The sequence below is a fragment of the Phocoena phocoena genome, chromosome 5, assembly GCF_963924675.1.
Source record: "Phocoena phocoena chromosome 5, mPhoPho1.1, whole genome shotgun sequence".
Taxonomy (NCBI): Eukaryota; Metazoa; Chordata; class Mammalia; order Artiodactyla; family Phocoenidae; genus Phocoena; species Phocoena phocoena.
In genome coordinates this window covers 86,617,375-86,905,732 of record NC_089223.1, presented here as the reverse complement: position 1 = coordinate 86,905,732, position 288,358 = coordinate 86,617,375, and the positions used below count along the sequence as shown (strand labels likewise).

The 288,358-nt window shown below is 41.0% G+C and overlaps 1 protein-coding gene and 1 pseudogene across 6 annotated transcripts; both read left to right on the top strand.

Moving 5' to 3' along the window:
• The first annotated feature begins 58,776 nt into the window (after positions 1 to 58,776).
• Positions 58,777 to 285,245, top strand: LOC136123797 (recombining binding protein suppressor of hairless). 6 transcript variants are annotated; one of them, XM_065878151.1, is made up of 12 exons: positions 58,780 to 58,935; positions 215,804 to 215,986; positions 244,571 to 244,609; positions 260,818 to 260,913; positions 267,813 to 267,978; positions 272,209 to 272,383; positions 276,443 to 276,580; positions 276,736 to 276,848; positions 282,857 to 282,997; positions 284,059 to 284,214; positions 284,606 to 284,709; positions 284,870 to 285,245. In XM_065878151.1, the coding sequence occupies exons 2-12, from the start codon at positions 215,970 to 215,972 to the stop codon at positions 285,183 to 285,185; spliced, it is 1,461 nt and encodes a 486-aa protein (XP_065734223.1). In that variant the 5' UTR covers positions 58,780 to 58,935; positions 215,804 to 215,969; the 3' UTR covers positions 285,186 to 285,245. The 6 variants fall into 6 exon arrangements, with proteins under 6 accessions (XP_065734221.1, XP_065734223.1, XP_065734220.1 ...); XM_065878152.1 differs by lacking the exon at positions 58,780 to 58,935 and adding an exon at positions 172,193 to 172,434; XM_065878149.1 differs by lacking the exon at positions 215,804 to 215,986 and having other exon boundaries at positions 58,777 to 58,935.
• On the top strand, positions 249,141 to 253,101 carry LOC136123733 (large ribosomal subunit protein uL6 pseudogene; annotated as a pseudogene).
• Positions 285,246 to 288,358: the final 3,113 nt, after the last annotated feature.

The following is a 288,358-nucleotide window of genomic DNA, read 5'->3' as shown; positions in this document are numbered from 1 at the left end:
TTCCCTTCTAAGTGTAAGCTCTCTGATTCCGTGACCCAATCACTGTAAACGTTAAATTATATTTTTGAGGCTCAATCTATATAATTTTTAATAATGCACATATTCCTTCATAAACTTAAATAAGAAAAAATAAGATTTAGTTTGGAATTGGAATAATCCAAATAATTTTCACTTTTGGATTGTTCAGCTGTTAAAAAAATCTTCTTTCCAGTTTCAACCAGTTGGCCTCAGCTTTGGAACACCTGTAAATTAGTAAACCTGGCAGAGAGAAAAGACATTTTCCCAAGGATTGGCCAGAAAATGTGTGATTTTTTTCCCCGCAGGCTGTTGGCTTAGCAATTGCAAAGGGTGAATCTCAAGAGATTCAGAAGCTTAATTTGAATAAACAAGTAAAAGATTGGATGCTTATCAAAACTCCGGCAAAACTAGGCCAGAAAGGGACCTGATTTTCTAGTGAGGTTTCCAGTATTTCCTGTTTCCAGTAGGACTGGACTATCTTAAGAAGAGTGTACTAACGACTGGAACCAGCTGGACATAACTGGAGAACACTCAAAGACTGAAAAAACAAGAGAGAAGATAGTGTGTGCTGTTTCAAGATGCAAAAGAGATGGAGATAATTAAAACATGGTGCTGAAAATAAGTATCAACTGCTTCACTTGTTGCTTCTTTTATTTCCCTTGGAAAAAAAAAATCTGAAGCATTTTGTCCTTTCTGCTTTGGGTACTGTTCCAGGAAAGAGATCTACCTGGTGGACCTCATGCCATCTGTACTGCGGACTGCAAACAAACGTATGCAATGACTTAGTGCCGTGGAGGGAAGGGGGCTATTTATCTACCCTTAGCCGTGACTAAATTACTGTGCGTCAACAAGCTGGAAGAGGCTACAATGCAATCTATGATAAATAATAGTCTGATAATGAGTCACCCTTCCCTGAGCCAAATAGGACTATCCTCCGTAATTCCAAAGAGGTGGGCAATAAATCTGTTTGGAGAAAGATTCTGAAGAGCCACTGAAAAGTGAGGTTAACCCTCTGCGGTAAACACAGTTCTTCAAAGCACAGGAACCTTTCCAACTTCCTTCTGGTGTGCCAGCTGGTACAGAAGAGGTCATAAAGCTAGACAGTGTTTCCCAGGCTTCTTTGCAGCTAGAGTTCTAAATGTCATTTGGATTCCACTCATTGGAATCACTAGTGTAAGATTTGAGGTAGATAGTGGGATGGAGGCTACACTTCTGCTTCTGCTACTTCTGCAGGCAAACACCATCATAGCAGAATTAGTGCAGTCCCAGTAAACTGGTGTTAGCTTCGTGTGAGTCTAGTGGCAGGTTGTAAGCCATCCATTTGGCAAGCATGGATTCTAAAGCTGGCAAGTAGCAGAAGCTCACTGATTATGGCATATTCTTGATGGTGTTGGTTTCCTGACTGTGTGCCCTAACTGCACTGGATTCCTGACCGTGGTCATGGTGGGTGGTTCTGGAACAAGCAGCTATAACAGCAGCTTCCAAATTTGGTGAGTAGATTCCTGATTATGGAAGATTTAGTAGCTAACTTGGTGTCCCTTTTCTGTAGTATGACTTTGAAAGTCGCTCCTATAAACTCAATCTTCCCATAATCCTTATATACCATCGAATACTCCTTAATAAACCCCTTTCTGTTTTAAAATGACTAGAGTGTGTTTTAAACCACTGCACCCTAACCAGTGCACCTTGTCCAGAAGGTGCATGTACAGAAATCCCAACTTCTTCCCAGTTTTTGCACATGGACCTGGGATAAACTGAATAAGAAGTGAGGGTGGAGTAGAAAACAGAAGGGGTGTTTCCAGGAGCTGACTGAGCTAGAGAGATTGTTACCCAGGAGACCACTTCTCAATTGATGAGTTGTGAAGGAGAAAGAAACTCAGAAGCCAGAAAATGGAGCCAAGGCCAGAAAGTCTGTGTTAAATGTGAATGGCTGAGATGAAGACAGAGACCAGGGGTGAACTGAAAGGTCTGTAGCAAAGTTAACAGTGTGGAGCAAGGGGAGAGATGCAACTCGGGGTGACCTCAAGTTCTTCTTGTTGTTGTAATCAATTGGTCCTTAAGAATTAGGTAGAAATGGGCTCAAACGCCAATCCTACACATCCTAGTAAATCAGGCATTCCTCCCAGCACACCAAAGTGCCTAGGAAAGGAGAAGTGACTCCTGTTGCTTCTAACCCTCTCAGGTCCTCACTTCCATTGTTTTCTCTATCTCTGCTTCCACCCCCCAGAAGAGCTGCTCCATTCCCCAAGGTCACCACTTTAAACCCTTCATCTCCCAAAGTGCCACCAGTAGCAGACTTCACTCAAGGGTTGGGGTATTACATCACAGCTTGTTACAGAAAACCACAAAGCTGAATGGGAGTCCCTTTCTTAAAAGTCCTTTGGCCAATTTGGCGCTCAAAAATTCTCTTTGGTTCTTTCTTTTACATGAGTTCCTGTCTCATCTCATTGTCTTGTGGTCAAGACCCTCCTCTTCCCTGCAGCAAATTCTTATTTATTTCTTCTGCTGAGCTGTTTAAATTTTTGTCCCCTTCTTCATCCAGCCTGGTCTGCCTAGATGGTCCTTTCTCCAGGCAAAATGGCCCATTAAGACGGTGTGTCTCCTAAGAAGTCCTCCACCACTAACTCTTAAATCAGGGTAGAGAATGGATTTGAAGACATAGTAGAGAGGGTTTATATGAATCAAAGTCCCAAAGGAGAGATGAGAGATAGCATCCAGGCTCAGGTGGAAGGGGTGATTCACCTTGCACCCCTCCCTCTGAGATGGAGGAAAACAGGAGCAACGAAGGGGGCAGAAGAAGGAAGACTATTCCTGCACTTACTCCTGTAAGGCTGGGAAGCCAGTGGACAGGTCCTTTTTCCTTTTGACTCAGCTTTGGTGCATCCCATGGTGGTAGAACATGGTGGTAAATAGTGCCCTGCAGCGCTAGCCCACCTGAATATAAATATTTGCCCCAGTACTCACCAGCTATGTGGCTTTCAGGCAAGTTTGCCTGACGCTCTGCATTTGTGCAATGAGGATAACACTAGCGCCTATCTTGCAGAGCTGAGAGGATTAAATGAGAAAAGGTATGAAGCGCATAGAACAGTGACTGAAATATCTTCCGTGCTCAATAAAAGCCAGAAGTACCCTCTGACAGGAACCAGAGTGCCATGGACACATCGAAGACCCAGCACATTCAGTTGGGCAGTGCAGCAAGATTAAGTAATAGAACCCCCACTCGACTATGTGAAGCTTGTGATCCTGCACGAACTGCTTAACCTGTCGAAGGCTCAGTTTTCTCCTCCATAAAGTAGCGGGTGACTATAGTTACCTCATGGGGCTCTCTAAGGATAAAGGACAATGACGTTTATAAAGAGGGTAGCACAATTGCACTATTAAGTCCCTTCTTGTCCAGCAAGTTGTCTCCACTGCCAAGCTGATCTCTCATGCTTGATCTTCCCCAACCAACCTTTGAAGACTAAAAACACCAGCAACAATAAGCCGTAAATGTCTCTCTTGCCTTCCTCTTTTATTCTACATTTCCTTCTGTATTCTCAGTAGACTTTACGAACCAAAGCAAGTGGAATAAAATAAAATTGAAGCAACAATAAATATACCGTCATAATAATGATGCTCATCACCAGCATGAAGCAGACTTGCCAGAGGGCAGACGGAACCCATTTTATTCTTTCTCTCATTACCCGTTCAACGTGCTCTTTAGCCCTCTTCTTTCCCTACTCTGGGGTGAAATCTCCGATTTGGTCCCATAGCTTTCTCCATTATTCTTAGATACTAAAAAGTCCTTAGGTCATTCTCAACCATTAGAGAGACCAATCCAATGCAAGAGTCAAATAATCAAAACTATATGCTTTCACAAAGTGAATGGCCCTTGAGGACATGATGCCAAGTGAAATAAGTCAGACAGAAAAAAGACAAGTATTGGATGATCTCACTTATATGTGGAAGCTAAAAAAGCTAAACTCAGAGATATAGAGTGGTGGTTACCAGGGGTTGGAGGGGTAGAGGACATGGGGAGATGCTGGTCAAAGGGTGCAAACTTCCAATTACGAGATTAACGAGTTTGGGGATCTAATGTACAGCATGATATTATATCTAATAACACTGTATCATATATTTGAAAGTTGCTAGGAGAGTAGATCTTAAAATGTTCTCACCGCAAAACAGAAATTGGTAACTACGTGATGGAATGGAAGTGGTAGCTAATACTATGGTGATAATAGCTTTGCAATTGATAAATGTATCAAATCAACACCTTGTACACCTTAAACGTATGCAATACGTATGCAATGTGTCAATTATATCTTAACAAACCTGGGGGTGGGGGAAACTATAAGTTTTCACTTGGTTATAACTTTGCCCATCCCCCCTCACAGGCTTGCAGCAGGCAAGGGATTGCTCTCAATTTCTCAATACGGCTTACTCCACCTCTTCCCAACTCACTAGTTGCTGATTATGAACCTTTGGGGTCCAGTACAGGGCGACAGGAGGAAGAGGTGGTGGAAGAAAAGACTTACTTGAGTGGAACAGTTGAAAAAGGACACTGGTGCCCTGTGGCCCGGCAGATGTCCACAGCTAACTGATGATCTCCTGGAACTGTTGCTACCTCTTTGGAAAACTTCTTGCTAGGCACCTCCAAATCCAGCTCTTTCATTATAGGCAATGCCTGACCTCCAGTTGGCCACTTAGAACTCTCCCCACAATGTTGATTTCCAGGAGCCAACCCTACCATCAAGGTAAGTGGACAACTGTCATTTACACACCCACTCACATTTTTATTTTTACGTTTCCCCACAGTACGAATCCCAGCTTCCCAGGGAAGAAGCCACAGCACGACAATGCCCAGTTCCCTTGGTGCTAGGGTATGGACACGTGACAAAGATTCTGCTGATCAGAGGCACCCCGTGAGGCTTTCATGCTGGAGTTAGTCATGGGAGGGAGCAGGCAGGTGCGCATGGCTTCCCTGGCACTGACGTGGGTGACGACAGGGGCAGCTCTGTCCTGGAGTCAGCGGAAGCCCAGCAGCAGCTCTCTTCCTGGGGTGAGGTTCTGAGACTTCTTCCCAGGAGGCCAGACTTAAAGCTTGTCCCAAATAGCCTGCCAGTTGCTAATGTTCCCTCCTAAATCCCTCCCTACTTACACTGACTGGAGGGGGTTCTGTCGTCTGTAACTAAGAACTCCCACAAGGTAAGAGCCTCTAAAGGTCATTGGTCAGGCTTCCCTTGTGGCCCAGTGGTTAAGAATCCACCTGCCAATTCAGGGGACATGAGTTCGAGCCCTGGTCCGGGAAGATCCCACATGCCGCAGAGCAACTAAGCCCGTGCGCCACACTACTGAGCCTGTGCTCTAGAGCCCGCGAGCCACAACTACTGGGCCCGCGTGCCACAAGTACTGAAGCCCATGAGCCTAGAGCCCGTGCTCCACAACAAGAGAAGCCACCACAATGAGAGGCCCAAACACCACAATGAAGAGTAGCCCCAGCTCAACGCAACTAGAGAAAGCCGGTGTGTAGCAGCAAAGACCCAACACAGCCATTAATTAATTAATTAATTAAAGGTCATTGGTCCAGCTCTCTGTGGAGATGACCCCAGACCAGCTTCCTTCCAACTTCCTTCCAGGGGCCACATCCCAAGGATTCACGATCACTAACGGTGCAGCTTGCTCAGGTACCACCGCCCATCCTCCACTTTGCTGCCAGAGAGAAGGCCCACCCTGCGGCCCTCAGACTCTTCTTGTGGGAGTCAGACACCAGTCCCTGTACCCTTAAGCTCCCGGAGACTCTTACTATCTCTGCAAGCGGCTTTCCAAAACCTCCTCCCTTGGCTTAAGGTGAAGGGAAGGCACTCCTTTCCTCACATAGAGTTGGGCACTGAAATACCCAGAATCCCACAATGCACCCCATGGGATTCTTTTTCTCCACTGGCCTCCACACGTCTTTCTTCTCTTCTTCTATAACCCAGGCAAGGCTCTTGGGCTACAGCTGACAGAACGAGCTTTGTCATTTCTTAGCATGCTGCGCATAGGGGTCTAGCCCCTTGCTACAGATGAGGCAGTACTAGGCAACTCTTATACTGTTCACAGCTTTTGAGGCTTCTGAAAAACCCTAAGATAGAGAGAGTCCCTTCTGAACATCCTGTTAAAAAGAAGCATGCACCATGAATTGAATTTTTCAAAATAAAACCATCCCCAAATTAACGTTTAGTTCCAAGAGTCCAAACTTTCATCAGGTTCTCATTCGATAATATTAACCAAGCCAACATTTCCTGTTTGTGCTATCGGCACTGAAAACACACAGCCACTCCTGCTGACAGCCTCTAACAGACTGACTCACGTGGAAGCATCAACAGGCCGCGCTGAGCTGACAGGCCGTCAGACCGATAAATAGACAAGGATGATGTCAGGAAACGGTTGCAGTTGCTGCCTGTGGCTGGTGCTCATTATATGGAATGTCAGGTATGCTGTGAAAGGCTAGGAAAAGAAAACCTTTCCTGTCCTTAATCTGCGAGTAAGTCAAGTCTCTCAGGGAGCGCTGGCCTGGGGAGACTAGGTTTACACACTATTTCTGTCATTTTTTTTCCAGCCTGCTATTGCAGGACCCTTAGCCTTCTCCATCTTCAAGGTCCTCCCAACCGTTTCCGGGGTTCCTTGGAGGCATCAGGTGTGTACTCACTGCACCATCCTCTCAGCCACCCTGGGCATACACCAACTTTTTCCTCTACAGCCCTTGATTCCTAGAAAGAACTAGAGCGGAAGATTCTCATGCCCATAAAGTGCATTGAACAAACTGCAAAGGTAGGATCAATCCACACAGGGTTCCATAAAGCCACCGTATGCCTGACTTTCTGCTATTGCCAAGGCCACCCTTTCCCCGTGGCCACTGCCACTGAAGTCACAGGCTGCCAAACCTGCCCAAAACAACCCAAAATGGCACCAAGGCATTTCACCTTCTCCATCACTAGGGAGACACTTCTGTCCCTCCTGGGGTGGCACTCTGCAGTGTAGGTCCCAGTGCTGATGTGACCTGGGCTTCCAAGTCTCATATAGGTTCTAGATAAACTGTTCCTGAATAGACTTGCCGTGTCCTGTGGCTGAACCAGAGGGAAATCTGAGAGGCAGGCTGCTAGATTCTGACTCCAAGACACCTGCTGTGGACCACTTGTGGGGCCTGTGTTCTCTTCTCTGACGATGAGTTCTGTCCCAGGACATGCCAGGAGAATGCACTACAAAGATACATTTGTATAAACCCAGGTCTGGGTACACCCTATGCTGAAAATACTTTTGTTTCTAACTAAGAACGGTCTCCCAAGGATTGAACACCACAACCATTTTTCAGAGGAAAAGTCATGTATTCTCAGAGGAAAAATCAAATAGTCAAAATTAACTAGTGAATGTGCAACACCCACTTAATGTCACTTGAGGCAGAAAAGTTGATTTCTTGAAGTGGAAGACTGTTAACGTTGCTCTACAGAACGAAGTGGGCTTCCAACATGGAGAGAGCCAGCAATGAAATTCAGCCCTTGGCACTCCTGCCCCATCCTCTCAAACGTCCTCAGTGGTCACAAAACAGAGGATGCAGATCTCCAGAGCCCCACCATCCTGCTCTGGTTTTTCTGGCCCCAGATATCTTACTTTACCTCCCCTTGGGTCCCCCCACATTCTGACCATCTTCCCAATATGATCTGAACTCTCACTATACCTAAAAAGACCAGGCCTTGCTACACTCTATATTGTGTAATATACATATACATAATATGAACTATTACAACCCGTGTTGGCCAAGTTGGAAAAAATAACTTAATTCAACATTGCACATACACACTGACCGCTTGCCAGATGACAAGTATTAAATAATGGAGATGAATCATACTGACTTCAGAGTTTACCATCTATTCCAAAAGGGCATAGATTTCGGGAAAAAAAGCTGGGCTCCTCTAATTAATTAATTTTGTAACCCTTAGACACAAGAATTAACTTTCCTGTATACACTTATTCATCCTTAAAAATGGAGATAAGAAGAGTATCTAATGCTTGGTATTGCTATGAAGAAGTAACAAGTCAATATACATTTAACACCCAGAAAAGCACCCAGCATTATTAGCATTTATAACAATATCAGGGAAAATAGGCATAGACATAACTGCCTACGATAGAATAAATTATTTAGTAGTGTAGTAAAAGTACAGACAACAACTATACACAATTCTATATTGTTATTTGAGGCAAAGCTGTGTCCACAGCTAAGATTTAAATGTACATTCATATGTAAATATATATGTACAGATATATTTACTGATACCCTACAATGTGCCAGACACTGTGCTGGACTGGGAAGACAGAGTGATAAGCAGGGCTCATAAGGACTCAGCCGCCCTTAAAACACTGACTGTTGGGCTTCCCTGGTGGTGCAGTGGTTGAGAGTCCGCCTGCCGATGCAGGGGACACGTGTTCATGCCCCGGTCCGGGAAGATCCCACGTGCCGCGGAGCGGCTGAGCCCGTGAGCCGTGGCCGCTGAGCCTGCGCGTCCGGAGCCTGTGCTCCGCAACGGGAGAGGCCACAACAGTGAGAGGCCCGCGTACCGCAAAAAAACAAACAAACCAAAAAAACACTGACTGTTCAGTGGTGAGACAGTTCTGGAGAATTAGAGACACGGGTCTATGAGATGTTTATTTGTGTGAAGAACTGAGAAATGCTTATGAAAAAAGTTTATCCTTCAACATCAATCATGGCGGGGCATAGGCTACTGGTCAATCCATGGTTTGGTTACTCCCCAGCCAGCTGTGGCCAAGTGGGTGGGATCAATGGTGCAAAACAAGGCTGCCACCTTCTCCCTAGGGCTGTAGCCAAGGCTCTCCTCTAAAAGAGTGGCTGGAGTGGGCCCACGTGTACATTGTTTAACATCAGCAGGCAGGTGTGGAAGATCGGTCAGGGTTGTAGAGCAATGTGGCCAAGGTACAGGGAATAGAGTGGTCATTCATGCTAGTCCAAATACAGGAGAAGAGATGGGGTCCTTCGGTTCGATTGGTCTACCTTTGTAACAGTGAGTTTCTGACCTCTTTATGCTTAGGTTGACTCATATATTTTTATCTTAAGGAAGGGTCAAAATAAGCTCATAACCTTATTCATCTTCCACAATTTCCTTTTGAACTCCCAACTCCCAAGACAAAGGTACTCCTTTATCTGACTTTTGTCACAGCACTCCCCATCACGCACTCTTGAAAACTTGACACTCCCTTTGACACCACTCTTTTTCTTGCCCCTTTCATTAACTCAATTGCCAATGACTTTGGGAGGCAGTTCAGAGTAGTCAAAACAGCAAGACTTTTGGAGTCTTCCAGACTTGAGTACAGATCCTAGCTCTATCATGCACCAACATGAGCTCTTTAACAAGTTACTGCATTGATCTGAGTCTCCGTTTCATGATCTGTAAAATCAGACTAATAACACCTACCTTATACCATGGTTACATTAAATAAAATATTGTAAGGAAAGCTCCTCACATGGGCTGCAAATAGTGAATTCTCAGTAACCATAAGTTCATATTTGCTACCTCTGACAGGTATTTCACATCTATTGTCTCATCTTGTTTTCTCTGACACACTCTAGCACGACAATAACTTTCTTGTTTTCCATTGTTTCCCTCCCCAACCCATTATATATATACCCAGTCAGAAGACTCTTCCTAAAAACAACTCCAATCCCTTCATTGCCCAGATTGGAAATCTTTAATGACTCCTCCAATGTCAACCCAATGAAGTTTAGACTCTCTAGCTTGGCATTTAAATTTTTCAGATTTAGCTCCCTTTGTTCCCTCCCAAGAAAGCCTCTGACCTACTCAGACTGGATGAGTCACCAATTCCCCCCTAATATTCCATGCCTGTCCTTTCTTAACACTGTTCCTTAACACTTAACACTGTTCTCCCTGCCTAGAATGCACTGTCCTTTTCATTCCTTTCTATCAAAATTCTATCCATCCTTCAGTGCTCCATTTTACTTTGCCTCACCCATGAAGCCTTTCTGAATCACCAGGTTTTCTTTGTTTTTTTTTGTTTTTTTTCGGTACGCGGGACTCTCACTGCTGTGGCCTCTCCCGTTGCGGAGCACAGGCTCCGGATGCGCAAGGCTCAGTGGCCATGGCTCACGGGCCCAGCCGCTCGGCGGCAATGTGGGATCTTCCCAGACCGGGCACGAACCCGTGTCCCCTGCATCGGCAGGCGGACTCTCAACCACTGCGCCACCAGGGAAGCCCTGAATCACCAGTTTTTAATCAATTTTCTGTCTGAACTTCCACAGAACATTTAAGCGCCTTGCATAATATAGGTCATCTTCTATTTTACAGTGGTACCATCAGTGTACCAGCCTCAACTGTTTGTGGCACAAAGCAGAGATTAAATAAATATATTCAAGTGTTAGACATGGTATGAACCCTTAAAATGCCTGAAAGTTACATAGACCCCTTTCTTCATAACTTTTATATAAACCACCATGTTTTGGATACTAAGACACAACCACCCTGGCTACAAATGATTGAATAGGGCTTTGTGCCTGAGCCAAAGGAATCTGTTTTATAGGCAGGTTCTCCTTCTAGGAAAGTTTGAATTTGAGCCACGTAGAAAGAGAATAGTTGGAAGAACCAGGCTTTGAGAGAACCCAAGAAGCCACGAGCAATTCCAATAAGCAGGCATCATGGAGCAGAAGCCGAGAGTGAACAAGAAGCATGAAGTTGAGCAGAAAGTAAAGGAAGCAAGAAGTCAGCAGGAGGAGCAGACGCAGACTCAGCCCCGCAGAAGTAACAGAAGGAAAACTGAGTCACAGGAGAGATGAACCGCTAGGTTGCCGCTGGGACCTGGAATGATTTGATGTCCTAAGCAACCTTCCAGACCTCCACTGGGTGGGCTCTTCAGCTGATGCTGTCTGTGCTTTCTTACTAGCTCAACACCCATACAGCAAACCCCCATCACCTCGGGCAACTGAGTAAATATTTGTTCTTAACAGTTTAGAAGAACCTCCCATAGTACACCAGACATGAAATAGTTCTCGGTGCCTCTGTTTCCTTTTCGGAGACAGATTTAGTTCTCTCTGTCTTGCCACATAACACATTAGTGAGATGCATAAATGCTTCTGGCTTTTCAGACTGTTTGGACAGTAAATGTCTTCAGTTTCTTAGATCTGATTGCTTTCATCCTGGCCTTGGCATCTTATTGCTTGATACCATCTCGTTTGAAAATTCTGGCTCAGCCCTTTCTCTCCTAATGGCCATATGTGAGCTTCTTAACCCAACAGGTCACTCAAGACCATTATCTTAACTTTATAGATGAGGTAGCTGGGGCATAGATGATTGAAGTCTGGCAAGGGTACTGTGGTTTAGAAGCAAGAATATAATTTATAATTCCTGAGATGCCTTAGCTATTATTCTCCCCTAGTCCCTATGTGATTAGACTGAAATGAATGAACATGAATTTTAAAAAAAAATCTAACATCTTCAAAAGTGGATAGTGACTGAAGCAGCAGTTTAACAAAATGATTGACTTCCTCCTGGGAGCCTTTCAAAACCTCCAGAAAAGTGATAGATTTCAACACTTACCTGAAGCATCGAGCTCTGTGAGCACAAGCAAAGATTTAATCCGATAATGCATGGATCTGAAGCCAGTTGGCTGCCCTGCTTTTTTCACCTCTGAATTTTACTTCATCAACAAATTTTCTCTTGCCAAACGCTTCTCTGTGTACTGTCAATAACGTAAGAGCCAAACTGGCAGAGACTGATTTGTGCCCAAATAACCGAAAGCCCAGAATGGAACCAACTGTCAGGAAAGAGAATCCTCAAAACAAGCATAAGAGGTCCATCCTATCATCCTGATTTTAGAGAAGAGTAAACTGCGTCTCAAAGACACTAAATAAGTTGTCACGACCACCCAAAAAATAGAAGATCAGAGCTTCAAATCCACATTATCTAACTCCTTATACCAAGGGTCCCCAAACCCCAGGCCTCAGACCAGTGCCAGTCCTCGGCCTGTTAGGAGAAGCGGGCCACACAGCAGGAGGTGAGTGGCAGGCAAGAGCGAAGCTTTATCTGCCACTCCCCATGGCTCGCGTGACCACTTGAACCATCCCCACCCTGCCCCTGTCCGTGGAACAACTGCCTTCCACGAAACCGGTCCCTGGTGCCAAAAAGGTTGGGGACCGCTGCCTTGTACCACCCTTTGTCTACCACTGCAAGATTCGGCCTTCTACGTCCTGCTATTTGGAGAAATTTGGGTGTTGCCTACATTTCAGTTTTCAACCAGACATTTAAACTCTGAATATATAGCCTTGGCTAAAATTAATTAAAATAAAATAAAAGAATTATTCAGAGTTCACATAGGCATTGTGATGTGCTGAGCTTGGTCTAGTAACTTTTTAAATGATCAATTAGCCTCCAAATCAGACAATAGAGCTGCACATTACCCTTCAAATAAATGTAACATCACACACCCAGAAGCAATCAAGACTGCATACTGAGATACTTAAGTTGCCGGAAATGAGCAGCAATTGTTTTTTTTTGTTATCTCCTAGGCTCCCTTTTTTCTCTTCTAGGTAATAAAACCAGTCTTTCTTGACAGAAATCCATTCTGTTGTTGACCTTAAGCCTTCTCATCTGGCTAATCAAATCACTCCCTTCCTCTAGACACAATGACTTCAGGCATAAACTCTGACTCAAGCAAATCCAGTCAGAACTGTCTCTGAAATTTGTTATGTGGATATATTTATGGACTATTAGCCAGAAGGATGCAAGCTCCAGCCTTCCAGCAGCCATATTTTCAGAGCACAAATGGCCCATTTAAACAGATTATTATAGATAAGCAGGGCCAAGAGATGGAGAGAAAGAGAGAGCCAATAAATTACCCTCATTAAGTCAAATTTTGGCTACAAGCAATCAAAATGATCCTTCCAGATACAATACCAGATCCAGGATTTTTGTAAGAGCTGGCAAGTGGCTCAACTGTTTCTGACAGGGAAGAGAGTGACAATAAAAATGTGGGTTTTGCAGGTTCATATAGGGTGACGTCTAGAGTAACTTCATTCATTTCATGCAGAGCTTTTTTTTTTTTTGAGAAGGATTTAGTAATCAAATGAGAGAAACATAAGAAGACAGTATAATATCCTGAGGTAGCCATCATTAATATTTTGGTATACATTTGAATTAATAGGATATAGCAGGGGCCGTCAAGCTTTTGCTGTAAAGGTCCAGACAGCAAATATTTTAAGCCTTGTGAGCCATATGGTCCCTATTGCACCCTGCCATTGTAGCCATAGACAACACCAAAATGAATGGGGATGGCTTTGTCCCAATAAAACTTTATTTATAAAAACAGGTGATGGGCCAGATTTGACCTGCAAGCCATAGTTTCCTGACCCCTGAGATATAGGATCAGTTGCTCTAGCAAAATTCCAAAATGACAGTAATAAAAATAAACTAGAACTTCATTCTTCTCTCAGGAACAGTTTGGACATAAACAGTTCAGGGGCACAATGGCAACTGCAATGTGTCAGAGACCCAGACTCTTTCTGTCTTGTTGCTCTGCCACCACTAGGATGTTGCCCTCATATACATTGTCTGAGATGACCTACTATCATGTCCATGATCCAGCCAGTAGGGAAGGGAGAAGGGAAGAAAGGAAAAGGGAAAAGGAAAAGCACATTCTTTCCCTTTAAGGGTGCCAGGCAGAAATTGCATATATAACTCCCACCATATCCCATTGGCCAGAACTTAGTCATATGACCACATCTAACTGCAAAGGAGGCTGGGAAATGTAGGCTATATTCTGGGCTGCATGTAGGTAGCTAAACACTAGGGTTTGTTTGTTTGTTTTTCCTATAGAAAAGAAAAAGAACAGATATTAGGAGAAAAATAGCTGCCTCTGCCACAGTTTTCCTCCTTTCTCTTTAATGCACATATGCATGTTAGGACAGTCTTCTCACCCCCCTGCCCCCATCCCACAGCCTGGGAAGAAACCCAGGAAAAAGGAGTGACTGGAACAGGTGGTTTCATTGTCAAATTGGTAAAATAGGTTTGCGATACAACTCAGAGTCGGAAGGTGGATAAATGCCCTTTAAGGATAGTAAATTAAAGTTATATTACCAGGAGTGACATGACTATCCTGTCTAAACTTGAGGTTTTTCAGCAAGAGACTAGTTTTAGTGGTGAAAGATATATATGTTTTTGATTCTGATGCTTGGAACAAAGTCGAGTGTCACTAGGATGGGAAACACTCCCAACCCTTCTTCTTTAGACTCTAAGTTCAAGTTTTTCCACCAGCACCAGAAATGATAACCTAGACTACGCCTTTGACTTGCAAGCAGGTTTTAGAAGCTGGACAACTACAAGACACAAAAGAGGATATGGGACTTGGTGAATAATACTGAGAGAAGCACAGAATGTCCCAGAAAATGGGGTTGGGTAAGCAAGCCAGGACTTAGTTTGAGAGGGAAGACTTAAGTAGAGAGAGAATAAAGAAAGATAGAAAAGGGAGCATTAGGACAAGACAGAGCATCTGTAGGGTGGCACAATCTGGAGCCCCATGTGAGGAATCCTGAGATCTGGGCAGTCAGTACCCCTCACCCACTTTGGTGGGAAGGGGATGGAGCCAGCCTGGGGACTCAGTGGTTGATTTTTCTACACCCACGGCTCAGGAAAGTTTTAATATATCCCTGCAATCTCTGGATAAAATGCTATTTAAACTTTCCCTGGAAGACAGGTTTCCATGCGATTGTTTTGAAGAGGGCAGCCAAAGTTGTAAATGGAACAGAGAGAAAAATAATCCCTCCTCCTTCGTTATCAGCAAACACCCTCCTGGTGGATTAAAGGGTGATTGAAGATTCCACCCATGACAGCAACACAACTAGAGGAGCAAAACAACAGAACTCCATATGCCCCCGCCCAGTGCAAGGATAGAGACATACCTGTTGGCTATGGTATGTCTCAAACAGTATGTGTGTATATGGATAGATCACTGCCTGTAAGCTCCAATCCCACTTCTAGGTTTTAAAGCCTGTAAAGAATCAGTGTTTTGTGTATCCATCTTTACATTCCAGAAGAAGCAAGCACCAGCCTTTCCGTATGTGTTGGCTCTTTGAACGAAAGAGATCATCTAATGTGCAATTTCTTAAAAAACGTCTATTAAACACCTATGGAGAGCCAGTCACTGGACATCTGAGATACAAAGATGGAAATTCAAAGTCCCTGTCATAAACACTTTTAGCCTATGGAGGAGATGGATGCTGAAATGGACATCTGTTGTTTTTTGGCTTCCAGCCCCCAACCCCAACTTCCTCTTAGCATATCACTCGCTGTTTTGGGAAATCCCCGATACTGTGTGTTTGGGATGGGCCGTACTCTCACACCACGAAAGCCAAAGTTGCTAGATGCTCTTTTCCTTCTCCCCTTTCCATTCTTGGTGCAGCCATGGGGTGGGCACATGAATTGGCCCAGCCAATCAGATGCTCTCCCAGGACGTGGAATCTCGATAGTGTTGTAAGAACCTTGGTTATGGCAGGAGGTCATAGTCAACATGATGACTTGTCCACTTCTCTATGATTGGAAGCAGGATCGTAAGGTAGAAACATGCCCTTCCAGACTTACCCCTTTGACAGGGTCTGTGGGCAGGGCTGGAGGAAATCCTGTTGGTGGGCATCCCAATGGCATGACCATATACCAGCAGACAATTGTAATGTGCTATAGTGGATGGAGCATGTAAATATATAAGATAAAGTATTTAAGTATCTAGTGGGTGGAAGATATATATAAGTAGAGTTCATGTAACTGCCCAAACACCTAGGTCTGCCTAGTGGAGCCCAGAAAGGTTCCCCACAGTTGAATTAGGACTTGAAGGATGAGCTAGGAGCAGGATTTTGCCCAGCAGGTAGGTAGAGGAAGACATTCCAAGCAGAGAGAACCATGGGTACACAGGCACAGAAGTGCGAGAGAAATCTGAGTGGCCCTGAGGGGTTGCCTTTCATCAACCCCTGTACTCACTGCCTTTTAACCAGGTGCCTGGGAGGCATTTTTGACAGCTGCTCCCAGGGAAACATGCCACTCATTGAATCATCTGGGGCACTCTCTGTTCCCACCTTTCGTGAGATGGTGCCAGTGAGTTCCTAGGCCAAGTCATGCCCCACCCTGATCCTGTTTGACTTGTGTGCTCTGCCAGGATCCCCGCAAGGAGCTGGGGCCCCTGCTGCCCTTTAGACAAGGGCAGCAACCAGGTCGATGCAAATACTGGTCCACGCAAATCTGCATACCGTGAGGCTCCCACTGATGGCAGCTGGGCCTTGGGAAGGGGGCCAACAGGTGGGCTGAGGGTGCCAGTTTGGCTCTGGAAGGCATCTGCTGCTCTTATTTCAGCACTAAGAATGGAAGGGTTCCCAGGAGAGGTGTAAAGGTTCCCCCCATGGTTTTCAGAAGCGCTAAGGTTTGCTGATTTCTAAAGCATCACAACAAGTACAACAGTGAGGAAGACGTTTACAACAATGAAAAAGATATCACCATCAGCAAGTTGGCAAGATAATGATAATAGCTAACGTTATTGAGCACTTAAGTGCCAAACAATAGTTTATAGGAATTAATCCATAGAGTCCCCATAAAAACCCTATAAGCTATATGCCACCAATGTTCCTATTTCTCATGAGGAAATAGAGGCACAGAAGGGATTAAGTAGCTCTGCCTGAAATTACCCATCTTGTAAGTGGAGTAGAGCCCAAGTACACCCTCCATCTCAATCATACTATTAGCCGGTGTTTGAGTGATTTAACTGGCATCTTATGGAGTGACGTCTGAAAATGCTCTACAATTTATTAACACAAAGTTCTTTCATGTGCACTGTCTCAATTCATCTTCATATTAGTCCAATGAGGGAGTCATCCCATTTTACAGATGAAGAAAGGGAGGCTCAGAGAAAATAAAGTGAATGCAAAACCAATGAGTGGCTGCATTAGGACCTCAGATAAGTGCCTTCCTTCCCAGTTTACCCTGTTGTGAGTCATCTCAAAGGGGCCTAGGAATATTTGTATCCAAATATACATAATGAATGTATGTACCCTAAATGTACTCAGAATAACTACACATTGGTTTTGTGCTTGTATTTTACATAGTGGGCATTTCCTAAAGAATAAGCATTAGGTAACATGGGAGTAAAGATTACGTGCAAAGAGGTCTGAGTTGGGGGTCAGGACTCCTGGGTTCTGGTCTGCTCCATCATGAATGCTGGTGACCTCGATTAACTTACCTTCTAGGGCCTCATTTTTCTCTTCTGAAAAACCAGCTGGTTGGGTTTTATGAACTCATGTTTCCTTCCAGCTATTTCAGATATGCTGATGGCATTTTAAGACTGAGTTACCTAGAAATACATCAGCGTAGTCTCGAAATGGAGCTGATGAGGAAACCAGCATCTGTGTAGTGGGAACCTACCCATTCACTCCCAGGGGTTCCCTACCTGGCCACAAGACGGTCTAGTTGACATGGAGTGTTTCTACTGTGGGGCACCACATGAAATTTTTTTTTTCTTTAACAGCGGAGGCAGAAGAACTCTTTTAAGAGAAGCAAAGCAAATCTACAGGTTTAAAAGAATCAGAGTAAATCTACACTTCCGCCTCCTTGAACAGGTAAGTTAGCCCCGCGTATCTCACCTCATTAGATGAAAACAGGTGTTGTGTGATGCTGCCTATCCTTCTTCCTAGGGAATGGTTAAATCTTCTAGCTATGAGTAATTGGAGGCAAAGTCTCCCTGTTGGTCTGTTTTCATGTCATCCTCCTATTTGGACGACATACTTGTCCACCTAGATTTGTCATCTTCTGCTGGTAGGGTCGTCTCCAGATATTGTAGAAGGGTGCTGGCTGAGGCTCTTTCTCAAGTTTTCCCTCTGCCTTGATTCAATCCTGATCTTTCAAGCTTAAGGGCCTTGCTGCTGTTCCTTTTCTTTTTTTCACCGTTTTTATCTCTGTACTTTCACATTCACATCTCTCGTTACATTTCCTGTAGTAGACTAGTATTTCTTAAACGTGTATGATGTGCTACTCAATGTATCAGAAGAAAAAAATTCTTGTGGCTTTCCCCACCACCACCACTCTGCTAAAATTGACTTAAATTGTGTTTCTTTTTCTATCACCTGAACATGTGCAAATCTAAAAATGGGTTTTTAAAAATCCTTAGGTTTACAGCCTTCATATGATATATAAGACCAAAACAACCTTACAAATGAAGTACAAATAACACTACAAAATCTTAACTAACTGTATTAATTTACTGTGGCAGACAATGCTGTTTTAAACTGCTGAAACGAAATGTCTGCACAGGATGTGACTGTGGTATGGGCTGTCACTGTTTGGCATGCCTGCGCCATTATGGGCCACTCAATCCTGCCATCTTTTTCTGCCACCCAAACTACTGGCAAGTCTTCATTTGTTCAACACACCAACTGGCCTCTGCTTATCATAAATGCATCATTTCCATATTTTTAAATAAAGCTGTATATATTTAAGGTGTACAACATAGGGGTTTGATACACACACAGTGAAATGATTACTAGCCAAGCTACTTAACATACCTTCTCACATAAGTTACCTTGCTGTGTGTGTGACGAGAGTATCTGAAATCTACTGTCAGCAAATTTCCGGTATTCAATACAGTATTTTTAGCGACAGTCATCACGCTGTACCTTAGACCTCTAGGCCTATGCATCCTACTTAACTCTAACCTTGCATCTTTAACTGACACGTCCTTATTTCCCACACACCCCCACCCTTGGTAACCACCATTCTCCTGTCTGCTTCTATTCATCCGACTTTTGTAAATTCCACATATAAGTGAGATCATGCCATTTTTTCTTCCTGTGTATGGCTTCCTTGGCTTAGCAGAATGTCTTCCAGGTTCATCCATGTTGTTGCAAATGGCAGGATCTCCTTTTTCAAGGCTGAATAATGTTCCACTGTGTATATATACACCATCATTTCTTTATTCATTTGTCCATCAATGGATACTTAGGTTGTTTCCATGTCTCGGCTATTGTGAATAATGGTGCAATGAGTACAGCAGCACAGACATCTCTTTGAGGAGTACTGATTTTACTTCCTTCCAGTATATACTCAGAACAGGGATTGCTGGATCATATTACCGTTCCACCAGCCCTCATGGTGATCATTTTGAAACGTATAGAAATATTGAATCACTATGCTGTGTAACATGAACTAACATAGTGTTGTAGGTCAATTATACTTCAAAAACAAACAAACAGGGCTTCCCTGGTGGCGCAGTGGCTAAGAATCCGCCTGCCAATGCAGGGGACACGGGTTCGAGCCCTGGTCCGGGAAGATCCCACATGCCGCAGAGCGACAAAGCCCGTGAGCCACAACTACTGAGCCCACGCGACTAGAGCCCGTGCTCCGCAACAAAAGAAGCCACCGCCATGAGAAGCCCGCGCACCGCAACACCCGCGCACGGCAACAGAGGAGCCCCTGCTCACAGCAACTAGAGAAAGCCCACGCACAGCAACGAAGACCCAACGCAGCCAAAAATAATAAATAAATAAAAATAAAACAAACAAACTCCTAGATAGAGAGATCAGATTTGTGCTTACTATAGGCAGGGGGTTCAGGGAGGGTACAAAGGCAGTCGAAAGATACAAACTTCCAGGCAGAAATAAATAAGTACTAGGAAGATAATGTACAACATGATAAATATAATGAACACCACTGTACGTTATATATGAAAGAGAGTAAATCCTCTCATGGGTGAGCTCTCATCACAAGGAAAAAAATTGTTTCTGTTTCTTTAATTTTGCATCTGTATGAGATGATGGACATTCACTTAACTTACTGTGGTCATCATTTCATGATGTATGTAAGTCAGACCATCGTGCTGTACAACTTAAACTTACACAGTGCTATGTGTCAATTATATATCAGTAAAACTGGAAGAAAATTAAATAAGTAAATAAAATTAGATTGATTAAAAACTGACTTTTTTTAAATGATAGAAAAGAAAAAACATCAAAGTGTATCACATGGTGTCAGAATAAGTATTGTATACAGGAAATTGTTTCAAACACACACACACACACACACACATACACACACACACACACACACACACACACACAGGAGTGACCAATCCAAAGAGATACTGCATCACCTCTGGAGCAGGGCCCTGCCGGCCCACTGTCGTTGCCTAATCATGGCTCCTGACAATATCAGGTCCTGATCCCTGGAATCTGTAAATGTTACTTTACAAGGAAAAGGGGTTTTTGCAGAAGTGATTAAGTTAAGGACCCTGAGATGGATAGATTATCCTGGATTATCTGTGTGGGCCACAATTGCACAATCCTACGTGTTCTTAAAAAAGAAAGGCAGAGGGAGATTTGACACAGATAGAAGCACAGCCCTGCTAGCACCTTGGTTTTGATCCAGTGAAACTGATTTCAGACTTCTGGCATCAAGAACTGTAGGAGAATACATATCTGCTATTTTAACCCAGTTTGTGGTTATTTGTTACAGCAGTAACAGGAAGCTACTACGCTTGCCCTCTCCCCTCACCTCTGCTGGTTCCTGCATCCTGGGGTGGTTCGGGGCGATCCCAGAGGAGGCACCAAGACTATCAGGGAGGTGGGGATGGTGACAGGAGACCCAGAGCTGTTTATCAATTAGCTTACAGTATTTTCACATTTTCACAAGTGGTGCAGCTGCCCTGGTCTGGATGGGCTGCTTGTCAGCCCTACTTATGTGTGCGTGAATATCAGTGTATGGGAAACTGGGTCACCAGTAAAATGGATTCCTTCTGTGGGTGGATGTCAAAAAAAAAAAAAAGATTGAAGGCCACTAATCCAGATGACCCAGAATATGCTTAGACTGAGTAACTTTTTTTTCAGGTCGCCATCAATATGAAAATACAAAATTTATGTATTTATTTAAAATCACCGAGATTTTTTAAATTATTTATTTGGTTGCACTGGGTCTTAGTTGCGGCAAGCGGGGTCCTTAGTTGCGGCTCACCGGCTCCTGAACTGAGGCACGTGGGCTCCCTAGTTGCAGCTCACGGGCTCCTTAGTTGTGGCATGCGAACTCTTAGTTGTAGCAGCATGTGGGATCTAGTTCCGTGACCGGGGATCGAAGCCAGGGCCCCAGCATTGAGAGCGTGGAGTCCTATCCACTGCGCCACCAGGGAAGCCCCCAAAATACAAAATTTAAATATCCTCATAGAGAATCTATGGACTCCCAAGACTCATCTGCAGGGTCTGAAAGACCCTCAGACCCCAGTTTGAGAAACTCAGTAAAATCAATTTCCCTGTAGCATCAGGCAAGTATTTATCTTTCTACATCTCTTGAACCTTAAGCCTAATTTGTGTGGGCTCATCCACCCACAGGCTGTACCCACCTGCTCTCCCTTCTTAATCTGCTCCTGGCAACTGCACCTCAATGTGGCACTTTTACATGGACCAGCTGCCCACTAGGGCAGGTCTCAGGCCTCAGTGGACCTGCCCTTGGCTGTGCAGGCTGGGAATCACTCTGACCTTCTGACCCCACCTGTCCTCCACCTGGCTCAGCCTCAGGACCTCAGAGTCTTTTTGTTCCTGTGAGCCCTGGGCTCTTTGCTCTCTGTAGTCTCAGAGCACTGACTTATCTTAGCCCCACGGTCTTAGAAGCAAAGATTTTGAATCAAATGCTGCTTTAAAAGAAAAACAAAATAAAAACACTACCTCTAAGGTATAACAAACTTCTTTTTCTGGGGCTTGTTTTCTGCTGAAGCCCCGCAGAAAAGTTTTGAGCAACCAGTACATGGAGTTCCCATCCCTGTGGCACACGACCCTCCCCCTCCCACCTCTTTCCCACCCCAGGTCACCTCAGACTCCAGTTCCATCTTAGGGACACCAGAGGTCCTGCCCTGAGGTGAAACCTCCCTCTGCATGACCCAGGTGTCCTTCTCTCTTGCCAAACCATTTCCTTATTCACGCACCAACCAACCCTATGAGTCTTGAATGTTACTAGAGCTTGTATTGACCTTGACACACTATTTTCACGTACATTTGGCCATCCGACCCTCACCACAAACTTGGATATTGGTCGTGTTTGCATCACTTCATTTTATAAGTGAAAAAACTGGGACTTCAAGTTCAAGAGACCCATTACTCTATGCTATTCATCTAGTAAGTGGCAGAGCTGGCCCATCTTTTGGCTCTTGCTCCTGTCTACTGCCCACTGCACCTCTTTGCCTTATCCTCTGTGTATAGTAAAGCTAAAATTAGGGAAAGAGAAGAGAGGAATTCTTCACCCTCTCCCTCCAACAGGGGCTGCCAGCCTGGAATTACACAGAATCTTCCCTACCTTGAAGTTGAATGAACTTAAACATTGGTCTTACCCTTATAAGTAGTAGCACAGATGAAAACCTACCTGGTATAGTTTGAGATGCCTGGGGAAGGCCCTCCCCTCACCCTGAAACCTGACGAGGTGGCTGAAATCGGAACTCCACTATTAGAGTCCACTCTTTTTGAGTCTCAGAGTCATGGGGTAGCAGAACTTTGGGGTCAGACACATTAGGATTCCAAACCCATTTCCACTCCTTAGTTGTGTGGCCTTGGGCAAGTCTATCCTTTCTGCAGTTCTCATCTGCACAGTGGACAGGACCCACTACGTAATTTGTGAAGCCCAACGCAAATGAAAATTCAGGGCCTCCTCAGATGGCGACAGCAAGAGCATTAAACCGAAGGTGGGGCCCTTCTAAGCATGGGAGTTTCCATCCATGAAGCCAGCCCTGAGAGTGGAGGATTGTTTTTTGGGAAGAGTGTTAGGAGAATTTAGTTCTTAATGAAATGTTCCATTCCTTTCCAATCGGTCTATGGCTGTCCAGCTACGGATGGAGCCCATCTGGTGGGCTCTCTGCAAATGTAGGTTCCCAGTGCCTTCCTAGCCTATCCTGATTCCGGGGTAGGGCCCAGACATGTGTGTTTTAACAAGGCTCTCCAGAGATTCTAATGAAAATGTCAACCTCTCTCTGAAGAACTTAGACAGTTAGTGCTTTAACTAGCAGTTAACTCCCTGAAAATGTTGGTTTTATAAACCCCAGTATATAGCTGACCCGGTGACCCTGGTCCCCTATGTGTGCCCTGGAGGAAAGAGCCACTGGTCTGTGAACTGAAAGAGCCAGCCACCAGGAGATTTAACATTAGGGATCTCTCGTGTGCTACGGCGTGAAGCTACGGCGAACAAAACTCCCTGTGAGGAACAGCAACCCAAACAGCGGCTGGCCTTGGGACAGCCTTTGTCTGCCTCATTCCTCGCTGCCTTTCCACCTGAGATCCTCAAGCACTCCTCCGGCTTCTTGAATTCTGCCCCCAGGGGCCAAGCGGGTGCTGCAGAAGTACCTGCTCTCCCCTCAGTACCCTCATTGTGCCCCACAGGTAGACCCCAGTTTACATCTAAGCCCCTCTCAATTCCCAAAGGAAAATGGGGCTTCTTCCCTAACATGGGATATGAAAGCACCTTGGAGTTTAGACATCCTGATAGCCTCCTTGAGGTGAGCAATTTGTATCCCTCACTTCATTTAAGCCTTACCACAACCCTCTGAGGGAGGTCTGTAACCCCATTTTACAGATGAGGAAGCTGAGGACAATTTGTGACCTTCCTTCATAGGAAGTGGTGGACATGGGGTTTAAACACTACAACCCTGCAAGACAGATAACACATATATTAGCAATTCTTATTTTAGAGCTAAGGAAACCAAGGCCCAAATGGGTTAGGCAGTTCTCCAAACATAAATGCTACAAGCAGAAGAGCTGAGATTTGAACCCAGATGACCTGACCTCAGGCCCCAGGCTCTTCCCAGCTAACTTTCTCTGTGCTTTTCCAAATTTTCTTCCTTCCATCCTTGTCTTAGTCTGTTTGGACTGTTAGAATACCATAGACTGGGTGGCTTAAACAACAGAAAGTTATTTCTCATAGTTCTGGAGGCTGGGAAGTCCAAGATCAAGGTGCCAACAGATATAGTGTCTAGTGAAGGCCTGCTTTCTGGTTCATAGAGCCTTTCCCTGTGTCACATGGCAGAAAGGGCAAGGGCAATCTCTAGGGTCTCTTTTAAAAGGGCACTAATCCCATTTGTGAGGGCTGCACCCTCATGCCCTAGTCACTTCTCAAAGGCCTCACCTCCAAACCATCACACTGGCGATTAGGTTTCAATGTATGAATTTGGGGAGGGGGACACATTGAGTTTATAGCAGTCCTCTTCGTCAGAAACCTAAGAGGCCCTGCTGCTTACTCAAGAAGGAGGCACTGAATTCAGCTGGAAGGAGGGAGCCTCAGCCTAGTGAGGGTCATGGCATCCTGACCTTGGCAGCCCACACACAAATGTTGCACCAGCCTCTGTTGGAGAAGCACCTCTGTCAAGAAATGGGACCTAAGGAGGTTGATCCCAGGTGTGGTGGCTGTCTGGCTTCCAGGGCCATACCTGTCAGCTCTATTTGGGGAGCAAGGTCAGATGTGGATCCAGCTTCACAATCTAGGAAGCTGAAAGGATCCCTTCTTTCCCAAGATGCCATAACCAGGCCTCCTGTTCCTCCAACCACACTCACTGCCACACAGGCTGTCCCACAGGTCCTTCCTTGTTGACTCCCATACCCCCAGCCTCCACACCTGCTGCCATGGAAAGGAAATTGGAAGGCAGTCCCCCTCGAGTGACCCAGAAGCAAAGAGCTGTAGGGGAAGTAATGGACCCAGATGGTGGCAGACATTGCAGGAAAACAGCCTGCTGTTGGAGCCCCAGGGCATGCTTCCACCCTAGATTGCCACTGGCAGCATTCTGTGGTACTCAGGCCTGTCAAAAATTTAGATGATGTAGATGGGAAAAAAAAAAATCCATCATAATGGGCACTTAGAAACACCATAATCATCACCCTCATCGTCATTATTGGTAACTTTATTTTTACCACTTTTTTTTTGTGCCAGGCATTACCCTTTGCATAGTAATCTATTCACTGAGCATTTAGCATGTCTAATTTCTTTACTTGTCTTGTCCCAGTGACCCTAAGGGGCTCACTCATGTTATAGATGAGAAAGTTCAAGCTTGGAAATCTAAAGTCATTTGCTCAGGGTCACACAGTAAGTGGTGGACCTCAAACTCAAATCCAAGTACTCCTGGCCCTGAAGCTGGTATTCATGATCTCTGTATTATGTAAATATCTTCCAGAGTCACTTCTAGAACTAGACAAAACAGATGGAACATGGCTTAAGCATATTGAAACTCTTAGAAGTAGTATAACTTCCAAAAAAGGTAGCAGCGATTCAGTATAGGGGTCACCAAAAGAGGGATGCAGAGGTAATAAGGGAAACAACAAGGTGGATGCAACTGTCAAAAGGGTGGCCCTAGAATCAGTAACTTGGCAACTACCCCTCATACCTTGAAGGCCAAATCCATCCAATTATTCCCCAATCTACACAAAGGTAGAATTAGACAAAACCCGAAAATGTGTCTTCAATGGGGATTTGGGAGGCCACGGGTGGCTACTTAATGAACATGGAGGACAGTTCTTCCCCCAAACTGTAGCTTGTCAAACCTTCAAGCAGATCCATCAAGGGACTAACTATGGGAGGGAAGCCCTATATAATTGGCTGGTTGAAAACATGGTGACCCTGGGAATGAAAAACATAAGTGGTTGGGTAGTTGAGACCTGCCCCGTATGCACAACAAATAACCCCAACACCAGACCCCCCAGAGGTCCCCAGATAAGGCCCATTCAGACCAGGGGACATATCCTGGAGAAAATCTGGCAGACTGATTTCACCGTCATGACAAGAGTACCAAGCAATTTTAGGTATCTCTTGGTGCTGGTAGACACATTTTCTGGGTAGATAGAAGCATTCTCCACTAGAACTAGAAGGGCAGCTGAAGTGGTTAAAGCACTACTAAAAGAAGTAATCCCCAGGTTTGGGCTCCCAGGATCCTTACAAAATGATAACGGTCCAGCATTTGCATCTCAAGTGACAGAGGGAATAACGAGTGCCCTGGGCATAAAACAGACCTTGCACTCAGCCTGGAGACCCCAAGGGGGGAAAGTAGAGAGATCCAATCAGACCTTGAAACAGCCTTAGCTAAACTATGTCAGTCAACTCCAGCTGCCCTGCTCTGCCTGCAGTTAGCCCCAAGGGATAAGTTCAAGGTAAGTGCATTTGAACGCTTGTACGGTAGACCCATTCCCCAAGCCCCAGAGGAGGGACACTTTAACCTCCTTGAAATGGAACAACTCAAGTGTGTCCCCCAGGTAGGAGAAACCATGGAAGCTCTCAGGAAATATGGTAACCATATGCTGCCCCCACCCAGCGACTGGCTCTCCACCCACTGCCAGCCAAGAAACCGGTGCGCCTAAAAACCTGGAGAACCGGCAGCTCACAAGATCAGCTCCCTCCTAAGTGGAACACACTCTGCCTGGCGATCCTAACCACTCATTCTGCCCCGAAGTTGCAGGGCATCACTCCGTGGGCACATCACACTCCAGCGAAAGACCCCCAGCCCAAACCTCTGGAGAGAAAACCTGGGGCAACAGATCCCCCTGACTACTCTTGTGAACCTCTCCCTAGATTAGCAGGGAGGGCTCTGTGCTCTGTCCAATACATTGTGCTGTTTTTATGTCATTGCAAGTGGCCCCGCTGCAGAAGTGCAGACAGGCTACTGGAAAAAGCAACTTGACTAACAGGAGGCCTTCAGCCTCACTGGGCCGAACAAATGCACAGCGGGGTAAAACAGGCCTCCCCAGTATCACTTGGTTTCTCCTTTCCTGGGCCCTTTCACAACCATTGTTCTCTTGCTGACATGTGGGCCACATATCTTAAATTGTCTGACGTCCTTTGCCTCCAAAAGGTTAGAATCTATAAAACGTCAAATGCTGGTCGCTTAGAGCTACAAACGGTTAGGGCTGAGCCCTGGGGACAGCAAACAGATCTAAAGGCAGCAGTGAAGAAGTTCTGCTACGCTCCCTGGGTTTATGACAGTGATACCCCAACTCAGCAGGCCAGCAGCATCCCTCAAAAATGAGAAGCAAACACCAGTCAGAATGGCCATCATCAAAAAATCTACAAACAATAAATGCTGGAGAGGGTGTGGAGAAAAGGGAACCCTCTTGCACTGTTGGTGGGAATGTAAATTGATACAGCCACTATGGAGAACACTACGGAGGTTCCTTACAAAACTAAAAATAGAACTACTATACGACCCAGCAATCCCACTACTGGGCCTATACCCTGAGAAAACCATAATTCAAAAAGAGTCATGTACCACAATGTTCATTGCAGCTCTATTTACAATAGCCAGGACATGGAAGCAACCTAAGTGTCCATCGACAAATGAATGGATAAAGAAGATGTAGCACATATATACAATGGAATATTACTCAGCCATAAAACGAAACGAAATTGAGTTATTTGTAGTGAGGTGGATGGACCTAGAGTCTGTCATACAGAGTGAAATAAGTCAGAAAGAGAAAAACAAATACCGTATGCTAACACATATGTATGGAATCTTAAAAAAAAAAAAAAGGTCATGAAGAACCTAGGGTCAGGACAGGAATAAAGACGCAGACCTACTAGAGAATGGACTTGAGAACATGGGGAGGGGGAAGGGTAAGCTGGGACAAAGTGAGAGAGCGGCATGGACATATATACACTACCAAATGTAAAATAGCTAGTGGGAAGCAGCCGCATAGCACAGGGAGATCAGCTTGGTGCTTTGTGACCACCTAGAGGGGTGGGAGGGAGAGAGGTGGAAGAGGGAGGGGATATATGTATATGTAAAGCCGATTCACTTTGTTATACAGCAGCAACTAACACACCATTGTAAAGCAATTATACTCCAATAAAGATGTTAAAAAAAAAAAAAACGAGAAGCAAGAAGAAAGACAGAGGAGGGATTTGTCACCAGCAAAACCCCCTGGGGTCCCCAGGGAAAAGTAAGACGGAATCCAGGTGATAAGGTCTAACCTCTTCCTTTGTGCTTAGTCTAGTTTCGCTTGCCTGTAGGGGGCCGTGTGCAGAGGCGTCCCATTGGGTTAGATTTCCCAGCGCCAAACTGCCGCGCTGACACACTGCAGCTCAGCCGGCCATGTGCAGAAGCGCCACACATGCACCTCAACCCAAGATGGCAGCAGCAGTAGGCTGCATGCAGAGAGGCTGTGCCCGCACTTAACTCTGGCCCCTCCCCCCCAGCCCAGACCCCTATAAAGCAGCCCCGTCCACCGCCTGTCAGGGAAAGTGTGTGCTGTAGAGTGTGAGCTCGCACCTTTCCATTCTCTGATCCAAGAATGAAGCTTTCCTTTGCTTCTGAACCAAACTCCGCTTCATTCTATTGGTGCAAGCAATACTGGGCAGGAGGACCCTTATTGGGGCCCAACTCAAAAGGGTCAGTAACAGGAACTAAAGAAGACATGATATCTTCCTTCAGAGAGTGTGAGGTCTGACACTTCATAGCTATTGGCTAGCATGAAGCAAGAGCCTGGAACAGCCAGGGGACCACCAGGTGAAATCTAAGGATAGACTCCATGCTGTGGGATGCAGAAGGAGAGAAATGGAGCCCTGGTTCCCTCCATTGCTGGAGCAAACCTTACCTGATATCATCCCAACCACCAGACCTTTTATTCTTCTAACTAAATGTCTTCCACTATTTAAGCCAGTTGGAGTTGGATTTTCTGTTAATTACAACAGAGTACTCTGCTATATTAGTCCTATTGCTGTTCTCGTTCCCTGTCCATTGCTGGAGGCCTCTTTCTCACAGGGGAAAAAAGAGGAGAGAAGAAAAAAAGAAAGGATTTGAAAGCCAAGTCTGGGAATTTGACTTCTTGGTAGCTGCTCTGGAAAGAGGTCCGACAGGGGACACTCAGAGCTGTTGGCCAGAATATGTTCCAAAATTATTTGGAAATGTCAATGTCCATCCTCTCCCTTCTCCCACAGATAATCAAGAGTTGGCTAAGAGTGATAATCCCCACCAAGTACAGCCAAGGAAATATCACCGCTCTGGAATCCGGAGTCTTTCCAGAGGTACAAACCATCATGTTCAGAGTGAGTTCCAGGGCTGGGGGCAGAGGCCACCTCGTGTTAGTGACCCATCTGGGACACCTCAAGCCATTTCACAGACACTTGGGAGGGCTGCCTGTAAGCAGTCCTGCTGGCTCCTCCTCTGCACTTCTATCCTGACCCGGAGGACAAGATGAGATGAGGCCTGAGGGCCAATCTCACGACCAGTGAGTCAGTACAAGAACTCAAGGTCACAACACAGCCCCTCCTGGGAGCAGGATTTGAGACAAGGCGTGAGGCTTAGTGGTTCCTTGGTGTGCCAGGCGAGAAGCTGGAGACAGCTAGGACCACCTGAGATTGGTCTGCACCCAAGATGGGGGAGAGAGGTGGGCCTGGGGGACAACAGAGTAACAGTCCACAAGCCAGGACAGCCAATGGGCTGGGCCAGCTCAGGGGCAAATCAGGCGACTGCCAGCACCTCAAGTTCCAAGAGAAGGGAACACATCACAGCAGCAGGGTTTTAGGGAGACGGTCCCTCCCCAAGGGGTGAGTCCATGAGGGGTAGAGTCCCAACCTCCAGTCTCTAGCTCCAAAACATACTAGCTGTGTTCCCTCAAAGAATCTCTTAAGAGGTTCAGGTTCCTCACCTGGAAAACAGGAATAACAATAATTCCTCCCTTATAAGATTGCTGTGATGAATAAATGCATGTTAAAAGCTTAGGACAATGCCTGGCACACAGTTGAACTCAACACAAGGCAGCTCCTTGGCTACTGGGGCGACCGGGAGCTAAGATCCAATGGGGAAGCGGCAGTGAGCAAACCAGGAGACCAACGCTCACCCGTCTCTAATCGCTCAACACTTCGCATCTACAGTGGGCCAGGCTCCCAGCTGCAGAAGGAGAGGCGGATGAGAGCCAGAGTTCACCCTCCAGCTCCGAGAGCCTCAGGGAAGCCGAGTCCCCACAAGGGCTGGACCAAGGCCTTCCCTCCAGCCCTAAGTGAGGCCCCTCTGAAATGGGGATGGGCAGGCCTCACTGGGGAGCTCTCAGTGGGCTGCCTCTGGGGTCTAGGAAGGGCAGAGCCTGGAGAAACAGGCAGGAACAGACAGAGGTAAATGGGGCCTGGAGAGCAGGGGCACTGCACAGAGTTGGCCAAGTGGGTGCCTGTCCATGGCCCCCTGTTTCCTGTTCTCCTTGGTGTCATGGGTCGATCAGCAAGTCCAAGGGAAAACCAAAGGGATGAGAGTCTTTGTCTCTACTTGTGTGGTTCAGAATTTCCTTAACCAATGCCCTTGAATTTTCACCCATGTTTCTGTATTTCATTGTTAAAAGTTAAAGAAAATAATTCTTTTTTAAAAAGACTCTATTCCACAAGAATATCCCTGTGTCCCGTGAATGCACTTGGAGCCTTCGCTCCCTCAATGGAGGTCAGGAGTGGTGGTGGGGCAGAATGCAGAGGGTACACCCAGAGCAAGGTGGCTGCATTTGGAACCCAGCACCACTACACCCCCAATATGAGAGCTGTGTGATCCTGGACATGTTCGCTAACCTCTCTGTGCCTTGGTTTCCATCTTTGTAAAAAATGGTGACAATGGCAACTTAAACTGGCTAATAAGTATAAAAGCACTCAAAACACTACTTGGTGCTTGGTAAAAGCTTGGTAGAGTATTTGCTAATACTGCTCCCGTGGCCCTAATCCATATTTCCCCCAAGCCCTGCAGCTCTCCCCAAGCCTCTGAGCTCCCAGCTGAGACCCAGGGGCCTTTTTTTTTTTTTTTGTAAATATTTTACTTATTTATTTGGTTGCACTGGGTCTTAGTTGCATCAGGTGGGCCCCTTAGTTGTGGCATGCAAACTCCCAGCTGCGGCATGCATGTGGGATCTAGTTCCCTGACCAGGGATAGAACCCGGGCCCCCTGCATTGGGAATGTGGAGACTTAACCACTGTGCCACCAGGGAAATCTCCAAGGGCCTTTTTAATTGCCCAGTTACAGCCCAGAGTGTGGCACCAACCACACATTTACAGGTTGAATGTAGCCACTGGGATTCCCTTGGTTACAAGTAGCAGTAAACCTGCCCCAAACTCAGATTTGGAGCACCAAATCTCACCAAAAATGCGATGTTATGAGTGCATATAACTGAAGAGTGCATGGCTCGGTTCAGATGCTCAAAGAGTGAGGTCAGGCTCTAGTGTCACTCTGTCAACTTTCTCTGCTTGATCTGTTAACTCCATTCTCAGACTGATCGCTACTCATTCTCACAAAATGGCTGCCAATAGCTGCAGGAGCTGCCTCCTCCCTGGCTCAAAATTAGTGAGAAAAGAATGGAACTACTTCCCTACAGGCTCAAACAAAAGCCCTCAATCCAATCTCCTTGCTACGTAATAGTCACCAGTGTTGGGATTAGCAAGGTCTGGGTCAAGGGCCACCCCCCAGAGGCAGAAACAGAGCCATGTAGAGAAATGGATGTCCAAACAGAAGTTGTCCACGACTCCTCTCCACACACACACAAAAAAAAAAGGTTTGTAATATTTGAGGAAGGCAGAAGAGGATGATCCTATAGGAAGGAAATTTTCTGCTTTCTGTTTCCTTAACATCTCTAAGCAGTTCATCGCCTTTTTCCATCCCAAAAATGAGAGTCAGGGCAAGTTGTAGCTTGACAGCGAAGAAACCATGCTTGGGAATACGACTGGACCAAATTCTGGCTTTGTGGCTGACCGCCTCTGTGACCCAGGACAACTGACTGTTCCGCCTTGGGCCTCGGTCTGCTTGTCTATAAAACAAGAGCAAGAATCCTACCTACGTCACCGGGGTGTTGTTAAGAATTAAATAAAAGAATAATGCCTGTCTGGCCCACAGTAAATAATGAATTTGTACTTGTAGTTGTTATTAGTGCGTGGGTGTTCCTACCCAGCTCTGCTCTGTCTCACTCAGCGCTGGGCTCTGGGCCGACAGCCTTCAAGAGAGAGAAGGGGGCAGGGAGGGCCCTCCTTGAGTGACCGGCTCCCCTCCGAGGGCAAGAAGTATAGGACCCAGGAAGGCCAGGCTGGAGCACAGGCCCGAGGGTGGGAACCGGCCAGCACCAAGGAATTCCTAGGAAGTACTCGCTACCCCTGAGTTCAGAAGAAAAACACAGCATCTCTTTTTGCCTTCCTAGCCCTCTCTGCTGAGGGAAGCAGTGAAAACCTCGATCCAAACAAGACCCAAAGCTATGCCAGCATTTGCATACAGAGTGTTTATATAGATTAGGACCTCTCTGTTGACTCTCAGCTTAAACCTCCCAGGCTTTGTAGTTCAGGAAAGTTTAATGTTCTGTTTCATGAAGTTCCTTGTCATCCTAAGTGGCTCTGTCAGCTCTTAGAAGGGAAACTTCCCCCTTCAGGGTACATTTCCCCTGCCCTGAGCCGGAGAGCCCCGTTGCTAAGGGCATCTGTTCTGTTTGCTTATGAGAAGTACAGATGTGAATAGTCTCCAAGTTGCATCTTTTGTTCTGCTCATCTGGCAGCCGGGGCAGCCGGCTGATGTAACAGCTGCAGAACACTGGGGGTCCCCGAAGGGGGAAAGAGAGAAAAGAAAAAAGGCAAACGTAACCCAGGAGAATATGCCAGCGCTCAGAGGCTTCCAAGAATTGGATCTATTCTTAGGAATCTCACTCCACATCACTCCAACCTTCATGGAGGCAGATGGGAGGCAATTTAGTTCAACCCATTTCTGTTGAGCCCTCACGGGGCAGCTGTGAGGGGAAGATGGTGGCTCAAAAGGATCATGTAGATGCAGTTTCAGCCCACTGTGGGAGTACACTCCCGGCTGGGGAAGAGCTGGCTTTACTGTGAAAGGGGCTAAATCACAAAGTGTTAATTAGTGTCACATCCCTACCAGAGGAGAGGACCAGTGGATTTATGAGCAGGTGCTCAAATATTATCTGAGCTAAGCTAATTGTCAAAACGACAGATACTTCTTGAGTAGCCAGTGGGTTTCCCACACTGTGAAAGCACAAGATGAAGACTAGACGGTCGAGAAATATTTGTCTAGTTGATGACTACCTCAAACTTACACCCAAATTAACTTCACATAGCACAATAATTCCATGAAATAGGTAGGAGAAAGCCCAGGTGAATACTAATCCAAATCCAGTCACATCTGATCACCTCCCCTTGCTGCCTCATTGGTCCAAAGCCACCATGGTCTCTCACCTGGGTTATGGCATTTGCTTCCTACCTGGTCCCCCTTCTTCCACCTCTGCTAGCCCACCCCTTTTTGAGTTTATTCTCAACACAGCAGCCAAGGTAATCCTGTGAACACTAAGTTGTATCATGTCACTCTTGTGCTCAAAAGCCTCCAGTTTTGGACTTCCCTGGTGGCGCAGTGGTTAAGATGCCGCCGGCCAATGCAGGGGACACGGGTTCAAGCCCTGGCCCAGGAAGATCCCACATGCCATGGAGCAGCTAAGCCCGTGCACCGCAACTACTGAGCCCGTGCGCCACAACTACTGAAGCCCGCGCACCTAGATCCCGTGCTCTGCAGCAAGAGAAGCCACCGCAATGAGAAGTCCGCGCACCACAATGAAGAGTAGCCCCCGCTCACTGCAACTAGAGAAAGCCCACGCACAGCAACAAAGACCTAACGCGGGCCAAAAATAAATAAATAAATAAATAAATAAATAAAATGATTGGAAACAGGAGGCATAGTTCCCAGAGGTTACCTAGGGAATGGTTTAAAAAAAAAAAAAGCCTCCAGTTTTTTCCCATCTCACAAAGGGCTAAAGCCAAAGTTTTTCCAATGAATGGCTTTCAGGGCCCTAGGTGGTGTGTGCCCCCATGTGAGTGGAGGCACATGTGAGTGGAGGCATGTGAAAGTGGCTGCCAGAGCCTCCATATCTGACATCACGTACAGCAGAGACGAGTTTTTCCTTGCAGAGCCTCTAGAATTTGCAGAATCGTGAAGGATAAACAATCATAACTTTTGTGAGCCACTAAGTTTAAAATGCTTTGTTACACAGCAATAGTCATTAAGATTTCATATTTTTTTTAAAGTTCACTGCTAAAAAGATTCAAAAACCGCTATTATAGAAAAATATTTAATGAAAAGATAAATGCTTCATTACGCATTAAATTTCAAAAGGTTACAAAATAGTATGTGTAAAACTAAAAAACATTTTAGTATACAAAGTATCTATAAAGTTCTCACGTAGCTTGAATTTTTAATAAATTCACCTCTATAATCGGTATAAACAACTTGCAAAATGCAACTCAAGATTTTAACAAAACTGCCAGTGATTTGTTTGCTCTAATTTCTTTATAGAGGGAAAGTGAGCCAGAGGGAAAGAAAACAAATTTTCATTTATTTCTAAACCACTTACTACCTAAACTAGACATTGTCCTCAAAATCCCAGGAAGGGAAAGGCAAAAAGAAATAGAATAAGTTAATTCTTAGGATGAGCTACCAAGAACCCAGTTCCTGATGACTTGGGAAATTTGGACAAGTTTTGGGTGTTTTTATTTTTATTTTTTTAATTAATTAATTTATTTTATTTTTGGCTGTGCTGGGTCTTCATTGCTGAGCCGGGGCTACTCTTTGTTGCGGTGCGCACGGGCTTCTCGTTGCGGTGGCTTCTCCTGTTGTGGAGCACGGGCTCTAGGCACACGGGCTTCAGTAGTTGTGGCTCGCAGGCTCTAGAGCGCAGGCTCAGTAATTGTGGCGCACGGGCTTAGTTGCTCCATGGCATGTGGGATCTTCCTGGACCAGGGCTTGAACCCGTGTCCCCTGCATTGGCCGGCGGCATCTTAACCACTGTACCACCAGGGAAGCCCTCCCCGGGTGTTTTTAAATATGTTTTGTTTCATGTAGTTGTTGGCGGCAGTGGTAGTGGTGGTGCCTTTGACCCAGTGCCAAGCTAGATGCAGTTCCATTGTATTGCTGGAGAGACTAGCCTGGCTACGGGTCAGGTGAAATTGATTCCCTGTGTTCCTTCTCTGTGATTCCTTAACTCTTCCCTAGCGTCTCTAGTCCAGTGTGTGTCACTGCTCCTTGCAAATAGAATAAGCCTAAGTCAATACAACCACACTGAGTTTTCAGGCGGCTAAAATTTCATTCTTTTTATGAAGCCTCCCTCACCCTGACATTGATTTTTTTTTTTTTGAAACAAAGTGCAGTCGTTTACATTTTTCAGAGTTTTATTTCATCTTCTTGTTTTCAACAGTGCTTCCAGCCTGTCAAGTCCAATTGAACCTTAGTTGGATCAACACTTATACAAGCTCCTCCTCTCTGGGACTTCCCTGGTGGCGCAGTCGTTAAGAATCCGCCTGCCAATGCAGGGACATGGGTTTGAGCCCTGGCTCAGGAAGATCCCACATGCCGCAGAGCAACTAAGCCCGTGTGCCACAACTACTGAGCCTGTGCTCCAGAGCCCGAGAGCCACAACTACTGAAGCCGCGCGCCTAGAACCCATGCTCCACAAGAGAAGCCACCGCAATGAGAAGCCCGCGCACCACAACGAAGACTAGCCCCCCCTCGCCGCAACTAGAGAAAGCCCGTGTGCAGAAACAAAGACCCAACGCTGCCAAAAATAAATAAATACATTTATAAAACAAAAACAAACAAGCTGCTCCTCTCTGCCTTAGGTCCTCTGGAAACTCTACAAATGTGTCTTGGGTGTCTTCATTGAGAAAAATGAACTTTTAAACTCTGTTGGAGTGGGTGGAGTCTTCCTGCAGAATTTCATAGTCATTTAGTGTTTAAAAATCTCACAGACACCACCAGAAGATTAAAATAGTGTCAGACACCATGTTTATCTCTAAACTGTGTTGTTTTTGAGGTCGTGCTGCTATGCACAGAAATGTGTCCATCAAGGTCCTGCACATGATCCAGACGAAAAGCGCAGTAGCCTTGCGAGTTAACTACTGCTCTGATTTATTGTTTACACAGGAAGTTTTTTCTCCCCATGCAATGTAAGTCAAACTTAGTGTTTGTCACCAATAAATGGTAATACTAAAAAAAAAAAAACTAGTGTCAGACGAAAAGGTGGGACGTATCCGAGCAGGAATTAGGTGACTTAAAGATGAAGTGTCCACAGCCACACCCAAAGTAAACATGAAACTCCCCTGAGAATCCCTTCATTTCAGTGACTGTTCCACAAATGTACTAACCCTTTTTGAGGTCCAATGCAAATATCTGTTCTGTGTTTATTATTCTCATATGTCAACGTCCTCTTCCTATTTGCCGATGTAAGTTCTTTTGAGGCAGGGACAATTGTTGTTATTTGGTTAAACAGAACACAGGATTAGGGGCTTCTCAAATGCTGGATGGGGAAAAAATGGGGTGAGTCACAGTAACGTGCAGGATGTTTCTATAAAAATGCCTTTTAAACATTTAATAAACATAACAAATCAATGGAGAAGGAAAGGATTATTCAATAAACAATGGCAGGATATTCATTAGACATCTTGAAGAGGAGGAAAAACTCTATTTCAGCCTTAAATTCATGCCCTGAATCAAAATAAATTCTAGAAAGATTAAAGAGACATATGATGCAAAAGCAGATCACTAAACAGACATGTAAGATTGAGGGTCCAGAAATAAATGCTTATATTTATTGTTACATTTATGGTCAATTGATTTTCAACAAAGGTACCAACACAATTCACTGGTGAAAGGAGAGCCTTTGTAACAGTTAGTGCTGGGACAACTGGATAATCAGAGGCAAAAAGACCCTTACCGTCATGTTATACACAAACTTTAACTCAAATTGGATTGTAGACTTACATATAAGAGCTAAAACAGTAACACATTTAGAAGACAACATAGGAGAAAAATCTTCAAGACCTTGTGTTAGGCAAAGATTTCATCAATATGACACCGCAAGTACGACCCATAAAAGAACAAATTGATAAACTGAACTTCATCAAACTTAACTTTTGTGCTTCACAAGACACCAGTAAGAAAATGAAACGACAAGCAGCAGTCTGGGAGAAAATCTCTGCAAACAGGACTCCTGTTCTCACAGAGTTTATCTTCTTTAGAGGGCACACAGAAACAAATGAACAAATAACAAAACATCAAATCATGATTAGTGCTCTGCAGAAGACAAAACGTCTGTGATATGTTGGATATTGGCCATGTTAGATTGTCTACTTAGGAAATCGTTCTCTGCTGGGAAGTCATTTATACCGAGCAATCTGAGCTCTGAGTAACAAGCAAAGAGTTAATCATGAGAAGAGCCAAAGGGAGTACCACCAGGCAGAAGCAGCAGCATGTGCTAAGGCCCTACGGTGGATACAAGATTGGCATGTTTGAGTCAATGAATGATGGCAGGCGAGGCTCTGTCAACGTGGGCAAGGAGGAGAGTGATACCAGATGGGGTGGGAGCCTTAGGAGGACGCCTGGTCCCAGAGGGCTTTGTGAACTAAGGTGAGAAGTGTGTGTGGGGGCGGGGGTGTGTCCTCAAATGTGACTGAATCAGATCAGGGTATGATCTCTACTCAACAGAGAATGGATTCCAAAAGTGTGTATCACTCAAGAGTTCTTAGTTCCAAATAACAAAGCTGACTCTGGCTGGTTTAGCAAAAAGAAACTTATTTTAATTTTTTTTTTTTGAAGGATTTTATTTTAAAAGAATATTGGGCAACTCATAGTTTTTTTTTGGAGGACCTGAGAAACAAGACTCAGCATCGAGCAACCGGGGACAATTCCTAAAGCCACAAGGGAGGAGCCCCCACTGCTGATGCCCCATTGGTGATACTTCTGTGTGTGGAACTTCACTTTGGCATCCTTGCTGCCCCCAAAGCTGTCGCCTTTGCTGTTTCAAAAAAAAAAAACCAAAAAGAAAGTTCTGCACAGACTTTCCTTTTTCAAGCTGCTCACTGCTGAATCAAAGTCTCTTAAGCATGCTGATTGGCAGAGCCTGGCCACCAGATTACATCCTGGTGGGAAGCTAGGAATTTGAGGTTTCTAGGTTCTAAATTCAGGGATTAAAACTTGTAAGGTGGGGATTTTCCCAAATATAAGAAGGATGCTTTTAAAATTACTAGGAGGGGGCTTCCCTAGTGGCACAGTGGTTAAGAATCCACCTGCCAATGCAGAGGACACAGGTTCAAACCCTGGCCCAGGAAGATCCCACATGCCGCAGAGCAACTAAGCCTGTGCGCCACAACTACTGAGCCTGAGCGCTAGGGCCCACGAGCCACAACTACTGAGCCCATGTGCCACAACTACTGAAGCCCGCGCACCTAGAGTCCGTTCTCCAAAACAAGAGAAGCCACTGCAATGAGAAGCCCGCGCACCGCAACGAAGAGTAGCCCCCGCTCACCGCAACTAGAGAAAGCCCGCGTGCAGCAACCAAGACCCAATACAGCCAAAGATATAAATAAATAAATTTATTTTTTAAAAAATTACTAGGAAGTCAGAAAACAATAAAATCCATTAAATGGAATGAGAATAAAAATATGAATCCAAATGAGGGGACTGGTACAGTATTTCCAGTGAGGGATAATGGGAGACGTGATAGGCTGATACCATATTATGGGACAGTGGTTCTCAAAGTAGGGCCCATGACCCACCGCATCAGCATCTTCTGAAAACTTTGTTAGAAATGCAAATGCCAGGCCCCACCCCAAACTTACTAAATCCGAAACTCTGAGGGTGAGTGAGGCTCAGCAATTTGGTTTTAACAAACCTCCCAGATGATTATGATGCCTGCTAAAGTTGGAGAACCAAACACTCCCATTGCATTGGAGTGAGAGCTTCAATGTATGAATTGGGGAGGGGGACATGATTCAGTCCACAGTAGACACGTAATATTAAGTAGATACTTTTCTTTGCTCATGTGAGTGTAGGGTACATGAATCTGTGACATTGCTACGTTAGTACTTTCAAACCCTTCTCCTCAACCCCCATGCCTTCCACCCCTCCCCTCATCAGAGTCTCATCAAACAGATAAACAGCATCCTCACCTGTCCCCAGACCTCCGATTTTGCCACCCTGCCTCCAATGCGTTTTCCACGCACCAGACTGATTTCATGAAAAGGCAATTCCCCCTATGCCACTCCTTTGCCCCAAACCCCATAGCTCGGAACCTCCCAGCTCAAACCTCCTTCTTCCATGAAGGCCTCCCACCTCCTCACCCCTTGTCAACACTCTTTTACGCTTCTGCTGCATGCTGTGTGTTTCCACTGCAATAACCATTGTAGTTTTATGTTTGCTTATTTGCATGTTCGCCTCCCCACCAGATCCCCTTATTTATGGCAGTGAGGCTTGGAAAATGTGGAGGTTTCTATCTAAGGCATGGTTGGCTTTCTGAACATCTTCCCCTGACTGTGATCTTGGGACAAACCATCTTCCAGAAGATGGGATGGAGCCTTAACCCCTGGTCTGCTTCCATAGGGAGGTCGAGGAGGCCTGCTTCCAGAGGCCAGACTGCTCTGAGGGAGAGTGGTGAGAAGGCCCTTCCCCAATCTCACCAGCCAAAGAAAGTCACTTCTCTTTCTAGGGGGGGGAGGAAAGAAGAGCAAAGAGAGGCAGATGGGCTTCCCCCTCATACTTCTCTCCTGGGAGTGGAGGGAAAGTGGAAGCATGGGGAGTGGGGGACACACTCCCCTCACTGACCCCCATGAGGAAGTGCTTCAAGAAGGGCTGATATTTGTAGAGTCAGCTTTAAGAAGGAAGTGAGAAGCAGTTTTTCCAAAGTCAGAAGGGAAATGGAAAAGCTCATATCGCGTGAATCCGTGGAAGGTTGAGAAGGATCCTGTATGAGACTCAGAATCCAAAGTTCAAATACTCCCCAACTTCGGCAAGGTTGTGAGAAGGTGGGGAAGTGTTTAATCTCTCTAGACCCCCCTTCAGCCATCCATCAAACATCTGTCATGACCCTGGTAGGGTGAGAAGATGGCAGAAGGGCTGGGTGGACTCAATATTACCTATTGTCTTGGGTAACAGTAATAACCAGTGTCCCACTCAAGAAATGGGTGACTGGGGAATCCACACCTCTGCCATCTGGTGGCTGGTCCTCCCTCACTGACTCCCTTCCCCACTTTCCTGCCACGTCTACCCACCTCACCAACTTCCTCCAGCATCAACGCTGCCCCAGGACCCCAAGAGACTGAACTTATGTTTCCTGGCCCCTCAAATGCTATTGCAGTTAACACTTAAGAATTCTCCCACACTAACCGTACACTCTACGCCCTTCAACCATGCTTCTGATGCCATCACCGCCTCTGATTCTGAGGTTCTAGGAATTCGTATGTCTCAGAAATGAGCCCCCCCTTTTTAAAATTTTTATTGGAGTAGAGTTGAGTTACGATGTTGTGTTAGTTTCAGGTGTACAGCAGAGTGAGTCAGTTATACATACACACAGAGCCACTCTTTTTTAGATTCTTCTCCCATATAGGTCATTACAGAGTATTGAGTACAGTTCCCTGTGCTATACAGTAGGTCCTTATCAGTTATCTATTTTATATATAGTAGTGTATATATGAGCCTCCTTTTTATCAGATGCAGCTCTGAATTCAGCAGAGAAAAATCTCCCACAGCACAAGCAAGCCTGCAACCCCAGAGCTCTTCCTAAAAGTTAGATGTTGATGACAAATTCTCTAGCCATATTTTCTACAACCGCACTTACTGTCACGTGTTACTCAACCTGGACAAGGTCTGCCCAATCATCAGATGCCTCCTACAGCTGAGGACCACAGGCTCTGGAGGGACTCACATGGCCAAGATCCCACTGCAAGCGAGAGGCTAAGGAGGCGGCATCGAAGTTTCTTCCCACCTGCTGAGACGAGGGTAGGTAAAGCATGCCTCTGGCCCCCAGCTGGTGCAGATGTGTCAAACCCCTTGAAGTCTGGCTCGGTCTCAGACTCTGCATGTTTGTTTATAAACACTTGTAGAGCACCTTCTATGTACCAGGTACAGTATGAAACACTTTACAGACATTACCTTATTTACTCTTCATAACAGCCTGAGGTGTGCAACCTGAGGGAATCTACTTAACCTCTGTGTGTCTCAATTTCTCCATTTGAAAAGGGGGATTCCAAAAATAAGGTTTGGTGTGACAGCCTCCTGAGTTAACACACTTCAAGCACTTAGAACAGTACCTGGCACAGAGCAAGTGCTACTTGATTAAGTATCTGTGGTGTAAATAATGGGACAAGGACAGTGATAGATGCAGGAACACGGAGGAGGAAGACGGACCCCTACCCCAGTCTTAGCAGGTGAGAGAAAATTTCCTAGGAAGCCACCTACTTGGCAAAGGGCTAAGCCACCTTCATGCTAGGGGACTAGAGGGGGCATCTGGTCTAGTCCCCTCCAACGGTCAAATACAAAACGCAGTTTCGGATGAGAGAACATACTCCTTCCAAGACATAAAGATGATTTTGCTAGTCCTTATTTACAGGCGTACTAACATTGGACAACTCGTGTTCCATCTGACCAACCCTGAGAACAATGCCAAAGGTTTCCTGTAATGAAAGGGACTAAAAATACTTTTTGATGATGGAGATAGTGGAAGTTGAGCAACACCAACTGGGTGAAATACGGAAATGATACCAAAGGGCCCAAGCAGCCAAGCAAGCAGCCCACCTGGCCTTTGATCTCTCAGTCTTGCCCCAAGACTTGGTATATCTTGCTTTGTTCCAGGAAGCCATGCTGTGTCTCTGTGTTTGCAAGCTCCACCTAATTTTCTAGAGAAAAAGTTAGTCAACCGGGACTAATGCTGAATTAGAGAGTCAGATGATTGTCAGCAACTGAATGCCTAAATAATATAACTTTCTCTTCTTTGCAACCCTTTGAAAGAGCTTTAAGAACTGGGAGTTTGTTCGGTGCTTTTGGAACTCAACAACCATCTTCATGTTTACTACCAAATTATTGTTATAATCAGATATATTTCATACACGGCCGTACTTTTTGTTAAATTTTGTTAAATTTAATGATTTTGTTAAATCATGGTGGAATGGTTTTTATAGTTTGTAAGACTCGTCATATATATTATTTCCTTTTCTTCTCATCCCCTCTCATCTCAATGAGAGGTACTCAGTATCCCCACCACAACCACCCCTTTTTACAGATGAAGAAACTGAGGCACAAAGAAGTGAGGAGCTTGTCTGAGATCACACTGCCAGCAGATGACAGCCTTCTGATGGTACACCAGCCCTTCCTTCCACTCCTCCCTGCCGATCCCCTGGAATTCCATTTTACTCTCTGTTTGGGGCGTCTTCATTGTTATAAATCTTCTCTGTTTATTATGGCCGATCTCCAAAACAGGCCTCAGCCCGGCCAAGAGGAACCTTCTCTTTCTCTTTGCAAGTAAATTTTTCCTCTTCTGTCTGGAAAAGGTAGCTTGGCGGCCAATTCAGTGAGCAATTCGGTGATTTAGGAACAAATATGTGGTACAGCTGAGTCTCTCCAGATGTTGAGCTAAATAAGGCACAACTGGACTTTTTGGGTCTGACACCTCTTTAAGCCAGACAGGGGGGAACGGGAGCCCCAAGTGCACTTGGGAGAGTAGTGATAATATTCTTATTCAAGATTGCTTACTATGTGCAGACACTCTACGGAGAGCTGGGACTCAGGATGACTAGCTGGTAAATTACATGATTATATGATAAACAATTACAATTTTCTTCCTTTCAGTTTCCCCTCTTGCAGGAGGATTTTCCACCCTTGCACTGCTGAACTCAGGAGTGGCTGTATGACTTATATTAGCCAACAAAAAAGTACACAGAGGCGACACACGTGTTGGGCTTCTCCCTTCCACGTGCCACATAGACAGGCAATGTTCCAGGTGGGGGCTGCCCTGGGTCCCAGAGAGGGGTGGAGAAGCCGAGCTTCAGCCCATCCATAACATCCACGTAGTGTGACCAAGCCCTGTTTCTCTGCTGTGTGGTAAACCACTGATGTTTCCAGATTGTTGTTACAGCAGCAGGATCTAGTCTCTCCCAACTGGTAAATTTGCATGAGATCCCACAGCTAGTAAATGATTGAGCCCAAATGGCTCTCCGGCATTGAATGAATGCTTACTAAGTTGGATTAACTATGCTAAGTGCTTGCCATATATTATCTTAATTAATCCTTGCAATGACCCCATAACCTCTCTATATAGCTCTTATCCCAATATTTCAATCAAGGACATTTTGGCTCACACAGCTTGTAAGGACTGTATCTGGGACTTGAACCCAGACTGCTCTGAATTCATGTTCCAGTTTCATAATTACTAATTCATGCTTTATCTTTGTTCACTTCTTCACGACACAGAGCTTGAGAAATTGAAAAGAGTAGAATGAATGTGCTGACCACCGTCAGACCGTCAGATTGGTACTCATGCACTTATTAAGTCAAGAGAGTAATGTGAACTGCCCCAACTTATGAACAATTACCAAAGGAACACCTTGTGAGTGAACAAAGGAGGTGGAAGTATTCAGCGCTTCCTTGACACTCCTCCATTCCTGCTAACTCCTTCCTCAGTTCAGAAATCCTGCTCAGATACTGACCCAGAGTTCATACCTTCTCTCTTGTCAGTGCACAAAAAATTTAAGAGCTACCTTCCACTCTGACAATAGACCAACCGTGCATGGGGAACAGAAACAACAAAGACTTTGGAAGGAAACAGATCAGAGTTCAAGTTCTGACTGCTGCTTACCGGATTTGGGACCTTAGGCAAGTTGTTTGGGTAAGTCTGCACCTGTAAAATGGAATAAATGCGATAATTATGCCTACCTCACTGGACTATTGGGAGGAGAAAATGGGGTCATTTGACAAATACCTTGGGCGGGACCTGGCATATCACAGGTACTTGATGGATGTTAGTTCCCTTAGGAATTTACCCAAAAAGCATTGTGTGGCCCCTCTGTTTTCCTGTCTGCCCTTTGCCCTTTGCCCCTAACCACACCCACAACACACCCCTTCCAGCTGAAGCCAAAGGAGCTTCTGGTTCCCAGATGGGTATGTTTCCTGATTTGATCTGGACCTGAACACAGAATGTGGTTTGGAAATGGAGCCTGGATGCCTTGAAAAGCAGGCTGAGCTTAAAGAACATTGAGTTAAACCACAGACAGGTTTAGAAACTAATTATTTTGTGGAATATCATTTACAGGGGAAAATGCAAACCATGTTCCAAATACCTCCCAGCAAACATATGGATCTGAATCCATTGGAAATGAGAGATAAATACACATGCGTGTATGTATTTGTACCAATCATTTCCTCAAATGGATTTATTCCAATCATTAAACAAAAATTATACGTTTTGACCATTTTCAACTAACTCCTACAGTTACCAAACAGTGACCAAAAAAATACCATTTCCATTTTTTCCTCAGCCCTTCAGCCCTCAAGGTGAAATGCGGAGCAAGGGACCCAAAAGTCAACCTGAGGCCCATGTGCCCTCTGAGTCATTGAGCTCCTCACCTTTTTTTAAAGAGGGTCAGAGTAAGGAACGCTTTTTAAGCATATAACAACTTCCATAGTGAAGGTTGAAGGTCAGGGCTGGAAAGCCCAGAGGTTTCTTCAATGAAGGTGCGGAGAAAAGAAGTTCCATTTGACCTTTGGCACACTGACATTTTCTCTCCATTCACAAAATTGACCAAATTGAAAAGACAGCACGGTGGGTGTTTCTTCACCATGTCATCCATGTAATTCAGAGTCTCTCCTGGACACAGACAAATATTACTGAGAGGCCAAGAAGGTCAGAGACAGGGCCCAAGGACTCACACCTGAGTTCAAATCCCGTTTCTGATATGAACAACTTCTGTAATGGAAGCAGGAGGTAAGCCTGTGGGCTGCAGTTCCTCAGCCATAAAATGGGAATAAGAATTCCTACTTCACAGAGCATTGTGAGACTTAAAAATGTTGTACAAAAGCATCTGTGCACAATAAGTATTCAAGGAATGACTACTGTTGTCTTTAATAGAATCTAAAGTCAAGTTGGCAATCTGGTGTTAGGAATATCAGGTGAAAAAGAATTGCTTTTCAAAAACGCATGAGAACGAGTTGCAAACATCAGACTAAGGATTTATCCAGTCTCTTTTACTATTCTCACATTTCAGATTTACTCAGAAAATTATGGAGTTGGGATTTCTGATCACAATGAAATCTTCCTATAGATTAAATTTATTACTTTAAGAAGCCTGTTATACTTTTTAAGTAAAAAAAAGAAAAGATTTTTAATTAATTATTATATTAATTTTAAATTAATTATTAATTTGATTAATTTTAAAATTAATTTAAATTAATTATTTTAAATTAATTATTTTAAATTAATTATTTTTAATTAATTATAATTTTAAATTAATTATTTTTTAAATTAATTAATGCTTTAGGGAATATGTAGAGGTCAATATAAAGTGGAGTAGAGTGCAAAAAGTGGCCATAAATGTCTGTAATCCCTGTATGCATTCTTCATTGTAATACGATTTTGCTCCTCCTCCCATCATGAGATAAGAATTTATTTCTTGACTCCTTTGCCTCTAGGCTTAGCTGTGTGATTCACTTTGACCAATAGGTCAATAGCAAATGTGATGTAGACAGAGGCACACTGGGGTCTGCCCTCTCTTGCTTCCCTGAGAACACCAGGTGAAGCAGCTCAGAGTAGCATACTAGACGATGAGAAGTCACATGGAATAACAGTAGGCTTTCCCTGCTGGTAACAAACACTAACTTCCAGACATGTGAGTGAAACCATTTTGGACCATCCAGCCTCAGGTAAGCTACCAGATACCTGCAGCCATGAGACTGACTGGAAGTGAAACCAACAGATGAACCACCCAGCTAAGCCCAGACCAAATTGCTGACCCATGGAATCAAGGGCAAGTAAAATAGTTGTTGTTTTAAACAGTTTTGAGACAGTTTGTTATGCACAAAAGATAACGCATGCAAAGTCTTTCACAGGCAGTTCTGTGGGTGGCTGCAAGGTTCACAGTAAATCCTCAATCTCTAGGCACTATCCCCTAAGTCACATTGCCTTGGTCACAGTTTCTTGATCAAGAGTAAATCCTGGGCTTCTGGGAAGATGGCGGAAGAGTAAGAGGCGGAGATCACCTTCCTCTCCACAGATACACCAGAAATACATCTACACGTGGAACAACTACCACAGAACACCTACTGAACGCTGGCAGAAGACCTCAGACCTCCAAAAAGGCAAGAAATCCCCCACGTACCTGGGTAGGGCAAAAGAAAAAAGAATAAACAGAGACAAAATTATAGGGCCGGGACCTGCAGCAGTGAGAGGGAGCTGTGAAGGAGGAAAAGTTTCCACACACTAGAAGCCCCTTCGCGGGCGGAGGCTGCGGGTGGCGGAGGGGGAAAGCTTCAGAGCCACGGAGGAGAGCGCAGCAACAGGGATGCAGAGGGCAAAGCGAAGAGATTCCCGCACAGAGGATCAGGGCCGACCGGCACTTAACCAGACCTAGAGGCTTGTCTGCTCCCCCGCCGGGGCGGGCGGGGCTGGGAGCTGAGGCTCGGGCTTCGGTCGGAGCGCCGGGAGAGGACTGGGGTTGGCGGCGTGAACACAGCCTGCAGGAGGTTAGTGCGCTACGGCTAGCCGGGAGGGAGTCCGGGGAAAAGTCTGGACCTGCCGAAGAGGCAAGAGACTTTTTCTTCCCTCTTTGTTTCCTGGTGCGCGAGGAGAGAGGATTAAGAGCGCTGCTTAAAGGAGCTCCAGAGGCGGGCGTGAGCCGCGGCTAAAAGCACGGACCCCAGAGATAGGCATGAGACGCTAAGGCTGCTGCTGCCGCTGCCACCAAGAAGCCTGTGTGCGAGCACAGGTCACTCTCCACACGCCCCTTCCGGGGAGCCTGTGCAGCCCGCCACTGCCAGGGTCCCGGGATCCGGGGATAACCCCACCCCACCCCCACCCCGGGAGAACGACCGGCGCGCCTCAGGCTGCTGCAACGTCACGCCGGCCTCTGCCGCCGCAGGCCCGCCCCGCACTCCATGCCCCTCCCAACCCCCCGGCCTAGTGAGCCAGAGCCCCTGAATCAGTCTTTTAACCCCGTCCTGTCTGAGCGAAGAACAGACGCCCTCCGGCGACCTACACGCAGAGGCGGGGTCGAATCCAAAGCTGAGCTCCGGGAGCTGTGAGACCAAAGAAGAGAAAGGGAAATCTCTCCCAGCAGCCTCAGAAGCAGTGGATTAAAGCTCCACAATCAACTTGATGTACCCTGCATCTGTGGAATACATGAATAGACAACGAGCCATCCCAAATTGAGGAGGTGGATTCTGAGAGGAAGATTTATGATTTTTTCCCCTTTTCCTCTTTTTGTGTGTATGTATATGCTTCTGTGTGGGATTTTGTCTGTATAGCTTTGCTTCCACCATTTGTCCTAGGGTTCTATCCGTCTGTTTTTTTCTTTGTTTGTTTTTTTGTTTGTTTGTTTAATTTTTTTCTCTTATTTTTTATTTTAATAACTTTATTATCTTTCTTTTTTCTTTTTTTTCTTCTTTCTTTCTTTTTTTCCTTCCTTCCCTCCTTCCTTCCTTCCTTCCTCCCTCCCTCCCTCCTTTCTTTCTACTTCTACTAATTCTTTCCTTCCACTTTTTCTCCCTTTTATTCTGAGCCATGTGGATGAAAGGCTCTTGGTGCAGCAGCCAGAAGTCAGTGCTGTGCCTCTGAGGTGGGAGAGCCAACTTCAGGACACTGGTCCACAAGAGACCTCCCAGCTCCACATAATATCAAATGGCGAAAATCTCCCAGAGATCTCCATCTCAACACCAGCACCCAGCTTCACTCAACGACCAGCAAGCTACAGTGCTGGACATCCTATGCCAAACAACTAGCAGGACAGGAACACAACCCCACCCATTAGCAGAGAGGCTGCCTAAAATCATAATAAGTCCACAGACACCCCAAAACACACCACCAGACGTGGACCTGCCCACCAGAAAGACAAGATCCAGCCTCATCCACCAAAACACAGGCACTAGTCCCCTCCACCAGGAAGCCTACACAACCCACTGAACCAACCTTAGCCACTGGGGACAGACACCAAAAACAATGGGAACTACAAACCTGCAGCCTGCAAAAAGGAGACCCCAAACACAGTAAGATAAGCAAAATGAGAAGACAGAAAAACACACAGCAGATGAAGGAGCAAGATAAAAACCCACCAGACCTAACAAATGAAGATGAAATAGGCAGTATACCTGAAAAAGAATTCAGAATAATGATAGTAAAGATGATCCAAAATCTTGGAAACAGAATAGACAAAATGCAAGAAACATTTACCAAGGACCTAGAAGAACTAAAGATGAAACAAACAACGATGAACAACACAATAAATGAAATTAAAAATACTCTAGAAGGGATCAATAGCAGAATAACTGAGGCAAAAGAACGGATAAGTGACCTGGAAGATAAAATAGTGGAAATAAATACTGCAGAGCAGAAAAAAGAATGAAAAGAACTGAGAACAGTCTCAGAGACCTCTGGGACAACATTAAATGCACCAACATTCGAATTATAGGGGTTCCAGAAGAAGAAGAGAAAAAGAAAGGACTGAGAAAATATTTGAAGAGATTATAGTTGAAAACTAACCTAATATGGGAAAGGAAATAGTTAATCAAGTCCAGGAAGCACAGAGAGTCCCATACAGGATACATCCAAGGAGAAGTACGCCAAGACACATATTAATCAAGCTGTCAAAAATTAAATACAAAGAAAACATATTAAAAGCAGCAAGGGAAAAACAACAAATAACACACAAGGGAATCCCCATAAGGTTAACAGCTGATCTTTCAGCAGAAACTCTGCAAGCCAGAAGGGACTAGCAGGACATATTTAAAGTGATGAAGGAGAAAAACCTGCAACCAAGATTACTCTACCCAGCAAGGATTCATTCATTCAGATTTGATGGAGAAATTAAAACCTTTACAGACAAGCAAAAGCTGAGAGAGTTCAGCACCACCAAACCAACTTTACAATAACTGCTAAAGGAACTTCTCTAGGCAAGAAACACAAGAGAAGGAAAAGACCTACAGTAACGAACCCAAAACAATTAAGAAAATGGGAATAGGAACATACATATTGATAATTACCTTAAATGGAAATGGACTAAATGCTCCCACCAAAAGACACAGATTGGCTGAATGGATTCAAAAACAAGACCCATATATTTGCTGTCTACAAGAGACCCACTTCAGACCTAGAGACACATACAGACTGAAAGTAAGGGGATGGAAAAAGATATTTCATGCAAATGGAAACCAAAAGAAAGCTGGAGTAGCAATTCTCATATCAGACAAAATAGACTTTAAAATAAAGACTATTACAAGAGATAAAGAAGGACACTACATAATGATCAAGGAATCGATCCAAGAAGAAGATATAACAATTGTAAATATTTATGCACCCAACATAGGAGCACCTCAATACATAAGGCAAATGCTAACAGCCATAAAAGGGGAAATCGACAGTAACACATTCATAGTAGGGGACTTTAACACCCCACTTTCACCCATGGACAGATCATCCAAAATGAAAATAAATAAGGAAACACAAGCTTTAAATGATACATTAAACAAGATGGACTTAATTGATATTTATAGGACATTCCATCCAAAAACAACAGAATACACATTTTTCTCAAGTGCTCATGGAACATTCTCCAAGATAGATCATATCTTGGGTCACAAACAAGCCTTGGTAAATTTTAAAAAATTGAAATTGTATCAAGTATCTTTTCCGACCACAACACTATGAGACTAGATATCAATTACGGGAAAAATCTGTAAAAAATACAAACACATGGAGGCTAAACAATACACTACTTAATAACGAAGTGATCACTGAAGAAATCAAAGAGGAAATAAAAAAAACACCTAGAAACAAATGACAATGGAGACAAGCTCACCCAAAATCTATGGGATGCAGCAAAAGCAGTTCTAAGACGGAAGTTTATAGCAATACAATCCTACCTTAGGAAACAGGAAACATCTCGAATAAACAACCTAACCTTGCACCTAAAGCAATTAGAGAAAGAAGAACAAAAAAACCCCAAAGTTAGCAGAAGGAAAGAAATTATAAAAATCAGATCAGAAATAAATGAAAAAGAAATGAAGGAAATGATAGCAAAGATCAATAAAACTAAAACCTTGTTCTTTGAGAAGATAAACAAAATTGATAAACCATTAGCCAGACTCATCAAGAAAAAAAGGGAGAGGACTCAATAGAATTAGAAATGAAAAAGGAGAAGTAACAACTGACACTGCAGAAATACAGAAGGTCATGAGAGATTACTACAAGCAACTCTATGCCAATAAAATGGACAACCTGGAAGAAATGGATAAATTCTTAGAAATGCACAACCTGCCAAGACTGAATCAGGAAGAAATAGAAAATATGAACAGACCAATCACAAGCACTGAAATTGAAACTGTGATTAAAAACCTTCCAACAAACAAAAGCCCAGGACCAGATGGCTTCACAGGTGAATTCTATCAAACATTTAGAGAAGAGCTAACACCTATCCTTCTCAAACTCTTCCAAAATATAGCAGAGGGAGGAGCCCTCCCAAACTCATTCTACGAGGCCACCATCACTCTGATACCAAAACCAGACAAGGATGTCACAAAGAAAGAAAACTACAGGCCAATATCACTGATGAACATAGATGTAAAAATCCTTAACAAAATACTAGCAAACAGAATCCAACAGCACATTAAATGGATCATACACCATGATCAAGTGGGGTTTATTCCAGGAATGCAGGGATTCTTCAATATACACAAATCAATCAACATGATATACCATAATAACAAACTGAAAGAGAAAAACCATATGATCATCTCAATAGATGCAGAGAAAGCTTTTGACAAAATTCAACACCAATTTATGATAAAAACCCTGCAGAAAGTAGGCATAGAGGGAACTTTCCTCAACATAATAAAGGCCATATATGACAAACCCACAGCCAACACTGTCCTCAATGGTGAAAAACTGAAAGCATTTCCACTAAGATCAGGAACAAGACAAGTTATCCACTCTCACCACTCCTACAATAGTTTTGGAAGTTTTAGCCACAGCAATCAGAGAAGAAAAGGAAATAAAAGGAATCCAAATCGGAAAAAAAGAAGTAAATCTGTCACTGTTTGCAGATGACATGATACTATATATAGGGAATCCTAAAGATGCTACCAGAAAACTACTAGAGCTAATCAATGAATTTGGTAAAGTAGCAGGATACAAAATTAATACACAGAAATCCCTTGCATTCCTATACACTAATGATGAAAAATCTGAAAGTGAAATCAAGAAAATACTCCCATTTACCATTGCAACAAAAAGAATAAAATATCTAGGAATAAACCTACCTAAGGAGACAAAAGACCTGTATGCAGAAAATTATAAGACACTGATGAAAGAAATTAAAGATGATACAACTAGATGGAGAGATATACCATGTTCTTGGATTGGAAGAATCAACATTGTGAAAATGACTCTACTACCCAAAGCAATGTACAGATCCAATGCAATCCCTGTCAAACTACCACTGGCATTTTTCACAGAACTAGAACAAAAACTTTCACAATTTGTATGGAAACACAAAAGACCCCGAATAGCCAAAGCAATCTTGAGAATGAAAAACGGAGCTGGAGGAATCAGGCCCCCTGACTTCAGACTATACTACAAAGCTACAGTAATCAAGACAGTATGGTACTGGCACAAAAAACAGAAAGATAGATCAATGGAACAGGATAGAAAGCCCAGAGATAAACCCACGCACATATGGTCACCTTATCTTTAATGAAGGAGGCAGGAATGTACAGTGGAGAAAGGACAGCCTCTTCAATAAGTGGTGCTGGGAAAACTGGACAGGTACATGTAAAAGTATGAGATTAGGTCACTCCCTAACACCATACACAAAAATAATCTCAAAATGGATTAAAGACCTAAATGTAAGGCCAGAAACTATCAAACTCTTAGAGGAAAACATAGCCAGAACACTCTATGACATAAATCACAGCAAGATCCTTTTTGACCCACCTCCAAGAGAAATGGAAATAAAAATAAACAAATGGGACCTAATGAAACTTCAATGCTTTTGCACAGCAAAGGAAACCATAAACAAGACCAAAAGACAAGCCTCAGAATGGGAGAAAATATTTGCAAATGTAGCAACTGACAAAGGATTAATCACCAAAATTTATAAGCAGCGCATGCAGCTCAATAACAAAAAAACAAACATCCCAATCCAAAAATGGGCAGAAGACCTATATAGACATTTCTCCAAGGAAGATATACAGACTGCCAACAAACACATGAAAGAATGCTCAACATCACTAATCATTAGAGAAATGCAAATCAAAACTACAATGAGATATCATCTCACACCAGTCAGAATGGCCATCATCAAAAAATCTAGAAACAATAAATGCTGGAGAGGGTGTGGAGAAAAGGGAACCCTCTTGCACTCTTGGTGGGAATGTAAATTGGTACAGCCACTGTGGAGAACAGTATGGAGGTTCCTTACAAAACTACAAATAGAACTACCATATGACCCAGCAATCGCACTACTGGGCATATACCCTGAGAAAACCATAATTCAAAAAGAGTCATGTACCAAAATGTTCATTGCAGCTCTATTTACAATAACCCGGAGATGGAAACAACCTAAGTGTCCATCATTGGATGAATGGATAAAGAAGATGTGGCACACATATACAATGGAATATTACTCAGCCATAAAAAGAAACGAAGTTGAGCTATTTGTAGTGAGGTGGATAGACCTAGAGTCTGTCATAAAGAGTGAAGTAAGTCAGAAGAGAAAGACAAATACTATATGCTAACACATATATATGGAATTTAAGAAAAAAAATATCATGAAGAACCTAGGGGTAAGACAGGACTAAAGAAACAGACCTACTAGAGAATGGACTTGAGGATATGGAGAGGGGGAAGGGTAAGCTGTGACAAAGCGAGAGAGAGGCATGGACATATATACACTACCAAACGTAAGGTAGATAGCTAGTGGGAAGCACCCGCATAGCACAGGGAGATCAGCTAGGTGCTTTGTGACCACCTGGAGGGGTGAGATAGGGAGGGTGGGAGGGAGGGAGACGCAAGAGGGAAGAGATATGGGAACATATGTATATGTATAACTGATTCACTTTGTTATAAAGCAGAAACTAACACACCATTGTAAAGCAATTATACTCCAATAAAGATGTAAACAAACAAACAAACAAACAACAGTAGCATTGCAGGAGGCCAAACCATGAAGCTCAGAAAAGTCTACATTAGAATCATATTTGCAGTGTGATAGAAGGCCATAGCAACCACAAAAATAACTAAATACCCCCTTTTTTTGGATAACCAATACAATAGCCCCACTTTTAGACTACTGTTTTGTAGATAAAATTTATTTAAAAATCCAGTCACTAAGCTGCCATGATTTCTTCACAGCGTCTAATAGGTAACCATCTCTCCTTTATTTAATCCCTCCTTAAAACCCTCTACCACAATCTAAAATCTTAGAAGAGGCCTCCCCACTCCAGCTTTCTTGGGATATCCTCTGGGGTGTACTTTCTTTGCTATATCAAACTCAATAACCCTAATTTTATTTTATTTTTTTTTAAAAGATTAAATCCTGTTTGAGATTGGACCTATCACACTTCCTCTCACATCACAGCAGTGCTTTAGATGGCTAGCTCCCCAGCTGTCACTGCTGAGGATCTGGGGTTGCCTTGGTTCTGCTCTTTTCAAGGCCTGGTTGTTCTAGTTCCTTAGATTTGATGAGCTTCCCTTGTATCCTTCAGATAAATTCCATTTCTCCTCAACATAGCTAGCTTTGGTTTCTGTTGCCTGTACACCCTCCCCCAAATTCTTTTTTTTTTTTAAATAAATTTATATTTCTTTTTGGCTGCATTGGATCTTCATTGCTGGGCACGGGCTTTCTCTAGTTGCAGTGAGCGGGAGCTACTATTCGTTGCGGTGCATGAGCTTCTCATTGTGGTGGCTTCTCTTGTTGCAGAGCATGGGCTCTAGGCTCGTGGGCTTCAGTAGTTGTGGCACACGGGCTCAGTAGCTGTGGCTCACAGGCTCTAGAGCACAGGCTCAGTAGTTGTGGTGAATGGGCTTAGTTGCTCCACGGCAAGGTGAGATCTTCCCGGACCAGGGCTCGAACCCGTGTCCCCTGCATTGGCAGGCGGCTTCTTAACCTCTGCACCACCAGGGAACTCCCCTCCCCCAAATTTAAAAAAAAAATTTTATTGAAATATAGTTGATTTACAATATCATATTAGTTTCAGGTATACAGCATAGTGATTCAATATTTTTACAGATTATAATCCATTAAAAGTTATTATAAGATAATGGGCATAATTCCCTGTGCTATACAGTATATCCTTGTTGCTTGTCTATTTTATACATAGTAGATTGTATCTCTTAATCCCACAACCCCAAAATTCTTAAAATAAAAGTTCCATTTGAAGAGTTTGACCCTCCATATTCCTGAGGAAAAGGTAGTCGGTGAGGATGCCTGAATGTTCCTTGTACACAGAACACCATGCTGGCCTCTGCAGAGGAGGAAAGAGTGAGGGGAAGGCACCAAGCTCACCCTCATGGAGTTTCCAATGTAAGAGTCCTCCTGGCTCAATTTGCTGCCTCCATTTTCCCTTGATATGTAGACCGGTAACTAAAGAGAATTCTGCCAAGTCAATACACTTTGAATTATTCCTAATTAACTTGAATTCTAAGACCATGTGTCATCCTTGGCTTTACCGGGAAAACCCACAAGCAGATCTGATTCTTCACTACTTGCCTAAGGTCATTCATATCCTTGAAAGATAAGGACCTAAAAGTCATTTCTCTTTCTGAGTATCCTACAGCCCAAAAGGGATCTAATGCTTTTCCTTCCTTGTGACTTTTAAGACTTACTTATTCATTCTCTCTCTCTCTCTCTTTAACCCCTTTTAGAATTCAGATAATACAAGAAAAAACATTCATCTTACTGATCGTGTCTTTCACTTTTACTTTTACCTGAGAGGGGAGGGTTTACAGGAGACCTGAGAGTGAACTTCTTCTTTAGAAGGATTATGAGACCCTGAAAGAAATTTCATGGTAAAGCAGGGGGGAATAGGAAGAGGGATAGAGACACTTGCATGCCAGCTGCTTTTAAATTCAGGATTCAAACAACACTGTGAAGTAGATATAGGTATTCTCATTTTACAAATGAGGACACAGAGGCCTGGAGAGGTGAAGGAGGATGCCCAAGGTCACAGAGCCTTAATTCCAGTCCAGGCTTGTTGTCATTCACTCTCCTGCTTTTTCTACTACATGCCTGCTTTTCCAAGAAGAAAGCAATGGAAGCTGAGTTGAGGAGTTGGGGGTGGGTGGTGTCATGCCCTTTATTTACAGTCATTAGAAATGATAACTCCACGGTCTTCCATGGCTACCAAGATGAGCCTATTTCAATACTTCTCCCAAAGCAAATTTACTTTAAAGTTGTCTCTGTGATATCAATAAATGTTCCACAAAAATGAGGCATTCCCTCAGTAAATAAGATTCGAACAAATTTCTTTACTACCACACATCTCTGAATCTTTAGTATATTTCAAATGAATCTCCAAGAGGAAGATATAGTGTGATATTAGCTGTGGTCCACCTTAGGCTGCCATAACAAAGAGACTCTAAAATACAAGGGCCAAAGTAGAAGTTAATTTCTCTTTGATTTATCAATACAGAGAGTGGCCCAAGTCTCTTCCAGTCTCAACACATGGCTTCCAAGATGGCACCAGTGGTTACCATTTCTCAGGCAGGGGAAATCGAAAGAGAGAGTTTAGGGCAAGAGGTTTTCCCTTTAAGGAGATAACATGGAATTACACCATCGTTTGTGCTTACATCCCACTGGCCTGAACTCAGCCATACGGACACAGATACAAAGGAAGCTAAGAGATGCAGTCTCTGGTTAGGTACTAAAGCATCAGGCCAAAACTCAGAGCATTCTATCACCAAAATGCAAAAAGAGAATAAACACCAAAGGAAAATTAACAGTTTCTCATTGTCCCCAAATTTATTTACTCACAAAACTCTTCTTTTTGCAATGTTCCTCAGGACTGGTACTTCATTAAATACTTCGTCTGTCAGGATAGGATAGTTAATGATGCAGGAAAAAACAACCTCAAACCTCAAGAGTTTCAAAGAACATCAGTTTAGTTCTCACTCGACTATGTGTCCGTAGTGGGTTTAGGGATAAGAAGAGAGGGTCTGTCCTTCTCTGTGAGAAGGTTGCTGGAGGAGCTGTCATCTAGAACAGTCCTGATTGCCAAGGCAGAAGGGCAGAGAGTGTGGATGAATCATACACCACCACATCTAAACCTGAGGAAATCGATGTAGCGCCTGATGGTTTTTCGTAGCATGCATCTCTCTCAAGCCAGGCCTTTACTCCTAGAATTGAGCAGGCTTAGACAGATCCACCTGGTTCCCCGCAGTGTTCCTGAGTCTACTGAGGAGAAAGGGGCCCCATTCTGTCTCCTTTGCCCCGATCTTCCACCATGCTGTGCCAGTTGGAGCACCAAATACAAGCTCTGGATGATTGTGGTAACTGGCAAAGATGTCTCCATATCCTACCCTTCCTATATCTACACTCACACTCTCAAGAGGCAGAGACTATTTCTCCAGCCCTTGAATCTGGTCTGGGCTTGTGACTTGCTTTGACCAATGGGATGAGGCAGAAGTGACACCATGCCAGTTCTGGGCCTCAGGAGCCCTTGTACTCTTCCGCTCCCTTTCCCTCGGAAGGCTGCCTTCACTATGGGATCAGTATATGATCCCTGTGTGATCAAGTCCCTGCAGGAGTCATCTGCTGGAGGATGACAGGTCACATGGAGTAGAAACGAGCCTTCGCAGCTGAGGTCACTCCAGATAGGCCCATTCCAGCCACCCCAGCAGCTGTCTGCAGATACATGGCTGAGCCCAGCTGAGCCAAGTTCAGATTGATGACCCACAGCTAGATAAATGGTTATTGTTTTACATCACTAAGTTTGGGGTAGCGTGGGGCATATGAAAGCTAACTGACATAGTGATTTAAGCAGAAAAGGAATTGATCAAAAGGTTGTATCCCCTGAAAAACCAGGGCACTGTGAGGCTTAAAGGCTGTGCCCAGAATGACACAGTAGAACTGGGCTGGCACAGAACCACTGCACCTGCTGCTGTGGATACCAGCACTGAGACCATACCATGACCCAGGACCGGGGACCCTGGTAGCGGCCGCTGGGACCACTGTCCTCAGGAAAGTGGATGGAGCTCTTTTTTTTGTTTGTTTTGGGTTTTTTTGCAGTACACGGGCCTCTCACTGCTGTGGCCTCTCCCATTGCCGAGCACAGTCTCTGGACGCGCAGGCTCAGCGGCCATGGCTCATGGGCCCAGCCGCTCCGCGGCATGTGGGATCCTCCCGGACCGGGGCACGAACCCGCGTCCCCCACATCAGCAGGCGGACTCTCAACCGCTGCTCCACCAGGGAAGCCCTGGATGGAGCTCTTATTGCTGCCACCCGTCCCCAGAATTAGCTCACATACAGGCAAGATATTCTATAAAATATATAACACACAAAGGAAAGGGCAGTGAACCAACAAAGCAAGAGACCTGGGGCTAGAGTCCAGGGAGCCCCCAGTGCTGCTAGACATTAACCCTTTAGTAGCTGAAAGGGAGAGGTTTAGCCAGAAATCCTGGGGCAGGAGCCAGAGCCCTTGGGCAACATCTCTTTACCAACCATTACAAAGCATTCGAAGTTTTAACAACTAGTAATGCCATACCAGTGCATACCACGTTCCCCTGCTAACTCAGTCTCTGGCAAGGAGACTAGAATTGCATGCTTGGATTAGATTAATCAAGATCCACCCCCATCTTGGAGAACTGGGGTTACGGTCACCTTTTCTGGGCCACTCAGTAGGTGAACAAAAGAATAAAATCAGGACTCTGCCAACAAGGAAGGAGGTGAGAAGGGAAGATGAATTTGCAAAAACGATTATTAGTGTCTGTGACACACCACAATCCACTCCTCATTGATAAGGTGGAGTGACAGATGCAGGACAGGACAGCTCAAGGCCCAAGAGTTGGATCATTAGTGTACCCTGGAACATAGCAAGGGTCACAGAGGCCCAGGGTAACCACTGTCCCAGTCTACCTGTATCAGGGGTTTCCCAAGATGTGGGACTTTCCGTGCTAAAGCCGACAAAGCCTGGGACAGGTTGGTCACCCTATGGCAAGGGCCACTGGTCCAAGATCTGCATGAAGTTACTTAAGCAGAGTTAGAAAGGACCAGAGAGGTCGAGTGCCTTGACCGAGATCACACTGCTAATTCATTCATTCTTTTTCTTCAGTTAGTCACACATTCAATGTCAATTACGTTTTACAATTCTGTGATTGTTTTTCTTACAATTCTATGGTTAAGGCTCTGTCTAGGATTGGGGAATCCAATTCACCCAACGATTTCAATTCAACAGAAAGAACTGAGGTCAGGAATACCAAGGCAGTTCCGAAACACGAAAGAACATCAAATTAACCTAAAGCAGCTGTAGCATCACTTCTGTCCTTTTTCCGTTTGGTAATTTGTTTTGCAGGTTGCATTTATATATAAAAATCAGGCTTCAGATTTCAGGATAAGCCCAGGAAAAACAAGAACTAGGAAAGATGATTTCTTGTTTCCCTTTACAGCGATCCTCTATAATCAAAGCACTTCCGAACACTCCACCCCATAAAAAAAAAAAAAAAAAAAATGCTTGTGTCTGCATTTTTCCCCTCAGACAGAATGTTGACTTTCTTCTCTTTGTTTTGACACTTTCACTTCCTTTGCTGCAAGGTGAAGCAGGCACCAGATTCAGGGTGCACAAGGCTCTCTCTGCAGTGTTTGATTTCACTCAAGCCTCCAAGAAGAACCCGTATTAAGAGTTTCTCTTTAACATGATTGGCCTGCTCTATCCAGCGTTGTTGAGGTGAGTGAATCCTCTAATGAATTCTTGATGTCACATTGGCCATAAAAATATGTAATATGGTTTAGTTCGTGATTTATGAATCAGTAAATTGCTTTTTGCCACTGCCACTTCAAGACGTGATAAACTAACCATTTCTTCTGCCAGTTCAGTCTCCACCCAGGAGTGTTCTGGTCACATTGCCTCCTCTCTGATGCGGCCTTAAATTACTCAGCAGAGACTGAGGCAGGCTTCAAAGGATGAGGTTTCTGTGCTTTTCCTGCCTTCAAGCCAACAGCACTGCTTCGTAGGCCCTGTCCCATCTCCTCGTGATTTTCTAACTCCATACTTTCTTTCATTTACCTAGCAGAGAAACACAAGTTTTCTGGAATCAAAGACATCTCTATTCCCTGTTGGTAGTTTAAATTTTAGATGTTTCCTTTTTAATAAGGTCCTTCAGAAATGCATCTGTTGGTAGGTGATACTAATCAAGTTCCTGGTTTATTTGAAAGCTGGCAGCTTTCTCTCAGTACAAGGTTGGGTTCTGCTGACGATACAGAAGGGCCTGCAATGTACTTGCTATCCTCAAAATTGTAATCTAATTAAGAGGCAAGAGTAACATTCATTCATACATACATTCAGGACACAACAATTGAGTGCCTACTGTATACTGGGTATTTGGGAAAACATTCAAGGGGTTTCCAAGCTCTGAGCTCTCCCCCCAGGGCAGGGGTTGGGGATGGAGTTATGACAAAAGGGTCACAAATCCACAGATACCACAAGCATTGCCTGCACAGTTTCATTCTCTTCTTATCCATGCCTTTATTTGACAAATATCTACTGAGTGCTCATATACATGCCTGGTGGAATAATGACTCAGATATGTCTGTGTATTTTCTAAAAGCATTTGGATGCAGTTGTAATGGATTAAGTATAAACCCATTTAAAGGGTTTTCTGAATGTGTAATATCCTTTTGTCATTGAGTATTTTCTCAGTCAATGGTTGCCAGCAGTTCATTATTATCGTGGAACTGCACAGAAAGAGTTAACATTTAAAAAATGTTTCCTTATACCAGGAAACGTGGGGACTTCTGAAAGAGAAGGCTAACGCAGGGTACATAGTAATACCAGGTGTGGGGTTTGTAGGAGATCAGCCAAGAGTCTACAGGCAAAAAACTGGGGAGATGTGGGGAGAAACAGAGAAGACATCAATCCTCTGTTTAAGCAACCCTGAACCATGTCAGTGTATGGCCTGAAAAGGACAGTACTCTGAATAATGCATATAGTCCTTTTAAAATGATTTAATTATTTTATATAATTAGTATATATTACACATAACTAATAAATAAACCCAGGATATCCAAATCTTTGCCTCACTGAACAATCCTGATTATTTAGCTCCATTTCTACAGTTTAAGTTTTTCAAAAGCAAAATATACTATAATTCTCTATGCCCATGGTTCTTTATACTTTTCCAAGTGCTTTCCCTACCTATTGTTTGATGGAACATCATCAAGTCTGTGAAATGTGGACAGGACAGAAATCATTATTCTCATTCCTTTGTTTTTCCTTCCAGTTTTATTGAGATATAACTGACACGTAGCACTGTATGAGTTTACACTGTACAGCACGATGATTTGACTCACATACGTCGTGAAATGATTATCACAATAAGTTTAGTGAACACCCATCTTCTCATTCAGATGCCACGTTAAAGAAATAGAAAAAAACGCTTCTCCTTGTGATGAGATCTCTGAGGGTCTACTCTCTTAACAACTTTCATACCTAATGTACAGCAGAATTGACCGTATTTATCATGTTGTACGTTACATCCCTAGGACTCATTTATCTTCTCACTGGAAGTTTGCAGCTTTTGACAGCCTTCATCCAGTTCCCCCTCCCCACCCCACTTCCCACCTTTAGTAACCACAAACCTAATCTCTTTTTCTCTGAGTTTGCTTGTTTGTTTGTTTTTGAAGTTTAACTGACCTACAGCACTGTGTTAGTTCCTATTCGTACAACATAGTGATTCGATACTTCTGTACATTTCAAAATGATCACCACAATTACTCTAGTTACCATCTGTCACCATACAAGGATGCAACATAATTATTGACCATGTTCCCCACACTGTACACATTATCCCCGTTTCACAGATGGAGTTAGAGTGTTTAAGAATAGGCAAAAAGTTATGTAGATACAAAATGGGCAAGGGTTAGCTAGGTAAAATGCCAGGAAAATAGATTACGAATAAACTTAAAATGATCTTGGGACAGGGACCTCCCTGGTGGCTGCAAGGTTGAGAATCCTGCTGCCAATGCAGGGGACACGGGTTCGAGCCCTGGCCCGGGAAGATCCCACATGCCGCAGAGCAACTAAGACCGTGCGCCACTACTACTGAGCCTGCGCTCTAGAGCCCTCTAGCCACAACTACTAAGCTCGTGTGCCACAACTACTGAAGCCCGCACGCCTAGAGCCCGAGCTCTGCAACAAGAGAAGGCACAGCAATGAGAAGCCTGCACACTGCAATGAAGAGTAGCCCCCCCCTCGCCGCAACTAGAAAAAGCCCTTGTGCAGCAACGAAAACCCAATGCAGCCAAAAATAAATAAATACATTTATGAAAGACAAAAAAATGATCTTGGGACATGTGATCCAGAATATGGGAAGGAGGGGGCAAACTAAAATCTCATTCTTCTACTGGTCATCATCCGAGTTCTAACTAAGAATGCCACACTCACTTTAAATGCCAATCTCTTAAAATTAAAGTAGAGACACTTTAAGAGGATGCAGGAAAAAAAAGGAACAAAAAATATTTTTGAAAAAATGGGAAAAAAGTCTAGAAAAAAAAAGCCCAAGAAGCAGAGTGATATACGACAGTAAAAATCAAGGGCAACTGAGTGAGATTCCAGCTGGCTGAATGGGATTCAATCAGTGTGTCATTTCTGTTAACTGTACTTTCAGGGAACCATAATTCATGTGGCCTTAAAAAAAAATCCTGAAGATTAAACTATACTGGGTCTCATTTTAGGCAATGTGTATTTAAGTGAAAGGCAGCGCTGTCAAAAGAATGGGTTTAGGTTTGAATTTTGCTTTCAGCGCACATTAGCCAGCAGGCGGTTACTTAATACTTAACCTCTGTGAACTTCAATTTTTGTCATCTCTCAATGAGTGTGATAATACTTCAATCGCATAGCTGTTTCAAGGATTCGAGATATTGTATAAAAAGCACCTAGTAGTGTACCCGGGACACAGCAGAAACTCAAGCAGGGGGAGCTGGTGCGTCGGCTGGTGGTGCTGTCTTAAATTAATGAGTTCTCATGGCCTGAGTGCTAGACTCTGAGTAAAGACCTGGGTTTGGGTCCTGACTCTTTCACTGAGTAATTGTAAGATGAAATATTGTTCAAGGAATTTAGGTTTATTCATCCTGAATCTCTTCACTTATAAATATTTAAATTCTTTTTTTTCTTTTTAATATTTATTTATTTATTTGGCTGCACCGAGTTTTAGTCACAGCACGCAGGATCTAGTTTCCTGACCAGGGATCGAACCCAGGCCCTCTGCATTGGGAGCACACAGCCTTAACCACTGGACCACTGGGGAAGTCCCTCTTATAAAAATGAGTATAATTTCTCTTCTTATTTTTAGTTTGAGGTTCAAATGAAATGATACATGTGAAATAGTTTTTAAATATAAATGTCGTATAAAAATAGAATTTCATTGCTATCAAGTCTTCGAAAACTCATCATCTAGGTTAAAACAGACATGTCACTGTATGTATAACAAAGGTATCACCATAAAATAGGAATACAGGTAGAATTCTACCTATGTTTTTAGAAGTCCGAATAACAACGACAACCAAAAAAAAAAAAAAGAAAACGCTCAAATCACAAGAAATTTTTATTTAGCATAAAGGGAAATTTCTCAGTTTTAAGATAAGGAAACATTTGAACAGGCCTACATGGGTCACCATGGACTGTCCATCCCTAGGGTGGCGTCACAAAGGATGAACAGCCATCTGTCCTGGGTAATTTATCAGAGAATCAGAGTCCTAAATCTCCAGAGAGACCAGAGATAATTCAGCTCACCCTCCTTATTTGACTGAAGAGGAAACTGAGACCCAGCGAAGTGAAGTTACTCAATCAACAGGACATCACTGAGGGGGCCCGAGGGGGTGAGCCTGCCACCTGCCTCTGCCCTTAGCTTCTGCTCAGTGTTTTCCAGGACTACACTGTGGCCTCTGTTCAGATGCCTACCCCACTGGCTTTAAAATCTCCGCATCTGGTAAATGGGAAGCAAATTTCAAGCTGTCTCCTAAACTAGAGGAGAAAATCGCCCTAGGATGCCCCGTGTAGGGCAATGAGGGGCTGAAAATTAACATCTTGAAGTTCCTCCCATCCGTATGCATTCATGACATCATCCAGGAAACATTTAAACAACATAGATGGAACGAAATATCTTGCCAGGTGGTAGCTTGTGATATATACAGACAGCCCCTGACTCACAAAGAAAGACTACAGAGATCCCATACATACAAACAGCTGCTGCCACCCGCCTGGTCCCCTCCACCTTGCAGCTGCCACAGGCTATGTGAAAAAATTAAAAAAGAAAGAAAGGGGATAGAAAAAAACTTGGACCACTTGCAGATTCGGCACATTCAGAGGCAGAGGAAGGGAAGAAGCTGTGGAAACAGGAACCATGTAAGGGAATGGACTCTCAGGATAAATTTTCAGCCATGGGTGATCTAGCAGCAGTCCCTGCTCCCTTTGCCCTAAAAAAATCTCCTCCCGGGAATGACTGTCCTCTCCCATCCATGCTGTCAGAAATTTTATCAATGTAGCATTTTGCCTCAAAGCCTTTTTGGAAGAAGGAAGGCAGGTAATAAATAATAATTAATTTACCATTAAATTCTCTTTCAAGAATCACTTGCCTTTATAACAGTTAATAATAAAAGTATATACCTCATGGGATTGCTGCAAAGATAAAGTCAATCAAGTCCTTAGCACTGTGACATAACACTAAATGTTTTTAAAGTATTAGCTCTCAGGAATTCCCTGGCGGTCCAGTGATTAGGACTCCACACTTTCACTGCGGAGGGCGCTGGTTCAATCCCTGGTTAGGGAACTAAGATTCCCACAAGCCGCCTGGTACGGCCAAAAAAACCAAAGAACAACAACAAAAAAAAAACCACGGACTTCCCTGGTGGCACAACGGTTAAGAATCCACCTGCCAATGCAGGGGACACGGGTTCAAGCCCTGGTCCGGGAAGATCCCACGTGCCGAGGAGCAACTAATCCCGCGCGCCACAACTACTGAGCCTGTGCTCTAGAGCCCGTGCTCCACAACAAGAGAAGGCACAGCAGTGAGAAGCCTGCACACGGCAACGAAGAGTAGCCCCCACTCGCCGCAACTAGAGAAGGCCCGCGCTCAGCAACGAAGACCCAACGCGCCAAAAACAAACAAATAAACAAATTCTTAAAAAATGTTTAAAAACAAAAAACAAGGTATTAGCTCTCTTTATAACTACAGTTATTCCCATTTTGCAGATGAGACAACTGAGGCTTAGAGAAGTTAAATTACTTTCCCTAGGCCACATAACTTAGAAGTAGAATCAGTATTCAAACCTAGATCTGTCTCCAAATCCTACAATTTTAATGACTGTGCTATAAACTGTCACGGGCTTAGCACTGGGGGTGGGGGTGAGGTGGCAGTGGAGGGATATTAGAGGCTATCATTCACAGATTGGCAAGAATTGAGTTAATTCTTGCTAAACTGTGAATTTCCTCCTGGACATCAACTGTGCTCTCCTGCATTCAGGAAACAGGAATTTTGATCGGCAAGGGGGTCAAGTAGGTTATTTGGGGAAAGAACGGAGAGGACTTGGGCAAGGGACCACAGCTTGACATTGAGTAGGAAGCCTGGAGACAGTGATGACCATAGATGGGAGATATAGAAAACAAGAGCAGTTTGTGGGGAGTCAAAGATGAACTATGACCCATGTGAAATTTCATCTAGGTCTGACCCAGGAAAGAGAGGGAAAGATTTCTATCTCCGCGTGCACCTCTCACTCCACCCACGGCCACGCATAACTTATTAGTACTCTTGGTAGACTAGGAGAAAGGTTAAATAAACTCATGTGGGCTGGTTGGAAACACAAGGCTTCCACTCCCATTCGTAATGCATTTCTTTAGGGAAATGTGTGCTGAGTTCCAAACAAATGACTTGTAATTTAATACAATACGTGTACACTTCGGGTCTTCGCGGGCTGGGCGCTGTGCTGGGTGCTGGGAATACCAAAGGAAACATAAGGCAAGGCCCTTGGCTTTGAGTAGGCTGGAGCCCTGTAGGGGAGAGACGTGTAAGCGCAACCAAGGGACAACGTGCTGAGTGTAATAGGAGAGGTGTGTACAAAGCGCCTTGGAGCACAGAGCAAGGCGACAGCGAAATTGCTTTTAAATCAACTTTTAGAATCCAACCACCCTGCAAGTTGGGAACTGCATGCAATGCATGAGAAGTTATGGGAAGGACGCTCTTACCATTTCATTCTGAACATACTCTTTCTTCAACAGAACTGTTGCCTGCTGTTCTCCTGGCAAGTGGTGGTATCAATACCTGTTGTTTTATTCGTTTTGTTTTTCCTAAGAGGTTAGAAAGGGAGGGAGGGGGGTTGCATGGACTCTGACCTCAGCCTGCTCTGTTTTAAATCTGACTTTCACTTACCAGCGATATGACCTTGACTTTACCTCTCTCGGTCTTAGTTTCCTTATCTGTAAAATGGGGCCAATAAAAACACCCTCTTTATAGAGTTCCTGGGAGGACTAATGAGCTACTACGTGCAAAGTGCATGTTCCAGAATGGAGTAAACGTCTCACTAAATCTGCCTATTGTTAACTGGGTGATAGATAGGAATTTCTGGCTTCAAATAACTTCATGAAGTTATTCAAGAACTGTGTTTCTGAAAGTGTTTTAAATGATACACAGATGAGCATTTTAAATTTTTAATAGCATATTTTATCTTCATATGTTAAGGGGGAAATATATATAGCACATCAAATCCTACATTTAAAGATACTCTTTCTTAGGATGAATTAAAAATTTTAGAAAGTATATTAAGTTAAAGAAAATGATTTAGTAAGTAAGAGTCAATTGGTACATCATCTCTTCCAAAATAAAAATAACAAGCTGACTGTGATCCTTAAGTAGAGACTAGAGATAGAGGTCTCCCTTCAAATTTTCCTTTTCCTTTTCCTTTTTTTTTTCCTTTTGCACTGGGCATGGCTTGAATTAATTTTATTTTTCTTAACTTTAAATAATATATGTTAAAGTGTTGTCTAAATTTTTTAAAGGAGGGATGGGGAAAATGTGGCAGAGGTTAGGACCTCTCTTCGTGTGTTTTTTTCACCATAATGAAATTCAAAACTTTCTTCTGGGACTCTGGGTAAAGGCAGCCTTTTCTAGTGCCCAAACTAAAGAGAAAGCACATCTGAATAGTAGAAAGAATGCCTTCTGCATGCCCACACTTTCTTGGCCCCGATTTCAATCCTGGTGGAAAAATTCCCTGAAGCCGACGACAGCTGAGCTCCTCACCCGGAATTTGGATGATCAGAAAAAGAAAATGACACCCTGAGGTTGTGGGGGCACTGGAGCAGCCTGCGATGCACACAAAGGCCAGAGTGTGACCTGCCACCTGTCCATCTCCACCCCATGAGCCGGGGGAGCTGAAGTCAGAGGGGATTCGAGTTTGGGGGTGGAGCCACAGAAAGGAGCAGAAGGACGGGCTACTGTCAGCTCTACCCCGGGTTTCCCCCGAGTCACAGTAAGGCCCCTGGGGCACCCAGTCCCCTTTACCCCTTCTTTGTAAAAATCACCTCCAGGAAAGTCCCTCTGTCTAACACAACAGCTGGCCTTTGAAGCCTATGAATGGTCATGCCTAGCTGGGGTTTCCCTGGGGTCAGCATCCCCATCTGGGCGCCTCATGGCCCCAAGGTGTCACCTCCTCTGACAGGCTTGCAGAGAGCAAGCAGAGTGTGTTAAAGGCACACAGGACCAAGGGGCACTATTTGCTAGAGGTTTAGCTCATGCCAGCCTTCATGTCTTCTGTCTTCTCTTACTCTTCCCGTGGAGATGTCCCCCCTCTAACTGAGCATCCTCACCTTTCTTCCACCAACCTGGTCACAGAGTCTTTATTTCCCCTGCCATGAAAATGGGAAGCAACTAATCATGCAGCCCTCCCTGGGAGAGGAAGGTACAGAGGAAAGAGTACTCATTGAGCCATGGTCAGGGGCTTTCAGATAAATCCCTCTATTTTGGCCCCAAGAATAGGGTTGTCAGGTACAATGCAGGACACCCAGTTAATTGGAAGGTCAGATAATAAACAAATAATTTTTTAGCAATTAGTATGTCCTGTGCAATATTTAGGACATACTAATAATACTAAGACAATATTTGTTGTTTGTCTGACCTTCCAATTTAACTGGGTGTCTATATTTTCATTTGCTAAATTTAGCAACCCTACTCGAAAACAACCCCATGAGGCTGGCATTATTATTCTTATTTTAAATGTGGGGAAAATAAACTTTCGAGAGACTAAGCAACTTGCCCAAAGCCACCGTGCTTGCAAGGCGACAAGAGTAGAGATGAGATTTCAACCCAGACCCATCAATTTCAGGACCCTTGCCGGTTCCATACCACGGATCTAGGCCTTAAACGAAAGGGATAGACGGGGTGTTAATGGAGGAAACTGAGGCTTCTCTAAGGAGTCTGGGGGATTCTTGGATTCTGGCTCAAAATGTAGACAATTACTCAATAAACAGTGGGTGGATATAATGAACTGAATTATTGCCATGCATGGTAGCTAAAAGACTTGGCTCCTTTCCTAAAAGTCCTCCCAAGACTTGTTCCTGAGTCCCAGCTCAAGTGCTTCAACATTACCCTTCAGCGCCTGGAGGGAGCACTTCACCCCATGTGCACAGGCAGTGGTAGATGAGGTCATGGGACACAGCTCCAAGAGAAGCTTTGAGTCGTGTTACATCCATTTCACACATGCAGGAAACCCACAGGCCTGAAGGAATTGCCTGGCCCAAGGAATAAACCAGTCCCCTCTTGGCCGGACAACCTGGAAAGCTCAGCGTGTACAGTCCAGTAGCCTTGCTGGAACCAAGCTGCCTCGCCCGAACTTGAAAATATCTGTCTGCATGTCCCTCAGGGTTGTTTTAAGGAAGCAGAGGCTGTGGGGATAAGAAGAGGGAAGGGGGGTCCTGCTAGAACTCTTTCTCACCCAAAGATGAGATTGATCAGCCAATTCAAAGTTCCTTCAGCCTCATTTCTTTCTTAAATTAGTAAAGCTCTATGAATCTGCAGACAGGAATCCAGACAGAATGCATGTAGCTCATAGGTGCCCACAAACCTCCGGGTCACCAGGGAAATTGCTGTGGCTCTGCACACAGGGGCACGTCTCACCCTCCTCAACTTAAACCCCCGCCTTTTCTTCTAGATCCTCACTGGAGGAGCCTTAGGAGGACAGAGGGTAGTAAGGTCCAAAATAAAAATGGTGTTGAAAGAAAACTTGGACCCAAGTCTGCAGCCACCAGGGAAGTTGATTACCTTATAATCATTTTATTTTCTGACAATCAAAGCAATAAATGCTCATCATGGACACATTTGAAGATGCTGAAAAGGATAAATAAACAATAAAAACTACCCATAATTCCATCATGCAGAGCTATAACCTGTCCTAAAATTATGGTGCATTTCCTAAGGATCTCTGTCCATATAATAAATGTAATTGGTCTCATACTTCATATATGACCTTTATTTCCACTTTTTTTAACCTGACAAATCATAGAGACTTCTCTCAACATCATTAAAGACTCTCCAAAGAATCTTTGTACCTTTTGATGAATCCTTAATGGGCGCACTGAAAATGGCCATAGGTAATTTAATTATTCTCGTCTTGCTAAACATTTAGAGCGTTTCTAGTGTTGTCCCTAATAGAAATAGCATAGTAGTCAACAACTTCATATACTTTTTTTTTTAATTTTTATTGGAGTATAGTTAATTTACAATGTTGTGTTAGTTTCTGGTGTACAGCAAAGCGATTCAGTTATATAGATGTATGTATACATATTCTTTTTCAGATTCTTTTCCATTATAGGTTATTACACGATATTGAGTATAGTTCCCTGTTCTGGACAGTAGGTCCCTGTTGGTTTCACATACATTTTTATCAGACTCTTTGCACCTGTTCCTTCTCGTCTAGAATCTACTGTAAAATGGCATCCGATCTGACCCAAAGATATGTGTCTTATCATGTTCTCTGCTTTACCACGCTCTACAAAGAGCACTATGTCTTCCAGAGGCCCCGCCAGCTGAACTCGTTGGAGAACCACTGTGGTCAATTACAGAATAAGAATGACCCGGTCCCTTGTCAAATGAAAGGGGTTCCTGCACAGCAGGGAGGCTCTGCTCTCCCCAACCCCACCTCCCTTAAACTCAGACCATGGTTTACAAGAGAGAGACTGAAAGGGAGCAAGAGACAGACAGAAGAAGAGACAGAGAGAGAGGGAAAGAATCCCAAGGACAATTTTCAGACAAACTACCACACGATGTAATTCCACCAGGAACATGACGATAAAAGTCCTCAGAACTCTGCCACTTGGTATTTTTATAGAACCGTTGCTTGCTGATTCAGTTAATGATAATGTTGGGTTCCAAATTTCCTCTAAAAGGGCGTCTTAAGTGTTCTCAACTTGGACAGGGCTGGCTTAAAAATAAACAAATAAGTTATATAAGTCCAAATGTTGGAGGATCAGGTTTTGGAAGTCAAGACTCTGGTGTAGGATTAAAGGGGCCCGCCTCACATCTTGCGGTTGGGCCTCACGTGCAGCCTGCAGGGTGGAGCAGCAAGGAAGCATTCCAGCTGCCCCTGAAATCCAGCTTCTAATTTGAGCACCAACACCCACAGGAACTCATGCACAATGCACCCTATGGCTCCTAAGAGACATTCACGGTGCTTAAAAGACAGTGAGGAGAAACAAAAAAGCAAGCACAACCACTGGTAGATGATGACAAACTTCGTTTCCTTTACTCTCTTCCAATGTTAGATGTTTTGAAAGGCTTCTTTGTGCGATTCAGGAGCTGTCATCTTCCGCTTGAGAGTTGGCTGCTTCTGGGTGGGAAGTGAAGTGGTTACTACGGATTGCCTTTTGAAAGTCTTTAAGGCTCCTCCTGGAAGAAAGATGTCAGATTCGCCCAAAGTTACCAATGTGGATGGAGCCCTGCTTTGAGTCCAGCTATGGGAGCCACTGCAAGGGACAAAAGAAGCCCAATGCTCTGATGGGGTCGAGAGTCCTCCTTGCACTCCTAGAGTGATGTGAATGTGTGAGATGTCACAACTGAGTTCATTCATTCACATATTTATGTCACATAATTATTGAGCTAAGTAAGTGGGAGGCACTGAGAGTCTAAGGGTTAAAAGATAAAGTAGAATAGGCCCTACCCTCATATTTCCTATTCTAGTTGAGGAGAATAAATGTGTTCACACATAGCCAGAAAACGCTACATACCCATTACCAGTAATGATGGAGACCAGGGATCTACCGTGGGTCAGGAATACAATGTCAAAGCACTGCTCAGTTCTAGCCAGTAACTGGCCTCCTGGAACCCAGTCCCAGTGCGGCTGGAACTTCAGACTTTCCAGAGCAGGAGAATGTGACTTTTCTGGAAAATATCCTGATTTGTTTTAAGTTGGCTAAATTTTTTTAACTATGCAAACTAGACAAAACGTACCTACAAGCTAGATCAGGACAAGCCACCAAGGCGAACCTCTGATGCAGACTGCATTTGCTAATATGGACATAAACCTACCTTTATGGAAAAAAGCACGTTATACAAGTAATATATTTAATATGATCACATTTTTTGTTTTAAAACCATGCATTCACACATAGAAAAAAGACGGAAGGTGATATATTAAATGTTAAGAGTAGATATTCTGGATGGCGAGATTATAAGTGATTTTTCCCTTTGTTTTTCTGTTTTTAGTGAAATTTTTGCAATGAGCATGCATGACTTCAATAATCAGAATTTTCAACAAAATTTAAAAAGTTTTCAAAAGGCCCAAGTGCTTTTAGATTAGTAGAGATAAAATATTATGAAAGGGACTTCTTTGGTGGCGCAGTGGTTGAGAGTCCGCCTGCCGATGCAGGGGACACGGGTTCGTGCCCCGGTCCGGGAAGATCCCACATGCCACGGAGCGGCTGGGCCCGTGAGCCATGGCCACTGAGCCTGTGCGTCCAGAGCCTGTGCTCCGCAACAGGAGAGGCCACAACAGTGAGAGGCCTGCGTACCGCAAAAAAAAAAAAAAAAGAGGATCCAATTCCTAACCCCCACGGCAACTCTGATAATTCCTAAATTCTCCCAAACCCAATGCTGCTGCTTCTATGCTTTTCTTTGTACCCTTAGACCACAAAGATGATCTTCTCTTCTGACACTTCTCCTCAGTCTCCCAATTTTTTTATTATTTAATTCCTTTTCACAGGACAGTGGACAGGGAAGAATGAGGGCACAGGGTCATATTAATAATCATCTATCCCATCACACACAGATGTCTCTACAGCATTGCATATAGAGCCTGACCCTGGCATAGCTCTTTTTAAAGCAAAGCTAATTTTTCACTTCACTTCTATCTCTTGATGTTCCCAACAACTCAGACAACTAGAAGGCAATTTAATCTTTGCAGGGAAAAAGTAAATGAGGTTTTGGGAAATTTTTCTAACAGATTTAAGGCTGGTAGGTGGCGGTAGGCACTGGCTGATCCTGGCATCTTTCTTACCAGGACTCATAGCCCACGATGCTTTATCCCCATAACAAGCTGGAGTGGGGATTGGCTTCCAGCTCTGCAGTGCCCTGTATAATATTAAGGATATTAAAATGTCCCAGAGTTGCCCCAAAGTAATTTTCGCTTGCTGGGTATCTATTGGTAATAGATACCAATCTATCTCCAAATGCAGGACTTTTTTTTAAAGATAGCTATATTGGATGGGGGAGAGGAGGGATTGGTTTTTTTTTCAGGAGAGGGTTGTATTTTTTAAGCGGTTTTCTTTTTGCAAAGTGGCAAACTTCCTAAGGTGTTTTTCATCCTCAAAGTTCTGGCAATCTTTTTTGACCCCTCTGCCTATGTCAAGTGGCAAGCCCAACGGAAGTCATTTGGAAGGCAGGGGCAGATGGCCGAAAAGTGATTTCTCCCCTCAACTGGGTAAGTCATTTTCCTCACTGATGTAAAGGATACCGTAAGAGGGCTTTGCCCACCCCAAACCTCTGAAACTGGAGTTATGAGGTTGTATGGAGGAGGCCAGGAAAAATCGTTTTGGGGGATGGTTTGATACTTTCTGAGGCCTTTTACTAGTGACCTGCAGTACTAATTACCCAGCCTTTCTGTCTGAATAAGACATTTATATGATGATTTACAGTGTGGAAGCCAGCGTCAGTGAACAGGCCATTGAAATTCAACTCTGTTGCATCTCAAAACTGGATTCTTTGGATCCTCACAGGCAAATCGAGCGTACCTGTAATCCAGACAAGTGTTGGGTATAGAAAAAAGAGCCTGAAGTACCAGGCATGTTGGGGAGAAAGGAGTCTGATGGTAGTCCACCCTGGGTACAGAGAATAGAATCATTTCTTTCTGCTCTCTTAAAAAAAATCAATGTATAAGAAGTCCTGGATTCCCTGGTGGTGCAGTGGTTGAGAGTCCGCCTGCCGATGCAGGGGACACGGGTTCGTGCCCCGGTCCGGGAGGATCCCACATGCCGCGGAGCGGCTGGGCCCGTGAGCCATGGCCGCTGAGCCTGCGCGTCCGGAGCCTGTGCTCTGCAACGGGAGAGGCCACAGCAGTGAGAGGCCCGCAAAAAAAGTCCTGGCTCCACCATTCACTGGCTGTGTGACCTTTAGCAAGTTATTTAATCTTTCTGTGCCTCAGTTTCCTCATCAATAATATGGGGATAATCACAATACCTACCTAATAGGGTTTTTACAAGGCTGAAATGAGTTAAGCAATTAGAATAGTGCCTGGTACATAGTGAGTACTATATGTGTTTCATAAATACACTTGGAGAAAATTGTATTTAACCAAATCAAGTGAAGTAATCTGAAGGGCGATGCTGGCTGACTGTGCCCTGCAGATCTGACCCTCTCTTTCCTGCTGAATGAGGCTGAGTGGGACACACTGAGGTCAGGGCTGAACAGCCCTTCAAAAGCAAACCAAGAAGTGGGCCACTGGGACACACGGGTCCAAGCGTGGCCGTTTGATTTCACAGACCTGCTAACGTCCACTCAGAAACTGTCAGCAGACTTCAATTTTTTTCACTCTAATACTCCCAAAAAATTAATTTTGAAAACTTCACCTCTGCACACATTCTTAACTTACCTAATTTTTTTTTCTTTTTTTTTTTTTTGGTACGCGGGCCTCTCACTGTTGTGGCCTCTCCCGCGGGGCACAGGCACCAGACGCGCAGGCTCAGCGGCCATGGCTCATGGGCCCAGCCGCTCCGCGGCATGTGGGATCTTCCCGGACCGGGGCACGAACCCGTGTCCCCTGCATCGGCAGGCGGACTCTCAACCACTGCGCCACCAGGGAAGCCCCCTCATTTTATCATTTCAGTTTAAGATTAAATGATTGCCCCAAATCCCTATAGTATATTATAAAATGGATGTCTGAAAAGAAAATAGTTGTATCACTATGTTAAACGAATCCCTTGGAGTTATCACCCCAGCAATACCCTAGCAATTTGCTGTGCTATCACCCATTTAAAAAGGCACAAACAAGCTTTTCTTTCACACTCAGAAATTCTACATTGTTCTTTTACCTCCTTGAACTGCTATTTCTATTTCTCTTCCTTCTCAGAATTTTATCTTAATGTATTTTTTATAAGTCATGTTGTGCATCTACAACACATATATGAATATTTTTTCCTCTAGCCACCAAGCTCTAGAAAAATTTTTTTTAATCCTTCCAGATTTAAGCATTACGAGTTATTAGTAGTATACAATTGATCAAAACATCAATAGATTTTAACTTTTGGTACATAATTATAATATTAAAAGTAATTTGGAATGCATCTCAATGAGATGGGTAGAGATATTTTCCCCCACTAGCTCATATATTCAGGAATGATGATCACTTACAATTAGAGAGAGACAGAGTTTAGAATCATTTCTATTCCTGTTTTTCTGTTTCATAGATGTGACCACTGAGAACTTCTATTCACATAAAAAAGGAGATGGGAAGGGAAGGAGGTCTTCCCAAAGCTCTGACATTCAACTCTTTGAACTCCCTCTGGACTGTACACCCAAAACACAGTATAATAACTCTTAAGCATCTATCACTTTGATTGGGTCCTCCTTCAATTTCATTGAAAGTAAATAATTGGAAACCATCTGACTTGAGAAAGGATTCATTATTCAGTCATTGAGGTCTCATTCTGTGTTGTATACCAAAAAGGGCAAGACTTTTAAATTAGTATTATTTTACCTGTTATCCTTTCCCTCAGAGGTACTTTGTTAAATTTGTCTCAGTAAGAGCTGAGAAAAGCAAAATATTTATTTCCATACATCTTTTAGAATAGCACCACTTTAATGCTTTTATCTTGCTGTGTGCCTGAGGTAAAATTTGGTCAAAATCTTGGAGCTTCAGCTTTGATTCAACTGATGAAAAATGTTCCATCATAAAGCCTAATTGTCAAACCAATCAGCCAGATTCGATGTATTTCTTGTCTTTAAAAGTGTGACTTTATTTTTCAACTAAACTATCTTAATTTTCATTTTAGAGAATATTATAAAAACTACTGAGAAATAAATTATGGAATGCATCATATAAAATATAGATTCCTAAAAAGCAGCCAAGTTTACATTGATGTAGATTAGATATACTTAATTTTACAACAAGTGTAAAACAGGAAAATAATGCTGTTGCTCATTACTTTATTTGCAAGAACATGACATACTATTTCGCTAAAATTATGTTACTTATGGAGTCAGAAATATGATAGAAGGTATAATACCCTTTCCTGAAGCAGTGTGAATGTGTACATCTGACTCTGATGTGTGGTTTGGGGAAGAATTAAATAATAATTATGTTTAAAAATCAGAAGTAATTTCATTAATTTAATTAGCCCTCATGCTCAAACTTTTCTGTTTTAATGAAGTTATTTAATAGGAAAACTATACGTATCTGTATACTACTGAAACTAATCAGGTCAGCCTGTACCACAATCTTAAGTGTTCATATGAGGTAGGAAATTCATATACGATTTTATAAAATCAGTTCTATCTACCTCATGGAATAGCACACACAATATCTGAAAAACACAACCTAAAATTTCTATCTGCAGGTTTTATGCAATATATCATAGAAATCTTAGTAGTTCCAGAAAATATTCCAGTTACATCTATTAAGAGTTAGCATCATTAACTGGCCTGGACTGCTCAACTGTTGTCAGGCACTTTCTTTTCCAGCTAATGACAAGTCCCAGGGATGAGAAATCAGACTTTTCTTAAACACACGAATTCTCCCAACACACACACACACACACACACACACACACACACACACACACACACAGATGTTGACAATAATAATTAAATTCAACCACAGTAAAAAAAAAAAGGATTATAGAATACCCATCCATCAGATAGTAATGGCCACTATTTTAATGAGCACTAACTATGTGCCAGTCACTATTCAAAGTTATGGACATATACTAGCACTTGATTGGTCCTTACAACAACTTTGTGAGTTGGGTCTGATTAACACTCCCATTACCAGATGAGGAAATGGACACTCAGAGCCCACAGGACTGGCAGTTGGGGGAGGCAGTGTGCAGACTCAGGATGCCTGTCCCTAGAGCTCAGGTTATCCATCACACACACTGCCTCTCTGGCACATGAGTCCATTTCTCATTACTTCCATTCCATAACTAACCACAATGGTAGGCAGAATAACAGCTCCCCAAAGATGTCCATGCCCTAGGCTCCAGAAGCCATGAATAGACGGCAGAAGGGACTCTGCAGATGTGATTAAGCTAAGGATCCTGAGATGACAAGAATACCCCAGATTATCCAGGTGGGCAAAACATCATCACAAGGGGCCTTATAAATGAACAGGAGAGGCAGAAGAGAGTCAGAGCAGATGTGACGGTAGAATCAGAGGTCAGAGGGATGTGACTGCTGGCTTTGAAAATGGAGGAAAGGGCCACGAGCCAAGGAATGCAGGCACCCCCTAGAAACTGGAAAAGGCAAGAAAGCATTCTCCCCTAGAGTGTTCAGAGAGGAGCACGGCCCTGCCAACATTTTGATTTTACCTACATGAGACCCAGCAGACTTCTGAACTCTTGAAAGGTAAAATTAAAACTTTGTGTTGTTCTAAGCCTCTAAATTTGTGGTAAGTTACTACAGTAGCAATAGGAGACTGATACAATCACCAATGCACTATTAAAAGGCACTCATAAGAGGAGGGTGTGAACATTCAAAAACCATATTATACAAGCTGATAGCAGCAGCATGTCTGCTGCCCAGATAAAACCAGGAAATACATTTGAGCAGCTAAGAAGCAACAAACAAATTCTTGCTTCCGTATTGAAAATGAAGGTGCCCCTTATCTCAGTTTTGGAATAAGTGAAGATTATCCACGGAGACACTTTCTCATTTTTACTTTTACAAAATTAACTCTGGTAGTTCTTTGAAATTTTCCCCCTTTTCTTTGTTTCAGTGTCAATTTTTCACTTGAAGTTTTTTTTAAACTTTCCCTTCCTGAGCATCTTTCCACTGGGTTTGAGCCCTAACTCTGCTATTTAAATCGCTCCAGAACACTGGCATTATTAAAATTTCTAGTACAATCAATCGTGTAACTATTACCATGTGTTCAAAGTAAGCACCTTTTCAGCTCTTACATAATTGTTATTTCTGCCGTCAGATGGTCCTCCTGGAGCTCAGCTCCACACAGCAGCCAGAGGGAGCTTTTTACTCCAGAAATCTGACAGTGTCATTCCTGTCCTCAAATTCTTTCCCTGATCCGCATAACGTTCAGAATGGAGAGCAGACTGCTAAGTCTGATACCCAGAGTCCCTTGTGATATATCCACCCTTCCCCACCCCATTGCCCCACGACCTCACCTGGCATCTCTCTCCTACACTCTTCTGTGCTCCAGCCCTACCAAGCTGTTCAGCGCTCTGAAACCCGGCAGGTTCTCTCAAGCCTCTGTACCCTGCACCTTCTGCTTCCTTTACCTATGTCAATAGTCGCTCCCTTTTCTGTCGGACTAATTCTGTCCTCTCCTTCTCCAGCTCAATGATACCTCCAACTGTCCCCGCGTCACCTGCAAAGACACAGGTAGCAGCACTTGATAGACACACAGGTGTGGGTCCAGAACATCTTTCCTGCTTATTTTTGAGCTGTGGTTTCCTACGTCATCTATCTCGAATTTGCTGGCTGCGTACTGACCTCCTAACCTGCTTTCTGGTTTTCTGAGCTTGGCCTTCCCCACTGGACAGCTGACACTATGATACTCACTCCCATGAACCAGCTACCATTTGCAGCCCCAGGTAAGAGGTGCTCCCAGAGGTTTCAGCCTCAGCTTATAACCATCCCCCACTATACACACACACGCACGCACGCACACACACACACTCACACACACGTTTACTCCAGATGAGGAAACACTAAGGGAGACTGATATAATGACAATAGGTGATACTACAGAGCACATCCAGCATACCTGGCATTACGCTAAGCACTTTGTTTCTTTAATTAAAAAAGAAAAAATCACCTGTAAAGCAGGTACTATTTTGTCCCCATTGACGGATGAGGAAACTAAGTCCATTAACATGAAACGACTTATCTAAAGCCAGACAGCCTTTTGGTGATGGAGCTTCTAGGGCACATGACTTCAAAGAGCTCAGTCGATCAGTCGACCCCAGGACATTTTTTCTGATCCTTCTAGACTCCCAGCCACCACCACCACCACACTTCAGAACACTTCTCTGAGTAACCAAAGTTATCTTTGCACTTAGTCCACTAGATTCTAACTGTGTGGACCTATGTGTCTCCCTAAGAGACGGGAGCTCCTCAGAGTCGGGTGCATGTCTTTCAAACTTGAGAACACAAAGGAAGCACAACAAAAGGCCTAGCGTTGCACTTCCTCCGAACCACATTTATGCATGCACCTACCAGGGAGCAAGGTACACTAAATTTCAGTCTCCTACTGACCCGCTCAATCCCGGTTCCTGTACAATGATCAGCTCTCTTTCTTTTTTTTTTTAACATCTTTATTGGAGTATAATTGCTTTACAATGGTGTGTTAGTTTCTGCTTTATAACAAAGTGAATCAGCTATACATATACATATATCCCCATATCCCCTCCCTCTTGCGTCTCCCTCCCTCCCACCCTATCCCACCCCTCTAGGTGGTCACAAGACACCCAGCTGCTCTCCCTGTGCTATGCGGCTGCTTCCCACTAGCTTTCTATTTTACATTTGGTAGTGTATATATGTCCATGCCACTCTCTCACTTCGTCCCAGCTTACCCCTCCCCCTCCCAGTGTCCTCAAGTCCATTCTCTACATCTGCGTCTTTATTCCTGTCCTGTCCCTAGGTTCTTCAGCACCATTTTTTTTTTTTTTTAGATTCCATATATATGTGTTAGCATAGGGTATTTGTTTTTCTCTTTCTGACTTCACTCTGTATGACAGGCTCTAGGTCCATTCACCTCACTACAAATAACTCAATTTCGTTTCTTTGTATGGCTGAGTCATATTCCATTGTATATATGTGCCACATCTTCTTTATCCATTCATCTGTCGATGGACATTTAGGTTACTCCTGCCCCAGCCTGGTCTGGGTGTGCTCCACCAGCCAGCACAGTTAAGGAAGACTGCAATCAGAGCTGAGGTGAATGCAGTCAGAGGGCTGAGGAGCCAGCTCAAGGTGCCATTTGGCTCAAGAGCTGACTGTCAGTCGTCCTAGCAACACACTCCACCGCCGATAGCTGTTTCATTTGATCTCTGCGTTGATGCTCAAGCCACAGATTTCCTGGGCCTGCAGCCTCCGAGGAAACGGAAGCCAAACAGCAGATGATTCATATTTCCTCTGACGTAGCACGAGAGAAACTACCTGGTGCAGAAATTGCTACCAACCTTTCAAAGCCCTGGCCTGAGCTGCTCCTTCCACTTCCTAGGCTGATGGGTCCAGAGGCTGCCTGGCTTTAACTGGCTTCTCTCCAAAGAGAGAGAGAGAGAGAAAGACGAGAGGAGAAGAGAGAGGAGTTAACATTTATTAAGTGCCCATCATGAGCCAGGTCTGGCCCCATCAGCCACCTTACGTATACAGTCTCATGTAATTGCACTCATACTGTGAGGCAGACATTAGATGCTCCCTGCTATACTGTGCATTTACTTATTCATTGTCTGTTTCCCTCACTAAATAATAAGCTCCAGGAAGGCAAAGACTTTATTTGGTTCATGGCTATATGTCCAGTTTCAAGAACTAGGACATAAAAACATATAATAATTATAGGTAACACTTATACCAGATACTTACTGTTCTAAGTGCTTTCACACAACTGAAGCAAATAGTAATAATAATAGTAATAACTACCACTTATCTTGTGCCAGACACTTCTATTTTCCTACAATAACTCAATTATTTCTCATAACAACCCTGTGATGGAAAAACTACTCTCTCCACTTTCCAGATGATGAAACTGACACAGAGGGGGAAAAAAAATTGTCTTGCCTGTTTCCCTACAGCTAAAGAGCTATGGAACCCGAAATACATAAATAAATAAATAAAGCTTTAAATTAAAAACAAAAAGAGCTACGGAACCAGGATTCAAATCTAGGCCACCAGCCTTTGATTTCAACCATGATGCTATTCTGCCTCTCTCCTGATGGATATTCAATAAATATTTGTTGAAGGAATGATCATACCCATTTTACAGATGCATAAACTCAGCCTCTTACTAAAGTTCCACAGCTTGTAGGACAAGTTAGGTTTCAAACCAAGAACCGTCTGATCACAAACTACTACAACCATAGCCTGTAAAATTCTTTTTTAAAAAAAATTATGGTAAAATATACATAACGTAAAATTGCATTGTATTGTAAGCATTTTTAAGTTATGGTTCTGTGGCATTAAGTATATTCACTTTGTAGTGTGACCATCATCACCATCCATCTCCAGAACTTTGCATCTTCCCCAACTGAAACTCTGTACCCATTAAACACGAACTCCCCTTTCCTATAAAATCCTTCACAAGGGAAGAATTCGGCCAGGGTTAGACTCTGGACTGGGAAATCCGATGTGTGGAATGATAACAGAGGAACAGAAAAGAATTCCTACCCTTGAAATTTGCTTTCCTGTTAGCAATTATAAATTTGAACATTCTACCACTAAGGAGTCATTCGTTCTTGCAGTTTTAAAAGATTTTGAGGCCTTTGAGAGCACAAAGAGGGGGTTAGGCCATCGAGCTACTTTCAACAGAAGTATGTGGAGGGATCCAGGGAAGGCTCAAAGGGAAGATTGGAAGACTGGCACCAAGAAACTATCTTCCCCGCTAGCTTCTCCGGGCCTGGGAGCTGCCTTCTTTCATTCACTTATCAAGTATGGAGGAGTGCCCGCCAGGTTCCAAGCATTGCTGAAGCCCCGGGGATACGCCGGTGAGCATTATCGTGGGGGCCACTGAAGAGTAAGCAGTGTGACCCTCCATGCTCTGGAAGAAGAGGTGCTCAAACTCTGGGAACACACAGGAGGCGTTCAAGGCTTTCTAGGAGAAGCAACATCCAAGCAGAGACCTCAAGTCTGAGTAAGGATTAGCTGGATGAAGGAGGCTGGGGAAAAGTGGAGAGAGGGCAGGGAGAGTATTCCAGGGAAAAGGGAACAGTATGTGTAAGACCAGAATGCCAGATACCTACATGAGGAAGTGCCCAGTGATGAAGGAGGTGGGGTGAGGTATGACGTGGGAAGAGCATAGAGAGGAAGAAGGCTCAGGTGGTGGGCAGGGCCTTGTAATCCCAATGAAGGAATATGGACTTTGTCCTGACAGCAACTTGGAGCTGCAGAAGGATTTTAAGCTGGAAGGTGGCATAATCAGGTTTGCATATCAGAAGATGTGGAAGATGGAAAGGAAGGAGGGACAGAACTGAGAACAGGGAGACCCAGGTAGGAGGTGATTGTGTAAATCAGGCCAGAGATGAGTGTTCTCTGAACCAGGAGAGTGACCATGGCAGAGATGCAGATGGTGGACAGGTTCAAGAGTAACTGTGGGGGCTTCCCTGGTGGCGCAGTGGTTGAGAGTCCACCTGCCAAAGCAGGGGACACGGGTTCGTGCCCCGGTCCGGGAAGATCCCACATGCTGCGGAGTGGCTAGGCCCGTGAACCATGGCCGCTGAGTCTGCGCGTCCGGAGCCTGTGCTCCGCAACGGGAGAGGCCGCAACAGTGAGAGGCCCGCGTACCGCAAAAAAAAAAAAAAAAAAAAAGAGTAACTATGGGAGCAGAATTATCAGGACTCAGCGATTGCAGGGAGTTGGGGGGAGAGAGAGATGTCACAAATGATGCCTGGGTTTCTAGGGTGGATAACTGAATGGGTGGTGGTTACATGCAGCCATTCACTGAGCTAAAGGGGCTGGTTTGGGGGGAAAGTTAATCAGTTCCATTTTGGACAAGTTCAACTGAGAGTCTTGTGAAACACTCAAGGGAAGATGTCAAGGAGTACCGGGGAAAGGAACCAAGAGGTCCTGCTGGTGTGATTCACCCCTCCTGTGTATGCCAGGGTCAGACAGGGTGAGGAAGGATGCTAAAAGCACAGGTCAGCTGCTAACTAACAGGTACACACACACACACACACACACACACGCGTGTACACACACTCCATATATATATACATGTATATATAATATACACACAGTCAGAATGGAACACCAGACAGTGTTGCTGTGAGACAATTCATCTAGGTCAATTTTAAGGTCTAGAATGAGTCTTCAGGGGATTAGGAGGCAGGATGCAGAAAATCCCTGGAATGAGCTCTGTAGTTCCAATCTGCTGCTGTTTATACATTTCTTTTTTTTTTTTTTTTTTTGCGATACGCGGGTCTCTCACTGTTGTGGCGTCTCCCGTTGCGGAGCACAGGCTCCGGACGCGCAGGCTCAGCGGCCATGGCTCACGGGCCCAGCCGCTCCGCGGCATGTGGGATCTTCCCAGACCGGGGCGCGAGACCGTGTCCCCTGCATCGGCAGGCGGACTCTCAACCACTGCACCACCAGGGAAGCCCTATACATTTCTTGATCACAGATACTTTATTTCTGCATCAGCCACTCTGGCACAGATCCGAACCATTCAAAAACCCAGCAAGTGGTTTCTCTTTGAGGTGATGAAAATGTTCTGGAATCAGATAGTGGTGATGATCACACAACCTTGGGAACATACTAAAAACCACTGAAATGTGCACTTTTAGAGGTGTATTTTATGGTATATGAATGATAACTCAATAAAAAGAATTCTTCATATTAAAAAAAAAAACAACCCACAAATCCTGGCCAGTATCATTCAGTCACAGCGACCGTGCTCTTTTCTTTTGTAAGTGTCTCTGGTTGGAGCAGTGCCCTGTGATTTATTCTTTCAGTGACTGAGGGTGGTGCCAGCCACCCTCCAGTACCCTTTCTACCTCAAGTCCTGATGGTTCTCATTTCCTCTCCTCCACCTCAAGGACAGAGCCTGGAGACCTGGCAGTAGGTGCATTTGCTATTGAGGAATTTAAAACATTGTAAGGAAAGTAGGGTGTTGAATGAAGTTAGTAAAGCCCTTAGAAATATATTTTTATGTTCAAAGCTATGAAACAAGATTTCAAATGAAGATATTACTGACATTTTACTCAGCTTATCTCCGTAGCTATTTTTAGGTGCTGTACTTAATGCTTTACAGACGTACTTGAATCATCATAGCAACTCCTTGAAATAGGTAGTATGGTGACTTCCCTGGCCGTCCAGTGGTTAGAACTCCGCGCTTCCACTGCAGAGGACACAGGTTCAATCCCTGGCTGGGGAACTGAGATCCTGCATGCTGCGCAGCATGGCCAAAAAAAGTAAAATAAAATAAAATAATTTTTTTTTTTTTTTTTTTTTTTGCGGTACGCGGGCCTCTCACTGCTGTGGCCTCTCCCGTTGCGGAGCACAGGCTCCAGACGCGCAGGCTCAGCGGCCATGGCTCACGGGCCCAGCCGCTCCGCGGCATGTGGGATCTTCCCGGACCGGGGCACGAACCCATTTCCCCTGCATCGGCAGGCGGACTCTCAACCTCTGCGCCACCAGGGAAGCCCTAAAATAAAAATTTTTTTAAATAAAGTTAAATTAAAAGAAGAAGGTAGTATATCATACCATGAGGAAACTGAGGCATAGACAAATGACTAGCTTCACCAAGCTCCACAGCTAACGGCAGAGCCCAGAGTTGAACCCAGGCAATGGATTCCAGTGCCCATTGTACTGTTTCCTCTCATATGATAGGAGCCCAGAAATTACTTCATTCTGCTCATCTTCGGGTCTCAGCTTAGACCTTGTTTCATCTCAGAAGTCTCCTTAACCCCTCCTCTATGGCTCTCTAGTGCCTGTATTTCTCCACTTGCATTATTGATCACCCTAGGCCATAACTGCCCATTTCGGCTGTACCAATTGTAAGTGGTGTGAGGGCAGGAATCACATCCACCTTGTTCTCTGATCTATCCCCAGGGCATATGGATGGTTTTCCAAAGTGAAATTGAATGAGTGAATGAATTCCATTTACCATCTTTTACTCTTAAGAGACTTTTCAGGATCTCCCTACTCTGTAATTTCCAAAAACTTTGGAAATTCATTTTTATCTGTTATGGATAATGCACATAATGTAGAGCTCCTCTCCCCCAATGGATTCTCTTTCCAAATGTTCGAAGCTTTTTATATTTTGTAACTCAGACTTGTTGACTATTTTTTGCCTCTGGGGTCTGTCCTCCTGGTTTTAATTGTGATCCCAAACTTGTGATGTAATTGGGATGTTGGAGGTGGAAGAAGGATGGTGTAACTTTTACTTAGCTGGGTGACACAGCTGAGTAGGTATTTCTTAATTCCCTCTCTGGTACTCAAGGTTCAAGAGCTTTAGCTCTGTTATGAGAGCTTTGTGCCAAAAAACATGTCAGGGACCTCCCATTACAGGTGCCTCCATCCCCCTCCCCAAGAGGGCATCAGTGTGACTCCAAGGACCACACGGGCTTTGCCCTCATTTTCCATGTATTACACCCACAGCTTCATTGCAAAAACCTCCACCCTTCCCTGCCTTTACCTCTGCCTCGCATTTCCACCCCCAACAGGCATGACTCACAATTCATGGTCTCTGGGAACAAAACCGACATTGAAGTAAATCTCAAAGCAACAGGTGTAGATGGTTCTGTGACACCCTGGAGTACAAAAAAAGGCCACATTTCTTTAACGTTCTCAACCAAATTAAACCTTTATCATGCCCTGCATGCAAAAGGATCAAGACTTGCCAAATCCCAGAAATTTTCCATGATTTATCCTTGCCCCCTACACCACACAAGAAACCCGGGGCTTACTCAGAACAGAAATTGAGGGAAGGTCCCTGGTCCTCCATCCACCTTTTCAATGATACCCAGGCGCTGCTAGTACAAAATGTCATGGTAATTTTTTCAGTCTTCATCTTACAGCACTTGACATGGTTTATTTCTGCCTCTTCCCAAACAACTTTCTCTCTTTCCCCTTCTCTGGCAGTGACTTTGTTGGTTCCTCCTCCTCTCCTCTAACTCTAAAATTGGGGTACCATCTTTAGACTCCTTCTGTCTCTTCTCTCCTTGCCTAAGTGAGTTCCTCTAGCCCCGTGGTTCTAAATATCATCATTCTGCACTGATCATTTCCAAAGTGACCTTCAACTCCAACTGGTCCCATCAACTCTAGACCCCTGTAGCTGACTGCCCACTTGACACCTCCACTTGGTTGCCAATGGCCAAATTTAACATGGCCAAAACCTGATCACCCCCTCCCCGCCAGTTCAGCTCCATCCTCATTCTTTCCTACCTCCGTAAAGACAACTTCATCGTACTGTTTGCTCAGGCTAAAAACCTTGCAGTCACTCTTGACTCCCTCACCTCTAGATAGATAGACAGATGACAGATAGATAGACTGATTCAATCCCATCAGAAAATGCGATTGTCGTATAGTTTCTCACCTCCTCCACTTTCACCATCCTAGTCTAAGTCACCAGCATACTTTTGCCTGGATTATTGCCATAAAGTGTCTACCTGCTTCACACCCATCCTTATCCCCTAAATCCGTTCTTCACAGAGCAGCCAAAGTAATCTTTTAAAACAGCAGTCCCCAACCTTTTTGGCACCAGGGACCAGTTTCGTGGAAGACAATTTTTCCACAGACTGGGGGCGGGGGGGTGGATGGTTTCGGGATGATTCAAGCTCATTACATATATTGTGCACTTTACTTCTATTATCATTACATTGTAATATATAATGAAATAATTATACAACTCACCATAATGCAGAATCAGTGGGAACCCTGAGCTTGTTTTCACTTGCCACTCACCGATAGGGTTTTGATATGAGTCTACAAGCAATTGATTTATTATGGTCTCTGTGCTGTCAAACCTCTCTGCTAGTGATAATCTGTATTTGAGGCCGCTCCCCAGCGCTAGCATCACCGCCTCAGCTCCGCTTCAGATCATCAGGCATTAGATACTCATAAGGAGCGCGCAACCTAGATCCCTCCCATGTTCAGTTCACAGCAGGATTCGCGCTCCTATAAGAATCTAATGCCACCACTGATCTGACAGGAGGCGGAGTTTGGGGGGTAATGTGAGTCATGGGGAGCAATGGGGAGCGGCAGATGAAGCTTTGCTCTCCCGCCCGCCACTCACCTCCTGCTCTGCTACCCGGTTCCTAACAGGCCACATACCGGTACCAGTCCATGGCCCGGGGGTTGGGGACCCCTGCTTTAAAGTTAAAAGTCAGATTATATCACTTCTATCCTCAAAACTTTCCAATAGTTTCTCATCACTATCAGAGGAAAATCCAAAGTCTTTACAATGATCTGCAAGTTCTTACATGATGTGGTTCTCTCTGCTGGGAATACCTTTTCCCAAATACTCACCCAGCTCATTCCCTCACCTCCTTTATGTCTGTGTTCAAACGCAACCTTCTAAATGAAGCCTTCCCTGACCAGCCTGTATATGCATCCCCTACCCCTGTCTCTCTTTGTCCCCTTACCAGCTTTATTCTTCTTCATAGCCCTTAACATGATTTGTCATATACTGTCTTCCTCCGTCCTCTAAAATGTAAGCTCATTGAGAGAAGGGACTTTTGTCTGTTTTCTTCACCCCTCTGTGCCCCACTCTTGCACAGGATCTGGCTCAGACTAAAGGCTCAGTGTGTTGAGTAAATGATTGGCCACTGCTGCGGCCACCTGTGGAACCCTTGTGAAGGGGATGGCTGCCAGCAGCTTCTCCCTCTCTGATCTTTGCCAAGGTTCCCACACTCACTGCCCTTCGTGCTCAGCCCTCAGAGCTTTCCAGACAGCCATCTTCAGGTAACCTTGTGCCTTAGGGGTTCAGCATTGGCACGGGGCATAGTTCTCTGCCCCCCCACACCTCCTCCCTGTCTTGCAGACTATAACTTTACCACCACCTTTCAAATACACACACAAACTGCTTACTTTCCTCCTGGAGAAAAGGAGAACCCTGAGAGGCAGTACATATCACATAATACTTAATAGACTTTGGAGACCAACTTCTTTTATCCAAATCCTGGTCACTTAACAGTTGTGTGGCTTGGGGCAAGTTTCTTAACCTCTCTGTGACTTACTTTCCTTATCTCGACTTACTTTCCTTATCTGCAAAATCGAGATAATAATGAGTCTCTCCCTTGTAAGTTTGTTGTACGGATTAAATTAATTAACTCATGTTAAGTGCTTGGAGTCATGGTACGTGTTCGCTACTATTTTTGTAGAATGTTGGTCCCTTTCATAAGAGAGGTGAGCTGTGGAGGAAGAGATGGGATTTTTCTTCCTTAGGGATTTTTTTGGCAGAAGAGGGGGGTAGAGGGAGGGAGGGGGAGAGAGCCCCTGTTATGCAGGTGGAGTAAAATTTCACATCAAAGGAATTCATGACTGGAGAGAGGTGGGCTGTACAAATCTTAGAGCTTCCGTCAGTTGCAGATGAGATAACGGTAGGATTGCTGTGGGGAATAAATTCATTCCTTCATCAAATATTCACTAATGCTTGCCATGTGCCAGGACAGTAAACACGAAATAATACAAAGTTCACATGACCAAGCACAGTATCAAGCTAGAAGTCCATGCTTAATGAGTGATATCTATTACTCTTGATGTAAAGTCGTTTTAGCCTGGGAAGGGTAGGCGGGGGACTAAAATCAATAGTATTCACTGATTTATTTCCTAAATACACGCCCATTCTAACCTGTCAGGATTTCTGCACACAATCCTACTTCTTCCAGCGACCTGCCCTACCAGAAGTCCGCTCGGTCCAGGCCTGAGGACGCTGGAGAAGGTGGCCCCGGGCAGGCAAAGGGCTGCCTGCCTGATCCCTGTGGCCGAGGTGACTTTGAGAGCGCGCAACCATCACTGGGGCTCCACCGCACAACTCCCTGGGGACTCCTGCTTCCCTCCGCCGCCGGCGCACCGCCCTGGGGGCCGCTGTGGCCTCCTGGAGGGCGCACAAAGCATCCGGGGCTCCATCGAGATATGCAGGGCGCGGGGCCAGACAGGCAAGGAGCCCTGCGGGGAGCGCTCCCGGGCTGCGGCGAAAGGTTTCCGCCCCGGTTTGTTTGCGGACCGGCGAGTCTGGCGAGGCCACACGAGGGGGGCTCGGAGAGGGGCTGCGGGAGACCTGCGCCCAGATCAGGCCCGCGGCTGTGTGTCCGCGGGGTCCTGTGGGAAGACGCTTCACCCGACGGGGAAGACGCTTTGATGTATTTTTCCTCTAAGGCACAGCCCGGGGTTCTCTCTCCATCACAGGCATCGCTGACCGCGCGCCTGAGGAGTAGGTTGGAGTGAGGGGGGTGACATGCACCAGGGATGACCACTGAGGTTGACCTGTCGGTGATTGCTTCACGGCCCCTCTTCTCTTCCCCGCTGTAGCTGAATAGGTCAATTCGGGTCAACCAGAGGATTTCTTGCGCGTTACAGTCAGGAGCCAGAGGTTCTTCAGGTCCTGAGGCTGCCTCTCCTGCTGCGGGACCTCAGCCATGTTGTCGAGCCTCACTGGGCCTCCATCCATCTCCTCAAAATGACAGAACTGGGCAGGTGATCTCTAAGGATCCTTTCTAATCCTAAGAGTCAGTGATTTTTTTTTTTTTTTTTAATTTGGAAGAAATAGAAGACACAGTTCTTGCGCTCAGGGAATACTGAATCTAGCTGAGCAAATTGTTTTCATGCCAGTGAAAGAAGTGATAATCTTTGAAGACGGGACATAAGGAAGGATTCCCTGAGTGCTCTGTTCAGTAAGGCTGTGAGAGTTCTGGAAATGATTCACAGGCTGGCCGGGTCCTTGGGGCAAGTAGGTGCAGCTCCGCCATCGCCATCACCAGTCACCCAGTGTATTTATGAGTGAGGGCAACTGGTGGAGACCCTCATAGATGTGGCTTTGCAAAGAGGTAGCACAGTGGGGCAAAATGACCTGTGTGTCAGTCCAAGTTAGAAGTGCCATGGCTCCTCAAGGAGACAGCCCCAGAGGAAATCCCAGCACTGTTGCTAGCCGTGAGATGCCCAGCCTCAACCTTCTCATCTGGAAAATAGTGCTACTCTCATAAAATGGTTGTTACCTCTCAAAATAAAGTGTGCACAGTGCTTAGCACAATGCGTGGTAGACAGTAAGGGCTCAATAAACGTTCGCAGTAGCCTTGTTTTATGATTGTTAGTCTATGGCCAGCACAACCTCCCTGAGTTGGGCTGAAAATAATCCCACCCCGCCCCGCACTCATTTCAGCCGAGACACGGGTCAGGAACTGTGAGAATCTGGCAAGTGCAGAGTTGGCCACCTTTCCAAGGGACATGCCAAGGTCCCGGCCTTGGTGCCAGGGGCCACGTGGCTGAAAGGAGATGTCTCTGGTAGCAGAGTTACGTGGGGGGTGGGGCTTAAGAGGACCAAGGGTGCCCATTGGCCACTAGGAGCACAGGGCGGGCTCAGCCAGCAGGTCCTCAAGAGGGGGCACTCAGCTGCTCTTGGCTCAGTGTTTCCCAGGCAGTGGCAGGCTTGCACTCATCTTTCACTAGGAGCAGGGACACGGTGGCAGCTCCAGCCTTGTGCCATTTTTCATTGCCAGCTTTTAGTGTAAAGGACACTGCCCCACGCTCTTCACAGCGCAGGAGAACCAGGGCAGACCACGCAGGGCAAAAGAGGCTGGCAGACTCAGGAGTGATATGCAGGATTCCTTTTTAACTTTTCTTATTGCTCCCCCTTTCACAGTCAGGCATCGCTCTACTTATTATACTTAAAGTGAAAATCCAGACCAAAGTTACAGAGAATAAGGATAAATAACCCAAACCAATCTGCTGAGTTGAGTAAAATCAATATATGTGTACTTTCTTTATAAATATGTGCATAAGTAAACATGGGGCATAAAGTCTTACGTCCAAAATAAATTGATAATACAATAGTCTAAAATAAAACACTAAAATCTTTACTACTTCCCTCCTTAAACATCCCAGCCACCACCACTCTCCCCCTCAACCCAAAATGGAAAGATTTAAGACATTCTAAAGCAGACAGCTCCATCGTGTCTGCAATACGATTATTTTCTTTCAAAGCAATGGTTTTCACTTACCAACACTGATTTATTTTTGTTTAGTTTGGGGTTTTTCCCTTCTCAGTGTGATGAGTCTAAGTGAAAAATTTAGCAGTGAGAGAGAATGCAGCCATCCTCCGGGAATTCAAAGTTGCCCTAGGTTATCCTCTTTCTCCAAAAGTTGAGATTTCTTCCTCTGTCCCTCCCAGAAGCTCACCGTGGTGGCTGCTTTCTGAGAGTTTATGTGTGACTTCCTTCACTACCGAGGCCAGGCTCTAGGTTAACTTCTGGAAGTATCTTTGGAAACTAATGCTCAGGCAAACTCCAAGAAAAAGAGGCACATGGTGAGGAACTGACATAATTTTTTAACACCACAACCAGCATATTTCTGGAGACAACTGCAGCCAAAAGTGGTTGCCAAGACCAATATTGATCTAGTCCTTCATCCAATCAACAAATGCCATTGTTTATAAGATATAATTTTTCTTGGTTAAAGTTCAAAGCTAAACTCCAAGGATTTTCAAATCTCTAAAAATGAGAGGCTTTCATACCCTCAAAAAAAAAAAAAAAAAATTCCTGGCCAGTTTTCCTCCTTCATGGGTTTTCACAGTCACTAAAAGAAAGATAGCCAAGAAAACATTTTTGGGTCTTTTTTTCTCTGAACTCTGGTAGCTTTTTAAAGGACGATAGTGCTAAATAGCTACATAAAATCCCTTAAACCTTTGTGCCTCTTCTGAAAATCATGGCATGTCAGCTGCACAGGTGACTAAGGTTTGCTTTTCTGCTCCAGGGCGACTCACCTGCAGAATTCCATAAATCAATTCAGCTTTTTCCAGTTTAGATTCAAGCAGCCCTCTCCCTTCCTACCCATCTTTTTTAACGTGGAAATGACAGAGTCTTTTCTAAGCCCCTTGGAGAAGGCGAAGGGTTCTGTGGCTCACGTCTGATTCTGAAATGGAAAACCTTAGCGAGTAAATGGTAAGCAGATGGTGCTTTAGAAACCAGTTCCTCATGGTTATTCTAGATCCAGACGAGTGTCCATTTCTGGGAGCTGGTGTCAGCGACAAGCAGGTCAGCTTTAGGATGTGGAACTAGGGTGGGGTAATAGATAGATCTGTGAGATCTCAAGTTGGGCATCTTCTTCATCTGAAAAAAGAGTTTTAACAGAGGCTGTACCTTCCCCTCCATGCCTGCCTTCCCCCAAAGGATGCAGCACAGAGGCTTGTACACACATACAGCTGAAAATTAGCTGACTGATGGACTGAGTGATTCCTTTGTGGATGCCTACAGGATACTGATTCCTTTCTATGGAGACGCCTCTCAGTTCACTTTTCTGGTTTAGAGAAATGTGAGCTGAGAACAGTGAACATCCATTCCTGCCACAAACGTGTATTGAGTGCCTATCACGTACCAGACTCTTGTCCATACTGTTGGGGTCCAGCCAGGAATAAAACAGACAAGCAAGCCCTGCCCTCAGGGAGCTGATGCTCTAATGAGAGGGGAATATGTAGATTATGAACAATGAACTAATCTTTTAGGGAAGACACTTGGAGTACATTTACATGATACTTTGACAAAACACAGGAAGAGGAAACAATTGAAAGCCAGCAAGCCATGACTCTGTGCTCTGGGACACAGCGATGGGATTCTGGAAACCATGACAGCACACCAAACACACCAAACCATCACGAGGGCGAGAACCCAGGGGCTAATTTTGAGCACAGATATCTCCCACCAGCCCCAACAGTTCATACTTGTCCAGAACGTTCCAGTCTGCCAAGAGCTTTCACATATACTACTTACTATAGTCTTCACAATACCCCTGCAGGGTGGACAGAAATGATCACTCCCATCCTATAGATGAGGAAACCCCAGTTTCAAGACCAAGAGTGACTTGCACGAGGCACGAAACCCACATAGCAGGGCTGGGCTTCAAGCTCAGAAGAATAGTATCGATAATAATAAATATAATGCTTACTACATGCTCAGCACTGGTCTAAGTTCTTTATATGAGTTAACACATTTTAATTCTTAAAACACCTCGATGAGATAAACCTGTGTGTTTTCCCCATCTTACAGGTGAGATCATTGAGGCACAGAGAGGTTGAATCATTTGCCTAAGGTCACACAGCTAAAAAGTGACAGAGGGTGGATTCAAACTCTGGTCATTCAAACTTAAGCAGCCTCCTCAAATGGTAGCTGCAACTCTGGGCCCAAGGGCAGTATACTCTCTCAAGTGCAGAAAAGAAGGTCGGCCCATTGACCAAGTGACCCAGGAAAACATGAATAGCCACACGTCAGAGATGTCACCATCTATTACAAAGCACAATAGTCTGTGTTAATAATATATTTCAAGAATGATTGTTATATTAAGTAAGAGGGAGAGAAACTCAAAGGATTTTTTTTAATTGTCTGAAGATCCCTTTGCTGCAAGCCAAACATCCCATTAGGGTGAAGCTGGTTTATCTGTTACTGCTTTGAATTAACAGAGGACCATGATTTGCATGGTTTTTTCGCTTATTTTAACCACCCTGTGATCTTCCTCTTCTCTGAATTCTTGTAGCACCCAATTTTTACAAGACAATATTACATGTAATTATACTTTGTACTCTTACATAATTATTCCATGTATGCCCATCCTGTCTCCCCAAACAATTTCTAAGATACTCAGAGACTGAGATCTGTACTGGATGCTTTCATTGTCCCTTCAGGATTAACCTAGGTACTCAATGTTTGCTGACTGCTTGAATGAGTATCTTTAAGACGAATTCTAAGTTGCCTCTTCGGAAGTGTTTGTGCTTGTTCCAAATGGTTGGCTAGAGGTATTTGTTTTTCTTTGTTTTCTTGCAGTTAAAATGGTAACTATTCAAGTATAAAGACAGTGTGCTGGTAAATGTTTAGCAGCCAGCTCTCCAAGAAGAAAAAGGCCTTGGTCTCTAACATTTCCCGTGATATAAATACTCTCACCGTGGCCTATTTCACGTTACCAGCATGATGTCAACTAGCTTGCAAAATTCCTGAATATTTAACAAGGGATTCTATTAAGCTGGTACAAGTGGCTCTCCCCGAAAATATGATCTTTGCTGGATATGGTGACTTTGGTTTTCCATCTCAACAAAGGCTTTTCGTTCGAATATATGCTAATTTGAAATACCAGCCTTAGCAATGTAGCAATCACTCACCTAGTCATTCCAGAGTCAGACTGTGGAAAACGTTCTGTATTGATGGACCTAAAAAATGAAAATCTGTTATCTTAAGCTAACCAAACAACCAAGCTCCATTCTGTCTCCTGCCTTCTTCCCTCCTTCCGTTCCTTCTTCCATCACTTCACCTCCCTAACTTCTCATGCCATTTTCATTTTGAGTGGTAGGTTTTGCTGTTGATTTAACGATGACGTTGGTGGGATAGGAAAACACTTTTGAGGCCAGTGATCTTGCCAACCTAAACCCATGTGATAACCGCTGTAGAACTTAAAACAACTGTTGGATTGGTTTTCCTTCTAGCCAATTTTCCAGAAACTCTTTCTTCTAATTCAGCTTTTTATTTGGGGTTCCTAATGTGTTCTTAATGAGATATGTACTGGCCACAGTCATTTCAGAGGCAAAGAGATAACCCTCAAGACAGTTGGGAGAGTTTTACAACGTTTCACAGTTGGGAATGTTGTCTTCTCCGAATTTATAAAGGTTCTAACTGCCAGTTTTCTCCCCTCCTCCACTAGCCCACCCCCTCCTCTTTATTAAACGTCTTGTTGTGAGAATTTCTATTTGGCATGTGAGTGGAGGGAGGGAGAGTTAGGCGTATCCACGTGGAGAAAGTGGCTCCGCGACGGCTTGGCTGATGGGCCTGTCCCGGTGCAGAGAGCAGCAGAATGCGATTACGTCGCTTCACAATCATTCTCGTTGCATCAAAAAACATTGTTAATATCTTTTTTAAAACAGATGCTACATGACATTAACAGGTTTTTAAAGGAAAGTAAGAAAAATCCCTTTTATTTCAATTATCAGTAAGACTTCTGTTAAACTTATTGTGTCAACCCCATTTTTATTGGTGACACTGGTTCTCAAACCCTGAAGCAAGCTTGCATTCTCTTTCTTTTTTCTACATATGCCTGGTTCTTTTGTCAGTGTGTCAAAGGAAAGCCTAGTCGTGGGTGCTTTCAACCCAAGAAACTGCATGAAACCTTTCTCCACACGGTTTTGGATTATATGTTTTTTTTTTCTCTCCAAGTTGACCATAAACTCCCCGTAAACAGTGGCAAAGTATCTCACTTTCTACCTAGAGCACCTGTGCATTGCAGAGCACAGGTGTGTGCAGTCCCATAATTTTCAGAGCTAAAAGGGTCTTTGGTGAGATCCTCTAACCTAAGCATTGTGACTTCAGTCCACAGAAGCAGTCTTACTTAAGGTGTCCATGAATTCTCTGAGGTTATATAAAAAGTATTGTACGCGGCAGCTGTCTTAATAAATAAGTAATCAAACAAGTGAACAATTCTGTTATGGGTTGAGTTGTGTCCCCCACCCACCCCCCCAAAATAATTCATATGTTGAAGTCCTAACCCTCAGCATTTCAGAATGGGACTTTATTTGAAAATAGGGTTACTGCAGATGTAATTAGTTAAAATGAGGTCATACTGGTATAGGGTGGGCCCCTTATCCCCTTTATAAAAAAGGGGAAATTTGGAAACAGATACATCCACAGACATAACACCATGTGAAGCTGAATGCAGAGATCAGGGTGATGGCAGCAGAAGCCAAGGAACACCAGCGATTGCCAGCAGACTACCAGAAGCTGGGGGAGGGGCAAGGAACAGATTCTCTTCCACTGTCCTTGGAAGGAACCAACCCTGCCAACATCTTGATCTCATCTAGGCACCCAGTATGTGGTACTCTGTTACATCAGCCCTAGCAAACGAATTCCATCGTTTAGCTTGTAGCCTGCCTATGGAGGGAATTATAAGGGTGCCATGGGATGGTTGCAGAAGGGGGCTACTTTTTACATTGTACAGTGGGTCGTACTGCAAGCCCTCTTTGAGAAGAAGCCTGGCGTGGGAAAATGAGGAGCTACTTTTATGAAAATTGTAAAAGAGCGTTCCCAACAGAGGATACAGAAAATGCAAACGCCCTGAGGTAGGAAAGAGATTAGACTGTTGGAAGAACAGAAGGTTGATGGGTGAGGCTGTGGCATGGTGGTCCGAGGTGAGAGCTGTACCAGATGAGAATGGAAAGGTAGGCGGGGGCTAGATCCACAGTGGCTCAGGAGGCCATGGTAGTAAGTTTGGAGTTTTTCTAAATGCAATGAAAAGCAATTGAAAGATTTCAATCAGGGGATTGTGGAGATCAGATTTATCAGTCACCTTTGGAAAGGTGACTCTGGCTACTGGGTAGAGACTACATGGTAAGAAAGCAAGCGAGCCTGCTGTGAATCCGTGGGGAGGCCGTTGTGGAAGTCCAGGAGTGAGAGGATGGTGCCTTGAACTAGAGGGGATGTTTGGAGGAGGTGAGAGGCAGAGTACCAGGAGATGTGTTCTGAACATGGAGTTAACAGCTCTGGCTGGTGGAGGTGAGGGCAAGAGGGAAAATAAGGTGTCGCTCAAGTCTGGGGCGTGCACAGTTAAGTGGAGGGTGGTGCCATTTACCAAGACAAGAGGCCTGAAAAGGTGCAGATTTCAGGGGAAGAATCAAGAGTCTACTCAACTCATGTAAAGTTTGAAGAGACTCATAGCTACTCAGATATACTTGCTAATTAATTGAAATATGTTTCAAATAAACAACTACCTATTAAAAGTGAATGAAACTCATTTTGCCAAGAGAACATTTCTGAGATTTCGCAGCACCTCCTGAGGTAACAGGAGGCCCATTGGAGTGCTGCGTAACTAAGACAGCAAACCACACACTCCAGGGCCCCTCATCTAAGAGCAGAGCGACCCCTTGTACGGGAGGTGTACCCGGAAATTGCTACCTGTTAGCACCTCTCAGCACATCTCCCCACCCTGACTCTCCCCAGACCCTCTCATCTCCCTGCCAGTCTCCTGGACTTAGTTCATTCAAGAAATCGTTTGGGGCCCTCAGTGCTGGGCAGTGTGATGAGTGTGAGTGGTACAGCCGGGTATGTGTTTCCTCGGACCGTCACAACAAATTACCACCAACTGGGTGGCTTAAAACAACAGAAATTCATTCTCTGATACTGGAGGCCAGGAGTCTGAAACCAACCAGCAAGGCTGCATCCCCTCCTAAGGCCCTAGGGGAGAATCCTTCCTTGCTGCTTCCAGTTTCTGGGAGCTCCAAGTGCTTCTTGCCTTGGGGCTGCATCACTCAGTCCCTGCCTCCATCTACACATAGCCTTCACTTCGTGTGTCTCCAATCTCCCTCTGCCTTTCTTTGATAAGCTCACTTATCATTGGATTTAAGTCCTACTCACATGATCCGAGATGATCTCACCTCCAGATCCTTAATTACATCTCCAAGGACCCTTTTTCCAAACAAGGTTACAGTCACAGTCACTAGATGGACATATCTTGGGAGGGGGGCATGGTGGGGAGGGCATATCATTCAACCAACTATAAGCAATGAATGAGAGACTTGCTCCAGCCTCCCACAGGGTATTAACTGAGACCTGAACTGAGTGAAGGAGAGAGAGAAAGCATCCAGGCAGGGGACCTGGCAGGTTTGAAGACCTTGAAGAGAGAGTGTGGAGCATCTTGAGGACATGAACCACGTTAGAAATGGTGCGGGATGAGGTCAGGGAAGTTAGGCAGGGCCAGATCATTAAGGGCCTGCTAAGCTCTGGGAAAATGTTTGGACTTGGAGGCAAAGGGGAACGGCTGAGATTTTAAGCAAGGGAGGGTCACGGCCAGGTGTGCATTTGAGGAAAATAAGTCTTGTGGCTCGTGGAGAATGGATGTGGGCTAGGAGAGAGGCAGAAGAATTTTAGGGTAGGTCAGAACCACCAGATTTTACTGGACCCTGTCTCTCCCCACCAGAGCTTTGATTAGTCACATTGAGGAAGGCAATACGTAAAGACTGTGCCTTACTGTGGCCTGGCAAAACTGTTTAGAAAGGGAATCAACCTTTATAAATTAATTTTAAAGGCTTGAGGAAGACATTCTTAGGAGGACAAATGCAAGCTTATAATGGTGCTGAACTCACCATTTTCACCCTGAAAATATCCCTTCTTTTTCCATTCAGCTGTGCACTCTTGTGCCCTCGAAGAGCAATACTGGTGTCATTGGGAGCTTTTATAGCCTCTGCCTAGAACACGTGGATGTGTGGTTTGCTACAAGTACTTTCATGCTGGTATTTTTATGGTCTGAGATATTTTAGACAGCATCCCAGTGCCAAGGGGACCCAAGCAGACCCCAGAAGCCCAATTACTGTCTCCAGGAATCTGAGTGCCCTGTAACTCGAAAGGCTGTGAGAAGCAGCTGCCCCGGGATTCAGGGCTGTGCACCCTCCCTCCACTCAGGACCGTGCAGTGGGCCTCCTGACTTGAAAGGAGAACATCCTTCCGCTCTTGGCAGCATCGCTTGCAATCAATGTAAAACCAGAAGTAGATGGAAAATTTGCCCAGTTGGAAAAAAACCAACAAAAATGCAAACCGGTATCTGGTATTTTCACCCAATTCCTTCCACTCTGACACAAAACGTCTAAATTCCCCCCCTAAGACCCAGCCTACTCTGTAGCTGGGGCTGTTCTCAAGGTCGACTTGGGTTTGCACGGTCCTTGTCTCGTGACTGGCCCTGTCTGTCTCTACAGTCCTCCATGGGGACAAAGCCCAGGTCTTTGGATTTTTGTGGCTCCTACAGGTCTCACAAGTGCTGGGCACATAGACGTGCTCAGGAGATCCTCACGGAGGGGTAGACCTGTGCTCTTGGAAAGCGGGAAGAATAAAACCGAAGAGAACAGGGCATTTCCACCTATTAAAGCACAGTAAGATCATCTTGGTGGAAGCAGTGTTGATTTACCACCAGGTCTGCGCAGGCAATGAGAAGACTCAGGTCCACTCAGGGTCTTTCTAGTTGTATGACCTTGAGCAAGCCCAGAGCCCTGTGCGGGACTCAGTTTCACCTTGGCTCCAGTGAGGAGTTGGGTTAGGAGACCCCAGGCAATGGTAATCCCGCCCCACGACCTCCTCCCAGCTGTGGCCTGTGGCCACGGGCATCCACGGCCTCTCTGCTGCTGAGAGGGAAGGGAGGGCAGACAGCTTTTCAGTGATGTAACCGAGGCAACCAAGCAGATGGCTCTAATGACAGACGTGAAAGTCCATCCCAGAACTGTGGCTGCCTGAGAAAATTCCCCTTGAAGCACCCAGACGGACCTGAGGGCAGAAATGTTTGGTTCTGCTCCCACCCAGTCCTCTCTCCCCACAGAAGGATGCTCCTTTCGAAAAGCACTGAAGTATAAGCACCCCTTAGCAGCGCGAGCTCATGGGTTCAAACAGGGCCACCACTCTGGGACCCGACAGCTTACTGGTTCACAGATGGCCCTCTGACCACGCTGCTGCTGTCTGTGCCAGAAATGCAAACCCCTGAGAGCGGGCCCTCGCCTTTGGTTTCTGCCACGGGCCCTCCCCTTCTCCACCGGGGTCTCCAGCCCCATCTCTGCACACAGCAGGCACTCAATACCACTTGTTGATTAACCCTAAAAATAAGCCCTGTCAGGATGCTAAGAGCCTGAAAGAGTATGACTGGTGTGGGGCGATGTGGGGAGGGCAGGAAGCTGCATGGAGCTGCGTGGAGTCAGAGCTCTAACGAGAAACAGGCCTTAGCACCGAGGAGAAATGGATTAGCCTGCCTCTCCCCTCCAGCCTCTCTCCAGAGCCAGCCACCAGAGAGCTTCAGACCCGACACTGAAGCCAAGGCCGGGCCGAGGCCCCTTTCAGGGCCAACCCTCAAGCCCTAGATGCCAAGGATTTTTTAAAAATGGAAATGATACCATTAATGAAGTAAAATTAAAAGAAAACCAAGTCAAGGACAAATAAGAATAGGATTATCTAATGAAGAAATTCAGGTTTGGGGGTCAGGCTGAGAGAGGGCTGGTTTTTAAGAAGACCCTCCGGGACTTCCCTAGAGGTCCAGTGGTTAAGACTTCGCCTTCCAGTGCAGGGGGTGTGGGTTTGATCCCTGGTCGGGGAGCTAAGATCCCACACGCCTCGTGGCCAAAAAACCAAAATGTAAACCAAATTCAGTAAAGACTTTAAATATGGTCCACATCAAAAAAAAAAAAAAAAAAAAAAAGAAGACCCTCCAGATACCCTGATATGTCACCAGATGAGAGTCTGCCCATTCAGCCTGCAAGATTATTGAGGAAAGCAAGATTACCCGGAGCAGATGATGTATGTGTTTTCTTGACCACAGGCAGGGTGATTGTGACCAGAATCAGAGCAGAGCACTTGGAAAATATGGATCAGGACAAAAACACTTTGTGAGTCAAGGAGTCTATGGTGGTACCGCCTGTGGTTGCTGCGGAGAGAGATGGGCAAGCCCGTGGGTGCTGGGGTAGACCCACCAGAGTTCATGTGCTGCTTCTGTAGCTGACTGGCGGCTCCTGGCCTTCATTTTTAACTTTCCGAGACTTTGGCTATAAAAGGGCTGTGGTGAGCCTCCAAACTCCCCAGGAATAAAAAGTGAGCATGTACTTTCGCAGAGCAGGTGCTACTCCACACATTTACACATCTGAATCCCTTTAACGCTCTGGAAAAACCCTATAAGGGTGGTAGGTGCTGTTATCATCCATATTCTGCAGACAAGGATGCAGAAGGCTAAGTAACTTGATGAAGGGCACACTGGCTGGTATCTGGCAGAGCCGGGGTTTAAATCCAGGCACTCTGCTTCAGAGTTTGTGCTCTCAGCCACTACTTTACACTCTTTACGTGCTCCATAAATGATACATGCAGGTCTAGAAAATATGCAGATGAGTTGCAATAATATCTAATTGAATAACCAGAGGGCAGGCGTTTATATTCCACCTGCAAAGGTGTGCATTTCAGACTTGGAAAGATTCCACCTCATTGCCCCTCAAAAGGCTGTACCAATAGTCACTCTCAGTAACAGTGTTTGAGACCTAGGTTTCAAAGGCGCTGAAATACATCTTCACATTGCTATAGGAACTTTTTAAAAAAATCAACCAATGTTTAGTAAGCTCTTACAATATTTAGTGAGTGTCCAGCCACTGTTGCAGACACTTAGGATAGATCAGTGAGCAAAAGGGACAAAAATTTCTGCCCTGACAGAGCTTATATGCTGGTGGGTTTCCATTATTTTGTTGTGACACGGACCTTGAACTCTGGTCCCAGTATTTTCTACCTCTCACTGGGTCCCACACGTAAAGAATTCAGAACCAAAGGGTTCAGACTGAACAACCATTTCCTGAGCTCCAAAGGACTAGTCATCTGTTATGTCCTAGAGCCCCTGAGTGCCTCAGAGAGGAGGATTGCTGGTATAAATGGCCCCATCTTAGAGATGGCAAACTAGAGGATCAAAAGGAGTTAAGGTGCTTATTCCAGATGCCCCACCTCCCACCCATGCTAAGCGCCAGAGCCAGGAGCTGAAGTCTCCTGGCCCCAGGTCCAGGGTTGATTTCACTGCACTACAGTAGTTACATCACTCTGAGGAAATTCATCTGGGGCCCAAACACATATTTTGGCCCTTAATCCTATAGCATCTACTGATTGTATCATTCATTTGGAACTTAGAATATTTTTGCATGGATCCTTACTTTTTAATTTGTATATATACACATTAACCCATAACAAGGACCAATATTACTAATGTATTGCTTTTCTTTTTGTTCAAGGTTGATGTTAAATATATTTATTTGTTTTTTATCGAAGTATAGTTGATTTACAATATTATATTAGTTACAGGTGTACAACATAGTGATTCAACATTTTTATAGATTATACTCCATTTAAAGTTATTGCAAAATAATGGATATAATTCCCTGTGCTGTACTTTATACCCTTGTTGCTTATTTATTTTAGACATAGTAGCTTGTATCTCTTAATCCCCTACCCCTATCTTGCCCCTCCCTGCTTCCTCTCCCCACTGGTAACCATCAGTTTGTTCTATACATCTGTTTTGTTATATACTTTCATTTGTTTTGTGTTTTATAACCCACATATAAGTGATAACAGAGAATATTTGTCTTTCTCTGTCTGATTTATTTCACTAAGCATAATACCGTCTAGGGCCATTCATGTTATTGCAAATGGCAGGACTTCATTCTTTTTAATGGCTGAGTAATATTCCATTATATATATATATATATATATATATATATATATATATATATATATATTATATATTGTTGATGGATACTTAGGTTTATACATTCATCTGTTGATAGATACTTAGGTTGCTTCCATATCTTGGCTATTGTAAATAATGCTGCTATGAACCTTGGGGTCCATGTATCTTTTTGAATTAGTCTTTTCATTTGCTTTGGATATATACTCATGAGTGGAACTGCTGGATCATATGGTAGTTCTATTTTTTTAGTTTTTTGAGGAACCTCCATACTGTTTTCCACAGTGGCTGCACCAATTTACATTCCCACCATTAATTTTCAAAATCTTTCCCCTTCCTTTTAGATAGATTCTAAGGAGCAAGGATTCTAGTTTTCTGGGTCAGTTTCTAGGCTATGATTTATCAAGGGGAATCTTTTTAATGGATCAACAGAGAAAATAAAGAGGCCAGAAAGGTTTAGCTGATCTTCAGAATAAAGACAAGAGGGAGTATGAGAGGAAAGGGATAGCAAAGCCCTTGGATTAGATGTCTAGAGAGAATTTTGAGATTTGAAAAGTGAGAATAGAGGAGAGAGAAACAGTGCCAAGAAGAGTACCTGGCACCTAGTAGGTTCTCAATAAATGTTTCCTGATTGAATAGATGAACAAACAAGTGAATGAATGAGGAGCTGCCATGTCTATGGAGGCAACTGAAAGTGGCAGAGACAAGGAGGTGAGTTTTCTAAAGGCTTTACTGTGCATGAAACGTACTATTCCAGCAACTAAGCCCTTGTGCCACAACTACTGAGCCTGCGCTCTAGAGCCCGTGAGCCACAACTATTGAGCCCGCATGCCACAAGTACTGAAGCCTGTGCACCTAGAGCTCATGCTCCGCAACAAGAGAAACCACCTCAGTGAGAAGCCTGTGCACCACAACAAAGAGTGGCCCCCGCTCGCCGCAGCTAGAGAAAGCCTGCATGCAGCAACGAAGACCCAACACAGCCAAAAATTAATTAATTAATTAGAAAACGAAATCAGTTGGCAAACTCGGTACCTAGGATCCAATCAAGGTCTTTAACCACGCTATCACAAGGCAGTTTAGTAAAGTAATTCAATTACTATTTCTGAACAAAATCTAAATGGCATAATGAATACCAGTGGCACATGTAATCAAGGACTCTGTATGAAATTAGAATGTGAGATAAAAACTCTATTTTCAAGTGGTAGAAGGAACTTCAACTGAGAAAATAAAGGAAGTACTACTACTAAAATGAATACAACCAGCAATAAAAACAAAAATTCTTCTTATATGGAAAAAAAAATACAATCCTTGGAAGTTTCCTCGAGCAACTAAGAATTATAATACTTTCATTAATTGTTGATGGTGAATATGCTTCTTTGAAGGGCACTCCATGAGATGGGGACCACAGCACTTGCTTGCTCTTATATGAGTTACACGTTGAGAGACAACCATATGATATGTTCCATGAAAGGCTGAGCACACAAAGATGAATAAGACACATTCTCTGACACAGAGGAGGTCACAGACAAGTAAACAGATAGCAATGTACATCCCACTTTGCCATGGACTATAACAGAGATATGAGTAGATGTACGGATGCTTGGAGAATGGAATTACTAACTTTGCCTAGGAACCTGGGGAAAATCTTCACAAAGGAGGTTATGGCTGCGAGTGGTCTTGAAATATAAGTAGTAGGAGCTTTCCAGGTAATAAAGGAGAGGAAAGGCATTGCAGAAAGATAAGGAGCAGAGACAGAGTCCTAATATGGCAAGACAGAGGCAGAGAAGAGTGAAGACTCAGGGAGGCTGAAGTGAGGGCGAAAGAGGAGCCAGAACTAAAGGATGGTAAAGGGCCTTGGACCAGGTGGTAAAGGGCTTTGTGTTCCCAGAAGCAAAGCCATCAGAAAAGAAGAGACAGGAGCAGAATTTTTCTTAGGGATATAGCAAGAGTGGCATCAGAGGACAGATTGGAGCCAGGAGAGGCTCAGCGCTGAGAAAATCTCTTTAATCCCCCACTTTAGCCCAGTACTGGGGGCAATTGCCCAAGTTGAAATCCATGCTCTACAACTTACTAATTCTCTGGCCTTTGGGCAGTTACTTGATTTCTCTGTGCTTTAGTTTCCTAAATGGGAATAATATTACCCACCTCATAGAGTTGTTATAAGAATTTAATGAGTCTAGGAGAATCTCTGCCGTTCTCAATAGATATTAACCATTAATATTTTTTGTATTAATATTGGTTAATTATCTTGACTTGCTCTCCATTATTTTCTGACTCAGAGAGTATGTCTCGGACACCAAGTACCACCATCCTGTCCCTTCCCCCTGATGTTTCATCCACAGCAGTGAGGATAGAACATTCTTGACAACAGAATCCAAGTGACATATGCTTCTCCTGAAGCCCAGTGCTAGCATGTAGCAGTTGCTTAGTATATGCTTGCTAAATTTATGCCAAGCAGGGCAGACCAATTTCCCAGAGGCAGTCCAGGAGGGCTGGAGTTAGAAGTCTAGCTACATCTCCAATGGAACTCCAACAGTCAAATGAGCTCCTGCCCTGCCTGATTTACCTCTGCTTACCCAGCCCCAAAGAGAGCCCTAGAAACTAGAGCCGAGACCAAGAATCCAATAAAGCAAGAAGTAAAAAAACAGGGACGCATAGAGTTAAGTCTAAACAATTGATGACAATGGAGTAGTGAGGCTTCGTACGTTAAGGAAAGATTTGTCCAATATAAGAGGTATAATATAAAAAAAATTTAATACCTGTCTGGAACCAAAATTTCAACAAAACCTGTGTTGGAGGTAGCTGATATGAAGGAAAACAGAAGTAAGATTTTGCATTGCTTTGTGGTAGGAAATCCCAGTAGATACTGATTCTTTATTTTGGCAGAAAAATATAGGTTTACCTGTTTGTTAAAAAAAGAAAAATTAAAGGCAATGAAAAGACATGGAGAAAACTTAATTGTACACAGCTAAGTGAAAGAGGCCAGTATGAAAAGGCTATAACTTCCTGGTACATGACATGGAAAAGCCAAAACTATAGTGACAGTAAAAAGATCAGCGTTTGCCAGGGATTTAGAGGGGAGCACAGGGGATCTTTATAACGATGAAACTATTCTGTATGATGTTGGAATATGGATACTTGTCATTATACCTTGGTCAAAACCTATAGAACATACAGCAGCAAGGGGGAAGCCAAATGCAAACTATGGACTTTAGTTAATAATAATGCACTGATGTAGGTTTATCGATTATAACAAATGTACAACACCAACGCAAAATGTTAATAACAGGAGAAACTGGGGATTGGGGAGAGGATATATGGGAACTCTGTAGTTTCTGATCAACTTTTCTGTAAACCTAAAACAGCTGTAAAAAATGAGCCTATTCATTTTTTTTTTTAATCAAGGGCAAACAGTAGCAAAATAGAAGTAGGATATATGCAACTGCCACGCCACTAAAGGAGGGGAAAAAAATAAAAATTGCGGTCAATCCAATGAAAATAGGGGATGGGGGAACAATTAAAGGAGCTGACCACCAAAATTCTACAATTCTGAAATGGGGAAACTGAGGCTCTGATTAACTTCGTCTACCCGAGTGGGGTTAGACAGGACCCAATCTGACATTTCTAGGACCCTATGGGCATAGAACTCCTGAAATTGCCTTGAAAAGACTGCCAACATGCTGTCTGTGGTTAATTCCATTTTTCTGGAATGTCAGAGGCACAGAGTGGCCTGGTTAATTCCATATTCTGTTTAAGTGAAGGTTGCCGTGGATACCATACATAGCCATCCAATTTTCTCAGAATTAGAATGCGTGCAATAAAACTGGTTTAAGGAGAAAACTAGGCCAAACAAAATTTAAATTTATTCAATGATGAGTCCTTAGTGATAAGGAAGGCACTCCAGAATCCAGCAGGGCTTCACGGTGTCATTCCAAATGTCACTTCTTTTTTCAGAACTGCAGAGACATAGGGGCTGGGAGAGGTGGGTGAATCCTCACTGACCATGAGGAAGAGTCCTGGAGGTAGCTCTTTTACATAACTCCCAGATATTCCCCTGTGTCTCTGTCTCAGGAAAGCAGAGTAGAGAATGTTTATGCAGCAACATTAGAAGAATAAAATAATCTCTCATTTGAGTCAGCTGATGGCTGGAGCCTGCACGACTGGCAGCCACGTAATTAGATTTGAATCCTTTCCTGTAACCTTTGCAATTGTAAAGACCTGGGTAATTTCTCAACTGAGCTCAGGACCTCAGTCCTACAAGCAGGGTGGTTAGCTGACTCTGGAGTGAGCAGGACCTGCTGTTTAGACGTCAGTTCTGCCTCGTCCTGGCTATGGCGACTTGGCTAGTTACCCAACAACTACGTAAAATGCAGATGGATGTTAACGATGGCCACCTTGTAGGGTAGCTGTGAAAAGTCAATAAGAAAATCCAAATAATGAGCTTGGCACAGTAAGCAATAATAAATATTAGAAATGATCATCATTAATATTCATCTAGTGCATGGAAAGGGCCCACGATGAGACTCTATATTGGGATCTAAGTGAATTAATACCATCCCTCCCACCCCCCGAGTGGAGTGGAGTTTTGCACCATCTTGTATTCATTTATTCTTTTTCACTTGGAGTTGCTGCCGTTTCAGAACATCCGAGGCAGCAGGCCCAGGGTGCATGACCATATGTCCACCTCATTCCAAGAACGCTCTCCCAGAATCTGCCGCTTGTGATGTGGAAATCCAGAAACACACAGCAGCCTTCGCTTTAGTCACGGATCGTCTGGGTGCTGTTGATAGATGTCAGATGTCAGCACATTTGCTCCACGTCTTTCTGCCGGCCTCTCCCTTTTCCTGCTGCTCTTACATTCTCATTCCCAAAGCCTCTTAACATCTCTGCTTTCTGCGTTTCCTGAACTGCTACTTGTCTCCAGGCCTCCCCAGCAGGTCTCACCCCTGTGTCGATCCCACCGTGACGAGCAGGCCACTGGGACCACTCAGGGCTTCCCCAGTTCTGCAGCCAGCATCACCCCTCTTCCTCCCCTTAGCCCTCGGTCTCTCATCTGGAAGGAGGGACCTGGACATTGTCTCGCAGGTACCCTTGTGAAAGCGGATCTGCCACAGAGGTTTAGCCATGGGTTTATTTGTTCGAGCTTATTTGCTTTTTGCTTTTCAGAGGCAATCTGGTTGTAATTTCAGCAGCAGACTCTTGGTTTGGCTACTTTATCCACCCCTCCTCATTTTGCCATTTTCCCCAGTTGCTGCTTTGCAGACCGTCTCTGTTTGGGTTATTCCTTCTAACACATACACTCATACACACAATTACACGCATGCGCACACTCGAGCTCACAGCCACATGTAGGCATACTGTCCGGGGGAAGAATTCTAGTGAGGCACCTGTCTAGATTTCATTGCCACAGGATTTGTCATTAATAGTGATGTTTTGTTCTGATAGCCATGATTTATATCGCTTTCATTTCCCCTTCCCATTCGTATTTTGTTCCACGTTTCGCATTTTGCAAGGTTCTTTAATTCGAGCCTATGTTTTCTGACTTGCACCTGCAAGTCTCTGCAATCCCCCTCTTTTGAAAAGCAGGGGAAGAAAAACAACACCCAAGAACACATGTGACTAATCAACAAAATTCTAGGTAAAACTCAAATTTTTCAATGAAATTGGACAAAATGGAAGGAACTGTCCCATCGGGAAGAATCTCGAGCTGGCTAGGAGTGATGGTAGTGAGTAATAGGTCTTTCCCTCTTGCTGGGTGTCTATGAACAGTTCGACCAGCTGTATGTGGAACAGCCGCTTCCCTTTCATTCATATAGTACTTGGCCCTGCAGGGCTGGATACAGACACTCTCTGTTACCTTGATATTTTCAATACCGCATCTGAATGGTGCCTTGTTTGGGCCCTGACTTTTTTTCCCACCTCCATTAAGTCAGCTCCACAGGCAGAATCAGCACTTAATAAAACAGCTATTGGCAGATGGTTCAAGTCACGGGAGGCTTTAGGGCTCTTCGTGGCTTTGTTTTTCTAAAAAGTACCCATGACTATAGCCAAGCAAATCAGCATATACCCATGGGCTTCCTTGGGAGAAATTAAAACAAGTTAGGCTGCGGGGTGGAGAATCAGGCAGGGAGCCTAAAAGAAATTTAATAAACTCTGTGCCTTTCTTCTCCTTTTTCGGGGGGTATGTTTTCCAGAATAGGACAGAAAGTTCTATGGGTGTGGTGAAACAAATCACCTCTTCAGCTGAGTTGGGCTGCAGTTAAAAAACCAAAGGTTGTGACTTCCCTGGTGGACCAATGGTTAAGACTCCAGCGCTCCCAATGCAGGGGGCCTCGGTTTGATCCCTGGCTGGGGAACTAAGATCCCACATGCCGTGTGGTGCATTTAAAAATTTAAAAAACAAAACCAAAGATAGCTGAGGGAAATGAGAGGAACCCCTCAGAAATGGATCAGTGTGCTTGGACCTCTCGGGCTGAACCCTGGCACAATTAAGGAATGAGTGACGAGTTCCAGAGCTGGTCTCCATTTCTGCGTCTTCTTCCTTCTGTTGGGCACTCAAGAGCACCCGCTGGCCCGGACTGCTCTAAACTGGGCTCCTTGAAGAAATTGCACCCCATCCCCAGTGTCTCTTCCTATCTGGGGGTATTTGCCATCTTAACTTTCCCATCTCACTTCACTGCACCAAAAAGTTCCCCTCACTGGGAGCAGGCTAAAGTAATCATGATGGGCACAAGCTTAGGTGTAGCTAGATCTGGGTTCAGATCCCACCTCTGCCACTTACTAGCTGTATGTCCTTGTTCAGAGGGGCCTCACCACTCTAAGCTTCCATTTCCTTCAACTATAAAATGTGGATTAATAGTAGTGCCAATAATGTATGGACATTATTATAAGATAATAATAGTAGTATAAGACCAGTAGGATAATAGTAGGAAAAGAACAGTAGGATAAGATGAGATAACACATGTAAACGACTGAGCCAGGATTAGAACGCAGGGCAGTCGGAGTGAAGAGACCACGTGCTTGATGATTGTGCTATACCACTACTTGTAAAATGGATTTTAAAAAATCAGTGTGGGGCTTCCCTGGTGGCGCAGTGGTTGAGAGTCCGCCTGCCGATGCAGGGGACACGGGTTCATGCCCCGGTCTGGGAAGATCCCACATGCCGTGGGAAGATCCCACATGCCGCGGAGCGGCTGGGCCCGTGAGCCATGGCCGCTGAGCCTGCGCGTCCGGAGCCTGTGCTCCGCAGCGGGAGAGGCCACAACAGTGAGAGGCCCGCGTACCGCAAAAAAAAAAAAAAAAAAAAAAAAGTCAGTGTGGTTCACGTTCGTTGCAGCGCTATTCACAGGAGCCAAAAGATGGAAACAACCAGGTTGACTGGCTTTTTGCCTCATTCTTACATTACTAGGTACCATAATTTAGGCAAACTTACGTTTTTATTATAACTCATACAAATGTACCAATAATAATAACAAAAATAATAATAACATTTAACACTTACGCAGTATATAGCAAGTAAGTGGCAGTCAGCATTTGAATCTGAAAGATTCATTCAGATAAGTCCTTGTTCTAACCTCTAGACCTACTCCCCACAAATAATTGGTCTGTTATAAAGGTTCTTTTGTTTCTCTAGATGCTCTTTGTTTCTGATGCAACTCATGTTTTATTTTCATGTCCTTGCAAATAAGTTCAGCTCATTTCTCTTCTATTTATTTTCCTCAGTCATTAGCTTTCCACTTTTGTCCTAACATCAGAATGGCCCACAAAATATATTCATAATAAAATAAAAATGACAAGCATAGCTTTTGCATTCTGCCACCTTGTAATGAAGCCTGATAAAATATCTCCACTGATATATTTTGACACCTTGAGGAAAGCCTCCACTTGACTGTCATTTTTATCACCTCACTGAGATCGTGGCAAGAATAAATCCCTCCCCCAGGCTCTCCGACAACATCCAACAAAAAAACATGTAAGTGGGCTTTATACACATCAGCACAAGTGATGGATCCTGAACATAAAAATGTGTAGGTGGCAAGACTGGCCATTTCAGTGATGTGACCTGTTTACAAATTAATTGATTGAAGGAATGAGATCGATATTTTAACTCCATTTTATACCCCCCAAAAACCACAAAACCATAGGAACAAGGCTGGAGCCTCACTGAACTGACAGGTTGATTATTTTAAATAAAATGAAACAATTTAGTCAAGCAATTAGCTTGAACTGCTATTTTCATTTAACGGAGCCTCGTTTTTGCTGAGATGAGCAGTCAGTTCAGCCCAATTGTAAAACTATGACATGCGGTCCGAAACGAAAAGTTGTACATGATCCACTTATTTTTAAAGTGTCTGCTTTTATCAGTTCCGATTGTCTTCTCACCTGAATGAGTTTGGGAGTCTCAGGAAAGCAATCACTTTGAATCTGCTTAGGTAAGAAATATTGTATCTTCCCCCTATGACAACAATAAGAGCCACTTATTGAGCACTATGTGCTTTACATCCATCATTAGAGAGAGATTTCGGAGTGGCTGTCGAGTACGTGGTCTCTGCAGCCAGTTTCACCATTGCGTGGCTGCAAGCAGATGGCTTGGGTCTTTCTGCACTTGGTTTTCGCGTCCGTAAATCATGATACCTATGTTGTAGGATTGTTATTAGGATTAAATACATTCATACACGTAAAGTGTTTGAAAGCATGCCTGGAACCTTGTATAAGTTGGCTATTGTTTTCATGTTCCTAAGCACCATCTAAGTTTTGTATTCTTATCCCTATATTACAGTTAAAGAAAGTGAAGTTCAGAATGGTAAATAATTTGCCCAAGGTCTCACATACAGAGCGAGCAGCTGTCTTTCCCTCTCCAGATGTGCAAGTAGTATCATATGCACTGTAGAAAGAACTAAGGCAGTCCCTTTTTTTCTATATCTGACATCCTGAAGTGATTAAGATTCGGGACAGTTGGTGCTTGATTGGATGTTTATTACCCCAGATGGTGAGTAAAGCATTACTGAATACATCTGAGGACTGACTGAAAGAATATGTGCTAGAAATTGAAATACTGGGAAAGTTCATTGCAGCACTATTTACAATGGCCAGGTCACGGAAGCAACCTAAATGCCCACCAACAGACGAACAGATAAAGAAGATGTGATAGATACATACAATGGAATATTACTCAGCCATAAAAAGGAACAAAATTGGGTCATTTGTAGAGACGTGGATGGATCTAGAGACTGCCATACAGAGTGAAGTAAATCAGAAAGAGAAAAACAAATATGGTATATTAGTGCATATATGTGGATAGCAAAATGGTACAGATGAACTGGTTTGCAGGGCAGAAATAGAGACACAGATGTAGAGGACAAACATATGGACACCAAGGTGGGAAAGTAGCAGGGGGTTGGGGTGGTGTGATGAATTGGGAGATTGGGATTGACATGTATACACTAATATGTATAAAATGGATAACTAATAAGAACCTGCTGTATAAAAAAAATAAAATAAAATTCAAAAAAAAGAAATACTGGGAAAAAAACCCTGAATGATTACATCCATATTACCCTAATATTCTTCCTTAGAGGCATTTACATGACCACGGGTGTCAAAGTAGTAAGCTCGTCTTGACACATTTGATTTTCTTATTACCTACCACCATCTGATCTGTCTCTTACAATGAGTTTGTCTTCCCCATTTGGGTTTTTAACCAATTTATCCTTTAGAGAATTATACCCCCTGACTCCCCAGTCCCTTCAGCTTCATTAAGATGTTTCCTTGTCTCCATTTCCTATGTGTAATGTTAGCTCATTACTCAGCTGCTGACTCTGTCTTCTGACTTTGATTTTCTGTTAAATTTTCCCCAACACCATTATTGTTGGCGTCATTGGGATCTTCAACATTGTTATAATTCTTTACATTTTCAATTTGTCTTTTCAAAACAAAATCAAGAGCGAATAAAATAAGCACAGGTTATGTACCTTTGCGGAAAGCACTGAATCAAAAACGTCAGGGTCTCATTGATATGAAAACTGAGAATCTTGTTCAGAAAGAAATTGGAAAGAGTTTCTGCGAAGTGGCTCTTTTTGCAAAAATCAAAGAGGAACACGTAAGTTACCAGCCATGTATGGTTCTATCCTTATGAATTCAAGGTACCTTAATATTTAGGTGGCATAGAATATTATTAAGAATAACAGGATGTCTCTAGCTTAGGCAGGAAATCATTTTCAAAAAATGTCAGAGCTCATTTTACAAAAAGATTATAATTACAAAATAGTAATGGTGGATTCCAGTTTGGGGTTTGGAGGTGAATAAAGACAGCTTAGAGATTACAGAGGCTTCCTGTTTTGAGTTTAGGAGAAGCCAAGACTTTCACAAATCTTTTTAGATGTAATGTTTATGGAAGGCAAAGGATACCAACCCAGAATGTTGGACAGTGCAGTTAAATGTTGGTTTGGACATTGTAAGTAATTTAGACTATTGGACAGAGTACTGAACTACTGTAGTTATCCCTTCATTTCTTGCCTAAAAAGGGCAATAGTGAGAAAATGACTTTAACCAAAATATTCAACAAGCATTTATTAAGAGCCTGTGGTACAAATAACATTCTGCAGGAGGCACTTACATTAGACCCAAGGAAGCAGATGAAACACACGCTCCTGAGGATTTACTAGGGGACAGAAGAATAATAAAATTGCAAGCATGAAGGAACCCAAGAGTAATTCCCTAGTAACATACAAATTAGTGGTATGCTCTTCCCCTAGATAGCCACATGGCTTACTTCCTTACCTCCTTCAAGTCTTGCCCAAATGTCACCTTTTCTGCAAGAACTTTCCTAACCAATCTCTATACAAATTGCACTACCCACCCCACAAGCCCTGTTTCTATTCCTTTTCCCTTTTATTTTTCTCAGTCACCTTTTCGCTTATTACGTAATTTATCATCTATCCTACGATGTCCGGACCTCTAAGTGTAACCTTCACAACAGTATGAGGGGCTGCATTTTGTTCATTGCCAAATCCCTAGCAGGTAATAGAATACCTAGCACAGAGTAAGTGTTCCAAAAACTTGCCTAATAAAGTGTTTAATCGTGTATGCCAGACTACATATTGGTACTAAAATTTTTCAAAATAAGTGACCTTTGGCAGTGTTAACGATGAGAGGTTTCTTGGACGAAGTAATATGTGCCCCTCAACCCCAAACAAATGGATTTAATGAAACATAGTAATTACAACACAGGTTTTTGGGTTCTAGACCAAAATCTGTGACCTAAACCTTAATTTTGGTTTTTGTGGATCTCTGAAGATAAATATCTTCTACCTGGGGCCAAGGACTTCGAAACAAAACAAAACAAACAAAAAAACTTTGAAGACAGAATCACTGCACATTCTTTTCCTAGCCTCTCCTGGCTGAAACTGAAGCAGCAGATACTCAAGTGATGCTTTACACAACAATCGTCTATTGATTTGACTTGCCTAGGGCAGGCCTTAAGTCAATTTGTGAAGAAAAGCTCCCTCCCGCTTACAGTGGCTTCTCTGGCCTCTTCTGATGCCCTCTAGGTGTTCCAAAAGCCTTCTGGGGCACCCATCCAAGCTTGCCTGCTCCCGGAGTAAACCATACTCAAAAATTACGTCTTCCTGTCCTCTGCTCTCCAAGCGAAAAGTCTGCCCCCTCAGTCTCCTGCCAGTTAGGACTGGATCCTGATGAGCTAATTCCCTCTAGGGTGGGAATGACAGATTGTTGGCTGGGCTAACTTTTTTTCCTCACCACCAAAGTGAGGCCTGATGCTAAAGGAGGAATTGGAAGGGAAGGAAACTTAAAATAACCAGTGCCTAGACTCTGCCTGAGCTTTCAGTATATTAAATTATTTCATCCGCAACCAGGTAAATGATATTACTCTCTGAGGACCTAAAGTTCATGAGAGGTAAAGAATGGACAGAATCCAAAATCTTCTGTGTTATCACATCACTGCACTGAATAAACGAGCCTAGTAATAGAATTTTGGATTCTGTAGCAGACTTCTGGGGCAATGTTTTGGGGTGTGAGGGGAAGAGTCCTTTGCTCCATCCCACCTCAGCTACATAATCTCTGGCTGTGACCTTGAGTAAGTCCTGTGACCTTGAGTAAGTAACTTAACCTCTCTTATCCTTTCCAGTCCCTCAACTGAAAAATGGGGGACAGTAAAAGTACCTGTTATTAGTTATTTTCTGCTTATGACAAACCGCTCCAAAATGTAGTTGCCTAAAACAACAATAGTCATCCCTATGGGTCAGAAATTTGGGAGTGGTTCAGGGTATCTCATGAGGTGGCAGTCAGATGTCAACTGGGGGTTGCAGTCATCTGAAACTCTGACTGGGGATGGAAAATTCATTTCCAAAAAGGCTTACTCACATTGCTGGCAAGTTGGTTCCTCTCCATATGGGCCTCTCCACAGTGTGGCTTGAGTGTCTTCACAAAATGGCAGCTGGATTCACCCAGAGCAAGCAATCCAAGAGACCAAGATGGAAGTTGCAGTGACGTTATACCTCTATGACTTGGAAGTCACATACCACAGCCTCTGCCATGTTCTATTGGTCACCCAAGGCAGCCCCTAATTCAGTGTGGGAGGGGACCATACAGGGCCATCTTGGAGGCTTCTACACCAGTATCTACCCCATAGTTTATGAGGAGGATTAATATCAGTTCAATGAACGAATAAAACAAGTGGCACCTGGGTGCCAGGCTCTGAGGACCAGGGGTAGCTGGTTAGCCCTGGCAGGCTCAACAGGCTGGGAAGCACCTGAAGTACCTTGTCATTACCACCGAAACAGCAACAGCAACAACGAATGAATCTCTAGCTACATCCTTATTTTGCAGGTGTTATCACTTCAGTAGTGTAGTGCAGTGTTTTCCAAACTTGTATTCAGGGAAGCATTACTGCAGAAAAACGTTAATAGGTAGATCTCAAAAAAAGCTTCGTTTGAAAAGGCTGCCTATGAAATCATTTTTTGGAGACTTAGAGTGTGCATTTTGTGCAATGTTCAAAACCCTAGGAAGTTCTATGGTTAAACAATTTAAACATTAAAAGGAAAACAAAAAACAAAAACCTTGTTAGTTAGATTTGACCCAGCATTTTGCAAACTCATTAGAGCAAAACACGCATTTTCTTTTTTTCCCCACTGCAGGTGTAAGCTTCCTATTTGGAAGCATTGCCTACTTCCTAGAGGCATGATCATGGATGAGCCACTAAAATTTTTTGGCCTTCAGTTGCCCCATCAGTATAATGTGGATAATACACACTTCATAGGGCTATTGAGAAAATTAAATAATAAAGGTACCTTGCCTGATATTTGGGTCCCAGTAAGGGCTTGACCCTTTGGGTTCCAAACTGAGCTCCACCATGAAGGCACTATTTGACCCTGACCAAGTTCTTTTACTTCTCTATCAGCTCTCTGATTTATAAAACAAGGTGAATAATTGCACCTAACTCATAGTTTTACAGCGGGAGAAAATACAAGGGAGCATGTGACCCCTTGCTTGGCACACTGTGAGAGCTCGCTAGCCGTCTAGGTATCATGATGACTGTGTGGCCGGAGGTCACAGAGCTGGCAAGGGACAAAAATCAGTTAATGAACCCTAGCCCACCTGCCTCAGATTGCACGTGCTTTGCCCTCTGTTGGAGCATACAATCAACAGAAATGAGACACAGTCATTTTCAGGGTGGCTCTGAGAGAGGATTGTGTGGGCAGTTAGAAACAAGTGGGTGGCGATGATTCCAGAGAGCTTCCAGAAGCGGTGGGGCTGCAGGAAGATATTTAAAGGAGGCAGGTGGCTGGGCAGATGGGGATGGCAGGGTTTACACACTCAGGAACGCCGGGACAACAGCTCAGAGTAGTGAGTGGCAGCGGCTGCCAGACGCCAGCTTTGTCAGAACAAAGCAGCAGGTGAGGGCCACAGAGAGTCCACACTCCAGGCACCCAAGGAGGGCCGAGGCCAAATAAAACCCTTGGCAGGGAGACGGCAGCCACATTTGCCTTTTTCAATCAGCCAACAATTGAGGGACCATCCCTGAACCAAAGCCCTGTCTCCCTCCCTGCCCCCATGCAGGCCCCCAAGCATTGGCCGCACAGATCATAGTTGAACTTCTGAGAGCTCCTCCACCCTCCCGAAGTCACTATCAGCTGTACAGAAATTTATTTTTATTATTGAGCTCCTATTTCTGCTTTTGCCATTTGGGTTTTGTCTCCCAGCCAAGGGCTTTTCATATTTTCCAGATACTCAAAAGTCTGTATGTGCTGCCTGGAGCAGGTTTAAGGAACAATCTGAGATTTCTTTCTGAATAAGCAGTTATTTGTACTTTGTTTTGCTTTTCTTGGTTACTGAAGAGAAACAGTGACATAAAGAAAGCACTGGTAACACTTCCCTTTGAGCAGCACAAATGTCAATGGTAGTGACTTTCAAATAAATAGTTACATTGTCAGGCGCACAAGAGTCTCATTGAGGAAATCTGTGCAGTGACTGCTAACAGGGTTAACACTTTAGGCACAATGTAATCAAGGAAAAAACTGTAAACTTTGCACAGAGTGACCTCAGAAGGCACTGAAAGGAAATGCCAACCCAACATCCCAGGGTACGTCTAGACCAGGCACAGTGCATTGGAGAGATAGAGAGATAGAGAGATAGAGAGATAGAGAGATAGAGAGAGAGAGAGAGAGAGAGGGAGGGAGGGAGGGAGGGAGGGAGGGAGGGAGGGAGGGAGGGAGGGAGGGAGGGAGAGAGAGAGTGCATTAGAGAGAGAGAGAGGGATGGAGGGAAGGAGAGAGAAGAGCCTGATAGAATGAAAGTTTGTTTAGGGGGAAATGGGGAATGTTCCTTCATTACTTCAGCTATTACGGTAAATCCAGCTACACTCTGTTTCATTCGCCATTTTAATCCTTTTAATCATGGTTCCACTCAAAGCCAAGAGATTTTTTTAACGGGACGTAAAATGCATTTTACCACTTTGCAATATTTTTCTTGTAAAGGATGTTATTATACAGAAAATAGAAACCTTTTAGCAGAAATTTAAGTAACTAAATACTTAGGACTCCCAGCATCCCCTTCCCAGAGCCTTTGGCAGATGACAATGTGGGCAAAATTTGTCTGTCCTGCCTCCCTGTTTAGGGTTGCCAAATATAGCAAATAAAAATACAGGATGCCGAGTTAAATATGAATTTCAGATAAACTACGAACAATTTTTTAGTATAAGTATGTTCCGAACATTGCTCAGGACCTACTATAAAATTATTTGTTGTTTGTCTAACATTCAGATTTAACTGGGGATCCTGTATTTCATTTGACCACACCATTCCATTTGACTGTAGATGTATGCGTTTACTTCTGGACTCTCAATTCCGTTCTCTTGATCTCTGTATCTATCTTCACACCCATACTACACAGTCCAGGGATTACTATAGCTTTGTAATAAGTTTTGAAATGGGCAAGTCTGAGTCTTCCAAATTTGTTGTTCTTGTTAAAGATTGTTTTGGCTATCTGGGCCCTTTCTATTTCTTCATGAATTTTAGGACCAGCTTGTCAATTTCTACAGAAAAGTCAGTTGTCATATTCATAGAGATTGCCTTGAATCTGTGGATCAACTCGAGGAGTACTGCCATCTTAATCGTATTAAATGTTCCAATTCATGAACATAGGCTTTTTATTAATTTAGGTCTTCATTTACTTCATAATTTGTAGCTTCCAGTGTACAAGTCTTATACTTATTTGTTAAACTTATTCCTAAGTATTTTATTCTTTTCAATGCTATTATAAATAGAAGTTTCTTAATTTCATTTTCAGATTTTCATTTCTAGTATATAGAAATAAAATTGATTTTGGTATACTGATTGCTATAATATTTAAGAGTGTTTAAGTTTGAAAACCTGCTGTTCTAGTGAGATATAATTTGCATTCTGATTGTGTGCTACCAGGACAGTAACTTTTCTGGGAATTTCATTAGCTTGGCTCTTTGGGAAAATGCTGCTGGCATTGGCTAAGGGACCATAAACATGCAACCTGTCAGACTGTGGGCTCAGGTAAACCCACAGAAGTAGAAGAGGCAAGAACCCTACAGGCAAATATTCTGTCCTTCAGTATTGTAACGGCCAGGTTCTCTCACTGGACTTCAAACTCTCTGAGAGCAGTAACAGGGTCTTCTGCACAATTTTCTCTCTAAAGCCCAGCCTGGTCCCTGCTTTAAGTGTTTTGCCTGACTCACTGACTAAGTGGAGGGGGAAAAAATGGAACTACTCAGGGGACAGAGCTTAACGGGATCTTATCTTGCTGAGGGGCCTCACAGCCTATTGTCAGATGTGGCTCATTTATAATCACCCTGTTCATAAAAAGAAAGGTCTGTAGAGCTGTACAAGTATTATCTATAGGACATACTGTAATATTTTTACTGCAGTCACTTTATAGTATCTTTTTAAAATACGTGGTATAGCAAACTGTCCTTTATTGTTCTTGTTCAAGATTCTCTTGACAATTTTTGAATTTTTATTTTTTAATATCCTTTTCATTACTGGGTCCTTAGTGGGAGTTTGACTGGATTCAATCACTAACATTTTTATATTAACTTGGAAAGGATTTTATTTTCATGATTTTTTTTCTAATCCAAGATTTTGGTATGTCTCTCCATTTATTTAAGACATGCTTTATTTCCTTCAATTAAATTTTAATACTTTATATAGGTTCTAGACTTCCCTTGTTAAATTTATTTATGACACTATTTTTAAAGAATTTATTTTGTAATTTCTATATATAATTCATTATTACTAATATACAGAAAAGTTATTTGTTTTAATGATATTTATCCTAGCAGCCACTATTGAAAGCAGTATGGAGGTTCCTTAAAAAACTAAACTAGAGCTACTGTATGACCCAGCAATCCCACTCCTGGGTATGTATATGGAAAAAAACAACAGCTCTAATTCGAAAAGATACACGTACCCTAATGTTCATAGCAGCACTATTTACAATAGCCAAGACATGGAAACCACCCAAGTGCCCATTAACAGATGATTGGCTTAAGAAGATGTGATATATATATATATATATCCAACGGCATATTACTTGGTTTTAGAATAAAAAGAAATATTGCCATTTGCAGCAACATGGATGGACCTAGAGAATATTATGCTTAGTGAAGTAAGTCAGACAGAGAAAGATAAAAACTACATGATAGCACTTAAATGTGGAATCTAAAAAATAATATAAATGAATCTATATACAAAACAGAAACAGACTCACAGACATAGAAAACAAACTTATGGTTACCAAAGTGGTGGGGGGACAAATTTGGAGTATGAGCTTAACAGATATAAGCTACTATACATAAAACAGATACGCAGCAAGGATTTATTGTAAGCACAGTGAGTTATATTCAATATCTTATAATAACCTATAATAGAATATAATCTGAAAAAATATAACTAAATCACTATGTGGTACACCTGAAACTAACACAATATTGTAAATCAGCTATACTGTAATTTTTAAAAATTTATCTTATATGCAGTCACTATACCAATTATCTTATTGGTTTTAATATTTTTAAATGGGTCATTTGGGATTTCTAGGCATAAAAGTATATTACATGCAAACAGAAATACCTTTGCCTTTTCTTTTTCAATATCTGAAATTCTCATTTGCTTTTCCTGTCTTATTACATAGTAGATCCTCCCAAATAATACTAAGTAATAGTGATGATATTTGTTAACCTATTACTGAAGTCAAGAGTATTTGCTTTTGAAACTTTCGCAGCCAATATGAGCTTTAATACCAAACAGGAAAGTAAACTATATCATTTTGGGGATATAGCAACAACTATATATATAAAATGTAGATATGAATATAATATAATAATATATTAAAATATATAAGGATATATAATAGTGAATAATTCCCTGAATGCAGAGTAAGCTTGAGTCTCCATGGGATACAAATAGAGACTTGGAGGAATTTTTCATCCCTTAAATTCTTAAAAAAATTGAGCGGAGAGAGGAGCCAGGAAGAATCTGATATATCCAAGATGGCAGGGTAAGAGTTCAAAGATTAGGAACAGCTGGGAAGAACAAGAGACCAGAGATCAGAAAGCAGGATTTTCTTGGGCAAAAGCCAAAAACACCAGCTGGGAGGTGACCACTAAGTCAAAACAGTTTAATACAGAAGCCAAAGAGGGAATATGAAGCTCTGATTGGAAAGAATCTTGAAGATTAATAGAAAGTCTTGACAAGCAGCTTCTAGAACAGAGTTTTTCAAGCTTTCTAAATGTAACCTGTCATCTTCCTATTGGTGTAGTAGAGTTCTTTGCCTAGCACAATGCCTTGAATACAATTGGTCATCAAAAAAATTTTGTTGTTGTTGCATTAATAGACAAGGAGAGAGAAAAACAATTGCACTTCAAAAGCCAAAGAAAAAGCGTCAATACCTAATACCAAGACAGATGACATTTTTTTGAGGATGACTTTTGAAAGGTCTTTTTTTTTTTGCGGTACGCGGGCCTCTCACTGTTGCGGCCTCTCCCGTTGCGGAGCACAGGCTCCAGACGAGCAGGCTCAGCGGCCATGGCTCACGGGCCCAGCCGCTCTGCGGCATGTGGGATCTTCCCGGACCGGGGCACAAACCCGTGTCCCCTGCATCGGCAGGCGGACTCTCAACCACTGCGCCACCAGGGAAGCCCAGGAATGAAGGTTTTTAAGTAGTTTGAATAGAGGAAAGTGGTGGAAGAACAGGATCATCACAACAGTGAGAAGCCAAATAAAAAGGATCTAATGAGGGAATTCCCTGGTGGTCCAGTGGTTAGGACTCGGCACTTTCACTACCGGGGCCAGGGTTCCATCTCTGGTCGGGGAACTAAGATCTCTCTCACAATGAGGGGGAAAAGGCTGCAAGGATGTAGATCACAAAATTTCTACAGATTTAAACAGTATTGTTTTAATATAATTTTTAAATTTGCCTTGGGTTCTATCATTGCATATGTAAAAACTACAAGTGCAAGGAGCTTATAACTAGTTTTCTGTTCGTACATTTTAAAGTCATATTCTTTGAAAACTAAGTTAAATCAATAATAAATTTATATTCTCTATCAAAGAGTTGCATACATTGCTCAAGTCTGAAAAACACTAACCTAGCAGTTAACTTGATGCAGAATGTGTAGGCCAGGGCCGTCATGATGGGAAAATAGCACAAACAACCAAACAGGCCTTTGGCTGGAGAACATCAGCTTTTGAACCTGAATGTGGATTTAAGAATCAGTGTTTCTGTAATCCAAAGTCAGACTGAATGATTCATAAAATTGGGCATATCAGAAAGACTAGGCTGGTTTTGCTTCCTCTGTTAGACCGAAACGGTCTACGAGGGATTCCAACTCGCCCAAGAACCGCCAAGAGTCGAGAGCCGCTGCAACACGCAAGAGGTTTATTAGGAGCCGATGCACCGGGGTTCCCTGAACCTCACGCAGGAGGCCGATGGGGAACCCCTAAAAGCGGAATCACATACTTTTTATAGGTTTATTTACTCATAGGGCGGGTATATTCTCACAATGATTGGGTAAATGTGGTGACTTTTGAATTCATTGGCTTAGGAACTTTTGCCCCACCTTCTGGCCGTTATAGTTGTCTGTTCATTGTGGCGGTTAGGGCGTATACCTGTTACGGGCAACTGGAAAATTACCCGCTGTCTGGCAAGTCCCCGTCAACTGAAAAACTCCAAGAATTGGTTTCGATAGGGAGAAGGAGTGGCGCACGATAGGGAGAAGAATTGGTTTCGATAGGGAGAAGGAGTGGCGCACGATAGGGAGAAGAATTGGTTTACGGGAACAAGTGAGGGGGTGGAAAGTCCCTAAAGGCCCCACACCTCTACCACATTTGAACTTGACTTGTCCCTTCTCTAAACTCGAGAGTGATAATAATATGAAATTTGAATGTTTGCTATAAGGATTATATCTAACACATTTAAGGCATCTGAGGAATATTACTGGTGTTCAATGACAGCTACTGATATTACAGGGACATCTGACCCGTAGGTTTTGGGCATGTTCCATGAGCTTTATATCATGCTTCTGTTCTTTCCACACTTGGGAAAATATTCTAAACTGAGTAGCCCAGTATTATACATACAGCCAAAGCAGTATTTGCCAATGCTATTATAGGGTACAAAACTACAGACGAAACAAAGTAAAAACTCTTAAAGTCTAATTAATTGAATTTTTATCAACTTCTTCTGGTTAGTTAAATTTTTTAAAGCAGGTATTTTAACCCTCAACACTGAAAATATTTCCGAAGTCTGCCAATCCACTTTTTTTTTTAAAGTCTTTTATTGAATTTGTTACAATATTGCTTTTGTTTTATGTTTTGGTTTTCTGGCCACGAGGCATGTGGGATCTTAGCTCTGCAACCAGGGATCGAACCCGCACCCCCGGCACTGGAAGGTGAAGTCTTAACTACTGGACAGCCAGGGAAGTCCCTGCCAATCCACTTTTATACAGTAAAATTTTGTGGATTTGCCTCAGCATCGCTGGTCAGGCTAAAATCATTGACATGTGAATGTCTATGTGGGTATAAACGTATAAGGCATACATGAAATTGAGCTAAATCTACATTGACTTCAAATCATAAACTGGAAATTTATTTCTCTATTTATGAAAATCTTGACACCTGTTTGCTTTCTTGTGATGGATTATTTTTATTCTATAATTGGAATATAATGGGGGGGAAGATTCTTGTCCCTCTGAGTTTAGATATAGTAATCATATTTGAAATAGTTACGTGGTCTAAAACAATATTGGTGCAAAATGATGGTAATCTTGTTGAAAGGTTTCGGAATTTTGCTTTACTTATAAATTCCATTTTCCCCCTCATTAGTAAAAAGAACATTGAGTAACAAGGTTGGGGGATATGCCTAATTGTGTCTCCTCTGAGCATCAGAATCTGTCCGCTTCTCTCCACTTCTACTGCAACCATCTCGGTGCATATCCTACTGCACCCAGACAAGAGCAATAGCATCTGGCTGGTTTCCTTGCTTCCACTCCAGCCCCTTCCAATCCACTCTCCATACAATAGGTCAGATTGGCCTTTCTTAACTACAGATCAAATCCTGTCACTACCTGCCTAAGACTCTCCCGATCTGTCCCAGGCTTCCTTCTTTCACCTCTATTCATACCACTATTCTCCTTGCTCACTGTGCTGCAGCTTCATGGGCTTTCTTTCTTCAAATCCTCCAAATGGGTTCCCACTTTAGGGGCCTAACACTCCCTGACTTTGGCACTACCTCATTTGAACCTCAGCTGTCCCTTCTCTACACTAGAGACTGATAAGAATCCAGAACTTGCATGTTTGCTATAAAGATTATATTTAACATATTTAAAGTATTGGGGGCGGGTGGTGAGAGAGAGAGAGAGGAAGAAGAAGGAGGAGGAGAAGGAAGAGGAAGGAGGAGGAAGTGGGGGGAGAGGGAGAAGAGAGAAGAAAGGGAAGTTCTCTGCCTAGGCCTTTGCCTAGAATGCTCTGTTCCACAATCTTTGCACAGTTCCTTCCTTCTCTAACTCCTCAGAGAAGTCTTCGCTCCCCATGCATGCCTTCACCCTGTGTCCAACGTCCTCTTTTATTTTCTTTAAAGCACTCGACACTCTGATTTCATCTTTACCATTTATTGGGTAACTAACTTATGCTATAGCATTTCTTCCCATAGAATGTAAGCTGCAGGAGTGCCTTGTCACTCAATGCCTAATATGACGTCTATACATAGAAGTCTTTCAATAACGTTGCTTGAATAAATGAATGAATGAATACCCAGCTTCAGAAATTACCAAATTCTAGTCCTGGCTTCTGAATAATGGAGTAACCTCTGGCAAGTACTGAACCTCTTTGAACATCAGTTTCCCCTATGAATAATTAGTAAGCTGGACTAGATGATCATTAAGGGTACTTCTTGTTTTATATTTCCATGGTTCCTATTCAAATATTATTTCCCCCTTCCCTTCCTTTCCTTCTCTTTCTCTTTCCTCTTTCCTCTCTCCCTCCTTCCACCCCTCCCTCCCTCTGTCAGCAGCACTCCTTGGATTCATGGATAGTTGTAAACCAGTTGGAGATATTTTATGCATAAGCACAGACATCTCAAGGATGTATGGTCTCTAGACAGTGAATTGTCATCACAATTGTTGTAGTGTTCATTTTCCCTTGCCTAGCCAATTCCATCAAAACCACACCTCCACTGCCAAGCCACAGCCCCACCCTGCCTTTGGAAATAAAAATGGAATTGAAGGATCCCCAGCTTCTGAAAAAAACAAAAAAAAAATGCTGCACAAATTTTAACTAGTATGGTGTTTCTGGAGAAATCAGGGTGCAACTGACAGGATTGATTACAACTTTATAAATTTTTTAATGTAATAAACTTCATGAAGATAATAGGAGACCGATATCAAATTTTAGATATTGCCAGAGATAATTCCTAAATTACTTTTTCTAGACCATACCTAATTACAGTGACTACCTTTGTACATGCTTAACTTTTAGCCACTTAGTTACAATAAGCTAGAAATATACATTAAAAAACAATATAGTGATGATTAGATAGCAATGATATACACTAGAACTTAACACCATTCCTTCTTTCAGATCCTGTGAAAAAATGATCCCAGGAAATGAAAAAGCGAATTTCTTCCATGTCTAGAACCAAAGTCAATATCAGCTGCAAAGACAGATGTTCATATGCTTGTAAATGCATACCTACAAACCAAGTTTTTAAAATTTAAAACCACATGAAGGCTTAGAATCACAGCATTTATGAACCAGAAGAACATTGCGACCTTCATTTAACACATGAGGAGATTGAAACTCAGAGAGTTCAAATGACTAGGCCAAGGTCATAGACCCCATTAGGGCTGGAGCTGAAACAAAACCTCTGATCTCCTGGTTCCACGCTTTTCTCATCATACCAAGCTGTAGTGACTTGCAGAGTTCAATCATATGTGCCAACCCCTCACAGAACATGGTGGATTGGAATATAAAATTATCAGTCCATTAACTGCGAAACCAGTTGAGGAATTACAGTATTCATTGATATACTGTTATTATAGTACTCGCTAATATTCGTTTGAGTTTATGTGTCAGGTTCTCCCCTATGTGCTACTTGTATTATCCTTTTCTTTTTTTCTAAGTGGTTTTTTTTTTTTTCCGGCTGCGTTGGATCTTCGTTGCTGCACGCAGGCTTTCTCTCTAGTTGCGGTGAGCAGGGGCTACTCTTCGTTGTGATGAGCAGGCTTCTCATTGCGGTGGATTCTCTTGCTGTGGAGCACAGGCTGTAGGTGCACAGGCTCAGTAGCTGCTGCGCACAGGCTTAGCTGCTCTGTGGCATGTGGGATCTTCCCGGGCCAGGGCTCAAACCCGTGTCCTCTGCATTAGCAGGCGGATTCTTAACCAGTGCGCCACCAGGAAAGTCCCTGTATTATCTGATTTAATCCCCAACTAGCCCTATGGGTGGGGATTTGGGGGGGGAATAGTCACTTTTCTAAGCCTTTTACATCTAATAAATCATTTAATCCTCTAAATTATCTTATAAAGTAGTAGTATTACTCCTATTTTATAGGTGAAGAAACTGAGTCTTTTTTTTTTTTTTTTTTTTTGAAACTGAGTCTTAAAGTGGTTGAGTCATGCTCAAGTTCAAACATACCCTTAAACCAATACATATGCAACCTCTCTATGCTATACCACCTACTCATTAGTTTCTACTTTCCCATCACCAAACATTAGAAGAAATAACAAGTATTGGGTTGGCCAAAAAGTTCATTTGGGTTTTTCCATAAGATGTTACAGAAAAACCTGAACGAACTTTTTGGCCAACCCAACAGCTTAACTTGAGCTGCTTCTCCCTGCATTCACCTAGCTTCTCAATATTAGCTGGTGGTAGAGACATTTAAAGATATAGGAGCTTAAAAATAGAGAAGACCATTTGCAACCTGAATAAGTTGGACAATCCAGGATTTTATTATGGTATCAGCAATGCTTAAACTTCAACAGGTATAGCTATGGCCCATGAAAGTATGTTTTCTGCACATGGTGACCTGGTATAAAAACATAATTTGTAAATTACTAAGTGAGCTCCTTGCAAGAAGGAGCAGAGACATGCTCTTGTTATGTCAGTTAGTGGGGAAATTTGTGGTAAGAACACATAGAAAGGTGAGAAAGCACAGGAAACAGTCTCAGTGGCTGCAGTCAGGCCTCAGGGAACATCATTCAGTTTTCTTCAGGTTGCAGTAGTAGCTCTAGTCATTCAACAGCAGTTCTAGTTGTCCACCACATTCATGACTTACTTCACTTCTCTGCTGGTCTCCTGTCTCTCAACCTACTCAGTACTGATTGACTTTTCTGTGTTCACCTCTCCTACCTCTCTCTCCTGTCTCTCTCTGCTCTGATCTCTCTTCTTTCTTTCTTTATTTTTAATTATTACTTCTTTATTTATCACCCTTTTTTTTCCCTGTAGGGCTCACAATCAAACTCCATGAGAAAGAGAGAATCTGAGCAGGTACATGCCTAGATCTACTAGTGCATCTAGGAGATGGTACTCCCATTGGGTAGAGTGCTCACATCAAGCCATCTCAAAGTCTATAGATGGCTGCCTTCCCACTCACCAACCCTCCTCCCCAAAGAAACATCTTTGTGTCCATTAGCTGCAGCCAAAGTAGCAGGATCATATGGAACAAAGCATGACCCATACGTTTAGAAGGGAACTTGGAGCATGGCAAACAATTTGTATGGCTTGTCTGATACAAATACAAATCCTCTTTCATGTACTGATGGTGCTAATCAGTTTGAAAGCTTTTGCTGAAAAAAAATTATTAAACTTAAGGGTAGAAACCAAAAAATAAAGTGTCATTGCTAACAATTCTCTCATTGTAGACTTCAGCTATAGCTCCAATATTAGCTGTGGCATACTCAGAATTGGACACCATAAACTCTCTTAATGCCCTTGATCCTCAACTCTCTTACCTGCTGAATCTATAGTGAACAATTTTAGTTGACTCAGGATACAAAAAATCAGCTGTTACCTGTTTTCTTCTTTTGTAACCCAGAGGCTCTGATAAATCTGACATTTTTGTATGGCCAAATAATGGAGGTTTCTGAAGTTGTTTTGTTGATGGTGATGACCTACAAGGGGGTGGAAATAATAGTACCTTGCAGTTGCAGACCATTTTGTATTTTTGAAGTGCTCCTCATTGAAATGCCACTCTCTTACTCCTTTGTACTTCCCTGGGGCCTTGACTTTGCCAAATGATAAAATGAAAATCCTTCACAGTCCCATTCAAGGATTCTCTCCTTTTCCGTGAGCCCATCCTGGTTTCCTAAATCCACCTGATCCCTCATTTCTCTGACCTCACTAGTACTCGTTGGCTATGCTGTTCAGGTATGACATATGTTGCTATAATTACTTTTAGAAAACCATAAATTTTTACTTTTTTACAGTAAATTCCTTGAAGGCAGAGAAAATGAGCCACCTAAAACAGTATCTTGCATGTGCAAGGTATGAAAAACAGCAGAAACTAACACAACATTGTAAATGACTATACTCCAATAAAAATTAATTTTAAAAAAGGTATCAAAAAATAAATGAGGGGAATACATGGGAAAGGCATGATTATGCCCACTTTATAGATGAGGAAGAAAAAACACACCATTTGGGAACTGAGGAAAATATTGCACTGACTCATGGTGGCCCTAAACCAAGGTGCAGAAGCAAAGAAAGAGACAATTTAAAAGTAGAAGTAGAGGAGACTGGCAAAGACTAAAATGAGGAAGAAGAGAAAGAATGAGAAGAGACAGGAAAGGAAGAGATGCATCACTAGAGGGCTGAGATGAATGGACAAGAAGCAAAGAGGAGATTTTTCTTTTTTAAGTGAAGTGGGAGATAGAGGCAGAAGAAAATGGCAGAAAAGCATTTTTATAATCTCCTTAGGAAAATGCTTTATGTCAACCAGAAGAGCTAATTTGGGCTTTGGGAAGTAGGAAAAAAATGAGGAAGGCTCTATCCCTTGGTCAAAGGTAAGAGAACTGAGAAAAGTAAATAGAGGATAAAGGGGAAGAAGAGAGGGAAGTGGTTGGTCCTTTTTTTGGTTATTAAAATTATTCCACACAAAATCAGTTTTTGACAACTTTGCAAAATCAAAGGGAAAAAAGAAAACTGCAATGAAAGGAACTTAAGTCTAGATTATACTTGTTACAATGGAATATTTTACTATACTTTTAAAGTGACTTCCACCTTCTGCTTTAATCTGACGATGATGTAGACCCAAACAGCACCCTGAGATATTGAATGATTTATCAGGACCACAAATGTGACCAAGTATGTGATGCTTTGAGTCAGAAATTCTGTGCAGTTTGGATAACTGTAGGTAAAACTTCTAAAACATATGTTTAAATTCTTTGTCATCAAATAAGAACTTTTCAACCATTTTAAACCAGAACTTTCAAATGACTGTCTAATCTAGCATGTCTTATGACCATCCTAAGTTAGACACCAGAATCCTGCCCATTATGCAAAGTATCAGAGAAAACTTAGTTCTAATTTTGTTTAAATTAGAAACTAAAGATAGATGTGTAATATCTTCTCTGTTGGCTTTTAAGATAGCTTTCTCATCAGTTTTCCTCTTTCCACTCTGACCGCTGCTCTTGAGTTTTCATTGAAGCCTTCTCTTCTATTATAGGTTCCTCCCTTATGTTGGCATTCCTTGAGAGTCCATCTTTGACTCTCTGCTTTTCTAACATTACACCATCTCCTTGGAACATCTGCTCTATTTCCATTGTTTCAATTATTATTCAGAAACAGATGACACCCCCAACATACTCTAACTGCTACCTAATCCCCCTCTACGAAGCTTCAGAACCATAATTCAAATAGTCTGGACGCCTCTAGTGTGGTCCTCAGGCACTGCAAACGTCACATGTCCAAAAATGATCTTATTTTCCCCCTCAAACGTGTTCTTCCTGTGTGCTCTTATGCCAGCACAGTCATCTGTCAAGTTTCCCAAAGCAAAATAATGGATGTTATCTTTAATTTCTCCTTCAGCTACACATCCAGTTATCTGGTCCCCTGGAGTCTACCTGTTGACTATTTCTTGAACGGTCAGCTCCATCCATCTCAGTTAACTCCTACTCATCCTCAGAACTCTACAATGAATTCTTCCTGACTTTCCTTTGCTGGATTGTCAGGTCTTCCAATTTTACTCTTTCATTTTACTCTGTGCCTCTCTCTTACAATAGATATTAGTTTATGGTAGACTAAGCTGATATACCAAACAGACCCAAATAAGTAATTGCTCAATCATCAGGAACTATTTTCCTACTCACGTAACACTCCTGGCCTAGTATTCAGGTTGTCAGTGTAACTTTCCTCCACACATTTAGTGGGCTGGCTCCTCTCTGTTTATTTCTCTACCACACTCCTTCACTTCTGCTTAGATGTCATTGTCTAGACTTCAGTCACATGACCATACCCCGCTGCAAGAGAGGCTGGGAAATGTAGTTAGCTGTCTACCTGGGCAAAGAAGCAAACAACAGATCTGGGGGGAAAGCAGTCTCTGCCACAATATCACCTATCACGTTGCCATTTTATATTTATTTGTACAATTACATCATTAATGTCCAATTCTTCCACCAGATTTTTAACCTATGTTAGGGCAGATGCATTTTTGTTCACAACCCAGTCTCAATAAGCCTCTAAAAATATGTGTTGAATTAATCAGTAAATTCTTGTTAATCTAGATCTGGCACAGGGGTCCCCAATCCCCGGCTGCTGACCGGTACTGGTCTGCAGCCTGTTAGGAACCGGGCCGCACAGCAGGAGGTGAGCTGTGGGCAAGGGAAGCTTCATCTGCCATTCCCCATCACTCCCCATCGCTCCCCATCGCACCCCATCCCTCCCCATCGCTCCCCATCCCTCCCCATCGCCCCCCATCCCTCCCCATCGCTCCCCGTCCCTCCCCATCCCCCCATCTCTCCCCATCCCTCCCCATCGCTCCCATCCCTCCCCATTGCTCCCCATCGCTCACATATCCCCATCCCTCCCCATCGCCCCCCATCACTCCCATCCCTCCCCATCGCTCCCCATCCCTCCCCATCGCTCCCATCCCTCCCCATTGCTCCCCATCTCTCCCATACCCCCCATCCCTCCCCATTGCTCCCCATCGCTCCCCATCACTCGCATGACAGCCTGAACCATCCCTTCTGCCACCCTGTCCATGGAAAAATTGTCTTCCATGAATCTGGTCCCGGGTGCCAAAAAGGTTGGGACCGCTTCTCTAGCATATTAGCCTGGAGCACTACAGCAGCCTCTTAACTGACCTCCCTGTCTTCCTTCCTAGCCCCTCCATAGCAGAGCCCCTCCATAGGTATCTTCCTAAACTATACACTTGATCCTGCCATTTCCTCTACTTTAAAACTCTTCAAAAAAAAAAAAACTCTTCAATAGTCCTTCATTGCCCTCAGAACTCTTTATTTTGCCATGTAAATTCCCTTCCTGTTCATCTTCCCAGCCTTCCTTCTCACCATTGCTCTCTTTCTGCATTCCTTCCCATCACAGATGCACACACCCTCACTCACACTCTCACACACATACTCACTCCCTTTCCAATCTAGCCACACTCAAACATTGACACTTCCCCCCAAAGCACCGTGCCCCTCCCCGGGCTAACTGCTCATTGCCCTCAAGTCTCAGTTTATTCTGTCACTTTGTTGAGGATATCCCTTAGCTCTCAAGATGGTGTTGGTGCCCTTACCCTGTGCTCCCATGGCCCTCTACTACTGTAGGGGTTATTTTATGATTTGCCTGAAGTTATCAAGGGCTTCTCCCCCAGCAGACTGCCCTGCCACATCTTATTCCCTGTGGTGCTCCCAGCACTTAACACATTGCTTAGCGCATAGTCTACATCCTGGAAATAGAGGATGGATAGATGGAGGACATTTAGGAGGAGCCATTGAGCCACTGAGTTCAGCTTTAAACAAGATCAGGTAGGGACTTCCCTGGTGGCCCAGTGGTTAAGACTCTGCCCTTCCACTGCAGGGGGCGCAGGTTTGATCCCTGGCCGGGGAAACTAAGATCATGCATGGCCAAAAAAAACAAAAACAAAAAACCTTCAGTGGTGGAAACTCCACAATTCCTAGGTAAAATTGTATTAAAGGTAGAAACATTAATAATCAAAAATGTTTTCCAAATTTCTTTCCGTAATCTGAACCTCTTAATCATCATCTTATTGCAAAAGTTCCAAAGAGGTGTTTTTCTTCTCTTTCATACATTAACTTTTAAAACCCAAATGGTCTTAAACTTGCACTTCCTGATGACGCAAATGGTTAATAAGTTGTCTTTTCTCTTGATTTCAAGATAGAGTAGGACATGGGGTTACACAGGAGCCTAACATTTACTCTATCTGTCTTTCTTGGGACTCATGGAGCATGATGGATCTCTAAATGGGTAAATATAAGAGGACCTGAGGGACTTGCCTGGTGGCACAGTGGTTAAGAATCCACCTGACAATGCAGGGGACATGGGTTCTATCCCTGGTCTGGAAGATACCACATGCTGCGGAGCAGCTAAGCCCGTGTGCCACAACTACTGAGCCTGTGCTCTAGAGCCCGAGAGCCACAACTACTGAGCCCATGTGCCACAATTACTGAAGCTGCGTGCCTAGAGCCCGTGCTCCACAAGAGAAGCCACCGCAATGAAAAGCCCACGCACCGCAACAAAGAGTAGCCCCCACTCACAACTAGAGAAAGCCTGCACGCAGCAACGAAGACCCAACGCAGCCAAAAATAAACAAATAAAATAAATTTATATTTAAAAAATTAGACAAGTTATCTGTAGCTAAGTAATTAAAAAAAAAAAAAAAAGGACCCGATTTTCCCCAAGTTTATTTGCTTGTGTGTGCTCCAGAGTCTTGGAGACTGGAGGGGTGGGGCTTGGAGATAGGACAAAGCTTGTCCTGAGTCCAGCCTCCCAGTGTATACGCAACTCAGCAGCCAGAATAACGAACTCCCAATTTAGGAATTTGCCATGGACGCTGCCCAAAGATCATTCCTGGGTTCCTCTGAGTGTATTGGACTAACTTAAAAAAAAAAAAAAAAAACAACTCGTATTCGTGTGTAAATATCAGCAGTCTATCATCACCTGAGCAAGAACAATAGATTTCATTTATTTTAAATAAATAGATTTATTTATTTATTTATGGGTAAGTTGGGTCTTTGTTGGTGTGCGCGGGCTTTCTCTAGTTGCAGAGAGCAGGGGCTACTCTTCATTGCGGTGCGCGGGCTCTAGGCACGCCGGCTTCAGTAGTTGTGGCTCGCGGGCTCTAGAGTGCAGACTCCGTCGTTGTGGTACGGGCTTAGTTGCTCCACGGCATGTGGGATCTTCCCAGACGAGGGCTAACGAACCCATGTTCCCTGCATTGGCAGGTGGACTCCCAAACACTGCACCACCAGGGAAGCCCAAGGACAATAGATTTCAAAATGCTGGTTATTGCTAGAGGCGAAGGAATGAATTTAATGAGGCATTCACAGGACAGGAAACTTTACAATTTCGCTTTAAGAGCAACAGCTACTTGTAGGAGGTGGAAAAAAAGATCTTCCTACTTAATTTATCTGCCCAATTACATCTGACATTCCTGTGAAAATAAAAAATGCATGAAAAAAAATAAGAGTAAACTTCTAAACCAGTGCTTCTATTCCAAGAATTTTACTGATCCAAATTTCCTAAAACTTAGTTGAATAAGTCTGAAAGCTGTTTTGATTTTTATACAGAGGGAAGAAGGAAAAGTACAGCACATGCTCTGACTTAGCGTCAACTTCCCTCTGTTTTATTTTCAGCCCAGTCAGAAAACCATGCTCTTTGCTTGCCTCACTCCTTTGTTTTTCCAAAAAAGTATTCTCTTTTGTGTAAGGTTCTGGTCCAAAATAATCAGCATTGGAAGTTGCGCTGTTTTTGCTTCATGTCTGTGGCCTGAGTCATTCTCTCCAAAACCAGGATGCCCTCAGGGAAGATACAAAGGAAATGATGTAATTCTCTCTAGTCTCACGCTTTGGGCTTTTTCTTTGGGCCTGAGCCTTAATGAATCTGTTTTCTAATTAGCTAGCAAGAAGTACAGTGAAAAAAAAAAATGTGCCTCTTCTGTCTCTCCCTTCTCCTCACTAGAGGCACACACACTATTTGCTCCTTCAGGGAGCTCAGGTGATTTTGACAGAATTAGTGCATAAATCTTCTCAGTGTCATTGTCAAGCAGCTGGAAGCAAAGGTATTTTGTTCTGCCTACTTTACTAGTTGGAAACCAAAAAACAGAAAGTGTCATATCCAAGGTCAAGCATTGCCCAAAGGAGAGGGAGGGACAGTGGAGCGGGTTGTTGGGGGGGGTTGGGTAAATATAATCTCCCAATTCCTCTGCTTCATCCCCCAAGCAAAGCCCTTTCTATGCAAATGAAGAAAGCAACAACCTAAATTTAGAAAACCTGTTTAGAACAGACTTCATATATTAACTCGATAAACGTGAGCTCAATTCCTGGGCACTTCGGATACCATATCATTTTCTAATTATAACTTTGAATTAATTTTGCTCTTTTTCTCTGATACTTGGGTTATTCGCCTGGTAAAAATTAGCAATTGGCAAATGCATGTACTTTAATTTGATGGGGGGAGGAACTGGGAAGCTTGGACCGGTACCCCGACTTCAGCTACTGGAAAACCATAGCACTTGGGGCGGTTCAAAGCATTTTCTCAACTACCCTTCCCTCTGAGCTCCAGGACTTGCTGTTATTTTAACAGGTGGCTCTCTCCCTGTGGAAATGATCTGTTCAATCTGTCTCCTCAACCAGACTTCAGCTTAATTCATTCTGATAACCCCAGCACCTTAAACTTTAGAGGAAACTCATGAAATAACTTCTGGAACTAAACTAAGGAAAAGGAGAACTAGGTGAGGGGTGAGGAGAATTCAAGGGAGGGAAGTGAAGGGGGAGAGAAGGGAGGGGACCGCCTGAGGGAAAGAAGAGCAGAGATTTGAAGCTGGAATCCCAAATTACTTTGAGGCAGCAAATATCTATTTTTAAGAAGGATCTAGGGGGCTTCCCTGGTGGTGCAGTGGTTGACAGTCCGCCTGCCGATGCAGGGGACGCGGGTTCGAGCCCCGGTCCGGAAAGATCCCACATGCCGCGGAGCGACCAGGCCCGTGAGCCACAACTACTGAGACTGCACGTCTGGAGCCTGTGCTTCGCGACAGTGAGAGGGCCGTGCACCGTGATGAAGAGTGGCTCCCGCTTGCCACAACTAGAGAAAGCCCTCTCACAGAAACGAAGACCCAACACAGCATAAATAAATAAATAAATAAACCAGCTCCTTGTATGGTCCAGCCCTGCCTCAAAAAAAAGGATCTAGGCCCTCAGAAGGAAGCAACACACTTACTAAAGAGTTAAGGGAAAGATTGCGTGGAAACAGACTCTGGCTCATAAAGTCAACGGGTGTTCCTCAACCAGTGAAATTGCTGGTCTGATAGTTTAAAAGACCTATTCCTGGCTCCACCCTGGACTAGAACATAGAATTCTTGGGGTGGGACCTCGGAGATTTTTTAACAAGTACCCAGGGTACTAGAGTTTGAAAAGCATTGATGTGGTCTTTCCGGAAAGCATTTCATTCCCCTCCATCCCACCGAGGTCCAATTAGTGTGGACTGTTTTTCATTGAAGACCTAGCCTTCTATGGGAAAGCCAGCTTTGTCAATGTGGAGAGACCAGGAGACTCCAAAATATAAACTATGATGTCCTTTGTCCTTTCATTCATTCTGCCCAGTCTCTCTCTCTCTCTCTCTCTCTCTCTCTCTCTCTCTCTCTCTCTCTCACACACACACACACACACACACACACACACACACATACACATATAGACATGTGTGCATGCAATGTGCACACACGCTTCCAATAGATTCCAGATCTCTTCAGGGCCAGTGCCTGGGGTCACTTACCTCATCCCTTTAAAGGCCTTCTATCCAGGACAGCCCTAACTAAAAGTCTGAAAATTAGGTAGGGGAAAAAAGCTGTTTAGGGCAAAACCTCTTTGGACAAAGTTCCTTGTATTGCAGACCTTTGGCTTCTGCGTCTAGATAAAACCAAAAGATATTTGCAAGGAAAGAGAAAATGAAAAAAAGGCTAATTCTGTTTTCTGAAACTCACTACAGATTTGGTGACAGATGAACTTGCATTTTGCCTTCATTTTTTCCAAAGTGATTCATTCTTCTTGGTTCCTGAACACCTGCTTAAAAACATGGCTTTCTTCTCTCTGTCCTTAGGGAGTGCCAACCAGGTCTGAAACCATGAGGTAGGTCTAATACCAGGGGAGGGGTAGTGGGGTGGAGGAAAGTCCGACTTGATCTACATAGTGTATTCATTGTTTAAAATCATACATTGTGCAGAAAGCATTGGTGACATTTGTGGTGTGAAAGAGGAAACTTGTAGCAAGCTCTCAGAGCCAGAGTTTCCATGCCCAAGGTGAATGTTGACATTACCGAGGCTGGAATCCCTGTTAATGCCTTAGGTTTTCCTTCCACGAGGACGGCATTAAGTTTGGGGTTTTCTTTCCTCCCAAGTTTTTCAGAGCAACCCACAATAAAAAAGGAAGGTTCGCCCAGCGGAATTTACTTGCAATGACCACTGACCTGTGTTTCCCAAGTTTACTCATTTGTCCAACTTCCCTTCTTCTCCGTCGCCTGTCTCTTTATTTTCAGCTCCTTGTCAGTTAATTCACATTTCCTGATTTGGCAAACAGTGCTCCCCCCACCTCCTTTTTCTTGGGTAAAACTTCCTGAGTTGACCTTAAAGAGAACCATTACCTCACCCGAGAGCTTTAGCAGGAAAATGGCATTTAGGTTTAATTACCTAAAGCCTCGCAGTAGTTACCACTTTATAAAATTCAAGTGACTTTTTTCCAAGCTCCCTGTTTTCCAAAGCTGGCTGGCTGGCGACCTCCGGGAGGGTGGGATGCCACACCCATCCCCTGGCCTTGGCAGGCAGCAAGGGTGAAAGCTTTTCCAGAGCTCGCCGGCTGAAAGGCTGGCAGCAGAGAGGGCTGTAGACCTCCAGGGCCGTTCTGGAATCCAAGGCAAGGAGGGCACACATGACAAGACCAGGGAAGAACCACTCCATTGACTCTTTTTACTCAAAGATGCACCTCCTCCTTCAGAAAAGCCTGAAAGACCTGGGCCAGGGAGCTGGTCACGCAATTGCCTCTAACCCCTGGTCAGCTTCCAGGGAGAAGTGGGCTGTCGTTGTCATCCACGGTGACCACAGCCTTCCCCGGGGCCCTTTGCAGCCACTCTTGCATGTCTGAGTCTCAGAGCTCAGGACTCCAGATGTTCTTCCCTCTTCTTAAAAGTTTGAATGGTCAAGACTCAGTCATCTCCATCGGCACCTTCCTGGGAATATTTGCCTCTCCTGGTGGTATCTGTGTCATCTCTGGTTTGGGGGAAAAGAGTTTAATTTTGATCCACTCCCCTGCGGCTACGCGTCTTTGCTCAGATGTGGGCTTTCCAGACCACAGGTGTAGCCCCCTACCCCGAGGGAGCCTTTGCTGCCCTCTTCTCTGCTTTATTTTCCTACATCACACTTGTCACCTCCTAACATGCTTTGTCCATGCATTCCATTTTTCTTCTTTTTTTAAAAAAAAATTATTATTTATTTATACATTTATTTATTTTATTTATTTTTGGCTGCGTTGGGTCTTCGTTGCTGGGTGCAGGCTTTCTCTAGTTGCGGTGAGCAGGGGCTGCTCTCCGTTGCGGTACGCGGGCTTTTCATTGCGGTGGCTTCTCTTGCTGCGGAGCACGGGCTCTAGGCGCGCAGGTTTCAGTAGTTGTGGCTCGCGGGCTCTAGAGTGTAGGCTCAGTAGTTGTGGCACACAGGCTTATTTGCTCCGCGGCATGTGGGATCTTCCCGGACCAGGGCTCGAACCCGTATCCCCGGCATTGGCAGGTGATTCTTAACCACTGCGCCACCAGGGAAGCTCCATTTTACTTCTTTATTTTTTTTCTTTTCTTCTGCCACCTGCTCCACCCCCCCACCCCACCCCACCCGCTCCACCCTCAGCCTCTGGGATGGAAACTCTGGGGCGAAGGAATTTGGGCTACTTTGTTCACTGCTCCACCCCCAGAACCTAGAATAGCGCCGGGTACATAGTAGGTGCTTAATAAGTATTTGTTGAAGAGTGAATGAATTTGAGGAATTTCTGAAACCAGATAGAAGATACGGGAAGGTATACTTTTGGATCAGGGAGAATCTAAAATACCAAGGCAGGAGGGCCAGCATGAGAAGGCATGGAGGAAGATAGCATTTAAGCGAAGGAGAGTTGCCTGCTTCGTCCTTGATGTTTACAATAACTACTAGTGGTGAGGTGTCATTGTTGATAAGACACAAATGAAGAACTGGAGGCACAGAAAGTTTCCATGCTTACCCAAGGTGACAACAAGAGAAAGTGGCAGGGGTGTCTGACTCTATAGGGTGCCTTTTCCCATGTGCTGCCATTGGTTCCCTGACTCCAGTTCAGGACAAAGGCTGGTGATTTGGCATCCTAAGCAGATTCAGTTAAAATGCACCACGATGAGATTTCAAATCCCACCTCGGTAACTTTAGGCAAGGCTCTGAATCTGTGTGTACCTGTTTCCCTATAAAAAAAAAAAAAAAAAAAAAGGTGGGACCTGGCATTTTATAATTCTGTTTACACCTCCCAAAAGCCTGGTGGGATAGGAAAAAGAAATTAAAAGCCAGGAAGACTACGTGACTCACTTTGTGGTTAAGTAACATGTCAAGTCAGTGGTCTGAAGACAAACCACCGGGGCAGGAGGTGTCTTGACAAGTCACAATTGTCGCCTCTTCTCCAAACCACATAGTTTTAATGGCTCAAGAGAGATTAAGAATGACATGCTAACTCTGAAGCTGTAGTGAATTTAAAGTCCTACTTGCAAAGCTCTTTCCATAAGGTGACTAAAGCAAAGCTTTGGAAATTGTAGCACGCTAGATGAGCTCTTGGGGCTGAGGGATCTTGCTTGGGCAAGGAAGGCTGGATGTGAGCGTGGATGCTACATGTTCTGGTGAATCCACAGAAGTCAATTAACATGCAATCTATGGAAAAGCTAAAGTGACCTCGGGCTCCAGGCTTGTACTTGCTTTGTTGTTAACACATTGGAATGCTTGACTCTATTGATTACTTTTCCATTTTCCTGGGTTTGCTGGTTAAATGCTGTATGTGAAACCCTTTGAATCATTTAAATGGGAGAGAAAAACACAAACAAGTCTTTACTTCACCAAGATACCAGACCTAGAGTAGTGCCTTTAATTGTTTGATGTTTAACTGAGTACATACTGTGTTAAAGAAAAAACTTTAAACAGGCACACTTCAAGTGTTAGGTTTAGTGTCCCTATATCTTTGGAGAACACTGTTTAGCAGAGAAATCTTTGTGTCCCTTGAGGCAAGGGCGGGGTCAAATAATATCTTCCTTCTTCAACCTGTGAAGTCAGTTTTGAAATTATATTGTTTTCTTTTGGCTAGATGGTATTCCATATCTTGGCTGGAACAGAATCATTGGGCCACATGATTTTCTCTAAGTAAAAAAGACAAACTTGTGAAAATTGGGCTCTGATCCCCCTCTGTAACACTAGCACTCATGAAAAATCCAATGTTTACGGAATTCCTTAGTTAATGATTTAGGAATCTCCACTCTACCCCCTGCACCACCAGATAGGAGCCTCTCTCCTCTCTTGGGTCTGGAACTAGGTTACAAGCCCGAGGGCCACGGAAGATTGGATTCTCCAGTGCATGGCCCTTGTGGGTTACCTTTGTAAGTCTTGTAGGTGAGTGCCAGTCTGGCCGAGCTGTAGGTGTCCAAGAAAGCAGGGGCAGAACTACAGAAAATCTGATCTGTGAGAGACATGATGTGATGGGCACATAGCTTTACAGGGGTGGAGGGCACCAGTTCATCTCTTTTGCAGGATTTAAAACCATGTAGGGTGGTAGTGATGGAGGAAAAGATGGCAAATGTTAGCAGAAGGGAGAGACTTGGCTTGTATGTGCGGGTTCACATTTTTCCCTCAGAGAAATGTTCTCTTGACCCTCTCTAGCCACAAAGGCCCAGAGGAAGCATTTTGCTGGCAGGATTAGGGTTTTTAAATGTATTACTTTTCCCCATAGGCTTCTGTCATGCTATTAAAAATTGGACTCAGCGTGCATGTCATCTTTACAAGTTATTTGTACGTGATATCTTCATGTTCTTTTTCCTAGTTGCTGCTTATTTCCTATATATGTGCTTATTTCCTATACATATTTCCTATACATATCTATATATCTTGTTTTCCAAGCTAGCTTCTTTGCTGAATATTTCTTGAGCACCTACTATGTACTAAGCAGCGTTTATAGCATTGTGATCGAGAATGCCAAGATTCTGACATTCTGATTAGGACCTCTTCAATGATTTTGCCCCTTTATCCTCTCTTTGCTGCCTTTGCTTTCTAGTTACTTTATCCTATGTGCTTCATATTCATCTCCAATTTTTGTCTAAAGATAAAGGCACTAAAATATAATTTTCAAAAAGATAAAACCATGACTCCCATACAATACAAAATGAATACGTGCTAAAGACTTTAACTCATTAATTCATTCATGAGGGAGAAATGTTAAAACCAGTTCAAAGGACAATCTGAAGAACAAATACATGTAGGTGATCTGGAATGCCAAGAGGAATTTACAGAATTTGCAAAATCTCCTGGCACACAGTAGGTACTCAATAAATGTTAACTCTTTGTGGTGAACGTCTGTCCTACCTGGTAGTCCTTAATAAACTTCACTAAATTCAACCTGATTGAATAGAAGGGCAGGTGGGGTAGAGGAGGATGGTGGTCTGAGCCTAGCCATAAACAGAGGGGCCACTTACAGAAGACAAGTCTTGCATAGCAGACTGTTCTGCAAAAGATATTTGAAATGTTTATACCAATTCCTGGAGTTGCTTAGACTTGCTTTTAATTTAGGATGATTCTAAGACCAGCTGTGATGAATTTCAGTAAAACCTCCCAAGAAGATAGCAGGTTTTTGCATGCCACAATTGAACTTCTCATTTTCAAGTAGAGAGAGATGAAAGGCTTCTGAGGAATGGAGTTGTAATTGTCTTTCAAGGATAGAATGATAAAGAGATTGTTGCTCCTCGGGATGGAAGGGTAGAAGAGAAAAATCAGCACAGTTGGGTAGCCAGGAGAGCACCATTCTTGCCCTGGTTTAACTGTCGACAGTGGCAAACCAGACCAGTCTGTCCAGACCCATACATCCTCTGCGCCTCAAACCGAGTGGACCATACTTTGCAAACATTTGATTCAAATTTGTTTTCACTGTTTAAAAATTGGTTATTAAAAGCAAATGGTGTGATTAATGCCAGACAAGGCATTTTCCCGAGGCCCAGCTCACTGCTTCAGCCACCCTCTAGTCAGGAGAGTGCGGTCAGAGTCGCCCCGCAGTCCGGGTAGAGTCCCCCTGGAAGGTTCTGCTCTGGGCCAGCTGTCATACACGGGTGGCGCAGGGAAGGGAGGGGGATGAAAAACCCATGCGAGGAGTTCCTGGTCTTATGGTCTTAATATTTCCAATGCTTGGCAAACAGCTCTTTCCCATTAATGATGTGAATTAGATGACTGATAATTCACCCATCTTCCTAATGTGAATCTTCCTAAAAGAGGGCAACAGAATAAACTAATTTAAAAAGAGAACTGGAAAACCTTTACAAAAACAAAAGCAAATGGTTTTAAATAATGAAAAAGTTCTGGAAATGGATAGTAGTAATGGTTGCACAACTTGTGAATATTCTTAAAACCACTGAATTATACACTTAATTATTAAAGTGGTAAATTTTATGTTATATATATTTTATTACAATTAAAGAAATTTTAAAACAAATGTACACTCAGATTAGTTATATACTAAATTTTCATAAAATATGGACTTCCCATATGCTCTCCAGTTTTTAGGTAGACTTTGAATAAAGCCTTTCCTTCCTTCTTTATTTGAAGAATATCCTGAGGTCAAAGGTAACTGTTTATTAAAAATGTTGCCGTTTGTAACTACATCTATATCCAAATTAGAATTTTTTTGATATTTATTGAGTAGCTAAGACTAAACACAGAAACACATTGGATGATGAGGCTGTAACAATTTTCCATTAGGTCCTATTTCTAACTGTTTGTGTTAAACAAAAACAGCTTCTTGGAATGACATTATAGTGAGGAGTTTTAATTTTAGCATATAAAAAAGCAATTTATGCTAAAAATGCCATTTTAATCTATTGTATTTTAAAATACTGTTGAGAGTTCCATTGCTTAAAAAAATACTTTTGGAATCACTCTACTGCATCATTAAAATTGTCTCTGACTTGTTTATTGTTACAATTGTAAAACATTTAGTATTTGAAAAAGACATACTCTATGAGTTGCTTTTAGCAGGCAATGAAAACATAAGTTAAGATGTGTATTTACCTTCAGAACAGGCAAATCCCAAAGATGGAAATATCCAGTAAGTCTATTCCCATCTTCAACTGGCTACATGTAAATAATAGACACTAGACTTCTAATTTCTTAATGTCTGAACAGAAGAGTTACGCTAATTTAACAGTTCTTAGTCTTGGTCTTATAAAGTTATTTCTTAAAATCCTTTTGTTTTAATTTAATCCTCCTTTTCTGAGTTACAGAGCTCTTTCAAAGAAAGTGCTTCATCCTTTCCAAATTATTTAGATCCGGGAGGACCATCCCCACCCGCAATTTTCATGCAAACGTCACGTATATACGTGTTTATCTAGGGAGAAGGTCAAAGTTTTATCAAATTCTCAAGGGATTTATGAGACGTAAATAATTGCCTTCATCCTTAATCCTCCTTTTCTTTTTGCTAATGTAAATCTTGCCTATGAATCATGTAAAAAAGAATGCTGCTATGGACAGTAGGTCCATATCCTCATGGTCACCAAGATAAATAACTCCTTGAAAAACAACATGTCCATGTCCCATGCGTTTCTTTCTTTTGGGAAAAACTGCCAACACCATGTTAAAATCCCATGCTACTATGAGATTGCGCTTGAATTTTAATTTCCAGTTTCGAATTAAGTATGAAAACATGAACTGAAATCACCTGACAAAAATAAATAAATAAATAAACTGGTGCGAGAGAGTTGAATGATAGATTTCATATGCAAATAAGCATCTAAGAAACTTAAATGAGAACATATCAAACGAGCTTGATCTATTTCTTAATAGTTTGATATAATAAAAGGAAATATTTAGTTGAGACCACGGAAATGCCACCCCTTTGGGTTTTGTTTTGTTTTTTTTTTTTTTTTTTTTTTTTTTTTTTTTTTTTTTTTTTTTATGCGTTACGCGGGCCTCTCACTGCTGTGGCCTCTCCCGTTGCGGAGGACAGGCTCCGGACGCGCAGGCTCAGCGGCCATGGCTCACGGGTCCAGCCGCTCCGCGGCATGTGGGATCCTCCCAGACCGGGGCACGAACCCGTGTCCCCTGCATCGGCAGGCGGACTCCCAACCACTGCGCCACCAGGGAAGCCCTGTTTTGTTTTGTTTTGGGGTTTTTTTTGCGGTACGCGGGCCTCTCACTCTTGTGGCCTCTCCCGTTGCGGAGCACAGGCTCCGGACGCCCAGGCTCAGCGGCCATGGCTCACGGGCCCAGCCGCTCCTCGGCATGTGGGATCTTCCCGGACCAGGGCACGAACCCGCGTCCCCTGCATCGGCAGGCGGACTCTCAACCACTGCACCACCAGGGAAGCCCCCACCCCTTTGTTTTTTAAATGTAGACTCTGAGTTTTAAAATAAAGATATCTTATAGGATTTTCTAAAACAAAAGGGGTTATAAGCTATTTTCTCTTCTTTCCTACTGAATGCATGTAAATAAGCTTTTAAATACAGTGGGTTTTTTTTTTTTTTTTTTTTTTTGGTGCACCTCCACTGCCCAGCAGGGTCCTAGGACACTGTACAAGACGCAGGATGTACTTTTTAATTTTTTTGTAGAGGCAGTCTCTGTCCTCCAGGAGCTTACAGTCTAGCCAGGGAGACACAACTAATGCACACTTATACAATCATTACAGTTAGAGATTACCACAGTATTGACCACAATGGCATGAGACCTGGGGGCTGGAAGATCAGTGAGGGGCTGGGGGCTCGGAGAAGAAGTTTTGGTAAAGATGGGATTCGTTTTCTTGTTCAATAGGTCCAAATTGAGTGACACATTTCTTTGGGTGAGAGTGGGGGGAAAGAGGGATTGAGGGAGCAAAGGCAGCAAGGCTGGAATGTACATGCCATAGGCAAGGGGCAGTGAGGGGGCCCCGCTCAAATACAGTGATTTTTGTGGTTTGTTAAGATGTCCAGAACATTCAAGTTAGAGGCAAATGATATTGAACAGGTCACCTAACCCCAAGTCTTCATTTTCTCATAATATCCAAATTAATCAGGATATCCAAATTACAGGATTAAATATGGTAATAATTATTAAAAGCACCTCTCAAACTGGGAAGTTCTTTTTTTTATAGCCACTATGTAAAACAGTATGGAGGTTCCTCAAAAAACCAAAAATACAGTTGTCATATGATCCAGCAATCCCACTCCTGGACATATATCTGCACAAAACTATAATTCAAAAACATACATGCACCCCTATATGCATAGCAGCACTATTCACAATAGCCAAGATGTGGAAACAACATAAATGTCCATGAACAGATGAATGGATAAAGAAGATGTGGTACATATATACAATGGAGTATCACTCAGCAATTAAAAAGAATGAAATAATGCCATTTGCAGCAGCATGGATGGACCTAGAGATTATCATACTAAATGAAGTAACTCAGAAAGAGAAAGACAAATACCATATGATATCACTGATTTGTGGAATCTAAAATATAACACAAATGAAACTATCTACAATACAGAAACAGACAGAACAGACTTGTGGTTGGCAAGGGGGAGGGGAGTGGGGGAGGGATGGATTAGGAGTTTGGCATTAGCAGATGCAAATTCATATATAGAATGGATAAACAACAAGGTCCTACTGTATAGCACAGAAAACTATATTCAATATCCTGTGATAAACCATAATGTAAAAGACTATAAAAAAGAACTTATACATACGTATAACTTACTTATTTTGCTGTACAGCAGAAACTAATGCAACATTGTAAGTCAACTATACTTCAATTTTTTTAAAAAGTTAAAGAAGAGTTTATTCTAAGAAACCTTAAGATTTTTTTTCATCCTAGCATATTATTTTCAAAGACTGACTTTATTTTTCTTTTTTTAAAACATCTTTATTGGAGTATAATTGCTTTACAATGGTGTGTTAGTTTCTGCTTTATAACAAAGTGAATCAGCTATACATATACATATATCCCCATATCTCCTCCCTCTTTTTTTTTTTTTTTTTTTTTTTTTTTTTTGCGGTACGCAAGCCTCTCATCGTTGCGGCCTCTCACATTACGGAGCACAGGCTCCAGACACGCAGGCTCAGCGGCCATGGCTCACCGGCCCAGCCACTCCACAACATGTAGGATCTTCCCAGACCGGGGCATGAAACGGTCAGCAGCCGGACTCTCAACCACTGCGCCACCAGGGAAGCCCCTCTCCTCCCTCTTGCATCTCCCTCCCACCCTCCCTATCCAACCCCTTTAGGTGGACACAAAGCACGGAGCTGATCTCCCTGTGCTCTGCAGCTTCTTCCCACTAGCTGTCTATTTTACGTTTGGTAGTGTATATATAAGTCCATGCTACTCTCTCACTTCGTCCCAGCTTCCCCTTCCCCTTCCCCCTGTCGTCAAGTCCATTCTCTAGGTCTGTGTCTTTATTCCTGTCCTACCCCTAGGTTCTTCATAACCTTTTTTTTTTTTTAAGATTCCATACATATGTGTTAGCATACGGTATTTGTTTTTCTCTTTCTGACTTACTTCACTCTATATGACACACTCTAGGTCCATCCACCTCACTACAAATAACTCAATTTCATTTCTTTTTATGGCTGAGTAACATTCCATTATATATATGTGCCACATCTTCTTTATCTATTCATCTGTCAATGGACACTTAGGTTGCTTCCATGTCCTGGCTATTGTAAATAGAGCTGCAATGAACATTGTGGTACATGACTCTTTGTGAATTATGGTTTTCTCAGGGTATATGCCCAGTAGTGAGATTACTGGGTCGTATGGTAGTTCTATTTTAAGTTTTTTAAGGAACCTCCATACTGTTCTCCATAGTGGCTGTATCAATTTACATTCCCACCAACAGTGCAAGCTGGTTCCCTTTTCTCCACACCCTCTCTAGCATTTATTGTTTGTAGCTTTTTTTTTTTTTTTTTTTTTTTTTTGCAGTACGCGGGCTTCTCACTGTCGTGGCCTCTCCGTTGCGGAGCACAGGCTCCGGACACGCAGGTCCATTGGCCATGGCTCATGGGCCCAGCCGCTCTGCGGCATGTGAGATCCTCCCGGACCGGGGCACGAACCCATGTCGCCTGCATCGGCAGGCGAACTCCCAACCATTGAGCCACCAGGGAAGCCCTGTAGCTTTTTTTACGATGGCCATTCTGACTGGTGTGAGATGATACCTCATTGTAGTTTTGATTTGCATTTCTCTAATGATTAGTGATGTTGAGCATCCTTTCATGTGTTTGTTGGCAATCTGTATATCTTCTTTGCAGAAATGTCTATTTAGGTCTTCTGCCCAGTTTTGTTTTGGGTTGTTTGTTTTTTTGATATTGAGCTGCATGAGCTGCTTGTAAATTTTGGAGATTAATCTTTTGTCAGTTTCTTCATTTGCAAATATTTTCTCCCATTCTGAGGGTTGTCTTTTCATCTTGTTTATGGTTTCCTTTGTTGTGCAAAAGCTTTTAAGTTTCATTTGGTCCCATTTGTTTATTTTTGTTTTTAGTTCCATTTCTCTAGGAGGTAGGTCAAAAGGATCTTGCTGTGATTTATGTCATAGAGGGTTCTGCCTATGTTTTCCTCTAAGAGTTTGATAGTGTCTGGCCTTACATTTAGGTCTTTAATCCATTTTGAGTTTATTTTTGTGTATGGTGTTAGGGAGTGTTCTAATTTCATTCTTTTACATGTAGCTGTCCAGTTTTACCAGCACCACTTATTGAAGAGGCTGTCTTTTCTCCATTGTATATTCTTGACTCTTTTATCAAAAATAAGGTGACCACATGTGTGTGGGTTTATCTCTGGGCTTTCTATCCTGTTCCATTGATCTATATTTCTGTTTTTGTGCCAGTACCATACTGTCTTGATTACTGTAGCTTTGTAGTATAGTCTGAAGTCCAGGAGCTTGATTCCTCCAGCTCTTTTCTTTCTCAAGATTGCTTTGGCTATTTGGAGTCTTTTGTGTTTCCATACAAATTGTGAAATTTTTTGTTCTAGTTCTGTGAAAAATGCCATTGGTAGTTTGATAGGGATTGCATTAAATCTGTAGATTGCTTTGGGTAGTATAGTCATTTTCACAATGTAGATCAAAGACTGACTTTAGACATCACTGTGGGAATGTGATTGTAGAATATGTACTGTGGGCTCCTGGCTAAATATATTTTTCTGTCTCACATGTGATCTCTCTGTCCTCCAATATCCCATAATTCACTGTTCTGATTGTGCTTAGAACATCCCATTCTACCAAATTGTGAGGACCTTAAGGGCTAGAATTTGGGCTCAATCTTCTTTGATTCTGTACAGTATTTTACAAACAGCAAGTGTTCACACAGACATTTATTTGGTTTGCAATTTCCTTATCTGGGGGGGGTCACCCTTTCTTTTGTAAAATTATGGTGTAAACTAAAAACTACTAGTTGGCGTGTTTTTGGGTGAACAAATGCAAAGGAAAGGTAGCATGGTATATCAGGGGAAAAGTGAGTATCAATTTTGAACCATCCCATTGTTCTTAGATCTCTGCTCAAAAATGAAGGAGCTTTTTAGATCATTAAAAACAGAAAAGAGAGACTTCCCTGTTGGTACAGTGGCTAAGAATCTGCCTGCCAATCCTGGGGACATGGGTTCGATCCCTGGTCTGGGAAGATCCCACATGCCGCGCAGCAACTAAGTCCATGCGCCACGACTACTGAACCTGCGCTGTAGAGCCCGTGTGCCACAACTACTGAAGCCCGTGCGCCTAGAGCCCATGCTCAGCCACAAGAGGGGCCACTGCAATGAGAAGTGCACACCACAACGAACAGTAGCCCCATCTGTCCGCAACTAGGGAAAGCCCGCATGCAGCAGCAAAGACCCAATGCAGCCAAAAGTAAATAAAATAAAATAAACTTTTAAAATGCTGTGAATTCAGAACACAGGGATAAAAAAATTTTATATATACAAAAAAAAGAACAGAAAAGAAAAGGACTTCCCTAGTGGCACAGTGGTTAAGAATCCGCCTGCCAATTCAGGGAACACAGGTTTGATCCCTGGGAAGGGATCTGGTCTGGGAAGATCCCACATACCGTGGAGCAACTAAGCCTGTGCACCACAACTACTGAGCCTGCGCTCTAGAGCCTGTGAACCACAACTACTGAGCCCACATGCTGCAACTACTGAAGCCTGCCCTCCTAGAAGCCTGTGCTCTGCAACAAGAGAAGCCACCTCAATGTGAAGCCTGCGCGCCACAACGAAGGGTAGCCCCTGCTTGCTGCAACTAGAGAAAGCCTGCACGCAGCAATGAAGACCCAATGTAACCATAAATAAATAAATAGATTTAAATTAAAAAAAGAAAAGATGACATAAAATAGAAGAAGAAAATAGAAGGGTCTAGCCCCAATTTTTCCATTCATTTAAATGTCCTTGAACATCTCATTTTACCTCTCTGCTTCAATTTTCCCTCTGCAAAATGAGAGAACTGCACCACATGGCTCTGAGGTGATTTCCAATACAATGATCTAAGGTGCTGGGGCACTAAGAGTTTCCTTGAATAAAAATATCTGAGGGCTTCCCTGGTGGCGCAGTGGTTGAGAGTCCGCCTGCCGATGCAGGGGACACGGGTTCGTACCCCGGTCTGGGAGGATCCCACATGCCGTGGAGCGGCTGGGCCTGTGAGCCATGGCCGCTGGGCCTGCGCATCCGGAGCCTGTGCTCCGCAACAGGAGAGGCCACAATAGTGAGAGGCCCGCGTACCGCAAAAAAAAAAAAAAAAAAAAAAAAAATCTGGGAAGAGCAAGGTCTCCTATTGGTCCTCATCAGTGTTCTCCAAGAGGATGGGTACATAACTGTGGACATTTTATTAGTTATCTGTTGTTGTATAACAAACTACCCACAAATTTAGGGACTTTAAGCAAGAATACATATTTATTCTCTTACTGACTTTCTGAGGGCCAGGAACCCAGGAGTGGCTTAGCTGTGTGCTCCTGACTTAGAATCCCTCAGGAGTTTGTAGTTAAGCTGTTTGGGGGTACAGTTTTCTGAAAACTTGACTGGGGCCAGAGGGTGTGTTTCCATGATGGAGCACTCAGTTGGCTGTTGGCAAATTTGCTCATCACATGGATCTCGCTGTTGGGGTGCTTGAGTGTTGGCTTCACTCGTAATGAGTGATCTAAGCATGAGAGCAAGGAGAAGGCATTATGCTTTTAATGACCTGGTCTCACAAGTCACACTGTCACGTCTGCCGCATTCTATCAGCTACAAACAAGTTACTAAATACAGCCCGTGCTCTGTATTTAGGGGAGAGAAATGAGGCTCGACCTCTTAAAAGGAAGAGTAGCAACAAATTTGTGAATTTGTTTATGAATTCATGAACTTCTTTTAAAATCCATACTAACGTCATGTGCTGGTTAAAGTAGAGTGGGTCAACACGCAAGACAGCATGGAAATTTCAACAACGAACGTTTCTACAGTGACTCACTGTTTGTAAAGCATCTCCCCACGTTTTCTCATTTGTTTGTCACAACGACCTAGTGGATTGACAACATTAATATCCCCATTTAAAAATGAGGAAATGGAGGCTAGGTGACTTTTGTAAGGTTATTCAGCAAGTGAGTTACATAGCTGGGAATTAAAACCAGGTTTTCTGACACAAAACACAAAGATCTCTTCACTCCCTTTCAAATGGGAAAATTGGCAAAAAGGCCTTTGCACAGACAAGTCATTGGCAAGTTTGACTATTCCTTACTGCCTACTAATTTTGTTTACCCATCTTATTAATTTTGATATCTATTGTCAACTTGCATACTTCTAAAATTACTTGAGGTGGTTTACAAATAAAATATTTAGGAGGAGTAAATACCTCTAGGCACCAGAGTTGGTCAGACTACAACACTTGGCAATAAATTTGGTTCATATATTTCTGAGAGCGAAGGTGAAAGGAGAAACATGATAGGCTACAGGGGTTTCACTTTCTGACAGGCGCAAGCATACAAGTTATCATTGCCTGAAACTAAATTCAAGAAGGAATTTATTACATGGATCTGTGTAGAGACAATGCCACTTGACACTGTGGCCAATATCTCCAACTGTGCTTGTGCGGAAGATATTCTCATTTCAACCCTGTATATATTCACAGAGAACATACCTCACCTTTAATTTGGTGAATATATTTGAGCAAGAGGCTAACGAAAATGTGGCCCAGGCTCATTGCCCTCTAATTACTTTATTAAACTAAGAAATGTAATGTGGAGAATATACATAAATAGATGGTTAATCTGTCTGCTGGACTGTCTTAAGTATCCGGAACTCTAAGTGAGAGTGCTTGAATGACTTGCCTAATCTTATTTCTTTGTCTTGACATCCTCTACCAGGCACCTATAGTACAGATGTTCTATATTGTCAGTTAACTTAAGGGCTTCAGCTACCCGCTATAAGGGAGCAAGGAATGCTAACATAATGTTATAGAAAAATGTAAAATAAGTAAGTTGGACCACATGAACTCCAAAGTCACTTCTAGGGCCAAATTGCTATGATTCTGTGACTTTAAGGGTGAGATACCATTACGCATTCCTGTCCCCATAGAGAGCCAGCCCACTTTGGCCTGGGTGTGAGAAGCACTGCTGCCAAAAGCCTTGGCCAATTTTTTCCCCCCAAAAGGAATTTCAAGTATATCCAAGCTCCTGTGTTAGTGACTGATTGAAACCAAAGCTTTATATCGCATGACATAGGATCCTGGAATAGATAACTTCAGCCTGAAAACAAAGTTAAGGCAGGTGCAAGCAGCTGTCCAGTCCTGCCATAAAAGAACTCAAGTTTAGCTTCAGTAACGTGCCTTCTTCCAAGTACTCTGGTTCTGTCAGGAACTCTCCAGTGAGCTGAAATATACACCCTAAATATTAACCCCAAAGTAAATGACTTAGTGTACTTTTATTTAGATATTATAATACTTATAAATGTTTCTATTATTAATGGGAATCCTCCTTCCAGAATAGAATTGTGAATGAAATACATAAAAATTAAGAGCCTTTATTTCTGTTCTAAACCAGTTGGTCTTCCTTCAAGGAAGTAGATAGATAATAAAATAAATAATCCTTCATTAAAAAAATAAAAAGCATTCTCATTGAACACTGTTTATGTGCCCTGAGCAAATAGATATTCACTTATAAGGTTTTGCTTTCCCTTTATTAACTATATTTCTATAATACTTGTTTGAGAAGTGTTGTAAAGAGAAAAAAATTAATGTACATGGGAAGAGTAGAGAGAAATGAGTGTTACTCTTTGTGCAATGATCCAGAGTCCAGAAAAGGAGGTGATCAGAGCAGAGAAGCTACCTGTCAGAATGACTAGTATATTTAGATGCTTGTCTGGTCCATTGGTTAACATGTGCATAGCCTTAACAGTGCATCAGATGCATTGCCTTTTCAATTCAATAGGCCATTGTTCAGCATAATCTTTTTTTTCTTGTTAATCAAATAGAATTGTAAGTATTAATATTCATGGCATGTAGAAAACTTCAAAAGTTGGAAAACTACTGGAAGATATTATTACAAAGCTGTCATTTAGAGTAAAAGAATAGGCTTAACAACTGTACAAACTTCAGAGCAAGGGGGAAAATTAAGATGTTAAAATGCGGTGGGAACAGGGACTTCCCTGGCGGTCCAGCGGTTAAGACTCTGCGTTTCCACTGCAGAAGGTGAGGGTTCAATCCCTGGTCAAGGAACTAAGATCCTGCATGCTGCACGGTGTGGCCAAAACATAAAAAAAAAAAAAAAATTGTGGTGGGGGAAACCTATTGGGGAATTGTATGAACTGAATAAATATTTACCAGGAAGAAAAGCTAGTGAAAGTCCTTCTAAGTAGAGAAAAAGAATGGCAGGGCAAGTCTGTATTCCTGTATTGAGGAAGGAAAGACATTTGAAAATAGCTGGAGCACAAGACTCAGGGAAGGGAGTGAGAGTAAGGGGAAAGGCTGGAGAGGGGGCAGAAGCCACACCCTATAGAGCCTCAGAGGCCAGTTAGGGGTCTGTTGCTCAGCCTAGACCCCTCCTCAGGCCCAAGCTAGCTCTCAGCAGCCTCCTTTCTTCCTTGACTGCAGGTCCCCAGGGCTCTGCTAGCTTTCCTCCCTTTGATGGCCATCACCACCCACCCTTTCTCCTGACTCTGGAAGGTAGTGCCCTCAGTTCCCAGCTTCTTTGTTTCCTGTAAGACAGCACACAGCTTTGTTGTTCAAGGATTTTCAATGCTAATGATGATGACAAAATACTTGAGGAATAACAAAAATGGTAGACTTGTATATGGAAGGTTTTAAATTTGAAAGTAACATGATCCATGATTTACATTTTTAAGAGATCACTTCAGATATCCTACACAGAATGGATTGTAGGGGATAGAGTAGAAATAGAGAGAAGGTGGGAAGGTAGTGCAGGTACCTAGAGAGAGGTGATGGTACCCTGGGCTAGGATGTAATGGGGAGACGGTAAAAATTATTAGACGTGGAGCATAGTTTGAGGATAGAACCAGCAGGACTTGCCAATGGATTGGATAGGGTTGATGAAAAGAGAGGAATCAAAGATGAATCATTGAGTACCTAGTTGAGTGTTGCCCTGTTTGGACCAAGTAGCTTTGGGCTTGGGGATGAAGTGCTGTAAGTAATTGAAAATATTTAAAATATTTTTAAATATTAGGAAAATGACAAGATGGAACGCAGGACTAGAACACTGAGGAGATGGGAGTGAGAGGAAAATGCTGATAGCAGTAGGAGAGGTAAAAGAAGTATAGTGATTCCAAAGGCCCAATTTACCCTACTACACCCAATTCTCAGAATCATCCCTGTGAAAAAGGCAAGTTTGCTGGAGGTCCCTTCCATCCTTGTTGGCCATGCCGCACCAAAGAATCAATCACAGGGCTGATTTGGGGCTCAAAGGAATGGCAATGGTGCTGAATCTTCACCACCTTGGTCCCTGCTCGCCCAGTAATTATTAATTCAAGGATCTCTGAAGGGAAAGGAGCTTCCTAAGGAATTCCCTGCCTCCACAATCTGAGCCCTTCTGCCGGGTTCACATTCAGATTGTGATGCTGTCGAGTTACCCCAGGGGTAAAATTAGAGGAACTGTGTAATTGTATAACCATAGTAAATCACTTCACTCCTGATGATCTTGTGGAGACAGCAGTAGGTGGTGGCTTGAAGGGAGATCTCAGTTCCCTGTCCAGGCACTGGACCTGGGTAGCCTGGATGAGAACCAGAAATCCTAGCCGCCAGACCAGCAAGGGCTAGATACTCGAAACAAAGTTCCCCTGGCTCTTGCCCTGTTTGAAAGCAAGAATATTTCAAGGAGGCAAAAACTGTAAAAACAGGTACAAAGTTTATTATTAGAGACACAGCGCAACATGTAGGAGAGCACACAGAGAAACTGTTTAGTTAAGACAGAAGCAAGGCAGAGATACACACCCAGAGAGAAAGGGTGTGGGCATCCTCCCTAATGAGGGGGAGTGCGGTAAAGAGGCAGTTAAAGTTCCAGAGCTTTGTTTACCTTTGGCCAATTAGCTCACTTTTTTCCACACCTGACCTGTCCTAGGTCCCTCCCTGACATGCGTGCGCATCTTTTAGCCAAGATGGATTCCAGTGCAGAGGCCAATGGGAAGGTTGACAACACCCATTATGGGGTGGTACCCTCTCCCTTTTGACCCCTAAAGAGCCCTTCTGAGCATGTGTAGTCGGGGAGGTCTCCTTGACCGGAAGAATGAGGAATATGTGGTCTCTTTATCTTTTATCTGGACAGGACTCAGCTACTCTCTGCCCCTGCCATTACTCTTACCTTAAAGTGTCCACCGGAGGCAAAGTCCAGCTTTTTACCCTGTTCCTATTGTTATTTCTATCTGGAAGTGTAAACAGGAGGCTGGCTGTAAATGTCTAACCTGGAGCCCATCTATTTCTTGCCTCAAGAAATATAAACATGGGCTTCCCTGGTGGCGCAGTGGCTGAGAGTCCGCCTGCCGATGCAGGGGATGCGGGTTCGTGCCCCGGTCCGGGAGGATCCCACATGCCGCGGAGCGGCTGGGCCCGTGAGCCATGGCCGCTGAGCCTGGGCGTCCGGAGCCTGTGCTCCGCAACGGGAGAGGCCACAACGGTGAGAGGCCCCCGTACCGCAAAAAAAAAAAAAAAAAAGAAAGAAAGAAATATAAACAGGAGGCTGGTTGTAAATGTCTAGCCTGGAGTTCATCTGTCTCCTGCCTCACTGTGATGCTTATTTGATATCAGTAATTGTGAAAACAGATTCTTCCCATTTAGAGCTGCTATGATAGCTCCTGAATTAATGAGCCCAAACGAGTCCGAGTCCATCAGGGTGCAGTGGAGTGAAAGTGTTCCCTCTGCCTCCACTGAAGAGCCTTCCTTTGAATCTGTCTTAAGTGGAATTTAGAGGAACTAATTTGACTCCCTGAAATGGCAGTTTCTGTCATCACCACTAGTAGTATCACTTCCTGATGTCACTGCTTCTGTAGAATAGAAAAGTTGCAAACATTTAGCACAGTGATCTCCCACTATTATTACAGGGACACAAGACTATTAGTCACATCCCTACTTACCCCACTTCTAACAATGCCTACGTAGCTGGGAGTAGAACTGGACCTAAAATTCTGCTGTTGAATGTAGGTGCTAAGTTTAAAGTGGTGGATGGTGTCCCTATGTTAGGGCAATATCCATCAGGCTCAATATCAGTCCAGCAGCTTAGGGAAGAGAGGCAATACTTAGGGCATTTCTTTACTCACTTATTCTTCACTCTATTTCATAAATGTTCTAAGGAAGCTGCTAAATGTGAACGGTTAATTTTTTTTTTAATAAGTTTATTTATTTATTTTTGGCTGCGTTGGGTCTTTATTGCTGCACTTGGGCTTTCTCTAGTTACGGCGAGCGGGGGCTACTCTTCATTGTGGTATGTGGGGTTCTCATTGTGGTGGCTTCTCTTGTTGCAGAGTACAGGCTCTAGGCGCGTGGGCTTCAGTAGTTGTAGCACACAGGCTCAATAGTTGTGGCTTGCGGGCTTAGTTGCTCTGCAGCATGTGGGATCTTCCCGGACCAGGGCTCGAACTCGTGTCCCCTGCATTGGCAGGCAGATTCTTAACCACTGCACCACTGCACCACCAGAGAAGCCCTGAATGGTTAATATCTTATTCTTTACCTTGATGAATGACAAAAGATTTTACTTTAGCCTGTGACTTAATGTTTCTATCCTATTTTCTCTTAAGCAGAATATTTTCCTTTGTACCTAATATAAGCTTAATATACTTGTACCTAATATACTTGCAGTTGGCTACCTACCTCACCCTCTGTGAAGAGTAAGGTCAACAATGAAAGAGCTTAATACAGAGGCCATAATTCATTCTGCATTCTGTTAACAAGCAACATCCATCTAAAATAGCAACAGAGCTTTCAAGGTCCTGCTGTTATTCAGGCAGGGACTCAAAGTGATCACTTCATTGGATCACTTTCTTGGCATAGGTCGGAGCCCAAATGTAAGATGTGTTCTGTGGGCAACTGTCTGCTTATTTTCTTTTCTAGACAAGTGGTTAACCCATGTTGCATATCCTGTGTTTATAGAATTCCAGAAAGGTTATGTCATAGAAATCACTGGCATGTGTGTGTGTGTGTGTGTGTGTGTGTGAAAGAGAGAGAGAGGGAGAGAGAGAGATTGATTTAGAGAGAGAATGTAAGCTTAAACATCTTGAGGAGAAATCCGTTAGTGTATAGTGACTGAGAATGTTTAAAGAGGATGCTGGCCTTAACTTACAAGTGTTCCTTATTGTGGGCACTGTTTTCTGTTTTCTAAGCAGAGGAGTAAAAGGATATATTCAAGAGGCAACAGGCAAAAGAACCAGAGCACAAAACAACTAAAGTCAGACACACCGGTTTATGAAGTCTATCATTTGTAAAGTTAAAAAACTTCCTGAAGTCGTAATCAGATGCAAAAAGCCTTAATTTACATTAAAAAAACCAATTCATTTTGTCAAAAAATCTGTGAGGGTTCTTTAATGAGCATCAGCTTCTAAAATAAACAAAGAATATGAGGGGAAGAAACAGAATTTATTAGAAGGAAAAAGTCCCAGAGGAGCTTTTGTATTTTTAACATTGCCTTAAATTGAAAAAATAAAAAATGCTATTATACTGTTTATCCTGATGAATTTAACTACTTTTCTGGGGGAGGGGTGCTATTTTAAATTCAAGGTTTTGTTTCTGATTTTAAAATCACAATTAGCACAATCACTAAAGAAAATGTTTCTCCTGATGTACATAAAACAGCTTAATGTTTTAATTTACCTAAACCACCAACTGAATGGTATAGGCCACTTTGAAAACATTCCCTAATCCTTGGAAATACCGTGGTTTCTTATATTCTTTCAAACACTAATCCTCGGAAAAAACATACCTTCTCTCATTTTCTATTCAATGTTTGCTATTGTTGTAATCTAAGTAAGGCCTCTTTGAAAAAATACAAAAATTAAGTTTAACCCACAATTGAGTCTTACATCCTGTGGTCTTGGAATTTTTAAATTTCATTCAAAACATATATTATAAACAAAGTCTCCCAAATGACCATCTAGAGAGGAATGTGGCAAAAATCCAGAAACTATTGTAATATTTAGAACTAGGATAAGCACAAATAATCAGTGTATTTTTTCAAGAGGGGATTATGGGTTACAGTTTTACAAACCCTACAGGGGATTTACACGAGATGGACAAAGTTGTGTGCCTCCAAAAGAAACCAAACATTTTAGAGTGAATGAAGAGGAAGAAGAGGCATTAAAAGGATCTTCTTAATAACTAATATTTGTTCAATATAACCATAATTTGAGGAAACAGTCTGGCTTATAAATTCCTATAAAACTCAAGTTCAAAGCAGTATGCTTGACAGGCCTGTTCTTATTAGTTAGGTGATTATTAATAGTGGAGACTGATTCAGGGTGGGAGGGCATTGCAAGGGAGAACACTGGACAACACCAAAAATGATGTCACCAATCAGGAAAATCCACATTTTAGAGGCAGGAAGACCAGTGAAGTTATTGAAATACAAAGTAAAAACAGAAAGCACTTTTAAGAAGTAAATCTGTCAAGTGTATTTAAGTAGAATTAAGTCTAACCATTTTAGAGGCATTTAAAATCTAGACTTCTAAGGGAAAAGGTAAGACAGAGAAAGCTGTATTATTATCTCAAAATCTGCAAACCTGTCCTTTAGAAACATCACATTTCCCTCCAGCTCCAAAAAATGAAAGAAAAGAACTCCAACATAGGAATGAGGCTATGAAATAAATACTTTATACCTCAAAAGAGAAACTATTTAGGGACAGGGCAGGGGAGGGAGAGTCAACTAAGAAGCTGGAAACCAATCACATTTCAAAATGATTCTTATCTTCTTAGCAAAGTTTAATATAACATCTTAAGTGCGTCTAATTTTGCACCTCAGTTAACTGTAAGGGTCTACTAATTTATCAACTCTTCTATAACTGTTTAGAAGAATCCTTACCTAGAGGATTCACCCTAAATTTCATGCTATTTTCAACATCATTATTAACACATAGTGTAGATCTGCAGATACTGATGGTATCTAATTTTGTTTTGCTCATAGATAATTGAATGTGAGTAGATTTTACCACCTCCATAATATTTCAGTTTCAGTTTTAATACACCATTCTGAGAAATTTTGGTGAACTAATATAGCATTTTAGGCTGTTTTGCTTTTAATCATCATGAAAAGGCATCATTTCACTGGATGGAACAAAGGAAAAAGGTTTTCTTCATATAAACCTTGCTAATTTTATAATACACAAACAGGACTTGTATTATCCTGGCAAACAACAAGCTGCTTCTCAGAAAAGATAGTTAAGACTGCTTTTAAAATAGTGTAGTAATCACTCTCCTTACAAATGGATAATTATTTCTGAATATTAGCTCTGATAATATGTGACTTAACAGAAAAAATGAAATGGGAAGTAACATATTGTGATTTTTTTTTTTTTTAACGATGCTGAAACACTTATGCCAAATCTCAACATACCCCAACTCCCTTCACAGTAATTTTTTTAAATGAAAACCTTTTAAATGAAGTAGCAAGGTTTTGGAGGGAATGGCAAATTATAGGTTACCTGGTATAAGTGAAAGGGTTCTTGACGTGGAGGCAGAAAGACGGCATCAAATCTGGTCTGTCCACTTCTGACCTGGGTGTCCTTGGTCAAATCACTTGAACTTTGGGAGCTTCACTTCCTGCACCTATAAAATAAACATAAAAACATCTAACTCCCAGCACTGGGTGGGAGGGTGGGATAGGGGTATGGGGAGGTGGATTATAAACGTGAATAGCTGGTAAGAGGCTTCGTCCATTTATAATTGGTGCTCAGAATTTGAATGCTAATCACTTTCCTTTTCCTATGTAAACTTTACCAAAGAAAGGTAGGAATATCCAAGTCTATACTTTTGAAAGACCTCGGTATCTACATCCTGCTAGAGTCTAAAGAGTGAACTTAAAATTGTAAACGAAAAAAAAAAAAAAAAAATTGTAAACGTTGTTGCTCTCCACTTGTATTTTTTGAAAATCTTTTTAAAAGAATAACACAATTAAAGTACTTCTGAGCAGTTTAAGCACAATGAAAGAAATTTACCATTAAGAGGGCAGTTGATCTAAATAAAATCAGCTTCCTTCCCCTCTTAGCATTTTTCACTCCTGTTTAATTTTTTGTCTAGGGTTCATCATTATTTAAAATGGTCTTACTTATTTGTTTACCCCTTTATTATCTGTCTCTATCTTTGAACACAAGTCCCCTGAGGGCAGTGATCTTGTCTTACTGGCTCAGACCTGTCTCCCCTGCGCTTTCAAGAGTTCCCGGCTCAGAGTGGGTGTTCAGTAAATATTTCTTTTTCAATCAACAGATGACAAAGGGATAGATTCAATAAGGTGAAAGTAGGATAGGATAAATTGAGCCATCATATTTGATGGAGTAGAGGCTATAATGAAGCAATTGAATTAGTTACTTGATTGCAAATTGAGAAGGTTATACTGAGACACTCTCAGTTAATCTGGCCTGTATTTCCATTCAGGGGCCTTCAAGTTGAACTAATTAAGAAAGTTACAGATGAGTATCCCAAAACACCCAAACAGGGAGGGGACTCTGCCGATCTGACGCCTACGTTGTTATGACAGGCATTTTGCATGTATGTTGTACGTATATTATTCACTACAAACATATGAGGTGATTATTAATATTTACCTCCTTTTGTAAAGGATCCTAGAAGTTAAGGAACATACCCAGTTGGTATGAACTAAAATCCCTCCTCTGTGCATTGCATGGCCTCCACTAAGTTCCTTTAGTAACTGCTATGAGTCCAAATTAAAAATACGGACATCATTATATTGTTTAGATCCTTATTTTTTCAGATTCTATTTTGTGCTGAGGCTTGATAAGGTAACTCCTGTAAAAGAAAGTTGATTATGGAATATCCCTGGAAGGATTCTCAAGAAACTGGTGATAGGATTTTCTTTGGAGAGGGCAACTGGGTCCCTGGGAGACCCCAGCCAAAGGGAGTCTTACATTTCTCTTCATTTAGTGTTGCCAGCTAAGATACAGGACACCCACTTAAATTTGACTTTCAGATAAATAACAAATAATTTTTAGATAAGTATGTCCCAAATACTACATAGGACAAACTTATGCTAAAATTTCGTTGCTGTTGTTTATCTGATATTCAGCTGTAATTGGGCGTCCTGTACTTTTATTTGCTAGATCTGGCAACCCTATGTGCATTCCTTTCTGTGAATTTAAAATTTTGTTTCATGTGTACATAAGACCCATTCTAAAAATAAATAATAAAATAATTTTATTTAATAAGGCAGTTTTTGCTGTTTGTCACATATTTAAAGGCAATTTTAGCTAAGGACTGGAAGTGGACATCGTTATCGATTGAAATTAAATATGAGACTTAAGGATAATTTTTAAAAATAAGTATAAAAAGACTAAGTTTGCAAAGATGATTTTGATGGCATGCATTTTGCCAGAATAGTGCAGCTAAGGGGGAAAAAAGTCAGAAAACACACTTCCTGATGAAATTGTAAACACTGGAGCCGTAAAGGAAACACCTTCTCAATCATGGATCCTGGGATAAGATTAAGTCAGGAGAGGAAGAAATAGTTATCTGAATTCCGATTACCTTCAGCTCCACAAAGGTGGAATCTTAAATTGATTGAGCTTTAGAGCGGGAAGGAAACTTTGGGGTTTTCTTTTCAATTTCTTCATCACTTCCTCCACATTTGAAAATAAGGAATTTCCATTTCCAACTCCTCTACATCCCACCCCCACCCTCCAACTCCCTCTCACCAGCTCTCAGGAATAGCCTAGAGGTGGTGTCCCAATTCTTAGGTCTTCAAGGTAATATTAGCATACCTATTATGTAATTACCCTACAAGTCCCTGGACTTTGGGTTCTTAATTCATCAAAGGTAAGGAGGGAGAAGGTGACCCAGTAGGTCCAGCATAGGGCAAAAGACAGGAAGTGTTCATATTCTGCTATATCTGTAACTGTAAGCTAAGGAAATTTAGTTAATTTCTCTGGGCCATAGCTTCCTTAGCTATTAAGAGGGGGAGGAGTCCTATTCAGGGGTGTAAGAGCATCACATGAGATCCTGGACATGAAGTCCCTTGGATTAAGTTGGTACTCAACAATTGCAGCTATTGGGGCTTCCCTGGTGGTGCAGTGGTTGAGAGTCTGCCTGTCGATGCAGGGGACACAAGTTCGTGCCCCAGTCCGGGAAGATCCCACATGCCGTGGAGCGGCTGGGCCCGTGTGCTCCGCAGCGGGAGAGGCCACAACAGTGAGAGGCCCGCGTACCGCAAAAAAAAAAAAAAATTGCAGCTATTAATTTTATCTTAAAACAAGGTCAGTTCACTTCCGAAATGTTAAGAAATATCATCCTTGCCAGAAATATAATCTCAAACTTACTATGAGGCTAGAGGGTAAATCAATTGACGTAGTGATGACGATTCTCTAATTTTCTATGGAGCTTATTATTTATTTGTCCACACATGAATATTTATATCAGCATATGACTAAGGTAAATGTTAAGATCATATTGACTTTTAAAGCAACTAAATGAATAAAGTTTAATTTTAATTTTTTTCTGCTTTTTTTGTTAACAGCTTTATTGGGATATACTTCACATACCATATAATTCACCCTTTAAAGTGTGCATTCAATGGTTTTTATTATATTCACGAAGTTGTGCAACAATCACCACAATCAAGTTTGGAACATTTTCATCATTCCAAAAGAAGTCCTGTACGCTTTAGCGGTCGCTCACAACATACCCCTCCCAATACTCCCTAGCCCTAGGCAACCATTAATTTACTTCCTATCTTTATAATTTTGTCTATTCTAGATATTTCATATACACAGAGTGCCTTTTGTGACTTGTTTCTTTCATATAGCATGTTTTCAAGGTTTATTCATGTTATAGTATATATCAGTACTTCATTTCTTTTTGTGGCCTAATAATATTCCATTTTATAGATACACTACATTTAATTTATCCATTCATCAGTTAATGGACATTTGGTTTGTTTCTACTTTTCAGCTGTTACAAATAATGCTTCCATGACGATTCATGTACAAGTTTTTGTTTGGACATATGTTTTCAGTTCTCTTAGGTATATACCTAGGAGAATTGCTGGGTCATATGGTAACTCTATTTTAACCTCTTGAGGAACTGTCAGACTGTCTTTCAAAATGGCTTCATCATGTTACATCCCCACCAACAGTGTACAAGTGTTTTAATTTTTCTACATCCTGGACAACGTGTCGTTATCTGTCTTCTTGATTGTTGCCATCACAGTGGGTATGAAATGGTATCTCATTGTGGTTTTGATTTGCATTTTCCTGATGTTTAATGATGTTGAATATTTTTCCAAGTGCTTATTGGCCATTTGCGTGTCTTATTTGGAGAAATGTCTATTTAGCGCCTTTACTCATTTTTAAATTGGATTATTTCCCTTTTTTTATTTAGTTTTTTAAAAATTGAAGTATAGTTGATTTACAATGTTGTGCCATCTCTGCTGTGCAGTAAAGTGACTCAGTTTTATACATATATACAATCTTTTCTTTTAATATTCTTTTCCATTATGGTTTATTCTACTATTCAGTTTTAAGAATTCTTTATATATTTTAGATATTAGATCCTTATCAGATATATGATTTGCAAATATTTTCTCCCATTCTGTGGGGTGTCTTTTTCACTTTCTTCAGAGTGTGCTTTGAAGCACAAAAGTTTAATTTTAATGAAGCCCAATTTATTTATTTTTTCTTTTGTTGCTTGGGCTTTTGGTGTCATATCTAAGAAACCATTGCTAATCCAAGTTCATGAAGATCTATGCCTTCCTCTAAGCGTTTTATGGTTTTAGTTTTTACATTTAGGTCTATGATCCATTTTAAGGTAATTTTAATATATATTGTGAAGTTTGGGGCCCAAGTTTATTATTTTCCATGTGGCTATCCAGTTGTCCCAGCACCATTTATGAAGACTACTTTTTCCCCATTGATTTGTTTTTGCACTCTTGATGGAAATCAATTGACCATAAATGTGACAGTTGGACTCTCTGGACTCTCAATTCTACACCATTGAACTATATGTCTAACTCATGCATGCACCACACAGTCTTGATCACTGAAGGCTTGTAGTGAGTTTTGAAAAGGGGAAGTGTAGCTGCTCCAGCTTTTTTTTTTTTTTTTCAAGATTGTTTTGGCTATTCTGGGTTCCTTAAAACTTCATATGAATTTTAGGAACAACTTGTCCATTTCTGCCAAGTGGACAGTCGAAATTTTGATAGTGATGTGTTGATTCTGTAGGTCAATTTGAGGAGCGTTGCCATCTTATTAGTATTTTTCAATCCATGAACATGAATGTCTTTCCATTTATTTATTTAGATCTTTAAAAATTTCTTTAAAAAAATTTATTTCAACAACGTTTCATAGTTTTCAGAGTGTAAGAACTGCCTTCCTTTTGTTAAATTTATTCCGAAGTATTTTATTCTTTTTGATGCTAATGGAATTGTCTCAATTTTATTTTTGGATTGTCCCTTGCAAATATATAAAAATACAATTGAGTTTTGAATATTGACCTTGTATCCTGCAAACTTGCTGAACTTGTGTATTAGTTCTAATACATTTTTAGTGGAGTGCTCAGAATTTTGTATATATAAAGTCCTATCATCTGAAAATAGAGACACTTTTTCTTCTTCTTTTCTAATCTGAATGCCTTTATTTAATTTTCTTGCCAAATTACTTGGGTAGTACCTCCAGTGCAATGTTGAATAGAAATGATCCAAATGGAAATCTTTGTCTTCTTCCTGATGTTAGTGGGAAAGCATCAGTCTTTTATTTTTTAAAGTGACACTGATTCTGGATTTTTCACAGATGCTTTCATCAGGTTGAGGAAGTTCCCTTCCTAGTTTGTTCAGCGTTTGCTGGAATTTTGTTGAGAATTTTTGTGTTTATATTTATTGGTTCGTAGGTTTCTTTTCTTGTAATGTCTTTGGTGAATTATTTTTTAAAATAATAAACACAGGAAAAAATCCACAAGGGTATTAGGTCTTCTCCCTGCTTTGGCTACCCATTCTTAGCCACTGTTACTAGTTCATACGATTGGTTTATGTTTATAAAATATTACCTGCTATTTAAAAATAAATCTTTTGCATTCTTAAGCATTTATATTTTTGTAAATAATTTTTAAAATTATAATCTGATACTTTGAGTATATGACACAAGATATTCTCTATCAGGTTGTAATAAAAAAATAACTTAATATAGCAAAAAAATCCAAACAAACCTCACAAGCATAAATTCCACTTCCAGAACTATAACTTGTACAAGTCATGCTCTCTGAGCCTCAGCTACAACAGGAATAAAATTGCCTATCTGCAGCTTTGTCCTGAGGACTGACTGAGATGATATTTGTGAGAAGGCTTGGGATGGTGTAGACTCACTCATATTTATTGTCATTTCACAAATTGCATATCACAGTATCCCTTTAAATAGAAAGGGGTTCGGTTGCATGTTAGATTGGCATACAACTTTAAAAAAATCCTCTGTTTCATAAAACTGAGTACTTCTGTATGTAATCTGTTTTTCAGAAGTTATCTTTCAGTTCTTAAGTCCTTTTCTTTGGCTTAGATTCTGTGATTTGTTGCCTATTTTGGAAACTTGGAAAGTACCATGCAAATACAGATATAGCTTTGCTGGTTAAAAATAAAATACTTAGTGTTTGCTGGTGAAGGAAACTATGATGCTATGTAGGTAAAACTACATGATGAAAATCAGATTCACATTTCATAAGAACATTTCGGGAGAGCTTTAGACTTGAAAAGTAGGAGACAGTTGTTTCTCCCAAACAGTAGTTTATAACTCTCACTGAAGTCAGAAGTAATTCTGAGGGTAGAATTTAAGCCAAGTGTTTTGAAAGCTGGGAGAAAGAAAAAAAAAAAAAAAAAAAGAAGCATGCATAAATTTCCAAATCTTCCCAAAGAACTTAAGTGGGAGGAGATTTGCAGTTAAGATCTTGAGAAATGTTTTTTCCACTAGTGGGATATTAGTAACACCTTAATACAATTTATTTTACCTTCCACAGAATGCTAATCATGATAGAATTTTGTTAAATAACCATTTAAGAGAAAAAAAAGTTCATGTAAAACAATACCAGTTATAATATATAACACAGAGTCTTCAAACGTTCCTTTAAATAGAGAGTGTTTCTCTAATGCATTTTACAAATTAAGTACATCATTATGAGACTGAGATGAAACTTTTCTGTTTTTCCTATTGCATTAAACTAAATCTGTACTCAATATTTATTGATAGCTCACTTAGAAATTATCTTATATATTTTTTCCTGTAGTAATTTCACAAGATTTCATTTTTAAACTCCCCTTGTTGACATGACAATTAAAAATTTTTTAATTAATTAAAATAAAAAATATTGACATACTGACATCATGGCTGTTTTAAAAGTGACAATGTACAATTTTGATTATGATGTTCAAGGGGATTCTCCATTGTCTTTGATAGCTGTCCTTGACAGAGTTTGGTTTTTCACAAGATAGGAATCGTTTGATATCTTTCACTATTTGTCAGTGGTTGAATAGACTGGTTCCAAAGTTGATCTTCTTAGTTCTTAGTCTATTTTGGACAAGGATGCTAGCCACAAAGGTCATAACTGCAAGTTGATGCTTATCATTGCACTATCTCTGACACAAAACAACACAGATGCAAAGGGTAAAACCTTTCTGGTAGGCTTTCTTTGAAAAACTGATAAAGGTCATTTGCGCCCCAGGTTAACAGTAACATGGGCCAGAGGAGAAAATTTAGGGAATCTTTGTCTGTTCTATTGATTTGCTATAAAACCATACTCAAATTTTTACAAATAAATGTGCCAACCAAAAATAAATACAATAAACTTATTTAAAGATAATTCTTGCCATTTAATTATCTATGTCATTATCTGATTTGGTCTGTGTAACAAATCTCTAAGGCAGGGAGTCCTAGTCCATCTAATAGAAAAGAAAACAGCATTGGCATGGGTGGTACAATTTCCTAAAGCAGCAGCATTTACTGAGTACTTACTATGTACCCAGTTATTTCATGTAATATCTCAAATAATGTTCAAAATGACTGTAAGCCATAGGTTTTACATTCCCCATTTGCACATGAGGAAATATTAGCTTGCCCAAAGTTAGCCAGCTGGCTAGTGGTGGATGTAGGACTCAATGGGAGAGCTGGTCCAATGCTTTTTCCTTTATACCCCAGCTGTTTTGTTAATTATGAGTGTTCAACACTGACCCAACACAGAACCAAAAACCACAATATATGATACATGACAAAGGGGAACGTTAAGAAAATCAAAACTCAAATGTATTCTTTTATAAACAGATAACTGGAATTTTACAACTCATACGCTGTTTTCATTGATTGCATAGACAGTGTTAACTGGCTTTATCTTGTTTATGGCATAGAAAGAACAAGATGCATCAATCACACATGGAAACATTTTCTTTCAATTACATGAGCAACAACTTTTGACAGATTATTCACCTTGTACACATTCTCACCAAAGGTACATTTGATTCCATTCGCATTCTACATCATTAGAGTAAATGGCACATTCTTTTTCTTGTTTCACCTTTTTTAAAAAATATATTTTATTGTTACGTTGCGTATGTTTTAAAATTTTTATTTTATTTTATTTATTTATTTGGTTGTGCTGGGTCTTAGTTGCGGCAGGTGGGCTCCTTAGCTGCGGCTCCAGGGCTCCTTAGTTGCAGCTCACCAGCTGCTTGTTGCTGCATGTGGGCTCCTTAGTTGTGGCATGCGAACTCGTAGTTGTGGCATGTATGTGGGATCTAGTTCCCTGAACACTGATCAAACCCGGGCCCCCTGCATTGGGAGCTCAGAGTCTTAGCCACTGCGCCACCAGGGAAGTCCCCTGTTTCACCTTCTTGAACTGCTGCACATGTTAAGCTTTGTTTTACTTGGACCTTAAAAAAAAAAAATGAAAGAAAAAAAAAGGAAAATAAATCAAATTCCCAGGTCCAAAGAATCCTGTTTAAAATCAAACGCAATTGGAAAGCAAAGGGTGAATATTTATTTTTGTTTCTCAAGTTCTCCTAAAGCCCTCTCTGTGACTTACTTTCAATGTTCTCTTTCTTTCTTTTAATCCTAGAATTAGAGCTTGTTTTCCTTATAGAATCACATAGTCTTTATGGAATCCTTCTTGACACTTTTTCAATCTTCTATACATTTTATTAATTTTAATTAACACACAGTAGAAAATGATAGGGATACTTTTATTAAAAAAGGGAGGTATTAGGATGAATGAAAACCATGAGTTAAGAGACTTCTGTGGAGTAAAAGGCTCCTAATTTCTAACGTGAGCTATCAGTAAGGTTTTCTTAGGCACACAACCACCTCACAATCTGATCACATCAAGCCCTGCTCTTGTCGGCCATCTACAGTAGGTTTCCTAACCTTTTTGGCCACTTGAATCTCTTAGAAATTAAATAATAATAATGATATTGCCATTTCTGAATGGGTATGATAAAGAAATGAATCAACATCAATCTGGATAAAATCATCACTATGTTTGGCTATTTTAACATTGATTGTTGAAGCATTAAAGACATTTTGACATGCTTTGCAAGAATTTTCATGGGATGAAGGCAACTTATGGATTTATTAAGTAAAAATAATAATAAAAATGAACACTACTATAGCAATTATGTTACAGGTATCATTCTATGTGCTTTAGACAGAATAAACACGTTGAATCCTCATGACAACCCTATGGATTAGCTGCTATTTTCTCCATTGTATACGTGAGGAAACAGGCACTGACAGGTTAAATAACTTGTCTAAGGTCTTACAGTTGGAACCATGCAATGTGATGCTGGAACCCGTGTTCTCCATCATGGGGCTGCCTAGTATTCAATAAAATTTTCAATATTTTAGTGTGTCTCATTAATATGAGTTGGTGTAACTTAACTTTAGAATGAAAGCAATGTTGAAACATGCCGCTGTGTTTAAACCACCACAGCGAAACGTGATCCCATCACAAGTGTGCTGATCTCACTGCCACTATCCGCTCCACATGTCTATTGGATATACACGTAGGGGCCTCCAAACTTATTCCTCTTAGTAGTTAAATATTTCATTTATTGTTTTAACAAAGAAACTATACACCATTGGCCCCTTTAATGTGAAACTCCTGAAGAAAGAGTACACCAAACTCCTACAACAAAGATTCAAAGCTTGGTTCATGGATAATTTGCATCAGAATCCCTGACCAGCCTGCTAGAAAAGCCTATTCCTGGGATTCAGCCCAGATTTACTCATTTTAAGTCTTAGGGAGTGGGCCCACCAACTTTTGAGGACCACCCTTCTACCAGGTCCTTCTTGTGACCCTGCCTACGCTGCCTACCCCCGCTTCTACATGTACCACCTGGAGTTCCCCTGAATACAAGATGCTGTTTCACACCTCAGAGCCTGAACATGCTGTTTCCTGTGCTTCTTATGCTTCCTCCTCTTATTGTCTTCTGAACTCCCACTCCACTAAGATTTAGTTCAAAAGTCATCTCTGCAAGGTTTCCCTGGGCCCATCAGGCAAGAGTTAGGTGCTTTTTCCACTGTACCCCAATACCATTAAACTCATGCCTCTACCCTAGAATTATCCTGCAGCTGGTCTGTGTACTCTGCTGGCCGGGGGCGGGGGGGGGGGGTCCCCTGAGGTCTCTGCACTACCTATCCTTTGTAAACTACCAAAGATCATGCCTGATACAGAGTAATAGGGACTCTGAACTTGCTGCTCGAATGGACTGAGTTCAGCGTTACCAAATGATTGGGGTGAAGTCCTGACAGTTCTGCAGTTCTTAATTCTATTGAGACGGTACATCAAGTACATGACTTCTATTAGAAAATAATTTTTTAGCAGGTGGGAAAAAGGAAACACTTCGGTCATTTTTTTCTTCTTACACATTTATTCCTTTTCTTTCTTTCCCCCCTTTTAATTAAAGTGTTTTAAATTTTGAACAGGCAGTACATGTGCTTGGTACAAAATTCAAAGGATCCAAGATAAGCCACCTCTTCACCTACATCCTCCAACAATTGAGTCCCTTACAGTGAACCAGTCACTGTTACAGTTTCTCCTGTGTACTTCCAGAACCCTTTTAGATACATATAGGCAAATAAGTATACATTTATCTATCACTAGTTTGCACCTTTTTAAAAAAAAAAATATTTACTTATTTGGTTGCACCAGGTCTTAGTTGCAACAGGCAGGGTCCTTAGTTGCAGCACATGGGCTCCTTAGTTGTGGCTTGTGAACTCTTAGTTGCAGCATTCATACGGGGTCTAGTTCCCTGACCAGGGATCGAACCCAGGCCCCCTGCATTGGGAGTGTGGAGTCTTATCCACTGCACCACCAGGGAAGTCCCTTGCACCTTGTTTTTTTAAACTTTGTGATCCTTCCACATAAGCACATGAAAAGCAGCCTCTGCTTATTAACAGATGCATACTATTCAATTCTATGAATATATCAGGGTGGTTTTCTTCTTTTAATTTAATTTAATTAATGTATTTATTTTTGGCTGCATTGGGTCTTCATTGCTGTGCAAGGGCTTTTCTCTAGTTGTGGTGAGCGGGGGCAACTCTTCGTTGTGGTGCGTGGGCTTCTCACTGTGGTGGGTTCTTTTGTTGCAGAGCACAGGCTGTAGCAGTTGCGTGTGGGCTTCAGCAGTTGTGACATGTGGGCTCAGTAGTTGTGGCTCACGGGCTCTAGAGTGCAGGCTCAGTAGTTGCGGTGCACAGGCTTAGTTGCTCCGCGGCATGTGGGATCTTCCTGGACCAGGGCTCAAACCCGTGTCCCCTGCATTGGCAGGAGGATTCTTAACCACTGTGCCACCAGGGAAGCCTGGTGGTTTTCTTTTAATAAGACATCTCTTCATCGACATTTAGGTTGTTATCAGTATTCTCTACTATCAATAATGCTACAATATATGTACAGGTTGTTTCACACACTGTGAGTTTATTTGTAGGATAGATGCCTAGAAACGGAATTGTAGGATTAACAGGTAGTGATAAGTTTTATCACAATGGTTTTCATAAAGATTATACACGTTTTCACTCCATTAGCAACACATGAGAATACCTGTTTCTTTATATTCTGCCAATAGTGTTTTTTTTTTTTTTTTTTTTTTTTTGCCAATAGTGTTTTGTTTCCTGAGGTTCTAGGATGGAGAGTAAAGGAAAACCTTCAAGTTAAGTATAGGTTCATCTACTGGTCTAACTCAGGAGTAAGAATATTTTTTGCAAAAAGTCAACACAGGTGTTTGCTTTGTAGGCTCATTTCTCCTCTCCAGGCAAGCTGGCATTGGGATATTCATTACTGGTCTAACCTCGGTATTGTTCTGAACCCTAGAAGGCTTAGTGAGTCTTCAGAATCATTTCTACTCTGTTCTAGAAGTGGAAGACATCCCATTCATTCTACAAATACTTACTGAGCGTATATCCTGCACCAGGCATTGTTCTGGTGGCTGAGGCGTGAACAATGAACAAAATAGAAGTCCCTGCCCTCATTAAGATTGCATTATAATGGGGGGAGGCAGAGAGTAAACACAGTACACAGATATGATATATGGTATGTTAGTTTACGATAAGTGCCATGGGAAAAATGAAGGAGGGAACGGGGTATGAGGAGTTACTTTCGTGAAGGGTGGTCAGGGAAGGCCTTGCTGACGAGGTGACATTTAAGCAAAGACCTGAAAGCAGTGAAGGAAAGATCTGTAAGGCATCTGGGGGAAAGAGCAAAGGTAGGAGTTGAGGGGGTGCCTGGTATGTCCTAGGAACAGCAAGGAAAGCTGCTGCTTAGGGCTCAGTGAGCAAGGGGAAGAGGTGAGATCAAGGAGTTCAGGAGGTCTGGGCGGCAGGCCTCATAGGAAAATAGGAAAACCACTGGAGGGTTCTAGAGGGTTACTCTGAATGCTCTACTGAGAACAGACTGAGGGAAGGCAATAATGGATGAAGGCAGAATGAGTTAGGAGACTTCCTGAAAACCAGGTGAGAAATGAGATGGGTTAGGCTGGGCTGGTTGCCATGGAGGTGTGGATGTGTTTGGACTGTGGGTCAGTTTTGATGGTGGACCCAGCAAGATTTTGTTAGATTGGATGTTGGATGTGAGACAGAAAGGTGAGAATGATTCCAAGGTTCTTGGCTTAAATAAGTGGAAGAATGGAATTATTTACTGGGATGGGGAAAGAACGCAGGTAGAGCAGGTATTAGAGTGAAGGTGAGTTGTGATTTGACTTGTGGTTACCATGGCTCTCTGTGGCTGGGGCTCTAAGATGGCCATGGTTCCAGATGCAATTAATGGCCTAGACAAGGCCATGACTGAAATGCCTTCTTGGCATGAAGGCTCAAAGGAATGTGTGCCCATGGTCATCATTCTCCTCCTGGTGCTAGCCTATTCCAAATCAGCCTTGCAGTGAGATACTGCATTAAATGTTCTTGCATCTTCTTTTTGTGAAATACTTAATCAAAGGGATATGCAAATGCACGCGCACACACACACAACTAACCTTGAAAACAACTAAAAAACTTGATTTCTTGTCCACTACATAACTAGCAGAACATGAACCCTTATTAAAGGACTCACTGTTCTCCGAAAATAAAAAACTCAATTCAACTCTACATTTGTGGGTCTACGATGTCATCAAGACACCAGTTCCTAGACAATGCCAGGCTAGGCTGGTTACAAGAAATCACACCAAGGCAATCTGAAATGTGCCTGGTTGAAGAATGCAAACCGGAATTCACTGGACAAATAAATAAACCAAGAAGGAATGCACTTAAAACAGCTGTCAGGGCTTCCCTGGTGGCGCAGTGGTTGAGAGTCCGTCTGCCGATGCAGGGGACGCAGGTTCGTGCCCCGGTCTGGGAAGATCCCACATGCTGCGGAGCGGCTGGGCCCGTGAGCCTTGGCCGCTGAGCCTGCGCGTCCAGAGCCTGTGCTCCGCAGTGGGAGAGGCCACAACAGTGAGAGGCCCACGTACCGCAAAAAAAAAAAAAAAAAAAAACAAACAGCTGTCACTAAAGCATCTGATGGAACAATACCTAAAATTTGCAATGAATATTTCAACAAACACATATAAAGGTGAAGGAAAGCAAAACCAGTATTTTAAGTTAAATTAGGGGAAAGGAAAAAAAAAACAAAAAAACCCCGCAGAAACTGATATATACGGATTACTTCAAAAGGCTAAAAAGAGATTAAGGAGGAGAAATTAGAAAAATGTGTCCGAGTGGGAGGCGGAATCTATGCAAGTCTACAACGCAAGAGCGCACCGAGCGCAATTTTTTCCCTACCCAACTCGCGAGACCAGCGGGTACCTCAGAAAGAAAACAACCATTCGCTAGAAGAGAGTAGCTAAGGGAATCCAAACTTGTCTTAAAGCAAGTAAAGTGGTGGCCAGACTGGGTGACTCAGAGGCATGACTCAAACCCGACACCGGGGGCCATCAGCTCCCGGAGGCCGGGGGCGCGGCGTCAAAAACATTTTAGGAAAGTACCAGGCGCGTGGAGGGCGACAGGAAACCTCCCCGGGGACCGGCCTGGGGCTCCTCCTGCCCTAGAGTCTGACCTCTTACCATCCACACCAGGAGGAGTTTCTAATCTCCAGGCTTCCCCTTTTTCTTTCAGAAGCTGCCTCTCCACCACCCCCATTTTCCTTCCACAAAGCGTCACGCAGCGTGTGTGTGCGAGACGTCGGGCCCCTCCCAGCAGCCCTCCGCCCCCCGCCCCGCGCTCCCAGCCCCGCGCACCCTTCCTACCCGCCCCCGCGCCTCCTCCAAGAGCCGCTCCCTTCCCACCCCGCCCGCGCCCGCCGCCCGGGCACGCGCGGCACGAACAGCGCCGGGAGCTGCTGTAGACAAACACCTGTCCCTCCTGGGCTCCGCGAGATTTGGAGCGAAAGCATAGGCAACAGTGGGAGGGTTCTCGCGAGGTTTAAGAAATTTCCCACGGCCCGTGTTGTGTCTGAATCGAGTAGTGGAAGGCGGTGGGAAGGAGGTGTAGCGTGAGACTGGGCTGCCCGCATTGGGCACATGCGCAGTGCCGCTCGCTCGTGCCGCGCCAATCCTGCAGCGCCTTCAGCAGGTTTCGGGCTCTGGATTCCAGTTCTCCGGGTTTTGGGACTCCCTGCGGGAGGCAGTGCTGGATCTGGGAATCTCTAGGAATTGAAAGGGCAAGGGTGGGGGAAGAAAGGGGTGCTGCAGGTAAGGAGGAAGAGGTAGGGCTCGGGTCCTGCACCTTTCTAGTAAGTGCCCAGACGGGCCAAGTTTGCTCGGGGGCTTCCAGGTTTAGATTGTCTGAGATGCACTTCGGGCAACGAGCAGCGTCCTCGACTGTGCCAGGCCCACGGGAGGACCTTGTCAGTCTGTCCCCGTATACATCTGGGTTCACACAAGTCTGGGGGCTGCGATGAGGTCCTAGGGAGATTTACACGACAGGCAGCTCTCTGCCCAAGCAAAACCTTTGGCTTGAGTGCGGGGTGGGGGAGGGGTGGCTTTCAATTACAACGCAGTTTTCGCTTCTGGAGAAAGCTTCGCGGTGCTCTGGCGTGTGTATGCGAAGTGGACACAGTAGGGGTGTCTTTGCCAGAGGCCTTGGCCTGACCTCATTTCACACCCAAGGAGAAGAAAGCAAGGCTCTAATAGAGCTCAACTGCAAAAGTTGTTCATTTACAGAGTTCTGGAGGGTCGGACCACGATGTAATATTGGCTGTCTCTCTGTTAGCAAGGGGGTCGAATGAACTAAGATAGTTCTTGGTATGTCACTCGTCCGAACTCCAGGCATCTTTGTAGCTCCAGCACCTAACGCTGACATTACCATAATGGAGGCGTCCAATGAACGTTTGAATGAATGAAAAGGGCTGGGAACTAGAGTGAGCGGGAAGCCACTTGGAAAACACCCATCTGAGGAGGTGTTTCATCTAGGCCTGTGAAACGCGGCAGATTTTCCCAGGACCCCTCCGCTCTTCCCCTCGGCTCCGCCTCCTGACCCCTCCATTCTCCGTCCCCGTTGTAATCCCCTCCGGTTTTCCTCAGTCTCCACGTACGTCCCTCAGGGCGCGTCCCAAAACCCGGATAACCGGAGCGCTCCCCATGTACCAGATGGAGGGCTCGCCCGCGGAGGAGCCGCCTGCGCATGCTCCATCTCTTGGGTAGGTTTCCAGGGAAGGCAGTGAGCTGTATCCCTTACTCCGCTGGCGGCGCGAGGCGTCTGGCTCTTCGCGGCTGCTGCGAGGGAAAAGAGAGCGCGGGGGCTGGGTGGAATCCAGGAGTGAGGAAAAAGGGAAGGGGCGGGGGAGAGGGACCAGGGAAGGCGTCAGGGGGAATCTCGCGAGGGTTGGAGTTTTGGCGAGAGTTTGTGGAAGATGGCGCCTGTTGTGACAGGGTAAGTCTGGGGGAATCGGAGCGCTGGGAACCGGGAAAGTTGCGGGCGTCTCGCAGCCCGCGGCTGGTGGCGGGTTCGAGGGCCGCGGCACGCTTGGCGTCCGGGGGCCGCGGGGGCGGTGTAGCGTGCGCCGAGCGCGGCGGCGGCGTGTGGCCGTGCGCTGCCCGATCTGCGCTGCTGTGGCTCGGGCTCCGGCGCGTGAGGGCGGGCGGCGACGGCGGCGAGGCCGGTGGGTGCGGGCGTGAGTGCGGCCCGGCGCGCGGGGCCCGCGGGCTCCGTGCCCGCAGCGCGCCTTCCACGCTGCCGCTCGCGGGCCCTGCCTCCCGGCCCCGCGCAGCTTTGTTCCTTGAGGCCGTCGTCGCCTTCTCGCCGGGCGGGTGCCCCCGGCCCCGGGCGCTTTGTCTCTCCCCGCTGCCCCCCGCGACTCTCTACCCCCGGCCCTTTGTTTCGCCGCCTTGGGCGCTTTGTCCGACCCGTCGCGCCCCGCATCCCTTCTTCATCTCCTCCCCTCAGCTGTCCTTCCTCCCGTGCCCCTTTGTTGTGCCCCTCTCTATTCGGTAGCTCAGTGACCTGCCACAGCCCAGGTACCACATTTCTGTTTTTCTTCTAATTTTTTTCCCATTATTTCTCTCTTGCGTTTCCCTCTCACCTTTCTGCTTGGCCCTTGATCACCCCCGGAGGCTTTGTCTCCCCCGTCCAGTGGTTTATTCGCTTGGTACCCCCTTCACCTCCCATCATCGGTTGGTTTATCTACTATACACGGTGTTTGTCGGCTGAACTGTCCCAGACCCGGGGACTCCATCTGGTGCTCCTAAGTACAGACAGACCCTAGGGTTTGTTGTTGTTTTTGTGCGTCTGAAAGATGCGTGGGGATACTTGGTTTCCTCCTCAGCGCTCCTCCTCTCCGCACCCTTTTCTCTCGGGGTTGCGTACACACCTCCCCACCACCCCTTTCTCTCGGGATTACAGTGTCTCCAGTTTTCTTCGCGGTCTCTTTGGGCCCCTGGTTGTTTTGCTTGGCAACAGTAGCCCTGGAAAAAGGTCTCTTGGTTATTCGCCCCCCCCCCCCCAGTCCAGCCCTCCCGCCCCTTGGTTTCTGATGGCCTAGGCCAAGGGCAGCTGTCGTAGCTTTGCATCTGGGTTACCTGAGGGTGTTGTAGAGACGAAAGGTGTTTTTTTTTCTGTTGGCGTGCGAGAATAGTTTCAATTGTTACGTTGGATATTCATTTGGTACGTGCATAGCAGTTGAGTATTTGGTGTTAAAAAACTTGTGAATGTTGGTTTGGGGTGGAGAATTTCAGCATTTTCAAGAGTTCAGTTATTTTACCAGTAACTGCTGCTTTGCAAGGAAAAAGGGAGGGCATCCTGCTTGGAAATTTGATATAAATATTTTACTTTTTCTTAATTTTTAGATAGTTTACAGTTATGTGCTTTTGCTCTGTAGATTTATGACAGCTCTTCTGCCCCATCTTCGAAGTTGAAACGAGGAAAAAGCACTTAAGAGTGCAGTTTGGGTTGATGAATACTGCTTCTGGAATCTTTGTGGAATGCATTAATCAAATGCAATTAAAAGACATTTAACTAATAGTCTTTAAGTAAGGTAAAGGCACTTCTAGTGTTAAAGGAGCTTTAATTTGTTCAGAGTGCTTATTGTTATGGAAATGTTAAAAGCTTCGAGTTTGGTGTGGGAGTTGGGGGATGGTGGTATGGTGCGTTTAAATGGCCTGGATATTCCGGTGCTGGAATAAGAGGTATTAGATTTACCAGTATTACTAGGCTGAGTAGACTGTTCAGGAGGTACACCCCCGTCCCAACTAGCTGATCACTACTTTTAGAAGATACGTTATCCATAAAATCACTTGGAGTGTCATTTGTAAACCACATGAAGTGCTACTAGTAGAGGATATACAAGTGTGAGGAATGTTGGTGGAGAAGAAAGCATTTTTTTTATAAGGCTGCGATTAGAATTAGTATGAATTAGTTTGAATTTTACTTAATGGAAAATCATCTTTCATGATTGATATGTGAGGCTTCTGTGAAAATTTGCAGTCTGGGTTCCATGAGTGGATTCCACCTATAATCATTTGTCTTCCTTACTTGTTCCTAGGGCATAATCATTCTTTTTGAAGGTGAAATCTTGAGCACACACTGTTGTTTCTGACTGTAAGCAAATACCTTGTAATAATGGAAGGTATTTTGCTCTGATGTGTGCAGATAAGAATGATCACACAAACCTCATAAAAGCAACTTTTAAAAATCAAGTTGTGTTTTTTTGTTTATAAATCATGTAAGACCTTTACTACGTGACCAAATAAAACTACCTTTATTAAATTATATTAAATAGCAGCATATTTAGAAACATACAGCATTAGTTGTAATTGGGAAACTTTCATTTTGAGTATTGACTATTAAAGCTTTAAATGTATTGTCCATGCGTATTGCAGATGGGTCTGCAGAGGGTATACTTTCAGGAAAAAATATAAGAGGCTCACTTGGGGTATTTTGACTCCTGTTCTAATATATGCTTCTTAAATAGGTTTGTTTAAAACTTACCTATTCTATACCCACAGATTTCTATCAGTGTCTTAAGTGGCTAAGATAAAAAACGTTTTGGGGGTGGGAGGGAAGCTACTCTTGCCAGATGTAATTCATTAAATAATCTTTGGCTCTCTGGATGGATAAAGTATTAGGGAAAAAAATGGTGTGTTTGAAAGTTCTTACAAATCTTTAGTATTCGGTCATTTAAAAAAATATATTTAAAAAACCCAGGACTTGGCTTTAAAACATTGTTCACATTTTGTTTCCTCCTAATACTAAATTTCATGTTATTTCAACTAGGGGCAGTATTTTCTCATGGATTGGCTAAAAGTTGTTATTTTTGGCATCTGGCTTTGTGATTATTTCCAAGTTACTCTACTTCCCCTGGGCCAGTTTCCTAACTATGTAGTAAAATGGGAATTGTAGTAACTTGCCACATCTGCACAGGATTGCTGTGACTTAGGATTTGCAGAGAGCATCCTTGGATGAAAGGTGTGGTTAAAAAATCTAGGAATTGTTACTGAATTAAGCCAATGTGAAGTAGGTCATATTTTATAGGAAATCAAGTGGAGGTTATGAACTAAGTTCTTGGCAAATCACAGTGGTGATAGTGGGATGAAAAATCTCCAAATATGTATTATAGTTAGGGTAATAAAATTGATACTGTTTTTAAGAGGGAGAGGGATAAGTAAAACACATTACAGGGTGAGGTGTGTGTGTGTGTGTGTGTGTGTGTGTGTGTGTGTGTTTGTGTTGTGTAAGAGAGTGAAGATCTGTCAAACTCAAATGTAATAACATCTTAAAATTGTGGGATGCCTTTCCTCTGTTGATTTGTTTTCTGCATGTGGTACCCTTTTGTTTTAAATGGTAGCACAAAATGTTTTCACTAGACTCTAGGCCAAATCTGTTAATAGTAGTGACTAATTTTCAATATACCTTATATTTTTTAATGCTTTGTCATTTACTCTCAATATTTTCTAACAACCAGTACCATAATTTCAGACTTGACCTTTGGCCTAGAAAAGTGTTTTGCATTTGGGAGATACTCTGTAGATATTTATTGAAAAAACAAAACCAGTTGTTTCTCTATTCCTGGTAGATTATGTCATGTCCCAATAGTTCCCCAAGCCAGGTTTTCTCTCTCACACTCTTTATGTTTAATCACTAAGAACTGATAATTTTCCGTCCTGAAAAACTCTTGAATCTGTCTCCTTCATCCTCACTGCCACAATTCATACTCTCATCGTTTCTCACCTGGATTACTACAGACATTGGCAGCTTCCTCTTTCTGCTTCTAGACTCACCCCCTTTATCCAACTTCCACATAGTCTTTCTAAAGAGCAAATCCGATCACTTCACTCCTTATTTTAAAAACCTTTCAATGGCTCCCCCTAGCAGCCTTCATTAAGAGAGGCAGCAGAGTGGAGAGTTTATGAGCTCACTTTTAGGATTTAATCTGAACTGGGTTCCAGTTCTGTCTCTGCCACTTAAAACCTCTATAAGATTGACAAACGATCTAACCTCTCCTTGCCTCCTCCATCAGTTGCAAGGTAATTATTCTTAGCTCAGTGGTTCTCTGTGAGGATTAAATGCAAGAGAACATTTGAGGATGCCTGGCATATAGCAAGTGCTCAAAAAATGTTAGCTAGCATGGCATATAGGGTCCTGTATAACTATTTCATTTACCTTTTCTCCAGCTGAACTGTTTTGCCTTTCTCTCCCTTCATATTCAGTTCTCCAGCCATATTCAAGAACTTGGAGTTCCTTGTATGGGCTCCACAGTTTAATGTATCCCTGTGCTTGAAAAGTGCTGGTGTTAGGTAGGTTATTATTCAAGATTTTGGTCTGAGGATATTCTACCCTGATCCACCAGGCTGGGTTCAGTACCCCTCCTGTGTGTTCTTAAAGGACTGCGTATAATTCACTTGGAAGTGTCATACTGAATTGTAATTGTCTGTCATACCCAAAGGCTGTTGGTCACTTGATGACAGATAACGTTAAAAAAAAATTATATATTCTTAGAAGAGTGTCTAGAACATGATGGGGACTCAGTAAAAAGTTTTTTGAACAAAGGACTCAGAGAACTTTGAAACCATGATGCAACATGGTTCGTGTAAGCAGAATTTGATGTGTACAGGGAATATATTGATTCTATAGGGTATTTAACTGCTGAAGTACCCAAAGGAATTGATATTTTCAGTCAGAGACAGTCTTATAGCCCCTGACAACATTGTAGTAAAATTCTTAGGCAAAAGTTCCTTTGGATTTTTAGAAAGTAGTGTATTGTTTGTACAAACTGACAAGCTTAAATATCATATTTTGTTTTTTTGTATGGTTGACTATTCAGTGTTTTTCAAAAGGTTTCATTATTTTTAAGGGTTTTAAGTACTTCTTAGATGCATAGGGACATGCATTAAACCTTAAGACACCGTAGGCTGCTTTTTTTGGGGGATCCACACGATTGAACCAAATAAGTTTATAATCTTCAGGAAGGCTCAGGTTTTGTGGACAGATTACTTATAGATAATTTCTTTAAGCTTCAGTTTCTACCTCTATAAAATAAGTAATGATAATTTTGTTGTGTTTATCTGCTGGACACATTGTGACTATCAAGTAAGGTAAAATGTGTGTCAAAACAATGGATGTGTAAGTGATTTGTAAATAGTAAAGCACTGTATACAAATACTTTAATTTTAATAATCAGTTTCTTTTAGTAACCTTTCACAGGCAGGATTCAAGATGAACTTTCTTATATTGCAACCTGTGGTTTGTGGCTCATGTCTTAGGAAGGCAGCAGTGTATTTAGTGCAGAGGACTGCAGCCCTTTGAATATATGCCTTGGCATTTTGAGCAGACATATTTGATATATTACTGCTTGACCACACATGTTGTCATTGAGTCACCCCCAACTTTTTGGGGTCTGCTTCTTGCTGCTCTCTTCTCTGCTTGGACAGCCATAATGATGTAGGAATGTTGAATGCCCAGCTGCTACCATCTCTCAGGACACCTTGCCCATAGTTCTGGATGCCCATTAGGCCTGGTGCAACATCATGATGTCACTTATGTCTCGTCAGGCCTGATTCTGCTTCAGGGAGTGAAATGATATTCTAATGGTGTGAAAAGGGTAATGCATTTCCTGAACACAACTTACTACTGGGGAAAAAGCAAGCATTGGAGGCACTCTGGCTTGGTTTGTATAATTGGTAGTAATTACTTATCTGTAGAAATATTTGTGTAGGTTTGTTGTGTTGAGACAGTGAAGAGTGATAAGCATGACAGCTTTTCAGTCACATTGGAAAGTTCATGGCAGTTTTGGGAATATTTAAATTTACAAAAACGAAAAGAAAGAAACCACTGCATCTTGGGTATCCTAAGTTGGCTTGCAATGAAAATGCCTTGCAATGAAAATGCCTTGCAATGAAAATGCTGTGCTGATTGGATGTGAGATGGAATACACTAGAAAATCAAGTTGACCCTTTTTAATTCCCCTCCCGTGCTTTCTTTTCTGTATTCAGTATTTTAATTAATTAATGAATTGTGGCTGTGCCAGGTCTTAGTTGCGGCAGGCTGGATCTGTAGTTGCGGCGTGCGGACTCTTATTTGTGGCATGCATGCGGGATCTAGTTCTCTGACCAGGGATCGAACCCTGGCCCCCTGCATTGGGAGCGTGGAATCCTATCCACTGGACCATCAGGGAAGTCCCATCTATATTCCATATTTTTAATTTGGCCTTAGAACTAACGTTTTTTGTGCACTTGTTAATTAGATGATAGAGTTGTAAATGAATAAGAATAGTTTCTCATAAACAGTTTATATAACTAGGAAAAATGTTCATCACTTTATGAAACCCGGTTATTTTTTACTAGTGTTGTAAAGATTGTGTTATATAACTGCAATATCAGTTGCCTTATAAAATAGAGAATCAGTGTTATATATTTTTTCTTTAAACAACTTCTTTTGGAACAGTGGTATTCCGTTTTTGGAAAACTGCAGATCCATTAAGATCTTGCTTTTTTATCCAGAATACTTTTTTTTTTGGCTGTGCCACACGGCTTCAAGGATCTTAGTTCCTCAGCCAGGGATCAAACCCGGGCCCCAGCAGTGAAAGCGCCGAGTCCTAGCAACTGGACTGCCAGGGAATTCCTTTTTTTTTTTTTTTTTAAATTGGAACTTATTTTTTAGAGCAGTTTTAGTTTCACAGCAAAATTGAGGGGAAGGTACAGATATTTCCTGTGTACTCCTTGCCTCCCCGACAAATAGCCTCCTGTATTACCAACATCCCCCAACAGAGTGGTACATTTGTTATAACTGATGAACTTACACTGACACATTATCTCTCCAAGTCCATAGTTTACGTTAGGGTTCACTCTTGGTGTGCATTCTGTGGGTTTGGACAAATGTATAACGTATCTACAAATGTATGTGCCGTTGTAGTATCAAACAGTAGTTTCATTGCCCTAGAAAATCCTCTGTGCTCTGCCTGTCCATTGCTCTCTCTTCCCTTATCCCATCCTGCAACCACTGAACTTTTTATTGTCTCCATTGTTTCCAGCATACTTTTTCAAATCATATAACTTTCGGTTTGAGTATGAGGAACTTTTTCATGGAAAAAATTATGTAGTTCTGTACAGAGCTCCTGATCCATACACCAAGTGGAAGAGGTAGAAACATTGAGATCCCCAGACATGAAGGAATGGTTAAGGGAAATGAAGAGTATAACCATGCTTTAGTGGTTCTTTATAATTGTTTTAATAATGTATTTATTAAAGTTATTGAGCACTTAATAGGTATAAGACCGCTGTATAAAACCGTTTAAAGATGGCTAAAAAATGGTCCAGTGAAGCTCATGATTTAGTGGAAAGTACACAGATAATAAGGGAGATTATATGTGTTTAACAGATGTATAATGTTGATGGGAACATGGGTGCAAATGATTATCTTTTAATTCGAGAGGAGAGATCATAGGGAGTGGTAGAAAATAAAGCTAGAAAAGTGGTTGGGGCCTCTTAGAGGACCTTGAGTGCTAAGCCAAGGATTTGAATGTCAAACAGGGATTGGGGGGGGGCACTGACCGAGATTTGAAGAGGTGAGGCTGGGTGTAGATACAGTTGACACTTGAATAACACAGGTGTGGGGGGGGTGGGTTGGGGCGAATAGCTTGTAGTAGCACCTTCAGGTACCTGAGGTTCCTCTGTACCCATGGTTCCCCATCCTCAGATTCAATGAGCCTGAGTCACGTGGTACTTAGTATTCATTACTGAAAAAAATCTTCATGTAAGTGGACCAGTGCTGCTCGAGGGTCAATTGTAGTGTAAAATAGATTGGAGTTGATGCAGAACATAAGAGAAATATATATGAGCAAAGTCTGATCTTGGAAAGCCTAGGAATGGAAGGAACAAAGCAGCACTTTTGGGGGCAGGGTGGTAATAGGGAGCTTTGGAATCGATGCAGTAGATAAAATCTGTGGCTGTGAGCATGTCACTTAATCTCAGTCTTGCCCTTGTCTAAAAAGTGGGAGAAAATAATGCTTCATGGTATCAATATGAGGATTAAATGAGATACAGGATATAAAATGCCTAACTCAGTTCTGGGAGTAGTAGGTGCTCAAAAAATAGGTTCTCCTCTTCCCCCTTTCTGGAATAGAATTTAAAGGATATTAGATGGGGGTGGGGAGAAGCATGGAAGAGAAGGTGGGACGGGGTGGGGGGACACTGAACTATTGAAACCCGGGTGATGAAGTATTTACAGGTGGGAAAGTCTGAGTGAGGTGAACGGGTGTAAGAGAACCTACATAACAGTGTTTGTTTCTTTTAAATAAATACTGAATATTTTTGCATGCTTCTGATATAACATTTAACGTTTTTCTGCAGTTGTGTAAATATACCTGTATTATCTATTTTTTTTCTTCTGTCTATATCCATTTATCTAATCTATCAGAGAGCTTTGTAAAGACTGGGCCAATATTTTACTTTTGTTGCATGATTGTGGAGCAACTGCTATTGGCCAGTTTGTACTTGCTGGATGAACATGACTTGAATGGATTTAATAAAATACAATACTTGCCACTAGGTGGCACTTAGTCTAAGTGATAAAGCTGAAATTCAGCATAGATTGGCTTTTGTATGTAGAGCCCACTGATAAACTGACCCCCTGGATTATTGTTTAGCTTTCTGCCAGTTCTGGACTATACTTTTTGAAGTGGGATATGAAACATATAGCAAATAGAAACCTCAGAGTATTGAAAAACAGAAAAGTGTAATGGCATTAGAATATGTCCTGTAAAAAGGAGCTGAAGTGAAGCTTAGTTAAAATTCACATCACAGTGACTAAATTACCCATCTCTGAGTGTATTTAAAGTGAAGCCTGGTGCTTAGATTTTAGGCCTTGTTTTTTCTTAAGACTTTGTGGATTGCCTTAAAGGAGAAGATTGGGAATTTGTTTGTTCCTGGATTTAATGAAAGATGATGATGAAGTGTGTTCTGTAGGGATACTGGACACGGTTCTGTATTCTCTTATTTATATTCTGGTGTACTGTGCTCTCCCTGTTGTGGAGTAACAAACATACCATAGAAAGAAACTACATCCTGTGTGACAAATGTTACAGGTTGTTAAATCCGTTAGATTCAGGAAACTTCAGACCTGGAAAAGACCTTGTTAATCATATGTTCTAAAGTAACCACTCATTTAAACTTGGGCAGAGACAGAGTAAATAATTTACAATTAGTTAATGGCTGAGACACATTCAGTGCCTGAGCTGAGACTTGTTCTGTTTTTTTTTTTTTTTCCTGCCGTTTGCGGCCATCTCACTGTTGTGGCCTCTCCCGTTGTGGAGCACAGGCTCTGGACGCGCAGGCTCAGCGGCCATGGCTCACGGGCCCAGCTGCTCTGCTTCATGTGGGATCTTCCCGGACCAGGGCACGAACCCGTGTCCCCTGCATCGGCAGGCGGACTCTCAACCACTGCGCCACCAGGGAAGCCCCTGGTTTGTTTTTTAAGGGGAGAGATTTATGCTGGGCTTTCACTCTTTTGTATTTATACCACTAAGCTGCCTTTTAATGTTACATGCACTTTGTTGTTTAAAATACTTTCTTCCCCCTATTTTTGTGGGCTTAGATCAAGAATACAAATTTCTCAGCCCCAAACCCAGGGGTACTGCTGCCAGTGTTGCTTAGTAAGAGGTCAGCTCTGAGCCTGCCTGTTCTTTCTTCCTTTGCTGTTTTCCTGTTCTTGATGCTGCTTTTGCGTTCTTTATCTTGTACTGTACTTGTGACTGACCAGGGTGGCCACATACTTGTTCTCACTGCACACCTCCTCACCCATTCTGCTTCAGTTGCCCCTGTGCAAGAACTGCCTGGGTTCACTTACCCCTGGTTCACTCCAGTCTCTGCTTCTTGCCTCCTTAGCTTCTTAGTTTTGCCACCTGCACTAAATTGCAGCTGGCTATTTCCAAGAAAATGGACAGGAGGGGAGATTGAGAAAAAAGAAGACTGTTATATAGGGAAGGAGGCCACAACTTGAAATCATATACTGAAAGATGGGCTTGCTTATGAACCTTATGATTTTCATACAGTGATTTTTTTAGTGTATTTATGTCAAAACAATATGACACTCTTGACTATGGAATTCATTAAATCTGTTGTGTCTGTCATCTGTGCTTATCCAAATGTCAAGGAAGTGAATTGAATCCATTTCAGCATTCCAAAGATAGTAGTGGTAGTTTTGGTTTGGTACTCTACTTACAGCTTACAGTAATGAGTGTCATTATTTGATTAAATGGATTGTACTGAATTAGTGGGGGTTGTTGCTTCACTGTTGTAATGTTAAAAAAACAAACCTGGAGAGCCATAGCTTTCAAAGATGATTTCATAATTATTGGTAACAAGTATTTTTCATTCTGGCCTTCCCCTATGCTATCGTGTCATAGGTACATTTTAATACAGAATTTAGTGGCATGTTATTCATTTAATCCTAGTTTCTTAGCTGTAAGTCCTGGAAGTTGTCAGTTGGTACATTAAATATCGTTTAAATTACATTACAATTTAAGTTCACATGGTAGCTTAGGTGTGCAGTTGATTTATTTTTTCATTGTATTTTACCTTGTTTCTAAAATTATTTCAGGGAAGTGACTATCGAGTGGAAGTTTTCCTTAAGGGCTAGTTAGTGTCATTTGTAAACACTCATCTTGATTATTTTTCTTGTTGGAAAAATGTTTGTTATAAGAAACTCAAAAGTTATTTAAATATGTCATGTAAAGTGAGCCACTGTAGTCTTCTACCAGGAAATTAACTACTGTTATCAATTTGGGAGCATATTCTTCAACTTTTTTTGTTTTAAATGGAAATGCTAACATTCTATTTTATTGATATATTAAAAGATGTCAGTAGTTTAGCAAACAGAATATTTAAGGGGATTAGGGAACTGACATTTTGTTGAATATCTACTGAGTCCTCAACTACATTGTGAAGGGAGATAGTATCTCCATTTTATAGATGTCCGAGGGTCAGGGATTTAGTGATTTAACCCAAGTTCACACAACTTCCCTTCTGCCTTTGTCATTGCACTACCATGTACTCAGAGAGCTTATGTTTATCTCTCCACCTAAATGTTAATCATTTGAAAGCTTCCAAGCTCTCTACTAGGTGGCAAGACAGTCCCAGACACAGGTAAGCCTAACACAAGGCTTTAAGGAAAAGGAGATTATTATATATTCTTCTCTATTACATTACTTTAAAAATAAATATATATTCTTGACTAGTGTTTGAACTCAGAAGGTTCTCTGAAGTAGCATCGTTTATCTTTAAGTAAAATTTTGTATCATTTAAAAAATAATCTTGTCAGGTACTCCTGGGATGATGTTAAATCAGTTAATCCTCTTTCTCCTATTTGTGTTTTTAGTTTTTATCTATGTCTTATTCCTTTTCTTCCTAAAGACCAATTTTCAGGTCATTTAATAATTTTGTATACACATTGTTTGGCTTTGGACAAGTTACCTAATTGTGTTGTAACTTAAGTTTCTCCATTTGTAAAGTGGGGAGCATATGTCAGAATTCTTGTGAGGATCAAATGTATGTATGCAAGGGGCTGCCAGACTAGGCTGTTCTGTAACAATTGCTTACTGTTGATTTCCTTTCTTATTTCTCATTCAAGCCAGGGCCAGATCTTTTCTTTACCACTTATCTTTTTTGTTAAATGTTAAAATCTGGTTTTTCATCCCAGGCCATCAGTAAATAACCCTTCAACTGGATCCCAAAACCTTGTTTAATTTTTCTGCCTCCTTTGTTTTTATTGACCATGGTGTCTTTATTCATGACTAATAAGACACTATCTTTATCTCTTGGACATTCCATCTTTTCTACCTATTCCTCCTCTAGTCTTAAATATTGTGGTCTGCAATCTTTGTCTTTCTCTTTTTGTCTTGCCTATTCTTTGACTTGATATGTGTATCATCACCTCAGATGTTTACATACATATTTCTAAAACTACTATGGGTTGTTCTGTAGGCCCACCAAACTTGTTTTATCCAAAGCAACATGTTTTTTCCACCAAATAGACCTGTTATACCATCTTATAAAATAGGCTTGATATCTGTTATTAATGCCATTGTTCATCCAGCAGGTAAAAATGAACAACTATTTTCCTCATTTCCTCCTGCTCTTGTATTTTCTTATTTTGTTGATGACCAAATCATTCCCTTTCTGCTTCCAGATTACTTGTCTCATATTCTGGGCTCTCCTCTGTTTGTTCACTGCCATTGCTTTATTCTCCAGGTCAGCTTCATCTCCTAGTTGGACCACTGTCATAGCCTTGTCAGTTCCTTCTTCAGTCTATGGCAGTTGGTGGTTTGCTAGTGTACAGTTGTTAGTATTTAGAGGTTTGGGGTTACTTGGCAACCTAATTTTGTTGTAAATGGTGTCCATAGATTTTGATTTTCTTGTCTAGATGCTCTTTTATGTGGAGAGATTGAAAACCTGCCGCTGCCACCACCATCCTAAAATCCTGTCTTGAGTTTTTTAAAAAGTAATTTAGACAAATACATGTTACTTGTAAACTGAAATTAGTATAGAGTGAATAAGACAGTTCCTCTTCACACTTAAATCCCAACCCCCAGAGATAATGCACTGCTTACAGTGGGGTGAGGATACTTCCAAACTTTAGGGCAGACTCTCTACTTGTGCCCTAGATCCCTTCCCTTCTCAGCTACTCTAGGACATTGGTTAGCCCACTAGCCTTTCCTCTGGTCTCAATTTTTACCTTTCTAGTGAAGCATTCTTTTCTTTTTTTTAATAAATTTATTGATTTTTTATTTTTAGCTGCGTTGGGTCTTCACTGCTGTGCACAGACTTTCTCTAGTTGCGGTGAGCGGGGGCTACTCTTCGTTGTGGTGCGCGGGCTTCTTATTGCAGTGGCTTCTCTTGTTGCAGAGCATGGGCTCTAGGTGCACGGGCTTCAGTAGTTGTGGCTTGCGGGCTCTAGAGCGCAGGCTCAGTAGTTGTGGCGCACGGGCTTAGTTGCTCGGAGGCATGTGGGATCTTCCTGGACCAGCGCTCGAACCCCTGTCCCCTGCATTGGCAGGCGGATTCTTAACCACTGCTGCCACCGGGGAAGCCCTAGTGAAGCATTCTTGACAATACAACATGCTGTTATTTCTTCTCTGGATTCAGCACTCCCCTCTAGTTCCTATTTCTCTATTCCTCTTTGCAACAAACTTCGTATGAAGAGTTCTTTCTATCTCCAGTTACTCTTACTCCATTTCCCCTAACCCTTTTCCAACCAGGGTTTTTGTCTGGACCACTTCAGCAAAACTGCTTTTCTCACGGTTACCAATTCCCTTCACACAGGTGAATGTAGTAGTTTTTTTTTTTTTTTCAAATGTTATTTGACTTGACTTGATCAGTGGCATTTGATGTCTTGTTCAAACATTTTTTTGCCTTCTAGAATACCACACTTCTAGTTTCCCACCTCAATGGCACCTTTTTCTTGGTCTCCTTTCTAGTGCTTTCTGATTTTACTACATTTATCCTACTTTTTATCCCACATTATGTGCTCCTTCCCTGTTTTATTTTTCTCACTGGCATGTGTCAGCTTCTAACAATATATGTTATTTGCCTTTTATTTATTTCTCTTCCCTGCTAGAATATAGTGCTTGGCATGTAGTGGGTACTCAGTATGTATTTGTTGAATGAATGAACGGAGTGTTCTAACAGCATCACTTTTTGAATGGTCTGTTGTTTTCTCCTTGATTTGAAGTCCTACTTTTAGGACTTTTAGTCCTACTTTTACTACTATGTGTTATACTTATAAAATTGTATAAGCCCCCTGGTATAAATGCTGATTCATCTAATGTGTTCAATACCTGAATATGGTGTTCAGTAGTCTTGAGGTCTGTTGTTGCATTTAGCCCTTGCCATCCTCTAGTGAGGAAGATAGTGTTCCTCTGTTTTACAGAAACTTAAGCAAGCTTACCTGTTGGTTGGTGGGAGAGTTGAAATTCAGACTCATGTCTCTGGATTCCAGTTCCATTGCCATGAACGTCTTCTAGTGATTGTGCAGTCTAATATGTGATAATGCTTCCCCATATGTAGTTAATGCTTAGTCATCCATCAACACATGATTGGCTGTGCCACTAACCAGAGGAGCCCCTTCCCTCAGTCCAGGCAGAGAATAGATCTGAGGCAGGAGGGTAAAGTTGAATAGGGAATTGGTTTATGCAGGATTTTTGTTTTTAATAGACTTTTTTCAACAGTTTTATGTGGGATTTTTGCCTCTGAATTTTAGAATATGATTTTGGAAGGAAGGTTGTGGAAAGAACACAGGCTGGTGGTCATGAAATAGATTCTCTTCACCACTAACTAATTTGGTAATATCCCTGCTTTGCTTATTTTCTGTGTAAATGATATCTTTGATCTAGGCTTTAAGTTAGAGATGATACTATATGTGCCAGAGAGCTTAGAGAGTAATTCTCACACCATGTAAATGAAAGGTATCGATATTAAAAATGACTCAAGTCTCATGTTTTTGGTACTCTAGATACATTCATTCTTTTTATTATACTGGAGTACTTTAAATTTTGTTTTATGTAAATCTTTTATTTTAAGGTTTCTGCTGTCAAATTTTGTTGTTTTTCTAACTAAGACAGCGGCTGTGGATGTGGCTTAAAAACTGATGAACTTCTACAATGATGAGCCTTTATGGAGCAATGAAAGGCTGCTTACAAATTGTAGCCACAGTTGCAATGAATTCTGTGTTTGTTCCCTAAGGGTGAATGTGTTTTGAGGGGAGTGAGTTAGGATAGTACAAATTGAGAGAGTGTTTCTATTCTGGGAATCTTTGGAGCGGTCATTTCTGCTACTGCTCTTTATTTCTTATGACTTTGAAGGAATTTGGAATGTTTTGCTTGACTTTTTGATGATCTTTAAGTGTATTACTTCGATATGTGTAAAGGTAAATTGTAATTTTAGTTGTTTTATGGACATGGTTTCTGTCATCAAATATTTTTGCCCTCAGCAATTACTGTGTGTAATAGCACTTATGGATGATGCTTTACCTGTGTCTGCTGTTTAAATGTTGGATTGTTTGGAACTAAATATTTTCCATTTGGTATGGTTAGCTCATACATATAGTTTTAGGCACAGTGCGTATAACTGTTTTCATTTCAAAAGTATATGGTTTTAATATGTTGTTGAGCAGATCCAAATAGTTAACTATAAATTATTAAAAGTAGTTTTACTCTGAGATACTAAAGCTCACACCTGGAGCTGAGTTACAGGAAATCAGGTGAGCCTTGGTATTTTCTATCAAAATATCTAGAAGATAAATTTCTCCAATGAAAAGAATTCTAGGAAATATTTATTTCAAAAAAAGAAAAAAAAAGGGGAAGAGTGGTAGAGCGATAGTTGAAACAGATGAGGCTCCCTGACCAAAGAAAACAAAAACAAAAAAACCCCATAACTGTATATGTGAGGTTATAGTCAGTATTTAGGAAGTTATTAGAGTATATATTTGCAAACCTGTAAACTATTTATGTGTTTATTTATTTTTATAAATTTGTTTATTTTTGGATGCATTGGGTCTTTCTTGCTGCTTGCAGGCTTTCTCTAGTTGCAGCGAGCAGGGGCTCCTCTTCATTATGGTGCACGGGCTTCTCATTGCAGTGGCTTCTCTTGTTGCAGAGCAGGGACGCCGGCTCTAGGCATGCGGGCTCAGTAGTTGTGGCACGCGGGCGCAGTAGTTGTGGCACACGGGCTCAGTAGTTGTGGCACATGGGCTGTAGAGCGCAGGCTCAGTAGTTGTGGCATACGGGCTTAGTTGCTTCGTGGCATGTGGGATTCTCCCGGACCAGTGTTCGAACCCATGTCCCCTGCATTGGCAGGCGGGTTCTTAACCACTGTGCCACCATGGAAGCCCAAATTGCTTAGTATTGAAGATATTCAAAAAGTACAGGTTGAATATGCTGTTAAAATGAACTTTTTTGTTGTTAAATTGCCTCATTTTTCCTCTTAGTTAAGAGAGTTTAAACCTTGACAGTAACTTCTTTTATTGTGTGGGACAGGATTTTATGCACATTAAAAATAACAGTTTTTGTGAATTGTAGTTGTTATCCACAATTACTTTTAGATATAAAAGCATTCCCAGCGCCTGAGGTGCACGTGGCTCCGGTGGGAGCAGAGCATGTCTTTTCGAGGCAGAGGTTGCGGCTGCCTAGGAGGATTTGGACGAGGGGCGGCCGCGGAGGTTTTAACAAAGGCCAGGACCAAGGACCTCCAGAGCCAGTAGTTTTATTAGGAGAGTTCATGCATCTCTGTGAAGATGACATAGTTTGTAAATGTTCCATAGATGAGAATAAGGTGCCTTATTTCAGTGCTCCAGTTTATTTAGAAAACAAAGAACAAATTGGAAAGTGGATGAAATATTTGGACAGCTTAGAGATTTTGTTTTTCAGTTAAATTGTCAGAGAACATGAAGGCATCTTCCTTTAAAAAACTACAGAAGTTTCATATAGATCCATGTAAGCCGCTGCCGTTGCAGAGGTTTCTACCTCAGCCTCAGGTGAGAAGGGATCTCCAGGAGGCGGTGGCCGGGGAGGTCGGAGGAGGAAGAGGATATGAAGTGTAACAGTTGACAGAAACTTCGCCAGTTGACTTCTGCATTAACCTCATGATCTACTTCTATGGATCAGAAACTTGTTTCTTGATCAAATCTTAAAGAACTGGTCATTTTATGACAGTGGAGCTAAAACGTCAATGTCAACAAAAAACAAGTGAGGCAGAACAGGCAATTTTGCTCCAAAAGAGTATGAACAAGTGTTCTAATGTTCTGTACAAAGCTTGAAACTTGTGGGTGTTTAATAAAGGGGCAGCTTTCATTTGAAGCATATTCGAATTTTTAAAATAAAGTGTTTTATTCCTTTAAGTTTAAAAAAAAAGAAAGCATTCCCGGTGAGTTACTTCTGATTCATAATCAGATTTTAGCAGAGCAGATGTGGGCTACCAAAGGAATAATTAGCCAAAAATATTAGGGGGTTAGAGAGCACTTTGTGTAACATTTAACTTTAGTTTCTTGGCTAGTTTATATGAATAATTAAAGTTTCGAGGCAGTTAAATTTTCTTTTCTTCTCTTGGGATCTTACAGTTGTCACTGGTAGCTATAATCACTAGGGAAATGGAAGTATTATTTCCATAAACAGATGGCTTTTCCAGCACTGGTCCCTAACAGTGCTACTGAGGTTCCTGTTTATGTTGGATGATTTCCTAATCACACCAACTTGGTATCCTTTTGAAAGATGACACCTGACAATAGAATATGATGTAGTTATTAAAATGACTTAGTGAGGGCTTCCCTGGTGGCGCAGTGGTTGAGAGTCCGCCTGCTGATGCAGGGGACCCGGGTTCGTGCCCCGGTGCGGGAAGATCCCACATGCCGCAGGAGCGGCTGGGCCCGTGCTCCACAGCGGGAGGGACCACAGCAGTGAAAGCCCCGCGTACCGCAAAAAAAAAAAAAAAAAAAAAAAAATGACTTAGTGAACTTGAGAATTTACAAAAGTTGAGAGTATGTATAATTCCCACGTTCCTGGGGGAAGATAGTCTGTTCCTGTGAGAGGAATCACCTAGTAATGGATACTGATGCCTCAGCTATCCTCTCAGGGATTCCTTAGCTACCTCTTCCACTTTTTGACTTTCATTAGCTCTGACATCAGTGCTTTTTTCATTTCTGCTTGGTCAGATGACTAGCCCATCCAGTGGTTTGAGGCATTGGTAGGTTTTTGTTAGGATTAAGGATAGGTTTCTGTTGTGTACAAGGAAGATTTTCAGAGAATACAGTGATACAGTTACTTAGAATGACAAAATCACATATTTTTTCTGCTCTAATGTGAGCTTTTATTTGCTATTAATAGGATTGTCTTCTCCCTTTTAATGTGTCTGTTTTCCTTTTCCTGTTGGACATTTTGTTTTGTTTTGTTTTGTTTTTGGCTCTGCCACACTGCGTGGCTTGCGGGATCTTAGTTCCCTGACCAGGCGTTGAACCCGTGCAGTGAAAGTGCAGGGTCCTAACCACTGGACCACCAGGGAATTCCCCTGTTGGACATTTTAAAACAAACGCATATTGGGGATTCACATGTATACTTACGCTCCTAAAATTTCAAAAACACGAGTCAACTATTAGGATTCTAAAAACTTTGCATTTGTAAGCTATATTTACTCTGTAGCAAGAATTATCTGTATTTTTGAGGTCATTTTTTTTTTTTTTTTTTTTTTTTTTTTTTTTTTTTTTTTATGCGTTACGCGGGCCTCTCACTGTTGTGGCCTCTCCCGTTGCGGAGGACAGGCTCCGGACGCGCAGGCTCAGCGGCCATGGCTCACGGGCCCAGCCGCTCCGCGGCATGTGGGATCTTCCCAGACCGGGGCACGAACCCGTGTCCCCTGCATCGGCAGGCGGACTCTCAACCACTGCGCCACCAGGGAAGCCCTTGAGGTCATTTTTAAATATATGAAAGGAATCTAGTGACAAAATTTGTAAAGACAGGTTGCCTTTTGAAAAGACAGGGTAGTGCTTTATTTCTTTAGTATAACTGGTTGGGGTAAGTTGTAAGAGTGAATAGAGTCTTGGCGTATATATCTCGATTTTGGAGCTATTAAAAATTTGTCAAGGGACTTACCTGGTGGTCCAGTGGGTAAGACTCTGAGTTCCCAATGAAGGGTGCCCGGGTTCGATCCCTGGTCGGAGAACTAGATCCCGCATGCATGCCACAACTAAGAAGTCTGCATGCTGCCACTAAGACCTGGCACAGCCAAAATAAATAAATACTAAATAAATAAATAAATACTTAAAAAAATTGTAAAGAAGGAAAAAAACCTCTGGTGCTTTACACATTTTGTTGGGGTGGGGGATGGTGGTGCCATTTGTTAAAATTAGATGGCACTGTGATAAATGGCATATTAGAAGAGTAGAGTTAGTGTTGGTGGGGAGTTCTTGGTTTTGAACATGTTTTGTTTGAGGCCATTGTGAGAAAGTTAGATGAAGCTATCCAGTGGCCAGTTACATATATAAATTGTGTGTGGTTCCTGGAGCTCAGGAGAGAGGGGTCAAGGTTGTACACACATACTTGAAGACTGTTAGATGTTAATTAAAACCTTGGGAGTGGGCAAAATCTCAGGGAGAGGTGGAGTTAAGCAGAGACAAACCACTGGTGAGCATCAATACTTCAGGAGTGGGTAGAGGTGTAAAAACTAGTAAAGGAAAACTAGTAATAGAAGAGGTGGGACAAAAACCTAAGACAGTGTAGTATCACAAAAATGAAGAGAGTACTTCTAGGAGGAGGGAAACTTGTCAGTTGTGTCACATGCTACAAAGAGGGCAAATGGGATAAACACAAATGCTCACTAGTTTAGCACTTTAGTACTTCAAGTTGGTAAGACTTTAGGACTTCAAATTGGTAAGAACTGGTGGGAGCTAAAATGTCGTTTGGCACAGGTTGAGGAAGTGGAGACAGCTCTTTCAGGAGCAGTGGTTCAGAACTTGGTGGGAATGGAACCTAGGTGTTGTGATGGAGGAATAGGCTTGACATGTTTAGATGCTTATTGGAAGGAACACAAAGAGGGAAGGGGATGAAATTTAATTGGGAACTCCTGTTGGTGCCTTTTCTGTGACATTGTGCAGCTTCTCATGTATTAATGGAAAGTCAACGTTAAAGGGGGTTTTGTTGGGGACAGGGGCACACATTCAGTAATGTGACAGTGAAGACATTCATGAACTTGATTCTCTTAAATTTTCAGAGCCTTTCCACATTGACTATCTCATTTAAAAAAAAAAATTTTTTTTTTTGGTCACACTATGTGGCGTGTAGAACTTCCCTGACCAGGAATTGAACCCGTACCCCCTGCAGTGGAAGCGTGGAGTCTTAACCACTGGACCACCAGGGAAGTCCTGACTATCTCATTTTAATGGGGGAAAATATTCTGTATTTTTCTCCTCAAGGGTTGATGTTTATTCGTTGATTCTTTCATATATTTTTGCTTGGTGTCCCTAGTGACTGAGGTGGTGGATTTAATTAATTCATATGAAGCCAAAGAAGATTGCCTGTCTTTGGGGTCTTGATCCATATACTACAAGAGCTATGCGGCCTGTGCAGCACTTTGTTTTGCTTTGTACTATACTATAGTCTCTAGACTTTTGGTTGTTTACCTATATCAGTAGAAAATTAACGTGTACCCCAGTATATGTGATTGTGTATTAAAAAATTATAATGAAGTGTTGTACTTTACTAATATACACATTGAAGTATCTATAGAAATTTCAGATGTTAAAAAATTTTGTGATAAAAATGAGGTAAACAAAATTTTGAAGATACTTTTAATAGAATGGTAGAACCCCTTTTTATCTTCACAAGTATTTTTTGAGAGTAGTGTATTTAAGTTTACTTTGTTATTTTTTAATTGTGGTATATATAATATGCATCATTTTTAAAAAATCTTGGTTAATACTTTGAGAGTCATTCAAAGGGCTAGTTTTAAGTTAGTTCTATACAAATCAGGTGATTCTCATAGTTGAAAAGCCATTGTTTAAAATGCCGTGCTTATTAAGTGTTTTTAATTTTACAGAAGTAACTGCTAGATCACATACTACAGGAAGCTGCATGTCTTCACAGGAAAAGTAATCAATTTGGGGACCTTTTTGTGTAAGAAAAATGAGTAACCCGTCAAGTTTCAAAACCTTTTAAGTGCTTTGCCACAAGATGAAGAGCAAACCTCTATGTGGTACAAAAGGTTTTCAAGGTTACTCCCTGTTTCATGAAGATATAGTGTAACTAACCATATCCATGACATCTGGTAGTACTTTGTGTCATTCTGTTGTCATTTTCTTTGCTTCCTAATTGAAAGATTAAATGAATGAGTTTCTTGTGTGATGGGATCTCAGTAAGCTTTTTATAGAAATCTTGTTTTATTTTGCTTAAAGCAGCCACTCTCATAGCAGATAATACTCTTACTGATTTTCCATAAAAAGCTTTAATTAAAATAGGTCAAAGAAGCTCCCTCCTGAAGACATTGTGTCTTTTTGTTCAGTTTTCTATCCCTTGTACCTATAAGAGTTCCTGTCATGTAAAAGGCACTCAGTAAATATTTAACTGTAGAATGAATTTGCAGTTGAGAATATGTTTTCCTATAGATATTTTCTTAGAAAACTTTGCGTTTCATTAAGAAGCCAGCAAAGACTAAATAAACTGAGGCATATCAGAAAAAACATAACTACCTACTGTATGACAAATTTCCCGCACTATGTAGTTTTTTCTAATACCAATTCCCCCCGCCCCATAATCTTCAACAGTGTTTTCTGTGCATTTTTATATAGTAATTTACTGGCAGAAAAATACATTTTGGTTTATGTTCATGTTGTTCCCCAAGTCATACTTCAGCCTTTTCTACCATGACAGGAAGAATAAGTCTTTCCCATGATATGTGGCTTCCTTTTTTTTTTTGACTGCGGCACGCGGGATTTTAGTTCCCCAACCAGGGATCGAACCTGTGCCCTCTGAAGTGGAAGCGTGAAGTCTTAATCACTGGACTGCCAGGGAAGTCCCTGTGGCTTTTTATCTTACACTGTTTTATAAGTAGTCACAAAAGAAGCATGTAAACTCAATGACATTTTCCAAAGTACTGAATTGAAAATCATGACTTTAAACCTTGCCAGAGAGAAAAAACTCACAACCTATAGAGACCTGTTATGTTTTAAGTACTTAAAATTTTAAGTATTTTACTAATTGTGATTACTTTGCACTGTCATTTGCTAATATTTTGGGGCAAAATTTATATATACGGTGAAGTTACTGTTGATAATAGATGTAAATCTGTATTTTAAAAAGTTATCTTGGTTAATTTCTATCTTCTTTTTGACTGTCTTGTTATATCTGATTAATCATTATTTTTACTTGGTAAAGAGGGAATACTAGGAGGAAGAGGTACCCTTCTGCCATTTATTTATTTAGTGTGCTTAAATTATTAGTACTATCTCCAATACCTCTTTGTTGCAGAAATTATCTTAAGTCCCTCACCTGTTTTTTGAGGGCTCAGGTCATCAAACTAGGAAATTTGTGATGTGCTGAAACAGATCAGTCAGTGAGGGCACCATTATCAACCTTTCACATTGTGGAACACCTTTTATTCCCTCAGGTTGGGATCATCTGACATAGACTGAGCCCTAGTGATGTATTCAAAGGATTTTGAGTGCCAACTATGTCCCAGGCACTAGGATATACCAGTGGACAAAACAGACCAAAATATATATATAAAAATATGTATAATCTGCCAGTGTATAGAGGTTGCATTTTAGTGAGAGAGACAAAAACCAAATAAGTTAAATATTTATTGAGATTAGGGCTTCAGAAGAGAAAGTGTTGGAAATAGGATAGGGAGTATCAGAAAGAGGTTGCAACAAGATAAAGGGGGTCTCTGAGGTGGTGACACTTGAGCAAAGGACCTTAAGGATAAGTTGAGAATGTGAGGCATGTTTTATGTGGGGACAGAACATTCCAGCAAGCAGGAACAGCAAATGTAAAGACCCTGAGGCAAAGCGTGCCTAGATTAGATATGGTATGTGAAGTAAAGACAAGAATCAAAGCTAACCTCATGTTCTGGTTTGAGCAATGGTAATTACAGGGTTGCTATCATTTGATATGGGAAACAGGTTTTGGGTGTGAGATTGGGAGATGAGGAAGTATGTACAGGAATAATTTGCTGGCATGGCTTCTGGATTTTGCATGGTGATGGATCAAAAAATGTCCCTCAGGCAAGAAATGTGATTTTGAATAACTTTCACTCTAAATTGATGACACTTAGGGAAGATAAACTAATTTATTTGCTCAAGCCAAAGGTAATTAATAAAGGAAGGGAACTTTCCTGGAGTAAATGAGTGTTTACACACTAATTTTGGAATTCTTAAGTAATTACTTGAAATTTTCTTGCTTTATTCTATTAAAATGCAAAACGTCTTTCCCAACCCTGTTTTTTAAAAAATTAATTGATTTAATTTATTTTTGGCTGCATTGGGTCTTCTTTGCTGCATGTGGGCTTTTCTCTAGTTGCGGCGAGCGGGGGCTACTCTTTATTGTGGTGTATGGGCTTATTGCTGTGGCTTCCTTCTCGTTGTGGAGCATGGGCTCCAGGTGCGTGGGCTTCAGTAGTTGTGGCACGTGGGCTCAGTAGTTGTGGCTCACGGGCAGGCTCAGTAGTTGCGGCGCATGGGCTTAGTTTCTCTGTGGCATGTGGGATCTTCCCAGACCAGGGCTCGAACCCCTGTCTCCTGCATTGGCAGGCAGGTTCTTAACCACTGCGCCACCAGGGAAGCCCCCAACCCTGTTGATTTAAACAATACATGTGGTAATATTGTATAGATTGGTATGTAATCTGACATATGAGGATCATAATTCTGAGACTGTTTAGATAGAAACAGGGAAATAGGGAGGTATAATATTAAGACTAATGGGAAGAAGAAACAAATTTTTTACCACTGTGATGTTGTGATTTATAAATCTGGTCATCAGATGACCAGAATATATTTCTCAAACGTATTTGGTGTTGTCCATGGTTCCTGGCTCACAGCTCCTAAAACCCATGGAATTTCCTGAGTGATAAAGGTGTCTTTTGTTATGTTAATGTGGCAACGTGTGGCCCTTTCCCCATACCTAGCCCTTTGCATCTCTTCCAGTTGGCTATTCCTGAGTTATATCCTTTTATAAGAAACCGGTAATGTAGTAAGTGTGAGCCACTCTAGCAAATTAATCGAACCCAAGGAGGGGGTCATGGGAACCTCTGATCTGTATAGCTGGCTGGTCAGAAACACACGTAAATAAGTTGGGCTTCAGACTGGCTTCTGAAACCCAAGTTGGAGGTCATTGGAACCTCGGAGATCTATCTCCCGGTAGATAGTGTCAGAATTGAGTTGAATTGTAGGATACCTTTCTGCTGTCCAGGGAACTGCTTGTTGGTATGAGAAGTCCCCTTTCCATGTTGGAATTAGTACCAGAACCTGAACCTACATTTAACCACATACTTCCGTCTCAAGGCATCACTTAAATGATTTTTTTTCTGAGAATGCTTTATGTTATAAACAATTAATTCTGGGCAACTGTGTATCAAAATATCTGCATTATATGGCCTGTTTTCTATACAAGCTATGTTTATCTTTCTATATGAGCTTTCTGTTTTGATGCTGTATTTATAAATTTGGAAATACATGCATGCTGGGTAGGCTCCATTGCCTTAGTTTATATAATAGATTATTCAATAGAATCACTTCCCATAGGATCATCTTCTCTAGTTGATATGTTAAGAAATGAAGTACATTAAGGGCTGCTTTGGTGTGTGTGTGTGTGTGTGTGCGTGCGCGCATGGGCACGTGTGCACAGTTCATGTCTACTTTAGGATCACAATTAGTTGACGTTGATCTTTGTTTAAAGATCAACAACAGGGACTTCCCTGGTGGTGCAGTGGTTAAGACTCTCTGCTCCCAATGTAGGGGGCCCGGGTTCGATCCCTGGTCAGGGAACTAGATCCCACCTGCATGCCGCAACTAAGAGTTTGAGTGCTGCAACTAAGAGTTTGAATGCCACAACTAAGGAACCCTCGAGCTGCAACTAAGGAGCCCACCTGCTGCAACTAAGACCCAGCACAACCAAATAAATAAGTAAATAAATATTAAAAAAAAGATCAACAGCAAATCATCAAAATATCATTAATCACTACTACTGCATTTTTGATCTAATGGTAGCAGTTTTAACACACTTTTATTATTTTCTCTGTAGCATTGGCGTTTATGGCACACTTTTACTTTTTTTTTTTTTTTTTTTTGCGGTACGCGGGCCTCTCACTGCTGTGGCCTCTCCCATTGCGGAGCACAGGCTCTGGATGCGCAGGCTTAGCGGCCAGGGCTCATGGGCCTAGCCACTCCGTGGCATGTGGGATCTTCCTGGACCGGGGCGCGAACCCGTGTCCCCTGCATCAGCAGGCGGACTCTCAACCACTGCGCCACCAGGGAAGCCATGTCACACTTTTTTTTGTAGTACGCGGGCCTCTCACTGTTGTGGCCTCTCCCGCTGTGGCACACAGGCTCCGGACGCACAGGCTCAGCGGCCATGGCTCACGGGCCCAGCCGCTCCGCGGCATGTGGGATCTTCCCGGACCAGGGCACGAATCCGTGTCCCCTGCATCGGCAGGCGGACTCTCAACCACTGCGCCACCAGGGAAGCCCCACGTCACACTTTTAAAAGCCAGAACCTAAACCAAACAAAAAGCTATCCATGGCATTTTGATAAATCCATGTACCAAAGATTCATAGGGATTGTTTTGTCTAATGCACACAGGGGTTTCTGCCATAATGCCATATACAGTTGGTCCTTTGTATCCGTAGATTCTGCATCTGAGAAGTCAACCAACTGTGGTTTGAAAATATTTGGGGAGAAAAAAAATCCAGAAAGTTCCAAAAAGGGAAATTTGAATTTGCAACTTGCTGGCAACTATTTACATAGCATTAATGTAACATTTACATTGTATTAAGTATTATAAGTAATCTAGAGATGAATTAAAGTATATGGGAGGGGGGGACTTCCCTGGTGGTCCAGTGGTAAAGAATCCGCCTTCCAATGCAGGGGATGCGGGTTCGATCCCTGGTCAGGGAACTAAGATCCCACATGCCGCGGGTCAACTAAACCCACGTGCCACAACTACTGAGCCCATGTGCCTCAACTAGAGAGCCTGTGTGCCACGAACTACAGAGCTCACGCGCGCCACAACTAAAGAGAGAAAACCTGCACACCACAACTAGAGAGAAGCCTGTGCGCTGCAATGAAAGATCCCAGATGCCACAACTAAGACCCAACGCAGCCGAAAAAGAAAAAAAAAAAGAATAACAATAATAAAACTATATATATGGGAGGATGTGCATAGGTTATATGCAAATACTATGTGATTTTATATAAGGGACTTGGGCATCTGCAGATTTTGGTATCCAGGGGGGTCCTGGAACTAATCACCTGCAAATACTGAGGGGTGAATATGTAGCTTGACAAAACTTGAGATTTGCAAAATTGTGCAGTGAAAGTAATAAGACTCATGGGGAAAAAAGGTTTGGGACAGACTAGTGAAATTCCATGAAACTGATCTTGGATACTAACTAAAAACAATAGCAATCCTAAAAAACCAAAGGACTAGCATTTGTACCTTGTGTTACCATCAATCTTTGGAATCTTGAACCTTGGATTCAGCCTCTTCTAGTTGTAGGTCCTGGAAGGACATTGCTTCTAAGAGACTATTTTCATTAAAATTAAAAATCTAATCCTATGTGTAGCTTTCTTCATTAATCCATTTTTTAAAAAAAATATTTATTTATTTGGTTGTTCTGGGTCTTAGTTGCGGCTCGCCGGCTTCTTAGTTGCGGTATGCCGGCTCCTTAGTTGTGGCATGCGAATTCTTAGTTGCGGCCTGCATCTTGGATCTAGTTCTCTGACCAGGGATCGAACCCGGGTCCCCTGCATTGGGCTCATGGAGTCTTAACCACTGCACCACCAGGGAAGTCCCAATCCATTGTCTTAATACAGGGGGAATTTTTTGCAGCTTCTTCATCTGCACAGGCAGCTTTGTCAAATAGCTTAACCCAGTTAGCTGAAAGAGTAGCAATTCCTGAAGCCACTAAACCAGCTACTACTCATAAGAAAGAAAAGTACTTTTGTAGATTTTCAGGGCTTTTTCCTTAAAATATTCATCTGTTACTAAGCTTTCACCTTTATTTGTGGAAAAGCTTTCCCCTTTGCCTCAAAACATTAACATCCTAGGAAAAATAGTGTATGAAGCAACATAACTTCCTTTTACACTAGCATCATTCACCTATTTCTAGTTGCCTAAGAAGTAATTCACAGCAAAGAACATACATTATAGCAGAACAGACTTTACACTTGTTTTGATTTGATTTGTTAAATGCATAGGGTGAGTGGCAGGTGAGTTCAGCTGACGCTTGAACAACTTGGCAGTTAGGGACATCAGACCCCTGTGCAGTGGAAAATCCTCATATAGCTTTACAGTCGGCCCTCTGTACCCACAGTTCCACTTCCTTGGATTCACCCAACCATGGATTGCATGGTATTATAGTGTGTATTTATTGGAAAAAAAAAAAAATCCGTGTGTAAGTGGACCTGCATAGTTTAAATCCATCGTGTGTAAGTGGACCTGCCTAGTTCAAATCCACGTTGTTCAAGGATCAACTGTATTAATTTTGGAATCGGGAAGACCAGGCTTTGAATTCTGGCTCTATCATTTAAATGTCACTTTCTGCAAGTTACTTGACTTCTTTAAGCCCCAATTTGTGTATCTGTAAAATGGAATTAATTATACCTGTCCATAGAGTTTGGTAGTAAATAAAGGAGATAATTCCTGACAATTTTTTTTACACACTGAATTTACTAATAGTAAGTGTTAGCTCTTAATTTGCAGTTGTCATTTATAATTCATAGTACTGCTCAGAGCATGGCATAACATATACCACTGTCAAGAAATATTTTCAGCAAGTTTAACATTTTTCAAATAATTTTTAGATGCTTATCAATTTTATTTAATATAAAATATGAGAAGGCAGGATTTTGTTTTTACTGTCAAATGTAGGTCACAAGGAAAACAGACACAAAATGTGGTAAATGAGATTTGTATTTGCATTTTTTGGGCAAAATTTTATATAGGAAACTGGTAAAATAATCAGAAAGTGAAGAGGCTGTAATTGTATTTAGGCTCGTGTGATGTAAGGGGATACAAACAGGTTTTTTCCTTTAGGTTGCAAAGGAGATGAATTTTTTTCTGTTTGAATGCTGTTGAAAGTTCTATACTGCTTTTGCCTATGACATGTAGTGGTTTTTAAGGTTTATATTCTCTCTTCCAACTCAAAGCTTTCAATTAACCAAATAAGTTGAACAGGAACTCCATTTAAAACTTCTCATTGATCCTTCTTATTTGATTTGATATTTCCTATTGACATTTTTATTCTTAGTACCATGCACTGAACTATTTTCAACAAATTCTATTGAGGAGTCATTTCTTGAAAACCTGTTACAGGCAAGATCTTTGAACACCTTAAGTTTTATAAAAGATGAGTTAAGACAGTTTGGTCTTTGGCTGTTTGTACCTTAGTGCAGAATCCAGCTATGCTCATAACTTTTATTGTAATATAAAGATGAACATAATGACTCCTGTAATAGAGACATTTCACAAATACAGAAGAAGAAGGAGTGATTAGTTTGGACTGGGGATTTCAGCAAAGCCTTCATGAAGGATTTCTTATTCCTCTTCTTATTTTTAAACTTAAAAAAAATTTTTTTTTGGCTGAGCTGTGTGGCTTGTGGGATCTTAGTTCCCTGACCAGGGATTGAACCCGGGCCCTCAGCAGTGAAAGCACCGAGTCCTAACCACTGGACCACCAGGGAATTCCCCTTAAACATTTAAATTATGCTAGAGGAAGGTGAGTTCTGGAAATCGGGAGATGAGATTTTGTTCAGGAATACCTGGGTATATGGAATCTTAAAAAAAAAAAAAAAAGTGGTTCTGAAGAACCTAGGGGCAGGACAGGAATAAAGACGCAGATATAGAGAATGGACTTGAGGACACAGGGAGGGGGAGGGGTAAGCTGGGACAAAGTGAGAGAGTGGCATGGACATATATACTACCAAATGTAAAATCGATAGCTAGTGGGAAGCAGCTGCATAGCACAGGGAGATCAGCTTGGTGCTTTGTGACCACCTAGAGGGGTGGGATAGGGAGAGTGGGAGGGAGACTCAAGAGTGAGGAGATATGGGGATATATGTATATGTATAGCTGATTCACTTCCTTATACAGCAGAAACTAACACGCCATTGTAAAGCAATTATACTCCAATAAAGATGTTAAAAAAAAAAAAACCTGGGTACTCTCTGTCCCTCCCAGTCAGGGTGTGGTTCTTATAGGAGACGAATTAATTAAAAAACCATGAGTGCTCAGTTTGTAAACATTCCTTCAAATGGATGAAAACAAAGTCAGTCGAAGAGTAAGCCTGAGTAGCGGCGGAGTGATAATGTGGCCGTTTTCTCCCTGGACCTGAGGCGTGTGTCACTGGCAGCTGTGAATGTCATTAGGGAGCCTGAGCCAAGATAAATCTGTGCCAAGATAGGCTGCTTGTGCTTCTGTTCTGTGTAGCCAGTGCCATTCAGTTAAGTTCTGTATCATTGGATAAATGGAGTAGGAGCCAGATCAGGCCAAATAGATAAGGAGTGAGAGATTGTCTGTATAAGCTCTTCCTTATATATAAAACATTTCTTCCTTGAAATGTTATGCAATTAATACAGGAATATATTCTTGTATCATTATTATGATAGTTTAGAAGCCTCCAGTTCTACTTCTTTCCCCAGAGGTAACCAGTTTTAAAATTTTGAGATACATTCTTCCAGACAATTTTCCATATACTTTGGGCTTTCTAGAGGGCAGATGGGCTCATATTATTGTATTTGTATGTTATGTTTACTTTAAAAAGTTAATCATTCTTGAGTTCTTAGCATGCATTTAGAATTATTTTTCTTGGGAATTCCCCGGTGATCCAGTGGTTAGAACTTGGTGCTTTCCCTGCCATGGGCCTGGGTTCCATCCCTGGTCGGGGAACTAAGATGCTGCAAGTTCCGTGGCGCGGTCCCCCCCGCCCCGCCCCCCCCCCCCAAATTTTCTTTTAAAAAATCTGTGTAGGGCTTCCCTGGTGGTGCAGTGGTTGAGAGTCCACCTGCCGATGCAGGGGACGCGGGTTCATGCCCGGTCCAGGAGGATCCCACATGCCGCTGAGCAGCTGGACCCATGAGCCATGGCCGCTGAGCCTGCGCGTCCGGAGCCTGTGCTCCGCGACGGGAGAAGACACAGCAGTGAGAGGCCTGTGTACCGCAAAAAAAACCACAAAACTGTGTAGTATTCCATATCCATAATATAGATGTAACAGAATTTATTAGCCAGTTTGCATTTGGCATACAGCTACCTGTGTTTCTCTTTTAGGAACAACGCTGTGTCGTAGCCACATATCTGTGAGTATTTTTGTAGGGCATACACTTAGAAGTGGAATTGCTGGTTGCAGGGATATGTACATTTGTAGTTTTGATAGATACTGCCAGCTCTAGAACATTATATTAAATCACACCCATATGTATAGCAGTGTGTGAGTTGATGACTGGATTTCAATAGGAATTGAGAAGAAGGGACTTCTGTACAGATGGAGAAGTGTGAGAAAAAGCATGGAGGCAGGACAGCCTAGTAAATACGGTGAGACAAAAGGGAGTAAAGAATCTGATGTGTAGAGTATAGGAAGCAAGAGGGGCTTGTGGACAAGTCTAGAAAGGTAGGTTGGATCAAGTAGCAAAGTATTTTTACTGTGTAGCTCAGAACTTTAAACTTGAATGGACAATGGGAGCCTTTGGAAAGGTTTTACACATGAGCTTTATTTCAAAAGCAGTAACTGTGAAGGCTAGGTTTTTGAGATGGGAAATTGGCTATGAGACTGTTATAGTAATCAAATGCTGTAATGAAGGCCGTGACATTAGAAATTAAAGAATCAGATTCAAGCAGTGGTACAGAGTTAAAACCAGTTTGTAAGCTTAGGATGACAACAGAGAAACTGAATGTTGTGGCTATCTGAGTGGGTAGGTGGCACCATTTACAAAAACAAAACTAGAATGAGAAATAGGTTTGGGGTAAAATAAGGGAAACTTTATTAAAATATAAGGAGGAAGATAATTCACTATCTGCTGTTGATGTATTTCCATGATATGTGTTCAGTTTTTTTATTGTAGCAAAATATATGTAATGTAAGATTTATTATTTTAACCACTTTTAACTGTACTGTTCAGTGGTATTAGGTGCATTCATGTTGTTGTACAACTATCACCATCCATCTCCAGAACTTTTTCCATCTTCCTAACCTGAAACTCTGAACTCATTAAACAATAACTGTATTCCCCCTTACCCTGAGCCCTTGGTAACCACCATTCTCCTTTCTATCTCTATGAATTTGACTGTTCTAGTTACCTAGTCATACAGTATTGTCCTTTTGTGACTGGCTTATTTCACTTAGCATAATGTCTTCAAGGTTCATCCATGTTGTAGCATGTCAGAATTTCCTACCTTTTTAAGGTAGAATAGTATTCCATTGTATGCATGTACCACATTTAAAAAATCTGTCCATCTCCTGGTGGACATTTGGGTTGCATTTGTTTGAGTTTTTTGTCTTTGTGTTTTTGTTTCTTTGGTGGGGGGAATCTTGGGTTTTTTGTTATTGAAGATTGCATATAATAAAATTGAGTTTGATAAAACTGTGCAAACTACTACAGTCTTGTAGAGACCCACTGTTCAAAAATAGTGTTTGCTGCCACAAGGATGATTACAGAAGATCATATAAATACTTTGTACAACTCAAATATATTATGACTTTTGGAAAAATGAGCTAAAATGCTTATCCTACTAGTGGTAGACACCACAATGGAGGTATAGTATAAAGTTAACCGGACTTAGAAGACTTGCGGTTTTTAATATAATCATTGGATTATTGTGAGGATTAAGTAAAATGTACAAAATTATGTACACTTTGAAGTGCCCAAAACAGAGATGGTGTTGTACATGTTCTAGTCTGACTGAAGAACTGCTTGAAGACCTTCAACTATTAGATAGGTAAAATAAAACAGCCCCTGCATCTGATGAAAAAAGTTAAGTGATAAGGTTATCCTAAAATAGGGATGAATTGTCAAGTGTTAGCTGTTAATTTTGAAAGTGTCTCTAAAATCTTGATACTTTGTGGCAGTAATTTTCTAATTGAAGTTAAAATAAGAACAGTGAGGTGAGAATAAGTATATCAGAGAGGTTCCTTTATCTTTTTTACTCCCTAGAAAACACATATTCACTTTCCAAGTTCTCTACAGTTCATTTTTATTTAGCAGGGTTGTAATTCTAAGCCCACAGCCTGAAATTGTGACTGCTGTTAATACATTTCAACACAGTTCCATCTCAGGAACATGTGTTATGTTTTTATGTTTTTTTGTGTTTTTTTTTTTTTTTTGTGGTATGTGGGCCTCTCACTGTTGTGGCCTCTCCCGTTGCGGAGCACAGGCTCCAGACACACAGGCCCAGCGGCCATGGCTCACGGGCCCAGCTGCTCCGCGGCATGTGGGATCTTCCCGGACCGGGGCATGAACCCACGTCCCCTGCATCGGCAGGCGGACTCTCAACCACTGCGCCACCAGGGAAGCCCGTGTTATGTTTTGGAACTCTTTAATATATCATTTTCCTTCATGTTCCTTTCCTATCATTTGGCATTGGAAAATGAAAAGCCTGAAGAGAACACAAAATCTAGATGAAGCATGGTGATGGAAAATTAAAGCAACAGATCAAAAGAAGTCCTTAGAGACTTTTAAACTAGTTCTTTCTAGTATGGCTAAAGTTATAGGACAGTTCTTTAACTTTATTAATTTCTTTCAGCCTCATTGTAATAGGTAAGCTAATAGAAGGTAGTTGGTAATTTAAATGAGATGCTTAGCATGTGGAAAGCACTTCATATGTGTTGTCTGTTAAATTTATTGTTTCTAGTCTGTGGGATTGAGACTGAGAAGCATTTTGGTGACTAGAGAGCATCAGATAATAGGTTCCTGTTCTTATCTGAGATTGCCTTTATTATTTTACCTGTACAGTGTTTGAATATGGACTGTCTCCCTTAAATTAGTCTCTGTAATTAGAGATTTAAAAAAATATTTTTACCACATTATCATTTATTTAACACTGACAGATATAGATGGCAGAGGATGCATAATTAAAATGCTAAGATTATTAGAACACTTGTTTAGTAAATAATACATTTACCTCATTTTTTAAAAATTCCAACTACAAGCAAGAACTAAATAGACTAACTTGACTTGTCATACCTCCCTACTCTTTGCAGAAAGTTCTGATAAACTGTAATAAATTCTGTTAGAATATCTGAGCATATCCAATTTATTATATCCAAACTGAGCTACTGAAACCCCTCTTTTTTTCCTAATGTATTTTTTCTTCCAGTTTTATTGAGATATAATTGACATACAGCATTGTATGTTTATGGTGTATAGCATAATGATAGCTTACATACATCACAATAAGTTTGGTGAACAACCACGATCTCATATAGATACAAAATTTAAAAATGAACCCTCCCCACCCCAGATCTTCTCCTTAAGTTTTCCCCATCTCATTAAGTAACTTTATCCTTTGGGTTGCTTAGGCTAGAAACCTTGGAGTCACCATTGCTCTCTTCCTCTTTTTTCTTCAACTCCACGATCCAGAGTGTCATCAGATGTTGTTAGTTTTGTCTTTAAAATATGCCCGGGCTTCCCTGGTGGCACAGTGGTTGAGAGTCCGCCTGCTGATGCAGGGGACATGGGTTCGTACCCCAGTCCAGGAAGATCCCACATGCCGCGGAGCAGCTGGGCCCGTGAGCCATGGCCGCTGAGCCTGCTCAGCCTGTGCTCCGCAACGGGAGAGGCCACAACAGTGAGAGACGCGCGTTCAGCAAAAAAAAAAAAAAAAAAAAAAAAAAATGCCCATAGTTTCGTCACCTGTGACACTTCCCACTGTTTCCACCCTGTGTGAGGCTTTTTCATCTTTAACCTACATAGTCACCATAGCCTCTTAACTGGTCTCTACTGCTTTTTCCCTTTATACCTTTTCTCTTTCCCTGCTCAGCAGCCAATTCATGCTGATCTTCCTCTGCTTAGATCTTGACCTTCCTTGACTCAAAATTTGGAGTAAAAAGCTCAAGACCGTCACGATCTGTGGTGTCCCTTGAACATGTACATGCACACCGCCACCCGTACTCACACAAACTCACATAACCTCTCATCTCCTGATACGCCTCTCCTGTAGTCTCTGTTCCTCGCTGAAACACTCCTGCTTTAGGGCTCTTGGACCTACTTTTTGTTAACTTTGCATGAAATCTTCCTCCTTTCATCACCTCCTTCAGATCTTTGCTCGAATATTACCTCACTGAGGACTTATTTAAAATCGCACCTCACCTCCTGTCTTTCTTATCCTTTCCTTCTGTTTCTCTCCGTAGCATTTGCCACTATCTGACATTCTAGTTACACTGTAAACTGTGCTGCCAAGTGTTTTGGTCTTATCTGTACAGTGAGGTATCCTTAGTACTTAAAACAGGGCTGACACATTGTAGATGTTCAAATATTTGTTGAACTAATGAATGTGTCAAGAGAAAGAATGCTTGAAGGCATGAATTAAGAGCTACAGATTGGATCATCATCCACATAATTGAAATAAACATAAGTGTGAAAAATTTAAAACTTAAACATAAGTATTTCTTGAACATTAAATTAAAAACTTTTTAGGAAAATGTTTTATTTTGGCTTTAGAACTGTGACATTAGCAGTAACTGATTATCAGATTGTGCCTTCAGAGACAGTAAATGTTTATGCCTGCTCTGGTGTGTAGTGTTCTAGGTACTTCCACATTTAAGCAGTATTTAAGCATTAATATTGTAGTTTATTATTCTCTTATTATCTACAGAGAAGTTGTGACTGGTCAGAAGTTACATATCCAGTGCGTTTCTAACCTATGACACCTGACTCCCAAGCCCAGAACTCGATCAGCACATTCTTTATACTCATGACCACACTATTTTTCAAGCCACCAAAATTTACGTTTTATTTTAAACAAAAAGAGACCTAAGCAGTGAAACCAAAGGAGAAAGAAAATGATATGGAGAAACTGAATTCACTCATAACCATTTTATAAATATTTACATAAAAAAGAAAGTTGAGGTAAATTTGATTCAGACTCTTTAGCATTTCTTCCTTAGTTTCCTCTCAAATCCTAGAAAGGAAAGAAGCTTCTGTTGATTTGCTTGTTTTGAATAAATGTATAGTAGTTTTTATGAGCTGATTTACGGTATTACTACTTTTCCTTCCTTAACATCCTTTACTCAGCACTTTTGAACAGTGTAGTTCTTCCATCGCCCTTACCACGTTCCCCACCCTCCTAGCTTGGTCAACTTGCTAACACTGATCTATTTGAAAAAGGATAGTTGTGTGTGTTTGTGTGTACATGTGTGTGTGTATGCATGTGTGTATTTATATTCAAATTATACCTGTGCATACTGTGCCATCTAGAATTCTAGCAAAAAATTCAGGCATATGCCAATTGACACCCTGGATGTTTGCCACTTTAAGAACAGCAGCAGCAGCAGGCACTTTGATAGTTTTATAACGCTGTTACTGAAAATTTTAGGATATACATTTTGAGAAAAGAGCTTCCCCAGTTGGGAGTTCCTCAAAAATAAAATTAGCTGAATATTCCATCTTCCAGAATTGTTAGATGTCAAGCGTCTTTTAGTCAGTGGGTCTCATTGATCTTCAGTTAGCCTCTTAGGTGCTTGACTTTCCCTTGCCCCCAGTGTTTAGCTGGAAAAGGAGTTACTGCTTTACTATTATGATGGAATCAGAATAGTTTATGATTCTCAGAAAGATTCTTGGAAAGTTACTCAAACCAGATTTGAAACCTTTATTAGCACTGGCAAAAACAAGTTTAGAATTGAAGTACCTGGAATATGTGATTTTCATACTTTAGGTAATAACAATGGTTAATTTTCTGTCATTATTTAACAAGACTGTTTCCAAGTACTTCATTGACAAAATTCATTTAAAATTAAAGTGTCTGTAGAACATATTCCCTAAATTATGGTATCTAATTAAAAATACGTTGCTTCATCAATTCAGTATTTAGTATTTTTCTTCTTAAAAATATCTTTATATAATAAGCCTGTGAGAATTTATGGAAAAACACTAACTTAGCTCAGCATGTAGAATGTCATCTATTGCAGGGACCAAAAACATTAAAAAATTTTGTTTCTCATTCCTAGTCTCACCTATTTCATTTTTTCCCTTCTTTATTCTTTTTTGTTGTTGGTGTTTTTTTTTGTTTTTTTTTTTTTGCGGTACGCAGGCCTCTCACTGTTGTGACCTCTCCCGTTGCGGAGCACAGGCTCCGGACGCGCAGGCTCAGCAGTCATGGCTCACGGGCCTAGCCGCTCCGCGGCATGTGGGATCCTCCCGGACCGGGGCATGAACCCATGTCCCCTGCATCGGCAGGCGGACTCTCAACCACTGCGCCACCAGGGAAGCCCCCCTCCTTTATTCTTATATTCTCCTTTTAAACAATATCATGTAACGTTAAATTCTATTTTACCCACTGCTCCTGCAGTTTGTGGATGTGGGAGGGTGGGGCGAAGGTCCAGAGATCTGAAACACCATGGTGTCCTCTGAGAGATGTACAAATTTCCAGTGTGGCCAGAACATATGTTGTATTTGTATGGCTAGGAGGAGACCAGAAGCTGGATCAGGAAGGATCCAGCAGTTGTCCAATTAACCAAATCCAGCAACCTTTTTTCTTTCATACCTCTTAATGTTGCGTTCTCCCTTTGTCAAAACTTCACGAGTAAGTCTACCTAGGTATATTTTAAAAGCGGGCAAATTTCTGTATCACCTTTTGATGATCTTTTAAAGTTTTCTATTGAGATTTCTGGTGGTTTAAGAGTAAATAAGGGCTTCCCTGGTGGCACAGTGGTTAGGAATCCGCCTGCCAGTGCAGGGGACGCAGATTCGAGCCCTGGTCCGGGAAGATCCCACAGGCCGCAGAGCAACTAAGCCTGTGTGCCACAACTACTGAGCCTGTGCTCTAGAGCCCGTGTGCCACAACTACTGAGCCTGCGTGCCTAGAGCCCGTGCTTGGCAACAAGAGAAGCCACCACAATGAGAAGCCCGCACACCACAACGAAGAGTAGCCCCCACTCATCACAACTAGAGAAAGGCCGTGTGCAGCAACAAAGACCCAATGCAGCCAAAAATAAATAAATAAATTTAAAAAAAAGTAAATAATAAAATTTGGAAGACTATAAAACAAAATTAAAAATATATAACAGATTAAAGCCTTTTCTGGAGTTTTTAAAAATTCTTTTTATTATTTAAAAAATTTTTATTTTATACGGGAGTATAGTTGATTTACAATGTTGTGTTAGTTTCAGGTGTACAGCAAAGTGGGTCAGTTATACATATACATGTATCTATTCTTTTTCAGATTCTTTTCCCATTTAGTTTATTACAGAATATTGAGTGGAGTTCCCTGTGCTATATAGCAGGTCCTTGTTGGTTATCTACTGTATACATAGTAGTGTGTATATGTTAATCCCAAACTTCTGATTTATCCCTCCCCTCCACCTTTCCCCAGTCTGGAGTATTTTCTGACCTTAGATTCTTTTTTTTTTTTTTTCCATTTTATTTTTACTTATTTATTTATTTTACTTTTTATTTTATATTGGAATATAGCCAATTAATAATGTTGTGATAGTTTCAGGTGCACAGCAAAGTGACTCAGCCATACATATACATGTATCCATTCCCTCCCAGACTCCCCTCCCATCCAGGCTGCCACATAACATTGAGCAGAGTTCCTTGTGCTATACAGTAGGTCTTTATTGGTTATCTATTGTATATATAATACTGTGTATATGTTAATCCTGAACTCCTAATTTATCCCTTCCCTGCACCTTTCCCCAACCTGGAGTATTTTCTGACCTTAGGTTCTTGATATAATAGTTAATTTTTCTTGCTCCTTGTTAAGAAAAGTTATAAAAATAAAGGAGAAATTATTTGTGAGTCCATCATTTAGAAAGTGCTTCACTAATTGTGAAATCCATTTATTGGGTTACAACCAGCATTTTAAGTAAATTGATGATATAAAATAGAATAGATTTTATCTACCTGGATGTGTGTGTGGCTGTTACGTTAAAACCTACTTTTGGTTGCGGTTAGCAAAGTTTGAAAAACCCTGTTTAATGTTTGCATATGCCTACTAACATTTCTGTGTATGTTTTAAAAATAATGTCTGTTCATTTACTTGGGTATTTGAGAATCTACTGTTTCTCCTCCGTACCTCCCCAACCCCCATTCATTGAGTAATCACTATGTGCCGGATACTGTTCTAAGGGATTTACATATATTAGATCCCTTGTCTCCTATTACATGAAATTTTTATCCCAATTTCTCAAAAGGAGAAACTAAGTTTCCTAGTGATTAATTAACTTGCTCAGAGTTATATATTGGTAAGTTATGGATCTGGGATTCAAACCCAAGCCTATTCAGAGTCCATTCTTCTAACCACCAAGCTTTATTGCCGGCTGTGTGAAGTCACTGTGATAAATGCTGGCGATACATTTGAAATGGTTCTTGATCTTATGGAACTTAACATATTTATATTTATAAATATATTTATAATTTTATATACTTTATATATATATACACACACACAACATGTAATGTGAGAAAACACCATTTATCTATCTATCTATCTTATCTATCTGGCTGTGCCAGGTTGCCACATGTGAGATCTTTTAGTTGTGGCATGCAGGATCTAGTTCCCTAATTGGGGGTCGAACCCGGGCCCCTTGCATTGGGAGCGTGGAGTCTTAACAACTGGACCACCAGGGAAGTCCCAAAACTATATATAGTTAACTAACCATGTTTATAATTAGAATATTACCATGTTATAAATTTCAACATTACTGACTTATTGCCATCATATGGATGTGCCATGATTTAATTATTCCTGTGTTGTTGGAAATTACCAGTCCTTGCTTGGTAATATTGCAGTGAGCCTCGGAATGCATTCATTATTGTCATTTCAGCTTACTATGTGAGGCTGTTTATAAAAGCATAGAAGTTTGAAGTTACTGGCATTTGTTTCTAATTACATTCCTGAAGCTTATGTTTTAGCAGTAGTGCTGATCTTATACCTTAATAATCATTGTGTATTATAAATTCAGTAGTCAGAAACAAAACAAACAAAATTCAGTAGCCAAAAAATGGTGTCCATGTTAAATCATCTTCTTTCAAAGTCTCTGTTGTCCTTGATATTGTTGCAGCACGTATAAGCCATTTCTAAATAATTTCTTCAAATCACTCGAATATTTGTGTGCCTAACATATTTTAGAGCACATGAGACAAGCACTCCATCACGAACGTTCTGTATTTAGCTGTCAGTTATGTGTCCCAAATGGGGTTTATAATATTTTCACATGCTTAAGTCCTGAGTGCCAATTGTGTTCCAGGCTTTGGTGGTTAGATAATAGTTTTACAGAGATGAAAGACAAAAGCTACCCCCTTTGGACACAACATAGTGAAGGAGGCCGTAACAACTGTCATGAAAATGTATTTCTGTCTCTTCCAAAAGAAGTGAAATGTTTTGCAGACAATTGCATAGAGTTTTTTTTTTTGCATAAAGTTTTAATACACATTAATTTTGCAATTAAAGTTATGTAATTGGGGGACTTCCCTGGTGGTACAGTGGTTAAGACTCCGCCTGCCAATGCAGGGGACACGGGTTCCAGACCTGGTCTGGGAAGATCCCGCATGCTGCGGAGCAACTAAGCCCTTGCACCACAACTGCTGAGCCTGTGCCCTAAAGCCCGCGAGCCACAACTACTGAGCCCAGGCACCACAACTACTACTGAAGCCCGCGTGCCTAGAGCCCATGCTCCACAATAAGAGAAGCCACCTCAATGAGAAGTCTGCAGACCGCAACGAAGAGTAGCCCCTGCTCGCCGCAACTAGAGAAAGCCCGTGCACAGCAATGAAGACTCAACACAGCCAAACATAAGTAAATAAAAAATAAATATATTTATTAAAAAAAGGTATTTAGTTGGGCATCAGAATTTCTCGGGTTTTTTTTCGGCCGCATTGGGTCTTTGTTGCTGTGCGTGGGCTTTCTCTAGTTGCAGCGAACAGGAGCTACCCTTTGTTTTGGCACTCGGGCTTCTCATTGCGGTGGCTTCTCTTGTGGCGGAGCACGGGCTCTAGGCACGGGGCTTCAGTAGTTGCAGCACACGGGCTTCAGTAGTTGCAGTGTGTGGACTTCAGTAGTTGTGGCACGTGGGCTCAGTAGTTGTGGCTTGTGGACTCTGGCGCTCAGGCTCAGTAGTTGTGGTGCATGGGCTTAGTTGCTCCACAGCATGTGGAATCTTCCCAGACCAGGGATCAAACCCACATCCCCTGCATTGTGAGGCGGATTCTTAACCACTGCGCCATGAGGGAAGTCCCTGATGAAGATTTGTTAAATGACTATTTAATTTCTTCCTGTAAGTTTTGAACCCTTAAATATGGTAATTCTGCAAAATTCTGTTTCAGCAATTTAAAAAATGGTTTCTTTGAGTCATCTAACTTGTTACCAAAAACACTGGTATAGTAGTTCTGTTGATCACTTCTGCAGGCAGTTTTGGAATGCAACGTGAGTGCTGGTTTCTATTCAAATTTGACGTTACTTAGGAGTTTCCTGTCCTTAATTTGGGGAATTTTTCCAGTGCTTTTTGTTACTCTTAGTTTAACATGGTTTGAAGCATTGTAGAGAGCTGACCATCTGCTCGCTCTCTCTCTCTTTTTTTTTAATTACTGATAATCTGACTGAATGGCCTCACCTCCCTCACCTAATAAATGGTTTGCTTTCCATGAGGCTAAGACTGGTAGCAGCAGTCCATGGGAAACATGGTAGTGCACCCTCTTAAGGAAAATAACTTTTATGCTTATTTTTGTTTTGTCAACTAAAATCTATATTGATAACTACCATGATTTACAAGTCAGCTTTAAAAGATCTTCAAGTGCATAACTTCATGAAAAAACTGGATCTCATTTGTAAGAATCAAATGAACTTTCTGATTTGAGTTATTAAATATGATTCTAAGCCTTCTTAGTGGCTTTAGTGAATGTGCATATAGTCTCTTGTTAAACCATAGCTTAAAAATCTGTTTAGGGCTTCCCTGGTGGCGCAGTGGTTGAGAATCTGCCTGCCAATGCAGGGGACACGGGTTCGAGCCCTGGTCTGGGAAGATCCCACATGCCACGGAGCGACTGGGCCCGTGAGCCACAACTACTGAGCCTGTGTGTCTGGAGCCTGTGCTCCGCAACAAGAGAGGCCACGACAGTGAGAGACCCGTGCACGGCGATGAAGAGTGACCCCCGCTCGCCGCAACTAGAGAAAGCCCTCACACAGAAACGAAGACCCTACACAGCCAAAATAAATAAATAAATAAATGAATTAATTTAAAAAAAAAAAAAAAGAAAACACCATTTAAAAAAAAAAATCTGTTTATATACACTGACTACATTTTGAGTCAGCAGCATTTATAAAATTAGATTATTGTTAGGTCAGCCAGGTTGAAAAATAAAGCTTAAGTTTGGATTTGATTGCTTCTGGGAGATAGATTGGCAAAGCAACGTGAGTGTGAGTTTTAGAGTTGGACATGTGAGACAGAATATCTGACCAACCTCTTTCAGTCTCAGATGCATTATGTTGAACAGATTAATGCTTAAATGTCTATGAGCCTCAATCTCCTCACCTGTAAAAGGAGGCAACTGGTCAGTCTTATGAGTGGTAGATCAGGATGAAATAAAATACCATTAAGTCCCTAGCATGATTCTTGGCATATTGTCAACAAATGTTAGCCCCAATACCACCTCCTTCCTCCAGCAATATTTTACAACAATGTTGCATAGAGCAAGTGTTGAAATTCCAGCTAGAGGGTCTAGATTGAAGGCCTAGTTCTTTTCTCATATTGCATGTTTTCTTTGGTCTGTCACTTGACCACAGAGTGTCAGTGTTCTCCTCTGTAAAATGGCGTTATGAAAAATTAAATGAGATAATGAGTAAGTGTTACAGACCTAGGCTTTTATTCTTTCCTTTATTATCTAATGTATTTATATCCTGCCTTGTTTCCCAGTGATTAACATCATTCTTTATGTGCAAGGGAGGAACTGTACTTCAGGAACATTAACCTGATAGTCCAGAGTTTATTTGGAGGAACAGAGTGTAGGAAACATGGAGGAACAGAGTGTAGGAAACAGTGTGTGTTTCCTCCCAGGAGGTTGTAACACATATAGCGCCTTTGAAAGGTTTTAAGCTGGAGGGGGAAGGGTCGGGGGTTGCACTAAAGCGGTAAAATGATCAGTTTTAAAGATGGTTGTGGCTACAGTGATTTCATTGGACCAGGGCCCTTGTTTCTGTTCTTCATTAGTATTTTCCCAATTATGCCACTATTACCAGCTTTCTGAAGAGTGACCTATATTTTGTAGTCTGTATTCCCTACAACCTGCAATAAATCTAAATCTCAGGAATATGTAATTTTTCTGACAGTGGACCTGAAAAGTTTTCATCAGTTGAATCTACCCTTTCAAACAGGAAATAATTTCTCTTTCTCTTTAGCACGTACTTTTTAGCTCTAGCTGGGAAACTTTGTTGTCTGCCATTCCTTGTCTGTTAACCTTTGCAGGAGCTGCCCCACAAACCCAGAGTATAACAGACCTCTCCCAGCTACTTTCTTTCCTTGGAAGCCCCTTTTATTGCTTGCTTTTATTAAAAGTTTCCTATCAGTCATCCTAAAGTAATGTTAACTGCTTTATGACATAAATGTATGTGTATTACTGATAATTTATCAGTTTTACTTCCTTCGTGTAGGTTGAGTATTCGTTCTTTCTTGTAACTATAGAGTGCCAAACTTGAAGCAGAAGTAGAGTGAATTCTTAGATTTAAAATGTGATACATAGACTTCTTACTGTATCATTTAAGTAATGAAGTGTTTTTAATGTTTTTATGTAAGAAAGGTGGAGTGGGGTGAGGAGGAAGGAGGAATCAGGTAACCTGTCAAGGCAATCACAGAGAAGCACTAAAACCTGATAGTTAGCCATGGATCTGTTCATTTATCTGCATGCTCTTCATAGAAGTAAGCTTTAGAAACTGTAACTTTTTACAGTTTAATGACTTCCATGGAATTAAAATGATTCAGTAATATTAACACCAGAAGGGGCATTGTTTGAAGGAATCCCTGTTGTGTCTATTAATGAGTTCCCTTTTATGCAGGTGTGTGGGTGATTGCCAGCTCTCATTCAACACAGAATAGAATAGTTGGTCAGAGGTGAACCTGGCACCTACCAAGTATTCAGACCTGTCTTTTAGGTTATTTTCATTCCTTGAGAAGAAAACTGAAGAATTAGTTGGGGTAAAGAGATTTGTGGGCTTTGGATAGATCTCTATAAAGCAAGGGCTGTCACTCTGACCACTAAGCATGTACTCCTCCTCATTCACATCAGGGTCATATTAAAAATGTTACGTGGTAGTAGCAGTAGCTGCTTTGTTTTTCTTAGCCGTGGCAGCAATTAACACAGTGCACTCACTAGTGGCTTAACATACCAACACTTAAGTCCTTATTTTTTGTTTTTGTTTTTAAGTCATTGAAATTATGAAACTGTCATTCCAATGGAAGCATTATAGTTCTTCGGAACCATTATGATCTCAAAAGGAAAGGAGAATGATACAGATACACTGGCTGAGGTGTTTTGAGGTGCATCGAAGTGTTCCAGCCTGTGGCTTACCTTAACATGTTCTTGAAGTACCATGGCGTGGATTAAAAGGTATGCTTTAGAAATCTTCCAGTGGCCCCAAGGTCATGCGTAGAGTGAACACTCATGGTTCTATATTTAATTATTGCATATTTTAAGATATTTTAATATTTAAATTGCAGATGTGGTTATGGAGTTATGGCAAAAGTATTTTTTGTTGTAAAAACATGTATCACAAGCTTGTTGAGTGATTCCCCACCCCCCTTTGAGATATGGTTATAGGAGACACTAGGGTAGATATTTTTGCTAGATTTTAATAGTAATGGGCTATAGTTTCTCTCACGAAATAGTTTAGTGATTATTCATATGTTAGTCTGTAATTATCTTTCTGGTTTACATCATAACTAGTTTCTCTGTAGTGCTGTCATTTCATGGTAGCCTGAACAGGAAATAATTGGATACAGTTCTTCAGTTGGAGTGTTAATTTGACCAAACGAAATAATTTTTACTTGGACCATTTATAGTTTGTGCTTGTTTTTGTCTTTTACAAAGAATTTTTACTGAGAGGAAAATGAGTAATTCTTTACTAATACTGTGATTGTTGTCTCTTCACCACCGTATGTATACAGTTAATCTTTCATGTGTTTGTGGTATGTAGTCCCACTGTTACTTGTGGTTGCTAGTAGTGGTAATTCTAGGCTTCATATTACCCACTTAACCATCAAAAATCTTTAAGGTTTTTATGTTCATAACATTTTATTTGAGTGATGTAGTCAAACCATTTCTTAATTATTGGAAACCTTGGAAACCTAAATTTGTACTGTTTGCTTGCTACTGGATGTTTTCTTGGGGTAGTGGAAATGAATCAACCCAGGGAGAATGCTGAGTTCATAAAGTTACATCGGGTTCAAAATTCTTTATCTTTTAGGTAATGAAGGAAAACATGTTGGGAAGATAGATGTTTAAATCATGGATATATAAGTGTAATAGAAATACTTTGGTGCAGCCTGTAATTTTTATCAGTCTACCTTATGTTAAGATTCTCTTGACGTGTCAGCAGTTAAATTATTAATGGAATTTAGTTATTAAACCTAAGACAAAACTGCTTTATATTAAATTCTGGTCTATAATGACAGTGAATCAAGTTTCAAGGTGAAGTCAGCTGCCTGTTAACCAAGTTCAACCAGGTATTTTATGTCCAATACAACAGTGTCTACTCTCCAAAAAGATGGTTTCTTTGGTTGGAGATGGTATTTGATACATTGTTTACAAAATATATTTCTCCATAATATTTGCCACTTCAACTTAAAAAAAAATCTCTTTTTAGGGTAGTACTTGGGCATCTGTTTGTTTTAATGCCACAGGGATTCTTGATGCACAGCCAGATTTGGGAACTCCTTTCTCTTTGGAAGAGTTTATAGCTTGGTGGTTAAGAGCTTAGATTCTGCGGCCAGCTGATCTGTGTTTCAAATCTGGCACTACTTTTTTTGTTTTGACAGGTTGAAAGAATGATCTGGGAAAAAAATAAACTTGTGTATTAAAAATATAATACCGTAATTATATATTACATTATATATGTGTGTGTATATGTATATATACACACACATATATATAAATAAATTCCATACACATTTAGTGTAGGATTGAGCATGCAAGAAGCCAGTGTTAGATTAACAGTGATGATGATTATTTTTATTTATTTATTTTTAAATTTATTTTATTTTATTTATTTTTGGCTGCGTTAGGTCTTTGTTGCTGCCCGCGGGCTTTCTCTAGTTGCGGCGAGCGACTCTTCGTTGTGGTGCACGAGCTTCTCATTGCAGTGGCTTCTCTTGTTGCAGAGCACGGGCTCTAGGCGCATGGGCTTCAGTAGTTGTGGCTTGTGGGCTCTAGAGCACAGGCTCAGTAGTTGTGGCACACGGGCTTAGTTGCTCCGCAGCATGTGGGATCTTCCTGGACCAGGGCTCGAACCCATGTCCCTCGCATTGGCAGGTGGATTCCCAACCACTGCGCCACCAGGGAAGCCCGATGATGATTATTAAATGCCAGATTAGGAACCTCTTTTCTGCGGGGTGAGATGCTATTACATTATTTCTTTTTCTGAATCTTATACTTTCTTCTGTGATCTTCCTAGAGTTAAATAAACAATCACTCTTTGACTAATGTTTTCAATTCTTTGAGCTTTTTCTCATCAGTAAAAGAAGGTGGCCACTGGAGACTGGTAATTTATCTCTGGTTCTCTTATCCTGCTAGGTCGATTTGTGTGTCCTTTAAAGCTGTGTTTTTCAAATTGCAGGTTTCAGCCCATTCACTAGTGGGTCAAGAACTCGATTTAGTTGGTTAAGAACTCGATTTAGTGGGGGTTATGATCAGCATTAAGACATGTATTGTAATAGAAAATAAAATCAGTGCAGTGTATGTAGAAAAGAGCATTTTTTAAAAAAAACTTATTTCATTTTTTTTAAAAAGCTGAAATAAACAAGATATATGCACATTTATGTGTATGTTGCTTGGATCGTTTTGGTTCCACTCAGTGTATGCCTCCCATGGTCACAGATGTCCCTGAGATGTGGTATTAGGTTTATATTGTTTTTCCTTGCTGAGAAAAGGTGACCAGGATAGGTTCCAGTCTGTGGCTTCTAATGGTATGCCATATTCTCTATATCATCTTCAAGGATCTTCCTACCATGCTTTGCGTTACAGGAGAATATCTAAGGAGCAGGGAGAAAAGGGGAACATAATAGCAGCAGCTGATGAGTGGCATTAACTAAGGATATTTTATCAAGTAGAGTAATCTAGTAGACCGCCCCTTGGCATGCATTCTGTTAATGTGTTAATCAACTCATAGATCAGTGGTTTTCAAACTGCCAGTGGTAGCCCATTCTGGAGTCAATTAAATAAGTTGCTATCCTCCCTTACTCCCTCCCACCCTGCAAATTATATGAAGCAGAAAAGAACAGAATAGGAAATGCCATGAATGGATCATATGATATAGTTCTGTAAAACTCTTGTTTTGAGGGTATGTATGTGTACTGTATTGCAGACCTAAGTTCTGATAATGATCATCTGGGAAACTGCATGGCACTCAGTCTTATAAATCCATATTGCCAAACTGACCTCAGCCAGAGAAGACTTCACATATCTAAAACAGGATTGTTAGCTCAGTAGTTTTCTCTCTGACAGTAGGAAACAGTTAGCTATGAAACCTTGTTTTTTGTTGTGTTATTTGGGGTGAGTGTGTGTATGTGTGTGTGTTTTCTTGCTTGCTTGCCCTCGTAAATATTTAAAGGCTCATAGGTTAGAAATTTATAATATTTCCTAGTTGTGAAGGAATTTACTTTCTTTGCATTGATGAAAATGACCCATGCAATTAAAAAGTACCAAAAAACTGATGATACATACTAAAATCCACCCACTTCATTTTCCCATTCCTTGTGTCTTAGGACTTTTTCATATACCAGGTACTTTTTTACTTCAGAAGGTAAATATAAAAGTTTAATGTTGCCAAAAAAATTAACCTTAAATTAGATATGTCACAAATATTTAAGGTAGTCAAATGTTAGAACTTCTGTTTTTGTGAGGATTTTGATAATATTTAAAATTTTATTTTTCTTGGATTAGTGCCTCTGCCTATTCCAGTGTCCTCATAACAGCAGATATTTGCTTTACAGATATATTGAAGATGATCACAGAGTTTCTGGTGAATATTTTTTAAAAAGTAAAGCTTCAGAGTAGTACAGTATCAGCATATTCATGTTTTAAGATTGTGTTTGAAATACAGTTTCCTGGGCTTCCCTGGTGGCGCAGTGGTTGAGAGTCCGCCTGCCGATGCAGGGGACACGGGTTCGTGCCCCGGTCCAGGAAGATCCCACATGCTGCGGAGAGGCTGGGTCCGTGAGCCATGGCCGCTGAGCCTGCGCGTCCGGAGCCTGTGCTTCGCAATGGGAGAGGCCACAACAGTGAGAGGCCCGCATACCACAGAAAAAAAATTAAAAAATTGCCTGCGTGAAATTGCTGAAGACTTACACCTGGTGTATGTAAGTTTTCCTAGCACTTAGTTTTAGACTCAACAAAATTACATGAAAGAACATAAACTTCTAAGGACCTCTTTTCAGCTGTATTGTTTGTAGCCCCATTTAGATCTTGATACCACTTCCTAATAGAATCTGTCAACAACATGGATTATCACTTTTTTGAAGTGTCAGCATACCACATTAAACTACATTGCTGTTGTAGTGCGAGTAACAGTAATTACCTATAGCATGGTATCTTTGCAGGGCATTCTTTATGGGAAAAGTAGACAGTTTCATTAGGGTGAGGAAATTAATCATTGTTTTAGCTCTTTGGACTTGGTAAAATAGTTAATTCCTTTTTCTCATAAAATTTGTGAAGTTAGTATGAACTCGTTTGGTGGACCATTTATAACTTTTTCCTCCACTGTAGAAAATAACTTATTAGACATTTCAGATCAGTTTGTTCATAATCATTTGTTAATTCAAAGTAGTTGGTCTAAATTATATTATAGTTTAAGAGCTACGATTTCATGACTGTTTTGTTACCCTTTTAGCAAGATGACTTGCTATTGTTATGGTTCATTCGCTTAGTGAGCACACACTGTACAGAATTGCATTTGAAAACTTAATATTTTATGCAGTTGAGTCAATTTTAATTATGAACAATACATGCTTATAGTGTTGGGCATATTTCTCTAATGTACACTAATGCCATTAAAAAAAATTTGTCCAGCATAAAAGTTACAGCCTAAAAAAATCCCCTGTGCATCTTCAGTTTATTATGGAAACAAGTTGGCATTTTCTTCATTACTGGGATACTTATAATTCTTTAAAGGCGCTAGATTTGACTAATTCCTAGAGCTGTTAACAGTCAGATTTTCCTGGTTTATTTAAATGTGGCATCGTTCCGTTTTCCCTAGTTGGATTACTACAGCGTTTCATCCTTGAGAATCAGCAGTTCTGGTTTGCTGAGAAATAGTTTACAAGTTAAGAAGTGATTTTTCTGAAACATTTAAATAAATTTTCATATGATAGGGGATTTGTTTAATGGATAAAAGCAAATAGAAGTTAAAATTGGGGAAAAAACAATTATTTTGCGAAGGCAAAGTAAAGTGGTTTAAAGACTAGACTATGGCTTCCTTATGTTTTTATATGTAATCTTCAATCTTAGTATGATCAGTGTGTAATCAGAAACAGAGGAAAGTCGTACCTTGTGACTTTTTGAGCTTCAGTTTTCCCTTTTAAGTTTGAAATAATGCCTATCAGAATTGTTAATGAGAGTTAAATGAGAGCATATATAAGTGGATATATTCTGTTTGTTTTTATGTGCTTGTCTGTTTTACTGCATGAGGCCAGTTTAGGATGCTATGGATATAAAAGTTGTAATAAGAGCTTCATCTAACCTTATGGAATCAGGGAGTGGAGATATAGAAGATAATTTGGGAATGCAGCTGATAGCATTTGTCAGTGAATTGCTTGTGATGGAAGGCAAGAATGAGGGGAAGAGGTCAATAATACTAGCACTGTAGAGAAGAGAGACCACAGTGTCTTTAGGGAACATGCATGTGTAGAAGTTGGTGAGAAAGGAATGTTAAGAATTAGCTGCTGCAATGGAGCAACTCATCTTTTTTTTTTTTTTTTTTTTGCGGTACGCGGGCCTCTCACTGTTGTGTGGCCCCTCCCGTTGCGGAGCACAGGCTCCGGACACGCAGGCTCAGCAGCCATGGCTCATGGGCCCAGCTGCTCCGCGGCATGTGGGATCTTCCTGGACCGGGGCACGAACCCGTGTCCCCTGCATCGGCAGGCGGACTCTCAACCACTGCGCCACCAGGGAAGCCCGAGCAGCTCATCTTTAAAGAAAAACTGTGCCCTCATATTTTCTAGTTAGACAGCTGATGTTAGGGGCAGTTGACTAGCCAGTTAACTAGTAAATTTGTAACACAACAGCTTTACATAATTTGAACTCATAGCACAGCAAAATACCAAGTAAATATATAGCATGAATGGCCCAAACTGTGACAGTTAAGTCTACACCTGCTAAGAGTATAGACTTGTTTTCCTCATTGCTGCTATCAAATCCCAAGGCTTTTGCCTCCTGTTCTAGTGTTTTACTACTATAATTTATCAGGGTCTATACTTTTAATCACTTTATGGTGATTCTCAATTCAGAATCTTCCTTTTGCCTGTGCCGAGCCAAGACTCCTCAGATGGTTGTTGAAGTATTAGGCTGCCTATTGTACCACCCAAGGCAAAGCATTTTGCTGCCAGATTTTGTACCATCAACCTCCGTGCCCGTGTTGTGTATTCCCCTTGCAGAGCCCCATGGCCCCTCCTTGTGAGGCTTGCCTGAGCAGATGCTAGCTGCTGGGCCTGCCTTTTTGGTCCTAGCAGTGTATGAAAGCATGACAGGTTAATGGCTCAGATAAGGTTTGGCAGAAAAGCCATTCTTTAAGCTTTGAATTGTGGTTAAGACCACTTCTTCAGAGTGGTTTTTGGCTTTACCACAAAAATTAGGTTTGATCGTTATAACATGACGTGATAACAGAAAGTTAAGTTACGGTTCAAAAGAAATGTATTGTTTTGGGTATAAACACTCAAGCAGAAAGGCATTTCCTTATTCATGCAGTGGTGTTATTAAAAACGTTCTGGAAATCTTTTCTTCCCTATTCTGAATATATGAATTTTGACCACCTTATTATTTTTGTTTATTGAATAGTCTCCCTTCACTGTCCTATTTTGCATGTTTTAAAATGATAATTGCCATCTTTTATTTTTTTCCCTTAGGGACAGGCTTCTTTGAAAAGGTTTGTTAACTCCTTGTAAACCTGAATCGTAGTCTTTCCTTTATGAATTAGACCTTATTTTGGTTACACATCCATAAATGTTCTGGTCTGTGTTATTTAAAAGGGAAATAGGGGCTTCCCTGGTGGCGCAGTGGCTGAGAGTCCGCCTGCCAACGCAGGGGACACGGGTTCGTGCCCCGGTCCGGGAGGATCCCACATGCCGCGGAGCGGCTGGGCCCATGAGCCATGGCCGCTGAGCCTGCGTGTCTGGAGCCTGTGCTCCGCAACGGGAGAGGCCACAACGGTGAGAGGCCCGCGTACAGCAAAAAAAAAAAAAAAAAAATAATAAAAGGCAGATGCACTGCAGAATTCAAGTATTTTAGAATACCAAACTGTATCCTAGAGGTTTGGCTATTTAAGAAATTGGCCAAAAAATGGTTTGATAGAGGTTGGGCTGGTACTGTCTTTATAATTTTTAGAAAATTGAATTTTCTACGTATTCTTGGTCCTTTTCAACTCAGAAAAAAATGTACTTTGTGAAATTATGATTGATAGGGTAGACACTATCACATGAACAATATAACATATTGTCTTTGTACAGGGAATACGAAAGAGTAATCATCAAAAATTTGACCTACAGATCTACGTGAACATGTGTGTCTGTTTATGCAATAGCTAAGGTATGCTCCCACAGCAGATGTCTTTAGACTTCCTCAATTATATGCATTTATAGCTTTAGAAAATATTTTTTCACTTTCTAGTAATCAAAGAAAAAATGATCCTTTACAATTATAAAATTTAGTCAGTAGTGGAAGTATTGGGAGTGTAATGAAAGGTTTCCTTTCAGGTTTTTTGTTGACCCCTCACTGAAGCAAAATGGGTCTGTACTATAGCATAGAAACTTTTAGGGTCAGTTAGTACATTTAATAATCTTTTCATAATTTTTATATTCATACCTCTTCATATGTTAGTATCCAGAGTTGAAGTGTAATTAAATTCTATCTTACTACAGACTACATGGAAAATCATGGACATTATACTCTAGTTACATTTTTTTTTGAATTTTATTTTATTTTTTTATACAATAGGTTCTTATTAGTCATACATTTTATATACATCAGTATATACATGCAATCCCAATCTCCCAGTTCATCACACCACCACCCCCAACCCCCGCTGCTTTCCCCCCTTGGTGTCCATACGTTTGTTCTCTACATCTGTGTCTCTGTTTCTGCCCTGCAAACTGGTTCATCTGTACCATTTTTCTAGGTTCCACATATATGCGTTAATATATGATATTTGTTTTCCTCTTCCTGACTTACTTCACTCTGTATGACAGTCTCTAGATGCATCCAGTCTCTACAAATGACCCAATTTCGTTCCTTTTTATGGCTGAGTTATATTCTATTGTATATATGTACCACAACTTCTTCATCCATTTGTCTGTCGATGGGCATTTAGGTTGCTTCCATGACCTGGCTATTGTAAATAGTGCTTCAATGAACATTGGGGTGCATGTGTCTTTTTGAATTATGGTTTTCTCTGGGTATATGCCTAGTAGTGGGATTGCTGCGTGATATGGTAATTCTGTTTTTAGTTTTTTAAGGAACCTCCATACTGCTCTCCATAGTGGCTGTATCAATTTACATTCTCACCAACACTGCAAGAGGGTTCCCTTTTCTCCACACCCTCTCCAGCATTTGTTTGTAGATTTTCTGATGATGCCCATTCTAACTGTTGTGAGGTGATACCTCATTGTACTTTTGATTTGCATTTCTCTAATAATTAGTGATGTCGAGCAGCTTTTCATGTGCTTCTTGGCCATCTGTATGTCCTCTTTGGAGAAATGTCTATTTAGGTCTTCTGCCCATTTTTTGATTGCGTTGTTTGTTTTTTTAATATTGAGCTGCATGAGCTGTTCGTTTATTTTGGAGATTAACCCTTTGTCTGTTGATTCGTTTGCCAATATTTTCTCCCATTCTGAGGGTTGTCTTTTTGTCTTGTTTGTAGTTTCCTTTGCTTTGCAAAAGCTTTTAAGTTTCCTTAGGTCCCATTTGTTTATTTTTGTTTTTATTTCCATTACTCTAGGAGGTGGATCAAAAAAGATCTTGCTGTTATTTAAGTCAACGAGTGTTCTTCCTATGTTTTTCTCTAAGAGTTTTATAGTGTCTGGTCTTGAATTTAGGTCTCGAATCCATTTTGAGTTTGTTTTTGTGTATGGTGTTAGGGAGTGTTCTAATTTTATTCTTTTACATGTAGCTCTCCAGTTTTCCCAGCACCACTTATTGAAGAGACTGTCTTTTCTCCATTATATATCCTTGCCTCTTTGTCATAGATTAGTTGACCATAGGTGCATACGTTTATCTCTGGGCTTTCTATCCTGATCCATTGATCTATATTTCTGTTTTTGTGCCAGTACCATATTGTCTTGATTACAGTAACTTTGGAGTATAGTCTGAAGTCAGGGAGTCTGATTCCTCCACCTCCCTTTTTTTCCCTCAAGACTGCTTTGGCTATTCGGGGTCTTTTGTGTCTCCATACAAATTTTAAGAATTTTTTTCTTCTAGTTCTGTAAAAAATGCCATTGGTGATTTGATAGGGATTGCATTGAATCTGTAGATTGCTTTGAGTAGTATAGTCATTTTCACAATATTGATTCTTCCAATCCAAGAACATGGTGTATTTCTCCATCTGTTGGTATCATCTTTAATTTCTTTCAACAGTGTCTTATAGTTTTCTGCCTACAGGCCTTTTGCCTGCTTAGGTAGATTTATTCCTAGGTATTTTATTCTTTTTGTTGCAATGGTAAATGGGAGTGTTTCCTTCATTTCTCTTTCAGATTTTTCATCATTAGTGTATAGGAATGCAAGAGATTTCTGTGCACTAATTTTGTATCCTGCAGCTTTACCAAATTCATTGATTAGCTCTAGTAGTTTTCTGGTGGCATCTTTAGGATTCTCTGTATAGTAGTATCATGTCGTCTGCAATCAGTGACAGTTTTACTTCTCCTTTTCCAATTTGTATTCCTTTTATTTCTTTTTCTTCTCTGATTGCCATGGCTAGGACTTCCAAAACTGTGTTGAATAATAGTGGCGAGGGTGGACGTCCGTGTCTTGTTCCTGATCTTAGAGGAAATGCTTTCAGTTTTTCACCATTGAGAATGATGTTTGCTGTGGGTTTGTCGTATATGACCTTTATTATGTTGAGTTGGGAGTTTTCCTCCCTCTGCAGTTTTTTGGAAGAGTTTGAGAAGGATGGGTGTTAGCTCTTATCTAAATGTTTGATAGAATTCACGTGTGAAGCCATCTGGTCCTGGACTTCTGTTTGTTGGAAGATTTTTTTTTCCTCTGGTACGCGGGTCTCTCACTGTTGTGGCCTCTCCCGTTGCGGAGCACAGGCTCCGGACGCGCAGGCTCAGCGGCCATGGCTCATGGGCCCAGCCGCTCCGCGGCATGTGGGATCCTTCCGGACCGGGGCACGAACCCGTGTCCCCTGCATCGGCAGGTGGACTCTCAACCAGTGCGCCACCAGGGAAGCCCTGTTGGAAGATTTCTAATCACAGTTTCAATTTCATTACTTGTGATTGGTCTGTTCATATTTTCTGTTTCTTCCTCGTTCAGTCTTGGAAGGTTGTACCTTTCTAAGAATTTGTTGATTTCTTCCAGGTTGTCCATTTTATTGGCATATAATTGTTTGTAGTAATCTCTTAAAATCCTTTGTATTTCTGCAGTATCAGTTGTGATTTCTTCTTTCATTTCTAATTTTATTGATTTGAGTCCTCTCCCTCTTTTTCTTGATGAGTCTGGCTAATGGTTTATCAATTTTGTTTATCTTCTCAAAGAACCAGCTTTTGGTTTTATTGATCTTTGCTATTGTTTTCTTTGTTTCTATTTCATTTATTTCTGCTATGATCTTTATGATTTCTTTCCTTCTGCTAACTTTAGGTTTTGATTGTTCTTCTTTCTGTAGTTCCTTTAAGTGTAATGTTATATTGTTTATTTGAGATTTTTCTTGTTTCTTGAGGTAGGCTTGTATAGCTATAAGCTTCCCTCTTAGACCTGCTTTTGCTGCATCCCATAGGTTTTGGATCGTCGTGTTTTCATTGTCATTTGTCTCTAGGTATTTTTTGATTTTCTCTTGGATTTCTTCAGTTATTTAGTAACGTATTGTTTAGCCTCCTTGTGTTTGTGTTTTTTACGGTTTTTTTCCCTGTAATTGATTTCTGATCTCATAGCGTTGTGGTCAGAAAAGATGCTTGATATGATTTCAGTTTTCTTAAATTTACTGAGGCTTGATTTATGACCCAAGACGTGATCTATCCTGGAGAATGCTCTGTGCGCACTTGAGAAGAAAGTGTAATCTGTGGTTTTTGGATGGAATGTTCTATAAATATCAATTAAATATATCTGGTCTGTTGTTGCATTTAAAGCTTGTGTTTCCTTATTAATTTTCTGTTTGGATGATCTGTCCATTGGTGTAAGTGAGGTGTTATGGTCCCCCACTATTGTGTTACTGTCCATTTCCTCTTTTAGCACTGTTAGCAGTTGCCTTATGTGTTGAGGTGCTCCTATGTTGGGTGCATATATATTTATAATTGTTATATCTTCTTCTTGGATTGATCCCTCGATCATTGTGTAGTGTCCTTCCTTGTCTCTTGTAACATTCTTTAAAGTCTCTTTTATCTATATGAGTATTGCTACTCCAGCTTTCTTTTGATTTCTTTTTGCATGGAATATATTTTTCCATCCCCTCACTTTCAGTCTGAATGTGTCCCTAGGTCTGAAGTGGGTCTCTCGTAGACAGCATATATATGGGTCTTGTTTTTGTATCCATTCAGCAAGCCTTTGTCTTTTGGTTGGAGCATTTAATCCATTCACGTTTAAGGTAATTATCGATATGTATGTTCCCATTACCATTTTCTTAATTGTTTTGGGTTTGTTTTTGTAGGTCCTTTCCTTCTCTTCTGTTTCCCACTTAGAGAAGTTCCTTTAGCATTTGTTGTAGAGCTGGTTTGTTGGTGCTGAATTCTCTTAGCTTTTGCTTGTCTGTAAAGCTTTTGATTTCTCCATCGACTCTGAATGAGATCCTTGCTGGGTAGAGTAATCTTGGTTGTAGGTTCTTCCTTTTCATCACTTTAAATATGTCATGCCACTCCCTTCTGGCTTGTAGAGTTTCTGCTGAGAAATCAGCTGTTAACCTTACGGGAGTTCCCTTGTATGTTATTTGTCGTTTTTCCTTTGCTGCTTTCGATAATTTTTCTTTGTCTTTAATTTTTGCCAATTTGATTACTGTGTGTCTCGCCATGTTTCTTCTTGGGTTTATCCTGTATGGGAGTCTGCACTTCCTGGACTTGGGTGGCTATCTCCTTTCCCATGTTAGGGAAGTTTTTGACTATAATCTCTTCAAATATTTTCTCAGGTCCTTTCTCTCTCTCTTCCCTTCTTGTACCCCTATGATGTGAATGTTGTTGTGTTTAATGTCCCAGAGGTCTCTTAGGCTGTCTTCATTTCTTTTAATTCTTTTTTCTTTATTCTGTTCTGCAGCAGTTAATTCCACCATCTGTCTTCCAGGTCACTTATCCGTTCTTCTGCCTCAGTTATTCTGCTATTGATTCCTTCTAGTGTATTTTTCATTTCAGTTATTGTATTGTTCATCTCTGTTTGTTTGTTGTTTAATTCTTCTAGACCTTTGTTAAACATTTCTTGCATCTTCTCGATCTTTGCCTCCATTCTTTTTCTGAGGTCCTGGATCATCTTCACTATCATTATTCTGAATTCTTTTTCTGGAAGGTTTCCTATCTCCACTTCATTTAGTTGTTTTTCTGGGGTTTTATCTTCTTCCTTCATCTGGTACATAGCCCTCTGCCTTTTCATCTTGTTTATCTTTCTGTGAATGTGGTTTTTGTTCCACAGGCTGCAGGATTGTAGTTCTTCTTGCTTCTGCTATCTGCTCTGTGGTGGATGAGGCTATCTTTCTAGTTACATTTTAAACCAAATTTATCATTGTGTCAATTTGGGCAAGGTGGTTTCTAAGCTGATCTTGTAATGGGGATAATAGCACCTACCTTAATAAGATTGACGTGTGTGTGTGAAGTGAGATACGCATGCACAGTGCATAGCCTGATCCTGCTGTTGTAGTGTATTCTGTCTGCATAGGGATCATGTTTCTTATTTGCTGTTGTACGTTCCAAGTGTGTACTACAGTGCCTAACATACAGTAGGCACTTTAATATGTTAAATGTTAATGAAAGAACAAAGGAATGAGACTGTAGGAAAACAATTAATTATGCCACTCTCTCTCTCCTTCTTCTTCATCTTGGTTTTAGTTAAGGGAGGCATAGGAAGCCAGTTTAAAAATTAACAAATAGGAAGATTCTAATCCTAGTACACATTCAACCTTTTTCTGTGACACTGCATAATTAGTGATTTTTTTTTTTTTTTAAGTGCCTACTCTGGAATAGATTTGCCCCAGCAGAGGACCATAGTTGATCCTGATTTTTTGCCTACTAATTAGGAAAGGAGATTGTAAATTCTGATCTGCAGTTTGGATGGAGAGAAGAAGACCAATTTTGTCAGGACTTATACCCTTATACTAACCCTTCTTGATATGAAATACATACATTCGGGAATGGTATAGCCGAGGACTAGAAATCACTGGCTTCTAAATTTTGATGTTAAAATACAATTTGACGACAATAGGAATAAAGTCTAGGAAAGAACTTTTTTTCAAAACCATCCATTCATTCAAGAAACTTAAATATTTATATATCTAGAAATATATTTATCAATTAAAGTAATATACCTACAGAAAAGCAAAGCACACAAATCATAAATGTACAATAAAGTAAATTTTCACAAAGTGAATATACATGGGTGACCATCGCACAGATGAAGTTACAGAATATTACTAGCTCTTCAGGGACCCTTCTTATAGCTCCTCCTAGTGTCTGTACCTCCCTCTCAAAGGTAACCTGTATTCTTGTGAGTATAGTAGATTAGTTTTGCTTTTTTTTTTTTTTTGAATTTCATATAAATAGAATCATACAATTCTTGTACCTTTTTGAGCCTGACTTGTTTTGCTAGTAATCAACATTATTGCATATGTAATGATAATTTGTTCACTTTCATTACTGAATAGCACTCTATTGTATGATTATTCTATAATTTATCTAATCCTTTGACAGTGGCCATTTGAGTTTCTGATTGCGGTTATTATGTCTGATGATGCTGTGGACATTGTTGTAGATGTCTTTTGGTACCTATGTATATACATTTGTGGGGGTATAGCATTCTTACTACTTTTGAACATGTGCAGTAATAATCTCAAGTCAATAAGCATGTATTTTAAACTGTTGTCAATGGTTTATCAGTATCACTATATTCTCAGGTGTACTTTCATTAAGGAAAAGTCTTGGGCCTTCACGTACCACCTCATTGCATGATGTTGCTTCTGAGGCTATTCCATTCCACAGGCTGAATCAGTTAATTTAGAGAGAGGTCCACTGGACATAACTTTTACAGGGAAATATTATTTTTTTCTACTCATACTTTCTGTGTGATGGGAGCTAAGTAGTACAATGCCTGGTTTCTCTCTACCAAGTTTAATCCTTTGATTCCTCAACAGTTACTTGGAAATTTTTATTTCTAGGGTGTTAGGAATCAATATAGAGCCCAGCTTTAAAATTGCAAAGTCTTTTGGCTTAGTAGCTTTCTTTTTTAACTGAAAATCGCCTATTTTTCCATAGTTTGTTTATTCCATGGAGGCAAGAACTTACTTTGAGAGGTCTCCTGAAATGTAACTTATTCGTCTTCCTCATATCCTTCCCCACTAAAAACCTCTTTGGCCCTTTCTGCTAGTCAAGCTACCCTACCAGAAACCATTGATGGTCACTTCTTGGGGATCTGATCTCTCAGTGCCAAACACCTGTCCTGAACAGTGGTTAGCATATAGGTAACTGGATCCCTTCCTAGATAAATGAACTACACACTAAATGTTGCATACCTTTTCAAGAATAGGACCCAAGGAGAACAGGTGAAGAAATCCTATTATGGATAGTTATTATCTTTGACTTTCTAAATTTCATTTTAGATAAGGGGATAAGGGGGGAAGAAGCCCCATTTACTTTTATTGGCTTTTTTTTTCTTCCTTTTTTTAAAAAGTCTCACTAGGATTGGAAAGAGCATTTCAAAAGATGAGAGAAAATTAATAACTTCTGATTAATATCAGATTTCTTTCTTCCTGCAAAGAATTTTCAAATGATGTCAGAGAACTGACACCCTTAACATCTTTGGCAGAAGTTTTGTGGAGAAAAAAGATCTTCACTGCTTATAATTTGAGGTGGGGGTGAGAAGTAATGGGGGGGTGCAATGGCAAAAACTGTGTGATTTCATCTCATGTACAAGCTGCTTTCCATGATCACTTGGCATTTTCCATGGGAGATGTTCAGCCCCAAACAGTCTTCGATGGATTGTTTGCATGTTTTCTGGGCTGCGCTACCTTGGGAGGTGTAGATTCTAGGACAGATTTCTCTCTTTCCTTTTGTATCTTTGCCTTGATGGTAGTAGGAACCATTTTTATATATGTACATATACTCCTCATGGTTTTCTTTTGTTTGTTGTGGCACCCACTTGTTTGTTCTTTTCTAAGTTACTGGACAGCTGCCGCCACCTAACCAGGCAGTAACATAGGATACCCCTCAAAGCTGAGCTATTATCCCTCACTAAGCCATAGTTTAAGCAAAACTAAATGTGCTACTTGAGCGGTAGAATATAGATAAAACATAAAGTTTACCATTTTAAACATTTTTAAGTGTGCAGTTCAGTTGCATTGAGTACATTCATATTATTGCACAACCACCATCACCATCCATCTCCAAAACTTTTTTATCGTCCCAAACTGTACCCATTAGACAATAACTCTCCATGCTCCCTTACCCTCACCCCTGCCATCAGTCCGTGGCAACCACCATTCTACTGAATTTGAATACTCTAGGTCCCTCATATAAGTGGAATCATAGGATATTTGTCCTTTTGTGTGTGTCATATTTTATTTAGCACAATGTATTCAAGGTTCATCCATATTGTATGTAGCATATGTCAGAATTTTTTTTAAGGTGGAATAATATTTAATTGTATGTGTATACCACATCTGTCCATCCATCGGTGGGCATTTGGGTTATTTCCACCTTTTGCCTATTGTGAATAATGCTGCTCTGAACATTGGTGTACAAGTATCTATTTGAAATTCTGCTTTTACTTCTTTTGGGTATATACCCAGAAGTGGAATTGGTAGATCATGTAGTAATTGTACATTTAATTTTGGAGATATTGCCATACTGTTTTCCACAGTGGCTGCACCATTTTATATTTCCACCAGTAACATACAAGGGTTCAGATTTTCCCACATCCTCACCAACACTTGTTATTTTTTGTTTCTTTTGATAATAGGCATCCTGATGGGTGTGAAGTGGTATCATTATGGTTTTGATTTGCATTTCCCTAATGATTAGTAACGTTGAGCTTCTTTTATGTGCTTATAGGCTATTTGTATATCTTCTTGGAGATACATATCTTCTTATCTCTTCAAGTCCTTTGCCTATTTGTAAATCAGATGTTTTGTTGCTGAGTTATAGTTCTTTATGTATTCTGGATATTAATCTCTTTGTGAGATGTATGATTATATATATTTTAAAGCAATATAAATATGTATTTGTTTGGAAGGGCCTATTTCAGTTTTACCATGTTTCTTAGGGCAAATAGTCAGTAATCCACTCCTGAAGCAATAGTGGTGTTTTGTCTAAGTGCTTACTCAGGGCCTAGAACTCTTTTTGGTGCTGTACACTTACGAACTTTTAAAATTCTTGCAAGAATCCTACATGGACATACTTTCATCTGTGTTTTCAGTTGAGAAAAATGAGACACAGAGAGTTTAAGTAACTTTCATTAGTTTGCTTTAAAGGTGGAATGTGAGCTTAAGCAATCTAGCTCCTGAGTCCATGCCCTTACCGCAATATGTGGCTGCCTCTCCCATGACTTGCATTGGTGACAAACTGTGTGTGTGCTCTCATTAGATGACACTTTTCACCTCTTAAACACTGTCTTAAAAGGCAGTGCATAAGATCAAGTGAGGTGTCTGAAGAAGTTCTTAGCAAAAATTAAACAGACGTTAAGATTGGAACCTCTTTAAAATTCTTTATGTTGCATTATGTTTTCCTTTTTTGGAAGTATGTTTTCCATAAAGGTGTGTTCTTTATTTGGGTCTGGAATACTTTTTTCTAAAATGTTTCCCCTAGTGAAATTTGCTTACTGAGACCATTTTGGGGGTAAAATTTTTTTTTTTAACATCTTTATTGGAGTATAATAGCTTTACAATGGTGTGTTAGTTTCTGCTTTATAACAAAGTGAATCAGTTATACGTATACATATGTCCCCATGGGGGTAAATTTTTAACTTACATGGTTTTCTCTGTTTCTATTTTAAGCCACCTGTATTCTAGACTTGGTGTATGAGTGGCTTTAACTGATGTCTAGATACTGAAATTTTATTTTGCTGTTTACCTAAGCCAAACTTAATTAGTAATGAATAAAACATCTGTCAAATTGTATAATACATTCTAGAGCAAAATGGAATTTTTGCTGCTGCCCACCATTATCATTAATACTGGGCGTAGCGGGGTGTATGTATTTGTGTGTTGTTTTATATATGCACTTGGGGAAAGGGGATGAAAATGTAGATCTCATTTCCTCATTCAAAATTAATGTTACTCGGAATTCCCTGGTGGTCCAGTGGTAAGGACTCCTTGCTTCCACTGCAGGGTGCACAGGTTCGATCCTTGGTCGGGGAACTAAGATCCCGCATGCCGCGGCATGGCCGGGGGTGGGGTGGGGTGGGGGGAAGAAAAAGATCAATGCTACTAATTGGATAGCTTTTTTCCCCCTTTTCTTTCTCTCTTTTTTCTCTCCTTGTGTGTGTGTGTGGGGGGGGCGGGCAGACTGGGAGGTGCTATGTGTAACCAGCAGTCTATTCCTAATTGTACACATGGATTTAAAAAATTTTTTGTTAATAGAAATGATGCTTTTTTAAAATAAATTGGCTGCTTTGGGTCTTCATTGCTGCACACAGGCTTTCTCTAGTTGCGGTGAGTCGGGGCTACTCTTTGTTGCGGTGCAGGGGCTTCTTCTTGCGGCGGCTTCTCTTGTTGAGGAGCACGGGCTCTAGGAACGCAGACTTCAGTCGTTGTGGCATGCGGGCTCAGTAGTTGTGGCTCGCGGGCTCTAGAGTGCAGGCTCAGTAGTTGTGGCGCATGGGCTTATTTGCTCCACAGCATGTGGGATCTTCCCAGACCAGGGCTCGAACTTCGTGTCCTCTGCATTGGCAGGCGGATTCTTAACCACTGCACCACCAGGGCAGCCCCAAATGATGTTTTATTGAATATCTTCGTATACAAATTTTTGCGTAGTCACAGTTTATGTATACCTATATAATAAATTTCCAGAATAGAAATGGCTAGGAATTCAAGGAAATGCATCTTGAATTATAATAGACACTGCCAAATGTCTTCCCAAAAGATTTTACAAATTTAAACTCCCATCAGTGCATGAGAATTCCTGTTTCTCTACTTGTACGTCAACAACGGGTATTATTATCAAACTTTAAATCTACAGCAACGATTCTTTTTATTTAAATATAAATTTACTTATTTATTTATTTTTGGCTGTGTTGGGTCTTTGTTGCTGCACGTGGGCTTTTTCTAGTTACAGTGAGCAGGGGCTACTCTTCCTTGCAGTGCGCAGGCTTCTTATTGTGGTGGTTTCTCTTGTTGCGGAGCGCAGGCTCTAGGCGCGTGGGCTTCAGTAGTTGTGGCTGGCACGTGGGCTCAGTAGTTGTGGTGCACGGCCTTAGTTGCTCCGCGGCATGTGGGATCTTCCCAGACCAGGGATCGAACCCGTATCTCCTGCATGGGCAGGCGGACTCTTAACCACTGCACCACCAGGGAAGTCCTAACAATTCTTAAATGATTGTCGTAAGAACATAAGAGCTATGCCAGGAAGCTGGCCATAGAGTGTCTTATGTGTCACCTTCATTGAATGTTTTTTGATAGGTTTGTCACCACCAGGTTCTGTGGCAATTAGGGTCAGGCCAGCAACTTGATCAGGAGATTAGTGCTTCTCTGATGGTGGCCTTTTTTGTTTTGATATAATTTCAGTTTACAGAAGAATTGCAAGAATATTACAAAGAAGTTCAGCCAGATACGTCAGTCATTAACATTTTACCACATTTGCATTATCTGTGTATCTACACATGCACGCACACACGCATACACATATATACTTATTTTCCCTGAACCCTTTGAAGGTAATTAGGCATCATGCCCTTTTCTCCCTAAACACTACAGTGTTTCTAAAAAATAAGGACATTCTCTTATTGAACCCCTGTACAGCTGTCAAAACCAGAAATTAAAATTGATATCCTATTTTCTAATCTACCGTTTTATGCAGATTTTGTTACTTGTCTAAATAATGTCCTTTTATAGGAGAGTAAATTCTGGATAGTCTGTTGTATTCAGTGATCATGTATCTTTAGTCCCTTCTAATCTGGGCCAGTTTCTCAGTTTTTTGCTTGTTTTTCACAACCTTGATGCTCTGAAAAGTATAGTCTACTTATTTTGTTGACTATTCCACAATTTAGGTATGTTATGTTTCCTCATGTTTAGATTCAAGTTCTGTGTTTTTTTTTTTTTGTCAGTGGTATCACAGAAGTGATATTGTGCTCTTATGCATCACGTTAGGAGGCATTTGATGTCAATTTGTCCTATTCAGTCTCTTGACATGAAATTGGAGTACTTTGCTCAGTGTCTCATTGCTCCCTCTTGTTGAGCCATAGGTTTTAAGACATATACTTTTCATATAAGATCTTTATATGTGATGTTAATGGATGCCAGTGTTCTCATAACTCAGTTGTGCTAACTGGGTGGTGAGGCTTATGGCTGTTGCAGATTTAATTGGGGGAAATCCCTCCTCAGGTATGGATTTTAGAAAAGACATCTTTACCCTAACCTGGTAATAAAAATACTGGAGATACCTAAAAAGCCAGATGCTGAGAATAGCTGGAAATGACGGTCCCAGTCACTCATTCTTTGTATCTTTCCACTCTTCCTGATTCTTTACACAAACTGCTGACAGACTGTTAAATTTGTTGTTGTTGTGGTTTTAATTGAAAAAGAAAAGGTAGGATAAAGGGACTTTAAAAATTAAGGAAGCAGTGCTTTTCAAATGTTCTCTACCCAGTATACTAGTAAGAAGGGGAGCATGTTCTCCACCTGATGGGGTCAACTGCAAGTGTGGCATGTCTTTGAAGTCTACCCCATAGGATACTTGTTCTAATAGAAACATGCTTAATAAATGTGATGGTTTCGGAGACTACATCATGCCTTGATTGTCTTTGTTACAGTATCCAGTCTCCTGCCTTGATTGTCTTTGTTACAGTATCCAAGACCACTAGTTACACCCTGTACAGGTTTTGAGCATTATTGCCATTAAATATGGTTCTTAAAGTAAGAGTAGTTTCAAAGCTAGAAGTTGAAATGTGACAAAGGGTGACATGTCTTGCTCAAAGTTATGTGACTTAATACGTAGGCTGTTTTCTGCCATAGGTATAGAATGAATAAGCTTTTAGAAGTAAAAATTAGTTACATATTTACTTTAAATATATTTTTTAGATTAGTCAAATATTAATCTTTTAAATCATATTCAATAAGTACAATATTTAAGTTGTTTCTTACATTTTTGTTTTTATAAACTATATAGATAATATCTTTGAACATATGCCATTGTCCATTTGTCTTAGTAGCATGTAAGTTCCATAAGGACATGGATTGTGTGTTTCTTTTGTTCACTGATGTATACCAAGTACCTATATTTTGTACATACTAGGTGAATGAATGAATCTAGAGACAAATATGGTAAGTTATGTGTAGTCCTTTCTAACTAGCATCTTCTATTTTTGTGAGTAAATTACTAAACAGCTTCCTAGTACCACTTGCTTTGTTTTTCGTATTATATTTTAGCATAGACTATGGTGATAGTGTATATCACCTATTTGTTTCTTTCTCCTGGTGGAATGATCAGGTATGGATTCTTGAGTATATGAATCAGGTTTCCTAATTTTCCCATCAAATGTTGTTTAATTTCAGTATCTTGAATCATGTTTCAAGAATTCTAGTACTTTTTTGAACTGTATACTGTTTACAGCAGATTTGGTGCAGAGTTTGACTTAATTATGGGTTTGAATTGTTCATGCTTTCTTTTCTACATTTTTCCTGCGAATACCGCATCAGTGTGTCTTGAGTTAATTTATTGTAATATCGTTTCTGCATGAAGCAAAAAATTTGTGAAATACAAAAAAATAGAGGAAATTACTTTTAGTTCTACACCCAAGGGCGGAATAGTTTCCCACACTACTTGAGCTTGCTTTTCCATCTAGCTCTATGTTTTTAAACTCGGAAGTTCTAATATCGTTACTAGACAGTAGTCTAGCAGTGTAATTACTAAGTTGTTCTATATTCAAAAAAGTTGTTTCTTATCCTTCCACACCCGCCTTTTGCTTTTTGACTTGGTTTTTCTCGTGTGAAGCATCTGTTAGCTAGAAAAGGTGTTTTTCCCACATTACTTGAGCTTGCTTTTCCATCCAGCTCTATGTTTTTAAACTTGGAAATTCTAATATTGTTACTAGACAGTATTCTAGCAGTGTAATTACTAAGTTGTTCTATATTCAAAAAAGTTGTTTCTTATCCTTCCACACCCGCCTTTTGATTTTTTTTTTTTTTTGCGGTACGCAGGCCTCTCACTGTTGTGGCCTCTCCCGTTGCGGAGCACAGGCTCCGGACGCGCAGGCTCAGTAGCCTTGGCTTACGGGCCCAGCTGCTCCGTGGCATGTGGGATCTTCCCGGACCGGGGCACGAACCCGTGTCCCCTGCATCGGGAGGTGGACTCTCAACCACTGCGCCACCAGGGAAGCCCCCGCCTTTTGATTTTTGACTTGGTTTTTCTCACGTGAATCATCTGTTAGCTAGAAAAGGTGTTAAGATGGTGAAGTTTTGATATTATCATGTTTGTCCTCAATACATTTGTAGTCATATACTTCCTTAACAGATTGGTTAATATAGAAGGAAATGTATCTGTTGTGGGGAAAACAATATTACATCTCCACCATGAGCAAAAAAGAAGTGAACGAAGTGTGTAAAGTGTATGCAGGTTTTTTACTTATTTGAAAATTCAAATGGATTGGAGGATATGTGGGAATCTTAATACTATTTATAGGTAGGAAGTGCTATGTTTAGTGATTGATGGCAAAATTTAAAAAATCCTCACACTTCCAGGTATATGAAAATAGATTTAGCTATAATAATATTTTCCCTAGCTCTTTGTATTTTGAATAAAAGATCATTGTTATCTTAGAAAGGGAAAGCTAGTGAAATTAAAGTAAAATGAGTTTGCTAGCCTAAAATTATACTTACAACATAGATACTTTGGGCAGTGTAAGTTTTCTTGAGCCATAGTATTATATGAACATTACTAATGATGGCACATAGATTTTTTTCCTTTTTTCCAATTTATGTTTGGCTGCATTGCATCTTTGTTGCTGCGCACTACCTTTCTCTAGTTGTGGTGAGCGGGGACTACTCTTCGTTGTGGTGTGTGGGCTTCTCGTTGCGGTGGCTTCTCTTGTTGCAGAGCACAGGCTCTAGGCACGTGGACTTCAGTAGTTGTGGTACGTGGGCTCAGTAGTTGTGGCTCGCGGACTCTAGAGCACAGGCTCAGTAGTTGTGGCACACGGGCTTAGTTGCTCCGCAGCATATGGGATCTTCCCTGACCAGGGCTGGAACCCATGTCCCCTGTGTTGGCAGGCGGAATCTTAACCACTGCACCACCAGGGAAATCCAGCACATAGGTTTTTGTGTTTTGTCCACCAATCCCAATATGAGGGAGAAGCATACATAATAGAAGAAGAAAAGGGTGTAATCACCTTTATATAAGCTAACCTTTGCTTGTTACTTAAAAAAAGTCCAGAATTACAACTTTTTTCTTTTAAATATATAACAGCGTTGATGATCACATTTAATCAAAACTATGCTTTATATAGTGTGCAAAAAATTTGAGAAACCTACTCATGCAAATGAGATATTGACAACCTATAATATCAAAAAGAGAAATTGGATAACAGTGATTCTTTGTTACAATGAGGAATTAAGTCAATACTTCATAAAACCAAAGGTTGTTCCTAGGATACTTAAGGATTTAGATTTTTTTGTTTTTGCATTGTTAAATATACTGTGCACCTATTATGAAAGTGTTTTACGGAAGAGTGGCCTAAACTTGGGTGATCCAATTTATTTCTGGTTTTCAGTTGTCAACACGTCAATAGATATCTTGTTTTAAAAATAGATTACAAGGGATTTCCCTGGTGGCTCAGTGGTTAAGAATCCGCCTGCCAATGCAGGGCACACGAGTTCGAGCCCTGGCCCCAGAAAATCCCACGTACCATGGAGCAACTAAGCCGGTGCACCACAACTACTGAGCCTGTGCTTTAGAGCCCACGAGTCACAACTACTGAAGCCCATGTACCTAGAGCCCGAGCTCCGCAACAAGAGAAGCCACTGCAATGAGAGGCCTGCACACCACAATGAAGGGTAGCCCCCGCTCGCTGCAACTAGAGAAAGCCCGCACGCAGCAACGAAGACCCAAAGCAGCCAAAGATAAATAAATAACTAAAATTTCAAAAAATAGATTACAAGTAAAGATAAAAAATTTGTACTGACCTTTCTCACCATTCCCTACTGCAAAAGGGAGGGATAGAACTTAATCTTTAAATCATAATCAGTCTCTGAGTAATTGTTAGCTGACTTGTCATTTCTGCTGAAAACTGGTTATTTTGATTGCATAATGTAAATATACATTATGAATTTTCTTAAGTCACTCATGTTTAAAGATGGGCCTTCTTTCTGTAGTAGATAATTCTTGAAGTTTTGTATATTCTATCAATACATCAGATTAGAAGAGGAAAATGGATCTTGATCAGTATAGGGTGCATATAGTATCTTGGTATAATGACAGTTTTAAATACGTAGACCTATGAATTTTATTGAATAATTAGAATTTAGTTCAATTGTGAGCTTCAGAATTGTGCATTGTGAACCTACTAAACACTTTTATGAATTTTCTCGGAAACCTCATTTTCTTATCCTTCCCCCATTCTAATAGATACAGTAACCATTAGGTTTTCTTTTTTAAATTTTTTATTGGTGTATAGTTGATTTACAGTGTTGTGTTAGTTTCAGGTGTACAGCAGAGTGAATCGGTTATACATATACATATATCTGCTCTTTTTTGGTTTTGTTTTTGAAATTCTTTTCCCATGTAGGCCATTACAGAGTATTGAGTAGAGTTCCTTGTGCTATACAGCAGGTTCTTATTGGTTATCTATTTTATATATATATAGTAGTGTGTATATGTCAATCCCAATCTCCCAGTTTATCCCTCCCCCCTTATCCCCTGGTAACCATAAGTTTGTTTTCTACATCTGTGACTCTACTTCTGTTTTGTAAATAAGTTCATTTGTACCCTTTTATTTTAGATTCCATATATAAGCAATATCATATGATATTTGCAGTAACCATTAGTTTTTTTTTTTTTGTTTGTTTGTTTGTTTTTTGCGGTATGTGGGCCTCTCACTGTTGTGGCCTCTTCCATTGCGGAGCACAGGCTCCAGACGCGCAGGCTCAGTGGCCATGGCTCACGGGCCCAGCCGCTCCGCGGCACGTGGGATCTTCTTGGACCGGGGCACGAACCCGTGGACCCTGCATCGGCAGGCGGACTCTCAACCACTGCGCCACCAGGGAAGCCCCAACCATTAGTTTTTAATGGGATAGATATGAATGTGATGGCATATGCATTAAAGAGAGGATTGAGACTGCACACAATTGGAGATGCTTTATTATATACTGAAGAACCAGTTGAATCTTATTAACATTTATAAGCTTTCTAGCCTTAGGATAGCACTTAGACAGAACACTGCATCATTTTGAAATGCTGTTTAGGCTTAGCAGGCAAATTGCTGAGTTCTCTTGCTCATGTTTTTTATTGGGGCAGGAGTGATATTGCACAAGCGTGCTATATGATCGTTGACTTCATCTAATGGGTAGCTCCAAAAAAGAATGTAGACACATATTTTAATCAGCATTCAGTTGTTAATCTAATTTTGTAAGCATTTCACAGCACCAAGAAACAAAATTTGCATTTGTATTTTGAGTGCAGTGGATCTCTTACTAGCCATGTAATAAACTTATGTTAAATTCTGTGTTAGATCCCAAAGGATGCTTAATGGTTGGAGTTATTAGCTAGTTTGAAGGGTTAGTGGCATCGTGATTCTCACTGAAAAGTTTTATTTCATTTGTTAACTGTGTCTCTCTCTAAAATTTTCACCATTTTAAGCCCTTAGTTAGATTCTGGCCACACCTCACTTTGCTTCTTTTATAAAGTTTAACTGCTCTTAAATACATATGTGAAGAAGTAATTTAAAGATTGTCTTAAACTTCCTGGTTTTTGTAAAATATTCTAGTGAGGCAGTTTTATTTTAATCATATGCTGCAGTGGTACATTTAGTCAATCTCAAAGGTTCAAAAGAAAATCTTTCCTGTGGAAAAAGATTCAGGAGTAGAGCCTTTAACTTCATAATTGGAGTTCACATCATAGATTAGCCAGTAGTTCAGTGTTTTAAAACTACGGTCTTCAGCAGCCTTGCTTATATTACTACTAAATCATTGTATTTAAAATTGAACATCCTATAGGATAAAATCAATGAGAATTACTTGTTATTAATTCTTCTGACAGAAACTTGGATTATTTGCTCATTTTTAGTGCTATTTCAATTAAAGTCACGTTTCAATATTTTAGAGTTAACTAAAATACCAGAATATTCAAAGTCACAGATGCCCATTGTTTATAAATGGAGTTCATAAACAATGTCATATAGCATTAAATTACTCAACAAAAGGAAGTACATGGGATTCTAAGACTTCAGTCATCAAAGTTAATAATTATGTAAAATACGACAAATACAGTAGAGAAATCTTAAGTCAAATTAGGCTTCACAAACATATAACTGTGATTATGAACAAGTCACTTAAACTATAACTGCAATCTTGCTTTAAAAAGAAAACAAAATTCTATTGATCATTTTTCTTCAAGTGCTGTGTGCCTCCACCATGTCTTTCAGAAGATCTCATTTCTTATTTCAGAGGAAATAGGAGGTCATCACATAGGGATTTGTTTCTTCCTCTTATACTTATCTTTATTAATATCACACTTAATATCTTTAGTTATTTTGACATAACCATTTATAACTAAAAAACAGTAATAATTACTAACATTTATTCATCATTTACTGTATTCCAGGCATTGTTCTATGTGTCTTCTATATGTTAATTAGCACATTTAATCCCTTCAGCAACTCCTTGAGGTCAGTACAACCACTGTGTCCTTTTTACAGATGAGGAAGGAAACTGAGGTGTAGAGAGTCAAATAATTTCAGGGCTGCACAGGAAGTAAATATTGGGTTGGCCAAAAGGTTCGTTCAGTTTTGTCCGTAAGATGGCTCTAGTAGCGCTTAGTTGTCTAAAACTTCATTCGAGACAATTTTGTTAGATTGTATGTGACAGCTGTCATATCAGCATGCATTTAAAAAAAGACTTATCAAAATTGGTGAATTTTGGGGTTTCCCTGGTGGCGCAGTGGTTGAGAGTCCGCCTGCCGACACAGGGGACACAGGTTCGTGCCCCGATCTGGGAAGATCCCACATGCCACGGAACGGCTGGGCCCGTGAGCCATGGCCACTGAGCCTGCGCGTCTGGAGCCTGTACTCCGCAACGGGAGAGGCCACGACATGAGAAGCTGGCGTACCAAAAAAAAAAAAAATTGATGAATTTTTGTTTAGCCATTTTAATATTGAAGATGGAAGAAAAACAACATTTTCAGCATATTATGCTTTATTATTTCAAGAAAGGCAAAAATGCAACTGAAATGCAAAAAAAGATTTGGGCAGTGTATGGAGAAGGTGCTGTGATTGATCGAACACGTCAAAAGTGGTTTGCATAGTTTTGTGCTGGAGATTTCTCGCTTGATGATGCTCCACGGTTGGGTAGACCAGTTGAAGTTGATAGCAATCAAATCGAGACCTTAACTGAGTACAGTCAATGTTCTACCACGTGGGAGACAGCAGACGTACTCAAAATATCTGAATCAAGCCCTGAAAATAGTTTGTACCAGCTTGGTTATGTTAATCGCTTTCATGTTTGGGTTCCACATAGCGCGATAAAAACCTTCTTGACTGTATTTCCGCATGCGATTCTCTACTGAAATGTAATGAAAACGGTCCACTTTTAAAACAAATTATGACAAGCGATGAAAAGTGGATACTGTACAACAATGTGGAACGGAAGAGATCGTGGGGCAAGCGAAATGAACCACCACCAACCACACCAAAGGCCTGTCTTTATCCAAAGAAGGGGATGTCGTGTAATGGTGGGGTTGGAAGAGAGTCCTCTGTTATGAGCTCCTTCCGGAAAACCAAACGATTAATTCCAACAAGTACTGCTCCCAGTTAGACCAACTGATAGCAACACTCGACAAGAAGCGTCCAGAATTAGTCAACAGAAAATGCATAATCTTCCACCAGGATAACGCAAGGCTGCACGTTTCTCTGATGACCAGGCAAAAACTGTTACAGCTTGGCTGGGAAGTTCTGATTCATTCGAGTATTCACCAGACATTGCACCTTTGGTTTTCCATTTATTTTGGTCTTTACAAAATTCTCTTAACCGAAAAAATTTCAATTCCTTGGAAGACTGTAAAAGGACCTGGAACAGTTCTTTGCTCAAAAAGATAAAAAGTTTTGGGAAAATGGACTTATGAAGTTGCCTGAAAAATGGCAGAAGGTAGTAGAACAAAACAGTGAATATGTTCAATAAAGTTCTTGGTGAAAATGAAAAATGTGTCTTTTATTTCTACTTAAGAAACAAAGGTACTTTTTGGCCAACCCAATACCAAATCATAGATTTGAATTCAGCTAATCTCACTCTGAGTCTTTCTCTTAACCTGCATGGTGTATGTATTTCTAATTCCAACCTAAATTGTGCTTATCCTTGCTCATGCTTTTCTCTTTGCCCTCTCCCAAACAACTGAAATGCTTCTATGCTAGTACATATAGCATATTTATTTTTGAAGGGCCATATGCTATAAACTAATTAAGTAGTCAACATCTAGGTTTAAATCTTAACTCTGTCACTTAATTTACTCTGTGATATTGGGCAACTTGCTTTCTACATCTTTAAAATGGGCCAATATGTATCTTCCAGAATTATTTTATAATGATTAAAAAGGGGAAAAAATGTGTAACATAGTGCCTGGCACATGGTAAACACTTGTGAGCTCTATACCACCTCTTGGGCTGTGAGGATTTTTTTGAGTGCTCCAGATTATGTGAGACTGGGGCAGGGAGGTCTTTGGTTAGATGTCTTTTAGCAAGGTGTCTCTGGAAGGTACCTGTCATCCTCATCTAATCAGCATGGTACATGCTTAGAGTGGATGTGTCAGGCCTAGTTAGAGTTTGTTGTTTTGTTTAGGAGTGGTTTTAAAGAATGTATTTTGTTATAACTGGGTATAGGTGTTTACTAGAGGATTTCTTTTTACACTGGACTTTAGTAGGGTTGAAGTATAAGTCATAAAGGAGATTTCATGGTGCCTAAAAAGCTTACTGTGGAGCATGTCATACAGCCTATTTAATTTTTTTTTCTTATTTTTTCTCTAGAAAATTTGGTGAGCGGCCTCCACCTAAACGACTTACTAGGTAAGCATTATGTTAGTCTTTCACCCAAACATTTCATAAAAGTGTTAGATCCTGTCATTTTGGAAGCTATATTAGATGTTCTTTGCAAGAAGTTATTCACATAATGGTATCTAGATCATAAGCGTATTTCCACCCTCCCTTCCCCACATCTCCCCTTTTTCTCCCTTCAAAAAACAGGGTAAGAGGATACAGTTCAAAGGGAAAAATGAAATCTTTCAAGAATTAATATTGAGTATTATATAGTTAGTATAACAAGGGCTACAATGTAAAGATATCTACAATGCTAGATATATCTAGCTTCATTAGCCAGTCACAATTTGTTGATCACAACTGGAACTTGAAAGATACTTAAATGCTTTTAGAAAAGAATTTTAAAACAAAGATATTATCCATTTTTAATGAGACTATAAATATTATATTCTAATTATGTAATTTTTTACGGTATGCATTTTAATTACACATGTTAAATTTAAAAGTGTTAGTCTTGAAAATGATTTTTAAAATTTCTAACCATCAGTGATTGTAAAATAAAAATAAGACATTCAGTTCCACAGTTACAGTCCTAGAGTTAATGCTACCCTGTGTCATTAGTATCTTTCAAGAAAATCGTATGTGTGTATACACATATACCTGTCTTTTTTCTTTTTAAAGTCTGGCATCATACTCTACCATTGTTCTGTTAACTGCAGATCTTCTACCTTGTTCTCCTTAGTGTATCCATAGATTTTCCTTGTCTTCCCACTACTCCTTATTTAATTCACACCGATAGCCATTTGGGTTGTTTCCACATTATTACTATTATTAAAAAAGCTGTTTCACTCAAAGAATGACAGGGGCATGCCAGAAGTACACACAAAGGGAGCCAGTTTGAAGAGGCTTCTTTTAGCCAAATCATGGACACTTTGGTCATCAAAATAAATAATGATAATAATAGATTAAAACCCATAAAATAAAAGGACAGTTTAGAAGTCTACACTGAGTTAAATAAATAATTCGATAAATGGGGGAGAGGAGATAGCTTTTCTTTACAGAAGAATTCTACCTAATAAGTGTAGAAGGAATCATGGAACTAGGAAAGCACATTTTGGCAACCGTTACAGTGATAATCGTTTCAGGCCAACATCATCAGTGAATTCTTAAACTACTGGTTTAAAGTCTGATGAGAAACAAAGTGTTTTTATAGTGTCTAAGCATATCTTCACAAAGTATGGTTAATTATAAAGTGAAAAGCAGTAACATGACAGTGAAGAAACCTGGCAGATGCCACCTTAATTAAGCGTTCTAAATTAACATCACTAATAATGGACAACTAAGTATCATATGCATCCTGAGGACATACTATCACTTTTGTAGTGGTTCTTGCCAAAAATGCATAAGCTAAATCTAAGCATAAGGAAGCATCAGACAGACACAGATGGAAGGACATTTCTATAAAATAAACAGCATCTACTCTTCAAAAATTTCAAAATCATGAAAAACTAAGACTGAGGAGTACCAGAGTAAAGGAGACCAAAAAGACATGACAACTAAGTTAAACATGACAAATTCAACTGAACCTGGAGCAGGAACAAATTTTTCTTGTGCTCTAAAGCTGGAGTTGGCAAACGTTTTCTGTAATAGGCCACATAATAAAAGTGTTAGGCTTTTTGGGGCAAACTGAGTTTGTTTTGACTTTTCAGCTCTGTTCTTGCATCCCCAAATCAGCCGTAGACAATATGGAAATGAATGGTGTGTCTGTTCCAGCTCAAATTAATTAAAAAAACAAATAAACTAAACACTATTCTGATTTGGCCTGAGGACAGCTGTTTCTCAATACTGCTCCACACTCCCACCCCCAATAAAGGACATTAGAGGGACAGTTGGAGACATCTGAATAAAATCTATTACCAGTGATAATTGCATTGTGATTGTATAAGAGACTGTCTTTTTAGGAAATAAACACAAGTATCTTGGGAAAAAGGGACTTTATATCTATAATGTGCTCTTAAATGGTTTTAAAAACATAATATATAGGGCTTCCCTGGTGGCACAGTGGTTGAGAGTCCGCCTGCCGATGCAGGGGACACGGGTTCGTGCCCCGGTCTGGGAAGGTCCCACATGCTGCGGAGCGGCTGGGCCCGTGAGCCATGGCCGCTGAGCCTGCGCGTCCGGAGCCTGTGCTCCGCAACGGGAGAGGCCACAACAGTGAGAGGCCCGCGTACCGCAAAAACCCCCCACAAAAACCCATAATATACAAATATGGTAAAATATTAACATTCGAGAGTCTGGGGGAAATGGGGACTAGGAATTGTTTGTGCTTTCGTAACTTTTCTCTGTGCCTGAAATTCAAAATAAAAAAAAATTTAAGGTGTATTTCAGATCAAATGGGCTGGGAAAATATAACTTATCTCACAGGTCCATGTAAATGTATTTTCAATTATTTTTATATATCTTGAAATTCTAACTAGAATTGCTTAATTCACATAGATAGGCATTTTGAAATTTAAAATTTAATAGATAAATATTTTAATTTCATTACCAGCAGCAATAGGTTCAAGTGACTCCTAACGATAAAATATTTATTTATTCATTCATTCATTCATTCATTCATTCATTTAGGCTGTGTCGGGTCTTTTTTTTTTTTTTTTTTTTTTGTGGTACGCGGGTCTTAGTTGTGGCACACAGGATCTTTGTTGAGGCATGCGGGATCTTTTGTTGTGGCACACGGGCTTCTCTCTAGTTGTGGCATGCAGGTCTTCTCTTTTCTAGTTGTGGCACACAGGCTCCAGGGCGCATGGGCTCTGTAGTTGTGGCGCACGTGTTCTAGAGCACGTGGGCTCTGTAGTTTGTGGCATGCAGGCTCTCTGGTTGAGGCACGTGAGCTCAGTAGTTGTGGCATGTGGGCTTAGTTGCCCCACGGCATGTGGATTGAACCCATGTCCCCTGCATTGGAAGGTTGATTCTTTTTTTTTTTTTTTGCTTTACAATGGTGTGTTAATTTCTGCTTTATAACAGAGTGAATCAGTTATACATATACATATGTTGCCATATCTCTTCCCTCTTGCGTCTCCCTCCCTCCCACCCTCCCTATTCCACCCCTCTAGGTGATCACAAAGCTCCCTGTGATCTCCCTGTGCTATGCGGCTCCCTGTGCTATGCGGCTGCTTCCCACTAGCTATCTGTTTTACGTTTGGTAGTGTATATATGTCCATGCCACTCTCTCGCTTTGTCACAGCTTACCCTTCCCCCTCCCCATATCCTCAAGTCCATTCTGTAGTAGGTCTTGTCTTTATTCCCGTCTTGCCCCTAGGTTCTTTATGAACTTTGTTTTTTTTTCCTTAGATTCCATATATATGTGTTAGCATACGGTATTTGTTTTTCTCTTTCTGACTTACTTCACTCTGTATGACAGACTCTATGGAAGGTGGATTCTTTACCATTGGATCACCAGGGAAGTCCCTGATAAAATATATTTTGATGAATAGTTACCTGCATATGTAAAATTTCCTTTCCTTTCCTTAAATATAAACAGTAATATAGTTAGGTCCCATCTACTTTATCATGATTTTCCATTTACCCTTTAAGCAATTTTCCCTGTTTGGAAAATTTTAGTAGCTTTTAGGACTTCTGCTTCTAGGCAAGATAGAGTAACAGGAACTAGAATTGCTCTTCGGCCTAAAACAACTAAAAACCTGGACAAAATATATGAAACAGTGGTTTTCAAGATATTGAATGGCAGGCAAGAAAGGACAGTGATCCTTGAGAGACAGGAGACAAATGAGGTGAGCCCTACAATTGCCTCAGCTTAGTGCCTGGAGAAAGTTTCCAGTACATGATGTAGGGAAGGGGAATCCAGGTGGAGCCTAGTAAGCACCCTGAGTTGTGGAGGTAGAGCTGGGACTATTAGGAGGCTAAGGTGGCCAGAACTGTTAGGGCAGAGAACTGGAGAGGAAAGAGCTATGCAGAGATCTACAGAGGGTCCTCTCTAGTCTTAAGCTGAGTATTGATTACCACCTTGTGAGAGACTACCGAAGGTTGGGAGGAAAAACAACCTAAACAATTAGAGGAAAGAATTCCTAGAGCTCCCTCAATACTATGAATTGTGCCTGTTCCCAATAGCCAAAGTGGAAAAAAATCTCATAATTCACAGCGCATCAACAAGAGTACTCAGAAGTGTTTTGTTTCAGTAGTGGTACAAAATTAGGCCTAGACTAAATGCTGCTCTGGTTTCACCTAACAAAACTTAAAAGCAAGGTTGAAAGGATAAAACTTTTTCTAAGTAACTGTGTCCTAAAACAAAGCTCAAGAATATTTAAAGGAATAAAAAATATGCAGCACTCAAAAAGGTGATGAAATTCATTGTGTCTTAACATCTAATCAAAATAACCAGTTGTAAAAAGAAGTAGGGAAAATATAATTCATAATAAGAAAAATCAGTCAATTAAAACCAACCCAGAAATGACACAGATGATAAAATTAGACAAAGACATTAAAACAGTTATTACATTTGTCTTCTTTATGTTTAAGAAGCTAAGATCACCTAGAGACTGTCATGCAGAGTGAGGTAAGTCAGAGAGAGAAAAACAAATACAGTATGCTAACACATATATATGGAATCGAAAAAAAAAAAAGTGGTTCTGAAGAACCTAGGGGCAGGACAGGAATAAAGACACAGACGTAGAGAATGGACTTGAGGACATGGAGAGGGGGAAGGGTAAGCTGGGACGAAGTGAGAGAGTGACATTGACATATATACACTACCAAATGTAAAATAAATAGTGGGAAGCAGATGCATAGCACAGGGAGATCAGCTCCGTGCTTTGTGTCCACCTAGAGGGGTGGGATAGGGAGGATGGGAGGGAGATGCAAGAGAGAGGAGATATGGGGATATATGTATATGTATAGCTGATTCACTTTGTTATAAAGCAGAAACTAACACACCATTGTAAAACAATTATATTCCAATAAAGATGTTTAAAAAAAAAAGAAGCTAAGACCAGGGGTGTATAAAATTTTTGTTAAAGGGTAAAATGGTAGGTATTTTTGTGACCCAAACAGCCTCTGTTGTTAACTACTTAACTCTGTTGTAGCACAAAAGCAGCCTCAGACAGTGTGTAAACCAATGGACATTTCTGTATACTGGAGTATAACTTTATTTCTAAAATAGGCGGTGGATTGCATTCGACATGCAGGCTGTAATTGTAGATCCCTGAGCTAGAGGAGAGGTTGAACAACTTAAATAGAGGACCTGGAAGATAAAAAAGGGAAGATCAAAAGCAAATTCTAGAGATGAAAACTAAAGTATTTAAATGAAAAAATACACTTGGTGGGATTAATCACAGATATACACTGTTGAAGAAGAGATTAGCAAACTTGAAGGCATACCAATAGAAACTATCCAAAATGAAGCACACAGAAAATATCTGGAAAAAAAAAGATCATTAATGGGCTGTGGTTTATTTTCAAATACACCAATATACATGTAATTGGAGTCATTTAAGGGGGGAAGGTATGACTAAAAGAATATATGAAGACATAATGGCTGAAAAATTTCTAAATTTGGTGAAAACTATAAAACCACAGTTCCAAGAAACTCAGTGAATCCCAAGTGCAAAAACTATCATTTTTTTAAAACCACATCATCATCAAATTGCTTGAAGTCAGTGATAAAGAGAAAATGTTAAATGCAACAGAGAAAAAAAGATAAATTATATACAGAGGAAAAAAAGATATAGATAAGGATGACAGAGGTTTCTCATCTGAAACCTTGTTAGGGAGAAGACAGTGGAACAAGAGCTTTAAAGTATTCAAGGGGGAAAAATACGGCAACCTAGAATTCTATACCTAGCAAAGGCAAAATAAAGACATTTTTAGACATAAGAAACTGAAAAGGAATTAATCATAAACAGGCCTGAGCTACAAAAAATGTTAAAGAAATCCTTCAGGCAGAAGGATAATCATATCAAATAGAAATCTGTTTCTGTATAAATTACTAGCGTCAAGAATGAGAAAGGTAATATCACTTTAGATTCTACAGATATTTAAAGGATAACAAGCAAATATTAGAAATAACTTTCTGCCGATAAATTCAACAACTTTTGAAGAGATACACAAATTCCTTGAAACAGGCAAGCTACCAAAGCTTACTCAGGAAGAAACAGATAGATAACCTGAATAACCCTATATCTGAAGAAATTGAACTTGTAATTCTAAACCTTCCACATAGAAAGTTCCAGGCTTAGATGATTTTGCTATTGAATTCTACCAGACATTTAAGAAATACATCATGCCAGTTCTATACATACTCTTCCAGAAAACTGGAAAGCAGGACATTTCCCAGTTCATTCGGTTAGGACAGTGATGCCCTGTTACTAAAAGCAGACAAAGACATTAAAATAAAATTGTGGACTTACATTCCTTATGAGCACAGATATAAAATGTTTTAACAGTTTTTCAAAACGAATCCAACAGTATTTTTTTTGATCTGTTTATTTCTTTTTTAAATTTTATTTTTATTTTTGGCTGCATTGGGTCTTCATTGCTGTGCACAGGATTTCCCTAATTTCGGCGAGCGGGGGCTACTCTTCGTTGTGGTGCATGGACTTCTCATTGCGGTGGCTTCTCTTGTTGTGGAGCAGGGGCTCTAGGCGTGTGGGCTTCAGTAGTTGTGGCTCACGGTCTCTAGAGCACAGGTTCAGTAGTTGTGGCGCATGGGCTTAATTGCTCCATGGCATGTGGGACCTTCCTGGACCAGGGCTCAAACCTGTGTCCCCTGCATTGGCAGGTGGATTCTTAACCACTGCACCACCAGGGAAGTCCTCCAACAGTATATTAAAAGGATGATACATCGTGATCTAATGAGATTTATCTCAGAAATGGAAATCAATCAATGTCATTTTAATACATTAACAACAAAAAAGGAAAATCATTTGGTCATCTCAGGGATTTAGAAAAAGCTTTTGACATTTCATTCTTCATCATAATTTTCATCAATCTAGGAATAGAAGGGAATTTCCTCATTATGATAAAGGTTACCTATAAACAAACTACATTTAACACCATACTTGTGAAAGACTGAATGTTTTCCCTCAAGATCAGGAACAATGCAGGGGTGTCCACTTTTAACCACTTCCATTTAACATTGTACTTGAGGTTCTAATTAGTACGGGTAAGGCCAGAAAAAGAAAGGCATCTAAATTGGAAAGAAGTAAAACTGACTTTATTTGTAGACATCAGTATTATCTCTATGGAATCTTCCAAAAAAAAAAAGTTATTAGAACTAATAGGTGAGTTTAACAAGGTGGTAGGCTACACAGTCAACGTATAAAGCATACAAAAATGAATTGCGTTTTTTATACTAGTAATGAACAGTGGGAAATTGAAATTTAAAAAACAGTAGCATCAAAAAATATGTGATTCTTAGGGGAAAATATCTGACACATGATGTGCAAAAACTATGTACTGAAAACTACAAAACATTGCTGTAAAGTCCTAAATAAATGTTCTTTGAGCAGAAGACTCAATAGTGTCAGTTCTTCCCAAATTCATCTATGGATTCAACATAATCCCAATCAAAATCCCAATGGGCTTTTTTTAATAGCAGTTGACAAGCTGTTTTTGAAATTTATGATGCAAATGCAAATGTCTTAGACTATCCAGAACAACCTTGAAAAAGGGCAGTAAGAACTTAACACTACCTGATTTCAAAGCTTGTTAGATAGCTACAGTAATCAAGGATGGTATTGGTTTAAAGATAGCAAGTAGATCATTGCGACAGAATAGTGGCCAGAAATTGTTCTTGAGATAAGTTTTTCAGTCAAGGTACAAAGGCAGTTTAGTCAGCTAAAGGGTTTTTAACAAAGGATTCTGGAACAGTTGGATAACCATATGCACCCACCACTTATATAACATAAAATAACTATGATTCATACCTGGAACCATATACAAAAATTAGATCAAAATAGACCTAAATGTAAAATGTCAAATTATACAGCTTTTAGACGAAAACAAGCAAGACACACAAATTTTCTAGAGGCACCCTGTGGAGGGACTTCAGTCACATCAATGTAGAACTCAGTCTCCTTGGAAAGAAAAAGAAGACATTCTGGCTTCACAAATGGTGGGGAAATAGAAGGGAACTGGCGACTGTTTGCACTGTCTGTAGTTGTATACAGAACATGATCAAGGGTGTTACACTGGACTTCTGTTATGAGGTCTGTATATGCTCAGTTCCCCATCAATGTTGATATTCAGGAGAATGGTTCTCTTGTTGAAATCCAAAATTTTGGGGGTGAAAAATACATCCTGAGGGTTTGGATGAGGCCAGGCGTTGCTTGTTCAGTATCAGGTCCAGAAAGATGAGTTGATTCTTGAAGGAAACGACATTGAACTTGTGTCAAATTTAGCTGCTTTGATTCAGCAAGCGCCAACAGTTAAAAACAAGGATATCAAAAAATTTTTGGATGTTATCTATGTTTCTGAAAAAAGAAACAGTTCAGCAGGCTGATGAATAATATTTGAGTGGTCTGGCTACAGAAACAGCAAGATGCCAGATGATTCTTCGGACTCATTTGTGATATTTTAAAGATGCAATAAAAGCTCTTTTGATTTGGGGGAAAAAAGTCACAAATTTTTTTGTTTTCTGTTGCATGTAAAAGTTATGTTTACGCTATAATGTAATAGCATTATGTCTAATGCAATAGCATTATGTCTGGGGGAAAAAAGTACTTACCTTAATTAAAAAATAGTGCTGTTGGGAAAATGGTGCTGAAAGACTTGCTTGTTGCAGGGTTGCCACAGACCTCCAATTTGTTAAAAAAAAAAAAAGACAATATCTGTGAAGTGCAATAAAGTGAAGCGCAATAAAATGGCACTTAAGAAGTTAAGACTCCCCTACCATATGGCCTAGCCATTTCATTCTTACATATTCAGTTACGAAGAATGGAAACGTATTAATACAAAGACCTGAATACAGATGTTTGTGGAAGTGTTAGTTATAATAGCCATATAGGTATAACTCAAATACCCACCAACACGTGAATGGACCAACAAATCGTGGTATATTCTCCAATGGCTTTCTATTTAGCAATGAAAAGGAATGAACTATTGATACATGCAACAACATAGAGGAATCTTAGGATAATTATGTCCAATTTTCTAAAGAAGTCGGGAGAAAGTAGAATTTTATATAAAATTGTAGAAAATGCAAACTAATCTATAATAACAGTAGATCAGTGGTTTCTTGGGGTTGGGGAGAGACAGAAACTTGGGAATGATGACTGTCTTTCTGGATTGTGCTGATGGTGTATACATATGCCAAAACCTAGCAAATTGTACACTTGAAAATAAATGCATTTTTCTGTATTTCAATTTAAACCTCAGTAAAGCTGTAAAAAATTTTAGTAGCATTTTACCCTTTAAAAATACCTTAGAAGAAATTAGTGTGTCTTCCAAGGGAGAATTTAGGTACGCTTTATTTGTTTAAATCTCTTAAAGAGGGCAAACTTAGATTTTTTACTCTTTATTATCAAAGCTAGTATAAAGCCATTTAGTAAAACAGTTTGAATAAAACAGAAAATTGGAATGTGAAATCAATTCCCAATTCTGTGATAAAAATTTAACCTTAATTTCAAAAGTCAGGACATTTTCCCTTCTGACAGTATAGCAAGTTTAGGTCCCATCTGGCTCTTTTTCACCATATTTCCTCATTTCTCCTTTAAAGAGTTTTCCGTTTTAGGAAAATTTTAGGGTCTTGTATTTGATCAAAAATAATTTAGGGCTTCCCTGGTGGCGCAGTGGTTAAGAATCCGCCTGCCAGGGCAGGGGACACGGGTTCGAGCCCTGGTCCGAGAAGATCCCACATGCCGCGAAACAGCTAAGCCCGTGCTCCACAACTGCTGAGCCTGTGCCCCAGAGCCTGCGAGCCACAACTCCTGAAGCCTGGGCGCCTAGAGCCTGTGCTCTGCGACGGGAGAGGCCACCACGATGAGAGGCCCGCACACCACAGTGGAGAGTGGCCCCACTGTCCACAACTAGACAAAGCCCGTGCACAGCAACAAAGACCCAACACAGCCATAAATGAATGAATAAATAAGGAATTTTATATCACTTTTCATTCGGGTGTATGGAGGTTGGACACTTCAATTCAGAGAGGGTTTCTTTCCCTTAAAAAAAATCTCTTAAACCTACCCTATTCTATCCTAACCTCCATCTTCCAACTTAAACAACAGTGAAAAAATGGGTTGTTATTTAGAGGATGATCTTTTAGATAGTGTTCTAAAAGCACAGTTTTTCTGACACAGTTAAACAAAATTTTTTAAAATAAATTTATTTATGTTTGGCTGTTTCGGGTCTTTGTTGCTGTGTGTGGGCTTTCTGTAGTTGCGGCGAGCGGGGGTTACTTGTTGCGGTGTGTGGGCTTCTTATTGCGGCGGCTTCTCTTTGTTGTGGAGCATGGGCTCTAGGTGCATGGGCTTCAGGAGTTGTGGCTCGCAGGCTCAGTAGCTGTGGCACACGGGCTTAATTGCCCTGCAGCATGTGGGATCTTCCTGGACCAGGGATCAAACCTGTGTCCCGTGCATTGGCAGGCGGATTCTTCACCACTGCACCACCAGGGAAATTCCAGTTTTGCAACTTTTCTTTTAAAATCATTTTATTTTTTATTGCTTATGAAGGGGTCAGCAAATGTTTTCTGTGAAGAGCCAAGTAGTACATATTTTAGGCTTTGAGGTCTGCATACTATCTCTGTTGCATAGACTTCTGTTCTTTTTTACAACCCTTTAAAAATGTAAAAGGCATTCTTAGCTCCTAGAGAGTACAAAAACAGGCTGCTAGTGTGGTTTGCTGACCTGTGGCCTGTAGTAGTATTCAGTATACTGAATACTACTCAAAGTATACACTGCAGCTCTCTAAAATGTTTGCAGGTACAGAGGTGTGTGTATGGAATTACTTTGGGCACACTTGATACAACAAAACTAGGTTTCTTTATCAGAAGACAGTTCACATTGGAACCTTTATTATTTGGATTTTACAAGTGACAAAATTCCAATTTGAGTAGTACAGGGACTGATCCTATCTGTAAGGATGGCTGTCTGGACTTTCCAAGTTTGTGGGCCACTTCATTCCTTGAGTAGTTGGGACTGGCTATGTTTAGCTCCCAGCTCAAATGCTTTCCCCCCAGCCCCCAATGTGTGCACGCACATGTACATCTGGTTTAAATCACTTATGTGCCCCTTGGCCTAATCATGGTGGCGTATATGAATGTGGTGAGGAAGTAAGGGTTCTATTTTCAGAAAAATAGGGGTTAACACTGTTAAGGATGGTCTTTTTTGTGAATTTTGTTTGCGATATTCAAAAAAAAAAAGACGTTTATAAAGGAAAAAAGAGCCAGAAATTTGACGAAGATGGTGATAGTTTAAACATGTCAAGCTAGAATGGCATTTGCCGTGCTTTCATGTGAGTAAAAATACTGGTAAAATTTTCTGATTTTCTAAACATTTAAGCTAATGTGTTTTAAGTGAGTAAACTCTTTCAAAAATAGTTGCTCCATGGTGTTCTTCAAATAATTGTTAATTGGCTTTCATTCAGAATGAATATTTTATAAGGAATTATTAAATGAAATAACAAAGAATACATAAGCTTCAAAACTTGTTAGATAGTAACTTACAACAAATTATGAGTTTTAGCTTTGTTGTTACTGTTTTTTAACAATTCAGTAATACAAAGTAGTAATTCTACTGGTAACGTTTTTACAGCACCTATATTATGTCTTCAAATGACAAAATTTCCCTCATTCTTTCTTAAAAAGACATTGAGTGATTTTCTCAACTTATTGTTGGAACATTTTTGGTTTTCTTTAATCCACTGGTTTTCAACCCAGGTGACCTCCCCCTTTACCCCTCTGACGTTTGGCAATATCTGGAGACATTTTTGGTTGTCACAACTGTAGGAAAGGTGCTATTGGTTTCTAATGGGTAGAAGTTAGAGATGTTGCTAAACACCTTCCAATGCACAGCACAGCTCCCTCACAACAAAGAATTGTTTAGCCCAGGATGTCAACACTGCTGAAATTGAAACCCTATTCAATTAACCAAATCCTAGACTAAATGAAGAGCACATGGGCTGTCATTCCATGGTCTTTACTTTTTAATTGTGTTTCTTTTGAGTATATTGCCTATATCTTTTTGAACGGCTCCTTAAGGTGCACAACAAAGCTGTCAACCTTTAACTGCCAGATAACGTAATTTTAATGTTTGATATTCTATTAACAAAGGAAAATTTTTTCTTGTTGAAAGAAGCTATTTGGCAAATTACTACTACAGGGCAACTATTATTAATGGTTACTTAAGGTTCTAGTTGCTTTTTTCAAGAATTTGTATTATAAATATGAAGGGAAAAGACAAGGAAAACTAGAGCTGTCATCTTGCATTCATCATAAATACCTTGAGATCTGTAATCTTTTGTCGTAATCATTATTGTGAACAGTTCAGCTAGCACGATAACCAGTGCCTGGGATGTAATAGGTTCTCAATAAATCTTTAATGGGAAGATGTATAAAAGTGTAGCTTACCTATTATGCTTGCAAAAACTTGTGCCTTGCAAGGCAGGTGAGACACCTGATGATTTACCTCCAGGTCATTTTCAAGTTTGCCCTTAAACTTCAGTGTAAGTCTTCCGACCTCCATCTCCCTCTCCCTCCTGCCATTGTTCTCAGAAAATAATAAGAATAGGTAGAGTTTACTGACACTGGATATTTGTCAGTTTGTGGGGGTACTTAATTTAAAATATTTTTCACAATATGAGCTATTACTGTCTTTTTTTTTTAAAAAAAGGCAGGTGAGAAAACTCAGGCTTAGTAATTGACAGGCGTCAAGATTCAGACCTCTTCCTGTTTGTTTCATACCAAAACTGTGCTCATAATACCAGTGCAAAAGTATCTGATAGTATTAATTTTGTCCTCCAAAGCCAGACTGCCTAAATTTGAATCCTGGGACTTCAGTATCATCTTGGGAAAGTTACTTAACCCCTCCTCCATTTCTAAAATGTACCTAATAGTGTGTCTGAAAGGGTTTGCATACTCTTTGGGAAGACAAGGAAAAAAGACATGAAATATGACCAACATATCAAGTAATTGCTAAATGATAAAATAGAGACTGTAAATGCAAATAGAATTCGGCATGGGGAAATATATTTAAAATGGTTTCTTAAAAATTTTTTTTTCAAGTATATAGCAACTTTTCACTTTTTATGCCAGTGACTGGGCTTCTGTGCCAGTTTTGTCAAGATATTGACCTTCTTCTGGCTTAGCTTTTGTTTTCTTATCTACCTTGAATGCTATGGTCAGTCACGTGACTTAGTAACACCTCAAATCCCTTATTAATCGTTATCCTCTCCACGCTGCACCTCTTGTCCAGTACCCAGCAGGTTTGAGAATGTGCTGTCTCTATTCCCTTGGAATGTTAGTGGGACTTGACACTATCATTTATGGATTTCAACATTAGCCAGTCCTTCAATACCGATTTTCAATCATTGTACATAGTCAGCTTCTTTCTCCATTCCCTGGAGGGTATTTCCAGATAGTACCTATGGCTCTTTTCTTACTTGTTAGGCATCACAATGACCTCTCATTTTACAAATAACTTGTGAGGCTTTAACTGGTGGCTGTTAGACTTCTTGCAAAATTAAAGTGACCTTCACTTTTCCAGCATCTTACCTTTTGATTGTTCCCCTCTTTTGAGGTTGTCTCCTTCCATAGCATCTAATAGACAGTGTCAGTTCTACCCCTACCGGTTCTTCATTTCCTTTTATACATTTTCTTCTTGACTCTCCTATCACTGTGTTTTCTTTCTGGGAGACTTCATTGACTACCATGGCTTTATTTATGAACTGTGTATACCAATGAACCGTACTTTTCCAGCCCAGATTCCTCTCTGGAACTACAGATGGTTGTTTCCAACAACCTATTAAATACTTCCAGCTTGGCGTTCTGGGGCACTTCAGAGTTGACATTTGTCCAGTAGAATCTATTAACACTTGCTTCTCCTGAAACAAAAGACTTAAAACCTGTCTTCTCCTGTACTGTCTTCTATTACCTCTTTCTTGGTGTGTCAGCCTTTTTTCAAGTTTGTCTTTTCTCTATGCTTTCTAAAACCCCTTCTCTATTTCACCACTAGAATTAACTATAAAGGAAAATTAACTGTATGTTTAAAAGAAACCTCAAGATCTTGAATTGCTTTTTGTGTAGATTGAAAATCCACTTTCCACGGCATGGTGTTTTTCTGTAATGGAGTGGAGATAAAATTAAATGATGATCTTTTCCTAACTCTCAAAGAGATGGATTTTTTTATTTTAAGTTTTTTCTAGGTGTCTTAAAATTTTTATTACCTGCTACCACTTTTATCACCATCTTATCATAGGGTGATATTTGAATTAGCTTAAACTTTTATACTTAGTATTTAAGTTTACAAATGTCAGATTTTCGAGGGATTTTCACAATTTGACTGTACCCAACTTCTCAATTTTATTCACTGCCATGGCTCACTTTAGAATTTTAGAGAATTTGTTTCAGTTTCCTGACTACCATTTATTAATTGCAAGACATTCAGCATGGTATTAACAATACTTATCTTTTGGATTATGAGGATTAAGTGAAATAATGCATTTATTCAGGGCCTGGCACATAGTAAACACTCAAGAAATCTTAGCTACTATTGTTTTTTGTGGCTGGTTTACTCCTCAGCCTGAATCTCTTGCTGTACCCAAATTTGCAGGGTCATTCCTGCTCGTCCATACTTCTCTCCCTGGCCCTGGAATGCCTTACTCTTTCTTCCTTCCACTTACTGTGACTATTCCTTTTCCTTCAGAAGTTAGCTCTTCTAAGAAAATTTTCCTAGGAGTGGTCCTTTATCACCCCTCCCCTCCTTTACATAGACACTCTCTATTGGAGCTCTTTGGTCATACCTCTATTTGGAACATGAATCTCATTACAATTTGTTTTCCAAACATTTTTTGCTGTCTTTACTGGACTTTGAGCTTTGTTACAGTGGTAAGGAATAATGTGCAATCTGTTGGATTCCAGTGTTACCATTCCTGCCTTGAGCCAAAAGGTTTTCAGTCACTAAACATAAGCACTGTCATCTCATTTAATCCCCACAACCACTCTATGTTATGTCAGCATTATCGTTATTATCAGATACAGAAAGTCAAGCTAGATGAGGTTAAGAAATTTGCTCCAGGCCACTTAGTTTCAAAGTGCCAGAAGTCTAGAATTCCCCGCGTTTAATAGCTTACTACTATTCTGTAGCTATCCCCTATACATTTGTCTTTTACTTATAAATAAAAATAGCATTCACTTTATTAAAAGTTTCTTGATGATTGCCTTTGAAGCACTTTTGCTTTATTTTGTAATGTGTTAAACATCTCAAGAACTGGGATTCTACTGATTCAGAAATGTAAAGTTTGATCTGTGTAGACCTTGTGTTCTTCATACTCTATTATATTGCTTAGCAAAATAATTGGGTGAATAAATATTTTTAAGACATTGAATTTTTTATACACTTGCATAATAAATAGATAGTTGGAGTATTTTGTGCTTGAAATAATTAACATTGTATTTTTTCCAAAATTTAATTGTTTTTCACTAATTTGCATTAGCTTTTATTAACTTTATGTGTTTAGTAACATCCTTGAGAGTAATTATGTATCTGTATATAAATGGTAGCCCTTTCTTAGTCCTTTTGTAGGGTTGTTACTTTAAGAACATGTAATAATAAATTTGTATGACCTAAGGATTTCTTATGGCTTTGTATTCAGTAAAAAATACTCATTCTAATAGCTGGAGGAGAGGGGCTAGTGGTGGTAGTGAATCAGATTATTAAATACAAAAGTATTGCATGCATTAATTTTATAAAGGGTTTAAAGCCTAATTAGCAGTGTACATAGTGATTCTAGTTATTCTCTAAGTTGTAATTGTGGTTTAATTGAGTTGTATCATAAATTCCAAGAGCGAGGGACAGCTTCTTTCAAAGAACAAAGAATAGAGTTGAAGATGAGCAGTGTATATTTCCCCATTGTATAATATTCTTTAAATTTAGTTCATGGGTTTGTTTTGCTTTATTGTTTTCATTTTTGGAGTTGCTTGTTTGAAACATATTCTTAAGTATTCTCATTATAGAGCATAGTAATACTCTAAATCTTACCCCTGTAATGGTGATATTTATATTTTATTTTAGGGAAGCTATGCGAAATTATTTAAAAGAGCGAGGGGATCAAACAGTACTTATTCTTCATGCAAAAGTTGCACAGAAGTCATATGGAAATGAAAAAAGGTAAGATTATTGTTTTTCTGGTAGATAATTAATGGCTAATAATGGCTATCATGAATTTGCAAGTGATGTATTAATATACAAGTAAGAGGATGGTTTCTATTGGGTTAATTTGCAAGTACAAAATGAAAAATGGGGGATTTGTCTCTATTGAAGAGGGAGAAACAAAGTAAATTGTGGCTAATTTTGTAAAGATCCTCTGGTTAAATCCGTGATTTCACAAAATGAAATAATCCGTAGTTTTTATTTGGGGCTGCATGGTGTTCTCTAAGTATTTCTGTGATACATTAGCTCATTCAAAAAGTAGCTTTCCTTTCGGTGGAAAATGTAGTTTTATAAAGAAATGTGACCCCAAAAGTACCATTTTAAAAAGAAAAAGGCTTAAACAAACCCCCAAATTGAATTATGCAGTGATTGTGAAGGAAAGTACTCCCAGCCCTCTCCACCCTGACCCTGTGCCTATTCAGGTTAAAAAACCCAGCAAAGCTGAGCTGGTACTCATACCACATGAATGTGGCACTACAGAAATGACCTATAAATCAGATTAGCCAAAATTAAATTATAATAGGGATTTTAATATTTAGTGTTTGTCTTAGTATTTTTAAAATTTCAGCATTTTTGGTATATAATTGTGGATTTTTGTTATTTCACTTGGTTCCTGGAATTTTCTTGTTAATAGTTTCTCAAGCCTTTGTCTTTCAGACAGCATTTTTGTGTTAAGCGTTTTGTAGACAAAGGCTGCTTACGGGGGAAGATGAAAGATTTTTTTGGATTGGCTAGAAAGGCACCAAAACTGAATTGGGAGAAGGAATGAAAACTCAGGTTTGGGTGTTGGATTGAAAGGAATGAGTGGAATCTTAGAATTTGTGAGATAAAGGAGATCTTAGCATATGCATAAGAGAAGGGAAAGGTAGTATATTAATTTACAGGCTGGAAGAATTTTAAATAGTCTCTTTCTCAAAGTCCTCTAAATCTGAGCTGAAAAAAAGGTGAAACTGTTTAGTTGATAATGTTATCCTCAAAGAGGATGAACAGCTGAAAACAGCATTTAGGACTCATACTGCCAAGTGTTCTTTTTTAGTTATTCAAGTTTACTAAATTTCTGATTACTTTACTAATGGAACTTAAATCATCTGATTTAGAGTTAAATATGTGAAGAAGTTGGTACTTGCAGTTTGGGACGAAGAAACCAAATCGAGATAGTGACCCCTTTGTGCATGAAGTTGGTACTGGAAATTCAGGTGTTCTGTCTGCTCTTCCCCCCCTCCCCCCCGCCAATAATGAAATCACGTGTATATAGGAGATTGTCTCCTTCCCCCCAACCAAGCAAAACAGCATAAGTCAATACCCTCATTACTTGAGATGGGTCTAAAGGGTCAGCCTTGTATTTCATAGTGAATCTGAAGAAGGAACAGCTTCCCTTTATCCAGTCACGAGCTAGACATTGTTCTGGAAATGCCTTACAAATGTCTTTAAATTTTAATCCTCAGAATAATCTTGTAAAGTAGGCATGCTTTAATCCCCATTCTGTGAGTGAGGAGACTAAAGATCAGAGACTTTAAATATGCCCAGATTCACTTTAGTTAGGAGTTGATAAAAACCAGGATTAAAACTCCTGGGTCTGTAATTCCAAATTTCATATTTTTTTCATTTCCCTAATTTTCATAGCCTTGCATTTTATGTTTGAGTGTTAATTATCTACAGCAAGGCTTGAAGATGGAAAAGGTACCTGAAGAACCTAAAGATGTCTAAAAAACACAAACTTTGTAAACTTCACTTTGTCTGGGATTCTCTTTTTACCATTAGCAGAGTGAGATTGGGCTGGATCTAATGAAGATAGGAAAACATATGTTCATTGTATAAGCTGCCAACCTGGGCAGTGTTGCTCAGTTTAATACAATTGGATTCATTTATTAACTCATCTATTCTTTATTTCTCACAACCTGTAAGGTTCCAGGTACTGTGCAAAAGCATCTTGGATGGGAATTTTAAAAGTCACTAAGTCATTTAATACTTCAGTGGATAACTGAGGCCCAGTGCAGATAACAGAAGGGGAAGAGCTACTCAAAAGATTAGTCCAGATAAGGTTCCTGTTTGTTAGTCACTGTTAAAAATACAAAGATATAGTGGTTTATCAAGTTAAAATAGGTGATTTAATGGTTAACTGTTATTATGGTTGCCCTTATTTTCAATTTCTTTCTATTATTTGGGGTATAGCCTGGTGGGTCTAAAACCCCAGTCAGAGGAAAGCTCAAAGAATCTTAGCTTCTGACTCCAAAGAATTAAAAAAAAAGATGAAAAAGCCAGAGTAACTACTTTCTATGTTTATTGTATTATTAAAATTTCCAGAAGAGACATACACTAGTTTCACAGTAAAGGTAAAAACCTATTAAAATTACTTGATTTTAAAAAGGTATTAGTCGTCAGGGGCTGCTAACACAGGTCAGCCTCCTGGATAACTGGTAGGGCTTCTTACTGGAAGAGTTCTTGTCCCTTACTCCTTAGTGGAGTGCAGCGGAAAGAGGAAGATCTGCTTTCTTTCTTGCATTAGGCATGAGGTAACCTGGGGACATGACCACAGTCATCTTGGCTTACAAAATAACTCCAGTGAATGATGCTAGAAATATTTGGGTAGGAAGTTTTATCCTAAAATCTTAAATCATTCTCAGGATTCACTTTTGTGCCTAATGATGAGTATTTATTTGCATAACATAGTTGGTATCCCACTTAGTATGTTAGTGGCTAGTTTTACTTTTTAATCGAAGAAGGTCTTTTCAAATTGAAAAATAAACTTAAAGAAAAAATTATTTGTCTAGAGGCAGATTTCTATTAAAGATATGGAAATGCCAGTAGACATATTAACATTTCTTCAACTTTGTGTTAGGGGAAATATGAATAATCATCAAAGGGTAATGATTCTGCCAAAATAAAAAAGTATAAATGATGTGTTTGGATTTTGTCTAATCTTATATATTGGGCTAAATAAAAAGGTTTCTTTGAATCTGTAAGGTATTTTCCAGACCTCATCTCAGGATATGAGGAAAAACTTGTTGAATCACTCTCTGAAAATAAAGACTGACTGTGGAACTAGGAAATGAATGAAATCATAAATGTGTGCATATCGCCACCAAGTGGCAAATAAAAGCATTGTTTGTCATAGTTGCTTAGATTAGAAAATAAAGGCACATTGTTTCATAAAGTGTCCTTTTATAGCAGCTGTTAAACTCCAAAGGCTAGCCACTTGGTCAGACTTTTCACTGAATGTTTGGTACATATTGACCAGCTGTCCAAATTCAACGAATCATCGGTTCACATACACCTTATAAAGGTGTATGTTAATTTTTCTTTTGTTAATTAGGTGGCATTTTTTCCTTACCCTCCTCCCTTTAATTTCCTTTCATTTGTCTGTAAATTTTTTTGTATTGATGCTTATCTTCTATTTGATTATTATATTACTACTGAAGTTTCTGGAAATGAAGATTTGATTCATTAGCTGATTTTTAGGGAGTGACAATATTGGGATGTTTAAAATATGATTTCATCATCATATGGTAGAAATAATCTTAATGTTTATATTTGATTTGCAATTTTCTTGCATCACAGCTTTCTTGAATAGTTGTAGAGTTGATATAAAAATAAGGCTAGTTCAGAGGCAGTTGAAGAATCTTCATTTTTCTTACATTTATTACAAGATTGGAAAGCACTTTCAATATACAACCTAGGTCAGTGTTTTGAGTGGTAAAGAATTTCTTGTCAACCTGTCTGATTTTTATGCCCTGTTGGTTTCATGCCATTTTATCACAGTACTCTTGAGAAAACCAGCACTACATTTGGTACACTATAGTAAAACAAAGCTTTTCGAATTTTATAGCTGATATACCAACTTACTAAGGAGGCTTAACATCTGTCAATAAAATACTAATAGTAGACAAGCTTCCAAAATTGATGCCTTCTCAACTTCCTGATAGTGTGCCAGCTAGATATTTGAATCTGTGCCATGGTAAGTATTGGGTGGTTCCCAGCATTAGAGGCCAGAAAGATCCGTGGTGCAGACTTGAACTGAGCCAACTCCTGAACTAGCCCAGCTAATCCAGGCATCCCTCCAAACTTGGAGTGACCTGGAACTGAGCCCACTGCCTCGGCTGTGACCTCTATGTCCATGGTGACAGAGAGTATACAGGAACAAAGGCTGCTCTGATTCCTTTCTGTTGGTTTAGATACATATGAGAAGACCCCAGAAGATTTTCATCCTAACTCAGCCTGACCCCTTCGACCTGCTAGGTCTACTTCCCCATTACTCCGGCTTCATCTCCTGTTGTTCTCGTCTCTGCTCCAGCCACGCTGGTCTGTTGTTTCTCCGCCGTCCATTATAGTCCTTTCTACTTTGGAGCCATTGCACTTGCTATTTATTCCTTCTTCTGAAATGCTCTCACCCTAGAAACCCATGGCTTTAGGTCATGATTTAAAGTCATCTTCTTAAATAGGCTTTCTCTGGCCACCCAGGTCTTCTACATTTTTAAGTACCCCTTCCCTGCTTTATTATTTTCCCTCAGTACTTACCATCAGCTAACAGAGTATATATGTTATTTTAGTCATCTAGCTTTTTAAAATTGTCTTTCTTATTAAACTCTGAGTTCCATTAGGACAAGAATTTTTATTTGTTTGTTTTAACTACTAATATATTCCCAGTATCTAGTATAGATTAGGGGTGTAATAAATTTTTGTGAATTAATGAAAATTAAATAAACCCAGCTCACTTCCTATAAATTGTATGTAGATTGCCTCTAAAGTAGTCTTTGGTAGAGTTGAGCAAAAAGTAGGTGCCATATATTTTGATTCAATTCAGTCATATTGTAGTAGGTGCTGAGAGGGAAGCAAACAGGTAGACACTACTCTACTACCTTTATTTAATTTATTTTTAAATTAATTTTTATTGGAGTATAGTTGCTTTACAGTGTTGTTAGTTTCTACTGTACAGGAAAATGAATCATTTATATATATATCTACTCTTTCTTAGATTTCCTTCCCATTTAGGTAACCACAGGTCACTGAGTAGAGTTCCCTGTGCTACACAGTAGATTCTCATTAGTATACATAGTAGTATATATATGTTGACCCCAGCCTCCCAATTTACTACCTTTAGGGTGGCCTGAAAGCTAAATCCAGCATGATGGTATCTGTGTGTATGTATGTACACACACATGCCTGTGTACAGTTGTTTATTTTTTTAAGTCTGTACATTGTTGGCCTAAAAAGTGTTAAAAGGCATAAATTATTTGCCAAATTTTAAAATTAGGAATTTCATGTAAAACTTGATTTCAGGCAACTATTGGGAAGTTGGAGGATGTGGCCAGCACTAGGCCTCCACGCCCATAGTTCAGCCCTGTGAGTGGGTGGGTGAGTGTATACTCACATGCTTGCTGATCCCGATTGTTTCCTTGTCATCAGAGCCACACAGCATTGGCTGATACTCTTTGCAGTTAAGCTCTTTTTTTTTTTCTTTCAGTGGGCTTAAAAGATTAAGAAAGAAATTTCTATGCTTATAGCTATACAAAAAGTGGGAATTACCATGAGGGCTGTGTGTTTCAAGAAAGAAGGGAGGGAACCTACTTCTTTGGGTAATTAAGGGATATTTCTACTTATTTATTGTACAGCTGGCCCACCCATTTATATTGCTTACCTGGCTGCTATTTGAATTTACTTGGCTACTATTTGAGTAGGTATTTGAGTTTTCAGGCCCCTTGACGAGACATGACATAAATGTTTTTTAAACTTTATTTTATTTATTTATTTTTTAAATTTTTAGCTGCATTGGTTCTTCGTTGCTGCGCACGGGCAGCTTTCCCTAGTTGCGGTGAGCGGGGGCTACTCTTCCTTGCGGTGCGAGGGCTTTTCTCATTGCAGATGGCTTCTCTTTGTTGTGGAGCACGGGCTTCGCACAGGCTTAATTGCTCCGCGGCATGTGGGATCTTCCTGGACCAGGGATCAAACCCGTGTCCTCTGCAATGGCAGGTGGATTCTTAACCACTGCGCCACTAGGGAAGTCCCGACATAAATGTTTTAAAGTATGTGTAAGTCAGTGTGTGATTGAGCAAAGGAATTACACCCTACATAAGGACTGGATTGACGGTCTGAACTATGTAAAATGTGGGGCCTGCCTGAGCTAGGATTTGAAGTAGATATTTTGTAATTACTAAGAGAAGATTATAAGGAAATTATTCTAGGTGGGAAGAATTTGTGAGGGTGGGTTTTTGGCAACTAGCGAAACAAATCTCTTGGTTGTCTGTGAGTTGAAAGGATACAGTATATTTTTCTTTCAGTCATCCACATACAGCAGGTGTTCAGGATGTAAGATATATAGTAATCCAATGATTCATTTTGCTTTTAATTCTTTTACTTAGTTGTATTAGTATTTCGAAATTTTCTACTTTGGGCATTGCTCTGTTTTCCAGGTTAATTACCAAATGAAGTTAAGAGTAATATCCATACCAAGAATGTCATTAATTAATGATACATCATTTTGAGTAGACGTTAATCAGTAACTGCAGATTCTGTGATGGTATACCATGTTTTGTATATGTTAGAGTACTTTGGATTTGTTGAACTGCAGTAGTTCAAAACTCTGAGCTATGTGAAAAGAGATGTTCCCTGCTCTAAAAAATATCTAGGCTAAGTGAATGCATAACATCGATATAGATGAACCTTACCTGAACAAATGGAAGTGGAAGTCTTGATTTCTGTGCTGTGGATATGATTATTTGCATTACAAAAGACTTCACCAAAATGTTTCATTAGGAGCTAACTTTGTGCAGTTCAGCATGATTTTGTATTCATGTGTTTAAGAAAGGGAAATGCTTTCTTGAATGTAATTGCATTGTGTTTTTTCCCCCTCATTGTTTCAGGTTCTTTTGCCCTCCTCCTTGTGTATATCTTATGGGCAGTGGATGGAAGAAAAAAAAAGAACAAATGGAACGCGATGGTTGTTCTGAACAAGAGTCTCAACCATGTGCATTTATTGGAATAGGAAATAGTGACCAAGAAATGCAGCAGCTGAACTTGGAAGGAAAGGTAAAGAGAACCATGGTACCAGAATGCAATTTTCTTACTTGTTTTTGTAGTGGTGATTTTTTGTTTTTCCTTTTATGGCTATTGGTAGCACTCTTTTGAATATATAAATCAGAGCCAGAAATAAACTTCTCAAGTAGCTGTGGTTTAGTCATGATTCACGGAGCTTGAGCTGTTGACATCTAAAGGTGGCACACAATAAGCTTCCTCAGCTTGCTAGCAGTTTTAGCAGGCTGTGAATCAGATTTCTGTTGGGGGCCAGTATAGGAGGCTAATTGCTCATCCATCTGACAGGGGCATGATAGTCAAACAACAATGAAAATACATAGTTCAATAATGTTTTGTTCTACTCATTTAATCTTAGTCTTATACTAGAAACAAAGTATTATGGGTTATAAACATCATAAATGTTTTACTTAGCTTCAGTGTAGAACAGAAATATGCTGTGTAGACAAGAACAGCCATGATTACCTTTACTCAAACTTTTAGGTATTTTCTTTGATTACTTTACTAGGGAATAAAATTTATGAGTTAGTTTTACTAATTGTATTTTATCGATTTAGAAAGCAGTTATTTCAGTCTGTACCTTTAGTTTTCAAAAGTAGTTCTTCAGTGACTTAGCATTAGTTATTACTTTGTTTTCTCTTGATATTAAAATTTGAAAAATGGCTATTTCTGATTTCAGTGACTACATGAATGTCTTTTAAAGTACTGCATAAATAGCTGTTTTCTCATTCAGTAAGTCTTTGTTGAATGTCTTAGTGTTTGCTGTATTGTAGCCGACACTAAGAATGGGAGTTTGCAGGGCAAGGTTGAGGGTGGTGAGCTAGCGGATTTGTACTCTCATTCAATTTTAGTCATTTTACAAATAATGAGCACTGAGAATAAGGAGCCTTCAACCTCCTTCAAATTTGAGTATGTTTATGTCATTTGTATCTCTATATTTTTATCGTTAAGGCTTGTCAACTATGTATTTTAAATTAGGTTTGGGATAAAACTTAACTACAGTAAAGGTTGTTTCATCTTAAAATAGAGCAGTGTAAAATATTTCTGAATTATGACCCTTGAGCCAAGGTAAAAGATATATTTAAGTAGTGGGTTGAACAAATAGGCCTTAGTCATGTCTCATCTATTTTTCTGTTATATAGAAAGTCTTAGTGATATGTCTCTAAGCTGTACATCTAGACATTTGGAACTGTGAATGGTAATTAAATCAGATAGGTAGTAAGAAGCCAGGGATTCTAGCTACCATTGTATATAATTGTGTTAATTGAACTTCATTGCTTGCTTTAACACTTCCAGCTTCCAGCAATTTTAAGGGAGGAAATAACAAACAAACAGCACTGCCACTTGCTTTTCTTAGCATAACGGCTTAGTACATCTTTCTTCAACTTCTGCCATTATATCCTTTTCCCAAGCCCTAGAAATTTGCAGAAGAGAATACCTGAGAGCTCGAGCATTAAATAGTGCTTAAAACACCTACTTACAGGGTAGTACAGTGTCTGTATGCCAAAATTATGTGTTAATATTTAGTTATAATGAAAAATGCTATTAGAGAAGTCTATAGAGAATAAGACTGGTTGAGAGTCAGCAGAAGTCATTCCAGGCAGAAAGAACAGCATAATCATATGCTTGGACCATCAAGGTACAGGAACAAGGTAAGTTTGGGTCCAGGTAGGCAAAGATGGACCAAGCAGTGGATAGATGCTGAGCTTCAGAAAGAGGCACTTTGGTCCTATCTCACTTAACCTCCATTCATTTAAGGTAATGTTATTTTCTTTCAACAGCCTGTTCATTGAATGGTACAATTAGTCATTATTGAAAAAGGAGGGATTTTATTTTGCATTTTTGGGTATTTGTCCTTATTTTAATCTTCATTACAACAAAGTTCTAATATATGCAGCCCTTATTTTATGGTCATGACATTTAACTATATGTTGGTAATATTTTGGATCTGATGTTTTTAATTTGTTAACTATTCATTTCCTCAGTTTATGTCTTACATAGTTGGAGCTAGGTAAGCTATGCAACATGAATTACTTCCCTAATTAGCACACTTGTATTTTTATTTTAAAGAATTACATCCCCTACACCTATGTTGCTAGTATTGTTTTGTTTATATAATTCAAATTCTACAATTCAGATATTTCTATAAACTTTTGTAGGATTATATTTGGTATTTCTTTTTTATTTCAGGGCAGATTTTTTTTCTTGCCTGAAGATCTTGTCTTCAGAAAGATGTTTTTTAAGTTAAACTCTTCATTGTTTATAGACAGATTTATTATATGCCATTTTCTGTTTTAGAATTTTATTAGCTAATTTAGCCTTTTGGTATGATGAAGCAAATGTAACTTCAGTTTTTATTTACTTAGCGTCTTAAAGCCGTAATACTTTCTGAATCAGTGACTTGTCCTTTTTTTTTTTCTTGTGAAATTTGAGTAGTTTGTGGTCAGTAGCTTTATAGCTTTTAAAAAATAATAAATTGTATCTGAGATAGCTTTATTAGAATTTTTTTGTGGATTCAAACTACTCACTTTTGTAATTAGGGGTATATTTCCTTTCCTTCCAAGGAGATATATGTATGTTTGCTCTTTCCAAACAAAATAAAGCCCTTTGAGTGTCTGTGTTATGACCCAATTTTCTCTGCTCTTTCTTCCTTTCCTGTTTGCCAGTCTACCTTATCATTTATGCTAGATTTCAGTATTTTCTCTTTTCTGATATAGATCATATCCCCTAATGTTAACACTCAAATTAAGTGATCTCATCATTTTTAAGTTTTGCCATTAGAATTTAATTGCTTTCATTTAGATACACATTTTATTTTTGTTACATGGGAGTACTCTCCTTTAGTGTATTAATACCTATCTTCCTAGACTTTGTCTTACGTTGTAGAATAATTCCATAGTTCAGGCTTTATATGACTTTCAGAGCTTTTTAAAGTATGGCAGGGCCATGGTTCAGCATCCCTGAACACTTAGAGATCCTGGAGTGAAAGGAGCTGAGTGAGTGCAAAGGCTGTTGTTTTAATTTTTCTTATTACTATTATGAGCTTTATCTTAACTTTGCCTTGTGCAGAACAAAGCCTCTCAAAGCTTTTATCACCCTTTTGAATTTATAAAAACTTAATTGAGTAAAATATTTAAGACGGCACCTAAGTTTTCTTATATAACTTTGCTGTTGAGAAATGCAATAAAGTATGGCATGATTTTTGTTCTGGTACTAAAATTGGCTGTGAGTAATATTTTAAAGATTAAACACCTGGAGCCCATTAGTTATTTTCTAAATGAGTGGCATTTGCACTACTTTTTAAAAGGAACACACAGCAGAGGTAGTCAAGAAACTTGTTTAGCCTAATTTTAAAGTAGAGCAATGATTTTTAAAAAAATATATATATATATTTCAGATTTTTAAATACTTAAGCTGTACTTGAGCATTATTTACCCAATCTGGAAAAATAGATCAATAATTTAGCCTCTTCCCTCATTCACAGGGATCAAGGGAATAGGAAAGATTTTAGAATTGTTATATGTAATTGAAATAGTAGCATTTCAAAGTATCTTTATTGTTTTGCAAGTGCTATAACTCTTTAATACTATCCTTTCAGTTACCAGAATTTAATTTCTGGTAAACTGACATAGTACTTTGCTGCGTTTGTTTTCTCTAGTACCTTTAAATTCAGTTCTTTTGGTGATGCGATAGGAATTATCCTATTGGGCAAAGTGTTAGTTATTTCAAAAAATAATGTTTTCCTCAGACTCATGGGTGGTTACTCTAGTGTTCGGCTATATAAGAAAAAACGTTGTATGCACTATTTTGAGAAGGATCAGTGCTAAAATCTTTTACATAATTTAATTGAGTTCTGATAGCCTTCTTTATATCTTATTTGCAGAAAGACAGTCATGGAATTTTTTAACTGTAAAATTTTTTTAAAAATTACTGCTATAACATTGGTAATTCTGTGAAATAGATGTAGAACTGTATAAAACAAGAAAAGACTTTTTTAAAAGCCTTTTTGAGAGGGGAAAACAACACAGTGTTAGTATTTCGTAGACTTGATAAGGAAGACTTTGTACTTTGTTTTCAGATATCAGTACTTTTCACAGTTGGTTTTATCAGCGCTTCTGTGGAGTTACTGCCTTTAAGTCTGATCAAGCTTAGATGTGGCCATACTGAGTTGTAGGTACATAGCTGACAGGGTTTTGGTGCTATTAAAACTTGCCTTTTCTTTCACAGAACTATTGCACGGCCAAAACATTGTATATATCTGATTCAGACAAGAGAAAGCACTTCATGCTCTCTGTAAAGATGTTCTATGGCAATAGTGATGACATTGGTGTGTTCCTCAGCAAGCGGATAAAAGTCATCTCCAAACCTTCCAAAAAGAAGCAGTCATTGAAAAATGCTGACTGTATGTATACTTGTTTTCTTTTTTGTCCTCAACTCCCGACATGAACTAATAAGACAAATTCATCTATTTTTTAAATTAAAAATTGCTTTTCAGTAGCCAGTTCCTTTTTTTCAAATATTTTTGTGGTCTTCACTTTATCTGAAAAAGTCATATTCAGTTATTACTGCTGCTTTATTGTCTTTTTCTTTAATTAAAAATGGGCAATACCTGGGGTAGGGAAGTGGTTTTTTTTTTTTTTTTTTTTTTTTTTTTGCGGTACGCGGGCCTCTCACAGCTGTGGCCTCTCCCGTTGCGGAGCACAGGCTCCGGACGCCCAGGCTCAGCGGCCATGGCTCACGGGCCCAGCCATTCCGCGGCATGTGGGATCTTCCCAGACGGGGGAACGGACCTGCGTCCCCTGCATCGGCAGGCGGACTCTCAACCACTGCGCCACCAGGGAAGCCCAGGGAAGTGGTTTTTAAACAGAATTGGTTCATCACTGCCACCCAGAGTCATTTGGAGAAATGGGAGTTTCCTTTTGCTGTCATAGTGACTGGAGGGAGTAATGTTAGCATTAGGGTGTCTAAATGTCCTGCAGTGCCCAAGAAGGTTCCCATTCCATAAAGAATTGATTCACTTAGAATATCAAAAGCACCCCTTTGAGAAACACTGTTATATCAAGTGGGCTTTGGAAGGCTGTCCTGAGAACCTGAACAAAAATTTTAATGTAGTTGCACTGGCAGAGACTGCTGCCTCATCAGCACATTTTTAGACTAGCAGATAAATGCTGTTTGAATTTTACAGAACTTCAACCTCTGTGCCCAGTTTTCTTTATTTTAACTTTTTATTATGAAAACTTTCAAACTTACATAAAAGGGAGAAAGTAGTATAAGGTGACCATCTGGCCTCAACAGGTTTTACCAATTCTGTTTTATCATCTCTATCACCACCACCCCTTCCTTCCTCCTCCAACTGCTGGAATTTTTTAATGTACATCTCAGACATCGTATCCTTTCAACCATTTCTGCAGTAGTGACTCTCTAACAGATAATTTTCTTTTAAACATCATTATACCCAACAACAGTTGATGGTAGTTCGTTAATGCCATCTAATGGCTAGTCCGGGTGCAGATTTATCACATTGTCTCAGAAATATCTTTTTACAGTTGTGTTGTTATTTTCAACAGTTGGCTTGTTCAAACTTGGATCCAAACAAGGTTCATACATTTTAATCTGTAATGGTTTCTTCTCTTTCCACCAGCCTGTTTTTCCTTCTGTGTTATTTATTTGTTGAAACTGGGTCATTTTTCCTGTGGAATTTCCATATTCTGGATCTGGCTGATTACGTGTTCCTCTGTCTCTCATATTTTCTACAAACTGTTGGTTAAACTTTTATTTTAGAATTAGCTGATCCTATGTATGTTCATTTCTATCAGATCAGAAGTCATGTAATATCTGGTTATCCCACTTCTTGTTATGTTAAGATTGGTTATAGTAATTTGAGCTGTTGTTAGTCTAATCCACCAGTTATAAAGTTCCTCAGCGACCTTTAACCTAATGATTTTAGTAGCCCTTCATGATGGCTGCTTAAATCTAGTATTTCATTAGGGGCTGCAAAATGATGATTTTTCTAATTCTTTTATTCTTAACTTTTGCATTTGTTAGCTGTTTGCTTTAAGTATAGTCTATGGAGAAAAGCCAGGATAGGTTCTTATTTACTAATTTGCAGAATAACAATAGTATTCTTTGAAGGTGACCAGTGAGGTTTTAGGATTTTGGTTTATTTGCTTGTTTTTATTTTGTTTTGTTTTATTATGAACTTAATGGGATTTTATGTAGTGGATGGTTTTTAGTCTGCTTGGTCATTATTATCATCATCATTTACTTTATATTATGGAAATTTTCTAACATACTAAAGTAGACAGTTGCATTAATGACATGAAACCTCTTGTGTTCATCCTCTAACTTGCAGCAGTGATCTTAACTTCAAGCCAGTCCTGATTTATCTTCATCTGTAACCCTACCCCCCACACACACTTTCCTCTGCCCTCATTTTAGTTTGATGCAAATCCAAGACACTATATCATCTGTAAATATTTCTGTGTATCTCTGAAAGATAGGGTCTCCTGTTTTCTAATATAATTACAATACCATGATCACATAAAAATAAACATAAAACAACTATAAAAAGAAATAGTTTCTTAGTATCATTAAATACCTAGCTAGTGCTCAAATTTAAAATTATCTAAAATGTGGGGGGTTTTTTTAGCCCTTTGGTTGAATCAAAATTCAAATAAGATCCATCAGATACTATTCTATATATTGTGTTGACATGTCCTTGAGTTTTTTTTAATCTGTGGATTTTCTCTACATCTCTCTGTTTCTCTCTCTCTTCTTGTAGTTTATTTATTCAAGAGACTGAGTCAGTTGACCATGAGAGATTTCCACATACTGGAATTTGCTAATTATATTTCCTTGGTGTAGTTTAATGTATTTTCTGTAAATTGTAGTGTCAGAGAGAAACAGAGCTGGACACTAAAGATGGTTAGAAACAGATTTTATTCACTACCCTTGCAGTAGGGAAAAGAGATTTCAGTAAAGAACTGAGCTCAACTCCAAATACAACAAGGAGAAGTGGGGATTTATAGCCAAGGAACAGAGTTGAGGGGATCAGTGGATGGAAGGTTACTAAGAGGAGAGAGACATGAAGGGAAGGGGGATTCTTGACAAACTAGCTTACCAGAATTTTTATGAAGACAGGCCTAGATGATCAGATATAAAGGTGGAGGGGAGGAACTTGAGCAGATATCAAGGATGGGAGGATGGTTTAGCAGGATTCTTGGCAATAACCGGGCTAGGCAGGCCAATGCCAGGGCCCAAGGAAGAGTCCCGGTGGAAAAAGGGCTCAGAGGAGCCTGTCTAAAGTTTGGTCAAGGAGAGAGTCTTTGTCAGTAAATTTAGAAACTTGATCAGATTTAAGGTGGTTGTTCTTTGGTTCTTTTTTGTTGTTTGTTACTGGAGGGCAAGCCTACTTCACAGCGATGTAGTGTTCTTGCATCAGGAGGTATAATGTCATGTATTTAGGCTGTTTCCAATTCAAATTACAGGATTACCTCTTTAATTTTATATTTCTATTGACTCTAAGTTACTTGATGGCAGAGAACATATTTCATTTTCAGAGTATTGCTTACATAGATGTGGTTGTTTTTTCAAGAAATTTCATGCAATGCTATACTATAAGGTATTTAGAAGGATGCAAAATCTCTAAAATCACAGTATCCAGAGGCAGTTGCCATCAACTTTGGTAAACATCCTTCCACACCCCTCTCTATGAATGTATTCCACAGAAATAGATGTGAGCACATGGAGACACATGCTGTCACATAAAAATGTATATGTTTACCTAACAAAACCACAGTATAAAGAGTGTGCTTTCCATTCAGTGATATATCAGGGAGATATTTTCTTACCAATGCACTTAAATACACATTATTCAAATAGGTGAATGATATTATAATTTATTTAATCAGTTTCCTACTGTTGGACACTTAATATTTTAAAAGTAACTTCCTTTTAAAAAACAGCACCGCATTAAACATACTGTGTAACTCTCATTTTATAAAGATTTTTATGGGGCTTCCCTGGTGGCACAGTGGTTGAGAGTCCGCCTGCCGATGCAGGGGACACGGGTTCGTGCCCCGGTCCGGGAACATCCCACATGCCGCGGAGGGGCTAGGCCCGTGAGCCATGGCCCCTGAGCCTGCGTGTCAGGAGCCTGTGCTCCGCAACGGGAGAGGCCTCAACAGTGAGAGGCCCACGTACCGCAAAAAAAAAAAAAAGATTTTTATGGATATATTATATATCTTTAGCTTGACATTACTGATAAAGAGTTACCTTGATTTTGGGGGGTATCATCTGTATTTTCTTAGAGGGTTAAAAAAATTGTTAGCAGAATCCATTAATTATTAAATGATAGTAATGCATAGTCCTGATTCACTGGGTACTGGTCCCTTCTTGCTCTCCACTGTTGCCCCGCCCCCAAACCCCACTCACATAAATAGGAGCTGTGTTTTCTTTGCAGTATGCATTGCCTCAGGAACAAAGGTGGCTCTGTTTAATCGACTTCGATCCCAGACAGTTAGTACCAGATACTTGCATGTAGAAGGAGGTAATTTCCATGCCAGTTCTCAGCAGTGGGGAGCATTTTACATTCATCTCTGTGAGTATAAAAATATGCATTTGATTTTTTTCGTGTGAAATTTTTAAATTCTTTTTACTAATAAGACATACAGATATATTAAGTTTTGTCATTTTTATAAGCAGATTAATAAGTTCTAAAAGATGATAATTTGGTCTGTTTCCTTTGCACTGCAGTGGATGACGATGAATCAGAAGGAGAAGAATTCACAGTCCGCGATGGATACATCCATTATGGACAAACAGTCAAACTTGTGTGTTCAGTTACTGGCATGGCACTCCCAAGATTGGTATGGCCTTAATGACTTCATGACTGTTTGTAATAAATGTTGGTGGCCTTTTCCCTTTTTGGTTGTATATCTGGATATGTTCAATAGAGGGCACTATAAAGTTACATTAGGATTTATTTTCTTAACTAATGTAGATACATTATTCATTCTTTGTGGTACCTGCTTCATCCCAACACAGGACCAAGTTTTCAAAAGCATAGAATTTCAAATTTCTTTAAAAATATAAGCATAATTTTTATTATTTTATTCTCCCAAAGGAAGATGGATTTAAAAATTAAATAAAATTGGTGTTTCTTACTCTGGTAGAGAGGCATAGTGTTTGGGGCTTTTTAAAACTGTAAAAAACTGCTTTTCTTAGCAGAATGAAGCAAAAGCCCCTCATATACCCTTTGTCATCTTCCCCCTCCTTTTCTGAAGCAGAACACAATTTAGTTATATTAAAGATGGAGGGGGTTTATGAGTAAGTTTGATTCAAGGTCAGGTTGGGGGAGGGGGTTAAGTGAATGGAAGAACTTTTAGTATTACTTGCCTGAATATGCTTTGTATCTCTTTGGTGAAGTATTTCATTGGCTGATCTTTTCTGGGACTATTTCAGCAGGAGCTGGGTTGATCTATAACTATCTAAGTAAATGCATCATATTATTGTTTTTGTTTTATATTTTTCTGTGTCATGGTTGTACAAGGTGATTTTATTTCCCATTTCAACTTCATAAGCCAAAATATGTGAAACATAGTAATATAAATTTACAAAACCTTGAACCTGAGGCAAATTATAAAAAGGGGAAAGGTAAGGAAAGAAGGGTACATAAATTAGAAAGGAAGACACACCAAAAAACAAGCTGAATCAACATTTACTCAGGTTCTTCTCTTTTCATTCATTATGTGTCACTGTATTCCAAGGATAATGTTTATTTGCTTTGGTATTAAATGCTTGTACTATAGAATCACTATTCAGAGGCCTTTGCCTCTGATCAGCAACAGCTTACATATAGCCACTTAGAAGACAGACTCAAATCTTAAAATAGTGTTTTCACTTAGTTTCATGTAAAGTACCGGTCTGCCTTGCTTGAAGGTCATCTTTTTTTTTTTTTTTAATAAACTTATTTATTTTATTTATTTATTTTTGGCTGTGTTGGGTCTTCGCTGCTGCACGTGGGCTTTCTCTAGTTGCGGTGGGTGGGAGCTACTCTTTGTTGCAGTGAGCGGGCTTCTCATTGCAGTGGCTTCTCTTGTCGTGGAGCATGGGCTCTAGGCGCACGGGCTTCAGTAGTTGCAGCACACGGGCTCAGTAGTTGTGTCTCATGGGCTGTAGAGCACAGGCTCGGTAGTTGTGGCGCACGGGTTTAGTTGCTTTGCGGCATGTGGAATCTTTCTGGACCGTGTCCCCTGCATTGGCAGGCGGATTCTCAACCACTGCGCCACCAGGGAAGCCCCTTGAACATCATCTTTAATTGAATATTTTCAACATATAAAAGTATGGGGCTCTGATTATAAAAATGTTGCAATAAAAAACCTGATCCAGAGAATGCCTTAGGAAAAGTTGCAGTACAATCGTTAACAATGTACCGATAAATACCTCTTTCTAGAGATTGTGTGACTGAGGAATTAGATTCCTCAGAGACATAGCTAGGCTTTATATGGTCTGCACTACTTCATGCCCTCCTATACCTCCACTTACGTGCAGTTTTCAACAAAGGCACGTTTTTCAGAGGAGGCTTTCATGTGCTTTCAAGAAGGATAACACTGTCTTAATATCTGAACATTGCATGCTATGCTTCCTAGAATATTAGCCTTATTGGAGATCTTTGCTTGGATAACACTCTCCCTCCAAGACCAAGTTTCAATGGGATGAATGTTCTAATGAGAAATCCTGGTTTTTAGGATACTTTAAAAACAGACATAGTCTATGTAGGTCTAGCCAACTAACAAGAAACACTGGTTAGTATTTATCCCACTTCCTCAAGGCTGTCAGATGCCCCAGAGGTTTGGGACATCTAAAATCTGTTAGGTAAACTAATCAGCGACATGAATTGAGCCTGGGCATTTACCAGGTATAGTCTAGGAATATGAATAAGATATGTTTTCTGTCCTTAAGAGCTGTATCCTATTTACCTCAGAAATATAGAAAATACTGTACCAGTAACCTACAAAGCCAGCGTAGAAGAGAGAGAGCTGGTTGGAGTAACATCTGATGTTTTATGAATGTAGAATTCATCACACGTAGCTTGTTAGAACATTCGTACTATCTGGTTTCTCAGATTTCTTTCCTATTCTTAATAATTAGAAATGATGACAGCAAGTTTGATACCAAATAGTAGGGGACATATTTGGTTTCTTTACTGGTGAGACTAGGTCATTCAGCAGTTCCTATGTCCAGAGAACTATTATGGGAAATAAAATTGAACCAAACATGGCCCATGTTCTCAATATGCTTATTACTACTAGGTAGTGGAGAAACAGTGGATTACAGAAATGACAGTGTCATGGGCAAATGTTGACTCTTACGTGGTGAAGTCATAGTTGAGTGTGGTAGACTTACAGTAAGCTTTAAACTTACAACATTCAAAATTCACTTATTTCCCTAAAATCCAAACATCATTAAATTTAAATACACCTTTAAGACTAGCATTGAATGGAAACATTTTGCTTGAGTTTAATTAGTCTCACAGAATACCTTAGAAGCTGTAATTGCTAAAAGTATATTGTCTCCCTTTAAACTCAAAAATTAGTGGTGATGTGAGTAGAATGACAAATATTCTGACTAATAAACTGCAGAGCTAAAAATGTGTAAATATGAAGAATGTTGACTTTAAAAGATTAGGATTTTTAATAGCTGTGGCTTAAGTAAAGAAAAATCATCTTGGAATATGTCCGGTGTGAATCAAGTAATAAAAACCCAATAATATTGCATAATATTAATAGCACTGTTCTGAGCACTTTTACATATATTGATTCATTTAGTCCTCACAATATCTTGTGAGTAGCTACTGTTAAGGATGTCCATTGTGGAGCAAAGTATTACCATCCTACATGCATACGTGCATTCTACACATAGCCCTGAACCCATGGGCCAGGAACTGTCTAGATGCTGGAGATACATTGGTGAACAAGGTAGACTTTCTTTCCTTTTGGAGCTTACATTTTTTTGTAATTAATTTATTTTATTTTATTATTTATTTTTGGCCACATTGGGTCTTCGTTGCTATGTGTGGGCTTTCTCTAGTTGAGGCGAGCAGGCTTCTCATCGCAGTGGCTTCTCTTGTGGCAGAGCACAGGCTCTAGGCACGTGAGGCACGTGGGCTTCAGTAGTTGTGGCATGCGGGCTCAGTAGTTGTGGCTCGTGGGCTCTAGAGCACAGGCTCAGTAGTTGCACAGGCTTAGTTGCTCCGCGTCATGTGGGATCTTCCCGGACCAGGGTTCGAACCTGTGTCCCCTGCATTGGCAGGCGGATTCTTAACCACTGCGCCACCCGAGAAGCCCGGAGCTTACATTTTGGAAGGGATGTCAACGAAAACCAGCTAAAGAAATACCCATATAATGTATTAAAAGGTTAATGTAAGTGATAAGACATTAAAACAGGATAAAGGGATAGGGAAATGGGAGTGCTTAGAGTGGTCAGAGAAGTCTTTTTGAAGTGGGGCTATTTGAACAGAGACCAGAATGAAGTTGGGAAAGCAGAAACTGGGTGAGGAGCATTTCAGGCTGACAGAATGAGGGCAAAAAGAACTTAAGACAGGAATGTGTGAGGACTAGAAAGGAAGCCATTGTAGCTAGAGCCAAGTCGGGGTGCGGGGGGGAAGTGCCAGGACATGATTTTGCAAGGTTAGCCATGGGCAACATCTTGTCGAGTCCCTCTCTCTATCTACACTACGGACTTTCTGTTATCTGTGTAAGATAGGAGGCCACTGGAGGGTTTTGTGTGTGTGTGTGTGGTTTTTTTTTTTTGGCTGCATTGGGTCTTCATTGCTGTGCGCGGGCTTTTCTCTAGTTGTAGCGAGTGGGGGCTACTCTTCATTGTGGTGCACGGGCTTCTCGTTGCGGTGGCTTCTCTTGTTGTGGAGCACGGGCTCTTGGTGCGTGGGCTTCAGTAGTTGCGGCACGCAGGCTCAGTAGTTGAGGTACACAGGCCCTAGGGCGTGTGGGCTTCAGTAGTTGCAGTGCACGGGCTCAGTAGTTGTGGCTTGTGGGCTATAGAGCCCAGGCTCAGTAGTTGTGGCACACGGGCTTAGTTGCTTGTGGCATGTGGCATCTTCCTGGGCCAGGGATCAAACCCGTGTCCTCTGCGTTGGCAGGCGGCTTCTTAACCACTGCGCCACCAGGGAAGTCCCCACTGGAGAGTTTTAAACAGGGAATGATGGTTGGTTTATGTTTGGAAGAATAATTCTGGCTGCTTTGTGGATAAGAGAGCATAGGGATATAGCTGTGGAAACAAAGAGAAAGGTGGTTGGGCTTTTGTCAAAATTCGGGCAGGAAGTTGATGATGGTACCTTAGACTAGGATGGTACTGGAAAGGTGATGAGAGGTGACCGATTTGTTTGAAGGTAGACCTAACAATTTGTTGACAGCTTGGGTATAAGAGAAAGCAAGGAGTCAAGGATGACTCCACAGTTTTAGGATTGAGTGAACGTGGTGTCATTTATTGAGCTATGAGTTGAGGGAGGATCACATTTAGGAAGAAATAAAAAATTCTGTTTTTGATTAAGATTGAGATGCCTATTAATAGACATTTTCAGTGTAACTGTTGAATAGGTAGTTAAATATACACGTTGAGTGCCTGAGAAAGGCTATGGCCGGAAATACAAATTTAGGAGTTGCCAACTTCTAAATAGTATAGAAAGTATAGAGTATGGATAGAGGAGAAGAGATTTGGGGACTCGGCTGTGGAGACTAAAGGCTGGTTAGAGCAGGTGTATCCCAGAAGGAAGAATGTGTGGGTCGGATGCCTCTGAGAAAGCTAATAAGATGACAGAGAAGTGCTTATGGGATTCAACTGTCTTGAAGTCCTTAGTGGCCTCACCAAGAGCAATTTTGAGACAAAAGGCTGGAGAGATTTCAGGAGTTGGGGTGGTGAGGAAGAGGAGTTTTGATGTAAAGGAGAGCAGAGAAACAGGGTGGTGAGAGGGAAGGACAGGGATGTGTAGTCAAGGAAGGGGTTTCTTCTGATTTTAGATGAGAAATAGTTCTAACATGTTTGTATGCTGTTGGGAGTGATTTTCATAGTCCTCAAACACTTAGTGATTACCTTCCATGTGATAAGTAATGTCTAGGGTTTGATAGGATTATCTTTCAGATATCCATATGTGTTTTGTGGAATATTTGGATTATAAGGTCATAGTGTGTAATGGAAAGAGTTCAGGCTGGACAAGCAGCCTGCCTTGGAATCATATTCTGGTCCCTGAGCTACTAACCAAGTGATTTTGAGGAACTTAACCTGACCTCTGAGCCTGTTTCCTAATCTGCAAAATGATAACCTCTTTTAGGTTAAAATTAAAACAACATATAAGTATGATACTGGACTTAGGTACCGACTAGCACACCCATAGTGGCCTTTAGAGATAATTTCCCCTTTGATGTTGGAATATTTGTCGTTGTATATTATTGGAAAGGTCAGGATTAACATCAGCTGGAAATTTGCTAGAATGCAGAATATCAGGCCCCGTATGTGATCTGTGGGATCAGAACAGATGTGTGTTTAACAGGAACCCCAGATGATTTGTATGGACATTAAAGTTTGAAAACCACTGATCTAGAAAACAGGTGCCAGTCTGCCCTATTTTTTTAGGAGTTCAAGGAAAAAGGTAACATCTCTACATTCTTAACATGCTTGCAATCTAAAAGTATTCTTATACCTAGCTTTATTGTTTGTAAATTCTTTTGTGTATGTAGGTATGTTACAAATACCTGTGGTGTATTATTATATAGCAGATTCTTTCTGTGTACTCTTGACAGTGTACGAAATGAAAACTCCACATGTGTTGATCTTTTCTTTTTTAATTGTTGAAATACAGATAATTAGGAAAGTTGATAAGCAGACCGCATTACTGGATGCAGATGATCCTGTGTCACAGCTCCATAAATGTGCATTTTACCTTAAGGATACAGAAAGAATGTACTTGTGCCTTTCTCAAGAAAGAATAATTCAGTTTCAGGTATGTTTTTAAATTACTGGTAAAATCTAAAATGTGCAAACTATTAGGTTAGCAGCATTTAGAAACATGAAACTCTCGCTTAATGTTAATTGTATCCAAATACATGAAGCTGTGTGTTCAGATATTTGTCTCAAGTTCAAGGGTCCTTAGCCCACATGTTCCTCGGATATAGCAGTCATCCTACATCAAGGAAGAACTCAAAACTATGAAAATGTTTTAAGAGAAGCAGTTAACATCTAGTTCTGAGGAACAAAGAGCCCCTCAGATTATCCAAAACTAGATGTTGGGTATTCAGTAAATCACCTGAAATTATGTGCAGACAACATTGTATATGATACATGCCTATTTTGGAGAAGCGTCATAATTCTCATCAGATTTATATTGGGGTCTTCTAAGACAGTAATGACACATTTCAAAAGCTAATTTTTAACTATATTTACTCAGAAGGCTTTCATGAGGACATTTATGACATGAACAGATGACTTATTAGAATAGTTATACTTTCACATGAAACTCATTTCTGAACATCTGGAGACTTTCCAGAGAGATGCACACACAGCCAGTCTCCTCAACCCAGCACTGATGGTCTGGCCTAGGTGTTTCGAGATAGGGGTAGGGGATTGTCAGTCAATATCTCGGTTCCTTCCAGCTGAAAGTACGTAAGTTTCTAGCTGTTCTCTGAGCAGGAGGGGGCTCCCATTCTCTCTCTCTCAGGGATCCCTAAAGAGTTTTAAACAGCTATTTACATCACAGATACTGATCTTTTATTAAAGAAATTATACAGGTACTGGTATACTCTTACTTAAATGGTTATTCTGAAGGTATTATTAGTTTTTAGTATGTCACTGAAATATTTTGTATTAAAATAAAACCTGCAATATGTGAGGTTTCCATGTTAATATTCTGTTTGTTTAGGGATTGGCGAAGCATTGTGCTTGGGAAGTTTATAAATTTGTACTAAATTCTCTTCATGTTAATGCCAGTCTATGAGTGTTACTTTGTTAAAGTGTCTTATACTGCAGTGTATATAAAACTCAATTTCTAACCAATTTTTTCATAAGGCCACTCCATGCCCAAAAGAACCAAATAAAGAGATGATAAATGATGGCGCTTCCTGGACAATCATTAGTACGGATAAGGCAGAGTATACATTTTACGAGGGGATGGGCCCTGTCCTTGCCCCAGTCACACCGGTGCCTGTTGTAGAAAGTCTTCAGGTGAGACCACTTACAAGTTGACTTTTAGCTCTTTGCAACTGATCTGAGCTCTGACACGGCATAATTTTATTTCACAATAAATTTGATTTTTCTCCAAATCTTGTGATTTGGAGTTTTTTTTTTTTTTTGGAGGTTTTGTTACACATCATTTGTTGATTTTTTAAAAAAAGAAAACGAGAGGAACATAATTTTATGCAAGAAAATTTAAATGTAAATCAGTTTGTATATTAGCTTGCGATATTTTTAGTTCACTTTGTCTTTATAATCATGTCATTTAAAAGAAGCATTTTATTTATCCATTTTTTTGCACATGATAGTCGAATGAGAAACTGTACTTTAATGAAAAATGAAAAGTTTTCTCAACATTGTTCTGATTTTCTGTGAATTGCAGTTGAATGGCGGTGGGGACGTAGCAATGCTTGAACTTACAGGACAGAATTTCACTCCAAATTTACGAGTGTGGTTTGGGGATGTAGAAGCTGAAACTATGTACAGGTACTTAATATAATTTTTTACATCATCTAGAGTTTTTGATGGGGGTGTGGGTTCATGAGACTCTTTCCTAATATTGGTTGTCCTGTATTTAAGCAACCTTGTTTTAAGTTTCGGTTCTAAAATTTTCTGTGCTTTTAAGTGATTTCTAATTCCTTCTCAGATGTGGAGAGAGTATGCTCTGTGTTGTCCCAGACATTTCTGCATTCCGAGAAGGTTGGAGATGGGTCCGGCAGCCAGTCCAGGTTCCAGTAACTTTGGTCCGTAATGATGGAATCATTTATTCCACCAGCCTTACCTTTACCTACACCCCAGAACCGGGGCCACGGCCACATTGCAGCGCGGCGGGAGCAATCCTTCGAGCCAACTCTAGCCAAGTGCCCCCTAATGAGTCAAACACAAACAGCGAGGGGAGTTACACAAATGTCAGCACAAATTCAACCAATGTCACGTCATCTACAGCAACAGTTGTGTCCTAACTACCGTCTTTTTGCTAGGACTTACACTGACTTGAGTGCGGCAAAATGTTGACAAAAAAAGAAAGAAAAAAATGAACAATCTTTTGTGGTTTCTTGGGAAAACTTTTCGTACCCGGTGATACTATTCAAAAACCCCATTACCTGCAAGTGCTGATTTGAAGTGCAGAAGCCACAGTAAAACAAACAAAAAACATCAGAATGTGCAAACTTTTGGAAATTGATTTTTTTCAGCTGTTATTTTTGTTTGGTTGGTTTTTGTTTGGTTTTGTTTAAATGGGCAAGAAATAGAGATGTGGCTGGAGTAAAAGGTAATCAAACTAGAAGACGAAAATCTAACATAGTTTTTATGGACCAAGGAACTTGTATAAGCTTTAGTAAAAGGTACATTTTCACCATACCTTTTTTATATCACAGTATATATAGTACACCTTTGTTACCAAATAGGTTGTTCTCCTCCCCACCCCCTTTGAGCTTTTGCTCTTAAGTACATTCAGGTTCCAAGCCTGACCATGCTTGTTTAATCTAATTACCATACTCCTCCAGGTCTTTTTGGTCTAAGGCTGGAACTGTTCTTTTTATTTTATTATTTTCTTTAAAAGCTGAAGTCTTATGACTTTTCATGAGTGGAAGGTGTTTTGATTTCAGCAATTCAAATCTTGTAAAGGCCTGCATATTTCTTTTAAGATTATTTGAAGTCTGTGCAAAAGCTTTAAAAAAAATGCCTCTGCCTTGCCTGCAATACATGCAACGTACGTTGATTTAGTCTCTATTCTCAGACACCGTTGATAGTTATTTCTGTGTTCCTTTTTTTTTAAAAAAATGTATTTATGTTGTAATCCAAGAGGTTCTAACATTTACCTGGAATTAAATGTGGCCATTTAGTCATTAATGAGTTAATGGCGTGGAACATGTTGGTTTTTACAGTGTTCCCTTCCCTTTTCCTGTGCAGAAATGTATCTATGCGGTCCAGGATTTGTTCAGGTTTTCCCTCCTCCTAATCTTGTACATAACTTGTATTATGTGTAAGTTAAACATTTTATTTTGAAGCTAGAATATTCCCAGTGATTTCATTCAGCAGGGTGTTTTTCTGCCTTGTTGGCATATGACAAAAAAATATCATCAGAAGTATTTGCTACCAGTTGGTAGATGGTGCCCTTATTGTATAATGAGGAAAATCTCAGCAAAAGCATGTTTTTACTTACTTTCTTTTGTGGGGGGTAGCCTAGGCCAAAATATCATTGTAACCTTGAAACAAGATGCTTTTACTAGATGACCAACTAAAATAGCTGGAAGACAGTACTTTAGGAACAGATAGCTGTAAGATTATAAAAATGCAAATGTACTTTATCTTTCCATTTCTCTCCCTGCCTTTTTTTGTTTTCTCTTCCCCAGTACTGAGCATCTTCACAAATGTCTCCTACTCGGAAAGCATTTCTTCTCCATTCAGTTAAGATTTGGCTGCATTCAGGGTTGTGTGCTGGCTGTGTGTGCTGGGCTCACCAGTTTCACGTTGGTTTTGTTCCTGCACTTTGGGCACGCCTATGTTCGGTGTCTTAGAAATTGCAGCAGACTCATTGGGCTACGTTCTCTACAGGAACTGTGTGTGTGATGTTACAGGACATGGTCTAGTAATACAGTCATCTTTCTTTGAGTAAAAACTACCTCTAGATTGTGGTAAGCTTTTACTGTCCCATAAAACAGGAGCCACAAGTACCTTAAGAATGCAAAACTAACTTCCTGCAGTTTCCATACAGAAATTGTCTTTCTGATGTCCTGGGCTATTTTGAAAAGTTTCCGTCAGTAGACTTTTTAAAACATCATTGTTAGTAGCTTCCCCCCAACTCCCCTCCACCCCCAGCTTTGATATCTTCATTACTCATTCTTCTGCTCAGACTCTGCCATTGTAAATACAATTCCTAACATCTTTACATCACTTTTTCCTCAGTTTTCAAGGGGGAAGTCATTTGTAAAACATGTTAGTGGTTAAATAAAAGTTATTGTGGTCTTCTCTTTACTGCAAGCCTTTTTAATTACTCACAGGCTGCATTATACTATATATAGCCTTTCTCTCTTTAAGTCTGCTCCCGTCACTAGCTTCTCTTGTAAGCTAATCCTGCCTCACACTTTAAATCTGTTTCAGTGACCAAGGGCAGAATTCATTGTGGCCTTATCTTTCTTTGTTTTAACTGTTTACTGGCTTTTTCTTGCAAACTTGCTTGTTTCTGAGTAGTATTTATTCTTCTCTCTGTTGAGTCTGGAAGTAGTCTTTACACAGTGCTTTTTGTTCAGAGCACCGAAATGTTTTCAGTGCTGCCTTACTTTGAATGGGCCACAGGTTTCCTCCACTTCCCAGGTTTGGTATTTAGTTACCAAATTATATTAAATTAACTGATAATAGATGAGATGCTTTTGAAGAACAAACTATTCCTACCCAGCATTGCAACTCAAAATAATTTTTTCAAGTTTATGGCTTTATTAAAATTAACTTTTGCTTTTTTACTGTTTAACTATATCTAATTTTGGCTCTTTGTTTATTTTAATAAGATAATTGAAATATTAGACTGTAAACCCTTTTCCTCTTTTTTTTTTTGAAAAGTCCAAGAATATGCTTATACAGGCACTCTCCCCCCCCACTATTTTATGACATTCTACATACCACAAACTAAAGACTGAAATGATTTGTCTGTTGTGGCTTATTGTTTACTAGTAGTTCTTTTATCAGCTGATTAAAATTTTTTTGTGAATTATTTTCAGTGTTTAATTTTCAGGAGCCTTGTCCTCTGGTTATGGTAGAACACGGCCCCTCCTCCAATGGTGGCATTGTTAGAGATGCTGGTCATTTTCCCTTATAAAGACTCTCAGAATGGTAACCACTTCAGTTAAAGTATAGTACATTCAAGCTTTTTTTTTTTAAATTCTGTATTAGAAGTGTAGCCTATGCTCTTATGATTCTATGCAGTTTCTGAAAATATGCATAGAAGCTGAGTCTGTTATCCAATATGTTTTTATTAGTTCTGTTGAATTTGATCACATAGATTGGGATGGCAAGCTAAAGGCTTTAAATATAAAATGCCCTTTTTATTTTAAATGATTTCAGAGTTGAACACTAGTATAAAATTTACCCTGCTGCTGACTTTTCTTAAACTGTGGCGACTAAAGGCATCCTCATATAT

Coding starts and splice junctions, on each gene's coding strand:
- LOC136123797 (XM_065878148.1), top strand. CDS start 172,143: ATGTACCAGATGGAGGGCTCGCCCGCGGAGGAGCCGCCTGCGCATGCT. Junction 260,914..267,812: donor TCATATGGAAATGAAAAAAG/GTAAGATTATTG, acceptor TCATTGTTTCAG/GTTCTTTTGCCCTCCTCCTT. Junction 272,384..276,442: donor GTCATTGAAAAATGCTGACT/GTATGTATACTT, acceptor TTTTCTTTGCAG/TATGCATTGCCTCAGGAACA.